Source organism: Eublepharis macularius, chromosome 6 (genome assembly GCF_028583425.1).
Source record: "Eublepharis macularius isolate TG4126 chromosome 6, MPM_Emac_v1.0, whole genome shotgun sequence".
In the NCBI taxonomy this organism is placed as follows: Eukaryota; Metazoa; Chordata; class Lepidosauria; order Squamata; family Eublepharidae; genus Eublepharis; species Eublepharis macularius.
The window spans coordinates 41,807,748-42,055,231 of NC_072795.1; the positions used below are offsets into that span (position 1 = coordinate 41,807,748).

General features: G+C 41.5%; 1 protein-coding gene across 1 annotated transcript; it reads left to right on the top strand.

The window, feature by feature from the left end:
* Window positions 1-15,615: 15,615 nt before the first annotated feature.
* On the top strand, window positions 15,616-222,507 carry DNER (delta/notch like EGF repeat containing). The gene is made up of 13 exons (XM_054983178.1): window positions 15,616-15,950; window positions 105,564-105,860; window positions 109,205-109,299; window positions 111,621-111,787; window positions 128,383-128,528; window positions 167,788-167,941; window positions 171,805-171,918; window positions 193,092-193,316; window positions 206,301-206,423; window positions 207,674-207,787; window positions 211,501-211,632; window positions 218,850-219,096; window positions 221,429-222,507. The coding sequence occupies exons 1-13, from the start codon at window positions 15,708-15,710 to the stop codon at window positions 221,538-221,540; spliced, it is 2,169 nt and encodes a 722-aa protein (XP_054839153.1). The 5' UTR covers window positions 15,616-15,707; the 3' UTR covers window positions 221,541-222,507.
* The last annotated feature ends 24,977 nt before the right edge of the window (window positions 222,508-247,484 follow it).

Sequence of the window (247,484 nt, forward strand, 5' to 3'; positions counted from 1 at the left end):
ACAAGCTTATGTAGATCCAGGGCAATGTCTTTCTGGGCTATGAACTGCTACTCCTTATGGCATATCACAAATGGTTTTTGAAATCATCTTCTGCTTTGAAAGCAGTTTGCCACTACGAACAAAGTAAGTCTGACTTTCCTTTGGGTCATGGAGCTAGTTGCAAGATCCTTCTATATCCTTGCCATACAAGCGCTTAAGCTAAACACCTAAGGTGTCATGTGTACATATAAAAGGTAAACAGGAGAATGCATCCAATACAAGTGTCCCTCTGTGGCATTCGGAGTGTTTGGTAGTTGTGCAGCAAACTTTGGTTTGCCCATTGAGTAACATTTCAAAATGGCCTGGAGTCCTGAATGGCAGATTTCACCAGCTAAAGAGGATTTCAGCACCCATCTATCTGCAATTGTTTGATATAATACTTTGTGATTGACCTTACATACTTTTGACATATACTACCAGTTGTCTGTAGATTATTTGTTATGAGGAATAAAGAGACTCAAGTCTTAAACCAACATGTAAAGCCAATCTGCCAGTGAAATTCAGCAATAATATATTCCTTTGTCTCTGTCATTTTAAAAGGCATTCTAGGAACATGTTGCATCAAAACACTTCTGGGAATGTTACTAATCTCCTTTCAGTGTTATGATTTTATTTAGGCATTAGCAGTTTGGGTTTTAAAAATCTGTTCCCGTTGTATACATCATGCTATGTACGTGACTGGAACCTGCCACTTTTAGCATGACACAGCTTACTAAAATGCTTTTTTACTCACTAGAGCAAAATGCATTCTAGAATGCTTTGCTTGTTGCCAACAGGATGCCAGAATACATGGAGCCTTAGTCTGAACAAACAGGACTCTTACAGTTCAACTGCAATTTTCCTTTACCAATATACTACTGTACATCTCTGATTTGGTGTCTTTCATCATTTGTCCAAATTTACTTCTAGCAAAACAGCAATTACTCTTCATTTCTTCCCTATTGCCAATTCTTTTTCTTGCAGATGGACTGTTTTATCACTAATAATTGCTTGTTCCTCACTGGCTTATGGGTAATTTCTTGAAACTGAACTCTTGAAGAATAATTCTGCTTTCCTTCATAATCTGAGGTTGACTATGGATCCTGTTTAGCTACTCAAATGCGAAAGGGAGAAAATAAGTTAACTTAGATCAAGGGTCCCCTTTGTACACAATTGTGCCCGACACCTTTTCTTGTACCTGCCAAGTATTTTTATTATTTTTATTTTATCGTATTCCACCCTCCCCGCAAGCAGGCTGAGGGCGGATAACAGCTTTAAAACATTTCATATAAAACATTTAAAAGCATTGTACAAAAATATTAAAAAATAGCAGCACTCTTTTTCTTGATGGCGGCAATACTGTTAATTACAAATAATGCAATAGTGCAGTTGAACATAGCAGCAGCTTAAGAACAGTGGTGGGCAGCTCTCATAGGGAGGGGAGTAGATGTTGTATCCTCCAGCCAGTGGAGGCCCAGCCTCAGCCATAAGCTTGGCGGAACAACTCTGTCTTACAGGCCCGGCGGAAAGATAGTAGATCCTGCCGGGCCCTGGTCTTGGTAGACAGAGCGTTCTACCAGGTAGGAGCCAGGACTGAGAAAGCTCTGACTCTAGTCAAGGCCAGGCGGGCCTCCTTGGAGCCAGGGACTGACAATTTCTTTTCTCCTGATCCAAGGGTCCTCTGGGGAATATACGGAGAGAGATGGTCCCTCAGGTACGCTGGCCCCAGTCCGCACAGGGCCTTAAAGGTCAATACCAAGACCTTGAACCTGATCTGATACTCCACTGGCAACCAGTGCAGCTCGTGGAATATTTAGAAAATGGGTGGGGTGAGGCAGGGCTTTTGCCCAACAAGGCTTGTGATTGGCCACTTGTGATTTGATTGGTTGTGCAGATTTTTAAAAGCATTGCTTTAGCAGAAGCTGCTTCCACAGCACAAGAATCTTCACTGTGTGACGAGGTAAGCTGTAGCAACCATTTTGTGACTGGCTCTGTTTCCTGTAGCAGCCATTTTGTGGCAGCTCTTTCGTCGCTATGGCCACCACACAGAATTCCAAATGTGCCTGCAGGCTTAAAAAGGTTGGGGACCCCGACCTAGATCATTTAGCCATACTGTATTGTAGTTCTTAACTTTTCTGAGAACACTTGGCTTTAGTAGTATTCTATAACTATATGCAGCTAGCCATATACAATTGAGCCGATCCTGCTGCCTTGCAGTGAGATTTGACTGCTTGAATTTCTGTGGGCCTTTTCCTAATGGTTTGCCTTTGTAATAATCATACTGACTTGATGGAAGTATTAGGATGCTTCTGCCTATGGAGTCTGGCAGAATGAAGACCCCCGTTTTGGCTTAACATTTGACACTGTATTTTAATCTGTACTTTAAAAAAGAATACCTTTGTAGAGAGACATAGCTAGCAAAATGTTCCTTTTTATCTGAAGAAGGGAGCTTTGACTCTTGAAAGTTATCTTGTTGGTCTCTAAGGTGCCAGTAGACTGAAATCCTGCTGTTTTTTCCTTTGTATGCTGGAAGACTAGATGAGTGTCGAATAGTGGAAACATGCCTTTGGCTGACATTTTAAATGCTTTCCATTTTTAGGAGGTAGCTGAATAGCCACGAGCTTTCCATGGAAATGCATCATTGAACAGTCTGATCTACCCATTTTCCATAAGTAGGAAAACCATAAAATTTAAGTAAATAGCATTGTTTGTAAAAAAGGATTCACTGATTGTGTTACGGCATTGGGTTATTCAAATACTTTTAAAATTAGCACAGTGAAGTTCCCTACCACTCTATCACATTTTAAAGATTTAGAACCTAATCTAGTTGCTATTCTATGTATATGACAGCCGCTGGAAATGGCAGTTGTCTAGTTTCTTCCTCCATGCTGTCTGCACTAACTTTTTTTGGAACTTATGCTACATTATGTATCTTTCTCACAGCCAGTGCAGGAAGTGTGGAAAAACACCACATTTGGTCTTGACAGGTATTGATAAGTTGTTCTTAATAGTACAGAGAGTATGGAAAACCTAGATAGGTGGTAGCGGTTCTCAGCAATGGCCATATACGTATATGATGAAATAGCTCCATCATGGCACATCCTTTAAACATTTCTTTTGGCTGCTCTTCATTTCTTTTGTTCATTTTGTTGCTAATTCTCCATAGCTCCCCCCCACACTAGTTTAGTAACATAATGGCTCCCATAATGTGATGTTTCTATCCCACCTGAATATCTGTTTTTTGGCTAACGATAGCCTGAGAAGAACCTTGTAATCCCTATCCCTTTAAGAAGTCAGGGGAGCCTTGCTATTCTGAAGGTTTCTAAAGTCCGCCGTTTAAGGGCTGAGCAAGAAGACTACTTGTCATAGAGCAGAACTCAATTACAGCCAGAAAAAGGATACTCCTGCCATGAATATTCAGTTTTGCTGAATGTGAGCTGTCTCAGAGGGTGCACTTTGAATTGGTGCTTTTAATGTTTGGATTGCACAGAGGATTTCCACAGATAAGATTTTTACACATTCCTGCTGCTGCAATCCTCTGACTCTCGCCTCCATTGTTCTTAAGCAGTCCCTTTGCTTGCATGAGTAGTATTGCAGGAGTATTTGGGGTAGCAGTAAGTGGAGGAGGTGAGAGAGTCATGCTCTGCAGATTGAAATCCTTTCTGTCTGCAGAAATCTTTAGTCCAAGCCAATATGATTACGGTCTTCATTAGTTTCAGGTGGTCACCATGTTGGTCTGTAGTAGAAGACCAAGATTTGGGTCCAGTAGCACCTTAAAGACCAACTAGGTTTTCCAGTCAGAACTCTTGAAAGCTCCATACCCTGAAAATCTAATTGGTATTTAAGATGCTACTGGGCCTAAATCTTGGTCTTTATTAATCAGTGAATCTTAGTAGTTGCTACGTGCGTCACTAGTCATATTTCCAATACACTTCTTCCAAAGAATTGCTGCAATTTTGGAGAAATTCAGAGCCAAACTACACAAGACGTCAGACGTGTTCTTCACATGTCAGGTCCCATAAAGTTCCCTGGGTAGTTTAGTCTTATAAAGAACAATAGCTCGATGCAGTTCTCTGCTAGGGGAAGAATGATGGGAGGGATTCTTTATTGCAAAAAGCCTTCGTTCAGGTTTTCTCCTGGGAATGCGGAGGTGGGGCGGAAGGATGTAACAGGAGGCAGGAAATCCAGGGCAGCTTTTTGCAAGTGAGAGAGAATCCCCACCACCACTCCTTCCCGGCAGAGAATCACATTGAGCGGTGGTTCTTTTAAATTTTTTTTAAAAATTTTATTAAACAAACGACAAAGATTCACATAAAGAGATAAAAACAAAAACAAACAAATACAGGAACATAGAGGGAGACATACCATTTAAACATTTTACAGAATTTTTTTCCTTATTACTTAATAACTCATCTGTAATACCCATATCTTAACTAAACATAAAACTTCGACTTTACTGCGAAGATATCTGCATTTTTTCCGTTTGCTTCAGCCTATCATTTGTTGCCAACCTTATAACTCTTAAGCGGTGGTTCTTTGTGAGACTACCCAAGGAACCTTGTGTGACCTGATGCCCTCCCCCCCGCCCCCAGACATCTCATGTAGGTTCCCTCTCAGTCTAGGGTAACACTTCATAAAGTCTGAAATGAAGTTTTAAAAGTACAACATAAATGCAAATCACACTGAATCTGTAAAGTAAATTCTAAAATGGAAAGTGGGAGAAAAAATACCTAATTAATCAGATATACTTTATATTCAGCGGGAAATGCACTGGCAGGTGATCACCATTTGGCTTTCATTATAAATGTATGCATATTGGGGTCAATAAAGAACATAAAACACAAAATGCTGCATTCTCTTCTGCTCCCTACCTCAAGTCCAAACCAGATATCAAATTCTATTGGCAAATATTTTCCCTTCAGAATGTTATAGGCCTGAATCCAGAATCTTCAGTTTGGGCACCAGCAGTTTCCTATTAATTTTGTGACTGTGTCCTTTCTACACCGGTAAAGTGCTAGTGCTTTTTGTAAAGATGTGTTATTGAAAACCGCAACACCCCTGAAATTACAATTTGTCAGAGTAGAAGGCTGTCCATTATACTTATCTAATGAAAGACAGTCTCATATGTAATTCTTCACTGTCCCTCTGCCCCCGCCCCAACCTGAGAAAGTAGCATTAGACTAAAAAACAAATTCTACATTGGAAGTGTGGGGTTCTACTTTCTTCTGAGCCTATATCTGGCTAATCAAAATTTACCTTAAAACAATGCTGATAGCTCCAGTTGACTCAAAGGCCTTAGATGTGAAGCTTCAGTAAGCAAATGCCTTAGAATGAATGTCACAAGAGGTAAAAGGTATTGCCCCATGCAAGTATTTAGGACTCTCATGGCCAACCTCTGTTCTGTGAGGCCAGCTCTGGTCTTTATAGCCAGAGTTAAGTATTTTGCTCCACTCTACAATCCCTTCATACATGATTAGGCTTTATAATAACATAGTCCAACCCCATTAGTGTTTGTTAGCTTTAGTGTAGTGGCTGAGGGTGAGCAAGCTGAAGCTAAATCCAGACAAAATGGGAATGATGGGGATTGGAAAGGCTGAGTTTCTGGCATGTGTTACCCTTACCAAATTTAATGAAGTACAACTGTCTCAAGAGTCCAAGAGTTATGCTGGAGCTTGGATTTCTGCCAAAGAAAAAGGTTAATTTGGGGGCAAGAAATGCCGTTGTCACAGTAACTTTGAGGCTGGACTATTGTAACTCAGTCTCCTTGGGACAGCCCTTGAAGGCAATTTGGAAACCAGCTGGTGCAAAATGTAGCTTGCTTGAGCAAGCTGTAATATATGTATGATACTTGTGCTAAGATCTCCTCACTGGCTACCTGTTAGTTTCTGGGCTATTGGTTATTACTCTTCAAGCTGTTCATGATCTAAGACTTGTATATCAGCCTTTTGCGCCATGCTACTTTATTTATTTATTATATTACATTTCTAAACTACCCTCCCCGTCAGACAGGCTTAGGGCGGTGTAACAACAACAATTTACACATACAATTTAAAACAGTAAAAAAATTATAAATAAACATTTAAAACATTAAACATTTAAAACATTTTTCTGTATACAATAAAATTTCTCAGTGGTGGATATAAATAATTAAAATTCAGCATTTCAAATGCAGGGCCTAGGTCTTGCAAAATGCCCTGCATCAGACTTTGTGAGCTCCTGCATGTAAAGTTATATAAACTTTACTCCACAGTGTGGAGCAGAGCCTGTCGACTGTGCAAGTAGGCAGGTAGAAACAGCTACTGCTCATTCCACAGCATTTTCAGTAGTAGCCCCTATTTTTGTGTGTGTCAGCATTAGTCAGGAAGACCCTGCTTTGCATTTTATATAAAAATACTTAGCATTCATTCAACACTTGCAGTGTTCCAAGTGCTTCATACATGTTATCTTGTAACAGCAGCCTGTAAGTTCTGTCTGTATCAGGCACATATGAAAGCTCAGGCTGACATTGGTTTACCAAAGTCATATAAGTAGTTTTGTGCCAAAGGTGAGATTTAAACCAGGGACTTCCCTGGCTCCCTGCTCATTCTCTTAGCAGGTATGCTATTCTGGACTCACCAGTTTGTGAGTGAGTATTGCTGCTTGCCATGGACTTAATTTCCTCCGTGGCAAACAGCAATAGTTAGGCATTGAGAATTTGAACGTAGCATCTTGCAAGGAAATGCTCAGCTCATCTGTTGTTGCTATAGATGCTGTAAATGGCTGAGCAGATGGTTGAAGGAGTGTTTAGATACATACCTGGTAATTGCAGTGCTACCAATAGCAAAGCTGGGAATCACAGAGCCATGCCCTCACAACATGTGCCTATTCTAGCATTTTGTTGCTACACCAGGTCTGCTGCTGCATGCTTTTAAAGATGCATGTACCCCCTTCCAAAATCCCAGTCACGAATATCTCTGTTATTGCAGTTCAATGCACATTTATCTGGAAATAATAATTAAATCCATAAGTTTGCTTCTGAATTAATGTGCAAGCAATTGGTTTTCCTTTGCAACAACAACAAAGGTTTGAGATCACTGAGCATAAAGTTTTGGAGTTGTTTATCAGAGAGGATGTTTCTGCTTTGAAATCATAACGCACAATATTATAATTACAACAACATATTTTTCAGAACATTAAAAGCCAGGCGTTGGCAACTTTTTTTTGGTCTGAGTGCTGAAGGAAATACAGTGTTCACTTGTGCAAGCACTGGTGCATTGGCAAACAGAAATGGGGTCGGAGGGTGAGGTCTGTATTGGTCACAGGGATGGCCCCATGACAGATGCCATTCAGAGAGGGAGAGGCACATGTGCAGCTGGCAACCTCATGCAACCACTTTGGAGTATGAGCAATCAGCCGCAATGCTACACACCTGTGCAGTACAGTACTGTCTGTTGGTGTGTGGCTGCTAGCACTTACTAGGGTCAGGAACAAGAACGAGCTCTGGTTGATCTCATCACTGCAGTGGGTTAACCCTCCCCCCAACTGCTTTGATCTGGCTTTGTTTGACAACATCTTGCTTTGGGGGTGAAGTGAGCTGCCAGACTGATAAAAATGGTGACCAAATGCAAGGGGCTTCAAAGGGCAAGGAAAGCTAGCAGAACTCCCACACAAGAATACAAGTGCTTTAGGTGTGCCCACAGGTTTCTTTGAATCCTAACCCAAGGTTGCATCCTATTCACTTTTACTTGGGATGGGAATAAATGCCACTAAACTGAACAGATTTATATGCTATGGATCTGTTCTGCTAAGTTCCTTCAGCCCAAGGTGTCTTCTTCCTCTGATACTTAAGGAAGAAATCTTGCAGCAGAAAACCCTTGTGCCAATATTGCAATGGATTTATATTATTCAACCCAAAAAGTCTTAGCAAGCAAACGTAACATAAAACATTTTTAGCACTGGTTATCTAAAATGCCCTAGCATTCTGTCTTCTGGTAAAAAAAAACCCCGTAAGCTCTCTCATTATTTCCCAGATAAGCATCTGCTGATGAACAAGGTCATGTGTTATAAAACAGGATACAAGTAAGAGAAAAGCATGTGCTGGATACCAAGATAATTATACAAATATATCTTTAAATGGAGCGCTTAGTGTTTATTACCTAGAACTTGTTACTTGAGCGAAAAAATGCAAATGCTCAAACATTAATAAGTCGCTATTTACCTCAGGGAACAATTTGGCTGTATTTTTCTATCTCCGACTTTATAGAGCCACAAATGTTTAAAAGCCTCACATAAAGCTGAAATGGTGAGCCATCCATAAATGAATGTTTTTTCATTCTTATTGGCTGACCTGTTAGTGACTCACCTGGCCTGCAATTGGCTGCTAAAGAAAAAAAGCACCTAGGAAAAAATTATTCAATTGTTCTGTTTATGCTAGAACAGTCTATATAATACATGTCACCTCTGATGACCATTAATCATAAATGGGGTGCTATTCACAGTAAAATGGTGATATTTGCAAATGAATGCAAACTAATTCTCTATAAGCCCAGCTCTGTGCTGTACACATTTAGAATCCATATTTAAGTAGCTGACAGCCAAATGACACCTAATGTTTGAATTATGTGACCAGAAATCTTACATTTCTTTCCCCTCTCCCCCAAAATACTGCAGGAATTGCCCAATATGGGTGTTTTCTGGAGTGGGGGTAAATAATTAAGTTTCCTCTCCTGTGCTAATTCCCTGAAAATTCCTCCCTGAAGTTGTTTACAGTCTGTTGGAAGAGCAGTCATGAAGGGGAACTAGAAAATATCCTTAACGATAAGGATGTGTTGCTGGGAATCAAGATAATTCATATTATGGTATTCCCCATTAGTATGTATGGATGTAAAAGTTGGACAGTGAAGAAAGCAGACAGGGAAAAAGTTGATTCATTTGAAATGCTGTGCTGAGGAGCATTTTATAGATACCATGGATGACCAAAAAGATAAATAAGTGGGTTCTAGATCAAATCAACTCTGAATTTTCGCTAGAAGCAAAAATGACAAATCTGAGACTATCATACTTTGGTCATAACGATTGTGAGAAGAGTCACTGGAGAAGACAGGAATGCTAGGAAAGGTGGAAGGCAGTAGGAAAAGAGGAAGACCCAAAATAAGATGGCTTGGCTCAATAAAGGAAGTCACGGCCTCTAGTTTGCAAGATCAGAGCAAGGCAGTTAATAACAGGACATTTTGGATGTAATTAATTCATATGGTCACCATAAGGAGGAAGTGACTTGACAGCACAACACACACACAGGGAAAAGACATATTCATATATGCCTTTTCCCACTTACTGGGGCCTAAATTGGAGAGTGGGGGGTGGGAATGTGATTCTCATCAGGAAACCAGTACCAGGGAAGACAGTTATTCTTCATGTGCCTCCAATCCACATCAGGTTTCCTCATGGCTGCCTTTGCAGTTAAAAGGATCTAATCACTGATCCCCAGAGGCATGCTCAAATCAGCCCCAAATTCTCCAGAAGCAATTCAGAATGCCTGAAACTATTTTTATGTTCTAAAGTAGATTAATTAAAGGAAGAAATTTCTGAAGAGGAATGTGGGTTTTTGAAGAGGAAACCAAAGGGATGTTTTAATAGCATTATTTGTTGATTATACAAAACTGAATGATCTCCTACAGTTAGGGTTGGCAACCTCCAAGTGGGACCTGGAGAACTCTTGGAATTACAACCGATCTCCAGGCTGGCGATCAATTCCCTTGGAGAAATGGCTGCTTTGGAGCTCCAGGGGATGTATGTATATGTAAGAAGAGTACAAATGCTTGATTGTCCCCTAAAATTAAACCAGCTACTTAATTCTCCCCGCTTCAGTTTTTGCCTTGCACAGTGTTTTTTGGTCTTTCCTCCGGGGACAGCAATAGGTCTGAGTGACCTGAAGTATGTGAGTGTGGTTGTATGAGAGAGAATGGGAGCCAACAGCCTCCGGGGGATGCATCCCTGGAGGCTGTTCTAAGGCCAGCCTTGGTGCCAGACACCACGACGGAAGGAATATTAATGCAGTAATATTTCAGTGTTACTACCTTTAAAAAAAAAATTTAATGACAGAAAAGGAGTTCGGAGATCTTGGGAAGATGGGAGTGATTACTGGTGGGCAGCCAACCAATCAGCTTCTGGGGAAAGGAAAGGAGAAGCAGAATGGGAGTAAGAGTTTTGCACATGCATAAGATGCAGCAGTGGCAACTCAGCAGTGACTTCAAAAGAAAACTCACAGTGGCTGATTCCGCACACGTTGGATAATGCATTATCAATGCACTTTATCAATAGTTTGAGGTGGATTTTTTGTTCCGCACATGAAAAAATCCGTTCCAAATGATCTATAAAGAGGATTGGAAGTGCATTATCAAACATGTGCGGAATCGGCCAGTATGTCTGCAGGGAAAAAACTTGAGGAAAAGACAGAGAAAATTTGATTCTGCATCTCATGCCTCTCTTACACATGCAGAACTCTGAAGAGGATGAAAAGGAGAATGAAATTTGAACTGCTGCAATTTGACTGTGCCGAAAGGTCCTTTGTTGGCTCCCTCCCAGTTTTCTCTTCATCTCACTGCTGCTGTCCTCAAGGAAGTACTTGGCATGGCAGGTCATGGTTGGGTGAAGATGTTTGCCTGACATATGTGTACAGGCTGAAATAGGCTTTGTTTCCTGCTGTCAGTACAGTGCCTGTTGTACCCTTAATCAGGACAGAGCATAAGGAATGGTTCATAATTGTCAGCAGTACATTTTATTTATTTATTTATTTATTTATTTATTTATTTATTTATTTATGTTATTTAAAGTCCGCCTTTCTCATTGAGCCTCAAGGCAGATCACATAGTGTGAGATCAGTACATTCAGTAGCAAGGACAAGGACAGGCATTTCCATACAGTGTCAAGGGCATTTCCATAAACAACGTCATAGGTTAAATAAATACAAGTTTACAAAGACACAGCATTAGCAAGGAATCAATACAGAGTTGAAGAATTGCTGAAACAGAACATAAACAATTCTAGGACTGACTTTAGACAACATGAAGCACAAGTAGTATATAGGAGTACATATTTAAAGTCTATAGTTCCTAACTCATTAGATTGCACCCTGCAGCCCTCCTAGATAAAAACAATACAAATGTTCCCCTCTTCAAAGTGGTAGACATTCTTAAAGGTTAATTTAATACTGGGGGATGCCAATAATTTCACATTTTTGCCCCAAACAGCCACTGTGAGCATATAACTGTATATTATTTTTTCCTCTCTCCTTCAGAACTGAGATTTTTTAAAAAAGAAGCAACAGAATTCTCCTCCTCCTATGTGGGCAGAGTTTTGTACCAGGGTCTGAGGCCAGAAAAGCACAGTGAGGGGAAAAATTGATATTTAAGTAAATTCATTTTCTATGACATCTCTAGGAATTGGAAAAGTAGGTAACAATTTAGGGAAACAGGACTGGCAAAATAAAAATGTATAGCAATAGGCACCACGGGGCCAGCAGAGGGAGTTAGTCACCATCTGTGTAACAGTAAAATCCAGCAGTTAAGAAGAGGGAGAAGCCAAGAAGTATGGAAAAACACATTTGCCATTGATGTGATGTAAGAATGCAAAATTTGCTTGAAAAGGTCAATTTGAAGAATCCGTTCCACTCAATACTTACAGAATGTGTGGAACTTGCTATTATATAGTAATTAAAAGCTCACAAAACCTCACAGGTAGGTTTGGAGAGACAGCTTTCCTTCTCCAATTTTTACTCACCTCCCTTGCCTCAGCTATTCACTAGGGTTGCCAACAGGTTAGGAGAAAAATATCCTGTCCCTTTAACAGGCTTAATGGCATTTTATTTACCTTGTGACATTATTTACCTCCATGGCATGAAAAGTTTCAGGTGCCCATTTCTACTCTTTAAAGGCACAGGACATTTTTCTCCAACCAGTTGGTAACCTTGCTCAATGCTCCTCAGCTATTCTCTCTTTCTCTCCCCCATTTGGATTCTACACGGTCTTGTTCTCCACACAACAGCACTGCCCTCCTGGCAACTATCGGCCCTGCCCTCCACCTGCTCTTTCTCTTCTCGCTTCAACAGGCAGCAGACCCTTCTCCAGCTTGCTAGCCTTCCCCTCTGAGGCCAAGTTAGAGGCCATACCAATTTGTGCAAATTTTCTAAAGTTTGACAGAGAAAATCTGTCATTCTGACAAATCCAGTTGCATTTCAGCCTATCAGAGATGCAGGTAACTACACACATTAGTTTTTGTTTTTAATTATTTTTATTAGGAAAATGTACAACAACAATAAAAAAATAGATAACAAGAAGAAACAGTAATTTTGTAAGATATAGATACAAATGCAATTTACAATTGAATTATTTTTCTACATTGCTTATTAAATTCAAGATATTTGATTATTTATATTCATTGATATAAATCATTTGGAGGAGAAAGATCCTTATTAGTATGAATTCAAAGAAAGGCCATCTTTCCTGGAAAGATGAGGTAAGTGAATGTATATCTTGTTTTTGTATATTATGCATTATTTTTTCTAATATAAATTGGTCCCAGACTTTTATAAACCATTGATCTTTAGTTGAAAGTGTTTGCAGGTTCCATCTTGATGCAATTAATGTTTTGGTCACCACCAATAAACTATTAACTAATTCGTGTCTTATTGGTGGTATATTTGTAGGTAGGTAACGGTAGTCCCCTGTGCAAGCACTGAGTCATTACTGACCCATAGGGGGACGTCGCATCAGACTTTTTGGCAGACTTTTTATGGGGTGGTTTGCCATTGCCTTCCCCAGTCATCTACACTTTACCCCCAGGAAACTGGGTACTCATTTTACTGACCTTGGTAGGATGGAAGGCTGAGTCAACCTTGAGCCGGCTACCTGAACCAGGCTTCTGTCAGGATCATACTCAGGTCGTGAGCAGAGCTTGGACTGCAGTACTGCAGCTTACCACTCTGTGCCACAGGGCTCAAGAAAGATAATTTGTGGTTCTAACTACACACATTTGTCAAGGAGCTGGTTTTAAGTGGAAGGAGAGGATAAAATGTATTTATTGACATTATATTATCCTACCTTTCCACTTAATAAAAATCCGATTAAAAAATAATTACAGTTATGGTACCTGTCCTCCAGATGGAGCCTGGAGTTCTCCTGGAATCTCCTCTGGTCTCCAGACTGCAGAGATAAATTAGCCTGGAGGCAACAGCAGCTTCAGAGGGTAGGCTCTATGGAATTACATCCCTGCTGTGCTCTCTCCCCAAACTCCACTCTCCCCAGGCATCACCCCCAAATCTCTAGGAATTGGCCATGCCAGATTGACAGCCCTACAATGTAATCTTAAACATGACCCATTCACTTCAATGGCCTTAGAAGCTTACAACTCTGATTGCATTGTCAGAAACAAAATGAAGTATTAAAACTAAGCAGTGCCACATATACCATCACATTAAAAAAAACAAGAAGAAGCCAGGTTGTAAAAATACAGAAAAGAAGCCCTCAGGCTAGGATCTGAGAGACTGAGGTCCAAACCCCTCTGTTGACATTGCGTGGAAGTTTGTTCAGGGACCTTGTGCCAGTCGTGCTCTCTCTCACCCTTGCCTGTCTCACAGGGCAGTTGTGGTGAGGATAAAGTAGAGGAAAGAAAAATGATGTTGTAAACTGCTTTGATACCCATTAGGGAGAAAAATGGGGTTATACCTAACCCCTAAATACCTAATACCTAAATCAAAATACATCACATCCTGTCCTCTTTCTTTAATCAGCTCCTCTATTAGACTATATATGTATGGAAAGCGTAAGAAATGTATCACCCTTGCCTAATGTTGCCAACTCTGGATTCAGAAATTCCTAAACATTTGTAAGTGCAACCCAAGGAACATAGAGTTTGGGGAGGGAGCTCAGCAGGTATGTGATTCCTTAGAGTCTACCCTCCAAAACTGTTCTTTCCTTCAGGGTAACTGATCTCTGTAATCTGGAGATTAGTTGCAATCTCCAGGCCGCTCCTGGAGGAAGGCAACCCTATCCTTACCACATAGAACTACCGAGCTGCCACTGTCTCTCTTCCCTCTTTTTTGGAGCTAGTTGCGGAACACGTGAAGTTGCCTTATAAAGAGCTGAACCATTAACTTGGTACTGGCAATAGCACTTCAGAGTTTCATGCAGGGGAGGATATTTCCCAGCACCCGCTTTCCAGCCCCTTTTACTCCAAAACTCACAACATAGCGCTTACGTGGTCCACAAAGGCATACCATGTGATCTGCTACACTAGTACCCACAGTCTGCTGGCCTCCTTCCTCCACAAGACAGCTAGGCCTCCCACTATAGCCAGCCAGGGTGCTGTGCCTGTGACACCCCAGCCTCTGGTGAGATTCGGTGCCTCTCAGCTGCGCCAAGGTGTTGTAATGGTTGCTGCAACTCCTGTAGCCCAGCTGGTTACCAACAGTAGGAGGCTTGGATGTCTTGCAGAAGCTTGCCACTGCTAGGATGCTGTGATTGCTGCAGCAGAGCCCAAGGTGGCCCAGTTAACTGCATTTATAGAACATGGTGTGTCATGTAATGGCCGGGTTGTGCAACCTTTTGCATTGATGCAAGCAAAATCCTCATGTGAGGGGTCGTAGAACAATGAGTGGCTGTGTAATGTCTCCTCAGCACTTGACGGCCTGCTTTCTTCAGCTTGCTCTCAATGAGAAGAGAGAATGCTGGTAATGGTTGTTGTAGATATTTCTTAAACTCAGGTCTCAGTTACTGCATTTCCAGATGGTTAAATACCCCTTCTGCAACAACAAAAACGAATCAGTGCGGCACTCTTGGCACTCTAGTGGCCTCCTATGAGCTCAGAAACACGTTTGTCAGTGGCCTAAGCAAGAATGCCTCAGACTTTCCATGTTGTCCTTTTCATTTTTGCGTCATTCTTTTCGTTACCCCTCTTGGTATAATGGTTCCCCATTAGGCCTGTGGGTTACTGGAGAACCAAGCTCTACTTTACGAGAGGCTAAAGTGCCCACCCGTTGCCGGCGAGCGTCTCTTTCCCTGCGGAAACGCAGCCTCAACCACTCACGTAGCGCTCTGAGGCGAGAACGAGGTATGTAGAAGAATGTAGTAATAAGAGTATTGGATCGCATCACTTTGGATAGGAGGTGCCAAACCATTTAAACCAACGCTTTCTGAATGTAAAGGAAAAATCCTTAGCAGGGGGACGAAGCTACGACAAACCCTCTGCTCCTGGGGGGCTTTTGTTCAGTTTTAGCTTGCAGGAAATTTTTTAAAGATGGAAGAGCATTGGGGAAAAAGGCATGTCCCTCCCACTGGCAGCCTGGCATGGTACATCCCACTCCGCCCCCTCATTCCCCGACTAGGGTGGAGCAGACCGCCGTTGTAACCCGCGGCGACCTGCCCTCAGGCGCCCGCGCCTCCCGGTGCCCGCATCTGGCTCCTTTGTCCCTCCCTCGGCGCCCTGCCCTTGTCTGCTGCGCCTTTCGGTTCTCCAGCGCGCAGCGCGGGCCGGGCGCGCCCTCTGCCGGTGGCCGGCGCTGACGTTTCGCCATGCCGGCCACTCCCTCCCCAGTCTCCACCCGCAGGTTGCCGGAGTCGGGTGGCAGCTGAGCGGCTGCCGCCTCCTCATCTTCTTCTCGCTCCTGCTCGCCCGGCGCTTTCCTGGGCTCCCTCCCTGGGGCCGTCCGCGCCGTCATGCCCCGCGCCGTCCCGCTTTCGCTGCTGCTGCTCCTCAGCCTGGTCCAGCGCCGCGCCTCTTTGGCCGGGCCGGCGCCCACCGCCGCGCCCCTCGACTGGCCGTCGGACCCTTGCCTCAGTCAGCCCTGCAAGAACAACGGCACCTGCTCCACGGCCGCGCCGCGCCGCGCGCCGCTGCTTTTCCTCCAGCCCGCCTATAGCTGCGTCTGCCCCCCCGGGGTCACCGGCACCTACTGCCAGGTAAGGAGCGGGCAAGGGAGAGTCCTGGCCGCGCCGTTAGCCGCCTCCCCGGCAGGGCCCTCGCTGTGCGTCCGCCGCCTTCGTGCCTCTGTAGCTGCTGGACGTGTCGGCAGTCTTTCCCGTTCTTGCCGCCCATTCCCTTCCTCCGTGCCTGCCTATGGAGCTGGTGGCTTTTGCTCCCGCTCCCGCTAATCTGACCGCGGACCTTCATCTCTTAGTCCTGCCTTTCCTAGCTGCCGGCTGGATAGTGTTATACAACGGTATCAATGCCCGTGCACGATTCGGATCCAGTAGCACCTTAGAGACCAACTAGGTTTCTAAGGCATGAGCTTTCGAGAGGCAAAGCTCTCTTCGTCAGATATCTCCCCTCGCTCCCTTTTGCCGGTGTCGTCCATGAGTCGGCCGCGTCCGGTAAGGGGTAACCAGGACGAAGGCTGAAGAACATAGGCGAAGGGCGTGCTGGGCATTTTCTCCCGGCTTGCCCACCTATGCCTTGCGCGGGTGAGAAGCTCTGAACTTGCTCTTCTCTTACACGCTGAGGGCTCTGTTTCGAGGCTTTGTCTGAATGACAAATACGTACTTTCAAAGATAATAGTGCACATGGTTGGTTGAATTGAAGTCGGTTGGCTTGAAGTAGAGATCTATTTCTGTTCTGCTCAAGGTTAAACCTAAGTGTTTTATCGCATCTCCCACTCTTCTTTTAAGAACGAAGCTCACGCTGAACGTGCAAGTGGTTCTTGTCATAGGTGAGGTCATTAGACTTCAGATAGCTTGTGGTCTGGTCATATGTAGTGGCGTTGCTTTGTTGTAGGTGAAATATAGTATGAACATCTGGAATAGGAAAAAAACACTTAAGGGTTAGGAAGATCAAGATGATGCTGAAAGTGATCTCAAATATGTTTTTTGTTCTGTTTTGGCACCGGAAAAGATTAGACTATCTGTATTCCACTTTTGTTGAATAAAGAAGCTCATTTCATATAGACTTTAAAAATGGAGAATTGATTTCAGTTCTCTGGAAATAAAGAAGGAAGATTGTTGAACTGATGTGTGACAGAATTTGCGTTGTCCTCCTGTGCATGCTTACTCAGAAGTCAGTTTCATGTAACCAAGTGGGACTTCTAAATAAACATGTATAGGGATGGTTTATTATCCAGTAGAACAATTTGGTTGTGTTCAGTTCCCCGCCCCCTTTACCATTAATGTGGCCAAAAAGATCTACAACCCATACTAATGCTGTAGCTTGTATGAAAATGGAGGAAGAAGGGTTAAAGAGAGAATTCTTTTAAGGAAGCCAAAGATTGTGCATCTTTGTTCTCATTATGGAAGATCTTTATTTGAGAGGGGAGTAGGGGCAGGAGGGGGAAGAATGAAATGCAAACATTTTAGTAGTAAGTTGTGTATTTTTGACTGTGAGTGTTTCTTGTACTTCATTTTTAAAGAATGCAAGTCCTCTGCAGATTGTGCAGAATCAAAGAGATTTCAGTGATTTAAATGGAATAATTTTTTACAAGATTGGCAGTCTTCTTAATGTGGAGTTGACTTTTCACAGCCTTTCTTGTCTGCTAAAAGAGAGAAAGTTGCTACTCCCTGATGACAGTTTTATTCAATTGTATATGGTTCTTTTAAATGTCAACAAAGTATGTAGTAAGGGTATAGAGAGAGAAGGAGTCACGGAGAATTTGTGCGATGAGGAATGAGATTAATTTCACAGCAACATGCAGATACTTTATACAGTCATGACAATACATGCTTATGAACGGTTCCTTTATAAATAACTATTTTTATACATAGACACTTGACTAACACAGAATTTTCGTAGGACAGTATTTGGCTCTACTGTTGAGGACTGTAGATGAATGCAATGCTTTCGTATGGTAAAGAAGCCTACTTAAACCAAATGAGTAAGACAAATGAGGATTAATGCCTGAAATTGAGCTGGCAATCAGTGTACATTAATTCAGCAGAGAATTTACTAATTTAATATAGTCTTCTCCCCTAATTAACGATGGCTATTAACCTTTGAATCATATGCTCCCATGTTTTCTTCTTAGACTTGCATAAATTTGAATATCCTAGTCTTCACTCATATTTCAAGTACAATTTCTTTTACGTCCCAATTCTAACACACTCCATAGAAATCAGTGGGACTTACTTCTATGTAATAGGCATGAATCAGCCACTATGAAGCATATTTAAGTTCAGTTGACTTGAACGGGAGAGTTAAGGACATGCATAAAACCAGCTATAAATAAATAGAAATAAATGCGCTCATCTAGCTGTTGTGGATAGCATCAAGGTTTCCCCACCCATGGAGCATGACTTTCTTGCTTGCCCCTACAGCCCCAAATGCCCCACCAAATGCTAGTTCTGTGGTATGGGGCCTTCTGGACTACAGCAGGGGAGTGGTGAGAAAGTCATGCTCAGTGGGCAGAAATCTTTCCACCCTTGGGAATGCTACAGAGAAACCAAGCTCCTAGTTGGTGGTCTTGGATACAGATGCACCTCTCTATTTTAATCAGAAAATGTACTTGGCCTGTTTCAGCAGAGCCTAGATGAACATCATAGTGCAAATGGGGAAGTACCTCCAGATGCTCATCTGTATCAGCCATGCAAAAAGGCTTGTTTATGCATCCAGATCTCTTGCTGGATAGGGGTGACTGAGTTGAACTTTTGCTGGACTGTATTCAATATAATGGATGTACCAAACTGTAATTTTCAGATAAATTGGATGTGTCAAACTATCAATCTCCAGATAAATGTTTAAGAATAAATACACAGTTTTGGATTTCATCTCATTGTTCTCTAAGTATTAAGATATAAATCTAAGGATTCAAGTGGCTTATTTTTGAAATACTGATACACGGTATTGGGCGAGGTTTTTATTTGGTAAAGGATGAAAGCTCAGAGGAAGTTATTTCAGTCATATTTTAATAGCAAGTTAACATCTGTAAGATGTTAAAAATATGAGAGAATATACCTGACCATAATTTTCTTTGATGCACTTAAACATGGAGTTGTGGATCTGAGGAAGACATCATTTCAATTTTGTTCAGAAATTTGGGCGTCAAGATGAAACATCTTTCAGTTGGACTATTAATATGATGATAGTTGGAAACTGCTCTGAATTCCCTTAGAGATATGTTGGCTATAGCAGTTCTGTTGAACCTCACTGTTCCTTTGTTGGTAGGAGAAAGAATACTGACACTGCATGTGCTCAAAATATTTTAAGACATAGAGCAGTGCCTTTCTTCCACTGAGACAGTTCTTTCTCCTGAATTTTTTCTAAAGTCTGAAGAAATACATTCCACAATGTTATCTAGAGCATAAAAAAATGCATGTTACATGTTGCTATTTATCATCGGGGGCAGGGAGATTTTTAAGAAGGCTACATTTACTTGTATACCAACAAGACAATTAGCCACATCCTAAAAAGGAAAAAAAATCCATGCATTGGAGGTGATAATTGTGAAGCAGTAAAACTCTACCCTGTGTCCCAGTGTAATGCATATTCTTCAACAGGGTACTTTTAGGTATCACAAAAGTACTGTCAAGCTTTGTCCGTGTATAAAGCCACTTGTGTGAAAGAAAAAGGCTGGGGTAGAACTGGCCATAAAACTGCCTGCAAAAGCCATCATTAGTTACAGAAGCCTCTTATGATTTGTGTGCCTCCAAAAATGTTATGTTCTTATGCCTGTTGGCTCATTTTGCAAATTGAGAAGCACTTGCGTGCAAGACGATGAAGCTAGGCAGGGTTGGCCTTGGTTAGTAATTGGATGGGAGACCTCCAATGAAGACCAGGTTTGCAGAGGCAGGCAATGGCAAACCATCTTCGTTAGTCTCCTGCCATGAAAGGGGTCACCATAAGTCAGCCATGACTTGACAGTATTCACCACCACATATAGAAGAGTAGGCTATGCAATTAGTGGACATTTCCAGTGCTGTTTGGCTGAATGCTTGTCACTTTGCCTTCTGTGGTCTGGTGTTAGTACATGCACTCAAAAACTTGCCTCCTGGACTGGTTCAAGAGAAGTGAATTCCTGCAGCTTTTTGTATTTCTTGCACTTCTGTTTTAGAATGTCGTCTTCCCACCACTAATTCCATCCCATTGAAATGTGGCTGTGCTATTTTCAAGTTAAAAAAAAATGAAGATTGGCAAATACTGCAATGAAGTCATGTGCTTCTTTATATCTGACACTTATTGATCCTTACCACACTCTTAACTGACAGATGTCTCACTATTTCTTTGTGTCAATCTGTGCATTATGCCTTGCATCTTTTGTGTCCAAGAATCAAATACCAATATCATGTACGGTTTTTAAAGGGCTTTACTTCCCCAAACCATCTGCCAAGATTTCAGCCAAAATATGTTAAACATATTGGCAAAAGTTGAGTTATGGGCCACAGTCAGGGCTATAGGCTACTGGAGTAGAATACATGAGGAGCCATGTGGAATCAGACCATCTTGACCCAGCATATTGTTTCACACAGCAGCCAACCGGTTGCCCTGGAGGGCCAACAAACAGGGCATAGAGTCCAAGACCTTCCCCTGCTACTGCCTTCCAAGACCTGCCATCCTCCATGCCATCTATGCTTGTGGCCATCACTACATCCATTGACAGTGAATTCCACAATTTAATTAATTTAAATTTATCTCCAAGCCTTAAGATATGTAGAGAAGCTCAGAATAGTTGGGAACCTGAAGAATGGAGCTGATGTCACACAAGTCAGCCTGTCATGCCAGCTGTCTTACCACCAGCCATCAAGTCCTCATCTGAGGACAAGGAACTGGAAGAGCCCATGAGGGACGAAGGACTGAAGGAGCTGGCCTGGGGGCTCATGGAGCCCATGACAGAGCAGCAGGATCCACAGTTGGGAACTGACGGAGAAGCTTCTCAGGGTGAGGGCTCATGTGAGGCAGAGGGGAAACCATCACTTCTGGGAGCCATGCTGCTGGCATCCCCTGAGTGACGGAGGCAGCGTGAGTAGAAGACAATCTGGGAGCGACGGGGGATCACCCGCCTCCTTGCACAACGCCGGGCAGTGCAACTCTCTGAGGCCAAGGCGCTGCAGTCAGAGGAAAACACCTGCACCTCAGTGGATAAAAGGAAGATGCTGAGCAGGGCTCAGGGGTGGAAGCAACCTTGCTCTCCACTCCCTGCGAACTGCATTCCTGTGCCTGGAAGCTCTCGACCCTCCCTTGCATCCTGCTCCCCATGGATGGAACTCTTGGCTTATGACCTTGGCTCAACTCCTGGACTTGCACCTGCCTGCCTTGCTTTTGGACTGACTTGCCTGTGAATTGGCTTGGACTGTTGGACTTACTCTTGGACTGCCCTACTTGTGTACAGCTTAGACTGCCTGACCCACTGGTGAGCTACCTTGCCTACTAGGCACCTCCAACCCAGCCAGTGGTGGGTGCCCTAGCCCCTGAGTGCGGCCTCTGAAGTACTGAAGGGATTCAACCAGGAAATAAGAGAAGGCCATATTACCTGCCAGTCACAACGGCTGATTTGCATAACTCTTCTGTGACCAGAGGTTTGATCATATGAGACCCAGCCTAGTTGCAGCCTTAGATAACAAAGTTCCTGGTTCAAGACTTGGATTCTAGTCCCCTCTGAATTTTAGATGTTATCTGCCTAGGGTTGCCAGGTTCTCTTACCCTTCAAGTGGGAGGTTGGGAATTTGGCATTCACCTTTTGAGACTCCTTGTGTGTGCACAAAGTGCGTATGTGCTTCTGGCCCAGTGTGATAATGTCACTTCTGGGAGTGGTCATCACATCTATGAGAGTGCACCTGCTGCTTGCTGGCCCAAGAGGTTTCTTGCCTTCCAGGCCTGTTCCATGGGTCTTTCCCCCTCAACTGGCCAGGTGAGAGGCAGTGGGGGGCAGAGGCTGAGAGCAGGGGATCTGCTTCCCCCACTGGGGGACTGGCAGCCCTATATCTGTCACTTAAAGTTCCTTTTGAAGATCAGTTATTACAGTTTTTCTCATTTGCATTGCTATTCCAGGGATTACTTTCATTCTATAATCTTTCTTATTGTCACTTAGACTAATGTGCTAGTGATTAAGGTATCTGAGCAATCTACAGTGGACACCAGTGTTAATTTGGCATGTGACTGCAAACAATCCTTTTGGAGTGTTGGTAGTGCTGTGCCGAATTGGCATCTGAACCTGTCACTCAAATGATGGTTTTGCTGCTGCCACACTTAATCAGAACTAGTACGTTGTCCTCAGTAGAAAACAAGAGTTCAGAAGTTGCGTGAATTTGTTCTAAACCATAAGATGCCTTTACAATTAAGAAGATAGTAAAAAGAAGCAATGTTGCAAAGCTCACTTACAAGAGTCTATTTGTTATTTGTGTTTAGAGCATCATTTATTGGGATCAGTTCCCAATGCTTTAAATGTGCTTTGAAATTATATTTATAGCATGGTTCATGTACCATGTCAGATAAGCAGAAGGGTGTGTATGCTAATCTGTATTAATGGGTAATTTAATTTGTGAAAAAATTATATCAACAGTATGTTTTTAGGAGGAAAATGCAAAACTTGAGATGTTTAAGTGGGTTTAATGGCAAATAAGAGCATTATAAAGATTTAGAAAGGGCTTTTTCTTCTCAGGGTACTCAAACAGTTTATTGAATTCTGTTTGAAAAGGCTCCTTTGCATAATTTGCAGGTCATTACACAATATAAATTGTTTAGCTTCAAGGAATACTTCAAGAGTTTCAAGCACTGTGGTTTACCTTTTTGTGCTGACAGTTGCTGAAGAGCCTTGATAAAAGCTTTGTGATAACACAGAAATACTAGAATAGAAAAAGGGAGAAGAAAGATCTCTTGATCAGTTTTCCTGTAGTAGTTTCACTCCTATGTTTTCCCCTTTCTCCGTCAGTCTTGGTTTTCTTCTACTGACAGCTAGGTCTGTTTCTGAACATGAGTATCGGAGAGACTTGGGCTTAAAACATACACAATTTGTTCCCTACTAGTTTCTGATCTGTGTTTTATTTCTCTTGCTGTATCTGAAATTTAATGGGAATAATTATATTTCAATTGCTAGCAAAGTTACCCAGTCAGAAGCATTTTCCCAACATGCAGTAATTAATCTTCAGGCAATTCAATTGTAGAAAAGATAGAACTTATTTTTATTGAGGTAGGTTCCATTTGCAGCATTTTCTTGTAGAAACAGAAGAAAGAATCCTAGCCTAAAATGAATGTTCCCTGTTTGGCATGGCTAACTAATTCAGCATCATGCTTGCCGGCGAGTATGTGGATTAGGTCTCCATGGCAGAAGCTCTGGAAAGATGCGTCCTCCTTTGGAACAACATGAGGCAAGAGAGAGAATCTCTCTCCGTGGAAACAGGAAGAGAGGAGGAGTCAGGAGGCGTTCCCACCTTAGACAGAGAGAAGGTGTCTTGCTAATCAGGAAAATGACACATACACACAGAGAGTAGGGATACCAGATCCCATGGGAACTCCTTTCCTACTGGGAGGATAAAAGAACCTGGCAACCCTAACAGAGAGACATGCAGTGCCCCTCAGTGCCCAAGGCATGCTGAGTAACCTATTCCAACAAAATTTGGCAGCCTTTACCTCTTTTCTCTTTAATTCCTATGCTGTTATCTCTTAAAATCTCTACTTCTGTAGTCTTCTTCTCCTCTTCCTTTTTCATCTCAAGGCTTTGCTCAGGTGAAGTTAATTCAGTTACTACCCTCTTCCCAGTTTCTTCATCTTCATTCCCCCCTTTACTTTTACAGTCTTCTCCTACCTGAGCTCTTAATTCTTTCTTCTCTTTTGCTGTTTGCCTGCATGGTTACAGTCTCTTTTTAATATTCAACAGGCTATTTTCTTTTTCATTTCAGGTCTTTTATTGTTTATTAATATCTAGCTCCCTCACTTTCCCAAAACTATTCTCCTGTTCTCAAGAGCTGTGTCCTTTCCTAAACTCTCTGCCATTTCTCAATGCTCTTTCTGCTATTTTTATCCTTTCCGAGCCATTCCATTCTAACCACTCATTTGAGTCTGCCTTACTTTTTCTTACTAATGATCTTCCTTAACCAAATATCACATTCCTTACTTAGTTATCCATCTTCATCCTTCTGTACTGTTCAAATTTTATTCTTTTTGGCTCATGGAACTCTGAGTTTCTGTTTACTTTATTTAGAAAATGTGCATGCTGCTTCTTTGGAACCTTTCTTAACTAGGCTGACAGAGTTAAAAAAGCAATAAATTTTATATCTGTTTTTATATTTTATCTGTATTAAACCAGCTGCGAAACTACCCTTAGTCTAGAAGCTCACCATAACCCCACTCTTACCCAAATGGCTACCCAAGTTTGTCCCTTGGCCTCTAGAGGCATCTCTCTGAGCACAGCCAACATCTCACCAACACAACACTATGGGTGAACTTTTATACCGGGATCTTTCCCGTGTATACAGGGATCCAGTTGAAAGGCCATCCTTGGTTGTTGGGGGCAAAACATCACTTACAAAGGAGAGAAAGACTCTCCCAAGTGGTAACTTCTCTATTGGGGAATGAACATCATCTAACCGACTTCAAAAGAACTGCTTAGATTACTAATGAGCTTCTGGTATAAAAGTGCTTACTAACTCATGACAGAAACGTAGACAGGAGTAACAATGAAGACAGTAACCAAGAATCATACTACAACAAAAATAGAACAAGACTAGTCTTTAATACAGTTTCCCATTCACCAGGCTGATATGAATGCCACTTACAAACTTTGAGATCTAAAAAGAGGCTTAGTCAAAATAATGGACAACATAGAGCAGAACCACAAGTGACAAAAGGCACAGATTGGACACTTGTCTGCTTCCCTCAAGTTTTGATGGGAAATGTAGGCATCCTGGTCTCGCAGCTTCGCTCTCTGACTGCTGTCCAATGGACTTTTCAACTGTCATTTGTCCAACATTCCGCCAAGCTGCCTACATTTCCCATCAAAACTTGAGGGAAGCAGACAAGTGTCCAATCTGTGCCTTTTGTCACTTGTGGTTCTGCTCATAGAAGGAATGGTCACCAATGTTCACTTTTTTTCTTTTTCTAGGTGATGATACTGCCAGTATCTTATTACTTTTGTGTTCTGCTGTTGCTTATTGTTGTCATGTTTTCTTGTGTTTTGCAATTTCATTTCCACAGTGAGGAGCAAATCCTTCTTTTTGACTCTCAGTGTTTTTTTGCAAAGCAAGGTGTTCTTGCATTAATTGCCACCAATCTCTGTACCCCAAGTGCAGGCGGGACAATTTTTGAGAGGGTAAAGTGGCTCAGAAATAGTGACAGAAATAGTCAGAATTCTAAATGCAGCTTTTCAGTGACTTGCATGCAGAGACAAATCTATAATAACCAGTGCAGAGAAATAGAAGACAGCAACAAAAAAAGAAAGGAGATCCACAAGATCAAGGAAATCAAAGGGAAATTCAAGCCATGGCTCAGGATGCTGAAAGAGCAACATGGAAAAACAGTATCTGATCAGGACAAAATAAAGGAAAGATGGAAACAATACACTGAAGTACTGTACAGAAGAGATGGAAGAATGACAGACACCTTCAAAGACGATGAAGACCCAGAAATCTTAGAAAGTGAAGTAAAAGCTGCACTCAAAGCAATTGGGAGAAACAAAGCACCTGGAGTAGATGGAATACTAATACAGCTATTTCAAGCTACAGAAACTGAGTCCATCAAAATCTTAACAAGAATCTGTCAACAAATATGGAAAACAAAACAATGGCCCACAGACTGGAAACGCTCAGTCTACATTCTAATTCCAAAAAACAGGATGCCAAAGACTGCAGCAACTATTGGACAATTATGTTAATTTCTCATGCAAGCAAAATGATGCTCAAAATTCTACAGCAAAGACTCTTACCATATACGGAACGATAAATGCCAGATGTTAAAGCTGGATTCAGAAGCGGCACAAGAGGTCACATTGCAAATTTATGATAGCTAATGGAACATAGCCTATGCTTTATAGATTACAGCAAAGCTTTTGACTGTAAGGATCATGAAGAGTTATGGAGAGTCTTAAAAGAAATGAGGGTGCCACAACATCTGATTGTTTTGATGTGCAACCTGTACTCTGGACAAGAGGCTACAGTCAGGATAGAATATGGGGAAACAGAATGGTTTCCAATTGGCAAAAGTGTCAGACAAGGATGCATATTATCTCCCTACCTGTTCAACCTCTATGTAGAGCGTATCATAAGGAAAGCTGGATTATATCTAGAAGAAGGTGGAGTGAAATTTGGTGGAAGGAACAGTAACAATTTGAGAGATGACACCACATTACTGGCAGAACATAGTGAAGACTTGAAATAACTACTGATGAAAATCAAAGGAGAAAGTGCCAAAGCAAGATTACAGGTGAACATCAAGAAGACAAAAGTAATGACTACTGAGGAATTACACAATTTTAAAGCTGACAACGAGGAAATTGAAATTGTTCAAGATTTTCTACTCCTTGCCTCAATCATCAATCAAAAGGGAGATTTCAACCAAGAAATCAGAAGAAGATTGAGACTTGGAAGAGCAACTATGAGGGAACTAGAAAAGATTCTTATAGATGTCCCTCTGGGGACAAAGATCAAATTAATCAAGTTAATCCGAACAATGGAATTCCTCATTACTATGTATGGATGTGAAAGTTGGACAATGAAGAAAGCAGACAGGAAGGAAATTGATTCATTTGAAATGTGTTGCTGGAGGAGAGTTTTGCAGATACCACGGTGGCCAAGAATTGAGATTTGAAAATTGACAATCCCTTTCTTAAAGTTTATCCTGAAAAGGTGGTGATGCATACAAGTTTGCAATTTTTGCCTATGGTTGTGTCTAGATTTCATGTCTCTCAAGATATTATTCTACCGGTATTTTTTCCCAACCACCAGAATGCATGTAACACACATTTGAAGAACTGTATTGTTTTATTTGAACAGGACCATTTTTTAAAGGAAAGTTACTATGTTTGTTTACTTTGGTCACTTCCACATGTCCTTTTCCTCCCAGGCTTTCTCTGTCCTGAAGCCGAGTCTTCCCAACCCGCTTTCATAACTCACCTTCCATATGCAGCGTCCTTGTGTGTTTCTCGTGTGTGTTCGTAGCAGAAGTAAAAAAAGTTCTCAAACAGAAAGTGTGTTCTTTCTGCACCTAAATCACAAATGACGTTGGTGCAGTCCTGCACAACTTTCCTTTTTTTTTTTTTGAGCGCATGCGGGATTGCGCTATATCATTGCCCTGTCTTTCAGTTTCTGTAGAAACTGGGCATGTGTAGTACTCCATTCTCTGCCATTGGTTTTCCAGAGTTTTAAATGCAAAAGTGTTTAATAAATACGCGAACAGTAGAGTAGCGCAATTGCACAATTTCATATCCTCCTACTATATAAAAGGCAAACCATGTTCCCTAGCACTCACTCCTTATCCCCGTGGAGGCACAGTATGCAGGGATAAGAAACGAGTGAGGGGCAAAACAATAGCTCAGCACAGGCTGTGGGAAGGCTCAGTGTGGCATCGAGGCCCTCCCAACATCCCACAGCAGCAGGGGTGGTGATCCTCACCACCTCCGTGGGGTCTTGGGAGAGCTGGGCACAAGCCAAGCAGTGGCTGAGGGATCAGAGGAGGAGGGAACCCCAGCTCTCTTCCCCATCCCCCTCTTGACTGATGCTGCAGGGAGAAGCGCAGGGGTGGGGGGAAGCGCTGCTAGAAGCTGTTATATTTTCCAAAACAACAGGCTTTAATGCTAGTTTGAAATAAAATCAGAAACGGCATTCTGTTCCCAATGTTGCTCCTAAACTGATAGTCTGATTGCTGAGTGTAGCAAGCACTGCATCGTAATAGCTCAAGGACCATTTTAAAAAGTAAAAAAAAAAAAGGGGGGGAGGAGGACTTATACGATCACGCATGCAAGCCAGACACTTGTGTGGGAGGGGTAATGGCAAGAGGAGGGGTTGGAGATTTGTGGGAGGGCACTTCAAAAGTGCAAAAAAGCCTCCAGGTGCATTGATAGATAATCACCCGAAAACAGCGGCATCACAAATGAAAACGGAACAAGTTTCACAAAAAGCGCTCAAAACCCAGGATCATGATGACCTGCTCGCGCATGGGAGACGATGATGTATGTAATGAGTAAGATAACCTGCCAAAGTTCTGTTAGCAGGCCATCTCAGAGAGCAGAACCACAAGTGACAAAAGGCACAGATTGGACACTTGTCTGCTTCCCTCAAGTTTTGATGGGAAATGTAGGCAGCTTGGCAGAATGTTGGACAAGTGACAGTTGAAAGTCCATTGAACAGCAGTCAGAGAGCGAAGCTGCGAGACCAGGATGCCTACATTTCCCATCAAAACTTGAGGGAAGCAGACAAGTGTCCAATCTGTGCCTTTTGTCACTTGTGGTTCTGCTCTCATTAAGGACGTGTGGAAGCAACCTCTGTATCTCACTATCTGAGTCCCCACAGCATACTATCAGACTTGGATTCAATAGAGGTGACCGGTTATTATAAAATTTCTCCCTCCTTAGCTTTGTCTTGACAACACTTTCTACCACACAGGCGTATGTGTATTAAGATTCATCCTCTTTTGCTAAATCTCCAACAGTTTGGTGTAGTCCATATCCATTAAGGGTGAAGTGTTTGCTCTTTTGCCTGGTTCTTCCGCTGTGCTCAGTAACACACCTATATCATGCAACACAGTCTCTCCTCATAGTAGCTCCCCCTCCGTCCTGCTCTTTGTAGTTCAGTTTGTGTGTTCTGCAAAGTGGGTTCAGGCTCATGAAAACTTTTTTTCTTGTTTCAACATGGCTTCCCCTATTATTCCTCTCCTGTCTATATATTGAGTTGTCTTTTCTTCCTCTTATTCATGCCACTATGAAATTGTTTTTATTCATTGAATATTTTAAAATGTAGAGCAGTTCTTTCTGCTGCTACATCTTATACATTGGTTACTTTCAGGGGTCATCTTGTAGAAAAAGAGCTGGAGGAACTCATTAGCATAACTCATTAGCATATGCCACACCTTTTACCATCACCGGAAGTGTGTCATTGGCATAACTGATTTGCACATGCCACACCCCCTGGCATTACCTATCCTGGCTGTTTTGGATCCAATCCTGGCCTTCAGGGCCAAAATTGGACCCAAAATGGCAAAAAGGGGCTGAAAATGGCTGTAAAGGGGCCCAAAATGGTTAGGATCGGGACGCTGTTGAGTGGGAGAGTGATCCACCACCCATCAGGGGCCTAGGGTTGCCAGGTCCCTCTAGTCTCCCAGCGGGAGACTGGGATGCTAGCTCATACCCCCTTGGTGCTGCTGGTGTTGTGACCGCGTGTGCACAAAGCGCGCACTCACTCCCAGTGTGTGTGATGATGTCACTTCTGGGAGTGACGTCATCACGCAGGGTCAAAGGCGCCCGTGTGATGATGTCACGCACGCCAGGGAGGGCAGACAGAGCGAGCAGCTCTCTCTCGCCGCCGCCACCGCTGCGTCCCTTGTCCTTGCTGGTGTGAGCAGCACAGGGGCAGCGGCAGCCATGGAGAGAGCGAGAGCTGCAGTGGCCACAGCCTGCTCTCTCTCTCACCGCGGCCACCCCTGTGCAGCCAGCGCCAGCAGGGACAAGGGGTGCGGTGGCGGCGGCGGCAAGACAGAGAGCAGGCCGTGGCCACTGCAGATTTCTCTCTCGCTGCTGCCGCCACCACCGCACCCCTTGTCCCTGCTGGCGCTGGCTGCACAGGGACGGTGGCGGCTGCGGCGAGAGAGCGGGTCACGGCAGCCACAGCAGCGGCGGTGAGAGTGGTGTACTCTTGCAACCGCTGCCCACTCTCGTGGCGTGGGAACGCACCCTGCACCCAGGGGCGTACCGCACCACCCAGGAAAGGTGTGCTCCAGGGAGTGCGCCCCCCTTCCAGCCAGGTAAGTTGGCGTGGGGGGGGAGGGTGGGATCGGGGATCCCCCGCTCGGGGCCCAATCCTTGGCCGTTTCGGCCCCAATCCAGGTTGAAACGGGCCCAAAATGGCCGAGTCAGGTGGGCGGGGCCACCTGACATGTGACCTCTTTGGGGAACTGCCGGAGCTGCATTCCTGCGTGTTCCTCCTTGAAATGAGCCCTGGTTACTTTTATCCTTTTTGCCTTGCCTAATTCAGAGCTGCAGCCTCTTACAGATTACATATCTTCTGCCCATATTTTTGCTTCCTAGCATAATATTTCCTTGCCTTCTACTTCCCATTGATTTCTTTTATGATGTTGCATTTATTTTTATCTTCTGCTTCTTGCATTCAAATATGTACATTCTCTGGAACCTGTTTGTCTTTTCTTTCATTCCATGTCCCTTTGCATTCTGTCTGATTGGCTGACAAGACCTGTCTACTCACCACCTCTAAGACCTCTTCTTCTGTCTCCTTTCTACATTCCTTTCCATACTCACTATTTAATTCTAGTGGAATGTTCTGCCTTCTAAGGGCCAAGCTGCAAGTGACGAATGACATTTGAACAGCAAGTGAACAGACTCACGTGTATTTCTCACATGTGATCAAGTGGAGTGCAAGTGAACAGGGAGTCTGTTCACTTGCCATTCAAGTGTCATTCATCACTTGTAGCTTGGCACTAAGATACGGACATTTCTATCTGTCCTTGTATTTATACAGTGACTGAAGACCACAGTATAAATATAAGGCTGTACTTCAGTGATCACCTCAACCTTTATTCCTCTACCATTCCTCCAATTCCTTGTGTATGTTTCTTGTTATGCTCGAAATTTGTGATTGGATCATCTGACGGGTTAAGCAACTGCACATGTGAGGTGGGGGATTCATGGTGCTAGGTAAGCAAGAGTTTAGCTTTTTTCCTCCATGCTGTTTTACCAATCTAAAACCTACCTGAGATACAGTTAGCCTTGGTAAGAAAGAAGACTAGTCAGTCTGTCTCTGTCTGCCTTCTTTTCCTGCTGGGGATAATTGCAGCTTGGAAGTGCTGTGGAAATTATTTCTTAGCCAGCACCATGGCCCCAGTATTAATTGTAGCCTCCCGCAACTGCTCTTTATCATTAAAAATGCTGGGAGTTTATTAATAATGCAAGCCACAGTTCATATCACTCTTTTTTCATTTTGTTATATTATTTGATCTGAGATAAGTGATTCTGTGTTCCATATGCAGAAATAATTTCTGATTGATTTCTAAGATGAGTGCAGTTTTCATTATAGATCTGTATTTAAGTTCTGGTAAATACTGGGTTTCTTTCCCATTCATCCTTCAAGGTCAAGCTGCATTCAGATTTTTTTTCACTATTTTGATACTCTCATGTAGAATTTTCTGCAAGCTAATATTAAAAAAGCCTAACATTTTAATCTCAAGAGAGAGAGAGAGCTGCTGGATTACTCAGGCTTATCTACATCGTGTTGGACACACTGTGCTGCTGGAAGTTTAAAAAAAGAAGGATTCAATTTCCTGTACTGGCAGTCCGAGGCTGTAATACAGAGGGCTGCTCAGTTTACTCCTTGTGGACCACTCAGGCAGTTTTAAAACCATTTGTGGAGTTGTACAGAGAGCTGCAGTTAGAATAAAAGTCAGAGACCATGGTTCTCATTTATCAGCCCTCTTGCATGACTAAAAAAGGCTCTCAGGGTTATAGACTCTGCTGTATTTCTCGCTTGATCTCCCAGTACCTGAACATCGTCAGTCCAGTTAACTGAAAATGGGAAATTTCTGCTTTTGGATTGGGAATTCTGATGCAGTTGATTGTAGTGATGACCAAGTTATTCTTCCTTACAACATGGGTCATGTAAATGAATGTGCTGAAAGCCACACTAGCATCGTAAGAGGGCTCAAAATGGATTTTGACATAAACATGAAGATTTGTTAGAATAGTGAAGTCAAGGCAATGAAATTTTACAAAGGAAATTTTAACAGGGAACTGACATGGAAGTAAGAAGAAACACTGAAGAAGAGAAAGGAATCTGCAAAACCTGTCTTTCTTAAACTATTAGTAGTAGTAGTAGTAGTAATATTAAAACTGCACATTCCACATAAAACAGGTCTATTGCACTGCCAAGAGAATATTGGAGGAACAAGATACAGTAATAGCTGTTGGTAGAGACTATGGACCGGTCAGCCTCACTTATTTCAGGACCAGGAAAGGCATTGGAACAAGGGATCAGGTGCATTTGTTATAAGCACCTGAACGAGAGCAAGGCAGTGAGCTGTATTAATAGATGTATTGAAATAAAAATATCAAGGATGAAATGCTGGGTACTCTGTTCAGTTTTGGTGAAACATTTGTTGGAGTATTAGATTTTGTCGCACCTGTATCTATCGTATTAAATATAATAAATACTGAAGTATTCTAAGTCTAGGTGAACACTTCCGGTTGGAAACATCATGTGGCAGTTGGATCCACAGATGGTGAAGTTGCAGTATGGCTGTGTAATTTATAACTTGGGCATGCTTTTAATTGACACAGCAGGATTTTCAGTTTAGTCTAAGACCACTTCCTTTTTAGGAAATATATTTTTTATGATATAAATGTAGAAGAATGATTAGAAAGCAATGAACAGGCCCAACTTGGCAGTGCTAGCTCGGGATCTCGACACTTGCTCATTTTTATAATGTGCCTGTAATAATCACTGTGTTATGGAGCTTGCCAGCTCTAATTACTTGAAAAGCTACTGGCTTTGGAAACTCTGAAATAGAAGTAAGGGACATTCATTCTTACTCGGTCAAATTATTTCCAACAAACCATCAGCATATCAGTTAAAAAATAACTTTATTTAGTATTGAACTCAAATACTTGTTTCTAAAGATCTCCGTGGAAATTTAAAACAAAATGTGGAGGAATGCTGCTGTACTATTTGTGAATCTTTAGTTACCTGATCTTTAGTTCTTTAGTTATCTTTAGTTACCTGACTGTATCTTGGTATCCTTGCTGGTCTTGAACAGTAATTGGTAGATTCCACGTTGGCCATATTTTTCTCTATTACATTCTTGGACATAGTGACAGTTACCTGTTTCCCCCATTGATCTTTGTTTGCATCATTTCCTGAGGTAAAGCAACAGGAGGATTGTGCAGCTGTAACTGTCCTGTGCATATATAAAAGAACAGTAGCAAATTCTTAAAACTGTGATGCTAAATTTAATTACTTGTGTTGTCCTTCCTATGACTTATTGTATCTCTGCCTCCTTATAACTGCTTTCTGTCACTTAATTAATAAATGCACCTGCTTGATCAGTTTCAATCATCTGTGAAAACCAGATTTTTCACTTCCACTTCATAATTTGTAAATGGAAGGAACATTGTATTTACATGTTCGTGTTGTGACCTGGCTAGCAGGCATGATTTGAAAGAGGTTTAAAATGCTGTACTCTTTGTTATCATAATCACTTTTGCTGGTGACATGTCAGACTGCTATTTTGTTGGAAAATACTATGTTTGGTTATAAATAAGTTGATTGAATTCCCCACGTACTCTCACTTGTACTGCAGGTTTCAAAGGTGAAAAATGTCTTTCTTAGCCTAGGAATATTGCTGAACTGAAGCAAGTGTGGATTTTCAGTCCCTTGAAAGGGAGACCAGTAGTTCTATATAGGAACAGGACATACATACAATAAATTATTTTTAAAACATGTTTTTAGTATAACTGCAATTTCTGGTCAAGTTAAAAAAAGAACTCTGTTACTTCTCTGTAAAAAAAAAGAATTATAATAACATCCCTTTTTCCTTTCTCTTGGGAGCTCATTAGCTTGTTTCATTCAGCTTTGCTGTTGGTCACACAGCAGTAGTTCTGTAGAATATTTCAGCACACTTTTGCTCAGTTTCTAGTTACTTCATGGTAGCTTTAAGTGCTAATAACATTTAATAGTCTCTAGTTGCTGGAAAATAATCTCTCCTTTGTTTTCAGTATCTCTAGGAATCAGCTCAACTTTTAACATTTAGTTCTATTATTAGCTCTCTTGGTTAGATACTTTGGTGGCTTTATGGTTTCACTAAATTTGGCTTTATGGTTTCACCAAGTAATAGACAACCTTTTCCCTGACTCAACCCTCAAACAGCTTTTTGTCCCTGTTCAATTGAAGGGTTTTGGGAGCACTTAAAATACAGGCTCTTAACCCCTTTACACTGACATGTGAGTCTGTCTCCCTCCCCCACCAGTTCTCCTTCCTTCACAAGCAATAACTTTACCTTTGAAGAGGGAAGGAGTAACTAACAGCTTGCAAAATGTACAATTCCAATTCATTTATACCATGGCCATCAGTTCCTGCCCTGGTTGATTGAAGCAGGATTTTTACAATTATAATTCATGATGCTGAGGGTAAGAATTGGGAAATTTCAGACCTCCCAATTCTAAGAGTTTCCTGGTTTTGATACTTTGGAATCTGGGCAAGACCCAACACGGGGTAACATCCTTTCTGCTACATTATCCGGCATTCATGCTAGTCTCCTATCCTTCCCAAGCAACAAACCTTCCCTTCATGCACGCAGTGGGAGTAACCAGCAGTGGGAGAGGGATAGTTGCAAGTTCAATCCCCAGTTTTCCCCAGCCATCCATTCCTGCTGGGGCTGATGGCAATAGTTTTATTACCCTCTCAGAAAATTACTTTTTGTAGCATCTCTTTTATGGGCAATATTTGTGTCTATGAAAGCATTCCTTACAAATTCCTTTAACTCATGTTTAAATTTAGATATCCAATTCATATTGTTTCATGCCAGGAGGCCTTTTTTGTTTTTGAAGGATGAAATTCTCTTCTGAAATTCTCTTCTGTGTCTGATTAAATTTTAAATGCACCATTTAGATTGTACCTGTGTAACAGCTTGTTGGTTTAAATAAATGATCATCTAGAGCTACTGCTAATATTCTTTCACTTTTAACATGACTGAAGATGTGTTTATAGCTGAAATAAGTCTCTGCCCCATTACATTTAATTCATTCTCTCTCTCTGAGTGTGTGTACATGAGAGAGTGTCCACTCAAGTCTTGGGATTCTGAACAGCAAAGAGTAAGAAATAGACTCTAAAATATGTTGCATAAACATATAAATAAATGGCATTAATATTTCTTTACATAAAGGCATTTCTTCCATACCTAACCTTGGGTGCCAAAAATCAGTCAAAATTAGAAGGTTTTGCCATACTCATAGATGATGTTTTGGGCTTGGACTGTTTTAAGCCCCTGGAGGAAGATCATGTGGCTAGGATGGGGGTGGGTGGCCTTGCGCCAACATCCTGGCGTGCTTGCCCGGCATTGACTGCTTGCACAGCTCCAGGTGGGAGGGGAGTAGCAGTGGCCTCATGTGGCAGCCTCTCCACCTTGTGAGGCCTGCTCATGCATGCTGGGTTCTAGGTGGTGCACTGGGTCTCTTGAGGCTTGCTCTGTGGAGATGTCTGTGGTGGGCTGCTGTACTACATAGCTGCTTTCCCTGGGGAGGGAGCACTGTAATCTGGAGCTGGATCACACTGTTGTTGGTGGTGGACTTAATGCTTCCCCCAGTTTCCTAACCTCAGTCTGTCTTCCCTCTCTTGGTATTGCTGTTTGGCCCACATTGAAAAGTGCATAGCTATCATACCACTTTTTAAAAAAATGCAGCTGATCCAGTCACAAGTATTCTGCAGTCAAATCTAGCATAGCCTTGAAGCTACCTGAGAGTGTCTTCTTGCCTGAGGCCAAGTAGAGTCTTAATGATTGTCTTGAGATATGATGCAGGGACTGTTCAGCTCTTAGATTATACCATTCCTTCTTGTAAGCAAACCTATCCTTAAATTTGCTTTTATTTTCAGAAAGAAAATGCTTCCTGAAATAAGGAAAACAGCTTGTTTTCCATTTTCTTTAAATAATATGGACTGATGAGTGGTATTATAAGAATGGACCTCTCTCCCTCTATTTAGGTTGTTACGGCCATTTGTCAAACTGCCTTATGCCCAACTCCATCTTTTTGGCTTTTCTTTCTATAGAATGTGGGTGGTAATCTTGGAGAAGGCTGTGGATGGAGCTAGGGAAAGTTATCACTGTGGGATTTAACAGGGACTGAGAGCTATCTCCAGCCTAGTAATGGGACTAGGGTTGCCCGTCCCCCACTGCACTCCCCCAGCACGCACAAGGAAGAAGAGGGGGAAGGTAAGTGCCAGGTCCCACATCTCCCACTGGGAGGACAGGGGGATCTGGTAACCCTAAATGGGATTAAGGAGGAAGGGTGCACTTGAAAGGGAGAGTAGTCTTGTTCCCCAGGCCCCACCCATGGAGGTGTAACAAATGGCAAAGTTTAGATTTAAAAATGAAGCACATTTGCTGCATGACTGTTTGAATCAAGAACAGGACACAACAGTTAACCCACCAGCCTTTAAAAAAAACTTCTCTCTTCTAGAAGAGTGGTACAGTTTAAATTGTAGGTGTCAAACTGAAGTCTGTCTCTCTTTTGAAATAAAAATTAGATTACCTTTAGCATTTGTCCCAGATATTTAGACCAAAATGAATACATCAGTTATGTTCTTGTTCAATTACTTTATCAAGTGCTGAAGTCAGAACTCCAGACTTAGGCAGTGTGAAAAAAAGAAAGAAAACTACCTCAAAAATAAACTGAAAAAAAAGATGCACACTGAATATAGCTATGAAAAAATATGTAATGTACAAAAATGTACAAATGTTTTGCAAAAGATACAGAGAGATGTATTCATTTGGGGTGTTAGGTATCTAAAATTGTGAACCATATTATGAATAGAGATGGGCACGAACCGGAATACAAACCCAAAAAACCCCCACGAACCAGCCTGGTTCGTGTTTTGCGATCCAGTGGTCTACTGGTCTACTGGTTCATTTGGTTCGTTTTAAACAGCAATGCCCCTTTCCCTGCAGCTGCCGATTTGTGAACTTGCTCCAGTTCGCGGGAGTTCGTGGTTCCTGGTTCATGAAAACGCCATGAACCACGAACTGCATGGTTCGGTTTTTTTGTGGTTCGTGCCCATGTCTAATTTTGAATCCTTCAAAGAAGGTGAGTTCATGCACAATTCTAATGAGAAAATGTGTGTCTTCAGACTAACTTCAAAAGCCAAAAAATTTGAAAACAAGCATAAAATTAAAATACAGGAATACAAAGAAGTCACATTGTCTTCCTTAGTGGTTTTTTTTTTTTAGGTACTAGGAATTCTTTTGGAAACATTTCCTAAGTATTTATTATTAGAATTTTACTCAGTTACTGAGATTGTACTGGTGTTCTTCTTTAATTTTCGAGGAAATCACTTAGTGAAACCTATTTATGGCATAGCATCAGCGACATTGTGTATTATGCATTCTGAATGAGGGACTTGGGGATAATTGTTTATACCAGTGGTTCTTAAGTGAGGGTCATGACTTTATTGCAGGTGGATCATGAGGCTGGGAGAGAAGATCAGGAATGTAGCAAGAGGAGAGAGGAAACTCTTAGAAGCCTGAGAGCAAATTTAGATTTTCCTGCGTGTGATGTGTTGTGGCCATCTGAAATTGTTCAGTAACATTATGTATATATAAATATTTAACTTAAAAATTAAAATATGTATTTGTTCACTGTTAGGTGAGATTTCTGTATTGTAATTTGGGGAAGGAGGAAAGTACCATGCAACCTATAGTAAGTTCAGAAGTGTGTCTTACTTCAAAAACTTTGCAAATCAGTGCTTTATAGAATATTATCACATCCAGTTAAGGGAATCAAGTTTAAAAATTATGGCCTGTACATCTAGTAACTTCTTTCCCTCAGAGTATGAAAGAAAGAATACATGTAACTCTACAGATGTGTTTTTGACAATCTTCATTTGTATGCAGGATTTTATTCCCATGGTGCAAAAGCTTAAAACTTTCTTACATTTACCTTAGTAGAGAAATCTGTCTTGCTTAATGGAGATAAGCAGCTTCTTCTTCCCTCTTTTTTAAACAATGTGGATATTTACATGGATTATTAAATAGCCATAGCAGAAAATCTCTGAGCATCTGGCAACAAATGAATCTGTTGGTCTTCTTGAGACAATTTGTGATTCTTAATATTATTTGTCTCATAGTATAAATAGTATGCCTGTTTTATGTGATTAAATATTATTAGGGGCTTTGGGGAGGCCAGGCGACATACTTGTATGATAAAGTCTTGCTTTGATGTTAAACTAGCTGAAAGGATTCTCTGTTTAAAAATTTATATTTTGCTTCTCCAGATTAATCTAAAGTGGTTTATAATAAACTGAAGTTAAAATACTGTAAATCAAGATAAAAAAGACCAAGATAAAATCAGCATCAAACCAACAAAAGAAACAGTCATAATAAAAGCATCAAATTAACATGACTCAAGTCTGCAAATTACCTTCAGAATTTTCCATTCAAATGTTTTTTAAAAGGGAACAAGTTAGGGTTTCCAGTCCCCTGCTGGGTGTGGGCAATCCCCCGCTCAAACCCTCCCCCTTCTCTCACTTACCTGGCTGGCGGGAGGGGGAGAACGCGCCTCCGAGGGTGCACTCCTGGGCCGCAGCCTGATCTGGGCCTGAATTGGCCTGGATCAAGCTGCTGCAGAACAGGGGAGCTCTCCCAGGGTGGCCCTTGGCCCACACGATGATGTCACTACCTGGAAGTGATGTCATCATACAGGCGTGACGCAGAGAAGACCAGATAAGAGCCAGGCCTCCTATCTCCTGCCTAGGGGGTGGGGGGACCTGGAAACCCTAGAAAAAGTTAACAGGGTTCTGAAATTATAAAAGGGAAGGGTTAAGTTAAACTTCCTCTAGAAGGCTGTTCCAAAGTGTAGGGGCCATCACAGTAAAGGCCAGCTACACTTGGTGTATCTTCTAATGTGGGCCTTTTTCAGTGTCATCACTGAACAAGGTCCAAATTAGAAGATACTATATTGCTGTTCATTGTACTACCATTGTCTAGATTATCTGACCAATGTCTTTTTGGTATACCTAACCTGATGTTTTCTGTATTATCAGGCTAGTTATCTGAAAGGGGACCTTGAAGAGAAATGCAGTAGATTAGAGCCTTTGAAGAAGCTAGCATGCTACTGACTGTGTTCCCGATTTTCAGGATCTCTTACATGTCTTCTCCTAGTAGACTCCTTATTGTCCTAATCTCTATGCACCGCATCATCCACCTTTACATCTGCTGCTTCTGCTGCAAGCGCTGGTTTCTACAGAATGACATCCCACTCAGTAGAAGGGAAGGAAAAATGGCAGGGGGGGGGAATGAAATTATCAGCTACTTGGAAGGGAATGCAGTGGCAACGAACATCACCATCCTGGGGGTCAAGAAGGGGTTTTCATTGAAGACCCTCAAAGGGCTTAGCATGGATTATTACTGTAACTGATTAGAGCTCTGCAAATGAGCTTGCAGCTGGTGCTCGGAGAGAAATAGAATCCAATTTGTGCTCTGTGATGAGTTCACTTTTCAGTGCTAATAGAGGTACAGATCAGCGTAAACCTATCCCAAGCACTCTGTTCAACAAATGGGATTTTGTATCAATGATGAGCAGATTTGCTGAGTAAATTCCGTTAATTATTTTTTCTAAGCAGATAGGCATCTTTTAAAAGTTGCCTAAACTGTACACATAACAGAAAACTAGTTTTCAGCATTATGTATCAGAGCCTAAAATTTGAAATTATTTTCATTGCTGCTGGGAAGGATAAAGATGGCCATCCTTCAGAGACTTAATGATATTCTCCTCCCCATCTCCAGAACATATTTTCCCTTACTCTGATTCTCATAAAACTTTATACTTTTGCAGTCAATCACAAATTAAATCTGATCATTCCAAACCTTGGCTGCTTCCACACACGTTGGATAATCCACTTTCAATACTCTTTAGTGAACATTTGAAACTGGTTTTCCATGTGTGGAACAAAAAATCCACTTCAAAAGGATTGTGAAAGTGCATTGAAAGTGCATTATTCAACGTGTGTGGAAATGGCTCTTGCTTCCAAATCCTAGTTCGTAGTGACAAATAGTTAACATTATCTGCAGGTAAAAGAAATGTTAGGGAGGTATTTGGGAAGGAGAGCAATAAAGTCTGCTCCTGAGCACATAATCATGTTAAAGGATTACTAGAGTTATGTCTGCATTGGCCCTCTATCTTCTGTTTTACCTCGCTTCAGGATGCAGTGCCTCATGCTAGATGAAAGGCAATGCTCATGCTGAGGAAAGCTAGACTTTAAAAATCAAGGAGGTGATACTGCTGCTGTATCCACTGCATATTTTCTTCTGTCTTGGCGTAATCTTGTGGAAAGCTTCAGTTGACCACAGTGACTGACCCTATTCCAAAACATTATCAATTTAAAATATATACATCAATATACACATAAATCAAGAAGCTGTCCTTCAGTTCCACTTTGTAGCATCAACCTTTATTTCAGACAGTTAAAATTCTAAGCCTGTGCATGCAACCAGAACTGTAAATGGCAGACAATTAGCAACCTCCTGCCTCTGTTTAACTCTTTTGTGCATAATCAGACAGTTTCATACACATGTGTGAGCATATAAATTCATGTCGTCTATCTCTGTTTTATATAGTGTCTAGCACCATTCTTCCCCTCCAGGGCCGGATCGAGGGGGGCAGGGGGGGTAGCCTGCCCCTGGTGCTGGGCGTGGCTTCCAGCTGCCGGGAGTGCGCCGCGGCTTGCTGTATGGGAGGCTGAGCACAGGGTTGGGAGGCCCTCGCCTGCCCCGCCAATGGGGTGGCTGGCTTGCTGCATGCAGGACATTCCAGCCCTATGCTCAGCCACCTGTGCGGCAAGCCAGCTGCCCCACTGCACACCCACGCCACCGCCACCAGCTCTGCAGCATGCGCTGGGGTGGTTGGTTTGCCGCGTGGGCGGCACAGGGCAGCGGGGCAGGCAAACCACATGGAGGGCCTCCTAGCCCCGCACTCAGCCGCCCGCGCGGCAAGCCAGCCACCCCAGCACACGCAGACGCCGCCAGCTCCGCGGCGCATGCATGTGCTGGAGCAGCTGGCTTGCCGCACGGGCAGCATGCCTCCTGCTCCTGCATGATGACATCATGGAAGTGACGTCATCACACAGTGCCAGGAGTGCGTGCTTGCACAGCGCGTGCACAGAGACCAGAGCATGGGGTGGACCGGCTGCCAGCAACCCTAGATCCGGCCCTGTTCCCCTCCTCATCCTCACTGAGAAAGTAATGCATAATGGATGATCTTCATTCAGTCCTCACTTGGGAAATAACGGGCATTGTTAGTCTGTGCATCTTTGAATGTCTTGGGAAATGGGTCAGTTCAAATATTTTCTAGTGCATATACAGGAATATTAGCTGTTTGCTGTTGTGGGGTGGGGCTTCAGGAAGGCGTAACACAAAATCTTTATGGTGATTCAGGAAGGGCTGGAGCTAGAATTTTGTTTAGTAACTTTGATTATTTTTGATATGTATAGTATAAAACATTTTGCATTCCAAAGTGGTTGGTAGGATTAATATACTTTGGAGTAATGGTAGTCTCTCTATAGCTTGTGGAGCAGTACATTCATAACTTGACTAGAGATGTAAAATTTCCAGAAATTTTGAAACCATGTTGGGAAAAAAACTTTATTCCTTTTTGGACCTCCCTCCCTGAAACTTTGAGGAAAATTGGAACAGATACAATGTTTTCCTATCAAACGAGGGTTGCCAGGTCTCCCCTGGTCACAGGAGGGCTTGCTGTCCATGTCATTGTGTGGCTGGCAATGCACTGATGTCACTTCCATGTGCCTGGAAGTAATGGCAGTTCTGGTATTTGAGCAAAACTGTGGTTTAACAGCTGAGTTTTTCTCAAATACCAGAGCCTCTCCAGAGTCCCTCAGCAATGTGCTTAGGTCACTTCTGGGTGCATGGAAGTGATGTCTGCACATCAGGATGCTGCTGATGTTTTCCCCCGTTTCGTGCCACCACCACCCTGCCAGCCAACTGAGTAGTGGTAGGAAGTGATTGCTGATGGCAGAAGAGTCCTCTCCCTGACTGGTGGAATGATAAGCTGGTTTCAAACTAAAACTTCTTTTTGCTAATTTAACAACATGCAATTCATTAGATATCCAGTTCATAAAATTGTATTATTTGTCATATTTATAGAATGTAAATATCATCTGTAAGAAACATTGCAAGTATATTTATTTATTTATGTCGTTTATAGTCTGCCTTTCTCACTGAGACTCAAGGCGGATCACATAGTGTGAGATTATTACAATCGGTATCAAGGGCATTTCCATACAGTATCAAGGACATTTCTATACAGTGTCAAGGACATTTCCATAAACAATGTCATAGGATTTTCCAAAGATAGAGCATTAGCAAGGATCCAATACAAAGCTGATGAATTGCTGAAACAGAACATAATCAGTTCTAGGACTGACATTAGATAACATGAAGCACAGTATATAGGAGTACATATTCAAAGCAACAAATAATATGCAAGGCAACACAAGGGTGACGTCTGTGATCCCTAACACATTAGCGAAGCATTTGAGACCTCCTCCTTACAATACTTCCCTCCTATCTGAGTAAAAAGCCTTTTTGAATAATTTGGTTTTGCATCGTTTGTGGAAAGCCAGGAGAGTGACGACTTTCCTGACCTTCTCAGGCAGGCTGTTCCACAGGATAGGGGCCACCACAGAGAAAGCCCGTGTGTGGGCTGGTTTTGATTTCACCTATGTGCAGGCTCACACCTGCAAGAGACCCTGTTCAGATGAGTGAAGCTGCCGTGAAAGGATATAGGGAGGGAGGTATGCTGGGCCAAGGCCATGAAGAACTTTGTATTTAATAACCAATACCTTGAATTGAGCACAGTAACTGATAGGTAGCCAATGGAGAAACTATAGGATGGGAGTGATGTTCATGTTCATGCTCACTCCTGCCAACAGTCGAGCTGCAGCATTTTGCACCAATTGGAGTATCCTAGTGTCATGCCTCAGGTGGGGTGAGCCACCTTATGCTGACACCACTCTGGGATTTAGGGTCCCTTGAGAAGGCCCAGAGTACCCTCCCAACCCTTCTGACCTCCATAGCTTGGCCAGTAAACAGGCGTGAGGACCCAGCAGAGTAACAACAAACAAAAGGGTTTATTTACAAGGTAACAAACAAGCAAGCAAGGTGCATTAGCAACAATAGATGGGTGAAAGTAAAATAAACAAAAGGCCCAAGCGCGACTGAACTCACTGTCCCTGTCTGCCAGACCTGTCTTCTCACCCTACCTGGATGAGGGCCTCTCCCCCTAGCAGAAACCTCCTCTGGCCTGCTCCCTGGGAGGAAGAACACAGGCTTTTCCCCCCTTCCAGACTTATATAGCACTAGCCCCCTGTGTTCTGATTGGCCAAAAAGGGTGCCAAAGCAGTCCAGGGGCCCCTCGTAATTGTAGGCCGCTAACAGGCTTCTGAGGCCTTGCTAGGCCTTCCTGGCACAGCCAGATCATGATACCTAGTTAAGGTAGATGAGAGACCAATGTATAGTGCATTACAATAGTCAAGTTTTGATGTTACCATAGCATGGATTCGGGTGGCCAGGTTGGCCGTATCGAGGTAAGAAGCCATATTCCAGGCTAGAGTAAGATTGTAATAAGCAGGGCTTTTTTCCAGCAGGAACGCGGTGAAACGGAGTTCTGGAACCTCTTGAAAATGGTCACATGGCTGATGGCCCCACTCCCTGATCTCCAGACAGAGGGCGGCGCAGAGGGCAATCTAAACTCCCCTTTGTCTGGAGATCAGGGGGCGGGGCCACCAGCCATGTGACCATTTTCTCTGAGGGCAACCCACTGAGTTCCACCACCTCTTTTCCCAGAAAAAAAAGCCCAGTAATAAGCATTTTTTTGTGTCTGCCTTAATTTGTTTTTCTAGTAGTAGTGCTGGATCCAGTATAACCCCTAGGCTGTTAACCAGTTCTGCAAGGGTCAGATGAACTTCATGGGAAGATGGGAGTACAATGTTTTTCAAGATCTCTGACTTCTCAACAAGCATCACTTCAGTCTTGTCTGGGTTCAATTTCAATTTGTTATTTTACAGCCATTTCACCCTGGCAGCCATTTCACCCTGGCAGCGATCTAAGAGTTCTGCTGTGTACTGTGTACCTAATACTTCACAGTTGCAAACTGCTGCATCCTATGCTACCATAGCACGTGTATTTTTAATTTTTGCCATTGAAGAGATAGGAAAAAAAATTACAGTTTAAGGTAGAAAACAAATTCTGTAGTAAATAAAAGAAGGTATATTATTTGGAAGGAAACTCTGTAACAGAGTCACAATAGGTAGGACTGCAAGCATGTTTGGATATTAAACTAACTGTGCAATCCTAATGGGAGGATGGAAAGTGCACAAGACTTGCGCAGGCATAAATGGCACTTCTGTGGATGTAACCCCTTCTCTGCTGGCACCCACCTGAGGCATGCTACCGTGACTGGGTCACCGCCAGTGGGCACATTTAGCGGCCAGGTGGAGGTATAAGTGAGACACAAGCTCCTGTGCTGGCACTGGAGGGGGTGGGGAGGGGGCGGGCCACAAGTTAGTTGGCTTTCAATTTTTTTAAATAGCTTTTTATTAGTTTTCTCATATAGGAATAGGGGAGGACAGGGAAAAAGGTAGGGAGGGAATATCAAATATATATCATAGAGTCTGCATCTATGCTCAAGTTATAGTTCTACTTATCTATGTCCTTTCCACATAACATTTTATCAAACATTTAACTGTGATTATTAATAATACATTACAGTAGTGTCTTCACTACTTCACTGTGAAGACACTACTTGACACCAGATAGGCTAGCTAAAATATATAAAAATATTGCAAACAAGCGTTGGAAATGTGTGAAACACACAGGAACATTTGATCATATGTGGTGGACATGTAAAGAAGTCCACAAATTCTGGATAATGGTGCATAACCTGTTACAACAAATTTTACCATGTACAATCCCTTTTAAACCTGAGATATTTTTGTTAAATTGTGTGCTAGAAGAAATTGAAAGAGATCAGAAATATTTTATAATTCATGGAGTAACAGCAGCAAGAACTCTATTGGCATCCTTCTGGAAAAGAGCAATAACACCTTGAGAAGAAGAACTGATAGCGAAGATAATGGAAAATGCAGAAATGGACAAACTAACTTCATTAATGAAAAGACAAATAGAAGAAGATTTTGCAGCCCCATGGACACCATTCTATGAATGGATAAAAAATAAGTATACTGACGAATGTAGTAACTATATGTTAGTTGGCTTTCTAAACTGCCCCAGGCCTGCGAACGCCCCCTGAAGTGGCAGCAAGTTATACTATGAAAAAAGGAGGCATAGCCCATAGGCTCTCATTGAACGGGAAAACTCGGGCCCTTCTCCCCGCGCTCAGCTCCACCCCCATGGTCTGAACGGGGCATAGGATGGCGACTACCGTTGAGACCAGTCCACATGCACTTCTGGGGTAGGCGAGCCCTCCTCCCCACACCCAATCACCTGCCCACGCACCCTACAAAACCTCCGAGTGTGCTGCGCATGAACTCAGGTAAGTGGGTGATGGCCAGAGGCTCTGCCTGGCAGCCTCCTGCAGCAAGGACTTTATGCGCAAGGTGATGAGTGGGTACTCATGGTGGCGGGTCATGAATGCACTGGAGGGACTTAGTGGAAAATTGGGAGCACTTTGCACTCACTCAAGGGAAGAAGAGCAAAGTCCAGAATGTCTGACTAACAACAACTACCCAAGTCCCTTTGCAGGTTATCTGACTCTGGAGTCCCAGCTTGGGAAGATGGAAGGGAGCACTGACAGGTAAGTAGGAGTTGAGGCAGCGACTAACCTGGCTTACTGATGTGTGCCTGCTGCTCCCTGCACCTGAACCCTCCCGAATGTCAGCCTCTGTAAGTGAGTCTTGCTGGTGGGGCGGGGGGGAGGTCAGCGGCAGCACTTGCCTGCTACGAAGACAGTTGCCCAGAAAACTGCTCTCAACACAGCCATTTGGGGGAGGGATGCCAGCTACCCATTTGGGGGCTCTGTTCAGACTCCCTCAGCTCCCTCTGTTCAGACTCAGTGCCTTCCCTTGAAACTGTCATAGGGTAGAACTAGGTGCTATCATTGGACAGCCCGCTCAGCATCCCCTAAGGCCGACCTAACTGAGCTGTGCACCCCTGATCCAGCATGCAGACTAAGCAGCATACCAGTTCAGCTGCATTAGCACATCATCAACCAGCAGAGGCAAATGGTGTGAACAGCTGCTGGAAGGCCGATTGTTGCCTGTTTGCATTTTATAAACTCTTCAAGGTAGAGATTCGTATTTTTCTTTGTTACTTTGTAAAGCAGAATGCAAACTGATCATGTTGTTATAATAGCTGAAAATAATGAGAAGAAAAACATTTTGAAAGAGTCTTCTCCTAAAACAGTATGTTGACATATGACTAACCATATGAGTAACACCGTTCCTCATATTTGTGAACATTTCTAATACATTTCAGTATAGGATTACATTTTTTTAACTCTTCATAATATTCCAAAAAGTTACAACTGTATCAGTACAGTTACAAATGTTCCTTATATCTGATAGGTTAAAACATTCCCAAGTGTAACATAAAAATTTTGTAATACACAACAAGTACGTGTAATTCCAGACAACTGGAAAAGTGATTGTATGTTGGAGGAAGGAGTTGCTGGCAAATAGCATCAAAGAAAGGCAGTCCAATTTTGAGAGATCTCTGTTCCTTGATGGCTACCAGCCATGTGTTGACTGGATCTAATCTGCTGTCACCATCGCTTACACAACTATGCATCTTTTATTTATTACACTTTTAATGGAAGATAGTGTTCTATAGGGGTGTGTATATGTATATATGTCCTAAACTGTTCAGCTTTTATTGTGCGATTTAATAATTCATTGCATCACTTAACCAAGCTTGGTGAATACAGCATCTTTATTTGTAAATAAAATATGGAATAAAAATTGATGTTGCATTGCAGATGAAAACCATTGTTTGGTTATTAATGAATTTTAATGAGCAAGCTGTCCCTTAAGAACTAGGTATCCCAGTTAATCCTTCTGTAAATATTATATCTCTTTCAGCAGTATGTATAATTTTGAAAACAGGATATTTCTTTTCCTGTCTCAGATGGATCGATGCGGCAATAAAGTGTAATGAAAACAATTGGGTTTCTCTGTACAATTCCCTCTTTACATTTTTTCTACTGAACTTGACAAATGAATAATAGATACCCTGCATTGTTGTCTTTATATGTTTCTTTGGGGAAATTACTGGTGTTAGCTAGCTTCATGGCTGAATGCTTCTTTGATTTCTTTTTTAAGTGGGGAAGAAAACTTTTATAACAGTTACAGACTAAAGAGGACCAGCATTGGGACTCCTTTGTGTAGAAGAGAGATGTGTAGAAGAGAGAATTTCAGTAGGTGTGGCTGCAGGGATTTGAAAATTACACCTGCCTTGGAGTGTCATCCTAAGTAAAGTTATACTCTTCTAAGTCTATTGACTTCAGTGAACTTAGAAGTGTATAACTCTGTTTAGTATTGCACCGTAAATAACCTAATGCTAGTGAGCCTTGAAAAGAAGTCTGCAACAACAGCCTTACGTACATTCTTGCTAGTTTTTCTGCTCACAAGTACTTACATTAATTACGTGTCACCTTGCTGGCCTGAAAAACAAAGAACTCCAGCGCAATCCTATGCATGTTTTCTTAGAAGTAAGTGTCATTCTATAGCATTTACTGCCAGGTCATTATGTATACAGCTGCATTGTTAGCTCTCTTTTAGTTTAGGCAAGCTTCTTTGCCTGGTTGCCTATAATGGCAGTTATTATTCTTTGCATGAGATTAGTTAAAAGTCTGTTAACTTGTAAGTATCTTGGAAACACAACAATTCTAAAAAATAGTGTCTTGTATTAACATGAGAAGTATTTTGCCACAGGACATTTTAAAGTGTTAGCATGATATGTTTTGTTTGATTTGTTGCCATAGTTATTAACACTACACTAAATTATTCTAGACTTTAATTCACTGACATCACTAAATTTACAGTCACCTGGTTCAGAATACAAAGTATATCTAAGCATTACAAGAGGGGTGTTATGAATTAAGCATAATTCTCCTGTGAAATTCTCTTCCAGCTCCAATGTAAAATGAGATTCTGCTCATGTACCTATTAAACAGTGTTAGGCTGATCAGATTTATTTTGTAGGTGCATGTGCAAATGTATAAGAGGAAACCCTAGTACTAAACAACTTACCATATTAAATGGAAATGGAAAATGTTTATCTGCTTTTAGTTGCACAGATTCGGGGGAAGAGGACTGACAGAGAATTAGAGGACCTCTGTCTACGCTGAAGATTGTTAGGGTGTCACACAAGATCAAGAATTACGTATCTCCCTTGATCCCAAGGCCCAGGAGCTTCCATGTCAGTGTCATATGGGCCAATGGGCAGAGCAGCTTTTAAAGTACTCGCCTCAAGTAGATTGTGTAGTAAATTCCTGGGAAAATATTGGTGGGAGAGGGCCAGAACTTGAGAGTGAGTGTAGGACCATATGAGAGAAGGCCATATGAGAAAACCTGAGGGCCAAGGGAGGTGGAGATCCTTAGAAAGGGAAACTAGTGTCTATATACCAATGTTAGAAGTATCTGAGCCAAGACTGGGGAGCTTGAATGCTTGGTGCTAAATGATAATATAGTGGACATTTTGGAAACCTGGTGGAGTGGGAAAAGTCAATGGGACATTGTTATGCCTGGACATAAACTCTCTAGATGGGACAGAGAGGGACATATTGAGGGTAATATTGTTCTGTATATCAGAGGGAACATAAAGTAAAAAAATCTAGAAAATGTTAGGGGAAGAAACTCCCCCATGGAGTTGCTGTAAGCAGAGATAATGTGCTTTAAGATAGAGATACTGTTAACTTAAAAGTGGGAGTGTATTGTCACTCCCTTGTTGTTTTTAATTGGTTCAATGTTGTAAACCACTTTGCACGTTGTTCAAGGGAGAAGCAGTATAAAAATCTAATCAATAATAAAAATAATAAATAGTGACAGAGAATAGGTATAAATGGTCATTTCTAGCAATGGAGAGGAAGTTGACAGTAGGGTCCCACAACGATTGGGATTGGAGATATTTAATTTGTTCATAAATGATTTGAAATGGTGGGGGAGTAAACTGTGTGCTGATGATACCAGATTTATTCAGGATATGGTGAAAACCAATGTGGATTGTGAAGAACTACAGGAGGATCTCCCTAAATGGGGTAGATAGTCCTGTATCTAGATCACAGGTCGACAGGTTTAGGAATACGGCTCCCAGCCCTGGATGGGAGGCCCAGGTCACAGCAGTTGCCAGGTCTGCATTTAATTATCCTTGGCAGATCAGGCAGCTTGTTCTTTACCTCTCAGCTAGTGACCTGTCAACATTGATCCAAGCAACAGTCATCTCCAAACTGGATTATTGTAACTTACTCTATGCAGAGCTGCCCTTGAGGTTGATCCAGAAGTTACAGTTGGTACAGAATGCAGCAGGACTCATCCTCACCAGTGCTCTGGTTAGGACAGCACATTAGACCTATCTTGTGCCAGCTGCACTGGCTTCCAGTTGAGTTCCATGTCAAATTCAAGGTATTGACTATGACGTTCAAAGCCCTAAATAGACTGAGACTTACATACCTGCAGGACCGCCTCTTGCCATATATTCCCCATTGGGCTCTACATTCAGCTGATCAACATCTTCTGGTGGTCCCTGATCCCAAGGACATTCACCTAGCCTTTTCAGCCCTGGCACTGGCCTAGTGGAACTCTGTCTCCATCGAAACCAGGGCCCTGTGGGACTTCTTATAGTTCTGCCAGGCCTGTAAGATGGAGATGCTCCACCAGGCCTATGGCATTGTTGTGGTCTGGGCAGGCTACCTGGTTTGCCTTTCTGCTGTGGCCTTAGTCCATTGTTACCTGAAACATCTATGACTTGTCTGCCTTATTCCCTCTGATTGCTGAAGAGGTGTATAGTCTTAACATCTTTGCTGCTGTTGGATATGTGTTTATGGTTTTAAACTGAGTTTTATACTTTGTATTTATGCTGTATTTATTGTTGTTGTTGTTGTTTAATTATGTTGTTACCCACCTTGAGCCCATTTGCGAGGAGGGCAGGTTAGAAATTTAATAAATTAAATTATATTAACTGTGTGGAAAATGAAGTGATGCATACTGGAACAAAAAGCAGAATGTTGGACTGGATGGCCCACACTGATCTGATTCAGCAAGATTTTCTTATGTTCTTACATTTTTAGTAATTCAGTTACTGCACAATTCTCTGGAAACTGAAAAATCAATCATTTGGAGATTTTGCCCAGGCCTGTCTGATCTGTGATTAATCCACGGGGCTTGGTCAAAATGACGAGAAATGTTTGAGGGGTATTGACAAGCGATGAAACAATATGATAAGGGTCAGTCAACACTATGAGCTGTAAGAACTCATGGGAGTTGACTTGAGTTGATTCTAGAATGAGCCAAGGGTGTTCATTCATCACTAATTCTGATTAGTTTCTATAAACTGCTGAGTTCATGTAAAATATTTAACTCTTAACGTAGGCTGAATAAAATATAGTTTTATTTAAGTTTCCTTTGGCATTTATAGAGTAGAAAATAATAAGCAAATTGTGCAGTTGGGATAAAAAAGCAAACTGCGTATGAATTGCAAACACTCTAGTGGCTGGGTGGGAGAACCTGCTTTTAATGTAACAGCTTAGAGATCTGGCATACAGATCTGGCATGTATATGTTGCAGTGAATGTGAGTTGAATAGAGAATTGTGCACATTCTAGTGAGGCATATGGAATGTACAGCTCAATGATGCATTCAGTGTTTATTGCATGCTGACCAAGCATAGTCAAATCATGGTGGAGAATGTGATTCATTCAAGTGACTTGTACATATTTGTAATCTCTAAGGAGAGCTTAGAACAGTTAATGGAATATAGCAGTAGTCAATGTAGTCCAGCTTCCTGTCTCATAGACAGTAGGAAGCCAGTTGCTTTGGAGGACCAATAACATGGCCTAGAGGCCAAGGCCTCCCCCTGTTGTTGCATTCTAGTGCTGGTATTCAAAGGTTTAGTGTCTCTGTGTTGAAGGTTCCCTTTGGTCGCAGCTAGTAGACACTGATGGACCTATTCATCTTACTGATGGAGTGATGATTCTACTTATGACTTGGCAATGTTCAAACTTCCATTCTTATGTTGCCATTCTGTATATATTTTTCATGCCCTTATATAGACGTACATTGTCTCCAGTGTTCACATTCTCCATTCAACATACATTACTCTGACAACATATATTGCAGCTGAGGAAATCCCCAGAAGGGATTATTAATTTCCCATGCATTCTTTAATTTAACAAAGTATGGATTCCTGCATTTAATGGACTGGGGGTTTCTTTTTCATGCATGAGGCTTTTATAATCTAGTGGCTACTTAAATTGTTGCAAAAAACATTAGCCTACTAATCAACTTTTTGGATTTTGTCTTTTTGGCCATACTTAAGGATCTCTTGTCTCTCTGAAACAGAGCCTGTTAACAGTAAGTTCCTTAGTTTATGCCAGTATCAAATTCACCTGAGTATTCAGGGGAAAGACAGGCTACCGTAATCCTAGGGTGACTAGTTACAGTAGAGGAGAGCTTGTCTTCCTTCTTCTGCATATAAAGCTTATGAAAGCTTAGTCTCAGACAAATTAATTAACCTTTAAGGTCCCATAGGCCTCAGACTTCTGCTGCAATAATAGTTAATGCAGGTCCTCTTCTAATAGGGAATTGTTTTGTAGATTTTTGGTACGTGAAACTTCTCATCACAATCACATTACAATGTGACTCTCTTTACCAAAACTCTAAGCCATGTTAAACATTCAGATTTGAGGCAAGCTCCAGTATTTTGTACTCTCTGTCCTTTATTTTAATATGTTACTTGTTGCTAAGCAACAGGGGTATTGAGTTATTTAACCTTGTATTTTTTAAAAACAATTCCATGGGGACACAAATCTTCGTCGAGCTCCGCATACTCCCGAACACATTTTAATAATGTAATATTACCAAGTTTACTGAACATTAATTTGAGATGAAATAATAATTATTTTACATGTCCTTTGAAGTATTTCTGTTGTCACATATGTTGCCTCCATGATATTTAATTTAGGCCTTGCTTTAATCGCAGAAATGTGGAGAAGAGGATAAAAATTCAGATAATGGTGGTGTTTCATCCATCCCTTGAATTATTTGAGGTTGGAGAAGTGTCTGCTGAAGAGGCAGTGAGGTGCTCCCAGCAGTTTTCATAGCAGAAAAACACAGGGGTCAAAGATATCATATATGCTGTTGGATCTTTGTATAAAGGACTGTTTAACAGATTCAGTTTATTCACATGATTAAAGAATCCAGTTACTCATTTAGGGACGATCCACATCATATTCTTCTATTCTTTTAAGGCTCACCAGTCGCCACTATTTGCACCTATTTCCCCCCTTTGTTTCCTCTTGAAACTTCTTGCTTTTCCATACATTCCACATAAGTGTCTGTCATTTGTTGCCTTGCCTCTTTGGTTGCATTCACACAACAAGTTCCAGTTAAGCCAAGATGTGTATGAGTATGGCTTTCTGTTGGTCTTGTGCATACATTCTTCTCACATAGAAGGAATCCTGGTTTGGAACAAACCAGTTTTTCATGGCCTTTTACCCTCTTGTGTGTTTCTTTCTGCCAACTGAGGTCATACTATACATCTTAGTAAGAGGTTGTAGTCCGTGGAAGCTTATGCCACAATAAAGCTCTTAGTTTTTAAGTTTAAGACTTTAAGAAGCTGGCATATATTCAAGGTGAAGTGAAGTACTATGTCAGTCAGTCAGTCAGTCAGAAAATGTTTGTGTGAGAACAAAGGCCATTACAAATTGTTCTGGGGATAATAGTAACATACCCGTAAACTACTCTGCATGGACATTAATAAGTTGTCCTGAAGGGCGGTATATAAATCAAATGTTGTTGTTATTACAGTTGAAGCAATGAGCAACAAACAATAAAATTATAATACTGAAACCACATAAATACATTAAAACACACAGCACCTTCAAGATATACAAGGAGTCTCAGCCATTAAACAGCTCCAAACTGAATTTTCTTCGCTGCCAAGGGAAACTGTGACATTTTGTAAGAAAAGTACTGATCCAAATCAGAAAGAAGGAAGATTCATTTCTCTACCACAGAAGAATAATCTATATTCTTTTAAGATCTTGACAAGGAATATATTTTTGGGCTCTATACCCACAGGACAGAACAAAATATAGTGTGAAAGGTCTTCTAGGATTGAAGCTCCACAAATGCATAGATGTGCAGCAATTAGAGGTGGGCAAGATTCGTAATACTTAAAATGACTTAAAATTTGGCACGAACCAGGCCGATTCATGGTTCATGAAAACACGATTCCACCAACTTCACAACCTTTTGGCCCGATTCGTCAGAGTGAAGCCAGACAGACTGGCGCCAATTCCTTAGGCAACATAGGCCCTGAATGTCTGCAGACCTTTTGTTGCCCCAATCTTAGCCCACCTAACCTTGATAGGCAGGTCTCCCTTCCAACCGTGGAGCTCCCATTCTGTTATATGGGAGCCAAGAGCAGGGGGAGATGGGCCTTCTGTAGCCATGGGAACACCAATCTCATCCCTCCAAACCCTGCCAGCCGCAGACCACCGGTTCTGCTCTGTGTGAGCATTTGTTATATAAGGCACAGCTCTCTGCCTCACGCTTTCAGTTTTAGCAGACAGTGGGAGAGCGAGGAGCTGTTGCTGGGATTTGAATGAGAGTGAGGGAGATTGGAATTGAGTTTGGCTGCTGCTGGTTTAAAAGAGACTGAAAAGCCTCTTCAGCTTTAGTCTTGGCATTGCTGGGAAGGGTGCCTTCTTTCCGCCACCCCATCCTACCCCACCCTAGTTCCAGGGCCTCTGCCTGGCTCTGGGCTGGGGCCTAGCTTGACTGAGGCCTACCTTTTTTCCCTTGGATTTTGTTTGTTTCTCCTTATTCCTTCAGGGTTTAATTATCTTTTTGGTGCACCTGTCCTGCCTGCTGAGTTCAGGTGTCTGTGTGTGGCAGGGTAGGGCTCCCCCCACTCATCTCAGGGCTACTGCTAGGCTCTGGGGCCAAGCTAAGTGGACACCTCGGCCAAGAGCTCCCATTGTTCTTTCTTTTTGATTTTATTACTATATTTATTTTGTGCACCTATCCTGCCTGCTCAGGTCAGGTGTCTGTGTGTGGCAGGGTAGAGCTCCCCTCCGTCTCAGGGCCACTGTTAGGTTCTGGGGCCAAGGTAAGTGGGCACATCTTGAGGAGGGCTCACTCTCACTCTTCTTTTGTTTCCCAAGTATTCTTGTCTTGAGGCAAAGATAAAATTCTTTACCATGAGACAAAGATAAAATTCTCATTTAAAAAGAGATTTTGCATTGGTTCTAGGATCGAGATCAAATGCTCATTCCAACCCAAAATTTTTGCATTGTATAGGAGCTGTGGGATGGCCTTATGCTGCAACAGTTTCAGGGCTGGCTCAATCAAAAATCCTCCTTTTGAGCTCTAAAATTTTAAGGAGGCCCTAGTAGTTCTCAAAACAAAGGCTCTTGTTATTTCCAGGTGGACTGTCCATTAGAGGATTTCGCTAAATGTCATCCCAAGATACTTAAAGGTTCTACGTTGCTCAATGGAATTGCCATCTATTGACCATTTAAATCTTTGTGGTCTCTTCCCAAAGACCGTTCCTTCAGTCTTCAGAAAATTGATATTTAAGTTATGGACACCATTAGTAGTCTCCCATAACAGCAGAGTATGTTACTTATTTAAAAGAAATAATTTGACTTTTTGCAGAGTGAGGCCATGACATAGATTTTAAAAAAATGGACAAAATGGCATATTCAGCCAGCTGTAGTTCAGGAGATGGAGGGTTGTTTCATGTTTGCTGTTTCCCCTCTGATCCAGAATCCTGAAGAGACAGGAGGAAGGCCATCTTAGGTGGTACAGTTCACATGGCTAGCTTTGCTTGTTGAAGAGTCGCAGAAGAAAAGGCATCTGCTTGAAGTGCTAAAAGGTACCTACTTTGTGCTTCCAATTGTGTACAAAAAGCAGTGAATCAGGAAAAGTACTGGTTGGAGTCCCCTTTAAGAAAATATTCAGCGCCAGTTTTGGGGTGTGTGTGTGTAGGAAGTTGTCCCCTCCCCCACAAAAGACTGTCTATGTAGCCACGCAGGATGGCATTTTGCTAACAACTTCTTATGTTTCATACTTGGACTTCTCACCAGTTGATTAGGTTTTGGAAGGGGCTCTGGAGATGTAGATTGTTACAGCAGCTTGTGGATGATTTATAATGAATGTGAAGCATGGCATTTCATAATGATTCCATGGAGAACAGTATGGATTAGTCCTTTATAATACCACTGGGCACTGCTAAAGCATTTTCAGGACTATACGCTTCAGATTGCTCAGTAAATGCCATGCTAGCCTAACTCTTTCAGAACTGCAGATTCAGCACCAGATGAACTGGTCTGAATTCTAGAAAATGTGTTCTGCTTACAGAAGAATATTTTAAGCTGGATAGATTGTACACTGGGAAAATGATGACTAGAGAGTCTATAAGTTAATTAGCTGAATAAACAGATAGTGTGAAGAGCTTCCAGAACCTCAGGTGTTCCGTAAAGAATGAAGGGAAAATGCAACAAAAGACAAGATACTTAAATAGCTGGCAAGAAGCCCAGAGCAGCTTGTGTCCTCCACTACAAAATGACTTGATTATTTCTGCAGCTGGTTGCCTTCCCTAAGGTTATGGAAGTAAAATTTAAAGTGAAGAGCCCTTTATAAAAGGTGACTGCACCTGAGATACTTTTGCAGTGAACTTGGTTAATACTAGATGGGTTTTTTCCTTAAAGAAAAAGCTCAATGTACAGCTGGATGCAGAGGACTTCAGCGTAACATGCCAATGATGGCATGGAGTTCTTCCTTAGCTTTGAGATGTAAAATTTCTGGAAATTTTGAAGCCATGGGGGGCGTGGGGAGGGGAATGTAAAAATGGAAATTTGGGGAAAAAATGAAATGTATGCAACACTTACTGTCTTATCAAGCCTAAACCCATTTTACTGCTTTAACAACATAAAACACATAATTTATAGTGTAGTGTATACAGTTGCAATATTTGACACATACTTATGGAATTTAAAAGCTATAAATGCCTTAGCTTTCTATGAAGAAAATTGCAAATATATCAAATACTTGAGAGAAGACTGCAAGCGGGTACACTTTATGCTATCTTAGCATGTGCATCTTAATTTCTGCTGTCTGAACAGTAGAACAAATAGGACTTAAAAAAAACACAGGCTTTGTAGTAAATAACGTAAAATATATAATTTGGTCAGAAAAGGGATCACGTACACACAATAAAACTAGTAGCATATTATGTAATCTTTATAACATTAAAACACTGAATATTCAATAGTGTATTATCAGCATGTCCATACCATTTTAACCATATAAAAACAGCTACTTTTAAAAATAAAGGTATCAGCATCTCAAGTCCCGAATCAGTATCAGTTTCTGAAACGTCTGATTCCGGGCCTTCATTTTTATCATTGTGCAGCTCTTGGAAAACATAAGGTTTGCACAAATTGAAATAGTTTTCTCTACTCTTTCACATGTTAGCTTATTGATTTGGTGTGAGCGTTTCCAAACATGGACCAGTTTCTTTCACACGCTGCAGAAGATGGGGGAATCTGAAGCAAGTGTAAAGCAAGAGGAGTCAGAGGCTGTGTGGTGCACAGGCCTTGCCACTACGTTGTCGGAGGAATATGTTTCACAAAACAAAACAGAGGCACCTCCACAAGGAACACTCACAACTGTATGAACTGTACGGGGAGGAAAAAAAAGTATAATCAAAGTCAATATGTAGTAAGACAAAAATATCAAATTTCTGTTACTATGTATTTTCACAATGAGAACATATAAGGTATAAACTTCAATATTATAGTCAAGCAAACATCTTCATAAGGCAAGTCGCTGCTATATAGCAATACAATGCAATACCAATATATATAGTCCAACAGGTGAAGTCCAATAAGTCCAATAATCCCAAATCAAGAACAGTCCAAAAGGCAGAGTCCCAGACTGCATCCTGGAAAATTCCTGATGATATATTATATTCTGCAATATTAGAGAGAATCTTTTGGACTTAATAATAATAATATTTGATTTATATACTGCCCTTCAGAATGACTTAACACTCACTCAGAGCAATTTACAAAGTATATTACTATTATCCACACAACAAAACACCCTGTGAGGTGGGTGAGGCTGTGAGAGCTCCTAGAAGCTGTGACTGACCCAAGGTCACCCAGCTGGCTTCAAGTGGAGGAGTGGGGAATTAAACCCTGCTCTCCAGATTAGAGTTCCGCATTCTTAACCACTACACCAAACTGGCTCTCAATAAACTTCAGTTATCAAGCATGGTTCTTGCCCAAATTACGTTTAAAAAGTCTATTACAGCCTACAAACCATAGAGAAAGAGAAAAAGTTATATTAATCACCAACCATGATATTTCCACATTCATCATAATTGACATAAAAACATAGTATCAAACTACAGTGATTAAACTATGAGTACACAATTGAATGCCTTTATTATTGAACTCACAATAAATTAAAATACCTTTCAATAATAATAATATCTGCATAGCCAGGGCTTTTTTGGAGGTGGTACTCACTGGTACTGTGTACTGGCGTCTTTGTGGGGAGGGGGCTCCCCCAAGTCCTTATGGGGGGATTGGTGGAAATCAGAAAGGGTAGTAAGCTATTTGTTACCCAATCTGTGAGTATATGTGTCAGAGCAGTTTGAGGGAGAGGTGAAAAGGTCAAACACAAGGAAACAAGTCAAAAGGACAACCGAGGCATACAGCAGTTGAGAAGCACTGAAATCCCTGCATGCACCCCTCATGAAGGTTAGGTATCCTTCTAAGTGCAGAAATGCATCTTGGATTTGAGAGCTGTATATGTCTACAGCATGCCCATCTTGTCTTTAAAAACATCCCACTTGTTCTGAAAGAGAAAAAAATTCATAGGAGGTTTTTTTTTTCAGTACTCCCCCAAATTTCCATTTTTTTCCATTGGAAAAATGGAAAGAAAGGACTCAGGAAAAAATAGGGGGGGGGACCCTCTTTCCCCCAAGATTTTTGTTTGTTCTCCTCAGCCCTTCACATCTCTGTATGCTTATAGACAAATAATGCAACATTGAGAAAAAGTAATTCTGGTATAAGTCAGGTTACTGTCTAAGCATATTTACTTGGAAGTAAGATGTGTTGAAACTAATAGGTCTTTACTGGCCCATCCACTGAATAATTGAGTCCCTTGCTGTATTTTTTCCTCCCAAATTCCATGAATGCCTTTCCAGAAATTACTTTGTTCTCCTAAGATTCAGCAGTCATATTAATTGAAAAATCAGTAATTTGGGTGAAATATTTGCTTGTATCTATAACCTCCTTAGAAAAATATTGATAAATAACTAAACAGAAATAATGTGACCCACCTACATTTATTTTACACAGGAAATTATTGTATCCAGGTGTTACATGGAAAAAACATTGTCATCTTGAGTTGTGAGTGGTATAATTAGATATTAAATGGTGATTTGCTCTTTAAAGAATATTTATAGTAACTTGTTATCTGCAGCAATTGTTGGTGTAAATGGTGCTGGCAACATTCTTAAGAGGAGGATGTTGCTGGAAGACACACAGATACTCTAGTTAATAAGTAAAAATCCGCCTGTTTTATGCAGTCAAAGGGGTGCTGTACTTAGAATCTGTTTTTCCAATTGCATTGTACTAACTGGAGGTATCATCTGGAGATACAGAGCACGGTATTCTGCTCGCAGTGTAGTGTATGCACTTATTGTCAATAACTGTTAATAGCCACCTCTGGTAACTATTTGCTGTGCATGAAAAACCATTGCATTTGCATCCTTTCTTGTATCAGTCAATAGGTTAATTTGGCTGTGATGCCTTTTTCCCTCCTTCCCTTTAATCTGAAAGAAAATCTCTTCCCCCTTGAGCAATCAGGTTTTCTTAAATGAAACCAACGTAGTGCATAACTGACTTATTCAAGTCACACTGGCTAGGAATTTATTCTCACAGCACTTTGGGGGTATTGTTAGAATGTCAACAAGCCATGTAGTATTCATACTTGTACCTGTTTGCAATTAGTTTTTTATGCCTGAAAAAGCTTTTGTGCATTATCTGAAAGCAGCAGTAGTGCAATACTTTTAGTAGGACCAACTAAAACATCACAAAATAGTGAACAAGGTTTTAGATTTCTCAGAACTTTTTTCAGGCTAGATATTTAGTAGAAAGTATGTATGTATGTTTGTATGTATGTACGTATGTATGTATGTAAAATCTGTTATGCCCTAACCCTCTCTCCCCTTCCTTACATATATAGGTTTAGGGCATCATAGAATTCTCATGGAATTCAGGTCAGGAGCTTTTATGCAGACTTAATTAGATAGAAATAGCTTTCAGATTTATGTAAGAACACCAATAGTGCCCTGTTAGATAAGACCAGCAGTCCATTTAGTACAATATTCCGTTTCACACAGTAGCTGGCTATCAAATTGCTCAGGATGGCCAGCAGAACAGGATGTAGAAGCCATTGCCTTCCCCTAATTTGCACTTTATCCTGATATCTAGAGCTTTCCTGTCTCTGGACAGGGGTGGACTGGGAGAAAAAAACAGCCTGAGAAAAGGGCCCTGGCCCCACCAACTCTGTGCGCCCCCTTTATCACATGGTGCAGGGCAAGAGCTGCTCCTCACTTGTGCCTAGGGTGGTCCTGGAAGGGGGCCCCAAACCATTGGCCCACTGGGACTTTTCCCAGTGGCTTTGATAGCCAGTCTGCTCCTGCCTTTGGATGTGGAGTCATGGCTTTAGTCATCATGGCTAAGTAGCCATTGATGGACCTATACATAAATCAGTCTAACCCCCTTTTAAAGTCATTTATACTACTGGCTATCAGTACGACATCAGGCAGTGAATACCACACAACTTAACCGTTAATTGAATGAAGAAATGCTTCCTTTTGTCTGTCCTGAATCTATTGTCTGTAAGCTTCATTAGTTGCCCCTGACTTCTAGTACGATGTCAGTGGGAGAAAAGCTTTTAACTTTGTCCACTTTCTCCACCCTATGCATAATTTTATAAACTTTGATCATGTTTCCACTGAGCTGTCTTTTCTCTAAACTGTGTACATGAGGCTACCTTTTACTGAGTCACACCACTGGTCTATCAGTATCATTGTTGTATGCTCTGACTGACAGCGACTCTCCATGGGCTCAGATACAGATCCTTCATGCCACCTGCTTCTTGATCCTTTTAATTGGAGATGTCCAGGTTCAGCCTGGGACCTTCTGCATGCAAAGCAGATTCTCTACTACTGAACCACATCCTTACCCCCAAAGCCCCAGATTCTTCGGCCTTTCATTATAGGAAATGTGCTTCAACTCCTTAATCCTCTTAGGTGCCACCTTCTGCATTTTTCCCAGCTCTAAAATATCTTTAGTGAATTACAGCAACCAGAACTACATGTGGAAAATGAGGCACAGCAATAGATCTATAAAAGCATTTTAAAATATTGGCCATTTTATTTAAATCCTTTCCCTAATAATCCCTAGTGTGGAATTGGCCTTTCTCACTGCTAATACACTCTGAGACAAGATTTTCATTGAGATATCCACTGCAACTCCCACATCTTTCCTCCTCAGTCCAGATCCCAAAGGCAAACTTTAAAGTTTGAATTATTTTGCATCTTGCATTTACTTGTGTTGAACATTATTTGCCACATTAGTGTCCACTATGAAAAGATCCTCTTTGCAATCTGCTTTGGTTTTCACTATTCTAAATAATTTGGTATCAAGGACCAATGCCAAAGGAGAAATTGCAAGATCTCATGATGGTCATGCCATTCTCTTCCTACAGTTATTGATCTTGTGCTTTCTGTATTTTATCATTACACACACAGGGTTGGATCCAAAGGTTTCCAATCACTACAGAACGTTCACTAGTGGGATGATATTTTGTTGGTGGAGAAAGGGAGGTGACTGTTGCTGATTTCTGACTTTGCCCCCCAATCTCCCATGCTGATCATGAGCATGCCTTGAGTGCCAGGAAAAGAATTTGGGGTGCCTGTTTGGGCTACAGTGGGATGAGGGAAAGTCTTGTTCTGTACGCTTCACTCTGCTCACGGTAATTTTGTCCAACCTGATGTTGTCTGTGGCATCTTTATATGGCATGGCTACAGATTATACTCTCAATTCATGGGTTGTGAACATGCTAGTAAAATATAAGTAACTTTGTGAATGCTCAATTAAACATTATATACAAAGTTAATAATATAAATTGTTTTTAAAAAAACCTTATACATTTTTGTTGTCACTGCTGTTCTAGTTCTACTGTTACAAATAACCACCAGTGCTTACTTCTCGTGACCCTTTCTTACATGCCCAGGGTAATGCCGATTGCCACTTTGGGGTTAGGAAACAAGTTTTCTCCAGACAAGTTTGGCCAGGGATCCTGGAGGATTTTTTACCATCTTCTGGGCATGGAGCAGGGGTCACTCAGGGTGTGGGGGGAGGGAGTTGTGAATTTCCTCTATTTTATGATTAAAGCTTTCTGTTGTAATGTTGATTTCTCCTGGCTTATTTTGGTCCAACATTGTCACATTTTGCATTGATTCCCATTATGCTATACAGAATTCCCCTGCTGGGTATGTTGTACATTCAGGAATATGTATTTCTAGTTCAGGACAGAGAGGGAGGGAAAGAAGTGCTTACTGAAAGGTTTATAATTATCAGTTCTTCTGCAGGGCAACTGAAGTTTTTAGGTATAAGAATTCTACAAGATCTGAAGAAAATGGGCCCAAAGGAAAAGGAAGGAAGAAGAAAAAGGGATGATGATGATGATGTCATAACAAAATATTATCTTGAAGGTGTCAAGGACTTCACATCCATCAGCTTCCTTTAAAGCCTGTGTTGAGAGTCGCACAGAGAAAGGCTACAACTACTGCAGAATTGATCCTTCCCCGGCTTTGCTGCAGCTTTCCCCCCTGCACACATACCCTGATTCCCCCCCCCCCTCCGGCAAAGTCAACCCGGGGCTTTTTTGAAGTGCAGAATGCTTTGTTTGTGAGGCATGGCCCTGGCCCTACCTTTTACCCTCTCTTTTATTGCCCCTGCATCCTGATTGGTTGAACAGCAACCAATCAAGTTTTTTTTTCCTGAATTAAAAAAAAATAAATGGAAACATTGTCATTTAAAAAAAACACCCTTTGTAAGTTTCCTCAGCAATCAGCTAAGGCAACTGACGAGTCCTCATCTGATAGACTGAGGAAACTAACAAGTCTTCAAAGCCCACAGCAGAATTGGAACATTTTTCTACTGCAGAAATAAAAAACAGACACAACTTGAGGGTTCAACTCCCTCAAAGTGTAGAATTAAAGAATCAAAGCAGTATGGGGCCAGAACTGATGACTAAAGCAGATACAATCCACATGGGTTGAATACGTGGAAAGCTCGATGTAAAGTTCACCAATGTATGTATTTAAGGTGCTACTGGACTCAAATCTTGTTATGTATATCTTTCTCATAGATCTTATACTGAAAATGCCTATGGAATATTTGCAGTTGTATTTTATGTTTATTTTTAGTCATACAAGCTTTTTGGATAAGATTATATTAGGGTTTATTCTAGGGGTGTGCAATCTGGGTCTGAGATTTGGCAAAAAACTGGATTTTGTCAATCTGGCTAAATCCACCTTTCCCAAATCCAATTAGAGAATCCAGGCTCTGATCTGGGAATGTGGATCCAGACCCTTGAATAAATCTGGGTAAATCTGGGAAATGTGGCTTAAGCCTCTGGCTGGCTCCTTCCAGGGCTTCTCCCACTTTTTTTCCAAGAGGGGAGGGGGGGAAGGCAGAGGCAGGAGTGTAGGAGAGTGAGTGTAAAGAAGAAAACAAATAGGGCAAAATATGCTTGTGCTATTTTGAATAGTGCGGAGTGAAAAACAGCAGTGCCAGTAAGATGTGCGTAGAGAAGCGATAGAAGCACTGAAAATTTACACACCCAATGCATGAAACTGAGCAGACAGTATGCTTTTGCTGTTTGCAAGTAGAGATGGGAACAAACTGGGAAAATGGTGGTTCGTGGTTCATCGTGTTTCACAAACTTTCACAAACTTGTCCCCGTTTGCAAACTGATTTGTTCAGTTTGTGAAAACGTCACTTCCGGGTCAGCAGAAGGTCTGCAGAGAGCCTATCCCCCTCGTTGCCTAGGAAACTGATTGATCGACACCAGGCTGTCTGCAGTGATGAACTAAAATACAAACCAAATGAACCGCGCTAAAAATCATAGCAGTTCGTCACAGTTTGTAAAAAATGAGTTCCCATGAACCTCCAGTTCGTGAACCATGAACCAACTTGGTTTGTGATGAACTTTGGTGCCCATCTCTATTTGTAAGTCATATTTCAATGTGAAGTGTTGGCTGCTATTCTAGTAAAAGAAATTACCTGATTGCAATTGAATCATGTTTGATAGCTGTAGTTTTGGGGCAGTTGTTATGGAACTGTGTGAGTGAGAGTGAACAAGCTGTATGTGGTCTGTCACTTGGTACATAGGTGCACTGATACAGAGCTGCTTGAAAAAAACCTCTATGCTGTTGGAATATAAACCTAGTTGTATGTGTACATGTTTTGATTCATAGGAGAATAGGGTTGCCATCTGGAAAATAAAGGGATCATGGCAGAGTTGTGATGTTAGTGTTGTGGCCCAGTCTGAGAGTGAGGTCTCCTCTGGAGGGGAGGAGCATCATGTAGCCAGCCAGGACTCCTCAGGAGAAGAGGAGTTCTGTGTAGCCAGAACTCCAGCAGAAGCTGGCAATTAGGAGCAACAGCTGATCAGAGCTTACAGCCAGCAGCTGAGACACCAGCACCCTCTAGCCCCAATACCACAGGTGAAGCTCAGCCAAGGACATCCCAGGCTACGGGTGCAGCGCAGCCAAGGACCTCCACCCTCCCCCCCAGGTTCACCCACACCCAAAGAACGCTGCAGACAGTGCCAGAGACTGGAACTGCAGGAGAGATGGCGCAGCACTCGCCTCCTGAGCCAACACCAGCTGCTGGAGAGCGACAATGAGTAGCGTCAGGATGGAGCCCCAGCAGCTGGCTGAAAACCACGTCTGGCTATAAAAGCCAGTCTCGAGGAACTGCTGGGTGTGGAAGCAATGTGTTGACTACCTGCAACCACTCTGTGTACCTTGCTCGTGCCTGCTTTTGGACCTGATGCTATTGGTAACTGACCTTGGACTGTACCTGACCTAGCACTTGGACTCTGGACTCACTCCTGGTGTTATCTCGTGCTCTGACCACCATTTGGACTTGGCTCTTGCTCCTGGAACTCCCCATTGGACTTGGTGTTGAGGTTTGGACTTGAACCACCCTGCTTGGGCTGGCCCAGCCTGTGACAGTTAGTAAATAAGAGAATGTGTTTTATAAAGACTGATCATAGTGTGAGAATAAGATTCCAAGAGGCTCTGTCTCTGTCCATAAGGAAGCATCAGATCTAAACCAAGATGCTAAACCTGAGTGAAGGGTGCCTAGGTGAGATCATGCCTGAGGTCATTTCCTCATTTCAGAGGTCAACCTGGGCATCAACAGGAGCACCAACCATATGAACAGGAAAACCCTCTACAGCTGACCAAAAACCATTTGGATCCATCTGGCAGTCTATGTTCAGTGGCTCACCCAGGTGCTTGGCTAATTAAATTTTACACATGTCATTGCAGTTCCCTCCCCCCCCCCCTCCACATTTTTCAGGCTATTTGTAATGATGCAGAGATGATCACCTAATTGTTATAGATGCAGAGAAGTTAGCCGTGTTAGTCTGTGGTAGCAAAATCAAAAAGAGTCCAGTAGCACCTTTAAGACTAACCAATTTTATTTTAGCATAAGCTTTCGAGAATCAAGTTCTCTTCGTCAGATGCCTGATACAGAGACTGGTCAAACTGGACCAGTCTCTGTATCAGGCATCTGACGAAGAGAACTTGATTCTCGAAAGCTTATGCTAAAATAAAATTGGTTAGTCTTAAAGGTGCTACTGGACTCTAATTGTTATAGTAAGTCACTGTTGATCAACAAGCCAACATGCTTTGAGTTTAAAATGCTTTCTTGAATAATAGTTTCAGGTGGGTAGTTATGTTGGTCTGTAGTACAAGAGGAAAGTTTGGGACTCGTTGATCTTTAAGTTGCTACTGGACCTGAACCTTGCTGTCCTTGAGTAATAGTTTCACAACTGATTTATTCTTCTTCCTTTATACTACAGTTTTTTTTTTCAGACCACCTCTAGAAGTTCTTTGGAATCCACCATGTGTCTTACATATAAGGATTATCAGACTCAATAAACAGCAGTTGTATTTTTTAGAAGGGGTCAAATTTATCTTTTCTTGGGGATGTTTCCAATTGCAAGATATTCAGTACTAAGTTTTGCTTGTAAATAATTCCTTTGTGAATTTAGTTACTTAGAAAATTTAGTTAGAAAATTTGAACAATTATGCCTTTCTTGTACTCCTGCGGATGTTGTATCTTTACTGTTCCTGAAATACTTTCTTTCTAAGGGATCAAATTAAATTTTTCTGTACATGAACATTCCCAACTGCTTAGCAGTCATAATAGAGGCACAATTGAGTACAGTCACATGCTTTCTGTAATCGTATTCTAATTTGGGAATATGCTCTAAAAAATAGAATTGAGTATGCTACAGGATGACAGGGAGGGCAAACATAGTAATGTTTGTAGATCAGAATAGCTAGCACAGAGCTGAAATGGGTGGCAGTTGCGTTTGTGAACACTTTTGCCTACAGTGGAGGTATAGTTGTATATGTATGTGACATATTTATTTACTTCTCGCTGAGACTCAGGGCACATTACACAATGACAAACAATGCAATAGAAACAATATAATAATGCAGCTGGATTACAAAATTAGATTACAGAATTACAGAATTAGATAATACATTAGGAAATTTATAATACATACAGTAAAATAGGATTACAAAATTGGAGAACAATGCAAGAAAACAGTTTAACATATACAATGAACAATGCGATGGAGACTGCCCAGAACCTAACTACAACCCTGTTCCCTTTGTTAAAATGTCCTCCTGAACAGTTCTGATGTTTTTTTCTTTTTTATTGTTTTTTTCTTGAGCTTTGTAACTTTTATTTTCTATTAATATGCCATTTTAAAGCCCAGATGTGTGGAAAACATATATAATTGTATAAGCAACTTTTAATGCTTGTAGGAGAGGATGAAGTAGAACGTGAGGGCCCAGGACATGCACTGCTAAAGGATCAAGAAAGTACTTCCATTGTCTGGCCATGATAGTCCAGGAAGTGGCCGTTCGGCAAAGCACTGTCCTCATGCATTAGCTTCATTTGCTCTTATTTATTTATATTGCATCCCTAATTATTGCTGGTAAGGATAGATGCTTGACATTTTATATTTAGTTACTGGCTATTCTGAGCAATAATGTATTGTGCAGTCTCAGTAGTTTGTCTGACTATTTAAATGTTTATGTAATTGTGTTTTATTTATTTATTATTTGGTGTATATCTCTTCAGGGATCTAGAGCATGCCCACCTACTGGAGCGATGTGATTGAAACACAGTGTAATGTCACATTGAATTTCTCTTTCATCATCTCCTCTGCCAAGGTCTCCTTTGAAATGTTTTAGAACCTGAGTACTATTTCCTTGACAATAGAAAGATATTCCTAAGAGGGAGCATCATTTCATTACATTGCTGCTACCATCTGCCCTTGTCAGTTGTCTGTAAGCCTGCCGCAGAATGTATGCGGCTTCACTGAAGCAATCAGGAGGCAGCACTTGGTAACTGAAGAGAGAGGGCAAAGTATGAAGTTGGCTGGATGTGAAGGACAGATAGAGTTCCCAACCAGATAACTTGTTCCAGTAATCACCAGAGTTCATGTAAATTGCTATAAAGAGAGTGCCTGCACTGAAAGCTTCCTAAAATCTCATTGACTCTCTTAAAGAGGATTTGCTTTTGCCTTGGGGATGGGTCTAGTAGGATTGCCATCCCCTCTTATCTCAAAAGCAGGGGACAGCAGGTCACTGACAGCCATGGGGACCCGATCCATGTTCTTTGTGCACTCCACAAAGTGATTATGTCACCTCTGCTTGAAATATTGAAAAACAGAGTCTCAGCAGGGGCAAAATTGGCCCCAAACATTAATATAGTTTATGCCTGCACAAAAGGATTTTACTTTCTTACTTAAACCCTTTTTAAAAAGCCTTTGAAACGACACACCATTCTTGCCTTGGTACAAAGGAGCACGTTTCTGTTTAGCTTTGAAACTGCAGGGAGTTGCTGCAGCTGTGATTTCTGTTCATCAATTACAGCTAGCTCTGGGTGCTGTAGAATTCTGATAATGAGAATGTGTCATTTCTATATAGGTCACCACAACCTTATGAACAGAAGTCAGACCAAGGGTAAGTAGCTTGGATCAAATTTTGTAAACATGCTGAACCATTTTTCAGCAGAGAAAAATAATTGGTAACATGTTTATTTTTGGTGTCCAGTTGGAAATACTTGATGCAGTCAGTTCTCCAGTTTAAATGGCATCAGGTCACTTGTTTCTGTCCTGTTACGGTATATATCACAGCTGGAGCATTCCTTTTTCACATACATGAAAAAAATGTGCAACAGTCTTATAGGCATACGGTTGGCTCCAGGCATACATTATTCACACAATATGAATGAAAATGAATGCTGCTGGATATCTCATGTCCTTGCTGAGATAAACACTATACAGCAGCTCTTGTTCAAAAGCAGAGTCACTAGGGAGCTTTCTCTCTCTTCTGTGATTTTATACACCTAAAAAATGCAGATCAAACTTCAGACCTTGGGGGGGGGGTGATATCTGAGGTATAAAATCTGCAGACGATAAATACTTCTGTAAACATAGAATGGATTACCATATCCATATGTATAGGGTTTTTTTAAAAAAAAGCTGTAAGGTTCTATAATGCCAGTTCTCCTCCTTTTATTGCAATTCCTTAGGCGTGCGACCAACTGAAGTCTTGTTGGATGCTGCTACTTCTACAGAAAGAATATTATCTATATGGGTTTGGATGGTACTATGAAGTCCCAGAAACAGTTGGCTGCTCTGATATTAATGAAAAGGCCTTATGTAATATAAGAAATGATAACTTTTTTTACATCAAGATTTGTATCTGCCAGTGTTTAGATATATGTTTTCATGTGAAAGCCCAGTAAAATACCAGTTTGGATCCAGTCAGTTTTTTCACTCATTCTCCTTACTACAGTTCTTGTCCCATATAGCTTTTGTCCATGCTGGTCCCATAGGGTTGCCAGTCCCCTGGTGGGGGATCCCTTGCTCCCATCCTCCAGCACCCGCCACCACTCACCTGGCCAGCAGAGAGAAAAGGCCGGGGAATGGGCCTACCAGGGTGCACTCCTGGCATGGCACGATGATGTCAGTCCCAGGAGTAACATCAGCACGTAAGCCCCAGGAGAGATGTTTTGGAATCCAAATTCTTTAAGAATTGGCCCAGTATGAAGCAAGGGAGTGCCCCTGGAGCCTGCATGATGACATCACTCTTGGAAGTGACACCATTACATCGCCATTGGGAGCGCACGTCATGCATGCAAAGATCTTCAAGGTGAGTGCTGGGTCCCGCCCATCCCCCTGCCAGGAGGGTTAAGGGTACCTGGCAACCCTGTGGTCTCATGATCTCCAATATAGACTCTTGGATGGTCAAAGGGGGACCCCTCTTTCCTCCCCCCCTGAAAATCTGGTTGGATCCAACCCATAAGCTATATGTGAAGTTAAGATAATTGATCATCAGGAATCTTCAGCTTCAAATTTGTGCTTCATGTTTTCCTTCTTTAATAATAAAACAGCATTTAAAGTGGAATATATATAAAATATAACTAGACTACGTGAGTATTGCAAGTAAACGTGTTAATTAAGCATTCTGGTTTGAAACATGAAATGGTATTTTGTTTCTTGTATTAAAATATCATAGGGTGGAATAAATCTTTTTCTCATGCAAATATTTAATGTTAGTTTTTTATGTATGAAATCTATATGTACTAGAAATGAGCTTTGGAATCTTTGACCAGTATTTTCATCTTTAAAACTGAATAGGAGTGACTATTACAAGCGGCAGAAAAGTGAAGGGGAAGATGGGATCAGAACATGAAAGTACTGGGGAAAAGGAAAGAAACCGAGTTGGGGAGGGAGAGTTCATGACATAGGTTGTTAACTTTCTGTCATGGCTGCTCAAACAGCCAAACATTCTGAATTGTATATAAGCCATAAGTGAGCAGAAAAAGAAAACAATGTGCTTGGAGAACTCCCTTCTCTTGCTCATACTGCATATTTTAAAATGGACACCTGTTGGGTTTGAGTAGTGTGGAAGCAGCAGAAACACCAGTTAAGGAGGTCGGTATTGCTTCATTCCTTTGTCCCCATGAGCTATAATGGATCCCCCCATCCAGGGTAATGTCTGTGTTGCTTTGTGTGTGTGTGTGTGGGGGGTCAAGATTAGAGGTGGGCACGATTCCCAAAAAAATTACCGATCAAGCTGATTGGGGATCGGCGCCAGCGACGATGACCCCAAATCACCGATCCACACCAGTCATCTCCCGTTTCCGATCCGTGGATCGGGGATCGGGGAGGCCAAAGCGGAGGGGCGCCCTGCTGTTCCCAGCTATGTGGGAAGGTGGGTGGTGGCAGCGACCGCCGGGTCCGGCGGGCACAGGGAGGGACGTTCACACACACACACACACACACACACACACACACACACACACACACACACACACACACACACACACACAGAGCAGAGGGGGGGAGTTTTTAAAGGGAGGGGACATTCACACACACACTTAGAACAGAGGGGGGGAGTTTTTAACCCATCACTGCCTCTCCAAATAGAGAGAGAGAGACACCCCGTCAACATGTTTCAGCCAGCTTTTTAAAAGAAGCAGGGACAGGATCCTCCATTCCTCCCCACCCAATTTTTAAAAGCAAGCAGACAGTCTTCCGAAAGCATATTTTAAACACACACACAGAGCTGTGAATGAGGTTTTCCCACAAAATACAGTGTTTTAAAAGCGGGTTAAAAACAGAGTGACAGACAGAAAAACAGCCATTCCTCCTACAAAGCCCCATTTTTTAAAAAAGCAAAAAACGTTTGGAGTGCCCATGACTACGTTTGGAGTACCCCCTTCCCCCTCCCTCCCCTGGCTGTCTTCTCCCAACTGGTGGTGAGTGCGTTGCTGTTCCGTGGTTGGAAAGAAGCCCTGCTGATCAAGGCAAGCTGGGCTTCCATTCGGGTTTCCAGGGTGACAGAAGGAAGGCAAACTCAGCTCAGGCATTTCCCTGGCTCCGTTGCCAGGGGAATAGATTACTGGCGCCGGAGTGACTGGATCTCCAATCAGATACCGATCACTCCGATCAAGCCCCCCCCCCCCCCCCCGAACGCTGGATCGGTCGCTGTGGACGGCACCAATCCGCCGGGTCCTGATCGCACGAACGCCATTATCGTGGGTATTTTTCTATCGTAATGCCGATCGTGCCCATCTCTAGTCAAGATATTTGGGTAGCATCGCATTGCAATATTAATACAGCAGAGTCATTGTACAGTGCTCGATAATTTCAGACTCAGTGGCTGGATCCTGCTAAAAATGTGGATTGTGACTTTCTTGCCTCCCCTTCCTACTGCAGTCTGCACTGCTCCTGGCAGTGCTGTTCATGGGGGATGGGGGACCCCTAGGGATGCCAGGGACCCAGCGCTTACCTTTTTGGCATGTCCAAGGGTTCTTCGTGTTTGGGAAGTGATGCCGTTGTGCAGGCGTGGGAGCGTACGCATGCTTCTCAACAGGTCGATTTGGGCCCCAAACAAGCCCCTGTTTGCGGCCCAGGTCAGCCTCCTGAGAAGCATAGGAGCACTCTCAGGAGTGGTGCGATGACATCACTCCTGAAGATGACGTTATTGTGCCACCCTGGTTGGCTTTCCTCCACCTTCCCTGCCAGCCAGGTGAGTAGAGGTGGGGGGCAGAGGTATCCCCCACCCCCAGTGAAGTAATGGCATCCCTAGGGACTCCCAGGGATAGCATGGGGGAAGTCAGAAGTTTGCAGCAGGAGAATTAGCAAAATTCACCCCCTCATCTGTCATCTAATCCAGTGTTATAAACTTCTATGCATATATTTATGATTAGATACCTTGTACATAAAATGAATGAACCTTTGAAACAAGTGCATTTATATATTTGTGGGATTTGAGCCAGTGTATTGATATTGTACAGATTTCAGATGGAACCTCTGACCCAGAGGGAAAGAGTTGTAGCGAACATCAATAGTACACTTTCACATATATACTAAAAATAGCATTCTGCTTTCATAGCCCCTCAGTTACTCTGCACACGTGTTGACTTATTGAACAAAGAGCTTTGGAATGCACTAGAGATGTGATGTTACAAGGTTGTGTGGATCTCTCCTAGTTTGAGTCTCTGCTTCCTTGTAAAATGTGTGTTGCCCTTCCATTTTTGCCTTTTCCTGTAATCTTCTAAAACCTTTCTGCTTCTGTATGTAATCACCATAGTTGTGCATATGCTGGATAGTGGCTGGTTTCCCTGCTGGTTAATATAAATTTTACTGACTGTTCTGTTAAATCCAGTATTTACTAGAAGAAGCACAAAGCACAACAGAAACCAAAGTGATAACGGCATGATTCCATAGTTCTGAATCCCCGGCCTTTTTCCAAAATTCTCCTGATCCTTTCAGAAATTCTTTGGAGAAACTTCTCCACACTTTCTTTTCCTCCCTTGGGGAACATTGGTCATCTTGTTTTTCATTGTCTGTTTGCTTATTTTCTGTTTAGTGCTGTTGGAGTGTAACTTCCTACTGTTGTTGGCTCAAAATCCTTATTGTGTGAGAATCTGAGGACATGGTGATAAAAAGATACCCTGCAGAATGTCATTGAATCCACAGATGTGACCCTCCTTTTAAACTAATACAAAATGAACATAACAACAAAATGAAAGCAAAATAGTCATAATAGTGCAAGATAGGAATGATTTCCCTTTGACCTGCAGTGTCTGTTCATCCTAATGTATGAATTCTGTTTTGCAAAAAGAGGCAAGATAAAAGTTCACTAAAGGTACTGTTCAAAGGGTTTTTTAAAAACTTTATTTAATTCTAAACAGCATACAACATACGCTTAAACATATATACAATTCATGGAAATATGATACACTGAATATCATGGTTGACATAAAAGCATTAAACATTACATCTTAAGCGCTGTCAAATATCATAAGTAGACAAAAAATAAAGTCTAGTCGTAGAAAATTATTATTTGAAGATCAATTGATATTGGGAGAAGGTTAGATATTTGATTTGGTATGTTTTGTTTGTAACTAAAGTTCTGAGCTTAAGAATGTTTGATACTGCGTTTTTAAAGGATGCAAGTCGTTACTAGAGAGATAATCTATAAAGGGATACCATTTTTCTAAGAAGTTGGACCACTTGGGAAAGTTTTCTGCCTGACAAACTTTATCAGATATCTTCTCCATTAACAGGTGGTCCCATATCTTAATTAACCAGGTGTTTAGGTTAGGTGGATATTGAGATTTCGATCTTGATGCTATAGCCGTCTTAGCTGCTACTAAAAGGGATGAGATTCTTGTCTTATTTGTGGTATCGAGTGTTTACGCCATATGTCTAAGAAAATAAGCTCAGGTTTAAGAGGTATTTTATAGTTTGTTATTAAGGTAATATGGTGTAGTACTTTTCCCCAAAAGTGCTCTATGTAGACACATTGCCACCAACAGTGAGCGAATGTTCCTACTTTGCTGCATTTTTTCCAGCATAATGGAGATTTGGTTGAAAGTATCCTGGACAATTTTTGTGGGGTTAGGTACCATCGATGGATTATTTTGTAAGTCTATTCTTGTGCTGATTATGGGAGATTTGACTAGGTTTGATGTCCAGATCATTTCCCAATCCTTATTTGATATTAGGGTATTACCATCTTGCAGCCATTTTGGGTATGATGGTAAGTTTTTTAAATTATTTGCTGGATAAGAATGTTAGATATTTTAGCAATTAATCCTTTCTGGGTGGGTTTTTCTGCACCTAATATTTCCTCAAAGTCTGTTTTCTGACTACTCATTATATCTTTAGCTTTTATCTGATTTGTGAAGTGGGTTAGCTTAAAATATGCATACCAAGGAATTGTTTGATGTAATTTGTCTTCTAGTTCTATTGTCTTGATACATTTTTTTGTAACTGTGTCATGTAGTCACAGATACTTTGGTAGATTAAATGAGAGAAATCTTTTAGGAAATCTTTCATGTGATGATACTGTTGAGTAATGAGATAGAGTTGGAACTAGCTTGCTTTTATATTTATCCCATATCTCAATAATACTTGTGAGAAAACTGTTATTTTGAATTTCTTTGGGTCTATGCGTGCGATTAAGCCATAGTACTTCTTGTAGAGTCCATGGGCGGTGAAGTGGTTGTAATATATTGACCCAGTCAGATTGTGTGTCATTGTGAAGTATATACATAGCATTAGAGAATCTCAAGGCTATGTTATAGATTGCAGTGTCTGGATAATTATAGCCTCCTTGTTGGTTGTTTCATTTTAATTAAATCAAAAGCAATTCTTGGCCTTTTATATTGCCACAGAAACCGATTGATGGTAGATTGCCATTCTTTTAATAGACTTGTTGGAATATGGATTGGGAGTGTCCTAAACAAGTATATAAATTTAGAGAGTATAAAGGATTTATTGTCGAAGGCTTTCACCGCCAGAGAACAATGGTTGTTATGGATTTTCCGGGCTGTATAGCCGTGTCTTGGCATTGTAGTTCCTGACATTTTGTCAGCAGCTGTGACTGGCATCTTCAGAGGTGTAGCACCAAAAGACAGATCTCTCAGTGTCACAGTGTGGAGAAGATGTTGGCAGGTAATTTATATCTACTCAGGAAGGTGGGTTTGGGCTGAGTCATCCTGTAAGAGTTTCCCAGGGTATGGAATGCTAATGGAGGGAGGCTTCACTGTATCCTGAGGAGGTTCTTTTGCATATGGCAAAAACACTTTTCCTATGGGAGACTGTTTTTCCTTAGTTGTTTGATTTATCCTTGGTTTAATCGCTCTTCTGATTTCATTTCTGGAGTAGCCATTTGCTTGAAGTGCGTGGTTTAGATGATTGAGAAAGTGTGGTTCACATATCCGTCTTGCATATTCCTTTTGCCATATATCAAAGGAATCACTGATCAGATGGGAAAGCTTATGAAAAAGCACAACTTACAAACAGTATTCAGACCCAGCAGAAAAATACAATAGATGCTACGATCAGCAAAAGACAGTAGAGACCCCCTCACCTCTGCAGGAGTATACCGCATACCCTGCAGCTGTGGACAAGTTTACATCAGGACCACACAGCATAACATCCAGACAAGAATAAAAGAACATGAAAGACACTGCAGACTTGTCCAAGTCTGCAGTGTCTTTCATGTTCTTTTATTCTTGTCTGGATGCTACGCTTTGTGGTCCCGATGTAAACTTGTCCACAGCTGCAGGGTATACGGTATACTCCTGCAGAGGTGAGGGGGGGTATACTCCTGCATATACGGTATACTCCTGCAGAGGTGATCAGATGGGAAAGCTTATGAAAAAGCATAACTTTCAAGCAGTATTCAGACCCACCCGAAAAATACAACAGATGCTACAATCAGCAAAAGACAGTAGAGACCCCCTCACCTCTGCAGGAGTATACCGTATACCCTGCAGCTGTGGACAAGTTTACATCGGGACCACAAAGCGTAGCATCCAGACAAGAATAAAAGAACATGAAAGACACTGCAGACTTGGACAACCTGAAAAATCAGCAGTGGTTGAACATAGCCTAACTCAAACAGGGCACAGTATCTTATTCCAGGACACCAAAATACTGGACAACACTTCCAACTACTTTGTCAGACTGCACAGGGAAGCCATTGAAATTCACAAGCATAAGCAAAACTTCAACAGGAAAGAAGAAACCTTAAGAATGAACAGAGCATGGTTTCCAGTTCTGAAAAACACCAGGCTAACAAAACACTCTATACTTGACAATAGCCCTGCAGAGAAGATTAGCACATCCAGCACCAATCCATATGCAAAAGAACCTCCTCAGGATACAGTGAAGCCTCCCGCCATTAGCATTCCACACCCTGGGAAACTCTTACAGGATGACTCAGCTCAACCCCACCCCTCCTGAGTAGATACAAATGACCTGCCAACATCTTTTCCACACTGTGACACTGAGAGATCTCTGTCTTTTGGTGCTACACCTCTGAAGATGCCAGCCACAGCTGCTGGCGAAACGTCAGGAACTACAATGCCAAGACCATGGCAATACAGCCTGGAAAACCCACAACAACCAAAGTAAAGCGAGTTCAATCAAAGCAGTTTGCCCTTCTTTACACCACCAGCCCTGCTTGCAAGCTCTCTCTCTCTCTCTCTCTCTCTCACTCAGGAGCCATGACTGAAAGTAAAGCAAGTTAAATCAAAGCAGCTTACTCTTCTTTAGAAAGCCAGCCCCAGCAGCCCAGCTGCTGCCTCTGCTTCCTGCTGCTAAAGAGACGGGCAGCAGGGAGGCAGCCTTAAGGAAAATCCCATGTGATCTCTGCTCAGAGCTGCTGGAACGCCATTCCAGGCGTTCCCCCTCTAAATGAGCCCTGGACCTAGCGATCGGCAACTTGGCTCACGTGCCCACAGAGAGGGCTCTGCATGTCAGCTGTGGCACACGTGCCATATGTTCGCCATCGCTGGTTTATACTATGGTCTGAGTTTTTCATGGTATCCTATATATGTCATTTTTAATCCTAAGATTCTGTGCACTGTGTAATAAATAGTTGTATCGTATTTTATTTTTTTGTTGCTCAAACTTTTGGTTCCTGACTTGTGTCACAGATAGGGTTTTTCTCCCTTTTTTCGCTTTTGTCTTTCTCAAAGATTGCAATAAAGCCTGGATTGCTGTTATGTGACTGGGAAAATGTGGATTTTCCCAAGGCTTGTAGAAAAATCCCTTTCTGTCCCTGGTCCCTTTGTGTGGTTTTTTGTTACACACTCTATGGCACAGTTCAGAATTAGATATAATGATTATTCAGTGATACACATATAAAGTGCTAATTATCGAGTTTTCAAATTTTGTCACATTCCAGGAAAGTAGCCATATTTAATCTCTTGTAATAAAACAAGAAGAAATGGAGTCTTGAAGAATTATGTGCTGTATCATTGTTTTGTCATTATTTTGACTTGAGCTATTATCAGCTGGAGCCTGTTTTTTCAGATTTAGGTACCAAAAGGTGACAGGTGGTGGATATGGTCCCTTGAAATCAGAGATTATCAACATTTAGCAAGAAATACTTGTCTAATTTGCAAAATTCAGATATCCATGTTGAACACTGACAATCGCCTAAATCAACCTCTAGTGAATGTTAAAAGTTGATGTATTGTAGGCTTTTTTTTTTAACCAAAGTGAGATCAATAGACACATCCTATTAATAAAGACACCATACATGATCTAATCTGTTGTAGTGAAACAGTGTGTCAAACCCCATAACCTGGCCTTTATTTCAACAAGAAGTGATATATATTAAATATATTCATGATGTTTAATTCAGCTGCTTCATCTCTATCTAAGCTACTTTCTTTTAAAAGTGGTGACCTGAGATCATGGAGAGACTGACATTTTTCACATATGATTTTTGAATGGAGCCATTTTAAATTTCTGGTTTATGCCCATCAGTTCTCTTACTTAGATACTGACCTGATTAACTTGTGAAAACTGGTATATCATGTGATGCCATGTAACAGCATATGTAGCATAGAAAAACATACAGGAAAATAAGAATGGGGATGAAATTCTTCAGTAATAGTGTTACCAGAATGTCTAGATATCTAAATCTATAGTTAGATATAGATATATCAAAACTTGTGTTTTCCCCAAAGGGAACCTAAAACAAATTCTAACATTGTTTTCACCTCCTCCATTTTACTTTCTCACAAACAATTCTGTGAGGTAGGTTAGTAGGGATCCTGTTCCCCCAGTGGGGGGTGGAGGATCCCCTGCTCCCATTCTCTGCCCCCTGTACCACTTACCTGGCCTGTGGTGGAGGGGGGAGGCATGGGAGCGGGCTTTTCAGGTGTCATCGTGCCACCCTGAGAGTGCTTCACAGAGGGCCCCCCACAATGATGTCATTTCCTAAAAGTGACATCATCACAAGTGTGGGGGCATATGCCCAAACAGCATGATGGGAGTGAAGAAAAGGTAAGTACCAGGACTGAGAGTGAATGACTGGCATATAACCAGCAATCAAACTTCCTTGAAGGAAAGGGATTTGAGTCTGGTTCTCACAGATACCAGTCCCAACACTTTTGACTGCTACACTGCATTAAATAGAAATGTTGTCTCTGAATAAAGGTAGAAAAAACTTGTTTAAGACTGCCTCTTCCCAAATCTGATTGGCTCTATTGAGAACCGTATCACCTGATAATATAATATGCTTGGTGTAGTGGTTAGGAGCAGCAGGACTGTAATCTGGAAAAGTGGGTTTGATTCCCCTCTCTTCCACTTGAAGCCAGCTGGGTGACCTTGGGTCAATCACAGCTCCTTTAGAGCTCTCTCAGCCCTGCCCACCTCACAGGGTGATTGTTATGATGTAATAATAACACACTTCATAACCCGCTCTGAGTGTGGCATTAAGATGTCCTGAAGGGTGATAAATAAATCGAATGTTGTTGTTGTTATAAATAGAACTTCCTTGGCATTGGAATGGCACAAACATGCTCTGAGAAGTTCAAATTAGGTTTCTCTCTTTCTCTTTAAACCAGAATATGATCATGTCAGCAGCTGTTTTATATAATTTTCCTGCCTTAGTGATCTAACACAATTAGAAACCAACATGAAATATTTTTAGATCTCTGCTTACAAGTTGTCACATTTTTTATTCTCTATTTTTTTTATTAATCAGTCTAGTGAAGGATGAGAAAGAATTGAAAATGGATTTTTAAATACTTGTTTCTTTGAAGAACAGAGAGTCAATAGGTTGAAAAAGAAAAGCTATGCAGCAAATTTTGTTTTAATTTTTGTTCTTATCTTCGGACACTCAAAAGGCTAAGTTGTTTGTAGGCTAAAGACTTTCTAGGCTGTAGTCTTTAAAATGTTAAGGAAATATGTGGAAGGAATTCTGTGTAGAATATTGAACAGCAGGGCTTTTTTCTGGGAAAAGAGGTGGTGAAACTCTTTATTATCACATGTGTGATCCCGGAAATGTGTGATGATATCACTCCCAGAAGTGACGCTGCTTCCCGGAACCCAGCAGAATGCATTACAACGAGATAAATGTTAGTAAGCTTGGAAAATTACACTATTATGAGAAACGGTTTGTTTCCTTTCTGTATCCTCTACAAAAAGTGAAATTTTCCATTCCTTCCCAAACATTTCATTTCTTTGGAATCATATTTTAAAATAAGCAAGAAGGAGGGGACCTCTAAAAATCCAAAATCCATCTCACAAATCTAAATTCTAACAGATTCCCTCTGCTAACGGAGAAAAAAAATTCCAAAATTCTTTCTCAAAATTCCACAGAGTCTGAAATTCCTAATCTAATGAATATTGAATTTTTAAATTTTCAGGGAGGGTTTTGCTTTACTGGAGCAATTCAAAATTAGATATTCAGTTTTAGCTGCATTCGATCTATACTTAGTTTAAAATGGCTTTTTTTTTGTTGCCTGCCAACTCTACCTTACCAGTGGCTAAGCTGTTGTGACATTGTGAAATGCTTATAAATATTCCAATGTCCCACACAAACAATATTCATAAAAACTTCCTTAACACCCATATGTCCACTGCAATTTCAGTGATGTTAATCAGCTGAGGGTGGGGAGAACCACTTGAGTTACAGCTGTTAAGACACCTATATGCTGATGAATATATTGACAAAAGCCGTCTGTGACTTGGACACACGTATCCATTTCTAGCATAAAACTGGAATAACCATAACTGATATTTTAACTAATACAAATAACTGATATAATACTATAACTGATATATTTAACTAATCTGCATTCAAAAGTTGTGGGAACATAACAATGTCAACTTCAGTCAACAAAAGAATAAAAGCAACACACACACACACACACGGACAGCCCCACCCACCCCATGAAAAGAAAACAGAATGAACTCAAAGTAGCACACATACACACATAGCCCCACCTACCCACCCCTGAATGAAAATAAAACAGAATGAACTCAAAGCAGCACACACATAAACAGAACCCCCTGAATGAAATGAAAGCAGAATGAACTCAAAGCAGCTTAGCCTCCTCTAGAGAGCTGGCCCCAGCAGCCCTGCTTGCACTCACTCTTTCTTTCTCTCTCTCTCTCTCTCTCAAAGAGAAATGAAAAGAAAGCAGAATGAACTCAAAGCAGCTTACCCTCCTCTGCAGAGCCCATGCTGCACCCCAGCTCTCTCTCTCTCCACCCACCCACTCCCCCAATGAAAATAAAACAGAATGAACTCAAAGCAGCACACACATACACAGAAACACCTGAATGAAAGCAAAATAAACTCAAAGCAGCTTAGCCTTCCTCTGCAGAGCCCGGGCTGGGTCCGAGCTCTCTCTCTCTTTCTCTCTCACAGAGGGATGAAAAGAAAGCAGAATGAACTCAAAGCTGCTTAGCCTCCTCTGCAGAGCCTGCGCCAGGTCTGAGCAGCGTCCTCTCTCTCTCTCTCTCTCTCTCTCTCACTCTCTCACTCTCTCAAGAAAGCAGAATGAACTCCAAGCAGCTTAGTCTCCTCTGCAGAGCCCGTGGGGCCAAAGGAGGAAGGAATCACGTGGGCCAATTCTAGAGCTGCCGGAATGCTGTTCCGGAGCGTTCCCCTTCAAAAAAAGCCCTGTTGATCAGATATTAAAAAGCATAGTGATTTTATATTCCAATATCTACAATTTAAATTAGAGTGAGTACATCCTAATTGTTTTTCCTCATTTGATTACATGTTCTTTTCCAGTGTCATGAATAAAGAAAGTTGCTGTAATAAAATGCAATGGCATTTTCTTGGCTCCAATTTTTAAAATTTTATTACGCTCATCTTTCTTCCTTCTGGGTGTACACCCAGAGCATTTACTATAGCAAAACGTTGTGTATGTGTATGTGGGAGAAATCTGCTTATTTGAAATTATTTGAAAAGAAGTCAATAACTAAATGTATTTGAAAATGTCAGTAAATCAGAAGGATGACACTTAACTTTACAGCAGGTAAGTAGGTAAAGGTGTAAGCTCCCTCTCACATTTCCAGCAGACCCAGGGAGACTGTGGAAACCATGAAGAGGCCTGTTTTGGGATGGATGAGGGCTAGCATGGTAAAATTTAATCCTGACCCAATAGAGGTGTTACTGGTGGAGGTAGAATTGCCGGGTTCCCTTACCCTCCCGATGGGATGGAGAACCCAGTGCTTACCTTTTTGTCACTCCCATCATGCTCTTTGTGCATGTGGAAAGCATGTGCCCCCCTGCACCTGAGCAATGATACCACTTCCAGGCAACATCATTGTGCAGGCACACAAGAGTGTGTGTGCTTTGCAGAGGGCTGATTGGGGTCTCAAACAGGCCGAATTTGGCCCACTGCAAAGTGCAGGAGTGCTCTTGGGGTAGCACATTGACGTCATTCCTGGGAAGTGATGTTGTTACACTGCCCTGGGAGCACACCCAGGAGGCCCGTTCCCACGCCTTTCCCCCATCGGCCAGGTGAGTGGTGGTGGAGCAGAGGGTGAAAGTGGGTGATCCCCTGCTACCACCGGGATATTGGTAACCCTAAGTTGGGGGGAGGTTTGACCTAGGAATCGAGATGTCTCTGGTTATTTTATTATTATTGTTGCTGTTTATTTATAGTCTGCCTTTCTCACTAAAATTCAAGGTGGATTCCAATAGCGCAAGTGAATACAATATAATCAAGAACTAAGACATTCACAGAGCAAAATCCATGACCAACAGTAAGGACATTCAGTGAAAACAGATTCAATATAGTATGATAGCCGCAAACATGAAAAAATAGCAGAAAGCCAAACACAGCGATGAAACCTTTCTGAATTTAAGTGTAAGTAATTACTATGACCTCTTTAGTAATGTTGAATTTCCTAGTAGGAAAATATCTACATCAGCAGACAGTATTAAATAGCCTAGTCTCTGTAGTCCCTGTCCCTTTCCAAGATATTTCTTTAAGCTATTTCTTATGACACAGCCCTATAATCTGAGTAGAAAACCCTCCTGAATAATTCGGTCTTGCGTAGTTTGCAGAGAGCCAGGAGAGTGGGAGATTTCCTGCCTCCTCAGCTGGGCCATTTCACAAGGGGGGGGGCTACCTTAGAGAAAGTGCATGTACAGTAATTGATTTAGCCCCACTGCATAGTGGTATCTGCAGAAGGCCCTGTTCAGATAAGCCAAGTTGCCAGCAGGTCTGTAACTAGGGGTTGGTGCCAGACCTGGGCCTCCTGTTGAATAAACAAGTGATAGCAGTGGCCAGAGTGCCTTTTACCAGTGAGCCAGCCACAGCCCTTCCTGGGCATTGCCATTGTGGTACATGCCCTGATAACATTTAGATTAGATTGCAGCAATGCATTCTACATGAGGCTGGATCTCTGGAAGCTATAGTTGCTATGGAGTGCTACAGCTATAATGTTGACTGGGTAGGTACTACATCATTTCAGTCTTGTTCTGTCTATACTGGATAACAGTTTCCTTCCAGGCCAGGTGTGGTCTTTGGATACTTTCTGAGGGGAGGATAGTGTTGTGTTACTTTGAATTAATATAGAGGTAGTAATTATAATATTTTATTAGAGGTAAAAAATCTAGTTTGTGATAATATACCATTTTATTGATATATGTAGGTACAATATGTTATAATTTACTAGGTTATAACGTCATGAATTGAATAACAATATAAAGGATATTAATAATTTTGAACATTATAGATATGATAGATATGTGTAATAGTGCTATCTAAAGATATGCAATGGTATAAAATATATTACTATGACCCATTCTTAGAATGTAGTATATAGCTATTAATATAGGGGGCATATTATATTGTAGGTTATTGGATACTATTGATAGATAGTACTAAAAGATATGGAATGTTAGATAATGATATTTATCATTAGATAGGTATTATTATTTTATATAGAGTTTAGTTTGGTTACGATTTTATCTAAGAGGTAATAAAGGGAATGGAAAACTGTCGGAAGTCAACAGAAAAGGGGGGGGAGGGGGATATTATAATATGATGGAAAGTTAACTGTGTATGTTTTTATATTTGTATAATGACCCATCCAATAAAAATTAAAAAAAAACAATTTCCTTCCAGGCCCAGTTCAAGGTGTTGGTATTGACCTTTAAAGCTCCATGTGACATGGGGCCAGCATACCTTAGGACCTCCTACTCCCATATGAACCTACTTGACCACTCTGGTCCTCTTCAGAGGCCCTGCTTTGGGTGCTTCTGCCATCCGAGGCTAGAGATCCTTCTTGGTTGTTGTGCCGAAACTTTGGAACTACCTTCCCAGGGAGATTCATCTGTCTCCCTTTATCATCTTCCACCAGCAGGTGAAGACTTTTTTGGTTTGGTTCGGTAGTTTCTTACTAACTTCTTTTTAGCCCTTCTCCCAGTTTGTTTTATTACATTCATTTCAGAGATGTTTTGTGTATATATATGTATTTGAAATTCTGTTCTAATTTTTAAAATGTTGGCTGACTTGGGAACTCTTGAATTGTGTGGAAAGGTGGCATAGAAACATTTTAATTAAATAAAATGTATGCAGGGTATTTCTTCTGAGTGGGTTTTTCATGACATTTACTCAGGTAGTACACTAATTTTATATTAGCAAGAAGGCTAGGGTAGATATTTTCTCCCCAACATCTATGTTTTATGGGCAAGGGAATTGCTTTTAAATAGAGGAGCATTCTGTCATGTGCATCTCCGTCTGCAGTTGGAAGATTTACAGTTCAGGCACAGGCTTCTCATCACCTCTCCTTTTTAAAACAAAAACTAGCCAGTTTTAAAACCCAGATAATCTTTGTTCAAATAAGAACCGTCTGAACTGGCCAACATGGTAGTTTTCACTGTGGCTGCATTCTGATGTCACTTTTAACCAACATGTGCATGAACCCAGCTTGTTGCTGAGCTCTCATTCTTCAGTCCTTCCTTCTCTTGTGAACTAAAATGAAAAAACCCTGATTAGAAACGAACCTCAGCTATCCATGGCATACAACTGGAGGTGTTACCTCTAGGCGGTATCTGGAGTTCGTTTCCTCTTTTGGTTTAGAATTCTAGTATATATAAGGGACAACTTGCTCTGGGTAACCCAGGCACCTGCATTCGGATGTCACATATAGCTGGAATTAGTTTCCAACCAGCATTCTTTTATTACACTTCCAGTGAAAATTGCGGAGGGGGAGAGAAGAGCATGCACAGATTGGATTTGTGCATGTTAGCTTAATGCTGGTTAAATGTCTCACCTGAATGCAGCCTGTATGAAATACAGATTATTTGCTCCTTTGTGAAAATTAAACACTCAAAATTGAGGACAGAACCATCTGGACTGAAAATAAAATACTTTCAGGTGATGGCGATTTGCTTATAAAATAGATTATGTGCAGAGTTTGTGTACGTTTTTTCTCATTCTCACCACAGTGAAACTGGCAATTGCAAAAATGACCCAGTTCACTCCTTTTTTATGCACTTGGTATAAACCTGCCTTTTCCCCACCGTCTATTTATACTCTTTAAGACTTTTCTCTCTCAGAAAAAGCATAATTGTGATCTGTATGCTTTTCTGTATGAGGGAGGACCACCTTTCTAGAACCTACTTCGAGGCAGTATGACTCCTGGAGCCCTCTTCTGAGGTGCCTGCTCCAGGCCTTCTGGTGGGTGGGGAAGGCTTCAGAAATGGGAAGTGTTTTGCCAAGGGGCAACTGGTTCTTTTGGATTTGAAGGCAATAAGCACACAAGTGTGGAAGGAAAGCAAATTTATTAAATCCCTTGAATAAGGTACAGGAAATAGATAAATTAATCCAACAGTAACAGTGAAAGGATACAGAACTTATGCTTATGCCACCCCTTCTGCTATTTGGAACCCCTGTAGATGACAGCGGGAGGACTCCTGGTTCTGGCCAGTTTGCATGGCACTGTCTGCAGCTCAGCCTGTGCTGAGGTTCAACAGGGGAGGGGGCTTCTAAGACTCATATAGAGCAGAACCACAAGTGACAAAAGGCACAGATTGGACACTTGTCTGCTTCCCTCAAGTTTTGATGGGAAATGTAGGCATCCTGGTCTCGCAGCTTGGCTCTCTGACTGCTGTCCAATTGACTTTTCAACTGTCACTTGTCCAACATTCCACCAAGCTGCCTACATTTCCCATCAAAACTTGAGGGAAGCAGACAAGTGTCCAATCTGTGCCTTTTGTCACTTGTGGTTCTGCTCATTGATACAAAACTTACATAGCTGCACCTGGTACTGGTTTTCTCTTAATTGTCTTCAGAGGAGGAGGCGATGCATGCAAGGCCAAGTGTTCAAGACCACCTGATAAGCAGTGCATCTGGTAAACACTCAAGATGAAGATTGCTCTTATCCCCCCTAAAACTCTCATACCAGTTGCTAATCTAAACACCTAAATGCAATACCTGATACTGTGATTAAAACAAGATCCTTAAGGGAAAAGCACTTTACATTAGCATGAAGGAATGTTCAGGCTTGGTCTGCAACTGAGCACAAGATGGAGGGACGGTGGCACTCCACTAACTCCTCAAGGTACAATACTGTTCCACAAGGTGCCACTACAGGAAAGCTTCATGGAGGGAGAGGGGAAGAGTTGGTCACTCACCCTTGTCCCTCTCTCCTGCCAGCATTTGGCCACTTCTCTTGCCACCTCTCTTGTTGCTGTGCTCTTTTTGGCCTCCCTTTTCCTGGCCTTTTCCCTGGGTGGGGCTGCTCTGGGATCTGCCACACACGGTTCCCCATTGGAGGACTGCTTGAGTGCCAGGCCCTAGAGCCAATAGGGCCATCTGATATCTTTCCCATTACTCTGCCTCATTCTGTCTCTGCTTTCCTCTGGGGCATGGTTGCCTGTTTCCCCAGGCAGTTGAAGCAGGCTGTGCTGGCCTCACCAGCTGACCCTCCCTGAGCAACATTTCCCTGATCTTCCCAAATTCTGCGGCGGTACTGCAGCCTCTTCCCATGGCTGCTGAAGGCTGCCCTATGCCACACCACTCCACATTGTCATCTGTGGCCCCATACTCCCAGCTGTAGCTTTTTCCTGCAGTTTGCAAAGGCTGCCCTGCACCTCTCTGCCCTGCACTGTTGCATCCAGCTTTCAGAGACACCAGGCCCCTGGAGCCGTCAAGCCTTAGCGCCAAGGCTGTTGGGTTCTCCTTGGGTGTCTTCTGCAGGGGACGGCAGGCTGGAGCAAGCCTGCACTGTGGTGATGGTGCCTTTGTCATAGCTGGGTTTTGCCCAGCAGGGAGGACTCGCTGCTGCCTGCTCCTAGGTTCCAGTGGTACTTTTTTCATCTCGGGATCCTGTTGCTCAGCAAAGGAGTCCCGTGGTGGCATCCTCTGGCTCCAGAGGGGTAAAGATGGGTCATACCAGCCCCGGACAGACAGCTCTCTACTGAAACAATAACACAATATCAACAAATATATAAAAAACAAGTCAAGCTGAGAAAAACATGTCAGGGCATAAAAACAGCATAAAATAAACAGCAGTCTAAAATAGTATCACTAAAACAATTCTCAGACTCCAAGCAAACCAAGTAAAAGCTAAAAAATTCTGCCAGGTTAAAAGCCCGAATCAAGAGAGATGTTTTGGCCTGACACCTAAAGGAAAGTAAGGTAAGGCTTCCTTCCTTCAAATTAGCTCAGTGTAGGTTTCTTGCTGCATTTGTCTCCAGAGGAATAAACACATCTCGACAGAGTTGTATGCTGCACCTTCAGAATTTAGATTTGTGCAAGTTCTGATTCTTTGAGTAGCGCTGTGGTTTTCGCTTCTGCTTAAACTCAACATGATTTTTTTTAAAAAAATGAATTTGCATTAATGTGACTGAGTGCAAGTTCAAAGTAATACACTGGAGTCTGGAAATTTTTTTTTTTTGCTGAAGGTGTATGAAGGTTTTTAGATAATTTTATAAAATCCTTTAAAGATTTTACGTGCAAGAACTATGTTGACTTGGGCAAATTTGTCATTGGAGGGGAAGGGCTTTAGGTTAGGTATCTTGCAGGTGTAGAGTTAACTTAATAGGTTTCAGTCTATAGACCAAAGAAGAAGTCAAGTGAGCAATCCTAAGCAGGTATTCTAAGAAGTAAGTGTCATTTTATTCAGTGGGATAACTCACAGGAAAGAGTTCTTAGAATTTCAGCCTAAATCTGAAACAATTTTTGGAAAAAAAGTGGGATATAAAAGGAGAACTGTGGCAGTTTGAAAATTTTTAAAGAACAATGTTGCAATGAGAAGAGAGAAGGGATCTTACCATCTAGGGGGAATGTAATTATAATCTAAGCTAATATAATATTTAAGGGAATTTTACATTGAATATATGGGATAATGAGAAGGGGTAAACAGATATCTCAATGAGGTATACTATATATGATATATAACATAAAATAACGGGTTAGTGGATCAGACTTTACATTATAACATATTATGTGGTTATGCTATGTGATGTTGTGTGCTGTGCTACATTGGTGGCATAGCATACAATATATATATAATATATTACTATAATATATACTATATTGATAGTGTATTTGATGGAGTATATGCCTAAAAGAAAAGAAATAGAATAAATTTAAAGTAAGAGATAGTGCGATCCTTGCTATATATTATATACTATATTGTTATGTTATATTGATATGAGATATACTATATTGATAGTATGTTTGATAGAGTTTATGTAAAAGAACAAGAATGTGCTTAGAGTAAGAGATACTATGATTTAAAGTTGGTAGGAAAATATAAATGAAATAGATTTAAGTAATAAGAAGGGTTAAGGGTTGGAAAGCTGTTGGAAGTCAATAGGGAGGGGGGAGGAAAAGGGTGGGGGACAGAGTAAGGGGGAAAAATGGGATTATATGTGTTAAATTTGGAAAATTTTCTTTTGTTTTTCCACTCACCAATAAAATTTTATTAAAAAAAAAAAGAATTTCAGCCTAAATCACTAAAGTTGCTAAAACTGCCTGCCAGTTGAGATCTTTGTCTCAAGCCCTGCTCTTTGTGTCCTAACTGCATTTATAAGGTGTGTGCATTTCTGTGTTGTGGAGGCAGTCCTTCAGATCTTGCATTCTCTCTTGCTAGACACTTTGGTGCTTATTGAAAAATGTTGGAATTGTACAAACAAAAGTGCCTTGAGTGAAAGTTGGTGAGCTGAGTGAGGGGTGGAGGACTACCTCTGCAACTAGAGTTGCCAACTCTGGCCTGGGGAAGTCCTGAAGATTTGGAGGCAGAGCCTATGAAGGGGGAGTTTGGCATAGGATTTCACCTAAAATTTGTAGTATACCATAGAGTCTGCCTTATGAAGCTTCCATTTTCTCTAGGGGAACTGATCTCTTATCAGTTGTAATTCTGGGTGAACTCCAGCCCCCACCTGGAGGTTGGCAAAACTGTCTGCAGAACTCAGAGAGACAAGCTTGCAGAACAAAGGTGTAGGACTAAAGGCAGAGTTTTTCACTTTTGTTATCTGTGATTTGGGTTTAAACTTGGTTTTCAGTAAGTATCATTTAGAGAAATAAGTCCACCAAAGGATGAAGTGATCAGTTAAGTGGCAGTCTTGCTAGTGGGTAAGAGTGGACTCAAGTCTGCTTCCCTAGAGCTACACCCCCCAAAATACCAGACTGTCCAGGTGAATACCAGACACCTGGCAACCCTATTCCCCATAGCAGTGTTGCAAGCCAAAAATAGCTTTCTTTTATTTTAACAGCCATTCCTGCAGTGTAGTGTGGCTGCGGGTTCTCTATTTGAAAACAAGAGCATCTAGTTTGGCCCCAAGGCCCATTTAACTCAGTGGAATTTGCTCCTGAGTAAGCATGCATAGGATTGGGGTATTAGCATTTGAAAAGGTTGTTTATTTTTTATATAATTTGCAGAAATGTACTTCTGCTGTTTCAGATCAAGATACTTCCTTGCACTTATTTCTGCAGCTGTAGCTCTTCTGTATGTTACTGTCATCATTCATACTTCCAAACAAAGGAATTAGAGAAACAGAATGCTTCTAAAGCTGGATAAGCGAATTAGTTCAATTGTGCTTCTTTCTTATTTTGTATTATAATAATGATCTATTTTATTCCTTAGTATTAATATTCTGTGTGGCACAGAATTTTAATGTGGAAAAACAATTTTAATGTGTGGAAAAACAAGTAAGGGATTTTTTCCTCTTAGAATATTTTTTAAAAAGGAACAAAGACATTTTTGAAAGAACAAACAATGTGACACTAGTTATTGTTTGTTTGCTGCCTGTATATCCTACTTTTTAACCAAAGTAACTAAAGTCAGATCTACCAATTCCATGAGTGGTCATACCAGATAAACCTGCCTAAGATGAGAAAAGGAATCCCTTACAATTTCTGTTCATCTGTTTCTCACGCAGAAGGAAAGGATCCAAGAACACCCTTGGGATGTGAACTTTTAGGACTAGACATAGGCATGAACCAAAAAAAAAGTTCCACGAACTACAAACCACGAAATCCACGAACTTCTACCAGTTCACGAATCGGTTTGTGGTTTGTAGTTCTTAGCATTCAAACGCCCAGCACCGGCTTATGAAGCCAGTGCAGGGTGTTTGAAACGGACAGCCTCCTCCTCCTGTCTCCCTGAAGTGGCAGGAGAAGTCTGTCAGTTTCAAAACACCTCCGCAGGCTTCATCCAATGGGATGAAGCTGGCGCGGGGCATGTGAAACTGACAGCCCTGTTCTCCTGTCCCCCAAGTGGCAGGAGAATGGGAGCTGTCAGTTTGACAGACCCGGTGCTGGGTTCAGCCCATGGGCTGAGGCCGGCACAGGGTCTTTTAAACTGACACCCCCCTTTCTTTCTGCCCAAGGCGACAGGAAAACAGGGGCTGTCAGTTTGACAGACCTTGCACCAGCCTCAGCCCATGGGCTGAATCCAGCTCTGGGTCTGTCAAACTGACAGCTCTCATTCTCCTGTCCTCCGAGAGGCAGGAGAATGGGAGTTGTCAGTTTGACAGACCTCGCACCAGCCTCAGCCCATGGGCTGAACCGGCGCAAGGTCTGTCAAACTGACAGCCCCTATTTTCCCGCCACCCTGGGTGGAAAGAGAACAGGGGCTGTCAGTTTCACAAACCTTGTACTGGCTTCAGCCCAGGGGAAGAACCTGGCGCCAGGTCTGTCAAACTGACAGCTCTCGTTCTCCTCCTGCCCAGGTGGGAGGAGAATGGGTCAGTTTGACAGACCCAACATTGGGTTCAACCCATGGGCTGAGGCCAGTGTGGTGTCTGTCAAACTGACAGACCGTGTTTTCCTGCCACTCTGGGTGGAAAGAGAACGGGGTTCTTTCAGTTTCACAGACCCCATGCTGGCTTCAGGCAATGGGCTGAACCTGTCAAACTGTCAAACTGGTGATGGACCTGTCAAACTGACAACCCCGGTCTCCTGCCACTCCCTGGACTCAGGAGAAGGGAACTGTCAGCTTCACAGACCCCTCACCAGCTTCAGCTCATGAGCTGAACCCGGCATGGTGTGTGTGAAACTGACAGCCCCCTTCCCCTGCTGCTCACTGGCGGAAGGAGAATGGGGCTGTCAATTTCACACACCCCTCAGTGGCAGTCTGGGGTCACAAATGCTCACAACCCGCACGAACCGGGCCTGAAAAAGTAATGGGAGTTCGATGACACGCGGTTCCACAAACTGCATGTTAACGAACCATGAACCGGCCTGATTCGTGTATTTTTGGGGGGGTCATAATTTGATTCGTGCCCACCTCTGTTTGGGACCCCATCTACCACAGACTGTAGTCCTAGATTGGCTCTTACCTCAAGCCTTCATTACTTCTATCTTGTCTGGATTAAATTTCTTTGCTTACCATCATCCAGCCTGTCATCTCCTGGCACTGATTGAAGGTCTCCATCACCTTAGCGGGTGAAAATGGAAAGGAGAGAATTGTGTATCATCTGAATCTTTACTGAAAATTTCTGCATGAAATAACCAGTGGTTTCATGTAGATGTTGAAAAACATGAAAGATGAGAGAGAACTATAAGGCACCCCATAGGCCAACCAGCAGAATAATAGTCTCCAAACACTAGGGAAGACTGAAGTTCCTCAAAAAAATGGGTCCAGCAGAATACTCCGGTCAATGTTGCTGAAACCTCTGAAAGAAGCAGATATTAGGTCTCTTCTGAAAAATTGTTAAGGAGGAAGTGGTTAGTTATAGGCTGATGTCCAACTTGCACTTTTTAAAGAAGGGGATTGAGTGTTTGGTGGTATAACAACACCTGGGACTTCTGGATAATTCATTTGCCCTTGACTCATTTCAGTCAGCCTGGTTTTGGGACTGAGTCAACCTTAATTGCTCTGATGAATGATCTTTCCTTCAGTCTTAATAAAGGCAACATTGTTTGCTGTTTTTTGTTAAGATTTTTTATGGCCTTTGACAATGTGTACTAGGGTTGCCAGCTCCCTTGAAGCTAAAAGCAGGATGCAGGGGGGCTGTGGGCACTCACGATGGGAGCACCTACCTCTTGCACACAGCATGCACATGCTATGGAACACTTCTGCCCCCATCTAGCGTTTGGGGCCAGTTTTTATCAAAAGAGCCCCTGGTGTAACCCTGCGCTTTCGCATTGCACGAGGAAGGATGTAATTCCAACATGGAAGCATTCTGGAATACATGGGAGCATGCTTGGGGGGGGGGAGTGGTATCTTGGTCTGTTCCCATGCCTTTCCCCCTGCTGGCCAGATGAGAGGTGGCGGGGGGTGGGTGGAGATTGGGAGTGTGGAATCCCCCCCCCCCGAGGGCTGGTAACCCTAATGTGGAGCACTCCATTATGGAGCTTGGCCACACAGTGGATTTGGCTGTTTCTCTCAAGAGTTTCTGGTGGAGAGACTGAATCAGCAGTTTCAGACTTGACCTGCAGAGTGCTGTAAGGATCAGTTTTGTTGTCAATGCTCTTTAATATTTATGTCAGGCATCTGAATGAGATTTTCTGGAGTTTTGAAGATTAAGAGTCATCAGTTTGCTGATGATACCTCTCTATTTTGTTGCCTAAGACCCTGGATGTGTGTATTTCATGGTGGCATCAGGGCCAGAGTTTGATGTGGGATGTCCAGGGCCCCACCTCACAGACTCAGTGAGCGCCTCCCCTCCAAAGCAATATCTTTGCTTTAGATGTATACATTACCATTGAAAGCCCTTCCATAAATTTATTAAGTACAGAGTCTGAAGTTTCTTAATTGCACCCCTGACTGTATAGGTTCTAAACTCGTATATTGTGGGTATGGTCAAGTGACTTAAGCAGAACCAAACAAAGCTGAATTCATACAAAACTGAAGTGATGCTAGTTGGGAAAGTTGATCTGAACTCTGGAAGATAGAGTCTGTGAGTTTTAGATGGAGTTAAGTAATCTTTTGTACATCAGATTAAGAACTTGGGGGCACTTATGGATCTAGCTCTGATTGAGTAATAGGTTAACGTTGTAGTTGGAAGTGCTTTTAATTAATTCTCTTTAGGCAGACTTGGTTGATCTGGCCATGGTGATTCATGCTTTGATAATTTTTCAGCTGGGTTGCTGTAATATCCTTTACATGGGGCTGCCTTGAAGACAACTAAAACACATACGTTGGTAGAAAGCATGGCAGCCTGTTTATTATTGGGATAGCTACCAAGTGCGTATTTCACCTGTGCTTAAAACAGCAACATTTATTACCTTTCTGTTTCCAAGCTCAATTCAAAGTGCTGGTGCTTACATTTAAAGACTTTCATAACCTGGGACCCGTGTATCTGAAGGACCATCTCTCCATGTGTAACCCCTCTTGCCAGGTGTGGGGGACCCATGAAGAAAATGAAATCTCTTCACTCCATGCTGGCCCTCCCATTTTGTTCTACCTAATCACCTGATTTCCCCTGTTCCTAAGATCTCCCCTTTTAGCATCCTACATTTTTGCAATATATGCCTTGTACCTGGGTGGTCACCCTTTTTAGGTTTTCATGTTCTTCCCTGTCGCTGCTAAATACGACATTTACTTTCTTCTCAAACAGGTACTCTAGTCACCCATCTCTTACCAAATTCAAATGCTTGTCAGTGCGACTGTGATGTTTCTTTGGGCTCTCTTGCTTTCAGGGCTGGCGTTTCTGTCCATTGGCAGTTTCCTTCTGAAGATAATATGCAATCTTATGCAGTAGGACATAAATTAGGCCATATCTAAATTTTATTGAAGGCTATATTTCAGTTTAACACTATAATGACTGTATGAGATGGAGAAAAATGTTTCTGTATTGTTGCTATTTGGCCTATTCAGTTCTTAAAATATATGTTTGATTTTGATAGTCCCAAATTACTTTTAATGGTCATGGCTAAGAAAAAACATTAGTGCTGTACACATGGATTCAGTTTTCCATGCTGTCTATAAATATCTGCATCTGCCAGCACGAGCTGCTTTATCATGTAATATAAATAGCTTCAAGGTGTCCAGTCCGTAGTTATTTTTGAAATGAGATGGGGTCCGGAGAGACATTTTATTATACAAGGTGTGATGTACTGTGTGACTGAGAGGGAGTTATTGTAATGCATTTCTAATGGCTTAGACAGTGCCAGATGCCTTGCATCTTTCTGTTTCTGTGGAGCTTGAGTAAAAAGACTTACCTTTTAAATAGCAAAATGACCATCTGTGGAAAGTATTACTGAAGTAAAGTAAGCATGTAAAAGGATCCGTATTCAGAGGCAGGGTGTGTGTTTGATATGTGCCATCAAGTCGCCTCCGACCGATGGTGATCCTATGAATGAGAGACCTCCAAAATATCCTATCATTAACAGACTTGCTCAGATCCTGTAAACTGGAGGACATAGCTTCTTTTATTGAGTCAAGCCATCTCATTTTGGGTCTTCCTCTTTATCTACTGCCTTTCACCTTTCCTAGCATTATTGACTTTTCCAGAGAATCTTGTCTTCTCATGATGTGACCAAAGTAAGACAGTCTCAGTTTTGTCATTTTAGTTTCTAGGAAGAATCCAGGCTTGATTTGATCTAGTACCCACTTATTTGTCTTTTTTGGCTGTCCATGGTATTCACATGGTATTCTCCTCCAGCACCACATTTAAAATGAATCAATTTTCTTCGTGTCAACTTCCTTCACCGTCCAACTTCCACATCCATACATAGTAATGGGAAATCTCTGAAAGTCAGTGCTTGGAGGCTGCATTGGGGGAGGGCCTTGGCCTCTATACGTGGTTTGTGGGTACCTCAGGTGGACCACTGGTGTGATCCAACAGGGCTCTTCTTATGTTGCAAGAACTGGATGTAGCTACAACTCATTGAAGCTGTTCTTACCAGAATAGGGGAGAGCATTATTCCTTAAATAGTGTATGTCAGAAGAGGATTAGATATAAGGTACTGAAGAAGGCTTTATTCATCTGAGCAAGTGGTATCACGATGAGAATAGTGGAAATGATAATTCAATGAGGGCAGAATACCAAGTATTTGAATGGAAATAAAACAGAATATTTAAGGAACTAGAATTAAGAAACTATTATTCACAGCTAAGAAGTGATGATAAGTCAGGTGGTGGTTTAAGGTAATTATATGAAATAGAGTGATAATTCTAAAATTAACCTCCCATTATGGATGGAGGGTTTTTTGATATTTCTTAACCAACCTCAGCAGTATAGAAATCCTTCGTGGAAAAAATGGTATCCGGGTGTAGAACTTTTTTTCTCTTACAATTCACAACATGAGTGTTAAGATCAGTAATCTTACAAAATCTGTTTCTATAAAAACACCAGCATACGGTAAATATGAGAGAGGCAAAAAGAGAAGGATACATAATAAGAGAACCATTTAAAATGCTGTAAAGTACTTGGAGACCTTTATATACTTAACGTCTTGGGAGTATCTAAACAAGGTCTGGCCAAAACAGCCTTCACTTGCCCCTAGTTGACTATCACTTTCTCGGGACATGACTAACTTAGTAGGGACCTTTACTTGATATGGATAGATTTTCAGTACAATATATTGTAGTTGGGATTGGTTTATCAATTACACAGCAGAGCAGGGTCATACAACCTGTGGTGTTGTACTGTAGTTAAAGTTAACATGAGAATGCTGTGCCAGTCACACAACATTGATTAGTACTTTGTGCCTGGAACAGCTACTTTTACTACAGTTGGCATATCAGAATCAAACAAAGCTGTTGCATGTTACAGATTGAACAGAAGGACCTGAGTAGAGGAAGGATCATTTGCTGGCATGTGCAAATGTGCAAAATTTGGCTTTTTAAAGGCGGGGTCAGGAGGATGCACTGTTTTTAAGAATATTTATGGAAAGAAAATATATGGTCTGATCTTATGTATGTTTACTTAGAAGTTCTATGGAGGCCAGTGGAATAATTGGATTATACATAGGACTGCACCCAGGGCTGGTGCACCCATTGAGGCCAGGTAGCCGGTTGCCTCAGGGTGCGGGGTGCTGGGGGGGCACCAAAGGAGGCGCTGGGAGTGGGAGTGCACACCACGGAGCTGCAGCCTCCCAGCCCTCCTGCCACGCGCTGCTGCCACTGCCAACACACACCCCTGGCTGGGCACAGCAGCTGCAGGCAGACGTCTGGGGCGGTGCAGGGCAACCAAGCGGGAGAGCTGGGAGGCCACCTGCGTGCCGTTCCAGCTGCCCGCCGCAGCAATCGGGCCGGCTCGTGCGCATGCTCATAATGATGTCACACGTGACGTCATCACGCAGGCTGGTGCACGTGCACGCCGCTCCTAACTGCACCTGCATAGAAGGGGCTGATCATTACATAAGCGTGGGATGCAGCACTACTCTTAAAAGTGCATTTGTTTTATTTAACAGTTTAATTGTAACAGGTTTGTGTGAAGTGTTATAAATTCCACTATGTTAGGCAGTTGCAGCAAAAACCAAAATGGGAGTCTTTTAGCATCTTCGCAGCCTCAGTGCATCTGACAAAATGGGATCCAGCTTATGAAAGTTTATGCTACAATAAATTTACTTATTTTTAAGGCATGATTATAGAATTGGTTCTGTTTATGGGTTGGATCCAGCACAGTGTTTCTGCAGGTACAAGGACTTCTGCCCATGGAATGCAACTTTATCTGCTCCCCCTTCCTGTGGCAGTCTGAAATGCATCCCCAAATCCTATTACTGTGGTAAGAGGGAGCTGAGAAAGTCATACCCACTAGGAATCCTATTTCCCCGGTGAGGGCAGGGGATCCCCTGCTCCCATTCTCTGCCTTCCTATCTCTCACCTGGCTAGTGGGGAGGAATAGCCCAGGGAACACGCCTGAGAGGTAAAAAACCTCAAGGGCAAGTGTGCAGTGGGTGTGCTCTTGGTGGGGTGTGATGATGTCACTTCCTCAAATGACATCATTGTGCTGGTAACAGGCTTCCTCTTGTACTTCACAAGGGCCAATTTTAGCCTCCAGCAGGGTGAATCGGCCCCTCACAAAACATGGGAGCACTTCTGCTGCTGGCACCATGATGTCACTTTCAGAAGTGAATATCTAGTTCTTCATAGATTTGGCACATATTTAAATAGAGTCTCAGCTAAATCACAAAGATTTTATTTACTGGTTCCCCCAATTTCATTCTACTTCAACTAAAAAATAAATAAATAAATTACCCATAATTGCTTTTTCTTGTGTTCTGATTTAATGATGAATCGTCATGTTCTGTATTTTCACAATTTACATTAACCAAAATGTATAACTGTCTTAGAAACTTCATGTGGTATGTACCATAAAACATCACCAGAGGTGAACATAAACCACTGCAAAACAAGAAATCTCATCTGGTTAGTACTAAAATTTCTTTCTTAGTGTAGTACCGGGACCTGCTCAAGGAATTTTTTTTCCTGAGTAAGGTATACCTATCCTTTCCTGGGCATGCACTGTCACTTCCATTTTCATCTGATGCGTGTGTTGCTACTGTACTGCTTTAGTTAATAGCAAAATGTCTCTTGTTATGAGAGAAAGTATATGTGTAGAAATAGGCCAACATACTGTAGTAATCTATTTGGGTGCAATGTGTTCCTTGAGCACAGTAATACTTAGCATATCCTCCAGTTGGTCTATATTGGTACAGGTCTGGGTACCTAATGATAGCAGTGGCTAGAAGGAGGTGCTCCAACAACTGCATCTCATATTATGGCAGGTCTGCTTCATCCTTACTTAAGTTCTTTTTCTTATTCATTCTAGAGCATTTTGGAACATTGGGAGTAGTTTGTAATGTTTGGAACTGGCTTTTATAAGAACAAGATATTTATATTGGTTTTATGGTTTTGGCTGCTTTTACATCTTCTCTGGGTGGCTTTTAGGCAGCAAAACAATCAGTTCACTTTAACATTGCATGCATTAGAGTGAAGATGAAAGTTAGATGAATTGCTGAGCCCCCCGTACCCTTGCTCATGATAAGACTTATTGGTACTCCCATGCATGTTTTTGTGTGATGGTGGATATGTTCTTGAATTTTCCAATTTCTGGATTATTTTGTTAACAAAACTTTGAGACAGAGACAATGCAAGTTGATATTCTTCATTGGGTTTCCTTCCTGTTATTATAAATGTTTAAAAGCTTCCAAGCTGATCCATTAAAAATATAAACAAAATTGCAATATCCATAGAGATACAAAGAAAAGATTGGATGAAAATAGTGTAGAGATGCAATTAAGATCTGTATTTTGTTTGGGTGGATGGATGTTTTTGCAGATTTTGGCCTCTGTTTTGGTTTTCAATTAAACAGAACCTTTTCTTCAAGTACTTACTGCTTCAGTGGTGTACTGCTCCACTCTATGCATTTATTGTGTTTGCTGGCATTTTTATTTCATGGAATATTCAAAGCATATAGAAGTGGAAGGGCAGCTTGGAAACCGTCCAACCTAGTTGTCATTCATAGCTTGGACTGATGATTTAAATTATCTCATGAGACTTCGCTTTATAATTGGATTTAGTAAGCTGACTTATTTTATAAACTTTTATTGATTGAATGGACTAGTAGAGAGATATTGGAAGAAAATGTAAAGGTAAGTATAAAAGGAGCCATTATTACACCAAGGTTCCAAGAAATATACATGTTTAAAGAAATTGTAACACCAACATACATGTAGCAGTCATGACTGCCATGTAACATAGCAGCTGCCCTAAATACAGTTTATATTAAGAATAGACCTTCACTGGTAGGCTTTTACAGAGCTCCCTAATCTAAAACAGTTATGCATCAGAAACAATAGGCCACCTAAGTGACTATAGCCAAAGAACTAACCTTTGCAATGAGTTCAAATTTTATTTTATTTAATGCATGTATACCCTATGTTTCTTATTTAGCCCATGCTGGCTTGCCATCATGACTTCATAACATATCATGTGTGACAGGGGGACTAAAAGGAGAAATTGCTACAAGAAGCTCAGCACTGAATAATACAGGGAAAGGCAACTCTCCAGTATGTAGGCCTCGAATAATAAATAACTTTTAAGTTAAGCACCAACACCTTGAATTGAACTTAGAAGAAAATAGGAAGCCAGGGCATATGTTTCAAAACTGGTTGTGAGCATAGCAGCTAGATCCTGTAAGTAAAACAGAGGCAGCTTTCCCACTTAAACTGCACTGCACCGATCTACTCTAGTAACTATAGCAGCATGAGCCAAAGTGTCTAGGTCAGCTGAAGAGTGGACAGTATCTGAATCAGGCAAAGATGAATGAAAGCACTCCTAACTAGACATGGGCACGAACAGAAAAAAACCCGAACATAGTGTTCGTTGTTCGTTGCCATCCACGAACAACGAACAACTAACATTGACGAACATGATCCTGTTCACAAACATGTTCGTTGTTCGTTGTTCATGGGGGCCAGCAGGCTCTCCTCCAGCCATCAAGATCCCTACCGCACCACTCCCAGAAACCCTACCTGAGCAGGCAGCAGGAAATGTACTGATAATAAATAATAGCTTGGCCCCAGAGCCTGGCAGCAGCCCTGGAACCTGAAGGGGTAGATCCCTATCCCACCACACACAAAGAAAATTCAAGCTCCAATGCACTCACCCTGTCTCTCTAACAGCAGCTGTCTCTCCCTGAAAGCCCCCCTCCCCCTGGTCTTTGCTCCCTTGTAACAAATTTGGAGCTCCACGCTTGAAAGGAAGACTTGCCTATCAAGCTAAATTGGACTTAGATTGGGGTTTCCAGGGCAACAGCAGGAGTTCAGACAGAGTTCAGACAATCCCTGCCTAAGTTGCCAAGGGAATTGATTGCAGGTGCCAGACTGTCTGGCTTGACGAACAGCAATAAACGAGGCTTGCAACGACCACCTGTTTGTTTTGAATGTGGCCTCATGAACAACTTGTCCACGAACAGCAGATTGGGCTGTTCGTGAGTTTTTTTAGTTCATATTGCTGTTCGTGCCCATCTCTACTCCTAACAACAGTTCCAATCATTTTTTTTCATTAGTGAAGTTGGGTCCAAGAGCATTTCCAGATACTTTACCTCACCTACTATCTTCATACTATTCACAGTTGTAAATAAATCCCTTCCAGAATATCTGCTTTCCCAATCCACATCAACTTGTCTCAGTATCCAGCATGATCTCGAAAGTTCCCCTTCAATCCACTTGACCAGAGTTTTGTGATATTGATTCAAGACCAAAGCAAAGGCTTCAGTGAATGACTAAAGCTCTGGATGATCTAATTTCACAGGATGACAAATATTGCAAAACTGGTGGGAATGCTGAGCCAAGTTTCAATACTGTCACACATAATTTTACTTCTCCAATCATAACTCTTCATGTCCTTGTAGACAGAAGTGACCAAAGCCCTTGAAGGTACAGTCCTCTGAGAGCCCCACCACCTTTAACAGTTGCTTCAACCAGATTGAATGCTCTACAGTGTCAAAAGATATAGACAGATCAAGAAGAATATTTGCCAGTGCTCCTTTGTAAGCCCTGGCCCCATTCTGTGGCCTATGGGGGGTAGAGGGGTGTGGATAGGGTTGCCAAGTCCCCTGACTACCCCGGTGGGAGATCAGGGGCTTGGCACTTACTGTGCTGCATTCCTGGGGTCCTGCTTGCACATGTGCTCCCGGCGCACGTAATGACATCACTTCCAGGAAGCAACGTCATTTCGTGGGTCAAGGGACATCCTAGGAGCACTCCTCACCAGAGGGACGAATCAGCCTGCTGTGGGGCATAATTTGGCCTGAATCGGGCCCGCTACAGAGTGTGAATCGGGCTGCTGTGGGCCCGGGGGTGTACTGCCCTGCCCAGGAGTGCACCACGCTGCCCGGGGGGCACCCTAGGAAGCATGCCTCCTGCCAGCCACGTAAATGGGCATGGGGGGAGGGTGGGAGCAATGGCACCCCTAGGTGTGGAGCATAGCAGCTGCCATTAATCTGGGCCCAGCAACCTCCTTGGAATGGACTTTTAAAAGCTCACCCTGGAAATCTAGTTGGTCACTAAGGTGCTACTGGACCTGAATCTTGCTCTTCTACTACAGACCAACCCAGCTACCCACCTGAAACTTTAGCAAGAGAAGAACCCTTAACTTACCCTGGCATTATTTTTCCAGTCAGGAAGGGGAATAGGCCTCCACTCCTCCAAGAATCCTGTTGATGTTGGTCAAGGATATCTGTCCAAAATTATGCATACATTTTGTCAAATGGATGTTTCTGTCACCTCTGACATCTGACCTGTTTGAGTACTTCGATGGGATTGTGATAAGTTACTCTCTGAAATATGAGAGGTGAGAGGTGAGGGCCTGAGGGGCGATGGTTCAAAAAGTCTGATTTAGAATGTTGTACTCTTATTAGAATTACTGAGTCTTTGCTACTGAGCTATTAAAAACCAGATGCTGTCCTTGTGAAGAAATGAATGACTTCAATTTTTCAGGAAGCTTTAGGAGATGGAGTTTCTGTTGTGTATCTCTCTCTGTTTTTAAAGATTGTTTTTCAGTATTCAGACAGAAAAAATACCAGATAAAAAATGAAAGCCTTTAAAAGCCTTTATGGAGGAGCCATTCTTCAGTGTTTTGCATGTGGAGGGTCCCAGATCCATCTCCTGGCATCTCCAGTTAAAAGGACCACATAATAGGTATTTGTGAAGGACCTCAACTGGAAGCTATGGGGAGCCATGGCAACTAAGAGAAGGCAGTACTGATCTTGGTAGACCAATGGGTCTGACTCACTATAAGGTGCCTTCATGTGTTCATGTGATTTTATATTTGGTGCTTGTGGTTTTTAAAGATGAGTAAAGCTAGTTATTGTATCTTCTTTTCTCTCTTTGTGCGACTTCCCTTCTTTTTTTTAAAAAAAAATTAATAGTGTTGTTGCCCCTCTGATACAATCTGCCTTGGATTGGGTAGTGATGCACTGTGGCTTCTGATATATTGGTTGAATACTAATTGCTTAAAAGCCATACCTGTTCAGGGAACTGCAGTAGGTATGAACCGAAGTAGTCTTTCTCACATGCTGATGTTTCCATTTTATAGCAAATAGAAAGAACAGTATGACTAGACTAATTTACTATTGGTATTATAATGATACTTCTATCCTTTTCTGCATTCTCTTGGAACTGGAGAAAAAAAAATTAAATGTACTGTAAAAGTCACCTTGGTATACTTTTGTCTGCAAACCTTATACAAATTGTAATTTTTTTTCACCCTCAGCTCTTGCTTTGTCAGCTACGTTCTGCATCTGCTGACTTGTACCAATATTTCTATAGAGTAGAACATGCAAGCTGACAGTCATGTGCTCCATGGATAAATACAGAAGCAGATAACAATGGAGCACATGCGGCATCCATTTGCTTTTATGAAACCCAAAAGTATTGGATTCTGTAATTGCACTATATTGACATGTTTATCTACATTTTTTAACCAAGTTATTCTACCATACAGTAATATAGAGGCTATTCAGTTGACTGTTCTTGTACTGCAAATGTGGCTTCAGCAACTTGTCCATTTAGAAAATAAAGCTGAAATAGGAATTTCTGAATGACTGATTTGGCATCCACTAGTCAGATTTGTAAATGCATTGCTAGTTTGCTGGTAGTAGGTGGTTATATTATACTATTATATCTGCACTGGTATTTGTGGCATGCCAAGACAACTAAAAGATAACTAATGTATTCTTTGAGTTTAGACAAAACATCCATGTTTAGTTGCTTGGAGGTCACCAATAACCAGGTGCAAAACAATTGAGACTGCAGAAGGTAAAAGTTGAGCCATCTGGGATCTTTACTGGTTCCTAGCAATGTGTCAGCCCCACATTCCACAGGAGCATAAAATTTGCATTTGCAACTAGGAATTTATAGCCAGCCTTTCTCACTGAGGCCCTTTACACACAGCACATTTTAAGCTGGTACCTCTATCTATTCAGGCCAATCAGCGCTGAGTCCGCTTAGGCTCCTGGCATTCTGCAGTGCACAACTTAGAGGTAATTTGGTGTCTGCCGATGAGTTGAGATGTTTGAAGTTGCCATTTGTGGAGGCTGGAACTGATGTCACTTTTTTTTAAACTGCACTTGTGTCATACCGTTGTGATGTTGGAGCCCATTTCACCCCCTCCCTATCCCTGTATTTGCTGATTGGGCAGTCCTATGCCCTCTGGAGAGGAAATTGGTGGCTGAGTTCTGGGGGAAAACATGTACTTTTCATGCTTGTTCTACACTCTTTTTTTTTTTAAGCCAGGAAAGCGTTGTAATGTCGCTGCTTCGTTCACTTCCTCCCTCCTGGCTTTAAAAGCCAGAAAAGGGTTAAAAGGCTGCTTTAGCTTTCTCCCTTTGGGCTATAAACACACTTTCTCATTTTTTTTAGGCTAGGGAAGAATGCTTCCCTGCTGCTTCATTCCTCAAATGGCTGTGCAAAACGCTCCCTCCCTCCCTGGCTATTTACACACATCTTTGGTTTTTTCCCTCTTTGGCATTAGGAGAATCCTGAAACACACCAGTGTGCTCATATCTGTTGATATCTGTATATTTGATATGCTTATTTATGTCAGATTGTTTTATGTGTTCAGATTGTAATGGCCTTTGGCCATAGACAATAAACTCTACTACTACTATTTGAAACATAACATTGTGAGATCTGTTCAATCTTTGTACCTATCTCCTAAACAGGTATAAGCATATGGTGAAATGTCATGTGCCATTATCCCTCTTGAAAGCAATTAAATGCATAGTGTTGTATATGAGCCACTTTAAAAGTGTTCAAATGAGGTAACATCTTTGGCCTGTCCTATGTGTTTGTACACACACTCATACAATTTTTGGATTGTAGAATGAGCAACAGTGTTTTACTGATGGCTCTCCGAAGCTATCAACGAGATCACTCCCTGTCACCCTCTTCATCCTTGTGTCTGACGGGTTCCTTGGTATACAGAGGAGCTACGGCAGAAGAAGTGGGAACTAAGATGGCTTGAGCGAGTGTGATGGCAAAAACATGACGAAGAAGCAAGCTCATCTTATAGGACGCTTATGAAATCCTATGAGGTGGCGGTGAAGACTGTGAAGAAGGAATTCCACACAGCCTCCATCACGTCAGCTAGCTCACACCCAGCAAAATTGTTTAATGTGGTTTGCTCATTGGTCTCCGTGATGGATGGAGACCATCAGATTCTGAATTTGGACATTAGCTGTGAGGTTTTTGGGAAGTTTTTTGCTGATAAAATTTTGTCTCTCCGCTGCGATTTGCCAGCCACAATTGATACAGTACGTGAATTAGAGACACCTTGGCCATCTTCTGGGCCAATATTAAATCATTTCAGTCTTCTCAGTGGGGATGAGATTGACAGGACCCTGTGATCAGTGAGGCCTAACACTTGCCTCTTGGACCCATCCCCATCATGGCTGGTAAAAGCTGGTGCCAATGGAGTATGGGTCCAATTGGAGGCCATTGTCAACTTGTCCCTAAGCCCTGCAGTTTTCCCTGGGGTTTTAAAGGAAGCCATGGTGAGGCCTCTCCTAAAGAAGTCAGATCTGGACTCTACCAATCTGGTCAATTACCGCCCAGTTTCTAACTGCCAGTTTCTGGGTAAAATGGTTGAGCGGGTGGTGGTGGAACAGCTGCAGGGGTTCCTGAATGAAGTGTCAGCCCTAGATCGCTTCCAGTCTGGTTTCCGCCCAGGGCCTGGGATGGAGATACTGCTGGTCGGCCTCACGGACAAACTCCATAGACACCTAGATCAAGTTGGATCGGTGCTGCTGATATTATTGGATCTGTTGGCAGAGTTTGATACGGTCGATTATAAACTCTTGATACACTGCCTTGCCGACGTGGAGATACAAGGGGTTGCCTTGCAATGGCTTGTTTCCTTTCTCCACGGTTGAGGACAAAGGGTAGCGCTTGGGGAGAGATTGTCATCCTGCCGACCAATGCTGTGCAGTGTCCTACAAGGGGCAATACTCTCCCCACTACTGTTTAACATCTATATGGGCCCCCTTTCCCAGTTGGTGCAGCATTTCAGACTTGGGTGTCATTAATATGCAGATGACACCCATTTATATCTGATGATGGACGGCTGGCCTGGCTCGGCCCTGGATGTCCTGGAGCACTCTTTTGAAGCTGTGATGGGTTGGTTGAAACAGAGTCGACTGAAATTAAACTCTATGAAGACGGAGGTCCTGTATTTGAGTCGCGGGGGGTTAGGTACTGGACTCTGACTCCCAACCCTCGATAGGGCGCTGCTTGCACCAGTGTCATTGGTTAGGAGCCTAGGGGTGATTCTGGATGCCTCTTTGAAAATGGAGGCACAGGTCACAGCGGTTACTAGGTCCTCTTTTTTCCACCTATGATGGACTAGGCGGCTTGTCCCTTACCTCTTGACCAGCGACTTAACTACAGTGATTCAGGCAATGGTCTTCTCTAGGCTGAACTACTGTAACTCACTCTACGTGGGGCTTCCCTTGAGTCTGACCCAGAGACTACAGCTGGTCCAAAATGCAGCAGTGTGTGTTATCTGCAGGACTACCTCTCCCCATTTGTGCCAAAGAGGATGCTCTGATTGGAAGAGAAACATCTATTGGTGGTCCCTGGCCCCAGGGAGGCCTGCCTGACCTCAGCCAGAGCCAGGGTGTTTTCTGTCCTGGCTCCAGTCTGGTGGAACTCTCTGTTTACTGAGACCAAGGCCTGGCAGGATCTGTTATTGTTTTGGTGGGCCTGTAAGATGGAGATGTTCACCAGACATATGGTTGAGGTCAGGCTTGGCATCCGCTGACCGAAAAATGAAAAATAAAGAGGAATATAAGATCTGAACCTTCCCTACTAGAGGTTGTCCACCACCTTGCTCTGCTGAGTTGAATTGCTGTTTTATTGATTGCCGCCATCTGGTTACTATATTTATTGTATGTTAATGTATATTTATGATGGAATGTTTTAAAATTTTGATTGTTTTTATATTGTATAAATTAAAATGTTAATGTGTTTTAACTTGTTGTAATCCGCCCTGAGCCCTTCATGGGGATAGCGGAATAGAAATGCAAAGTAAATAAATAAAGATAAGATGTAGCTACTATTTTATTGGGAAAAAACAGTTGAGAAAGAGTGCTGACTGGAAGATTCTCTATTACAAAGTAGCAGGAAGTGATTTGCAGTGGAGAAATAGAGGAAAGATGTCTATGTGTATGGACAGCACCCTGAAGCCTTCTGCTTCTTGCTTCTTTCCTTTTACAACCATGTCTGCCCCTCTTCCATTTTATTAAAAAAAATGCATACAGAGCATTGATTGGGACAGAAGCGGCAGACATAGAGCCAAGTTACAAGTGACAAATTACACTTGCCTCCAAGAGAGCAAGTGAATGACAAGTAAACAGGGAGGAATACACGTGAGTCTGTTCACTTGCCAGGCAAGTGTAATTCGTCACTTGTAGCTTGGTTCATAGTATCAGTGACTGGCTGGAGTCATATTCAGGAATGCTAGTGTGACACAAATCCTCTGTTGGCATTGGAGGTCGTTGGCTCAGTCAGAAGAGTAAGATACCTATTTGATACCTGTCTTGGTCTCATACAAAACAACACAGTGTTCTTTCAACATAAAATGTTTCCAAATAGCATAGATTTTCAGCACATTCTAAGAGAATAATATTGCAAGATTTTTCTGCCTGGCTCTCAAAGTGCCACCCTTTTAACATTACTAAATTTTCCTTACTCGTGTCTGCTTTCTTGCTTTATTATATCTGCAAAATCTGGGAATCCTTTTTATTGAAATGTGGACAATGCACCATATGTAATTTCTCATGTTAAACCCTTTAAAGTTATCTAAGCTAAGTAGAAATTTTACTCCATTTATCAAATCCTATTTCATGATATTGATCGATGATATTGTTTCTGTTCAGTTTGTTTCAGATTCATGTGCCAGCAGCCCTTGCCACCATGGCAACTGCAGTAGTAACAGTGACGGCTATCTCTGTGTGTGTGATGAAGGCTATGAAGGTACAAACTGTGAACATTCACTTTATAGTCCTCCCGTGTCTGAATGGACAGAATCAGAGCCACCAAGCCAAAGCAGGCCAGCGTTGGCCACCATGGAACCTGACATGGTCTTGCCACGATCACAAGCCACAGTGACACTGCCTATGTGGGAGCCAAAGGAGGGACAGAAAGTCATGGACCTGAAATGGAATGAAGTAGAGGTAAAATCAACTGGAAGAAAAAATTATAAGATGATTTAAAGCTAAAATTCAACTCATTGTTTTTCATGCTTTCATGGGAAAGTTGCCTATTTTAACTAATGCATTGCTTAATTTTATTTTATAGAACATCATCAAATTTAAATGGTTTCAAGAAGAAACAAATGGTTAAACATGATACATACTCTTCTTTGGAGTATTATCTTGCATTACATGAGATATGGAGTCTCACTAGGCAATATTATTATTGGTGTAAAATGTATGTGGAATACTTTTTATTTTATTGATTAAAAGCCCAATAAAAATGGCAGAAAAATAGAAAAAGAAAGTAAAGAAAAAAGTGTACAAAGGGAGAAAGAAGAACAAAATTTGAAAATAACAAAGAAAAATAATAAATACTTTATTTTCCATTTTTCTCTATAACACCTATCATATTTAACAAACATTATACTTTTAGTTTTAATATCTTCAAAACTTACCTTTTCAATACTGCTCCCCTTCTATTTATTTTTACCAAATTTATCTTCTTAGAAATCAAAACCACAAATCTTCCGTTCATTTTTCTTCGTCTCATGCAGAAAGTCAATAAGGGGTTTCCAGTTAACCGTAAAGGTAGACAGTGTTTTATCTCTGATCAAAGCTACAAGTTTAGCCATCTCTGCTAACTCCATCATTTTCATAATTCAGTCCTCAATTGAATGCAATACTGTACTTTCCATTTTTGCACATATAAAAGCGTAGCCACTGTGGTCATATATAGAAATAAGATACAATGTTTGTTTTACAACTATTTATCCATTAATCCCAACAAAAAGGCTTCTGGTTTAAATTGTATATTGATCTTCAACATTTTTTGTATTATCATATGAATTTGTGATCAATTTTTTTTTGCTTTAGGTCAAGTCCGCCAAAGATGATAAAATGTTCCTTCATGTTGCTCACATTTCCATCATTTGTATAACATACTTTTACTCATTTTTGCTCATTTATCAGGAGAGATATACCACCGATACATCATTTTATAGAAATTTTGAGTGTGGAACTCAAAGTGAATTTGAGCCCCTTTACCCACAGGCATCCAGTGCAGAATGCAAGTGTTGAATAGGGGTGTGCAGCCCGAAAATATTCGGATTTCCTGCTTCGGGTTTAGCCAAAGCAGGAAATATATTCGGAAATACCCCAAACCCAAAGTGGCAAGCCGCTTTAGATTCGGGTATTTGAATCACTTCGGAATGCTCTGTAAAGATTCGGAGCATTCCAAAGTGATTTAGGGGACTGGGATTTTTCCCAGCACCCCCCACCTCAACCCCCCCCCACTTAGCTCCCCTCTCCTCCAACCAACTTACCTGGCCCTTTAAAGATCCCTTTAAACTACCAGCTGGCAGGCGACAGGGGGGATTCCCACCTGCGCAAGCCAGCTGATAGTTTAGAGGGCCCCTTTCCTGCAAGCAGGTACCTTTAAACTATCAGCTGGTTGGGAAGGGGAGAGACTTTGAGCAGAAGCCAGTTCCCGGCACGGCTTGGAAACCACACCGGGAATGGGCTTCTGCTCAGGGCCCCCTCCCCTCCACCCGGTTGGGATGGAGGGGAGACTGAGAGCCGAGGCTTGTTCCCGGCGTGGCTTGGAAGCCGTGCAGGGAACGGGCTTCTGCTCAGGGTCCCCTCCCCTCCTCCACCTGGTTGGAATGGAGGGGAGACAGAGAGCCGAGGCTTGTTCCCAGCGCGGCTTGGAAGCCATGCCGGGAATGAGCTTCTGCTCAGGGCCCCCTCCCCTCCTCCACCTGGTTGTGATGGAGGGGAGACCAAGAGCTGAGGCTTGTTCCTGGCATGGCTTGGAAGCCGTGCCGGGAATGGGCTTCTGCTCAGGGGCCCCCCTCCACCCAGTTGGGATGGAGAGGAGACCTCCTTGTCCCCGACATCGGCATGTGACTGGAGTGCTTGGCAGGGAGGGTACAGGCTTAAGCCTGCAGCCTCCCACTGCCTCCTTCACTCGCCTGCAATGTTGGGGCCGAGGAGCTCCTCGCCCTGACATCGGCGGGCAAATGGAGCGCCTGGCGGGGTGGGGTGGGTTGCAGGCTTAAGCCTGCTGCCTCCCCGCCTCCTCCTCCCCCCCAAGTGTTGGGGCCGAGGAGCCCCGACATCAGTGGGCGAACAGATCATTGGGGAAGCCCCTGACGAGCAGCTCATTAATCAGGGCTTTAAATGCTCCTTTCCCTGCTGCTTGCAGCGGCAGGGAAACGGGCATTTAAACCCGAAGCTTCCTGAAGCATTACGAATGCTTTGGGAAGCTTTGCTTTGGGATTTGCGGCTCTGGCCCCAATTCGTAAATCCCTAAGCTTTCTGGATCGGGTCCGATTCGGGTATTTTACCCGCATCGGATTCCCAAAGTGCACACACCTAGTGTTGAATTGAAATCAGGATCATGGGGAATATAAGATCATTATCTTTTCCAATGGTTTTTGAAATATATACCATCTATTTAGTAACCGGCAACATTTATATGTCACAGACAAATAGAAATTTTATGACAAGTCTAAGTTTGCCATGGTGGCCAAATGTAGGCAGCTGGAAAGCAAATGAAATATCCTCTCTTTAAATGGGGATTTTAAACCTCATTTTAATCCCAGTTTAGAATCTCGAGGTGTGGCAGGGGTGGAAACAAATCCCAATTCACTCAGGCACTTACATTCAGACACGGCAAGCTGGAATTTGATTCAAGGCTTTCCCTACTGGGAAGCCTTCAATCAGCAGAAGAAAAAAGATAAGTGCTATGCTACACCAGCCCTCCAGATTATCAGCATAGAGCATTTTTCTGATAGAGCAATGATTGCCTGAAATAAATTATTTTACTAAAAGTGCCATGTAGATCATGGGATTTCTTTCCTTGGCAGATAGTGATGGCTCAATTTATATTTTGTATAAAGCTGTCAGTGAGAAAAAAAATGATAACATACTTCTTTGTTGTAGGGATCAGGTGGCAGAGAGTTGCTATCAGTGATTTGTTGAAACTATATGTGATAGTGTGTCTCAGCTATGCTTACTATCAGTTCTTCCTGCTGCACTTTCAAAAGTCTGAATGGTTTATATTACCTCTTATTTAAAGGGTCATGTTGCAGTTACACAGATTTATCTGGCATATTATGTGGTGAAATTCCATTTTTTTCTATAATGTCTTTTAAAGACAAGATCTGATGTCTTTTAAAGGCAAGATCTATTATTTAGCAAGAGCCTTAGAGTTCCCCCATCAAATATTTTCTCTCAGTTTCATTTTTATCATGTATTATTTTTACTGCTTTAAAATATAGTTTGTATAAAATACCCTGATGTGTTCATTATTCCCCTTCTAGATAATTCCTGATGTGGCTTGTGGAAACACCAGCTCCAATAATTCTGGCGGGGGTCGCCTTATATCTTTTGAAGTGCCAAATAATACATCAATAAAGTAAGAAATTCTCCTTCGTTGAAGACATTGCATAGATATTTTAAAAAATAATTTGGGTTCCTCTTAAGTTTTATGCATTAGTGATAACAAGAGATGTAATAAGTCTGTAGGTAGTGGACAATGCCACAGTTACACTTTGGGGTCCTGGGGGAAAGGCACATTGCTGGGTTCTTTCTACACATCCAGCCTCCTCCATCCTTTGTTGAGAACAAATACATTACATCAAATAGTCCATATTTCTTTGCAAATCCGTTCTTGCATTCCTTCCTCCTATTCTACGGCCTCCATGAGATTTCAGTTAAAATACATTATTTCAAAATTATATTCATATCCATATGCCTTATACAATAACCCCAGGTGGGGTTGGGGGGATCATGGCTTAGCAATAGAGCATCTGCTTAGCATGCAGAATTTCCCAGGGTCAATCCCCAGCATATCTAGTTTAAAGGGATCAGGTAAAAGGTGATGCAAAAGATCTTAGAGAGACCTTAGAGAGTCACTTAGAGAGTTACTACCATTTATAGTAGGCAGTACTGCAGTGCTGACCATGTATGAAGCAGTGTCATGCGTTTTCATAAAATGAAACAACTAACCTTATGCTTTCAGTAGGCAGCACCTGGATCTTTGAAGCTTGATTTGGATCTAGGACCTAGAATTAACCAGAGGCCCATGTTGGTAGAAGCTTCTTGAATCAGTATACCCTAGTTAGTTCTGACTCTCATCCTTACTTTCTGAGGTAGGCAAAGTTGAACCTCCCGTTGGTAGGGAAGAGGCCTTGCAGATGTACATCCAGGCTGCTTCTGTTCCAGTTGGAAGGGATGTTATAATAATAAATCTAGTACGACAGCTGCAACAAGTAGCTGCTCTGATGAGATGAACCATGGGACAACCTTTGGGTGCTATGCCAGTAACCATGAGCACGTCACTAAGTGAGGCCTTACTGAAGAGAGGAGATTCCTAATCAAATTAGGACAGAGGGGGCAACAGATTTATCCACCCCATCAACAAGGATATACTCATGAAAGAAGCTGCAGGGCAATAAAAAACTTCTCAGATGATGGGGATGAATTTGATCAAAGATGTTTATAAGCCAGTTTGGTTTGAACATCGCTGAATGAGACAACAGTTATTTCTTTGGGAAGGGTCACTAAGAAATTTATGTACAGAAACATGTATTTACAGTGCAATCCTAAACAGAGTTACTCCAGTCTAAGCCCATTCATTTCAATGAGCTTAGATCGGAACAACCCTTTTTAGGATTGCACTGTTAGTCTTTTTAGAATTAGCATAATAGAAGCACAATGTAGTTGCCTTTTGCTCCTGAATGATACCAACATGGTTAATACTGTGTCATACAGAAGGCTCCAAGAGGGCATTTTTATAAAGGAATCAGAAGAACTGTGGGGTAATGGAACAGCCTAGGAGGGTGCTTTTATAGGGGAGTAAGATAGTATTTAATTTAATTTAGTAACTGACAACTAGAGATGTCAGCAGCATTTTGTGAAATTTAACCATTTCTCCTTCCGTTTTGGCTCCCTCCCTCTCCCGCAATCCTCCGGCCTCCAAAACTCTCTTCTTTGTCTGTTGTCTTCCTGACAGGCCTGGTGCAAAGTCCTTTCCCCAGTATCTTTTCTCTTTTCAGCAATCTGCCGTCTCCATTCACTGAGGCCTTTGCATTCTCTGCTTCTCGTGTCAAGTTTCCAATTCTCAGCCAACCTTCTGTGCTGTCTTATCTCTGTCAAGTTCATTGCCTCTCAATCTCTCATCTTCTTTTCTTCTTGGGCTCTTATTTACTCAGCTTTCAGACTCTCTTGCCAGCCCAGTGCATCTGTCTTTCTACCAGAAGCAGGTGGCTTCTCATGTTCCCAAACACTGCATAAGCAAAATTGATATTTCAATCTTCTTGCAGAAGTGCCAGTGTTTGCCAGCAATGTATTGCTACCATTCTACCCTTGGCATTCAATTTTTTTTCAGGACGTTTCATGACACCATAACAGAGCAGCCAGAACCTGGGAGGCTAGTGACATTTGGTTTGAATGGAGAGTAAAATCCTTTCCTCTATGACCTTTTCCCAGTTTTCAAGTTCTATTCCCAAGAACTACCGGATTTTCCTTTGATTGGGAGTGTCTCTTGACCTTCTCCCTAACCTTTGTAAAGGTTCAGTTGCAGAAAAATACATTGCATTAAAAGGTAGCTTATTTGTATTAAAGTCTCTGTCTTTTGGTTTTGGAATCTGTGCTACATGTTTGCTTTTTTGTATTCAAAGATTTTTAAAGAATTGTTTGATGTTGCTATTTTTAAAATCTTTTTTTGTCTTTTAGTATAAGGCAAGATGCTACAGCTTCCCTAATTTTGTTATGGAAAGTCACAACAGGAAGGTTTAAACAGTGTTCGCTGATAGATGCCTCAAGTGTTACTCTTCTGCAAGCAATGGGTGGACTTGTCCTGACAGAAGAAATGCTTGCATTAGGAAACAACTATTTCATTGGTGAGTTTTGATTAAGTTCTAGATTACAGGTTGCCCATTGTATGTAGAACCAGCAATTCCAGGAACATGACACAATTCTTTATTATTATATAGGGCTAAATATCTAAGTATGTCTTTAATAGAATTTGGTGTGTTATGCGCTTACGTGGATGAGGACTTGCATGTGAATTTAAATTATTAAAGATTTTTGTAAATGATACACATTACATTTCTTTGGAACACCTTTCAAGGATTTCATTGATAATTATGATGATACAAGGGGGGGATCTACAAGGGTTTGCGGGAAGGGGAAATCTCTTCCTCCTTCTGGCCCATGCTGCCTTTCCCCTCCCCATCATGCACTTTCCTCCACCTCCCCAGCCCTCCCAATAACATATTTCCATCATTCCCCAATGCTCCTTGATCCCTACCCATTTTACTTTTGTATGTGGATATGTTTTTTGATATATAAAATATAATTTTAAATTTAATTTTTTCTGAAAATTTGATTTCTCCAGGTTCACAGGAACATATACCCTCTCCCTAAGTAGATCCATCTTTTTATGAATTATGGTGTTTTAAAATAAGTAACAAATATGAATTAGGCTAAAATTAAAAAGTGGTATCTTTTCTGCTCCATTTTTTTTTTCAGTCTGTATACAGGTAGTGGGAAAAAGCAGTACTTCTGGGCTTCCAAGTTCCAAATGCATCTAGCTGTCTATGTCAAACACAGTACACTGGAATAGATTAGTTATTTGATGTGATTTAGCAGGGCTATTTACTATGGGTGGCCAGAGAGACATGTATGTACTGGGCTCTGTTCTGTTTTAATGAGGTCTAGGGAAGATAACCTTTCTTCTGCCATCTCTCATTCCTGATTTAAAGGAGTTCCATGTTTAGGTTCCCCTTTCTCTCCTCTCTTAGTCTCCTCCTAATCCCAACCCAGCCTTCCTGGGTGGCCCTTCTCCTGGCCTACCCGATGGATGGGCTGGGTAGGTTCTGCAGCCTCCTGGCCCCTCCCACCCCATCTCAGTCCAGGTTGGAGTGTTTGTTCTGTCTTTAGTCAGGCTCACCTCTGCTACTTCTGGAGCCTCTCTCTGGCAACTCCATCAACAGCCTGGATCCTGTGTTTAGAACTCCAAACTTCCCAAGGCCAAATATGAGTCCTGGTAGAAATCCAAGTAGGGATCTATAAGAAGTACTATGTGAAATCAGCTGTACTAGTTGCAGCTGAGCATAGCAAAGGAACCGATAGTTAGGGTATGCAGCAAAGATCTGCTTGCTGAGCCGAAATTGGAGGATTATTGCAATTTCTGATATAGAGGTGGAATAATAGGAAATAAATGACTTGAGTTTTGCAGGCTTGAGAAGAGGTAAGGAATTTGTGTGAGCTCCAGAAACACAAAAACGGTCTTTGGAAGTGTGGTGGAGGAAATTCCTGTGTTGAGAATGTCTCCAAATAAGTTATGGAAAAGATGTCCTGAGGTGGGGAGGAGATACATTAGAAGTGGTCTTAGTTTCATAACCAAGAACTAGAGCACCAGAAGCTAGTGCAGGTGGTACATGCCAGGAGTCATGTTAAAGAATACATTTCATTAGTTAGAGGCTGATGTCACTGTTAATTTCTTTGTTAGGTGGGAATATAGCAAGGAGTATAGAGTATTGTTGTGCCAAGAGCACCTTGGTTGTCTAAAAGCTTTCAATGCTTGGCTAGCTCAGAATCTTTCTGAGTTTGCTGTTGTGCCTTTCAGGCTTGTAATGTAACCTGGCATGGTGTCTCCTCTGCTGTTCAATTTGCTCTCTCTCATGTTGCAAACTGGCCTGAAACACTGCTTTAGGAGTTTCTTATGAGTACCAGAAACAAAAGGTTCACAAATGTAAAATGGAGGGGGACAGAGACTAGAAAAATGGAGGGTCGATGGTAACAGTCCCTTCTCCCTAATTAGTTTTTGTCTAAATTAAAAAAAAAACCTTACAAAACAGTTTCACATACTGTAACGAGTCCCTTATATGGTCTTCCTTCCCCCACCCAACTCCATCAGAGAGAGGCAGCGTCAGACCTCTCTGGCTGTCTTTTTGTTCCTCGATGCAAATCATTCTCCCTTTCCAACGCCTCTTGTGAGTTGAGGGCCAGGACTGTCCTCTAATCTATTTTTATCTAAATCAAAAAACTTACAAAACAGATCTATATACTGTAAATGCATCATTTTTGATGGGCTATTCAGTTTAATGACTAAATTTGTGAAAAAGTAGTTATAGATTATTTAAATTCTACAAAAGATTTTTAAAAATTACTTTGAGAAATTTCTTTTGTGTACAGAAGTCGTGAGGGCAGGTTTTTTTTTTTTTGTAACTGGAATGTAAAAACGGAAGTCATGGTAATAACTACTTGTTATTTTCTTGAAACAATTTTCCCTCCATAATCAAGAAAGAATTAAATAGTATTGTTTAATGGTTTGTCATTTCTGAACAATGTGGCTCCCAGTCTAGTACAACTGAACCATGCGCAGAAACAGATTTTCACACATAAATCTGTTGGAGGTTGGCTGGCAAAACATGGCTTTAGAATAGAGTTGCCAGGGCCTCCAGCGGCCAAACAAAGAAGGCAAGGGCCGGGGGTGGGGGGTACTTACCTCCTGTGCACATCCCCATCACGATGGAAAATGACCTTTTCTGGCATTGTGAGGGAGTGGCAGGTCATATTGAAGCCAGATTCCTCAAAAATCATCAGTTTGGAGCGGATTTTTAAGGAATCTGGCTTCAGCACAAGCCAAAGCTCTCCTGTCATGCCAAAAAAAAGAAGTAATTTTCCAGCATGATGGGGGAGCATGGGAGCACATGCACTTCTCCATGCCTCCACCCCTGTCAGCCAGGTGAGCAGGGCTGGAGGGTAGCAGCCCTTGTTCCTCGTGGGAGGTTGGAGAGCCTACTTTAAGAAGGAAGGGCCTTTCTTCTGCATCTACCAGTTGAGCTCTCCCTTCTGATAGCTGGTAAAAAAATGAAACGGTTGGATTTAATCTGGATCATTCTCGGGTACCTCTGCCTCCGGTTCCAGATACTGTGTATGTTAGTTGTTCTTATTAGGTTAATTTTATGGCTGATCTGACTGTTAATAATTTTGGTACTATTATGTAGATATTTTGTTTTTAACAAACATCTTCAAAGGTATCCCCAAGCAGAAAGCATTGTAATAGTCCAGTTGAGACTTTACTAAGGCATGGGTCACTGTGGCTGGATCTGACTGAACCAGGAATGGATGCAGCTGACATACCAGGCAAAGCTGGGCAAGCACACTCTGATCCTCCGCAACCACTTAACTTCCTAAGGTGACTGCTGTATCAAGCAGTACTCCTAAGCGGTGAACCTGACTTTTCAAGAGGAGTGTATCCCCATCCAAGACAGGGGATCTCACATTGCTGGTCAACCTTTCTGCTAACCCAGAGAACATCTATATTATTCGGATTAGGTTTCAGCTTATTATCCCGCATCCAACCCATTACAGGCTCCAAGCATCAGTTTAGAACATCAACAGCATCCTTGGAATTATATGGAAAAGAAAAGTGGAGTTGAGTTTCATCTGCATATTGGCACCACTGCAGCCCAAACCTCCTGATGAAATTACATGAAGCCCAGTGGCTTCATGTAAATACCAAGCTACCAAGTTATGTTCTTTTCCCCTGAGAAATGCAAAGACTGCAGTGGAGGTATCTTCCTGCTTGGATAAATGAGTTTTGAAAAGCATTTTGTGAATTTCTATGTTAATTAATCCTATGGAAATAAGATTTTATTAGCTTCTTTTTATCTCCTTTCTCATTAAAATGAACTTCTAAAAGATCAATGCATTCTTTTCTTTGATCTTCAGTGCACACCAGCCTGATTCTGAGGCATTGCTGCAAAATTTAAGCTAATTGAACATTGATTTCAATGGGTTCAGGCTGGTGTAACTGAACAGCATTGCACTCTCAGTTTGTTAACTCGCTTATATCTTGCAAGTTCTTCCAAATTATTTGAATGCTTCAAAAACAAACCATTCAGGGAAGTAAATTATTTGCTTTTATGTATTGTCCCTTGGTGTCTAATTTACTAAATTAACATTTTCTTAAAGATGCTTAGAAGCCACTGAAAGGAATTCAACAGGAATCTACCAAGGTGCTAATTAGCCAATCCAGTGACTCAGTGAACAAACTTGTGTTCTAGAAACAATGCATTCTGTCGGCATTACCAAGAAACAATTTCTGATTTGATCTTGTGGCTTATCTGTGTATGTAAATATAGCTAGACTGGCCTGAATTTTTACTTCCATTTTAGGCCCAGAAGCTTTCATAATAGAAAAGCTGGGTATTAAGTATTTACTGCCAGTTAATCTGCATGTGACACTTACACAAAATGCACACACATTCCTAGATCCAGAACTGTACTGTCAAAACAAGGGTGTGTTTTACACCTTGAGAGAAGCCCCCTGTCAGAGGATCAAGTTGCCAGGGATACAATTGTGAACATGACAGACTTTAATGTGCATAGATATGTATACATTTCCTAAGAGGATGTCTTGTTAATCTGTTACAAAATGTTGTGGCATCTGAAACGCTAACATATTTATTATTTTATTATTTATTTTTAAGATGCCACAAGACACTGTTTAGTCATAGATATGTACAAGCTGGAGGAACCGCACGTGAGGAATTGCTGGAGGGGAGAATAATTTGGCAGTCTGTTCCCAGATTTCCCTCCTCTATAAATGCTCCGAGTTTTGAACATGCTAACTTTCCCATTTCTGTAACCACACTCAACCTAGCCCATTGTTCTATGCTTCTGAGAGCTTAGATCTAACTTAGATGTGATAGCTTATGTGAGTCTGCCATGGGGGCTTGCTGTCATATTGGGGCTTGGAATTTATGGTGGGAACTCCTTTAAAATTACCACAAGAATTCAATTCAGCTCAGGAGGACTCCGGTGCTGGAGGGTTTCAGTGCATGTGGAGCCCCTGCGATGGAGCAAATAACACTCTCCCACCATTTCAGCTTGGGTAAACTGTGTGATCGGAGCGGAGGCAGAGGCCCTCTTCTCCCCATACAAGACCGGATTGGGCTTCTGTGGCAATTTTAAAAGGAATTGCCACTGGGAACTCCAAGCCCCAGTGTATCTACAAGCCCCCATTACAGACTCACAGAAACCATACTATCAAGTTTGGCTCTTATTAAGTCCATATCAGCCTGATTTTGGGAGTTCTTTAATTTTTATGTATGTAGAAATCTTATCTATTTTGCTGCTTTTGAGATTGGCATAGAAGCCAGTGACACTACTATTTAGATAAACAGATAGGGGTATATAATAAACAAACTAACATAACCAAACTAATTAGCCTGTGTCAATTCATTTAGTCTTAGAAATCTGTCATCCCAATCCACATACGCACTTGCATATACAAGTGCAAGCAAGGCTTTATGCATATACTCATAGGTGGATAAAGAAATCTATGTGCAAGTGAGTGTGACACAGATGATTTCCCAGCCATTTCCAGTACCCTTAGTCTTCATGTGCATAGCTCCAAAAAGAAGCCTAAGTTATGATGATTACCATTTTAAAACAGGGAATTGGTGGCCTCTTCTTCCTCAAGCAGGGCGATTCTGGCTTCTTTTACAGGGCACTCTTGTTTGTTTGTTTACTTCATTTCTACCCCACCTCTCTCCCCAGTGGGGACCCAAAGCAGCTTACATTGTTCTCCTCCATTTTATCCTTCCAATAACTCTGTGAGATAGGTTAGGCTGAGAGGGTGTGGCTGGCCCACGGTCACCTAGCAAGCTTGCATGGCAGAAAGGGGGATTTGTACCCAAGCCTCCCAGATCCTAATCTGACACTCTGACCACTATGCGATACTGGTTCTTTATATAGTGTGCCCATAAGAACTGTGTTTATTTTGTAGTTCATGCTTAAGTTCCTTAATTGTGTGTGTGTGTGTGTCTGTGTCTGTGTATAATAGAAATAAGACATTCTGATTTTCTTGCCGTTACAACACATTGCTTCGTTATGGTCAAGCAGCAGCTGCAACATATATTATTCAATATATATCAGAGATAAGATCTGTTACAGACACCTCACCTTGTGTCCAAATTCACAGGAAGTAAGTCAGCTGTGACTTGATGGTACATTGCACCACCAATTAATCCACACATATAGCATATTCTTCCAATACCAAATTTCTTCATCCCATTGGAATCACAAAAAGGGGCTGTTGTTGTTCCAGTTCTGTTGTTCCAGTTCTGAATACGGGGATTTGAGTATATGCTAGATATGACACATGGTCATTTGTATGTTAAATGTGTGGCCTTGGGAGCAGCAGAATGTCAGAGGAGGGGAGTGCGTGCGTAACCTTTTCCCTTCTGGCAATTTTCCTACTATAAAATATTCTTCCCCTTCAGCAACTTTTCTGTTTCCAAGAGAAAAAAATGTCTTTAGTCTGAAAATGTTAAGTGTGCAGTACACTAAGTGCAGATCCCACAAGCTCTGTCATCACCAGTAATAAGAAATACAGTTTTGTTTGGACAGCAACAGAAAAGGGGAAGCAGAAGGTGGCTAGTCAACAGAAAGAAATCAAGGTCAGAGCATAATTCTACTCATCATCTAGAATCTACTGTGGCATTTAACAATTGCACTTGGAGACTTGGAAGCAACAGATGCTGAAATTGTATGAGCCTCAAATCTGATCAAATATGATTAATGAATTCTGAACCTGCTAAAAGACTTGGTAAAACTTTGGGCTTTTCCACTTCCTAAGCATGGAACATCAGTGTGCTAGATCCAAAACTGAACTTCCATTAGAGGGATCAAACTCTTCTGCTTCCCCTTTTCCTGTTTCCATCCTCTGAGCTCCCTGAAAGGGTCCCCTGTTTGCCAGGACAAGCATTTCTGAGAGTTCAGGGTGGGGAGGCTGGAAAGTTCCATTCCACTCACAGAAATGCCTTCTGTTAATGGAAAAGTCAATCTGGACCAGCTCATTGTTTCTACATGCCCATGACTCTCTGATGCATCTCTGGATGTGTGTAGTGGTTAACATGTTGAACTAAGTTCTGAAAGACCCAGGTTTGAATCCCCATTCTCTTATGGAAGCTAGCTAGGTGACCTTGAGCCAGTCCAGCTCTCTTAGCCTAACCTTACCTCACAGAGATGGTGCTGTGAGAATCAAAATTAGTTGGGAAGAATGGTGATAAAGCTGCGTTGGGTCTGTGGTAGTGATGCAGAGTGCCCTCAAGTCATAGCTGACCTATGGTGACCCGTGGTGGGGTTTTAATGGCAAGAGAATTAACTAAAGTGGCTTGCCTCTGCAACTGTGGTCTTCATTGGAGGTTTCCCATCTAATTACTAACCAAGGCTGACCCTGCTTAGCTTCTGAGATCTGACGAGATCAGGCTCATCTTGGCTATCTAGGTCAAGGTGCTTTGGGTCCCTACTAGGGAGAAAAGCAGGGTATATGTGATTGGGATATCCAGTCACAACATTAAGGTGATACATCATTCAAAGAAATGTGGTGCACGCTGGGTTTGATGAAACTTTATCCCTGTGGTGAGGAGGCTGGGGCAAGAATCTTACCAAATCTTGATTGCCCACAAGTAAGGACTGAACAGATCCAAGAACCTCATGATGCGGAAGGGTAATCTGCACTTCACCTCTAATAGTGACCATGCATGCTGACATTGCTTGTATACCAGAGCAGGCCTGTTCTAGGTGTTGCCCTTGGGAAACCTCAGCTTTTAATTATTTGGTTAAAGCAGAGCACTTGTAGGTATGGTTGCATACATGGAACTCTGATGCATCCACAAGTAGGGGTGTGCGCTTCGGGTATCCAATTTGGGATACATACCCGAATTGGACCCAATCTGTAAAGATTTGGGGGTTCCGAATTGGGGCCAGCATGCAGAATCAGAACCCCTGAATCAAAGCTTCCTGAAGCGATTTGTATCACTTTGGGAAGCTTCAGGGCCTTTGCTGCAGTGACATCATGGGCAGCGGAGGCAGTGGCTGCAGCCTTCCCCACCACCCAGCGGTCCGCCATGGCAGCGGGGGAGGTGTGGGCAGTGGAGGTGCTGGCTCTGGCCTTCTCCACCACTCCACAGGCTGCTGCTGTGACAGAAGAGGTGGTGCGGGCAGTGGAAGCACCAGCTCCAGCCTTCCCCGCTGCCCCTCTGGCTGCTGCAGTGGCGGAGGAGGCAGCCCGGGTGGTGGAGATGCTGCCGGCTGTGGCCTTCCCCATTGCCCATCTGTCTGCTGCAGCAGCGGAGGAGGCAGAGTGGGCAGCAGAGGCGCCAGCTCCAGCCTTCCCCACCACTCCGCAGGCTGCTGCTGTGGCGGAAGAGGTGGCAAGGGCAGCAGAAGTGCTGGCTCTGGCCTTCCCTGCTGCCCCTCCAGCCACGGCAGTGGTGGAAGAGGCAGTGCGGGTGGTGGAGGCACTAGCTGTGACCTTCCTCGCTGCCCCTCTGGCTGCCGCAGTGGCAGAGAAGGTGCTGCAGGCGGAAGAGGCAGCATGGGTGGCAGAGGTGCTGGCTCCAGCCTTCCCTGCCATCCAGCTGGTGTTGCTCCTGGACAGGTAAGTGGGGGTGCATATGGAAGCATATTGAAGCAATTTAAATTCCCGAAGTGAAAGTAGCTTGCTGCTTTGGCTTTTGGGTTTTACAGATCATTTTCCTGCTTTGGGTAAACTAAAGCGGGAAATCCAAATTTTTACCCCTGTGCACACTCATATCCACAAGTGCATAATCTTAATTATTATTTTAATTATTATTAATTAAAATAATAATTAAGATTATTAAAGTGAGCATACTGCGCACAAAGATGCACAAGTTGGAGTCACAATATTTGGCTACATTGCTGTCATTAAGTCAATTCAATAGATTTGCTAATCGAGCCGCTCCCCTCTTTAATTTTAAACACATTTAAAATGTGCTGGTTTTGTTTGCAGTTATTACAGAGATGAGAGACCACTGAGCTGCTTCCCTGACAGTTTGCTTTTCAACAGATTCTGTTTGTTCCATTGCTGTAGTAAGTGATTCAGCATGCAGCTTTGTAGCTGTGAACAGCAAGAGAGCTATAAACGAATCTTTTCAGAAGAAGGCATGTAATGCCAATGCAAACAGGGTTTTTACATGACAGGATAAAGGGGTAAGGTATCTATTTTATTTTCCTTGATAAAATAAGCCCAAAATAAAGAAAAAAACATACCTCTCCATTGAAAATCACATTGTTTTTAAAAGCAATCACCTAAATGTGTATCTCATCTGAAGAGTTTATTCTGTCAGAAATTATATATAGTGTTGACATTTTAAATCCCACTACAGGAAGCATTTAAATTGTAGAAACAATAATGATTTAAGTGGTTCAGATTTTAAAAACCCATGTAATCATGTTGGTCCTTTAGAAAAAATTCCCAACGAGGACAATGAAAAGATGAGGATTTGCCAAGCATGAGCTTGCTCTGATTATGTCCGAGAAGATGGTGCTGCTGAGAAAAGCAACTTGGCAAGCTCCCAATTTCTTCCCTGCTAATGAAGCCCTATCAGCCACAGCCATCAAATCCTGGAGAGTTAGTGGATGAGTAAACAGTGAAACCAACCACAACCCAACAGGATTGCATGGGAAGGGACAGTGGGAACCCACCAAGCCAGCTAAATCCACCAACAAGATTCCAAGGTACTGTGCAATCTGCCCCTCACAGGCTGCCACCATAGATCTCTCACTTTGCAAGGAGGAAGCTATGATGCTGTCCCTTCTAAAATCCATGGCAGACCTTATGCCCACCACTGTAGCTAGAATAACTGTCTAGATGCTATGGATGGACTCATAACAGTAGAAGGCTTCTGTGTTCAGGCTGCAAAATGGTACTTTAAAAAGAGTTATTGGACTTCCCAGCGCTCTTCTGCTTAGAGCCCAGCAGGCCATGGCCCTCCACCATTTGATAACCTATGGCTTTGAGTTTTTATAATTATAGTTTGGAAATTCTCAACAAATGAGGGTGCACGAAAGGGTGCTGTAAACTAGCAACCCATTTCATTATCTTTCTGCATTATGCAAAATTGCTATTTGAGTGAAAGATTTCCTCATCAGCCTGGATCTCATAGCTGCATCAACCTGTAGAGGAATATAACTGTTCTTCAAATGCCATCCTGGCCAGCTCCACTGAAGAACCCGAGATCCTCCTGTGAAACAACCCCCAGGCACTGGGATTTAACATTTTTTAGCCCAAATGAGCTTTTGGTGTTTTGCCTCAAATAAATTTATGCCAGAAATAATATCCCACTGTTACGCAACTTTGGAAATAATTCATATATGACTCTTGAGGCCATTAACCAGCAATTGAAGAACTTGTATTCCAAATGGTATTTCAATACTTCAAGCCCCACTGAGCTGAAAATTGAAGACTTTCTGTTCAAGATCTTTTCTTGCCATCACTTAATGAGGCACAAGGTGGCTTTATTTCTAAGTCAGACTCTGCAAAATAAATAGAGCAGGAATATAAAAACATGAAAAGGCACTGGTTTCTGGATTCCCCCCCCCGCCCCCCATAAACTGGGATAAAGATTTCAGTGGCATTTTTCTCCTTTTAAAAGCAGATTTATAGGAAGTGCTGATAGATATGAGAACTGCTAGTCATTTTCTGTGAAGAATTCTTTGGTTCACAAATGTTGTAAGGACCCAACACTGTGCAACTCTTATAAGCACAAATATTAAAGTTACCATAGCAGTTTTCCCATGAAGACTACTAATGACCCAATATGATCAGTAAAGGCCAGGTAGGATTTAATTGGTCTTAAACTCACTATTTGACTAGATCTGATATTTCCATGTCAAATCCTGACAGAGTAGTACTGAGTGGAATAAAGAATTCAAGCAGCCAGTTCAGCAGGGACAATAGAAAGTTGCTCTGCGGGCAATTAAAACCTCTCCCTTTGATTTAAGACTGAGTCTCTGCCAACTGAACATGCATGTCCATACTGTTTAATAGTCCAGAGACTAATACAAATATGGCACAGTGCTAAACGTTGGCCCACTACTTGAACAATCAGTTTCCCATGATGGTGGGTATGACTGCCAGTAGCTTCTTTTTGACTAGAATTATACTTGTGAGTTATCACGGTGTAGGAAACTTCCTTAAACCTGTCAACGGTGACCCCTCTATTAGGGTTAGTCTTTGTTGCTTAGAAACTGCCACCTTGCCAAATATTTCAACCAGTCCTGTTTAATGTATCATCCTGCAAAACTAAAAAGTACAATTGTTGCCATTAATCATACAGTGGTTTGTGGAATTTTCCACAGTTTGAAGGAACTTTCCATGCTCTCTAGAATGCCCACAAAGAGATTTCTGCTTTGCTTCATAGTTGCAATTTATTTTCACTATAATTCCTTGGGTGTTGCTCTAGGTTTCTTTTGTAAATATCTTATGAACTTGATAATGTCCTTCTCCTTCTGCTCCTTTTTCTGTGTCGCCTTTTGCCTTATGCCATTACATGTCTTACTCATTTCTCCCAGCTTCATATTCTCCACTTTTAGGACAGTACCTTTCTTAGGACCACCTAAGGTCCAGAGTATGGTGTGTGAGCTCATGGGTCTTCAGCATAAAAGTGTTTGATTTCATTAATTTAAATTCACCTGATCATAGAGAGTTAAACTAAACAAAAGGACCTTTCATTATAAAATTAGCTACATTATTTTCCTACAGAAAAAGGAAGAGTAAACATGTTTCTAAACTTATTCTCCTACCTGATAGCTACAAAAAAGATAGCAGGTTTTTAATGCAGTTCTGAAGCAATGTGCATGTTTTAGCCAGATTAACTAAGGGAATACAAAATGACAAGAAAAGGTGAAATTCTGGTGAGAATAAATTTTACTAGTTTGCCAAAGGCTTCATTTTAACAGGATTAAGCACACACAAAAAATGAAGGCGATTGAAAATTCCTTCAGGAAGCTTTCCTGAAGAGCATGTAAAGTGTTGGCTCAGACAAGTGAACCCGAAGATAATTTTGTGAATTTAAGAAAATATCCCAGTCATCTTCAGATATGTAATTTTTGACTGTGACAGAAAAAATTAATATTAATCCTGTGAGTGAATTTTAACTATACCGTTTACCTCTTTGTACAATGAAGTTTTATTATGACATCCTATATCAAGTTTTATTCTCAGAAGTCTCCTCTAGTTTATTTTCAGGTCAACTTGCATATGATGTTAATTGTTTAGTTTAAACACAGACTGACAAAATTTAGGTGGGGCAAAACCATTATTTTTTCTTATGTTTTAAAATCCCATACTTTTAAGTTTAGAGAAAATGAATACAAGGTTATAGAAGGCAAACATTCACACATTATTTATGCTGAGGAGTAGAGATATCAAATTCCTTCCCTAATGTTTCCTGCAGTAAAGAGACCTTATCTAATTTGTTTTTAATACAATTTTTGGTATTTCCTATTTTATTAATAATCATGTAAGTTTTTAATGAAATTCACTTTGATTATAAAGTCCTATTGTGTGGAAGTTCCAGTGGTTAAGTGTGGTAGGGTGTACACCAAAAAAAAATGGTTAAACCAGATCTGGGTTTTAGGGATACCAGAAAAATTTAGTATCCCTGAAATCTAGGCAAGATTCTCAAATCTGGTTTGGCAAGATTAGAGAATCCTGCATTTATCTGGCCATTATTCCCTATGGGGAAAACTATGGGGGTGACTGGGGGGAATTTTTCAAGCAAATGCCTTCAAATTTGCAGGGAACCTATTTTAGACTGTCTACTACCAAGTTTCAGGAAGACTGGATCATGGGATCCAATTCTATGGGCCCCTGAACAAGGTGCCCCCACCATTCTCCATTGCTTCCTATGGGGAAAAAATTTCCAAGCTGGCTCTCAGTCAGAAATACACAGGGAAAAGGCTGCCACTAGCCAAAGACACAGTCCCAATTGACCCGGAGAAAGTGCAACAGAACCAAAGTGAAGCAAGGGGATCAACATCAAACCAGAGAATTGTGTCAAACCAGCAAACTCCACCAAAAGCAAACTGAAGCAAAAGACACTTTTGTAAGCTCAACAGAACCAGTATCACTCTCAGAAGCCAGGCCAATAGGGGAACCCTACAGAACAGAACCAAACAATTACCCTTATAAACATTTGGCACCACATGGCACCAGAACCACCAAACACTTGCTTTTTAAAATTTTCTGCACAGATTTGTGTCAAGGTCCATGTGCTGGATGAACTGGTGGTTTTGTGGTGGGGTGGGAGAGCTCTTCACTCAAGCTCCTGCCTCACTTGGCAATACTGCCCTTGATGCGTGGATGACAGATGGCTAGCAACATGCATGGTTTCTTCTCAGTGAAAGGTTGCAGGCAGGACTTGTTGCCCTCTTGCATCCTTATCACAAGCACCTGCACTTCTGTAACAAGTCTTCATATCCTGCATCTGGGTCCAGGAAGGAGACCATCTTCCTCTGAGGTAACTGGACCAGAGGAATGACCAGACTCATAGTCCCATGTCAGACAAAACTGTGACGGTTAAGTCCTTAAAAGGCCTAAAGACCTCCACCATCTGGGAGATGGTCAGCCAGTCCTCTCGGCATAACTCTCTCCCATCCAAATGTCTCTCTCCAAGAGCCACATCATGAGGGAAGCCTACTACTCCACCTGATGCTTGAGCATAACATGGGTAGAGTTCCAGCAAGTGCTAACGTCACTGATTAGGTGATGCTCCAGTACACCTGTCAGGACCATCATCTGGCACAATTAGTGAGTTGCTTTCATGCTGCTTAAGAAATGACCTGTGATACACTGACATCTCAGGATGACTCATTAGAACTCATGAGCTGCAGCTTCCAGTCCAGTCAGAAGAACCTAGACCCAGAGTGTCCTTCACCACGAGATGAACCTTGTGGATCTCACAGTAGATGCACCTTAGGCCCACTTGTACTGCCACTGGCTTGATATTTGAGCTACCATCAGTCACCATGTATCCCATGGTGACGTTCCTGCCTACACAATCCTGTAATTGCCTCTCGATGGTGACAGAGATGTTGTCTGCCATGTTCACCTCATTGAGAACCTTGGTGTGGATCATAGCCTTGTAGTAACTGACCCAGCAGCCTCCTTCTGACCTCGCCTGATGCTGGTCATCCCACTCCCACCCAGAAGGCCATTTGGTTGCCACCAATGCACAGTCATTGAGAGGTATGCATGACACAAATGCATACCGATCCAGATGTCTAATGTGAACTGCACACTTCTAGCAGCATGGGATAACCGTGCCTTCACATACTCCTTGGCAGCCCTGTAAAGGGAGGACACCACTGACCAGCTTAGCATGATGTGAGCAGGGGGTATGAACCAAGGGCAGACTTTTTGGACCAGCTCGTGGAAATTGACATCTTTGACCATGGAAAAGGAGTGTCCATCTATGATGCTCATCTTGGCAATTTCTGAGTTTCCCACTTTGTTGCCCTCTGGATACCTCTTCTTGGCACACTAGTGCCACTCCCACCAAATTCTCTGACAAAGATGCTTGGTGTCTCTTCCCTACAGGAGATCTGGGGGAGGGGGAACTCCAGAAGTGGTCACAGGAAAAAACTCCTACTGGCTTGTTGGTGGCCATGTAGCACCAGCCATCTCCCTCTGAAGAAGCAAAGCCTAGTGGTGCTTCTTCAAATGTTGTCTCAGGCTGGTAGTCGATTGAAGTCTTTTCCTTGAATGCCACTATGCATAGCTGGGGGAGGGGGCTACATCCTCTGGAAATGTTTCCAGATGTCATAGGTGTAGGGGCACCCATGCTGCCTTGCAGCTGCAAGCACCCAGGAGCTGCCTGCTGCGAGATACTCAGTGCAGACACACCATGTCTAGGATGGAGGGACAGAAAGAGATTGACAAGGGTAAAGGGGTTGAGGCATGGAGGCACTTCATCCATCTCTTCCTCTTCTTCCACCATCTTCTCCTGCCTCTCTCTGAAAGGTCTGCTACTGGCCTCAGAGGAAACGGGAAGGCTCACCCCAGCCCCAGTTTTTCCAACAACCCCTGGGCCCTGGGGGTGATCTTGAGGACTGGAAAACTCACATTCCTCCAAATTCACTCCAAAGAATACCTCCTCCTCCTCCTCTTCCTCCTCCTGCTGGTTCTCAGCAGCTAGAGGAAGGGGAGCCTCTGCAGGTCTCACATCAAGATCCTTCGCATCAGTAATACCAGATCTTTTAAACTGGTAATGCTGGGGATTAAACTTGAAACCATCTGCCTGCAAAGCAGATGAACCATGGAACTGTTCCCTGCCTTGAAGCCATACCTCTGTCTAGCTCTGAATAGGCTATGGACCATGATGACCCCTTGTAGACTCTGTCTGTACAAGTGTACCTTTACTTAAGCTATTGTAGAATTGATCCATGTGACTCCATTAGTTTGTTCTTCTCTTCCTCCCAAAACATGATTAGATATGGTGTTACTTGTACAAGTATCAGAGCAAGTACAATGTCCAGAATTTCCCTAGTATTTGAAATATATCTTTGCAAAAGTATTATGAGACTAATTTTTAAAAAGTGCAAGTATGTAGGATTCTGGATTAGCTCTGTTAACCATGTAAAACAGTATTATCGCTATGGGAATAACATTAGGATTAAAATTTAAAATAAAATACTACTTTTTCCTCAATTAGATTTGTTTTGGAGCAAGACAAAAGTTCAACACTTGAATTTTTCTGTCTCAGTTCTTGGCTGTTTTTCCATAATTGGGATAATTTTCATAAAAATAGACTCATTTCCTAAAAGTCCTTGCTGTTTCATTTGAAAGAAATCCTTACCATATATATGTATTTCAGTCATATTCAGCAATGTCAGCAGTTGTGTAGAAAATAGGTTATGGGCGTCAGATGAGTAAAAACAGCATAAGCAAGTGAACTATTTCTCATTTGGTTTCCATATATACTATACATTAAGTAAAAAGAGAAAGAAATCATGTTTTATACAAGGAAGATGATTGTTTCCCACAGTGTGCCTACTATCAAAGGAGGTTCACTCACCTAGACATTTATACTGGTGCATGTGTTGTCATAAGATTTTATATTTAGATATTCTGCTAGTGCAACATTTGGTATGTCTGCTTCTGATCAGTTATTTTAAAGTAGGCATTTTCTGGGATAAGAATATGTGACTAAGCTCTACGACAATGTACTGTCTATATTAAGTGACAGTAGTATTATTTTGCCCATAAATCCATCATGACTGTAGTAGATCCTTGATTGCCATAAATGATACATAAATAGGGAATTGGATATAAATCAATCCCAAACTGCTGCTGGCAGCCATTTGAAGTGATCCGAAAAGCCTGAACATACTCACTGGCAATTTTTAATCGATCAACAGACCCACATGCTATATCATAAACAACTTCTAAAACTCTCCTCAGTTTCTAGATCAATTTGACATATGGCCTTAGGGGACTTTGAAATTCATACAGGTTTGAGAGAGAAGTCTGAAGGTGTAGCTTGAATCCATTGATTTCTAAAATCTTTACCTCACATTGTGTCACATCAGTAATTTTACAATAACTTCATTTCTTTTTAACAATGGCACTATAATACTCTAACAAGGCGGTATTTCATCTCTTTCCTCAGGTTTTGTGAATGATTCCATTGCTAAATGCATTGTGGCTTTACGCTTGACTGTGATAGTGAAAATCAGCACATGCTTGCCTGCGGGAAGCCAGTCAGACGACCTTCAGTGTTCAGGGAAAGGAAGGTGCATCACAAAACCATCTGAGGTAAGGGGTGACATTGTGCCCCCTCAAGGGAGCACAGAGAGAGAAGAATGAGCAGGTTGGAATGAGGTCAAAACAGTTGCTGTTTACAGCTTCACCAGGTTGGTACAAAGGTAGCAGGGACACTGAAGTATTATTGATAGTCTGACTGACAGGAAGAAACAGACCCAGCCTGTCTGCTGAGGGTACTGCAGAGGAAGAAAGGCAGTTGAGGTCCATGTGCCTTTTATGCTGCCTACAGCTACCATTTTGGGAATGCAGCTGGTGTACATGCCACTGCTTATCTCTATTTAAAGAATGATCTGCTGTAGGTCTCCTGCACCAAACCAAAGCAGAATGTAGCAGCTCCTGGAGACCAGCTTTCATTCAACCAGATGTCATTTCCCTTACTGAATAAAAACCCATCATCAGCTGTATACAGATTATCCTCAAGCCTTGAAGCTAGCCCCAGACAACCCCCATGTGATGACTTATGTGACTCCCAATCCTAAAAGAGTGGGACAAACTCTTTGTGGAGTAAACTAAAGTTCACCATACTGGTCTTAAAAATGGCAAAAAAATTGTACTGAAGTAGGGGAGTTACAATATTAGATGAGCAGGATCACCCTGCCTCATTGTAAGGAGAAAGGCTAGCAGTTAGGTACAGACCAGGAATCTGCTATAGGCAGATGTCAGGTCCCTGTCTGTGTTAGGCTGTCTTGGGCTTTCTTAGATGTATGATTAGGGGAGTCTCATCTACCAAGTACACATCTCTATGGGCCAGTCAGTGGTGTTCAGGGTCACCAGTTCCCTCACACTTATTTTCATATATATGCCCAACTTTTCTCCCCAGGAGGGATCTCAAGGGTTTCACAACATCATTCTCCTCTGCTCTGTTTGATCTTCACAACATCCAACCTGTGATGTAGGTTATGCTGAGTCCATGACTTGCCAAAGGTCATCCAGTGAGCTTTCTTGGCAGAATGGGGATTAGAACCTGAGATTCCGATATTGTAGTCTGACATTCTAACAACTACATGATGCTGCCCAAAGGAAGTGGGATAGAATGCAGTTGTGATCAAATCCATTTAAGAGCATTCAACAGCTGGCTCAAGAGTTTTGTTATGGTTCTGTTCCTAAGGGCCCAGAGCTCTTTTGGCAAAGGTTTTAATGGGTCAGGTTTCTATTTCTCTTCTTGAAAATGAGACAGTGTATCTGCTATTCCACTCTCCACTCCCATTCAATGCACAAAATGATTTAATTATGTCATTTAAAATCAGTTTAAATATATGGTAGCTCAGAAGAAACACCTTATTCTTTACCACCATTAAGGAAGCAATGATAAAATCTGCATAGGTCAGTATCACAAACTGCATAGAACAAGAATTGTACAGAATGCTTTGCTGACCTAGTTCCAGATTTAAACCTGTGAGGGATTGAGTGGAAATTAAAGTTTAGGCAAAGAGAAAATAGAATCATTATTTTCCATTAGCTCAGCAGAGAACTAAGGCAGCTGCAGGCTGTTTCAAACAGTAATGTGGGCTCCTTGTTAGTCAAGTTTTGTCACTAGTGGAGGTCAGAAGGCAAAACATATTTTAAAGACTATGATGTTTATTTTCTGAAATCCCAGCAATAAAATCCTAGTTATGAAGACTCAACCCCTCTTATGTTTAAAGATGTTGCCTTCTTTTTCACAATGCTGTTTTTCTATCTAATGTTATCTCTCTCCTTCATATTTCATTGGATCCCCCAGTTCTCCCAGCAACTCTTTATGTGCCCCCCAAACTTTCTGATGAATGACTGGATGTGCCAAAGCACCTATAATAATACAGTAATAATATTCGATTTATAGACTGCCTTCAGGACAACTTAACACCCACTCAGAGTGGTTTACAAAGCATATTATTATCCCCACAACAACAATCACCCTGTGAGGTGGGTGGGGCTGAGAGAGCTCTGAGAAGCTGTGTGACCCAAGGTCACCCAGCTGGCTTCAAGCTGAGGAGTGGGGAATCAAGCCCACTTCTCCAGATTAGAATCCTGCCGCTCTTAACCGCTACACCAAACGTACCTGCTTGTCAATTTTCTATGGATGGCTTTGGATTGGTCTCCCTCTCTAATGTGGATATCTGTCAGCAGTATTTGATTCTATGGGTTGTAAAATAAAATAAAATAATTAAAGTATTTGGAAAATGGAGGGGGGTTTAAAGAGGTAAAAATCTGATCGTTCCAATCTTTCCCCACAGTGTTCACAATGGGTTTGCATCAGAGAGGTTGATTCATCACTTTGCAGTCTAAAGTATAGAGTTCCTCAGAGCTCTGTCCTCTTTCCAGGGCTCTTTAATTGGAAGTCTCTGAATGAGGTTGTCTGTAGATTTAGAACTGGCTGTTGTCATCAATATGCTGATAATACCCAGTTTTACCTGTCATTTACAAAACCTCTAGAAGTAACTTCTTTGGGCCTGGACCCAGCATATGAATGCTGTGATCAAGTGTGTGGGGATCAACAAGCTGAGACTGAATCCAGATCAATGTAGTTGATGCTAGTTTGGAAAGCTGATGCTCAGGATAGAACTGTCTCACAGAGTTTAGGTGAGGCTCAGGTGATCATGTGAAGAATTGGAAGGTGCTCCTGAACCGTGGTGCTGGCTCAACTCATTTTTCTGCCCCAAGCAGTGGGAGCATGGCAAGGGAGTGGAATACCCCCACCCCACGCACACTCATGCTGCTGCTGTCTTGGTATTAGAGTGGCAGCAGCATGAGGGGTTACAAGCTCATGGTGTTATGGACTTCCAGCAGTTCTGGGCAGCAGTGGAGTAGCAGTACTATGGAGGGAATGCATGCTTACTCTCTAGTTGTGCTGCTCTGGAGCCTAGGGAATGCCAGAGTTCTCTGTAATTTGTTGGTGTTGGGTAATAGCTGTGCTTGCATGAGTAGGCTGGGATCATGTGCTTACTCCCACTTGTGTCGCCTGGCTTCAAGGGTCTTAAGAAGGTGGTAGTGTGAGTTGGGAGGGAGTGTGCAGAAGGATGGTATGCCCCATTGGTGCTGGGCTGGGAGGTGACAAATATTGCCTCCTCCCTTCTGGATTCTCTGTTAGCAGTCAGACCCACTCTGAGCCTGTTGTGGCCCACCCTGAGCCTGCTTGCAGGGAGGGAGGGAGGGATATAAATATGATAAAATAAATAATACAGTATTGTACTAATAACATGTACAGTTTTGTACTAATAAAGTGAGTTGCAGTCCAAGCTTATGTATGTTTGGCCACAAGTAAGTTTCTCGTAGTTCAGTAGGACTAACTCTCATGTAAAATATGAATTGTTTGGAGCCTTGGAAAAAATAGGCATTTCTATTTAGTGCCATTTCAAAAAAAATATCCTTAATATTTGCACATCATAAAACAATAAAACAAGATTCAGTAGATTGCTCACACAGCATAGTGGATTTAAATTCATAATTCTAAAACCTTTGAGTAATGGAACAGTGTTCTTGAAGAAGTCTTCTTTCAGTAGCATTCATATAAGGAAAAAAAACAGAGATAAATGATTATGTGTTGAGTGTAAAGAAGCTAAACATTGCAGAGGTTGTAGTGGGTGAGTTTTGAATTCCCTTACAATTTTGTGCTTCTCTGATCCCAGCACACATTGGCATTTCATTTTCCTCACCATGAAGACCAAGTGATTTCTTTATTTTTAATGTGATGACTACGTTTGCTTCAGAGTATTTTAAAAGAGATTTCTGCATTCTTCAGCATATTCACTATATGCAGAAAACATAATAGCCTAACATACTACTTGATTTCCTAGATTGTATATAGATGATGTATTTTTGATACTATTGTAGCTTGCTTAGACCTGTTTCTACTAACAGACATTTCATAGTTCAAAGCACAGAATGGGGAGATGAAGGTAAATCAAACCAGATAAATACGTGCACTATCAGCTCTTCTTAGCTCACTGGAAAGAAGAAAGGTGCTTTCCTTGCTGTTGCTGTCACATAGAATAGTTCAAGTAGCAGTTGTGGCACAGCAGGAGAGAGGAGACTTCAAAGGTCTTTGCATTGACCTTGTTACTGAAACTGTTAGATATTCAGAAATTGTTCAGCCTTCAGTGTCAGCATTAATATCTAGAACTAAGAACCTATTAAATCCACAAGTATTTGGGTAAAGATCATAGAAAGTTATGGTAAGTTCTGTATGGAATTCACAGGGGAATCTGTGTTTGAGTCCAGTGGCACCTTAGAGACCAGCAAATTTTTCAAAGTATAAGCTTTCAAGAGTCAAAAGCTCCCCTTCTTCATGTCTCTCTGGGGACTGAGATCAAAATAATCCAAACGATGGTATTCCCCATTACTATGTATGGATGTGGAAGTTGGACAGTGAAGAAAGCTGACAAAAAGAAAATTCATTCATTTGAAATGTAGTGCTGGAGGAGAGTTTTGCAGATACCATGGATGGCCAAAAAAAACAAAACAAATAAGTGGGTTCCAGATCAAATCAAGCCTGAGTTCTCCCTAGAAGCTAAAATGTCAAAACTGAGGTGATAGTACTTTGGTCACATCATGAGAAGACAAGATTCTCTGGAAAAGTCAATAATGTTAGGAAAATGGGAAGGCAGTAGGAAAAGAGGAAGACCCAAAATGAGATGGCTTGACTCAATAAAAGAGGCCATGTCCTTCAGTTTGCAAGATCTGAGCAAGTCTGTTAATGATAGGATGTTTGGGAGGTCTTTCATTCATAGGGTTGCCATAGGTTGGAGGTGACTTGATGGCACATGATGTACATACATGCAAAACTGAATTATTCAGAGTCTCTCTACATGAGACGAATTACACATGGATGCTCAAGTGAAGGGAGACGCAATGTTAAGTTAGGAAGGGCAGTTAAAAAGAGGCAACGGCTCTGTCAATTTCCCCTCTCTACAGAGCCAGCAAAGATTGCTGCTCAGAGGGTTTGTTTATTTCATCTTTGCCTCCCTGAAGGCTCTGTCAATTTCACCTCCTCTTTCACTAGAGAGGTGAAACTGACAGAGCCTTCTGATCTGTCTGAGCTAACACTGTCTCCCTTCATCTGAGCATCCTCATGTAATCTGTTTCCTGTAGAGAGACTGTCAGATAGGAGGGCTGTACTGTAAGGAAAACATATCAGTAAAGAGGTAGGGACTATAGACTTTACTACTGTGTACCATCTATTGCTATATGATCCTACTGGGGAATTTCTATTTTGTTTAATATGTCAGGCTTAGAACTGCTCATGCTGTGTTTCAGCATTTCTTCAACTCTGCTGTTTGGTGTAGTGGTTAAGAGCATTAGGACTCTAATCTGGAAAACCGAGTTTGATTCCCCACTCCTCCACTTGAAGCCAGCTAGGTGACGTTGGTTCAGTTACAACTTCTTGGAGCTCTTTCAGCCCCACCCTCCTTACAGGGTGATTGTTGTGAGGATAATAATAATACACCTTGTAAACCGTTCTGAGTGGGCATTAAGTTGTCCTGAAGGGCAGTATATAAATCGAATGTCATTATTATAATTATTAAATCTTTACAATTTTGCATTTATATAACCTATTACATTGTTTATTGAAATGTCTTTGAAATTAACTGTACTGACTCACACTGTGTAATCCACCTTGAGTCTCAGTGAGAAAGGCGGACTATAAATAAATAAAAACAAAATAAAATAAATTTTCACTGGTCCTAATATAAAATCTGATTAAAACATAAAAATGATCATAATAATTACAACACAATAAAGCAAATATTATGCATAATAAAGTAACCTTCTTGCCAACTTTAATTCTTGCAAAGTCATTCTTTTGGAGAAGTGGGAAAGAAGAATCAGAGTTGGCCTACATGTTCTGGAAAAGTTCTAGAAGTCTAGTTATGACTGAAGGTATAAGAGAAAAAGAATTGTTTTTAACGTGTTTCCTAAAATATCAGCAGACTGCCCTTAACAGTTACTCGAGTTTTTGATGACTGCCCAAAGGAACATCCCAGTGCAGCTGGAAAGTGAACACCCACGATAGGATATCAGTTAAGAAACATGATTCTGTTGCACAGGGAATAAGTATTTGTAGCTTGAGCAGGACTAGAGGATGGCTTTACAGAAAATGGTGTATTAGTGACTTTAACATCCTCATTCACCCCTGTTCTATATGGTGAGACGCGTATTCATTGTTGCACAGAAAGTAACAGAGCTCATGGGGGAATTACAAGCAAGAACGGAGTGTCACTGACTCTGTAAAACCCCCACTGTTGTAACATTCAAAGCCGTGATCAGACATAAAAGTATGTGCAGTACCTTTATAGAATGATGCATATAATCACAAAAGGTGCTTTAGGCAAGGCTTTGAAAATGTTTCACTAAATAGAATGTGACTGACACACACACACACCTATGCGCGCGCGCACACACACACGCACACAAAGGTAGGAAAGCCCATGGAGAAAAATTAGACATTATAAACATGAGAGGATGTTCCTGCCCTTTCCCCCCTTTTTTGCTTTATGCAGAATAAATGTGATGAAGTCTCAGATCCTGTGGGAAAAAATCATGGAAAGAATGGTGGAAGGGATCCTCCCATCCTTCCTTCTGCAGGCTCCTTTAAAGCCTAAGAGTCCTCTGCTGAGCATTGAGAAACCTTCTTTAAAATGCACTGCAGTGGGCGTGGGGGCTGCAGAGTGGATGGGGAACTGAGTAACATTGCCCCTCCATTTCCTCTTATGCTGACAATGGAACACACTCTTCTCTGGCAGTGTTGCTACGAGGAGGTGATTTTGCCTGGTTTTCCTCTCTGCAGCCACTCCCTTTAGGCTAGGCTGCATTTTCTGAGGGTACCCTGATCCTCAGCAGAAGATTTTTGGGGTTCACAAGGACTGCTGGAAAAAGTTTAAGATGTGTAAGATCTTCTCTTCCTCCTGATTTTCTGTAAGAGCAACATATATATTCTGCTTCTTCTTCCATGAATCTACAGTTTTACTTGCAGCAGTTACCCCTACAAAATATCAGACGTTTGCAAACTTCCCTACTGTTTAAAGATTTGTTAAGAGACCCTTTTGAAAGCAAAATGACTATGGCTTATACTTTTGCCAGCCAAAAGTGTGATAATTGCCTTCACACTCTGTACAGACTCTTAGTTTATAAAATACCTTTTGCTGGCTGGCAGTGGGGAAAGAGAAGGAAGAATGAGGATGACTCTCCTCACAAGCACGGATCCATCTAGCACCTTAGAAATGCAAGCGGCCATGTCCTGGAGAAGCACAATAGGCAACCAGCTCCTTAGTCAGCTATGGAGCTACAAGGGGTCAAAAGAAAGACCCTTTGGAAAGGAATAGAACAGGGAGGGGGTGCAATAGGGGAGAGATTATAAAACCTAGAGCACAAGGAAGAAGGGCCATTTTTGCCGTTCACCATAAAAGATTAAGCCGTCTCTGTTTTTCTGCAAACCTTTATACACTTGGTCTCCATCTTAACTCTCAGAAGTGACCATGAGCACAGCTTCAGCTCAGCCAGGGATGACCTCTAGATCCTAACACCAAGGTAATAGATGAGTTCTAAATGCTTGAAACTTCAAGATTCCAAGAATCCTGACCACATTCACAGACTGGACAGGCTGAGACGGATCTCACACAACGGGACAAATAAGCAGTCTGGGATCATCTGATCTTGTCACTGCTAGTGAAGAGTCCAAGTTGTACTGAATGTGAAAGATTTTATCTGCAAAGTGTTTTGCAAAATGATTACAGTGAGCTGCAGAGCAGTCAACCTCTTCCTGTAGGCCAGAACCCAATAGACCCCTGACCACCTGGAAGAGTTCTCAAGTTTTCACTGTGAGGATGCAATGGTGGCTGAGAAATATTGTTTCTTTGCCGCAATCACTGCCCAGAGTAAGCTTTAAAATGAGCTCTAGCATGTGCCTTCTCAGATTTGTCCTGAGTCCTTCTCCATTGTCGCTCTAAACGTCTCTCCTGTCTTTTCATTTTCTGCAACACTTCAGTAAACCAAGGGGCTGCCTGGGTTCTTAGAGAGGTGAGGGTGCACCTGGGAACAATTGTCTTAGTTGCCTGGGTCATTTCTGCATTCTAGAGGTTAACCAGGGCATCGACAGGAGTGCCGACTATATATATCAACAAGGAAAATCTCCCACTGCTGCCTGAAAACCAGTCAGAGCCACCAGGCTAAGGGGGTGGACCCGCTTAAATGATCGCTTACCTTAAAATAAAAGGTCATAGTATATGAATGCAATTCCACTGATGTCTCCATGGATTAAATGAAACAACACCCCCCTCACAAAAAGACTGCTTCTTTTGTTCATTCCAGTGGTTTTTTAGCTCAGGTGGCCTAACATTTCTTTTGTTACTGTCCCTAGATTAAATAATGTCGCAGTCTTTATGGAAAAATAAAGCAAGATGAGCTGAAAATAATGTATTATTGTGCATTCAGAGATCTTGGAACCTAAACGGTTCACAAAGACCTTAAACGCACAGTTAATCAAGTCTTCATGCTGACAGTAGAACTGACAGTAGAAGCACTGATTGCCACCACTGACACTTGCTTATAGTGAAATTCCTTTTTTAAAAAAAAATATTTTTTTTGACTACTGGAAGGTTACACTGTACAAAAAGGAAAAGATTATGAATACAATCAAAGAACAAACTTCAAAGAGCGTACTGGAAAGTTAAAGGGAAAATTAAATTGTGCTATGCAAAAAAAAAAGGAGGACATTAAGTTGTAGGAAGCCGATGCTATGGCTGATTCACATTAAATAGACAATTTTTAGTAGTTGATTGCAGCATCTGTAGGAAAATTACTGAGCCATTTCTGGGCATTTCTCACCCCAGGTGAAGAAAAAGTGGCAAAAAGATCTTCTGCCTAATTAAGCTTGAATACCCCATAAACCAGCTGATTAAACTTCAGTGGCTGCTATTCAAATTTTCCTGGCTTAAATTCCAGACTTGCAACAGACTACAGAATATGAAAAACAGATTTGTTGAGGAAATTATTAAGGAGAAAGACAAAGAACAACATGCCTGTAAGTGTTCAGCATAAATTGTTTGTGTGCTTATGATGTAATGGGATTGTGAAGAAATGGGTCTTGCAAGCCCTCGTCTCTGCCCATATGAGAAGGAGAAAGTTATGCAGCTGCCCTGGGACTCCATCCAAGCCAGCCTTCCCTTTCTCCAGTCATCGCTGCAACTTTTTCTCTCTCAGTACTACCACTACTAGCTAATCAAGGCACAAAACACCTGAGGTCTAGCATTCAGTCATCCTCTGCAGCTTTAGCGTTTAATGGAACAGCTAGGGCTGCCAGTCAGCAGGTGAGGCCTGGAGTTTTTCCAGAATCCAACTGATCTCCAGACAACAGAGATTAGTTTCCCTGGAGAAATGGCTGCTTTGGAGAATAGGCTCAATGGTGTTATACCCTGCTCTACCTCCAAATCTCCATGAATTTCTCAACTTGGAGCGGGCAGTCCTGGGAACAGCTCAGCCTTCTGTGTTTCCCTCTATTACCAAGGGGACCCAACACTCTTACTTGTCAAGGGGATTGCCAAGAAACTGGGCTACCATAGCCTGTTTCTTGGTTTTTCTACACCTTTTCTTCAGGTTTTTCTAGGCGTGGTTAAGCATAGAGGGCCTGTCTCTGAAAAGTGCAGTCAGCATGACTTTGCAGTTTTCAAAGGTAGAATGGAAGCATGCAAGTGCAAAATGACATCATAGCTTCAAGGTCAGAAGCTAGAGGGAGTCTGGCACCTACATTGCATCATTTAGAGCAAAGAACCTTGAGGGGGAGTGTATGCAATGCTTCTGATTGGTTAATTAGGATTAGGCCAGCTGCAAGCAGCCTGAAATAAAGCTAGGGTCTTCATTCTAGCTGACCACCCCCTCCCCAAATTCTGTGTGATTGCTGGTAGATACCTGTGTTACATGCTTGTTGGATCAGATTACCAAGACTTTTGCTCTCGGATTTTGAACTTTGGAGTTCTACTGGAACTTTGTGCTTTTAACCTGACGAGATAACATTTGTGTCAGGGGACTGAAGTCTTCCTAGTACCTGAGGTAGTTATTTAGCTTTGTTATTTTCCTTTCCTGTTTGCACACTTTTGTGTAACATTATTGAATATATGCTTATTTGGGTTTTGGAGATTCAGCCTGAGTCCAGTACTTTGGCCTGTTTGCCACAGCTATCCAAATAATTGTTTTGTGGAACTCAGTTCACAAAGTTGACTGCGTTGCAGAACTGACTTCTTTTCTCTTGGTCTCAAGTTGAGGGTTAACCAGAAAGATTGGTGGAAATTCATTACCCTGGGAAGTGAGGATTTACTCCCCAGTTTTGAGTGTTTTGCTCTTGCCTTTCCACTCAGGGTGTCTTGTTGATACAATTGTCCTTGACAGAAATCAACCACTGGTATCCTTCTGAACTAAGAGGTGTTCTTTTGCACTGGTTTCAGTCCAACCTTGAAGGTAAATTTCAGAGTTATGGTGGGGGACTGCTGATCTACCCTTGGCCTCCTGCCTATGGGGTTCCACAAGATTCTCTCTTGTACTCCATGCTTTTCAACATTTATGTAAAGTCACTGGCAGAGGTCATCTGGAGATCTGGGCGGAGTTCTCACCAATATGCGGGCGATGCTCAGTTCTATCTTGCACTTCCAGTAGATCCCAGGGAGGCTGTGGAAACCATGATCAGGTGTCTAGAGGGAGTTTTGGGATGGACAAGGGCTAACAAGCTGAAAATAGAACATATGAAGAAAGATAGGGAATGACAAGTGGCTCAAAACTCAAGATACACAACTGAAGTGAAGCTGAGCATGAATTGGAATGATGATGCCACCTCTTGATATAGAGGCAAGGAATAATAGGAGTGAAAGTTTGATTTTCACAGAAGGACGTAGAGGCATCTGAAGTAAACCTCTGACTGAGAGGGGAGGGAGGGGGAAGAATTAAAGCAAAGAAGATGTGTGTTTGGGAGGCTTTCCAAATAGGGGAACAAGAGTTAGGGCATCATCACAACAGGCTTTTTTAGGTATAGGTTTTGCAATCTCTGGAGATAACTTCTATTAGGGTGAATCAGGATTGGGCAACAGGGCATGGTACTTTGATTGGACAGAAATGTCTTAGAACAAATAACTACAAATACCTGATTGAGTCATCTCTCTAGCTTGTCCTTTTGCATTAAGGTTTCACTTGTCTGCAGTCATTTTTACTCTGTGATTGGAATTAAAGTCTATTCTTCCTTTCTCCTAGTCACTATAACCTTTATCTTGCATGCTCCCCCCCACCTGACTAGTGTTTACTCTTCGTTTTATGGTAAACAATTTTTTGGGTAAGTGTGGGTAAGATTTCTTCAAGACTGTAAGACAGGTGTTGTTGCTCATCATGAACTGAAAGGGATAGAGACTGGAGCCACAAAATTGAGGCAATTGATCATGGCAACAGAACCAGTTGTGCAAATAGTTAACAGCCACCACTCCCCAGAACATCGGACTCAGAGCAGATAACTCATGTGGTAGTGGCCTAGGAATAATTTGCATTGCTTGTTGATTGCTTCTTACCCAGTGTTCTGTGGTGTATAGGAGTAGAGTTTAGTAGCACCTTAGTATATTCCTCAAATCTTGCTACAGTTAATTGTACTTTCTGTGCTTGCCTTTCCCATGCTTTCTTTTTCTGCCTATCTATGCTCAATAAAGACCAAATCTGCTTTAGTTCAAGGTTTCCATCTTCCATCGTTTCCCTTCCATTGTTTCATCTGAAACAATACCTCCAAGACTTGGGGTCTCTTGCCTAGGGTTTGGGGGGAAGGGGTGCCCTTGTAAAGGGGACACATTTATTTTATTATTTATTTATTTATTTATTTATTTATTTAAAATATTTATTAGCCATCCTTCCACCAAAAAGGAGCTCAAGGCCTCAGGTAGGGTGGCCACCTTACGCTACCACCACTCTGGGATTTAGGGTCCCTTGGGAAGGCCCAGAGTACCCTCCCAACCCCTCTGACCTCTGTAGCTTGGCCAATAAACAGGCGTGAGGACCCAGCAGAGTAACAACAAAGAAAAGAGTTTATTTACAAGGAGGTCAGTTAATCAAACAACAAACAAACAAGCAAACAAGGTGCCTTAGCAACAATAGATGGGTGAAAGCAAAATAAACAAAAGGCCCTAGCGCGACTGAATTCACTGTCCCTCTTGGTCGGCCTCAAGTTCTGCCGACTTTTGGTTCCTGGAGCACATACTCTGCTAAGTCTTCTCCCACAAACATGGGCACTGGGGTATAATCGTGCACAGCAACTTTCCAAAGTCCATTCCAACCTTCATAGGTAATCGGTACCTGGGCAACTGGCAGCACAATACATTCTGCTTCATGCAGGTGCCTTACCTTCCTTTCTTCTCCCGGGAGGAGGTACTTGGGATCGATAAGAGAGCGATGCACAGTAGTCAGGAGAGAAGCAGTATCTTGCCAAGCAGCAACTTCGCAGCCATCCACCATGACCTTCTTCCGGTGGTGCTGGGGAATATACTCTGGATCAAATGCAGGCGAAGTAGTCTGAGGCCTCTCTGGGATCATGTGGTGCATGTCAGTCCTGGCCTTGGGGCGCTTATTCCGAAAGTGGCCCAACTGGTTGCACGTAAAGCACTGTGGCACCTTCTTCACCACTGTGGGCAACTTCCCACCAGCACTTGGGAAAACAGGTTGCTGTTGCTGGGACCGCTGCCCTTTTTCTTCTGGCTGCTTTCTAGACCAGGGTGGGGACTTAGGAGACTTCCTCTTATGCCAGTCCCAATGAATGCTGTACCTCTGCCCGCCATAGGCTTCAGCCAGTCGCTCCACCCACTGGCCTTCTTCTTGAAGGGTAGAAGGACTCTTGTCCACAAGCAGGCACCAGATGTGCTCGGGAAGAAGATTCAGGAACCGGTCAATGCATATCAGGGCCTTGACATCAGCCAGGGTCTTGGCTTCTGCAACTTCCACCCATAAGTCATAGGCTTTTCCCAGTATGTGTATTAACTGTGGTTAGGACTCTTCAAGCCTGATTTGTCTGAAGCACTTCTGGGCCCCTTCCTTGGTGAATCCCACTCTCTCTCACTCTATGCTTGAACAGCTTGTAATTGGTTTTCTCTTTGCCTTCCATCTGGCCGGACACTGAAGCCAGGACACCAGTCAAGTGTGGTCTCAGTTTCTCCATGTACTGCTCTGGGGGGACCTTGTAGTCAATGCAGACTCATTCATAATTCTGCAGGAAGTCCTCAATGTCCTCTCCTTCCTTGTACAAGGGATACTTCCGACAGTCCTCTTTCACCATGGCATCTGGAGGAGGCAGACCCTTTTCGAGCTTTGCCATCTCAAGCTCATGCCTTGTTCTCTTTCATTCTCAAGCTTCATTTTCTCTAGCTCAAGGTCTGCCTGCTTAAGTTGCAGCTGGAGACGCAAGACCTCTTCACTCGGGGAATCCATTGTTCTGGCTGTCTCTTCTTTCTCAGACATGGGCCCAGCAGTCCTTGCTTGGGTCTTGCTTCTAGGAACGCATCCTCTGATTTTGTCTTCTCAGTTCGGAGGAGCATGCACTACCTATTCTAGTCTCAGTGTCCGGTTGACCCGACAGCTGAAACATAAACAAAACCCCTTTTCACCACACCTTTACCAGACCTTTACTTGGTCTTGCAAGCACTGTCAGCAAATATGGCTTCCTTAAGCCAAAAGCAAAAAAAAGTCCCCCCTCAAGCTTACGGTATGAAATATAAACAAAACAACAGTTTTTACAAAATAAACCAAACACTTAAAATATAAACAACCAAGACAGTTAAAAACAGAGGTTAAAGACACAGTTTAAAATACATCTAAAATGCTATCCAAAATAAAATATTCTTTAGCTACCTCCTGAAGTTTGAGAGTGAGGGGGACAGATGTACCTCCCTAAGGAGATCATTTTGCAATTGTGGGACTGCCACTGAAAAGTCCCTCTCCTGTGTACCCAATTGAGCTTTTTTTGTTGATGGGCTGGCAGGAGGTTCTCTCCCTGTGATCTTAACTCCCAGGCAGGAATGTAGGGGAGAAGACGGTCCTTCAGAGAGCCCAGTCTCAAGCCATAGGATAGAACCAACACTTGAATTGGGCTTGGTAGCCAGTGTCGTTGTAATATCAGAGTCACATGTTCCCAGTAGTCTAGCTGCAGCATTCTGTACTAGCTGCAGCTTTGCACATATGTAGCCCCCACCTGGTTACAAGGCCCCATTTCCCAGTAGCTGAATTTCAGCAGTCTTAACGAGCTGCAGTGGGAAGGGGAAAATCCTATTACAAAAGCTTTGCTCCCCTCACAATACTTTGGACCCAACTGCTACAGTTAGAAACTTTTAGCAAAGTTATGAAATTTGGATCTTCCAATAGCACTGAGCTGGTGTCAGTTCAATTAAAGACAGCTACATGTATTCATTTGCATGTTTCATTGCTAAAAGTAGAGGGGCCGAGTCAGACAAATATCTAGAGGTGATGGATGTGGTTTGAACACATATAATGTACCTGAAAACAAATGTTTCAGAAGATAGTGACTGTGTTATAAGCACTGCCAGATTGCACCTCACTTAAAATGTTGTGTTCGTTTTAACCCTTAAGAAGAAAAATAGTAACTAACATGACTTTAAAAATAGAAGTTCCACAGGCAGCATTTAAACAAGGGTTTTGTCAGTGTGTAGTCTTCTTCATTCTGTGCCGTTCAAATAAATGAGTACATGTCACTAAAAATGTAACTCTGGGATGTGAGAAAAATGACAGTGGCATACCTAATAACAGCTAATGGTACCTAATCATCTCTGCATAATAACTTTTCTGAATATTATTATGCGTCTGAAATTTTATACTGGAAATGTTGAGACATGCCTCATTGTCAATTTTTTTAAAAAAAATTAAAGTGTTCCTGCATTTTATAGCATATTGTTGCCATGCATCATTTTGTGGTATAAACCCTATCCTTGTGTCAAATTTTAAGTGAGATTGATGTGCTGATTTTTGTTGCTTTCTTTGTAATGCTGTAATTGCTATTTCTCAAAATCCTTAGCTTTAAGTAGAATGAGTTCCTATGCCTCATAGAAACAAGGAAAAGTGAATGGAAAAAACTTGACTAGGTGGACGGGAGTATGAACAATTTAAAGCAGGTTCAGCCAGTGCTCAGACATGAACTCATTCATCATAACCTAGTAGGGTTGCTAAGTCATCCTCCTGGGGTGGGGAGGGGGCACCCGGCACTCATCTTTTTGTTCTCTCTTTGCACGCATTCCCAGGAAGGCATGATGATATCATTTCTGGGAAATTACATCATCACATAGGCCCGGGAGCATGCCAGGGAGGTCTGTTCACCCACCTTTCGCCCCCCACCAGCCAGGTGTGTGTCAGAGGATGGGAGCAGGGGATCCCCCGCCCTGACCAGGGGAACAGCGAGCCTATAACCTAGTATCCAGTTAAGCAAATTTAAGGCCTACTAAAATCAATGACCCTTGAACCATCTAAGGCTGTAGTTCTGTGCGTACGTTCCTGTAAGCAAGTTCCATTGAACACACTAGGATTGGTTTCTGAGGGTCAAACTAGACAAGATATTAGGACTTGCCAGGTCCCTTGGTGGGACGAGGGATCCCCTGCTCCCACCCTCTGCCTCCTGCCACTACTCACCTGGCCGGCAGAGGAAAAAGGAGGGGGAACAGACCTCCCAGATGCGTTCCTGGTGTGGCATGGCAGTGTCACTTCCAGAAGTGACATCATTGAACAGGCCTTGAGAGCGTGTGTGCGTGAGGAGAGGGAAAAAGTAAGTGCTGGGTCCCCCCCTTCCACTAGGAGGGTAAGAGGGCTTGGCAACCCTACATGACAGTGTCCTTGTGTCTGCCACAGGGTTGCCACCACCATTTTAAAATGATTTCAAAATGCTGTGAAGGGCTGATTCTAATGTGGCGTGCTCTTGTGTCTCCCCTACTTTTAAAATGCTGAAACAGCTATGTGTGAGTGGGGCACGTGGCCATTTTGGCACTTAAAAAGGTGCAGGGGGCAAACAAGAGCACCTCAGCCCATCTTCTCACCATTTTTAAATCGCTCTAAAATGGTGGCAGGATCCCCATAGTTGACACAATGATGCCATCACTGCTAGCTTGGCCATGAAGAAAGGTGTAGTTTATATAGGGTTTTTTTTGTTTTGTTTGTGTATGTATATTTTCTGTTCTGTTTGAACTGGTGTTTGTCTGCTAGCTGATTCTATTTGGCTAGTTTTTGGGTTACTGTATTTTTATGTTCTGGGGAGTTTTTGCATTTATTTTATAAAACTCTTAATTAAAATAAAATAAAAGTGTAGAACTAGGCATCAGCTTTGCTGTATTGTAACTACTGGGAGATTATGATGGTAATTCATGACTTGATTAGGAATTGTTGAAGCAGTTTGAATAATTAATTGAACACCTACAGTCTGGTTCAGGCGACATGATAACAAGTAGTGAAGACAGTACCCTAAAATATGTTACATTGGATAGAAATGCCAACTACATAGCTAATTCCAGCCCTCCTGTTCTCTTATCGGGGAAGGGAGATGCACAATACTGTGGTATTAGATCCCAAATGAGTTGTCCTAGATGTTTACTGAGGGGCAGTGAAAGATGGGAATTAAGCATTTTCGTAGTATTTTTAAGTTGGTTAAATTAATTTAACAGTGCAGTGGATTATGGTCACTGAGTTGATGTCTATCACTGACTGGAACTTTATGTAAACATTGACTGGAAGTTCCAAGAAGTAGCTCATGTTTCTTACTTGCATTGTCACTCATTTTTTTATTTCCCTGCTTCTGTTTGGCATAGCTATTCATTTTAATTAAAGATAAATATCATGAGAAATATCAATTACAGTATTATCAAGAAGGCAAGAGAAATCACTTTAAATTAATATTTTCAATATTTTCAGGTTGTTGGTGTTCTACCTCTAGCTTTTGTTCCCCCCCCTAAATCGTAACCAGATATCTATACTGTTCTGTAGATGCTGAATCTACCTCTCAGATCCTGAATACCTCTGAAGCATTACAGAGATTGTATGAGCCTTTGATGCAAAGCAGACTGCTAAGTCTAAAGTGAGATGAATCAGTTAGGTATAGCACAGTGCTTGAGATGTTTGTATCAGGAATGGATTCAATTGCAGACTTCAGATTTTGGGAACTTCTTTGCCCTGGATCTGAGCTCTATTTTTATGAAATGTCTAGTCCACATTTTATACTACACTCTGCAGACAGCTATCTTGCCAAGGATACATGTATTACAAAATTTTTAAGGGCTAGCGATAGTGTTTATATATTAAGGAACCTATTGTTTAACTTTAGATAAAAGTGATGGAGTATTGCCTTGCTTGCCTTGCTTTGGAAATAAATAAATAATATGTACAAAAAGTCTATAATACAATGTTATAGAATAGGTTTATAAAAACTGAAACATAAATACACTGTAAACTTTAGTATTTATTTTTCATTTTCTTAACTATTTCAGTTGCTATTGGTGGCAGTTAAAATCATATTTATAATTTTATTTACATTAATTTTAGATATGAGACAATCCTAAGAAAGTTAGACACATCTAAGTCCATCTTTATCAATGGTCTCCAAAGGGTGTGTCTTCCTTTCTCCACCTAGTTCCCATTGACTTATCACTCTGACGCAACTCATACTGAAGGAACTAGAATGCACTGACATGTTATAGGTAGCAAATAAGTGCTCTCTAGCAGAGTAGCATTTTTTTACTGTCCTTATCAGGGTGTTTGTCTTGTCAGAAAGGTCCAGCTGTTGGAAGGGAACACTGCTGTCTTGGAATCTTACCCTTTATATTCACTAATGTTAGTACATATGCCTGAATAGTAAATTATTGTAAGCAATACAATGGCTGTGGACTGGGTGGTTGGGTTAGCATATCATACCGAGATGGAGCAGAGCACATTAATCATATAATAATAGTAACATCTGATTTATATACCACTCTTCAGGATAACTTAACGTCCACTCAGAGTGGTTTACAAAGTGTGTTGTTATTATCGTCACGACAATCGCCCTGTGAGGTGGGTGGGGCTGAGAGAGCTCTGAGAGAGAGCTGTGACTGACCCAGGGTAACCCATCTGGCTTCAAGCAGAAGAGTGAGGAATCAAATCTGGTTCTCCAGATTAGAGTACCAGCACTCTTAACTACTACACCAAACTATTCCTCTTTGACTAATATTTTCCATTAAAATGATTTATTTATTCATTTCTTTCTGAAGACTTCTGTCAACTAGACCCAGTTTTGACTGGGTAAGTTTTAGAATGTGGTAACTGTTGCTGTAGATAGTACACAGCTGTTTGCTTACTTGAACTACTGAATGTTTCAACTGGGATCATGGGAGCGTGGACAGATGCTTATTAAGGAAGCTGCCATTGTTGCGTATATACAATTTAGAGAATGGCTATGATTTACAAACAATATTTCCTTTGTGTTTTTTGAGTTTACTGTGAAGGTTACTATTTTATATTGAACTGATAACCATGTAAGGGGCTGTGGCTCAGTGGTAGAACAGCTGCCTAGCATGTAAAAGATCCCAGGTTCAGTCACTGGCTTCTATGGTTAAAATGATCAGGTAGTAGGTAATATAAAGGACACCTACCTTAAGACTCTAGAGATCTGCTGCCAACCAAAGTAGATGATTCTGAATGTGGTAGAGATATAAAACAGATTCATCATTATTAACCATCTTTCTTTTTTCTTTTTCCCATTTCTTCCTCTGCCTTTGTGGTTGGATTACTTTTGGATTCTTTTGCCTTTTCATCAACCATGCTTGTTTTGCTGTCCTTTCCCCACAACAATTGCTGCTTTTCATAGCTTTTCTCATCAGACAGAAGTCAGTAAGACTGTCCATCTACATGTATGGCAATTCATTTATATTAAACTTTTCTAGCGCCTGTACTTTTTGTGTCTTGAGTTAGAGCTTCCCATTGCCAGGAAGTTGTTTTCAGTTAGCCAAGCGCCTTGTACAATATAAGACACTTTATTAAATAAAACAACAAAAATGCATTTATATCTACTATTCTTCCTCAAAATTCTGTGCTGTATACATCAGCTTATTCCAAGATTGAAAGTTTACAGGGCATTCCATAACTCATTCTTTCTCCTCCTCCCCCTCCTATCCTCCAAAGAATATCAGGCTCCCTTCCCCTGTACTTCACATGTCATTTCTGTAGCATCTGGAGTTTTAAACCTCATTGCATGTTGAGAAATATAATCTTAACAAATACAACGGCCTTAATATGAGGATAAGCATAAGCACGGGAAATATGAATTTGACTGATGTATCCATGAGAAAGAGGAAGCTGGAGAACTGATAGGTGTCTTCAGGAAAGGGCAGAGGATGTAGGAAAATGGGACAAGAAACTTCAAAGAAACAAAATCCCCACAGAACACATGCAAGCCATTTTGCTATGTGCTCTGGCCAGCATCCCCACACTTTCCCCCTCCACCTGCCCGGTGAGCAGTGGCAAGGTACAGCACCTGGGAGTGGGGGATTTCCCCACCCCAGTGGGGGGCTGGCAAACCTAGACTAAGTAAATACTTGGACACAAAAGCAGATACCCAGGGAAGGAAGAGGTGATGAAGGCATGGGTTCAAAGAGAGAAGTGATCAAGGAGAAGGAACATTGGAAAAACTGAAAAATAGGCTTACAATTGCAAACTTTTGGCAAGTAGGTAGTGGAAGGGAGTTCAGGGGAGTTAGTGAAAAGGGCATTGGGTTGAATGTGCTTAGCCCTCAAACTGAGCTCTGAAAAATCTTATGCATATTGCACTTGGTGTATATTTATAACCTCAAGCCAAATTCCAATGTAACTTTGCGTAGAAAAAGTCCTTTAAAAACAAAAACGTTTGTGATGGCAAATACCATTATGTTTCACAGTATGAAAACATCTAGAGCTTGAAAACACATTTGGACATGAGGCAGAATGTTTTGTCTGTGTAGATGCACCCTCTTCTTCATATTAAATAACTCATACCAGTATAGCTCCTTTACAAAGCTATATTCTTTTTAAAATTTGAAACAGCAAAACCTGTATTTGGAACATAAAATATCAGCCCTCTAATGTAAACTTTTATTAATTTAAATGAATTAATGATTTCTAACTTCTTTGTATCTTGATGTTTTTTTCTACCCCTTTTACTGCAATATAGGATGAGAAAACCACCCTAATGAAAAAAATGAATAGTTTTCTAGGGTAGTTTTCTACCCTGGGTGCTTTTCTCTTAGAAAAATAAACAGCTAGTGGTAACTGTACATTGGGGACATAGTTTACTACAGTACAGGTGACAGACAATGCTACACGAGGGAAAGGTTTTAGACCCTCAGAATTTTACTAAAATAGTAGAACTGGGGTAGTTAAGTCACTCTAATAGTGTTTTTGAGGTTCTAGAGATGGAACTTTGACATGGGAATTCAGACATCCATGGTTTCTACTCTCACTGTGGTATTGTGAATAGTTATCCTGAGTATAACAAGGGGCAGCAGATGGGAATAGGGTTCCCAGGTTCCCCACTCAGGGCAGGGGAACCCCATCATTTCTTATGCTAATTTGGTGTAGTGGTTAAGAGCGTGGGACTCTAATCTGGAGAGCTGGGTTTAATTCCCCACTCCTCCACTTGAAGGCAGCTGGGTGACCTTGGGCTATTCACAGTTCTCTGGAGCTCTCTCAGCTCCACCCACCTCACAGGGTGATTTGTTGTGGGGATAATAATGACATACTTTGTAAACCGCTCTGAGTGGACATTAAGTTGTCCTGAAGGGCGGTATATAAATAGAATGTTGTTGTTGTAGTTGTTGTTATTATTATTATATTACCTGGCCAATGAGGGGAAAAGGTGCAGGAAATGAGAATGGGAGCTCCTGCGTGTTCTAGTGCCTTCATTATCGTGTTAGGAATGACATCATTCCTGACACAACAAGGAAGGGAAGGCCCCTGCGTTGGGGGTATTTTTGCTTAAAAATGGCCATAATAGTTAGTTCTCTCCCCCACGTGCTGCCCCGCAAACTCCCCATCCTCCAATTTGCGCCCAGGGGACCTGTCAAACCTAGATGGGGTGGAGGTAGGGTTGCCAACCCTGGGATGGGAAATACCTGGAGATTTTGGGGGTAGATTCTTGAGAGGGTGTGGTTTGGGGAGGCGACAGAACTCAGCAGGGTATAATATTGTAAGGGTCCACCCTCCAAAACAACCTTAGGGTGAGGCGGAATTTAGAACCAACCATCTAGTTTTGGATAGTTTTCTCAGTTTGCTGTAAATGCATTGTAATCACAGGATTATTTTTTTTTAAAAAGACTAAAAATCAAAACATGAAGGACACCTGTATTTGTGATTTAAATAATGACACATTAATTTCACCTAAATATAGTAGAATTCATAGTTAACTGAGATTGCTTCTAGGTAGTGCTGGTATTATCTGGGGAGCTCTGGGGAGCTTTCCTGTAGGCCTGACTCAGGATTTTAGTTAAAAGTGTCCTCCTGTGCCCCCACCCCCAAGCATGCTACTCCTTCAGGTGGAGGGGGGAATGCAACTCACTTAATAGTTCTTTTAAACCCTGTTGGAGTGTATAAGGCTAAAAGAAACACAAATGAGTTGCACACTGCTGCTTCTAGATTTTCTGTTGGGAGATTTTCTATTAAAGGAGGAAGAAGAATATGACTTCTGCATTCCTTTCAGCCCACTGGTACTAGTACAGTTTAAAGGAGGAAAGGGTTGCATTCCATCACCATTTCTAGGCACCAGCCCCATCAATAAAAGAGTGGTTTCCCCAGTGCTCTGATTTCATGGTCATTGAGGTATTGGGGAATAAGGACAGAGAGAGACAGTGGAGCACAGTGCAGGATACATGAACTGGTACCTTCAGGTACCATTTCAATAGAAAATGGAAGATCACCCACAAAATCCTGCAATGGCACCAGTTTCCCAATCCCAGTGTGAACATTTTTGATGGCCATTTGCCATGCTTTGGGCCTTGGCATATTCCTGACTATTCTGATGCTTGCTGCTAGCCCTGCTGTCTTTGTTCTTGTATTATTCCCATTAATTTTACTGAAGATTGCTTAGGAGAACTTCCTAGATGGATCATGCCTTTAGATTTAAAAAATGTAGTGTGACCAAGCAGACTCCATTTTCTTCATGTGGCAAATATATTTATGTTTTAGAACAGGTTTATCCACCGCCTTCTATTTTTGAAGTATGCTTTAATAGAACGTTGAAGAAGAAATTATTCATTGATTTGCATTTTAGCCGACTAGAGATTTTCTAGTATGTAGAGCAGCAAAAGCTTCTAATTTGATAAAGATGGAAAACATGAAACCTCTAAGAGGAGAGGGAAGGAAAGAAGAAATATAATCAGAACAGGAAAATGAAGTTGAAAATGTACATGGCAAACAATGGGGATGAATACCTTATTTACATTATCAGTTATACTTTCAGAGATTATTGTCTGCAAAAAGACCTTGTTCCTGTGAGTGAGAAATATCTGGGTACATCAACCAGTTTATCTATCAGCATATCTTGTTTTTTTTTTTAATAATTTTTTTTATTGGAATTAGAATCATATAATTTCACATTACAATCAATTCCCGTTTCCCAATTTCTAACCCCGTCCCTTTCCCCCCTTTTTTGTAGACTTCCAACAGTTTTCCAACCCTTTGTCCCTTTTCCCTTATTCATTTTAAATTCATCTATCTAACAAACATATACTTTCCCTTTAATCTAAGCAATAATTCTTTAACTATTTTTAATACTCTGTACCCTATCTTTAAGTCCCTTCTTCCATATTAGACAAACAATTTGTCCCTTTTTTACATAATTTCATAATTTCCTGGTTTCAAATATTTCTATAAACCATATACCATGTAAACCATATAATCCATTCATATAAGTCAACCAATTTAACTTATATTCCGTATATTACTTTTTTTTACCTATCTTGTCTTCATTCTACTTTAGTTATATTTAATTATATTATTTATTTCCTCTTTCTTTAATTATACATCTATATAACTATCCTAAAAAGTTATCAATCAATTTGATCCATATATTTCTTCAGGTAGGCTTATTCAGTTTAACATGTTACACGTTTATACCAGAAACAATATTAATTAGTCGGTCCTTATAGTTAATTATTTTCTATCCATTTTCTATATATTTTTCTATATATAACAATCTAACAAAATAGCTGCTTAGACATTTTCATTTCTCTCTCTACCCTCCGGTAAAGTCACCCCCCTCTACATTTTGTCATATTTCAGTAGTTCTCAAACTGCCACAGTTCTCTTCCCACCTCCCATTTCTTCAACACATATTGCTTCAGCTTCTCCCAGTCTGTGTTGAACTGTCCTGGGTCCAGATTTCTCAATTTTCTTGTCATTTTGTCCATTTCGGCCATATACAGCAATTTGTAAGTCCAGTCCTCAATAGTTGGCACTTCTTGTACTTTCCATTTTTGCGCATACAAAAGTCTGGCCGCTGCTGTCATGTAAAATAACAATGTTCTATATTGGGCTGGAATGTTCTCCATTCCCAAGTTCAGTAGCAGGAGTTCTGGGTTCTCATTAATTTGAAATTGTAGAATCTCACTTATTACTTTTATTATTTCTCCCCAGTACTGCCTGGCTACCTCACACGTCCACCACATATGATACAGAGAGCCCTCATGTTTTTTACATTTCCAGCATTTGTTAGAAGTGTTCAGATTCCCTAGCGCAATCTTCTTTGGTGTCATGTACCAACGATAGATCATTTTGTAAATGTTCTCTTTAATATTAGTACACGTTGTAGTCTTCATTGTATTTTTCCACAAGTGTTCCCATGCCTCCATTGTTATTTCTTTGTTAAAATTTATGGCCCACTTCACCATTTGTACTTTAACTATTTCATCTTCAGTATACCATTTCAACAGTACTTGGTATACCTTGGAAATTTCCTTCTTATCCTCTTTTAAAAGTGTCTGCTCTAGTTCCGAATTCTCCGTTCTTATGCCTCCCTTTGCACTATCCGAATTGTAGAGATCTCTGATCTGCCTATACTGGAACCAATCATAGTTGGGTGATAACTCGTCCTGTGTCTTTATTTTAAGTTTGGAAGATTCTATTCGGGTTATCTCCTTATATGTTAAACACTGTTGCTCAGTATCGACAGCTCTTGGATCTATTACTTCATATGGAACTACCCACATGGGGGTTCCTTCTTGTAGAAAGTCTCTATACTTCTTCCAAGTTGCATATAGGCTTTTCCGTATATAATGGTGTAGGAACATAGAGTTCACTTTTACTTTATCTTACCATAGGTATGCATGCCATCCAAATATTTTTTTATATCCCTCTAGGGCCAATAATTTCTTATTCTTCAGCGTCATCCAGTCTTTCAGCCACACTAGGCAAATTGCGTCATAGTAAAGTCTTAAATTGGGCAGTTGCATTCCGCCTCTTTCCTTTGCATCTTGTAAAACTTTCATTTTCACTCGAGGCTTCTTGCCTGCCCAAACAAAGTCTGATATTTTCCTCTGCCATTTTTCAAACTGCTTAGAGTCTCGGATAATTGGTATTGTCTGTAACAAAAACATTACTCTTGGTAACACATTCATCTTAACTGCTGCAATCCTTCCCAACCATGACAAATTCAATCTATTCCATTTGATCAAATCTTGCTCAATCTGAGTCCATAATTTTTCATAGTTGTTTTTGAATAGATCTATATTCTTTGCAGTCAGTTCAATTCCCAAATATTTCACCTTGGTTGTTACTTCACAGTCCGTTATTTCCATTAACAGTTGTTGTTTTTGCTTAGTCATATTTTTGCATAATATCTTTGACTTCTTTTTGTTAATATAAAACCCTGCCAAATCTCCGAACTCCTTGATCTTCTCTATCACTTTTGGCATATTCTCCATTGGGTCTTCCACAATTAACATTATATCGTCCGCAAATGCTCTAACTTTATAAGAAAAGTCTTTTATTTTTATTCCGCGGATTTCTTCATCTTGTCGTATTTGTATCATCAGTATCTCCAATACCAAGATGAATAACAGCGGAGACAACGGGCAACCTTGTCTTGTTCCTTTACTTATAGTCAATTTCTTAGTAGTCTCATCATTCACCACAATTGCTGCATTCTGGTCTCTGTAGATTTCTTTAACTGCTCTTATGAATCTTTCTCCCATTTGTAGCTTTTCCATAGTGGCAAACATAAAGTCCCAGTTCAAATTGTCAAACGCTTTTTCAGCATCAACAAAGAAGAAACCAACCTCTTTATCACAACGCTTATCATAATACTCAATAGCATTGATCACTGTCCTTAAATTGTCTCTGATTTGTCTACCAGGTAAGAAACCTGCTTGTTCCTCCTCAATAATTTCCGAAAGCCACTCCTTCACTCTCTCTGCCAGTATCTTCGCAAAGATTTTATAGTCATTGTTAAGTAAGGATATAGGCCTGTAATTTTTCACATTAGTCAGATCTTGGCCCTCTTTGGGGATCAATGAAATGTTAGCTTCCTTCCAGGTATCTGGAATCCGTTGATCCTTTAATACTCCATTGATCACTTCTTTTAGGAATGGTACCAGTTCGTTGGCCATTGTCTTATAAAATTTAGCTGTAAGTCCGTCTGGCCCTGGTGCCTTTCCCAAATTTGTTGATTGTATTGCCGTTTTTATTTCCTCATCCGTTACTTCGTTGTTCAGTCTGTCTCTCCACGCTTCCGAGATTACTGGGAGCTTCATTTTCTCCAAATATGTCGCTATTGATTCTTTATTCACCTCTTTCTTATTATACAATTTAGCATAAAATTTATAGAAGGCTCTACTAATGGATGTCTGTTCCAAATACGTTTTGTTATCTTCACATATTTTATTTATTGTTTTCTTTTCCTTTCTCTTTTTCAATTGCCATGCCAAATATTTCCCAAGTTTGTTTGCACCTTCAAACCCTTTTTGATTCAGTCTTTTAAGATTCCACTCCAATTCTTTATTATTCATTGCTGTCAGCTGTTCTTGTAATATTTTAATGTCCTGGTAAATTTTCTTTTTCCCTGGTCTCTTCTTTAACTGTATTTCTTTGGCTTTTATTTTCTCCATAATCTCCTGTCTCTTCTCCTCTTTCTTTTTTCTGGCTCTTCCATTTAAGTCCATTAGTATGCCCCTAATTACCGCCTTGTAAGTGTCCCAAACCTTGTTGGTTGGTACTTCTTTATTCATGTTGTATTGTATGAAGAACTTTGTCTCTCTTCTCAGCATCTCCATATTCTCTCCCTCTTGAAGTAAGTCCTCATTTATTCTCTTTTTTTTTTTTGAAAAATTTTTTATTGGGTTAGAACATTATTTTTGCATTTACATTCAATTTTCCCCAATTTTTTCATCTCTAACCCCCTCCCTTTCCCCCCCCTTTTGTTGACTTCCAACAGCTTTCCCACCCTTTGTCCCCTTTCCCTTGTTTTTATTAGTTTCCTCTATCTAAAACAAAGATATATTCTCCATTATTCTAAGCAGTACATCCTTAACTATTTTTAACATTGTATGCCCAAACTGTAAGTCTTTGTTTCCATCTTAGATAAACAATTTATCCCATTTTTCAATTTCAAATATTTCTATATATCATAAACCATATAAATCATACATTCATTTATATCAAACAATTTGACTTATTCTCTATATATTACTCGTTCTATCTTTTTGTAATGATTCTATATATCTCTCATCACGTAGTCAATCAATTTGACCCATCTATATCTTCAGACATTCAGTTTGGTACAAAACTTATCAAAAAGAAAGAAAATATTGTTAGTTAATCAATCCTTATATTTAATCCTTATAGTTAATTATTTTCTCTATGTTCTGTTTATTAACCTATATATATCTATATATATATCAATCTATTAATCTAACTGCTTATTAATTCACATTTATCTCTTCTCCCCCCGGTAAAGTCTCCCCCCTCTACTTCAGTACTTCAGTAGTTCTCAAACTGCCACAGTTTTCCTCCCACCTCCCATTTCTTCTCCAGGTATTGTTTCAGCTTCTCCCAGTCTGTGTTGAACTGCCCTGAGTCCAGATCTCTCAGTTTTCTTGTCATCTTGTCCATTTCAGCCATATACAGCAATTTGTAAGTCCAATCTTCAATAGTTGGCACTTCTTGTACTTTCCATTTTTGCGCATACAAAAGTCTAGCTGCTGCTGTCATATAAAATATCAACATCCTGTGTTGGGCTGGAATTCCCTCCATTCCCAAGTTCAGTAGCAGGAGTTCTGGGTTCTTATTAATTTGAAATTGTAAAATTTCACTCATTTCTCTTATTATTTCACCCCAGTACTGCCTGGCTACCTCACACGACCACCACATATGATAGAGGGAGCCCTCATGCTTCTTACATTTCCAGCATTTATTAGAAGTGTTCAAATTCCCTAGCGCAATCTTCTTTGGTGTCATGTACCAACGATAGATCATTTTGTAGATGTTCTCTTTGATATTAGTACATGTCGTTGTCTTCATTGTAGTTTTCCACAAGTATTCCCATGCCTCCATTGTTATTTCTTTATTAAAGTTTATAGCCCATTTCACCATTTGTATTTTAACTATCTCATCCTCGGTATACCACTTCAACAGTACTTGGTATACCTTGGATATTCTTTTCTTATCTTCTTTAAGAAGGGTCTGCTCTAGTTCCGAATTCTCTATTCGTATACCTCCCTTTACAGAGTCCGAATTATATAAGTCTCTGATCTGTCTATACTGGAACCAGTCGTAATTAGGTGATAGTTCCTCTTGTGTCTTTATTCTGAGTTTGGATGCTTCAGTTTTAGTTATTTCTTTGTACGTTAAACATTGTTGTTCATTATCAACAGCTCTCGGGTCTATCACCTCATACGGAACCACCCACAAAGGAGTTCCTTCTTGTAAATAAATTCTATACTTCTTCCAGATTATATATAGACTTCTCCGAACAAAGTGATGCAGGAACATCGAGTTGACCTTTACTTTGTCATGCCATAAATATGCGTGCCATCCAAATATTTTTTTATATCCCTCTAGGGCTAGTAGTTTCTTGTTCTTTAATGTCATCCATTCTTTCAACCAAACTAGGCAGATTGCATCATGATAAAGTCTCAGATTGGGCAGTTGCATTCCGCCTCTTTCCTTTGCATCTTGTAAAACTTTCACTTTCACTCGAGGCTTCTTGCCTGCCCAAACAAAATCTGATATTTTCCTCTGCCATTTTTCAAATTGTTTAGAGTCTCTGATGATTGGTATTGTCTGTAGCAAAAACATTACTCTTGGTAACACATTCATCTTAACTGCTGCAATCCTACCCAACCATGACAAATTCAGTCTATTCCATTTAATCAAGTCTCTCTCTATCTGAGTCCATAGTTTTTCATAATTGTTTTTGAATAGATCTATATTCTTTGCAGTTAATTCGACTCCCAAATATTTCACTTTACTTGTTACTTCACAATCCGTTGTTTCCATTAACAATTGTTGTTTCTGCTTAGTCATGTTTTTGCATAGTATCTTTGACTTCTTTTTATTAATAAAGAAACCTGCCAAGTCTCCAAACTCCTTGATCTTATCTATCACTCTTGGCATGTTCTCCAATGGGTCCTCTACAATTAACATTATGTCATCCGCAAATGCTCTGACCTTATATGAATAGTCCTTTATTTTTATTCCACGAATTTCCTCATCTTGACGTATTTGTATCATCAGAATCTCCAATACTAGAATGAACAACAATGGAGATAACGGGCAACCTTGTCTTGTTCCTTTACTTATCGTCAATTTCTTGGTCAATTCATCATTCACCACGATTGCTGCAGTCTGGTCTCTATAAATTTCCTTAATTGCTCTGATGAATCTTTCTCCCAATTGTAGCTTTTCCATAGTGGCAAACATAAAGTCCCAGTTTAAATTGTCAAACGCTTTTTCAGCGTCTACAAAGAAGAAACCAACCTCTTTGTCACAACGCTTGTCATAATATTCAATAGCATTGATCACTGTCCTTAAATTGTCTCTTATTTGTCTGTCTGGCAAAAAGCCTGCTTGTTCCTCCTCTATGACTTCCGAGAGCCACCCCTTCAATCTCTCCGCCAATATCTTCGCAAAAATTTTATAATCATTATTGAGTAGCGATATAGGTCTATAATTTTTCACATTAGTCAGGTCTTGGCCCTCTTTTGGGATCAATGATATGTTCGCTTCACTCCAAGTGTCTGGAATCCTTTGATCCCTTAAAACCCCATTCATCACCTCTTTTAGGAATGGTGCCAGTTCATTAGCCATTGTCTTATAAAATTTAGCCGTAAGTCCGTCTGGCCCTGGCGCCTTTCCTAGATTTGCAGATTGTATTGCCTTACTTATTTCCTCGTCAGTTACTTCACTGTTCAACTTATTTCTCCAAGCTTCCGAGATTTCTGGAAGTTTGGTTTTCTCCAAATATGACGCTATTGATTCTTTGTTTACTTCTTTTTTATTATACAGCTTAGCGTAGAATTTATAAAAGGCTCTACTAATGGTAGTCTGCTCCAAATACGTTTTGTTGTCTTCACAAATTTTATTTATTATTTTCTTTTCCCTTTTCTTCTTCAATTGCCATGCCAGATACTTTCCAGGTTTATTAGCACCCTCAAACGCTTTTTGATTCAGTCTTTTAAGATTCCACTCCAATTCTTTATTGCTCATTGCTGTTAGCTGTTCTTGAAGTATTTTAATTTCCTGGTATACCTTCTTTTTCCCTGGTCTCTTTTTTAGCTGTATTTCTTTGGCTTTTATTTTCTCCTCAATCTCTTGTCTTTTCTCCTCTTTCTTCTTTCTTGCTCTACCATTTAAGTCCATTAGTATGCCCCTTACAACCGCCTTGTAAGCATCCCAAACTTTATTGGTTGGTACTTCTTTATTCACGTTGTATTGTATAAAAAACTTTGTCTCTCTTCTCAATATTTCCATATTCTCTCTTTCCTGTAACAGATCCTCATTTATTCTCCATGCTTTCCTTTTTCTCCTTTTTCCAAATTTCCACATAATTGGGTTGTGATCTGAGCCTACCATCGGCATTATTTCTACCTCCTTAGTCCATAACGCTAAGTCTTTTGAGGCCCAGATCATATCAATTCTTGATAATGTAGAATGCCTTGCAGAATAGAAAGTAAACTGTCTACTTTTAGGATATTCTCTCCTCCATACATCTTCGAGAGTCTCTTGTTGAATCAACTCAAAAAAAAGCTTTGGCAATAGTCCTCTTTTCTTTTGTGCAGTTGTAGTCTTTTTGTCTAGTTCCAAGTCTGTCACTCCATTGAAGTCTCCAGCAAGAATTATCTGGTCATATACAAGATCATCTAAATGCTTCCTTAAATCCTCAAAGAAGCTTTCTTTTGCACCGTTAGGTGCATAAAGTCCGACTACCAACACTCTCTTTAAATTCCAAATGCATTCCACTGCTACAAATCTAGCTTCCACATCTCTTATAACAAGTTTTGGCTGTAGCTCCTCTTTTATGTACAACACCACTCCTCTTTTTTTCTTGTTGGAGGCCGCTGCAAATTCTTTGCCCAATTTTCCAGATTTTAAATATTTTACATCCTGTTTTCTAATATGGGTCTCTTGCAAACAAACAATATCACATTTTTGTTTTAGTAGCCAGTGAAAAATATTTTTCCTCTTATTCGGTGAGTTTAGTCCATTTACATTCCAAGATAATACTTTACACTCCATATTCATAGTCTTGATGGTAAGTCTTTTTCATTGTCCTTAAAAAATCGCTCCATCTCTCGCTCAGATCTGATGCGTTTTTTTGCCCCTCCAAACTCAAAGGACACTCCTTCCGGTAACTCCCACCTGTACCTGATTTTCATGTCCTTCAAAATCTGAATTAGCACTTTATATTTTTTCCGGTCCAATAACACTGATCTGGGCAGTTCCTTCATTATAATAATCGTCTTGCCATCAATCTCCAATGGATCTTGAAACTGTTTTGTCACAATCCTCTCTTTCATATTTCGTGTTGTAAACTGCACAATCACATCTCTTGGTAATTTCCTCTGGGTTGCAATTCTCGAATTCACACGGTATGCCACGTCTAGGATAGCCACAACTTCCTCCTCCTCCTTCCCCAGGTATTCAGCCAACACCTCAGTCATCTGTTCTTGCGCTGACTTCCCTTCCACTTCTGGCAAGCCGCGAAAACGTAGCTGCTTCTCCATATGTTTAGTTTCTGCAACTGACATTCTCCCCTTCACCAATCTCATCTCTGTTTGTTGCGTATCTATTAAATTCTCCATCGCGTCTTCTACTGTTTTAACTCTCTGCTGCGTTCCTTGTAATTCACTTCGTATTGTTTCCATGCCTTTTTTCACTTCTGACAGCTCCGATTTTACTGTCTGTGTAACCTCTTTAACCTCTTTTATCAGCTCGAATTTCGTGTCCTTAAGTTCTTTAATCATATCTAAAAGTTTTTTATCCAAGTTTTTGTCCAGGTTTTCTATTGCCGATTGCCACTCTTTTTTTGACATCGTGGGGCTTGCTTTAGCTCGCTCCCACGAATCCGCTCTCTTCCTTAACTCCGTGGCGTAAAATTTAACGTATTTCTGTTTTAAATGTCCCAATCTTCTTTTAAAAATTAAATTTTAAAGAGTCCAAAATGTCGGGCGTCTTTTCTCTATGGTTTCTCTATGATTTTGTAATCCAAGATGGCCTACTTCCTCTTCCGCTGAAGCCGCGACCCTTCCCCTTTCAAAAATGGCGATTCCCTGCTTCCTGCCCTCCAGCAAGGGCCGCTTCTCTCCAGCCACTCTATTGTTATTGCGCACTTCCTGTCTCCCGTCTTCCCACAGCAGATCTCGCGATGGTGTCTTTTTCTCACAGCTCCAAAGCCACAGGTATTCAAAACAATAGTCCGATTTCTTTAATAACTTCTTTAAGCTTAGTCTCTTTTCCAATACAATTCCTGCCGAGTCTTCCCCTCCTTTTCACTAGTCTGTTGCAGTTTAAAAATCTACTTTTTTCCTTCTCTGTTTTTATCAATCTGTCCCGTATCAGAAGATAATGATCTTTACCTTCTCTTCACTTTTCTCGGGTTGTAATCGCTGTTTCGATTTTGAATTCTCCTCTCAGCTTCTTCCCCCAATCGAAGCTTGGGTATGTAGGTCTTATGCCAGCCGAATTGGCCCCAAAACTGCCGCAGAGATTGTAGCCGACCCGTCGCAAGGTGGGACCTCAAGGATCGGGAGGGGACCCGTTGTGTAGAGCCCCCCCTCGTCCGAGATCTAGCTCACCCTAGGGTCTTGAGCGTTCTTTGCCTGCTCCCCGCCTGAGAGCAGTCGGCCGCGGGCTATTTTCACCCCACCGGCCGGTTAAAACGGCAGTCCGGTCAGCTCCGCAAGTGGAGCTGCGTTAGACCTCCATGAATCCCAAACCGGAAGTCAAGTCCTCATTTATTCTCCATCCTTTCCTTTTGCTCCTTCTCCCCAATTTCCACATAATTGGATTATGATCCGAGCCTACCATCGGCATTATTTCCGCTTCCTTAGTCCATAACGCTAAGTCTTTTGAGGCCCAGATCATATCAATTCTCGATAGTGTAAAGTGTCTTGCAGAGTAGAACGTAAATTGTCTGCTTTTCGGATTTTGTCTTCTCCATACATCTTCTAAGGTTTCCTGTTGTATCAGTTCAAAAAACAACTTTGGTAGCAATCCTCTCTTCTTTTGTGCAGTTGATGATTTTTTGTCTAAATCCAAATTTGTCACTCCATTGAAGTCTCCAGCAAGTATTATCTGGTCATATGAAAGTTCATCTAGTTGCTTCCTTAAGTCCTTAAGTCCTCAAAGAAGCTTTCCAACTACCAGCACTCTCTTTGAATTCCATACGCATTCCACTGCTATAAATCTGGCTTCCACATCTTTCATTACAAACTTTGGCTGCAGCTCCTCTTTAATATAAAGCACTACTCCTCTTTTTTTCTTATTAGAGGCCGCTGCAAAATCATTGCCCAATTTTTTTGATTTTAAATACTTTACATCTTGTTTTCGAATATGGGTCTCTTGCAAACAAACAATATCACATTTTTGTTTTAATAGCCAGTGAAGAATGCTTTTTCTCTTATTCGGTGAATTAAGTCCATTTACATTCCAAGATAAAACTTTACACTCCATAATCATAATCTTGTTGCTGGTAAGTCCTTTTCATTGTCTCTTATAAATCGCTCCATCTCTCGTTCCGATCTGATGCGTCTTTTGGCCCCTCCAAATTCAAAGGACACTCCTTCTGGTAATTCCCATCTGTACCTGATTTTCATGTCCTTCAAAATCTGAATTAGCGCCTTATATTTTTTCCGGTCCAATAACACCGATCTGGGTATTTCCTTCATAATGATAATCGTCTTGCCGTCAATCTCCAATGGATCTTGAAACTGTTTAGTCACAATCTTCTCTTTCATATTTCGGGTCGTAAATTGCACAATCACATCTCTTGGTAGTTTCCTCTGGGTCGCAATTCTTGAATTTACACGATATACCACGTCCAGGATAGCCACAACTTCCTCCTCCTCCTTCCCCAGGTATTCAGCTAACACCTCAGTCATCTGTTCTTGCCCTGTCTTTCCTTCCACTTCCGGCAAACCACAAAATCTTAGCTGCTTCTCCATGTGTTTACTTTCCGCAACCGCCATTCTCCCCCTCATCAGCCTCATCTCTGTTTGTTGCGTGTCAGCTAAATTCTCTACCGCGCCTTCTACTACTTTAACTCTCTGCTGTGTTCCTTGCAGTTCATTTTGCATTATTTCCATACCTTTCTTTACTTCTGACAGCTCACTTTTCACTGTCTGTTTAACCTCTTTGATCAGCTCCGGTTTCATGTCCTTAAGTTCTTTAATCACTTCTAAGAGTTTTTTGTCTAGGTTCTCTATTGCCGATTGCCACTCTTTTTTCGACATCGTGGGGCTTGCCTTGGCTCGCTCCCACGAGTCCGCCCTCTTCCTTAACTCCGTGGCGTGAAATTAAGCGTCTTTTTAATTTTTAATTTAAATGTCCCAGTCTTTTTGCAAAGAAAAAACTTTTAGAAAATCCAAAATGTCGGGCGTCTTTTCTCTATGGTTCTTCTATGGTTTTTGTAATCCAAAATGGCTTACTTCCTCTTCCGCTGAAGCCGCGGCTTTTCCCCTTTCAAAGATGGCGATTCCCTTCTTCCTCCGGCAGGGGCCGCTTCTTTCCAGCAACTCTATTGTTATTACGTACTTCCTGTCTCCCGACATCCCGCAGTAGCTCTCGCGATGGCAGGATTTTCTCACAGCTCCTTAACCGCAAGTATTCAAAACAATAGTCCAAATTCTTTAATAACTTCTTTAAACTTAGTCTTTTTTCTGTTTCGACTCTTGCCGAGTCTTCTCCTCGTTATAATTAGCCTGTTGCAGTTTTAAAATCTACTTTTAATCTTCTTTACTTTTAACAATCTGTCCCGTATCAGAAGATAGTGATCTTTACCTTCCCATTCACTTTCCGTGGGTTGTAATCACTGTTTCAATCTTCGTTTCTCCTCCACTCCTCTTTCCCCTATTGAAGCTTGGGTACGTAGGTCTTATGCCAACCGCATTGGCCCCGAAACTGCCGCAGAGGTCTTTGCCGACCTGTCACAGGGTGGGACCTCAAGGGTTGTGAGGGGGCCCGTCGCGTAGAGCCCCCCCTCGCCCGAGATCAACGCGCCCTGAGGTCTTGAGCGTTCTTTGCCTGCTCTCCGCCTAAGAGCAGTCGGCCGTGGGCTATTTTGCCCCCGCCGGCCGGTTAAAACGGCAGTCCGGTCAGCTCCGCAGTTGGAGCTGCGTCAGACCTCCATGAATCCCAAACCGGAAGTCCTATCAGCATATCTTGTGATGCAAATTATTTTGAGAATAATAATAACAATAGTGCCACATAAATGAGTACGATAAACTATAGTACCATTGCAAAATATATATAAACCCCCATGTTGAACTTTTTTCTAGCAAGGCTGGGCATAACAAGTTACATACCTATATTGTTAGTTTATGGTTTATAGAAAGTTTGATAAAGGTACTATGGAATGGAGCTACTTTTACTAGGACAATGAAATAGATATTGCGTAAGCTTTATATTTCAAGTTGTTGTAAAATGATCACCATGGTACCAAAGTGTAGGTAACTATGCACTGCATTTAAAATAGTTTGTGAGCTGGGAAAAAATCCCTTGCTAAAGGTGTTTTAAGGATATATGTTTTATATTAGATTAGCGTTAGGAAACAATTTCACAAGCCTGTGTTTTCCAGGAGCTCAAAACGTTCTATGACCATCCCTGGTCTCTGCCTGGTAAAGCACTTCGTTCCCTTCTCTCAGCATGCCAGCTTTTCTCTGTGTATTTTCTGCTGCCACCAACTAATCTGGCAGAATATTTCCTGCTAAAAGGATTATTACATCTCGCTCTCTTTACCACATTACTCTTTCAAGACTGTGCCTTGTTGCTGCATATTATTCTAGCTAGCATAGGGACTCATTCTAGCTAGCATAGGGACTCATTCACTCATTCTAGCTAGCATAGGGACAATCTGCCACATTTTCACACTTAAGGGATAGCTAGTTTAACTGCTGACCCTCCTCTCTGCAATTTTTTGGAAACCTGAACCAAATTAGATGCAGTGTTGCTACAGAGATCAGGATTTAGGCATTCAGAATATAAGGAAATTTAATAAACAAAAAGAATACACATGTTCTGTACAAGCATCAGGCTGAGCAAGGCTACAATGAAATGGTTTAAACCAGGGGTGGGCAAATTGTGGCCCACGGGCCACATGCGGCCCGCTACAGAGTTTTTTGTGGCCCGCCAAGACAGTCAGAAAAATCTGCCTTGAACCAAGATTTCCTTCCCATGCGTGACCGTGCGCAATCTCACTCCTGATTTCAAAAAAATTGTAGAAAAGTGTGATAGGGTACATTTGTCTCATTAAACTGATTCTAAAATTAAATGTGCTTGCAGCTATAGATGATATGAAATTAGCACAATAAATAAATTGAATAAAACTACCACTATTTTATTTAATTTATATTTATTGATTTTTATGATACAATTTATACCTTTTCTGAAATGCAAAGTTAACTAATGAATGCAATCATTTTAAAAGGTGCGGCCCTCCGCTAACCTCCGCTCCCACAAAGTGGCCCCCGAGCCAAAACAATTGCCCACCCCTGGTTTAAACCATTATAGAGATATAGAGATAAAGTCCTCTGAACCCTATGTCTATATGTATCCTAAATGCTAATAACTCTTAAAGTTGTACCATTTAAAATCCTCCATTACCTTAGTTCTCAGAATTTGGGGGCTTCTCACCATTGTCCTAGGGTTGCCAGGTCCCCTGGTGAGGGCAGGGGATCCCCCACTCCCACTCTTCACTCCTTACCACATCTCACCTGGCCAGCAGGGGAGGGGGGAGGCAGGGGAACAGGCCTTTCAGGTGTGCTCCTGGTGTGGTGTGACGATGTCACTCCCAGGAGTGATGTTATTGTGCAAGGCCCAAGAGCACTCCCTCACTTTACACAGGGCTGATTTGGACCCCAAACAGATAGAACCAGCCTGGTGTGAAGCAAGAGCACACTGCTGGGCCCTGTGCAATGATATCATTCCCAGAAATGACATCATTGTGTTGTATCAGGAGCGTGCATGTGTGAGGGAACAAGACTGAGTGCCAAGTCCCCCTCCCACTGGGAAAGTAAAGGGATCTGGCAGGCCTACATTTTCTTTCAACACATGGCCAAGATGGAGTAAGGGCAGGTATGACAATCTAGCTAAGGTGTTAGTTTTGTAAACCTTTTGTCTCACTCTGGCCAGAACCATTTGTATCTCTGAACACTGAAGGACACTGTGCTTGGGAATCAATTCATTCTCTGTACTTTTTCTCTTTGCAGCTACTAACTTGTAGAGAGGGTCCTGTCCAGGGGTTTTTTTCTGGGAAAAGAGGTGGCGGAACTCTCAGGGAAATGAAGAAACACATGGGATTGTTTGAAATCATATTATTTTCAAGCTTTATTGCTGAGTATTTTCAAGAGGTGCCGGAATTCCATTCCCCCACATTCCCCCTGAAAAAAAGCTCTGGTCCAGGCATAATTATTGTAATATAGACATGATCTGTAGGCTGGAAGGCATTTCTCCACAAGTGCTACTTTGAATTACAGCCTCTTTTCAGATGGCTTCAACATGTGGCAAAGAGCAGATGCACAGTTTCTTCCATTTCTTTTTGTTTGCAGCTCAAAGCTTAATAATTTTATTTATTTATTTATTTATCTATTTATTTATGTCATTTATAATCTGCCTTTCTCGCTGACACTCCAGGCAGATTACATACTGTGAGATTAGTTCAGTCAATATCAAGGACATTTCAATAAGAAATGCCATAAGGTATATAAATGCAAATTTACAAAGACCTAACATTAACAAAAATCCATTACAGAGTTGAAGAAATGCTGAAACAGAGCATAAGTAATTCTAAGACTGACATTAAACAATCTAGAACTACCCAGTAGGATCATATTTAAAGCAACAAGTAAGTACATACTTGAAGCAAGAGAACATAAGGCAGCAGATAGTGCTATGGTCCCTATCTTGTTAGTGAAGCATCTCTTTGAGATCACTTCCTCACAGTACAGCCCTCCTATCTCAAGTGAAATGCCCTCTTGAATAATTCAGTTTTGCATCGTTTGCAGAAAGCCAGGAGAGTGGGGGCTCTTCTGGCCTCTTTAGGCAGGCCTTTGCATTGGGTCGGAGCCACTACAGAAAATGCACATGTATGGGCAGCTGTTGATTTTGCCCATTGCAAGGTGGCACCTACAAGAGTGACTGGCAGTGAGGCTTCACTTGGCAGTCCTTTGGAAACTTTACCTTCTGATGCCACTAAAAGAGACTGGCAGCCCCCTGGGGGTCCAGGTAGCTTGCTGAGAGCCTTTGCAATACGCATTCTCCTGCTTGCTCTGATAACAGCCAAGCTGCAGCATTCTGCACTTAGTGGAGTCTTCTAGTTGACTTAGATGGGAGACCTATGTATAGTACATTACAATAGTCTAGTCTTGATGATATCATAGCATGGATTCAGGTGGCCAGAACAGCTGTTTCGAGGTAGGAAGCCATCTTCCAGGATAGAGTGAGATTGTAGAAAGCATTTTTTGCAGCTTCTTCAACTTGCTTAGCTATAGCCAAGTGGTATAACCCTTAGGCTCTTAACTGAGTAATGTGTTCTTCAAAAGAGAGAATTTTTTGGATTAACTGAAAAAATAGAAATATTTTGGATTTTTGATTGGGATCACGGTGTACTGAAAATCCTGAGAAAGTATGTATGAAACTACACACAAAATTGTTAAGACAATTGTTAATTGTCTTTGAGTAGCACAGGGGTAGTGAGGAGACATACATTGGGAGGTGTATACAAGTTTTAACAGTTTTGTGTGAAATCTGGCACAGACGCCTTCCTCATACTATTTTATGTGGAAAGAGAACTGCAGTCTGTTTCCTTTCCAGCTGATGAGTTACTACTAGCTAATTTGTCTTCAATGTCAACCAAAGGATTATTTGCCAGATCAGTAGTGTGGATCAGCTATATTTAGCAAACATTAATAATCATTCCTTTGCTCACTTAGAGCAATAGAGTTTCTGATTTAGGATCCACCTTAAGATCAGCTTTCAAATGTGGCCAACCCATAATATTTTTAATTATATCTGAACCTCTGTATCTTTCCTGTCATTCTTAAAAAGGAACAAAGCATAACCAGAAAATGTCTGATATACTTTATGTTGAAGCAAAACCCACTTGTGTCTTCCCGTACATCAGAAACATCATTAACTTGAACTACAGTTTTGCACCTACTTTCTTAGAATTAAGCCTCATTAAATTTAGTGGGGATTAAATCTAAGGAAAAATACAAAGAATCAGGCTGCATGGTCCCAATTATTGTTAGGGTTTCTTTTTCTTTTTAAAAAATTCTTGCTCTTTCAAAACATGTTTAAGATATTTTATGTTATTGTGAGAGTACCAAAACTGTTTTTAATCCTAAAATAATGTTATACTGAAAAAATATATCTTAGGCTAAATTAGTAGAAACCGCAGTTTATTTTAAAGATTTCTCCCCCTATTTTACTCTTTTTTAAATGGTTATTTGACGTAACTATTCTCTTTCCCTAGCCATAAAGAATAATGAAACTTCTCTTCTTGGTAAAGATCAAGCTTGGAAAGAAACTTTGGAGTTTCATAGTAAAATATCATGTACTTGTTCTAGGCAACTTTTTTCTGTGACTGTGAAGATCAATACTTGGGTGCTTTCTGTGAAGAATTCAATGCTTGTCAAAGTAGTCCCTGCCAGAACAATGGAACCTGCATGGATGTCACAGAAAAACAAGATGGAAACAATTTTACCTGTGCTTGCCTCACCGGTAAGTTTTATGTTGTGGTTTGAATAATAGTTTTAGTTTGCATTAAGCATCTAAAGTTGTTGCTTTGCACAGCATTGTCCTGCATTGCTTGATACTGAAGGAGAGGAACAAAGTAAGTATTTCTGTGAAGAGCATTAGCCATAGTTTTTAATGAAGATTTGTCCCAATGAGCATTTTGACTCACAGATACCAGAGAGAGGGATGCAGGGTCCCATCCTACTTTCTCCTGTGGCATCTTAAGGCATTTTTTCCTAGTACACAGAAGATGTTTGGGCTGTTTCATACAATAAAGGAAGGGATAGACACCAAAATTCTGCTTTGCTTCCCAGGCATGGGATTGCACTACACCATTATACTATAAGAAAATACAAAATAGATGCAGTCCACAAAGCAGGATGTGAATACAGAACAGCAGGTAGAGATCAGCGGATGGGTGAGGAATAAGACAGGGCTGGATAGGTGGAAGAAGACAGAACTGCTTAGTGAAAAGGCCATTCTGAACATGCCACTTATGTGTTGGTGCAGCAGTGGTAGGAAAAGGTGCCTTGCAATTGTCTGTCTCTTACACAAAAAAGATAATTCAGAAACCTATTGAAGAAAACTGTTAAACCAGGAAGAATGAGCATTTGTGAAATTTAATGAAATCAAGTGGAAGTGCTAAATTGTCTTTTATAAACTGTCCTCATCCACTATGCCTGATTTTTTTAAATACTGCATTTCAATCTCTTTCCTGTCAATGTAAAAAGAACTTTATACATCTAAACAATAAATGATTTATATTAACTCTTCAGTTTTAAATTATATTTAAGTACTGATGGAAAGAAGATGTGACCTCTCTCTGTGCAGTCTTCATTTATTCTATTTAATATAAGTATGCAAATACACCCAAGTGCTTCTTTAACAAGGAAGATATGTAAATACAGTTAAGTAATGCTTTAAATTCTCTCAACTGACAAGTATTTTTAAGAAGATAATGTAGTCTGCATCAGAACTTGAAACAGAATGCGTAGAATGAGCCGTACTGTCACAGCCATTGTGAAGTCTATTCTAACAGTAACAATTGCACTTATATCTGCTCTTCTAGACAGATTAGAGCCCACTCAGAAAGGTGAACACAGTGTTATTATTGTACCCATAATACATCTGGGGAGCAGGTGTTGAGAGGAGTGGCTTACTCAAGGCCATCTGTTGAGCTCATGACAGTAGTGGGATTTGAACCAGCAGAGTGCTGATTTGCAACACAACCATTTAAGCACTATGCTACAGCAGTCACATACTGAATGCAAGCAGTGGAAGGGAGTAATAAATGAGCCCTAATAGTGTCTAAAATTAGTCTAGTTTTCCTTTCGGTACTCTTGTAAATAAACTGAGAATTTTCTTTGAAGGCTCTTTGGTAGAGCATCTGCTTTGCACACAGAAGGTCCCAGACTCAGTGCCAGACATCTCCAGTTTAAAAGGATCAGGTGGCAAGGGTTGTCAAGGACCTCACTGTCATGGAGACCATGGAGAAATTCTGCCATTCTGAACAAATGATCCTGACCTTGATAGACCCATAGTCTAACTCAATATAAGACAGCTTCATATGTTCATGTGCATTTATTGAATTGGATGATACGACCTGAAAGCATTTTAGCTGCCTTCCTCTTCACTCAGCTGCCTTCTGAACTGAGGATTGAGGCATCCTCCTAAACAAAATGCCATGAAACTCAGGGCCTTCTGTAGGGAAGGGTAATAGGGCAGAATCCCCCCTCTCCTCCCAGATTTGCTTTTTAATGCAAGTGTTTGTGTGTGTGTGTGGTGTGTTTTTGTCTGATTCTCCCACTTTATTGCAGTCCCTGTACAATGTGGAATTTTGTTTAGGAGGGTCCATTAACCCTCTGCAGAGACTTCTCAAGGTGCACTGTGACCTCCTTGGGGTAGATAGGAAGATCCATTTGTGTCTATTCCTTCTGATTATGCATGGCAGGATCTAGCCAGTGGGGATCATATTTGTTGCAGTCAGAGTTTTATAAGATTTTAGCATTAGAAAATCATCAGTACAGTTTGGGCATTGAATATGGTGGTCTTGTTTAAAACACTACCCAAATAGTCATTTCAACATAAGCTCTATGCAATATAGTTAGGTGAATGGAAATTCATGGATGTGCACACACTCTGACATATGTCTTGTTTTGCCTTGAAAGTTTTTGGAGCTTACATATATAATTCATTGCTTCATAACAGTGAAGAACAAAGAACTACATCATGCATAGGAATAGGTGCTGAAAATACTATGCATGAAGCTATAGTAGAGAGTCCATTTTGAGAGGGAAAAAGTAGTGAAAAGTATGTACCAATACATGTGTCAAGCATGGGAATCTCTGATGAATACTTTATAGATTGCCTACTCTAAAGTTAATGCAAATCAGCAGTTATCAGATTCCACACCATGATATTGCTTTGGTAGAAGTTTGCATATATGTTATTGATGTTTGAGCCTTAACCTAGATAGATCATTCATAGTAAATACATGATATTATTTAACCTAATGTCTGTGGATGTATTACATAATAATGAAATGTAATAAATGATAGACTCTTGTTGATAACAATAGTTTTCAAATTTGTATCTTGAATATTTTTTTCTGGGCTTCACAAAATTCAGAGAAATTTAAATTCAATGGTGTTCTTTCCTCATTTAAAATCCTGAAAGACAACTGTGGTATATAGAGAATTTAAAACTAGGCCTCAGAGCTCTTGTTCATACTGACAAACATCTAAAAAATTTCTATAATGCACAACAGTAGATATGAAGTATCCTTTCTTGTAAATCTGAAATCAACCCATTTGTGATACTGGGGCTTCATGTTTGGATCACCAGATGTGTAACTAAACTGCAAAAAGTAGCCACTGTGGGGCCCAGTATGGATTGGGCAACAGTATTAGGGGAGGGAAAGTAACCTCCATTGCTATTTTCCTTCTTCAGAAATGTCCAATCCCCTGCTGTTTTAAGCCTTCTAATATATGAGTGCCTGGTTTCCCCCTTTTCTGGAGCTTAATGAAGTCCGGAGGGAGGGCATTTCATATTGGGTTAAGGGTGCATGTGTGTGTGGCGGGGGGAGGGTGAATTCTCCCCTTTCTCAACACTGTGACCTCTCTTCATATCATCCCCCTACCTCCATGGCTAATTTTTGCAGCTTATATTACAAATATGGGGCTCCAAATGTGGATATGTTATAGTTTGTCCTATACATTGAGTATAAACATTGCCAAGGGTGGGTTTGATTATCATGGCATAGAGATATTTCCTTACTTCTGCTACTCCTTTGTGATAGAAGTACATGCATCTCGTCACAGGAGACAGGCACAGGTGCCCTCTTTGCACGTTTGGAAAGAGCAGAAAACTAATGTACAGATTCCGTAGGAGGACCACTTTCAGTGCTTTTGGGTAATGTGTTCCAAGTCACAAAGCCATGATTTTGTGGCTGTATGGATGAGTATTGCAGACTACAACCCAAGTGCGATTTCCATTGATATAATGTATTGTTTAGAGATTTCTTATGACAGTATTTGGACTTGCTGCAAATACTTTTGAAATGTTGTTTGTGGCTACCCAGGTGCTTACAAAGACTTCAGCCTGAACCTTATGTGCACTGGTGATTTCAGAGTAATGCCTCTATCAAAATACAGTTTAGGGGTATTTTGATTTTACGCAGGTGAAGTCCAAATTGACTATGTTGATTAGTATAAAGAACTATCACACAGGATGAGAATACCAGGAAATGTGTGATAGTTATTTGGTTTGTATTATAATCCATTTATTAATAAGACACACTTCTAGTCTCTCTCCTTTCTTTTAATTTTTTTAATTCCGTTATGGTGAAGGATATACTGGAGACCTGTGTCAGTCAGAGATTGATTACTGCCATCAACAGCCATGTAAAAATGGAGGATCCTGTTTTTCCAGTGTCAGTGGATTCAGTTGCCAGTGTCCAGAAGGTAAGCAATATAATTTTCCCTAATGATGTTCTTATTGAAAAGGTTTGTGCATTCTGTAAGTGCTTCTGTTCATTCGCTGAATAAAACCATAGAGCACATCTGAACCATCATCACTACTTCTGCACTCCATTTTAGTTTTGTTTTTTCCTATCCAGATATTAACTTCATAAACATACTGCATATACATGATACCCCTTTCTAGGCTTTCCAGTTTTAACCTTAATAAATTGCGATATCACCTGCTTTTCTTCCTGAGACTCAAGGCAGATTACGAAATATAAAAAACGATGCAGTTAGACAGCATAAGGCATCCAGTAAACAATGTGTATGAACAAGGATTACAGGAAACAGTGCACACAAAAACTTTCTAATGCATGATATATGGTAAACAATGAATGTGGTTTAGAAACATAGAAGACAGTGCAGTCTGTGCGTTGAGGAGGGGCTGCGTCTCAGTGGAAGAGCCTCTGCTTAGCATGCAGAAGGTCCCAGGTTCATTCCCTAGCATCTCCAATTAAAAAGGACCCGGCAGTAGGAAAGATCTCTGCCTGAGACCCTGCCAGTTTGAGAAGACAGTATTGACCGTGATGGTCTGATGGTCTGATTCGTAATAAGCAAGCTTCATGTGCATTAATGTTTGTCCAAAAGATGATGCATATATTAAACAATGAAACATACAATCCTTGCTTCCTTTTAAAAGTGTCCTCCTGAGTCCTGACTGTTTCCTTCTACTACAGTTCTGATCTATTCATAAAGACCTTCCTGAATGTTTCTATTTTACATGTTCTGTGGAATGATAGAAGTGTGGGCATCTTCCTGTTCTCCTCTGGCAGACCATTTCGCAAGATGGGAGACACAACAGAGAATGTTTGGGTACGAGCAATTGCCAATCCTTCCTGTTTGCAGGTTAACACCTTAAGAAGGCTTTATTCAGACAAGAAAATCTGTCATATCAAAGCCTAGCAAGAGATTTGGTCCTATAGGTATATGGTTCCAAGGCCATTATGGCCTTTGTAGGTGATTACCATTATCCTAAATTGAACCCAGTAATTGATCAGTAACAAATGGAGAATGGATGTGATATGCACGTTCTGTCTAGTTCCCACAGTAACCCAGCTACAGTATACCAAGTTTCTGAGTTTATTTTAAGGACAGTCTCATGTTGAGTGCATTACTATAGTCCAGTCTTAAGGTAACCAATAACATGGATCCATGTTGCCAGATTAGCTGAGTCACGTAGGGAGCCATCTTCCAGTCTAGATGATGGTGGAAGAAAGCATTTGCAGCTGGATTAACTTGCTTCCCTAGACTCTCAACTCGGTCTTGCATCACATGCAAGAAGGGCAATGACTTTCAAGACTTCAGACTTCCCATCCAGCATCACCTGTGTCTTGTCGGAATCCAGTTTCAATTTGTTCACTCTTATCCATTTAACCACAGCAGTCAGGCAGTGGCAGCAAAAGGATTATTTGTGCAGTTATACTCATGCCTTCTGTTGAACGTAATGGCAGCGTGGTGGTGGAGAGTACCCTCACATCAGAGTTGGCTTATGGTGACCCTGGTGGGGTCACCATGGCAAGAGACTAACAGAGGTGGTTTCCCATCATCTGCCTTTGCAACCCTGGTCTTCGTTAGAGGTCTCCCATCCAATTACTAACCAAGACTGACCCTGCTTAGCTTCTGAGATCTGACAAGATCAGGCTCACTTGGGCTATTCAGGTCAGGTCAATGGCAGTGTACTAAAAATTAAATAGGGAGACAAAAGGTAACTATTTGCTTAGTTCTGAACCACCCTTTTTAAAAAACCTTTTAAAACCATTGGCTTTGAACCTTGAATTCAGCTCCTCCTTACATTACCTTAAACTTATACCTCAGGAGGGCTCTGGTCACAACCAACACTTCAATTCCAATCACACAGAGCTTCAGGTGTTCTATTCTCTACCCAGGCTTTTACCTTGAGAACACCTTCCCTTTTGTGTTTGTGTGACTTGTATATTGCTGCCTTCCTGACTCCCCCAAAAGGTTTTTGCTGCCACTAAAGGTCTTAGACCTCCTTGGTTTAACTTGTAATATAGGAACGCTTATTATAGATAGTAGTTTGAAAGGAATGGTCAGCATGTGAGAGTCGTTGTGAGGAAAAAATATCTTTTTTTTTTCTTAAACAAAAGTAGAATTTATTTGTAAGTATATAAGCTTGATGGTTGGAGAGTTTTGGTAAGCATATTGGTTTCAGCATAGTTCTTAAGCTTGGTGGTTTCAAAAATAATTATGACTCCTTAAAGGTATATTCACAGACTCAGTCATACAGAGTAATTTTCCACACAGGTCTTGACTAATGGAGTAAACTCCACACAGACAGATTCACTCAGGCATTATGACACAGCTTGCCTAAACCTGGTGAATCAATCTCTCACTCAAATATACACAGACTGTCAGGCGCACACACAGTTTGCTTGACTTAGACAATTTCTCAGAATACCACACAGATCTACTGAACTTTGCAGAATGAGACCGTTTTCAGGTTTCTGCATAGGTTGCCTGCTTTGCCCCAAATAAATATTTTGTCTCAGAAACACAAGAGTCTCTCAGGATCCATACAGTTTGCCAGTTTTGACCAGAATGAACATTTTCATCACAGCTCTCTGACTAAAACTGCAGTTCACTCCACCCCTAGGGGACAGCTTCTGTCCAATCAGATTACACTCCACGCACCCATCCAGCTCTCTCCTTCTTTCCTCAGTGGCCTACTTCTAAACTCACAGCAACAACTTAACCCCCCCCCCACATTAGCAAGCAGAAATAAAATACCCAAATAACTTGTAAAACATTACACAAACCTAAGTACAATGAAGCACACCATTAAGTATCAAGAGCTGGCTATTGCTAAAAGAAATTTAGATATGAGTACACAGTAGAGTTCCCAGGTGCCTGCTGGTAATAGGCAAACTTCCAGCGATTTGTCCCTGTGCCTGGTGACTGCTGGCTATTGGCAGGAGGTGGCAAGCTGCCCATCAATCACCCTCTACCTGCAGGCAACCCGGGCAAATGCACAGCACACATACCCCTAGTGGGGCACAACATTGTCACTTCCAGAAGTGACATTGTTGCACTGACCACGGGAGTGCTCCCATGCAACAGTGTCACTTCTGGAAGAGATGTCATCGTACAGAGGCCAGGAGCTGATGTGTGCAGACGGAAGAGCTCTGGTAAGTACTGTCCCATCCCATTCCCTCCCCCCCCCCGGGTTGCCTGTGAGGACCTGGCAACCCTAGTGCATCGGCACAATGGCATATATATTGTCAGAAGAGAAAGAGGAAGATTATTATACTTATTATTATTTATTCAATTTATAGCCTCTCCTCCCCACGAGCTATTATAAAGATGAAATGCAATGCAGGGGCCAGGAACAGGGACATCACAGCACTTATGTGTTGTTGACCAATTGTGGAACAGTTCATACCTCCGTAATATTATATAACTGGCATACATAACTTGTGACCATGAAGCTGAACACAACTGCAAGTTTTTGCAGTCCTAGGCAGGTAGCAAAACAAGAGGGATTACTGAACTAATAGCTGAGACACATGATTGAATGTGTGAATTTGACTTGTACAGACAAATAGTGGAAAATCATGGAAGGCAGCCTGTTGTGTACCATTGTCTCAGTTTTCTGTAGCGGATGGTGTGGAAGATGGTGCTAGTCTGAACGTATCTATAGATTTGAAGGAGACCCATGGATCAGGGAGCCAGTTTGGTGTAGTGGTTAAGAGTGCGGGACTCTAATCTGGAGAACCGGGTTTGATTCCCCACTCCTCCGCTTGAAGCCAGTTGGGTGACCTTGGGTCAGTCACAGCTCTCTCAGAGCTCTCTCAGCCTCACCCACCTCACAGGGTGTTTGTTGTGGGGATAATAATGACATACTTTGTAAACGGCTCTGAGTGGGCATTAAGTTGTCCTGAAAAATGGTATATAAATTGAATGTTGTTGTTGTTGTTATTATTATTATTATTATGTTATTATCTACTGTGATCCTAGGATCTGTGATAAAGTATCCTTCCATGCCTAAAATACCTGAGATCCATCCTCAACTTCTAATAAAATGAAAATTTCCAATATTCTTATATATTTCTCATGTTTGTATCTTATTCTTCTTCCAACAAGCAAAAAGCATTGTTCAGGAATTCCTATTTTATAGCAACCATGAAAGGTAGATTTGGACTGTAAGAAGTTGAGCTTTATCACTGAATGGGAATTTGAAACTTTTTTTTCCAGGTTGCAGTCCAATTCTTAACCAAACTACATAAATATCTGCTTAAAAACACATTCTTACATTCAATGCTGGCAGAATTATTTGCACAGAATCCTGTATTATTTTCTTCTCCAAAAATAAAGAGCAACAAACTAAATAAGTTTCCTGCGAACACATTAGAGAATTGCTAGCAACATTCTGCACAATGATGCTATTGTTTCATGTCTGCTTCTAACAAAAATAAAGCTAGATTTCTTAGAATAAAATGTATTTCCTATGACTGTTCTACTGCTAAGTAGGTGCATCACCGCAATAGACTGCAGAAAAAATATATTTTGGCATAGTGGTACCCTCACATTATTGGGATGCTACAAAACCCTTAGGCTATGGTCGTGGAAAGCAAGAGTTCGTTAGAATCCTATGATACTCAAGGTTTGTCCTTCCCCCACTGCCATCCCAAGCATATACCTCCTTTGCAGGTGAGTTAAAATACTTCCATTGAAGTCAGCGGACATCTCCAGATTCCGTTTTCCCCACAGGAACACAGCTGCAGTGGAGGTTAGAATTCTGATTAATTCTACAGTCAGCCATAGCATGTTATAAATGGACCTCAGCCAGAGAATACAGACTTTATATGCTGAGGCATGTGGCATGGGCACTATATCACTCTTACCTTAAGTTTAGAGAATTTAAATCCCACAAGTAAGTAAACATTTATTGTGTTTGGCCATAGGCCATTACAAGTCACAAATAACAAGAATAAAAACAGAAACGTATTTGAATAAAATTGATGTGACATAATCAAAACAGTAAAATTTAAAACTAAATAAAACCAATAAACCATTTTCAGTTTTCAAATTCAGATAAGACAATAAAAGTAAACACAGTTAATAAAAACAGTACAAATCCACAATATTCAGTGAAATCCCACAAGTAGTAATTTGGCAATTAGGTAAAGGTAAAGGTAGCCCCCTGTGCAAGCACCGAGTCATTACTGACCAAGGGGGGGATGTCGTATCACAACGTTTTCTTGGCAGACTTTTTACGGGGTGGTTTGCCATTGCCTTCCCCTGTCATCTACACTTTACCCCCAGGAAACTGGGTACTCATTTTACCAACCTCGGAAGGATGGAAGGCTGAGTCAACCTTGAACCAGCTACCTGAACCAGGCTTCCGCCAGGATCGAACTCAGGTCATGAGCAGAGCTTGGGCTACAGTACTGAATCTTACCACTCGGCACCATGGGGATCCATGGCAATTACAGTGATAAAAAGGCACATTTCACAAACACCAAAGGCTCACAATGACAGGGGAAGAACATATGGCTAACATTTGATTTCTCAGATCCTTTTCAGGTACTCAAAACTCCAAATGCAAACACCTAGCTCTGCTGCTGCATCTTGAGTTAAAAGACAGATTACCCAGGTGAGTAGAGGCCAGACCTCGCTGTGTGACTCCTTTCTTTACCCTGAGCACTCCAAGAGCATTCAGATACCAAGGGTAACTGAAATAGAGGGAAAGTTTGTAGAGGGGTTGTAGCAGTAGTCCCCATCACAGAATACACAGGATAAGAGGAGGGATTATGGGCCACAAACCCCAGATGCAGCTAAGCTCCCACCGCATACCAAGGAAGTGCATCTGGCTGAACACCAGACACTCCATGTCATCATTGGTGATCTGGCCAAATGACTCATTCTTCTTTGCAGAATCAGAGCCAGAGGACACGAAACAGAACATACTGCCATTGAAGATAAGATTTCCATGGCAGCTCTGTATGTGGGGTTGTTGAATGATCACAGAAACCTCCATCAGTAGATGACCTTTCATATATAGACATCAAGGGTGAGTATAACTGGAGAAATGTGGAGGTGAGACAAAGTAGGTGGAATGGCAGGGAGCTTCATAGGTTCCCCTATTTTCAACTATTTAGTTAATAACCGCCGAGGCACAAGTACTTCCTATTTTAGCTACTACCTGTTGCTCATTATACTATCCACATCTGTCTTATCTCTCTGCAGGAAACTGAATGTCAATACTCTCAGAGGCAAGTATGCTTGCCACAGCTGTGCCACATAGATCACCAGAGAAGCCTGTAACAGCAGTGGCCAGCGGGAGACCTACTGTTCTGCGCAGGAATTGCCATCTTTGTCTTCCCAGAACTCTTGTAACTATCCAGAGTTATTTCTGACCAGCTATATAACTGATGCAGCTGTACCCAGCTTGATAGTGATGGGGAAAGATGCACCAATCATATTGCTGTTGAAAGCAGAAGGGCCTGTGAGAGCAGGGAGGCTGACAAACCCATTTCTGTGGTTTGCTGCAGAAATCATTCCACCAGTGAACGTATTTAATAAAACACAGTGCCTGTAACAGCCATGTCTCAAGTCTTGTGAAAGTTAACAGGTTAGGAACCCATGCCTTGACCATCATATTTGTCTTCTCAACGGGTCTTATACGGTATGTGTGTGTGTGTGTGTGTGTGTGATACATCTGACGAAGACAACTGTGGTTCTCGAAAGCTTATGCTGCAGTAAAGTTGGTTAGTCTTAAAGGTGTTACTAGACTCTTTACTATTTTGCTACTACAGACTAATGCGGCTAACTCCTCTTGACAGTGCTGGCATTAGCATTGGCTGAGGTGGAGCAAATGCCCAGGTCCTCCTCTGCTGGGAAATAATTATTTTTATTTTCTCAAAACTTGGAAATTTTACATCATGTTAAAAGTGGAGAATGGCAACTTTAGTACTTAATAGTAATGGATTATTTGAGAAATCAAGCACCTACTAAGCTTACACCAAGGTGCCGAGGAACAATTTGCCCACCCTAAGCACACACACACTCCCCCTTACTTTGTTAATAGCAAACCAATGGACACTGGAAGATTTTTTTTTGCCATTTTCTGCATGTCACAGACTCAACAGGTCTTGTAAACATTGTGTTGGACAAGGTGACAGAAAAGCATGGCTTGTTGGTGTCCAGTGCTGAGGGTACCAAAGGAGTCCAAGCCATTATTTTAGAAAATAATGATCAGGCATTTTTTGTACCTTGTTTTCCCCACAACTAAAATCTTGTGTGGGTGCATGCTGCAGCCAGTTCTTTCTGAGCAAAGGCCAGCTGCCAAGTTTTTTAAATACTACTCGAAATAAAATCATAGAAGGCATATTTTCTTCTCTTTGATTTTATACAAATAATAAAAAGGCTAACCAATAAAGCAAAAATTTGTATGATTTCTCTTTACTGTGGTAAGCAAATTGAAATGGAAAAGGAAGTGGTTAAAGAAGAGAAGGCAGAGCCAACTGGAAGCGGTGTGATGAGAGGAGAGGGGTTCTACCAAAGGGAGAAAGGAGTTATATTCTGTTGCCCTGGGCCCATGAAAACCTGGAACTGGCCCTTCATCTGGGGTGTATGTGTGATTGGATTAGATATTTGCCCTAATGAACCCATAGATCCATGGGCCACTTTCTCTGTACTTATTGAAGCATAAGTGCAAGTCACCTGTGTGTTCCTTATTCCTTTCTGCTGAGAGGATATGGACATGGATTGCACCTTACGCACTTCTTGTGTATTAAGAATGTACTTGTTTCATTGGGCTTCAGCCCCTCAAAGGGGACTCTTTAGTTCTTGTCTATATCATTGTGGTTAAGGGTGTCAGTTGCTGCCCTACTGACCTGCCCAGTATATACCACCATATTAATGTCTGTCTTCCCTGCCTCTTTGTGTGTTGCATGAGTGTTGAGTAGGATGACCTCAAGGTCTTGTTTGGTCATTCCTGTTCATTGATTAGTGCCTTCTTGCATGGCTAGTGGGGAAGTATTGTTAATGTGTAACTTCCTGATTGATAAGTGGTGGTGAAATTACCACAGATGTTGCTGGTGTCTGTTGGCGGTGTCATGATAACTTTAGTTGCTTTATCAATCTTGTTCCTTCTGCTACAAGTTGAGTGCATATGTTCCCAAAAACTTTATGCAGGCATTAACCCTCAGCAGAGCCATAGGATCACCTTGTCATTCTGACTTTCCTAAGTGGATGTCAAAGAATTTAACATGTGTCAGACTGGAACACTCTGTGATGCTGGAAATAAATACTTCTTGTACCTTGTTTCTGCCTGTAAATGCCAGATGTGTGTTGATTGCTTCTAAATTTATTACAACTGGAAGCTTTCAAATCACACAGCTCTTGCATTAGTCATCATCTGTTAATTTCAGGATGGAGCTTACTGATGATAATATTTCTGCTCCCAGTCTATTCTAGTTATCTTTTACTTTATTTCTTGCACTCTAGGGTGATGCTGTATATGGAGATTTTTCTTGTAACTAATCATTATTTCCCTGTGTATACCTGCTTAACAATTAAAGTGTGCTTGTAATAACTTTGAACACTGGGCTCTTATCTCTCCTTGGAGTAAACTGCTATAATGAGTGACCCATTTAACAGCTGTGCTGAGACATATAAAATAATACTATATCAGCAGTTTGAATCTGGTATTTCCAATAATTTCTCTGAGATGATCAGACATTGGGACTTAGCCAAACCTAAATTAGCTTTCCAAAGAATTCTGTCCAAATCCTATTCTAGATAAATAAACCTTTTTTTTAAAAAAAAGGAAGAAAATTGGATAAATATATGAGCAGTAATTATAAATACAAACTAGCCTGATGCCTGCTCTTCGCTACGATATTTAACTACTTTAAATCCAGTTATAATACTTATGGTATGTAACATTTTTTGGTTTGTGGGGTTTTTTTGGGTGTGTGTGTGTGTTTTTGTAGTATAATAGCATAGTACCCCAGCTTCACAAAGGTGTTTAAATAAAGCGAAGCATGTTGATGTCGAAAACTGATGAAGTGAATTTCGAAATGTAACATTTATTGAAGGAATTTTAAAAGGAAAAGATTGTAGTGCAATAAATAAAGTGAAAAGTGCATACCACCTATTTTTTTCTACTGAAGGACCTCTTTGTAGACCTCAATGGTGGTTTCCCCCTCAGGTGCTAGGATCACCAGGCTGCTGGGTGAGCTCACTCTGGAGCAGGCCACGTAGAACTGCCCATGTGAGAAGCAGCCCTCCCTCAAGTCAATTCTTGCCACCTTCAGTGTCTGCCCCTGAGACTTGTTGATTGTCATAGCAAAGCAGGCCTTGCCACATCTCTAAGTTGCTTACTCTTTTTAGCGTCAGTGTATCTTGCACGATGTCTGCCAGAAGGCTTCTTGGCAGCAGTAAGAGGTGATGGCAGCAAGAAGTGTAAGGTGGAGTTGAATTGAGGGAGGAGTAGTGTGGTGGGCATTTTGACAGGTTCATGTGAGAGGTTCGCATTGAAATGGCCCCTAGAAAGGTTGTGCACCATGTCCCCATGAACATTTAAAACCTCAGCTGCCATACTGACTTTTATATAAAATCCCTATTCAGGAGTCTTGTACTGTCTTTATTCAACTGCCTGCAATTTCTTTTACCTCAGAACACAGAGTTCCACAGCTGACCCATCAGCCTGCCAACCACACAGGAAAGCCAGGCCCCACAGGGAGATTGGCAACCCTAGCGGGGCAGACTAAGAGCTGTATTTTTACCTCAGGACACATTCAATAGGAGTCATTGAATGTGGCCTGAGGTACTGCATGTGTCCTGCATGCTGTTTAGAATGTTGGGATGATGACCAATCAAGGCTGCATATGCAAATTACCTCAGGGAGGTTGAGTTGGCAGTTGGGGAGGTGGGGAGCACACTGCTAGCTGCACAAGGAAGCTGTACCCCTATGGGAAAATACATTTTACCCCTTTTACCCCCTTAGGTGGCGAATTTCTTAAAATCTTTTCTTAGTGAGCCTCTACATCACAAAAGGAACGTTCTCCCCAAATTTCACATTTCTAGGTCCAGGGGTTTGGGCTGGGCATTGATGAGTCAGTCAGGACGCTTGTCTTTATATATAGAGAGACTAGTTCGATGCCCGTGCTTCACTATGGTATTTAAGTATTTTAAATCCAGTTATAATATTTATGGGTATGTAACGGTTTTTTGATGGGGGTGGGTGGGGTTGATTTAGTTTTGTAGTATAATAGCATAGTACCCAAGCTTCACAAAAGTGTTTGAATAAAGCGAAGCATGTTGATGCCTAAAACTGATGAAGTGAATTTCGAAATGTAACATTTATTGAAGAGATTTTTAAAAGGAAAAGATTGTAGTGCAAGAAATAAAGTGAAAAACACGTACAACCTTTTTTTTTCTACTGAAAGACCTCTTTGTAGACCTCATTGGTGGTTTCCCCCCACTTTGGAGTCCCCACTTTGAGGAGAAGCTTGTGGGCTTGGAAGCCAGGAGGGTTGAGCATGTTGAGGAACTCCACAAGGTAGTGGGCCGCATCATCCATTTGCACAACTGAGTCCACAGATCTGTTCTCCATTTCTGCCCCTTCGAGGGAGTTAAGTGGTGTTTCATTAATGATGGCAGCCTTGTCTTTCTTGGGGGTCAGAGTGGCACACTTGCACAGCCTGTCCATGGACTTCTTCATGATAGTGATGATATCAGGGTATATTGTGGCTGTTAGGTCTGCTAGGGTCGTCACTACTTTGCCCAGGCCTGCAGGGATGGTCACCTTTCCCTTGGAGTCAGGACTTGCTGGTACTTGCCCACCTCTGCTAGGTGCACCGTAGGAGTATGATGTGCATATTTCTTTGCCACATCTCTCAGTTGCTTCCTCCTTTTACCATTGGTGTATCTTGCACGACGTCTGCCAGGAGGCTTCTTGGAGGCAGTAAGAGGTGATGGCTGCAAGAGGTGTGAGGTGGAGTTGGACTGAGGGAGGGGTGGTATGGTGGGCCCTTTGGCAGGTTCATGTGAGAGGTTCGCATTGAAATGACCCCTAGAAAGATCGTGCACCATCTCCCCATGAGCATTTAACAACTCAGCTGCCATATTGACTTTTATATAAAATCCTTTTCAGGAGTCTTGTACTGTCTTTCTTCAATTGTCTGCAGTTTCCTTGATGTAATTTTTACCTCAGAACACAGTTCCACAGCTGACCCATCAGCTTGCCAGCCACACAGGAAATCCAAGCCCCACAAGGTGATTGGCAACCCTAGAGGGAAGGTATATTTTTTTACCTCAGGATTCGTTCAATGACTGGAACATCATTGAATGTGTCCTGAGTACTGCATGTGTCCTGCCTGCTGTTGAGAATGTTGAGCTGATGGCCAATCAAGGCTGCATATGCAAATTACCTCAGGGCAGAGTGGCTGAGTTGGCAGTTGGTAGGGGGAGGGGGATGAGCAGCCTCCCAGCTACACAGGGAAACTGTATCCCTATGGGAAAACACATTTTACCCCCTTTTTACCCCCTTAGGGGGTGAATTTCTTAAAATCCCTTCTTAGTGAGCCCCTACATCAAAAAAGGAATGTCCTGCCCAAATTTCACGTTTCTATGTCCATGGGTTTGGACTGGGCATTGATGAGTCAGTCAGGACACTTGTCTTTATATAAATAGATGAAGCATTTTGGGCAAGTCAGGGTTAAAGATAGTGAATCATGGTAGCATAGGAGCTTGTCTGCATAGAGGCTGTGGGCCTTGGATAATCTCTATGTCTTCCTGAATTCACCAAATGAATATCCTCACAGTGCATGCAATGCTGCACAACAAATGTACATATTGTGGTTTCAGGTCATGGTTACCATTGGCAGAAAAAGACAGAAGGAGCTACTTAGCAGCACAGTTTCACAAGAGATATCCATGCAGAAATCTTAGGCTATCTTTATGTTATGGCCATTACTTCTGAAATGCAAGGGTGTTATTAGCAGTTACAACAGTGCACCAGTTAGGCTAATTCTTAATGTAGCACTAAGACGTAAGAGTGTGCAGTCGGATATTGTTGACCCTAAAAGTTGTCTGACTTACAGATTGGGTGGCAGGCCATGTCCACTGCAGTCAAAGCCTTCAGGGAATGACTCCTGGATCTTTTAGCACTGTGGATTGTCAGGATTTAAAAAAAATGTTTGTCCCTATTCCCCAGAAAACAGCATTTCGTCAGATCCCATTTCTGATGAACCGCCACAAACTTAAGGCTGGTTCGTTTGGTTCGTTTTTCAGTTTATCACTGCAGACAGCCTGGCACCAATCAATCAGTTTCCTAGGCAACAGGGGATGGACTTCCTGCAGACCTTCTGCTGACCTGGAAGTGGTGATTTGCTGGCCCAAAAGTGACATTTTCGCGAACCAAAACAAACCAATTTGTGAACTGGGGCAGATTTGTGAAAGTTCGTGGTTCATGAAACGTGACGAACCACGAACTGCATGGTTCATTTTTTTCTGGTTCGTGCCGATCTCTACTTTCCATAGATGAGTAAAGTCTTGTTTTGAGGTTTTGGTTCCCTTATTTTCCCCCAAGCACTCTAGTATACTTTCTTTTAGAATTCTCTTTCTCTTCTGGAGTTAAGAACACTGAAACCCACTTTCTAGTACCTAAGCCCTCTTCTCTTCAAACACCAGTGCTTACCTTCAGTCATTAACTGAATCTGAGGGTCTCCACAAGCAGTTTCCAACCACACCCGACCAGGGATCTCTTTACTCCCCAGAGCAACCTCCCTGTTTGACTGGGTAGAGATCCTTAGAAGATCTATCCCCTTTCTCTGGCTCATTTGGGAGTCTGCACCAACTTCCCAAACCTCCTTGCCTAATTTCTCCAGTTCTCCTGCTGGTGTTAAAACTGTTCTCTATTAGGACTCTGTCTCCTAACTTCTCACATTCAATTCCTCTCTCTGCTAGGACTGAAAAAAGACACTCCTTTTTCCAGCGCATGCAACCCAATCAGATCCCTTGGAGTATGTAGCCTGCCACTCAAAGCTCTGTGATTCTATGAGGGATTAATCCTTAACAGTCCTGCAGCTCTGTGTGTACCCCCTTCCAGGCTTTTAAAAATGTGCAATCCATTGCATCTGTTTTCCACTTTTTTGCAGATTAATAAGTGATTTCAGGTAATGTTGCATTTGAATAGGTAAGCTCCCTTTCCTCTTCAGTGTGATTGGTGAGGCAGGTGGGCAGACAGTCTGGAAGGAGTATTTTGATCAGCAGTTACTAAATTTGGTTAAAAAACATCTCTGCATCAGAAAACTGCTGGCCATTTTTGTTCTTTTTGTCACTCTATGGAGTGGATGGGTGGGGGCACTTTATTCAGCTGTCTGTAAAATTGGACCTCTTCATCCAATTCACTTGAAACTTGAGAAATATTTAGACAAGAGGTTGGACCAGATTCCATGATATCTGATACCATTTGGTGGGAAAACATCAGCTTAGAAAAGTCTGTATTTTCCACTAATGGAAAACAATGAGCAGACATCCACTTTGATCTTAATGAAAACAGAAATGGAAACAGGCAAGTCTTCACAATACGATTGCATTTCCAAGAATTCTTGAAAGTGATACACCTCCCCCTTCTTAAATTACAATATGGAATGAAAACAGTAATTTTTCTAGTACACATTCATAGTGGTTAGAGTGTCAGATTAGTATCGGGGAGATTCTAATCCCCGCTCTGCCATGGAAAGTGGCTAGGTGACACTGGACCAGTCACACACTCAAAGCCTAAACAACTTCACCAAGTCGTTGTGAGAATAAAATGCAGAAGGGGAGAATTTTGGAAGCCACTTTGGGTCTCCATTGGAAAGAAAAGTGGAGTATAAGTGAAGTATATAAATAATTTTTACTGGTATCATAATACAAACGTTTTCTAGACGAAGAAAGAAAATCACAGTGTATAGAACACAATCAAATCACATTTTATTCTCTGACTTGAATAACCACTAATTTTCACTTTCTTTCCTTTTTGCCACTTATGACAGTGATTTTCCTTTTGTGCACATACACTCACTCCGTTTGCTACTTTTATTTGAGGATGGGGTGAGGTGAGAGCGTGTAAGATTAGATACTTTGCAAATGCCTGGAAGGTAGCTGCTTGGAAGGGCAGGTGTGTTCTGTTGCACATAATGCTATTTTGAGATTGCTGTAAGATACTTAGTTTCAATGTCAGTTTTTCTTCAGCTTTCACTTTGAATTTTCTCCCCATTGTGGTTAATGGTAATAGCATGCTGAGAAGAGGGTTTTTATTTAAAATTGCTAATTCAGCATATAGGGGAGGGGTAGGCAATAGGCCAGTATACAGTTGAAAGCTAAAGCACTGGAGTCCAGGAGAAGTAACATGTAGCACCATAAAACTTAATGAGCAAAAGATGTTGGCAATAGATAACTTTATGAGAAGGGAAAAAGAGAAGAGAGGTGTTGTGAATTTGGGGCCGCCCTTGTGATTCGTCCAAAGCATTGCCTGATGGGTAGTCAGGGATGTAATCACAATAATGGCAATAGATGGTTTTCAGCAGGGCTTTTTTTCAGTGGGAATGCAGGGGAATGGAGTTCCGAAACCTCTTGAAAATGGTCACATGGCTGGTGGCTCCGCCCCCTGATCTCCAGACAGAGGGGAGTTTAGATTACCCTCCGCGCCGCTCAGTGGCGTGGAGGGCAATCTAAACTCCCCTCTGTCTGGAGATTAGGGGGCGGGGCCACCAGTCATGTGACTGTTTCTCTGAGGGCAACCCACTGAGTTCCACCACTTCTTTTCCCAGAAAAAAAAGCCCTGGTTTTCAGTGCCATTTCCCCCCTCTGAATGAGTAATTCTCTTGCGGGAGTGGGGGCTGTGACACCTGCTCTTCAGGGAGCATGGGAGGAACAGACAGTTTCTATGTAGTTTTAATTTAAACAGAGGGAGAAGAAACTGCAGCTGCAGCCTTGGAAATGGCTCTGACTACTGCTGTCTGGGAGTCTTGCACAGGACTCACTAGATTGGTTGCTGGCTAAAGGGCTACCACTTTATGTCCTGCTAAGTTTGTAAAGGAAACAAATATTACAAAGCCAATGCAAGTCTCCAGTGTGTTCTCAGGTAACCAGGCCTTGTACCCTGCGGCCTTTGGAACTTCTAATCACTCAATAGCATGAGATGGGTGCTAAAAGCTGATACTGGCTGATTCCGCACACGTTGAATAATGCACTTTCAATGCACTTTATCAATCGTTTGAGGTGGATTTTTTGTTCCGCACACAAAAAAATCCGTTCCAAATGATCTATAAAGAGGATTGGAAGTGCATTATCCAGTGTGTGTGGAATCACTCGATGATGGTGATGATGATGATGATGATGGTGATGATAAAGAACTAATGAGTAACTGTTAGAGCATAGCTCAAGTCTATACACCACAGGAGAAAAAAATGCAAGGCTCTTAAGCGATTACAATGGAGAGAACATTTGAGGCCACTGGTAAGATAATGATAACAATAATTCCATCAGATGGGTCACACTTAGCTCTTCATACTTAAAGATTTTAGTAATGTATTTGGAATGTCACGTTTCAGCTCTAGAATATATTAAGAGAAGGAACTTCATTAATTTCACTTTAAATTTCATGTTTGATTTATACAGTTTTGCATTCGACCTCTAAGTTGTATTTGACCTCCAAGACTTCAGAAAGTGTTGATGCATTGAAAATGAGCTATCATGCTTTATCAGATTTAATGACAAAACTAATCACAATCTGTTATGTAAAGTGTGTAAGACAGTTTATGGGCAAACTAACAATGTTCTGTCTCAGAATATTAGAATGTAGAAGCCTCTAATATGGATTGATCTTTTAGGGAATGGTTTTCCCTGTTTATGATCAAATATATTTATGATCAAATTATAATCAAGCAAGTTCTTTAAGTATGTATGCCACAAAAGCATCCTGATTTGGTACTTCTATGCAGTTACAACAGCTCTTTCATTTTCATATAGATGACAGTAGGTTACCAATCCATTTACCTTGTGGCCAACAATGATAAACTCATCACATCAAAATACTTGATGCCAGTTGTATGCCATATCCAGCCACAAATGGGGTGACTTTTTATTTAAACCTTTCCTTGTTTAGAGGTGTGCAATCTGGATTCAAGAAAAAGCAAGATTTTTGCTGATTCAGCTAAATCTGGTTTTCCTGAATCAAATCAGAGAATCTGGGATCCAGTCGGAAACTCAGATCCAGACCCTGGATAAATCTGGGTAAATCCAGAAAACATGGCTTCAGCCTCTGGCTGGCTTCTTCTTAGGCTTCTCCCATTTTTTTTCCAAGAGGGGAAGGGAAGGATGGAGGTTGAGTGAAGCAGGAACTGGTGGGGGGGGGGATGAATGACCGATCCATACAGGAGCTCTCTTTGTCTGTTTGGCTTGTGTGAGTGACACGAGTTCAGTTGGGCTAAGCCGCAGCCATGCCCCTTGCTTAATTTTGGTTTGGAATTCTCTGTTTTGACATGAATCTCTGGTTTAATGTTGGTCCCCTTGTTGGTCACTTCATTTCCTCTTGCTTTAGTTTTGCTTGGGTGGAATTCTCTGTTTTGAAATGATTCTCAGGTTGGATGTTGGTCTCCTTGATTCACTTTTGTTCTGGGGACATACCATCCATTCCCTTGCTTCAGTTCTGTTGGGCTTCTTCTTGCATTTGAGAGTGTACCTTTGGCCACAGGCAGCTTTGCCCCTGTGTGTTTCTACCTGGGAGCTGGCTTAGAAATGTTTCTCCCATAGGAAACAATGAAGAGTGGCTGGGGGCACCTTGTTCAGGGACCCATAGAGTTCAGGGACACAAGTTCAGGAATGGGTACGTACAAACAAGCATATTTTAAAGTGCTTTGAATTTTGCATTCACTATTTTTTGAGAGTCAAAGAGAATTTTTTATCATTAAAGGATCCAGAGACAGGATATGCTTATTTGACCAACACAAATCTGGCTTTTCTGGTAAGCATTGGCTCTGGACTTGATCATGCCTTGGACTCCTTTTCAGACCAGCTATTTCCATTTGATTTCCAATGCTCTGTGACTACAGAAATCAATGTCACGTTTGGGGAAGATGTTCACCTGAAATCAACCAAGATTCCAGTTTTAACCTGATTATTGTGCAGTCCTACTCAGCTACCCCATTGATTTCAGTGGTCTTAGACTAGGGTTAGTTTGATGGCACAGTTAGTTATTTTTAGTACATTACCAGTGCAATCCTAAGAATACTTTCCTGGGAGTAAGCTTCATTAAGTAGATTTGGGTAGGATTTTGAGTAGATCTGCTTAGGGTGGCATTGTAATGTACTAATATAATTACTTTCTAAAAATTACAAAATGCAGTGTTTTTCTAAGCTCCCTACAAACAAATGAGATGATACGTATTTTAATTGGTTGGTTTATTTACTGCAGTTGATCTTCTAATCTGTTTAGTATTTTCATCTCTCTCTCTCTCTCTCTCTCTCTCTCTCTCCTCTCTCTCTCTCTCATATTATGCTATAATAGTCAGTCTTGGACCACAGAAACCTGTAGTCAAATTCATACATTCAATGGGTCAATCCCATGTATATTACTTTAAGATTTTTTGATATGGAAATAAATGATTCATGTGCCGTTTTTAAGTTATTAAAGGGTTTTTTTTGTTAAAATGATGTGTCTAGATTGGTGTCAGTTTCTATCCAGAAATTTCTATAAGCTACCTCGAGTGTTCTGTGAATGAAAGGGCAGCGTGGAAATTAAATAGATATAATACAGTAAGATGTGGCTCATGTTCAAATATTAAAATACTTTTTATTACCTCTTTTGTTTGGTATGAATTTTGGGTTACCCTCTGACTTGTAAATGAACAATCACAACAACTGTTTATCTTGTTTAACTTAATATATCTAGTGTCTATTTCATATCAAAAGGTTTTAATGTCACTAATCCTGCAAGTTAATGTCATTATCACATTTAGCTTTATGTTTCTAGGACTGAATCTAATGCAATCACTAACCCTCTCACCAAATGCATAATAAAGCAATATTGCACTTCCTCAGAATATGTTCAGTTTGTTGTTTTTACGGTCATTGTCAAGCCAAATAATTAAACTTCTTCTTGATCCGAAACCTGTCCTCATTATATTGCTCACATTATCTGTAAAATATTCCCTAAATTTACTTTATTTCCACAGTCTGTTTTGCATCAGAAGATGTAAGGATATTCTCTGATCAGTTCAATTTACTGACCTCAAAAACCTACTGGCAAAAAGCTGTCAACAAAAATATCTATTTCTGAACATTATTTCATATCTGATGCTGCTTGCTGTGACTTCTGGTTTTTTGTTCCCTTTAGTAAATTTTCACATTCTCATTAAATCTTGGTCAGTTCCATGGTTCATACTGCCAATAATATTCATGTCCCTAAGGCTTTTTTGTCCCTGTTTCATTGCTGGAAAAAATGCAGATGTCATGTAAAACTGAGAAACAGCATTGTTCATAATTCTCCACGTTCAAAGTGTTTATTTTCCATTTCTTTATATTAATGTACTTGTTGTTTGGTAACCTTTTTTACCGGTAAATACTCATTTGCATATACAATCAGAGTTGCTTTAATTGTAGACTTTGAGCTTAATCATGTAATTATATTTGAGTCCCTAATTTGCATATATTTAATATAGTAGACAGTCTCTTATGCATAATATTGCAAGAACAGAACAACCTAAGTTCATATCCTAACAAAACAACATTTTGTTTATATAGGTCTGTCTCCCCTCACTCTCAGAACAGGAAATAAGATAATAAAATTTTGGTTTTCCTGTTAAAACATTCTGTGATTACTCTGTATGGGTATTCAGTTGGTGTAGTGGTTAAAAGTGATGGGACTCTAATCTGGAGAACCAGGTTTGATTCCCCACTAGACATGGGCACGAACAGAAAAAAAAATGAACATGGTGTCCATTGTTCATTGCCATCCACAAACAACGATGTTCATTGTTTGTTGTTCAGGGAGGCCAGCAGGCTCTCCTCCAGCCATCAAGATCCCTACCGCACCACTCCCAGGAACCCTACCTGAGCAGGCAGCAGGAAATGTACCAATAATAAATAATAGCTTGGCCCCAGAGCCTGGCAGCAGCCCTGGAACCTGAAGAGGTAGATCCCTATCCCACCGCACACAAAGAAAATTCAAGCTCCAATGCACTCACCCTGTCTCTCTAGCAGCAGCTGTCTCTCCCTGAAAGCCAGAGCTGGGAGACCCCCTCCGCCCTGGTCTTTTCCTCTTTTAACAAATTTGGAGCTCCAGTCCACACTTGGAAGGAAGACCTGCCTATCAAGCTAAATTGGACTTAGATTGAGGTTTCCAGGGCAACAGCAGGAGTTCAGAGTTCAGACAATCCCTGCCTGAGTTGCCATGGGAATTGATTGCAGGTGCCAGACTGGCTTGATGAATAGCAACGAACAGCAGTGAACGAGGCTTGCAACAACCACCTGTTCATTTAGAATGGGGCCTCACGAACAGCTTGTTTGCAAACAGCAGATTGGGATGTTTGTGGGTTTTTTTAGTTCATATTGCTGTTCGTGCCCATCTCTATTCCCCACTCCTCCACTGAAGCCAGCTGGGTGACCTTGGGTCAGTCACAGCTCTCTGGAGCTCTCTCAGCCCTACCCACTTCACAGGGTGATTGTTGTGGGGATAATAATAACATACTTTGTAAACCACTCTGAGTAGGTGTCATGAAGGGCGATATATAAAATGAATGAATGTTGTTGTTGTTACTTCTCACAGTGAATATCCACACAAATTCTCTTAAGTAGGATAAGTCAGTGTAGCATCAGACTAGGACTTCAGAGACTCATCCTTTGCCATGGATGTCATTGGGTAACTGCCATTGTCATTGTCTGTCAGTTTAATTTACCTCACAGAGTTGTTGTGATGAGAAAATAAGCAGGGGAGAACCAAGTGTGCTTCCTTGTATACTTGAGAGGGAGGAGATTAAAATGCTGTAAATTGATAATTTATAAGTAATGAGCAGACTGGGAGGACTCCAGTGCTACATTGGAGAAACTACAACCCTTTTCATACATGGGTATATCATCAGGAAACATCCCATCCTACAGCCTTGCAGCTTTCTTCTTGAAACTAGGCCTGTAGCAAATCTATCAGCAGGAAAGGGCCTATTTGAAGTCACATGCTTCAAACCATGCTTGCCTGCAGATCTGATAGTGAATAAATACACTGTGGTGGTTTTTCAAATTAGGGCTGCTGGTATGGAGCCCTTCCTCATCACCCATTGTTACTGCCGCTGGGGAGTTTGATAGTTCCGTTTAAAGAAATTCCCATCCTGCATTTATATTCTTCATGAGTGATAGAAATCCAGTTCCTCTTACCTTAAAGCATTGGAAGGAAAAGATGAATAAGTAGGGGGAGAACTGCTGATTCCTAAAAAGAAGTTCATAGATAGATAAAGAAAGAAGCTATATCTAGCTGCAGCCAGCTCTGTCCTTCCAGAGGGCAAAAAACCTTTATCTGGTTCAAATGTATAATGACTAGGATTTTTTTCAAGAATTACATATGATATGAAACATCTCGATGTGCTGCATTATTTTGTAGTTATTTTAACTAAAAGGTGCAGATGCCACAGAGTGTAAACATGTGCAATTATCTTTAAAAAACCATAATTCATGTAAAAGACCCTAAAGGAATTAAGCTTAGGCTCCCATTTACCCTCCTGGGGTGGGGATTTACCCATCCACAGCCCCAACTTCCACTCTTTCCCTCAAGGAATAGAAAAGCAGGAGAAAAAAATGGCCTCCACATAGTGACACAAGAAGTATCACCCAGAAGTTAAATCACATCCTCCCCAAATTCTACCCACCCTGGGCACCATCCCCCAAATCTCCTGTCATTTGCTGACTTAGTGTTCAGAGCCTTATACTAAGCTGAGAGGAAACAGTGTATTGTCTTCATTCATTCACATTTAAGCTGTGTGAATGCACATACAAAAAGTGTCCAGGATAATTTCAAGCACCAAACCCTGCTTTTAAAATCTGTGCTCTGTTAAAAAAAATGGTGACACAACTCCATGCAAATAAATTCTGTTCACTCATTCTTTTCAGGGTTCTTAGGATCATCTTGTGAAGAAAAAGTTGATCCCTGTGCTTCGTCTCCTTGCCAAAACAATGGGACCTGTTATGCAGATGGGGTGTCATATTCTTGCAGTTGTAGTCCAGGATTTACTGGACCTACCTGTGCCCAGCTGATTGACTTCTGTGCTCTGAATCCTTGTGCACATGGCATTTGTCGTAGTGTTGGAACAAGCTACAAGTGCCTCTGTATCCCAGGTATGCCCAGCCCTTCCACATTTTTGCAAATCCTCTTGGTTTCTAGAAACATGTAGATTAAAATTACTTCAATTTTGTTGTCTAGTATACGCATTCTGACAATTCTCAGCACATTATAATGATAGACATGGACTCATTCAATTTAATCAAATATTTCAGACTGAACACTTGTCACACAAATGTTTTCCATATGGCTTAGCTTATATTTGATGCTACGTTATAATAATAGAGCTTTAGGATATAAACTTTAGAGTGATGCACCAAATGTCTTTGATGGTATAAAATTAAATTAGTGACATAAGAAACTTTTAAATAGCTTATTTGAATAGAAACAATTATTCCCTGAATTTGCTTTTGGACTGCTCATGGGAGTAAAGTTAGCAACCAACAATAGCCCAGGGAAACTAAATCAATGTAACAACAATGAATACCAAAATGAAAAAGCACAGTGTAATTTTAAATTACTGAACAGTGAAATATAACTCCAAACGAGAATTCAAAAAACCATCTCTGTTGAATAAATACAGAGACCAGTCTTAGTCATATTTTAATTGTATTTACAGAAAACTAAATCACATTTAACATCTATTTTTTTTACTTAGGGGTCAGTGATGTTCAAACATGAGTGGCCATCTATTATAAGCATAATTTAAAGGTGCTAGAATTGTACATAAACTACAATTTTAAGATGTACAGTGGTGGTGGACTGGTCCTTTATATAAAAATTACTCATATCTAAATACTGAAAGTTGTTTACAGCTAAACTTGCATACCCTGAATCCAGTACGGGACCATGTACATGTAGAAGCAGGTGCTTTGCATGGGTGCAGTCCCCATTCTAGGTTTTGCATCTGTGTCTTCATCTAGAAGCTGTAAATACTCTTGTCAGTTGTTTAGCAGAAAAAAGCAAGATTTAATCCCCATTTTCTCTCTAAGGAACTGATTGGTGGATACTGCTGTTTTCTGGTTCTATGCATGCAGCCAGACCAGAGCCATGATACTGAATATACAGGATTCATGACATTAGATAGAAAGACCTCATTTCGCCTAGTTGCCCATTTTCTTCTCATGACAATGACAGTGTGAAACTCACATTGTTGAGCTACCTCAAGCAGTTTCCAAAAAGATTATGCCAATTTTCTGCTTATAGAGCAAACAAATGCATAAATCTAAATATAAGCAAACGTTTCTTGCAAAAGTAATGACTGTTGTGATTGTTTAAAAAAAAAAAGCTACCTTCTGCTAGTATTCAGGATAGCAAGCGATAAGCCATATTTTATATCTGAAAACATATAATGGCAGTCTTTTCCCTGAAATTAGTTTATGGCAAGGTTTCCCATGACCAAAATTAAATTGCCTGAAAAATAACACTTCTGTTACTTTGCTTGCAAATAGCTTAGAAGCTTCTCATTCGTAGTCACCATCATAGTGGGGGAAGGGGGAAGCTCTTGTCTTGCCCTAAATGTTGTACTACAGCTCTTTGTTGCATATGCAGACTTAGCAAAATATTGTCAGAAAATCAGGGAGTCAAGACTGGAGTTCTCCCATTTGCATTGCAGAAATTAGATCTTTTCTTCAAGAAGAACATGTCAACTTTTTCCTTATATGCCTGTGGCTCCAAGTGGGAAGAAAGAGACTCACTACTTAGTTCATAGCTGGAGCTGTTTATGCAAAGTAACAGGATTGATGACCTTCCAGGAAAAAAAATCACCATACATATTTATTAAAATATTTTTATGCTACCTTTCCACCCACATAGAGTTCTCAAGGTGGCAAACATCAAAAAAAATCACCATTAAAAACATATACAATAAAGTATATATGAAACAATTCAGTAAAAACCTATGAGCAGATGGGCGTGGTACTCTGTTATGATACTGTGTTAAAGCATGTGTTTCATTGCTGAGAAATATTGTTGAATGCATAAATTGACATTATTGCTACTTTAAATTAAAGACAAATAAGGAAGCAACCTTTTGGCAGTGTAGAGCTTGAAAACAGCCGTTGACACAGAAACACTTGTTGTTTGGAGGACCTTTATTTAAATTTGCTTACATTTCATTGCCATTTTATTTACATGCCATATTTTTGCCATCTACTGATCTTAGAGGAAGTTGGCCAGATCTAGATTCTAGATTCTAAAACTTCTTTCAGAACACTAGATGGTGTCATCTGTAGTAGCAAAAAATTCTTACAAAGACACATGAAAGTCTAACAAAAACATTTGCGTGAACTTTTTAAAGCTGGAACTTCCTTATAAAACTAGTACACAAGTCTGCTGAAATAGGACATTTTATAGGTGTCTTTAGAAATGCCATTTTTCAACAAAAACATGCAGATGGCGGCTGCAAAGCTGGAACATTCTGAGTTAGACCTTTATGAAAGTTAATATTATTTTCCTTGAGTTTAAAAGAGATTATGATTTTTTTCCAACAGAAAAAGTGATTATCCACCATATGGTGTTAATATATCTAACTATGCTGGCTAAATTCTAACTGGCACGATTTGGGTACACTGGGCCATCTGGCATCAGTGGAGTGGGCAAACCTAATTTTGATCATTTAATATACTGCAGTCTGTTACCACATGTGCTCCCTTGTATGTATATGCTTAGATACATGTGGATTCTCTAACTTGGTTTTCGAACAGTCACCCAGAACCACAACTAATTTGGGGGAAGTAAGCTGAATGTCAGGGGGAAACCTATTCGTGCTTCCACAGCCTGGCTAGCATGGAAAACTTGACACAGTTGCCAATTAGGGGGAGCAAAACATGTGATTTAGGGATCTTTTACCAGGATAGTGGTCAGGCAAGCTCAAAGTGCCTCTAGTAGGCTACCAGTAGCCATGAAACAACTAGGTCTTTTCCAAAGCAAGGTTTTAAATTTTATTGAGGAATATATAAAGGTACAGGAATTGAAAAGGTACTCAAGCATAAGAACAGTGCAATTGTTATATTCAGAGGGACATGCATATGAAGAGTTACATGAGAGAAGAGAAAGTAAAAGAAACCCAAGCCTCTGGCTAGTTTAGGTGGGCCATGTTGGTCTGCAGTAGAACAGCAGGTTTTGAGTCTAGTGGTAGCATAGAGACCAACAAGATTTTTGAAGTGTAAGCTTTTGAGAGTCAGAGCTTCCTTCTTTAGACACGGGCCGTTTCCACACGGCTTACCTTATTCTGCAAAATAGCGAAATCTCGTGCGAAATCTCGCAAGAAGACGCTGTTATCACGTGAGAAAACGCTCTTATTGCGCAAGAAGACATGATAACAGTGTCTTCTTGTGAGATTTCGCTCTTTTGCAGAATAAGGCAAGCTGTGTGGAAACGGCCATGAGTAGAAATGAGATCCCTGAACTGTTATATCCCAGCCAGGGTATTACAAGTGAGGGCACCAGAGTGTAAAGGTATAATGCAGCTGGATTAGAACAGGAAATAACATTTGTGGTGAGATAAGAATCCTAAGTCTCTGGTTCAGCTCAGTTCCATTGGTCTGAATTTGTGAATGAACTCCATTTCAGCAATCTCACGTAATCGTAGAGCAAATATGGGGACAGAATCTTGGTTTTTTGGTATCTTGGTTTATTGCAGGTTCTGCAGAGTCCATGTCAGTGTTGGGAAGTACTTTGTTCTACATGAGAAGTTGTTAAGGTTAACAACTTCATATCTGTGGGCATGAAAAGGTTTGTCTCCCAATGCTTGTGAAAGAAGAGTATCATTGTCCAGAATAGGTTGCAAGTCATTGATGATGCATTGAATTGGTTTTTGCTGAGAGCTGTATGTCACCAGGGCCACCAATGTCATGGAGCTGCAGCCTGCCTCCTTCTTTCCTCTTCGCTAGGCTGGCTGTGGTTTCCCTTTTTGCTCCTGGGCCCTCTTCCTCAAGCCAGCCCCCCTGCCATTTCTCCTTCATCCTCTTCTCTGTCCTCTGTGCCTTAGCTAGCCCTTGCTCTCCACAGTCACACTTTGCCTTACATTGCCTGGGCCCAGAGAGCCACTGCATCCCCATCCAGGCTTGTTCATTGCCCCCATACCTTCTGAGCCTTGCTATGGCAGTCTGCCAATGCTGCCCTGCTGCTCAGGCTACCTTGGCTGCAACCTCTGGCCCCTGGTTCCACCCTGCTTCACCCCAGTAAGCTTTGCTGCTAGGCCCAAAGGTGCATCCTGCCCTACCAGGCAGGTCGTTGACACATAGCCTGCCATACCACTACATTAAATAAAAATGTGTGATGTACTTTTATATGCAAAAAACTTACAGAAGCATTTCAAAATATACACAGAATCCCATTGGGATTAATTGTAGTCAGTATACTCACACTGAGATGCTTGAACAAGTTATTAACAGGCACTCGATAGGAAGTCTAATGGCAAATTTCGTACATGGTTTATTGAACCTATTTTATGACAATATGAGGTTATGTTGATTGTTCTGTGCCTTGTTTGTCACATAGACAGTGCTTAGAGTTGCATTTAAATAAATGTGCGATATGTGTCCCTCTGCCCATCCATATGTACTGAGCAGAACGAGCCCAATAATAATCACAGAATGTTAAAGGCTGGAGCCTTCATCATTTTTGTATCAAACTATAAAGGTCTGTTTTTTAGATTGGCATCTTCTTGCTTTCTCCTTTCTGATTTTGGAAGATATGGAAGAACTTGGTTCTGTGATCTTTGTACAACTGCTGATCATTTTCTCTACTTTTATTTTTTAGGTTCGTAGTTCTTTTATTCTCAGGTCACTAAGGGTTGTTGAAATAAAGTGAGGAAAAGCAGAATAGATGGATTGGTTTATGTTGAAATAGCATTTTTTTAAAAAGTCAGCAAAAAGCCCAGCTGGTGGATGGGAGACATGGTGGGTCTGAGAGAGAGGGAAAACCAGAGAATCCCCTCATGTGGACACTGCACTGCCTGTCAGTGAAATTGATGTATTGTAGGCAGCAGGCAATGAGAAGGAATGGCATGGTTGATGATGGTAAATGGAGTATACAATATCAAGGCTAGCAAAGGAATCACTCCTGAGCTGCTCGGTGCTACTGTGGAAGGCTTTCAATGTTTTGACATCCTCTGATCTTTTAAAATTTAAAAATGACCATGTCAATAATACACACACTCCAAGGTATCTTTCAGCTTCTGATAAGATGACACAGAATATAGGGTTATAAATTGGTATGTGTACAGATTGTTCTGTTGAACTTTTAGGGCGATATGGATACAGCACCTCAGAAAAACAAGAGTCCCAAGGCCATTTGACCTTTTGCTTCCCACTAGCATGAAATGAACCATGCGTATTATATTTCTGTAGATTTCTTCTCATGTGTTTTGAAATATTTATGAGGCCATTTCTTAAGAACCAATTACTAAGTATTCCATTTATGAAAATGTATTTTCTCATTTCTGGGGGTTAGATTGCAATTATAAACGTTGGGTAAGGAGAAGCAAGGGGCAGGACATGCTTCCACCTGATCTTTCTTCTTTGCTTGTGTTTGTGAGCAAGCAGTCAGAAGCTGTGGACATTCTGGGTACTTTCAGATTAAGGTTGTGCGCACTATATCCATGGGCAGCAACTAAATCTTTATTGGGGCCATATTTTTTAACTGAGCACACACTGTGAAGAGCCAGATAACTTCAAACACTGACTCACTCCCATGCAAACTGAGAGCCAAGCTAGAAGTGACGAATCTTACGTATAGAATTAGGGGTGTGCAAGCCAAAAATTTTCGGCTATAGCCGAAAGTAGAAAGCCGAAAGAAGATTCTCTATCGTTAAAGCCGAAAGCCGAAACAAGAATCTCTTTCGGCTTTCGGCTTTCGGGATTCTTTCGGCATTATTTCGGCATTCTTTCGGCTTTTCTATGGGAAAATGCCTCCGTCTTCCAGGACGCCTGGAGGAGGCATTTTCCCACCGAATAAGCCCAAAATTGGTGGGGACCTTCCTCTAACCCTTCTCTAACAACCACCCAAGTTTCAGACAGATTGGACTTTGGGGGGCCATGTTATGGCCCCCCAAAGCAGGTCCCCCCATCCTCCCATAAGAAAGCGAAGGAGCAGCATATTGTTAGCATGCTGCTGCTGATCTTTCTTCATTATTTCCTATGGGGAAAAAATGAAGAGGCAGGCTTCCTTTGCCAGGGGTGGCATTTTGCATGCAAAATGCCCCCCAGCCCTCAGGGGCCCTTCTCCCACCCCTCCTCCCACCCCCCACCAAGGCTCAGCCTGCTCCCACTTGGGGGGGCCATTTCATGGCCTCCCCAAGTAGGTGCTCTAATCTCTACCACTGACAGCTGGGGGAGGCTTGTGTTGCCAGGGGTGGCATTTTGCATGCAAAATGCCCCCCAACCCTCTGGGGCCCTTCTCCCACCCCTCCTCCCACCCCCCACCAAGGCTCAGCCTGCTCCCACTTGGGGGGGGGCATTTCATGGCCTCCCCAAGTAGGTGCTCTGCTCTCATCTCTTCCACTGACAGCTGGGGGAGGCTTGTGTTGCCAGGGGTGGCATTTTGCATGCAAAATGCCCCCCAGCCCTCTGGGGCCCTTCTCCCACCCTTCCTCCCACCCCCCACCAAGGCTCAGACTGCTCCCACTTGGGGGGGGCATTTCATGGCCTCCCCAAGTAGGTCCTCTCAGCCCCTAAAGTCCACCCCTTACAGCCCCACACAAACCCAATTCCCCCCCAGCTGCCACACACAGACCCAAATCCCCACATTAGCCCCTCACAGACCCAAATCCACCCCCACCTGCCCCACACCCATAACCCCAGGAACAGGCTGGCAAAGGCCAGCCCTCTCCCTTTGTTCCCTATGCTGGGAACTTCTAAACTCTCTTTCCCTGGGCAATTCTGCACAGCCCAGGGGTGCCACAATGGTGGGCACACTTCTGAGTGCCAGCTGGTCCCTGTGAAAGAGCACCTGAACCACAGACACCCTCCCTCAAATTCCCCCACCACCTACAGAGGTGGCTGGCCGGCCAGCCCCATTGTTCCCTATGATGGGAACCAACTGCACAACAAAGAATAAAACAAGAACAACACAAAATAAAGTTTTAAAAAAATTATATTCTCCCTTCCAAAGTACAAGAAGGCAAAGCATTATGACACATTACACCAGCAGTCCCCCACACAGAAAAATTAAAACAAAACTCACTTAACATCAGAGAATCACAAAACACGATTCCTGTCAAAAACACTTTATTTCTTGAACAGCTTTAGGTTACACAGCAGGGGGGAACACCAAAGGGCATGGCAGCACTATCTTACACAAAAATAACACAACTCACTTAACATCAGAGAATCACAAAAACACAATTCCTGGCAAAAACACTTTATTTCTTGAACAGCTTTAGGTTACACAGTAGGAGAGCACAACAGGGCATGATAGCAATGTACTACAAAAAATAATACAACCCACTTCACCGTTTTTGACAGCAATTGTGTTTGTGTGATTCTCTGATGTGAAGTGAGTTGTGTTATTTTTGCGTAGTACACTGCTTTCCTGCTCTGTGGTGCCTTCCTACTGTGTAACCTAAAGCAGTTACAGAAATAAAGTGCTTTTGACAGCAATTTTTTGGGGTGATTCTTTAATGTGAAGTGAGTTGTGTTATTTTTGTGTAAGATACTGCTTCCGTGCCCTTTGGTGTCCCCCCCCCCCCCTGCTGTGTAGCCTAAAGCTGTTCAAGAAATAAAGTGTTTTTGACAGGAATTGTGCTTTTGTGATTCTCTGATGTTAAGTGAGTTGTGTTATTTTTGTGTAAGATAGTGCTGCCATGCCCTTTGGTGTTCCCCCCTGCTGTGTAACCTAAAGCTGTTCAAGAAATAAAGTGTTTTTGACAGGAATCGTGTTTTGTGATTCTCTGATGTTAAGTGAGTTTTGTTTTAATTTTTCTGTGTGGGGGACTGCTGGTGTAATGTGTCATAATGCTTTGCCTTCTTGTACTTTGGAAGGGAGAAAATAATTTTTTTAAAACTTTATTTTGTGTTGTTCTTGTTTTATTCTTTGTTGTGCAGTTGGTTCCCATCATAGGGAACAATGGGGCTGGCTGGCCAGCCATCTCTGTAGGTGGTGGGGGAATTTGAGGGAGGGTGTATGTGGTTCAGGTGCTCTTTCACAGGGACCAGCTGGCACTCAGAAGTGTGCCCACCATTGTGGCACCCCTGGGCTGTGCAGAATTGCCCAGGGAAAGAGAGTTTAGAAGTTCCCAGCATAGGGAACAAAGGGAGAGGGCTGGCCTTTGCCAGCCTGTTCCTGGGGTTATGGGTGTGGGGCAGGTGGGGGTGGATTTGGGTCTGTGAGGGGCTAATGTGGGGATTTGGGTCTGTTTGTGGCAGCTGGGGGGAAATTGGGTTTGTGTGGGGCTGTAAGGGGTGGACTTTAGGGGCTGAGAGGACCTACTTGGGGAGGCCATGAAATGCCCCCCCAAGTGGGAGCAGTCTGAGCCTTGGTGGGGGGTGGGAGGAAGGGTGGGAGAAGGGCCCCAGAGGGCTGGGGGGCATTTTGCATGCAAAATGCCACCCCTGGCAACACAAGCCTCCCCCAGCTGTCAGTGGTAGAGATGAGAGCAGAGCACCTACTTGGGGAGGCCATGAAATGCCCCCCCCCAAGTGGGAGCAGGCTGAGCCTTGGTGGGGGGTGGGAGGAGGGGTGGGAGAAGGGCCCCAGAGGGTTGGGGGGCATTTTGCATGCAAAATGCCACCCCTGGCAACACAAGCCTCCCCCAGCTGTCAGTGGTAGAGATTAGAGCACCTACTTGGGGAGGCCATGAAATGGCCCCCCCAAGTGGGAGCAGGCTGAGCCTTGGTGGGGGGTGGGAGGAGGGGTGGGAGAAGGGCCCCTGAGGGCTGGGGGGCATTTTGCATGCAAAATGCCACCCCTGGCAAAGGAAGCCTGCCTCTTCATTTTTTCCCCATAGGAAATAATGAAGAAAGATCAGCAGCAGCATGCTAACAATATGCTGCTCCTTCGCTTTCTTATGGGAGGATGGGGGGACCTGCTTTGGGGGGCCATAACATGGCCCCCCAAAGTCCAATCTGTCTGAAACTTGGGTGGTTGTTAGAGAAGGGTTAGAGGAAGGTCCCCACCAATTTTGGGCTTATTCGGTGGGAAAATGCCTCCTCCAGGCGTCCTGGAAGACGGAGGCATTTTCCCATAGAAAAGCCGAAAGAAAGCCGAAAGAATCCCGAAACGTTTCGGCTTTTTTCTTTCGGCTACCCGAAACGTTTTGGCATTCCCCGAAACGTTTCGGCATTCCCCGAAAGAAGCCGAAACACTTTTGTTTCGGCATTCTTTCGGCATTCTGAATGCCGAAACGCACATCCCTATATAGAATATAGAAGAATAGTTAGTAATTTCACACGTCTTTAGAAATTTTGCTGATCAAAGAACTTAACTGCCAATTTCTTCTATAAACCTACAGAATTCCCATTTGAAGGAGCTCTTGGGTGAAATATATGCAACCATAGTGAAGGATGTTCTGTGATGACCCAGCAATTTAAAAGCTGCATATTGAGATTGATTGCTTTTGTCTGATCTTACCCACTACAATTTAGCTGCTGAACAAGCACAAAATCTGCAATAATGTTTGCTTTTTCATTGATTTTGTTAACTAAGTTGTATCATGACTTCAATAACACCAGTGAGAGTACAATAAAATCTACCTCTTTGCTGTCTCTTTCCCTCCCTTCTAGGTCAGTAGATTCATTTAAGGGTTTTTATTATGATTAGTTAACTATGTCTTGGTTATCATTGATAACAAAACATTCTCAGCAGATGACCTGGCACTCTGTGTAGCCATCCAGCATATTGAAAGATCTCCCTTCCTACACAGAGAACTGTGCATGTGTATGCAGAACTGCAGTTACATGGAAAGGGGCGGGGGGGGGGGTGAGGATTGTGTACGTTTTAGAAATCTTTTCTAAACATACACTTTCAAAAGGAGCATAAGGAATATTAAGCCTAAAATACTAATCTGGAAGTTTATTCTTGAATAAAGAATCCTCTTCATCTAGGCCATTTTTATAATTAGTAAGTTTGCACTGGCATTAGGAAATCTGGAGCTGGCATTTTTCTAACTGGAAGGGTGAAAATACTGAAGTTTAAAAAGTGTGATAGGTGGGAGCTTCCCTCTAGTGGAGAAAGAAGGCATAGCATGGTGGCTGTCTATAAAAGCAGATTGATGCTACAGTTGTTGGTTTAATATGCAATTCAGGATATTTGCTCCCACCATGAATATTTTGTGTAGGGAAAACTTTTCAATTATATATAATACAGATGTGTGCATATATTAAGAGTCATGTCTAACTTTTTAAAAAATGTGTGATTAACTACAATTTCTATGGTTTCTGTTTTATAGTCTGAATTGCCAGATTATAAAACAGCATTAAAATAGTAGTAAAAGCCAGGAATCAGCAATAAAAACATCAGTGGCATGCCAGAGAAACAGTTAACCTTGTTATCACCAAATTCCCTCTGAAATAAAACACTGTACATGCCTCTGGAAGGCAGTGGGGTGTTCTGAAGTCTGAAGGAGGCCCTATCTGAGAAGGACCAGTTGTGAGTAAACACCAGGTTCATCTTGGTTAACTGGGGCATGGACAGTAAGAGAACAATAACTGATCTGTAATCATAAGGATAGGGGCAGCCACTAAGGTACTCTAATTTTAAACTGCTTAGGGCTTTAAGGTCTATACAGCACTTTAGAATTGAGTCTAGAGATAAACTGATAGCCAACAATATCCATGCAATTTCACAAACTGATAGTATGTGCTCTCTGCAGCAGATCCCAGTTGGAGCACTGACAGTTATACTTCATAGCTTCATGTAGAGTCCTTTTACATGAATCTAATATGAATGCTACGGTTTGTATATTTTACAAGAACATTTTGTGCTAACAAACCAACTCAGCTGGTAAAACACAATCCTGGCCATCTTTACATCCTGCTGGGTGGGGGACAATAACCCCATCAGGTACTGGTTGTAAATCAAATCCTAGTTCTTTATTTATGACCAACAGCATGAGTATTAGTTTTTTCACCGCATCTTATCCTTCGCCTCTGGTTACCAAGAAAGAGTTTTCACGGCTTCCCTGGAATTAGATAGAAAGGAAAGATACAAATGTGTGGCATCAGCATACTGGTGAGACTGTATGCCAAATCTCCAGATGACCTCTGGAATATGGAACCCCATAGAAAAATGGCTAAAGGATAGGGCAGTAGTTTCTCAACATTGCCTTTTGGAATCTGTGCCTCAGGGAAGCCCAGAACCACCTCAAATCAATGTATTCTGGCTGGATGGTGCAGAAAGGACACTGATATTAATAGCCTCAGACAGGTCCAGAGAAAGTAAAGTTCATACAGCAAGTGACCAAAGCAGAATGATCTCAGAAACCCAATTGAAAAAGATCTTGATAATCTGTATCATCTAGCAGTACCTAGAGCTGAATCTCTATCACTCATTCAAGCACCTGCCTAGAAAATTATTCAGATTTGTAAGGTCGAAAGATGGGGAGGGGGATTGAAGTAACGATATTATTAGTATTTCCTTGAATGCCACAGGAATAGGATCCTTTCTTAGTGGAATATTATCTGCCCTACCCAATGCATGAAACTCTCTTTGGCAGATTTGATCTTTAGTGACAGTGGCTTAAATTCAGGGATCCTACTGTGAAGCAAATGGCATTTCTACCCAAATGTGAGTGTGAATAATCCCTTACTGTCACCCTCCTACTCTCTCTGGAGGCCTCTTGATGGTCTAGGGACATTTTGCGGAAGCTGTAGGTACAAAAGGAAATTGCTACACCCTCTCTTCTTGAGCAGAAATGTCTTATAGCAAGGCCTTGGGATCCAAGCCATATTACTGATAATGTTATAACCACTGATACACTGGTGGTTGTTTTAAGTTTGTGTCTTCTATTAACTGAGAGTTCAAGCTGACATATGGAATCTTTGGGTTCAAGTGAGATTTATATATGCTTTGTTTGGCTAAACAGTTAAAAATAGATTGTGACCTGATGTATGTTCTTGGATTGGTTTGAGTGATCTAGATGTAAGCTAAAAGCCATCTCTAGTTCAATGAAGAGAAGGATAGTCAACTGAAATCTGGCATCTTTTCAGGTAGAATAACAGCTATAATTCACCAATCATTGCTGCAGCACAATATCTACTTAAATGGAGCCTCTGAAGAGTTCCTCACTAACATCTTGGAACTGAATAAAGGTTATACAGCTGTTGTACATTGGTTGACACCACTCCAATATGGGAAGACTTAGCTAGAAGCATGGAAATAGCAAAAGGAACAAATAATTCCTCTCTTCTTTACATACAAATCAGAATGAATTGCTGTGTGTAATAAAAATGCAGTGGGCTAGTAGCAGAAGAAGTTATGTGAATGAGACATTAGCATCCTATTCTGTGCAGTAGTTACTTAGTGGAATAATAAATGGACGTAATATAAGCAACTCCAAGATTTAATGGATGAAGTTTGTGCTTTTTATTTCTCTGTGGAATAATTTTGCTTCCTACTGTACCACTTGGACTCAGCAATGCCACCTACCTTCAGGCTGCCATGTTACCATCTACTTCACACTAGCCAGACTTGACTTCTCACCATGACTTTGAACATAATGTAGTTCATTAGCGAGCTGAGCTACAAGCATCAGATCCCATTTTTATATGGTAGTATTATGCATCAGTAATATACAAACTATTGCAGTGCAAAAATGAATTCTGACAGTGTAGTCATTTTGTTTCTATCCTACAGCAGGCAGTTAGTTTGTTCAGGATTCCAAAGAATGACGTGAAATATACAAGAAATCTTGATTTTCCATAGAAGCTAGCTCTCAGCTCTTTTGTGTCCATTTAGTAGCAAGGTTGCTTTAAACAATATCTGTTTATCATTATCAATTTCATCTAATACTTATTTCTGCTGTATCCGTAACAGTAATGCTATTATCATTAGTTGAGGAACACTTAAGACTTTTTTTCTGTTTGCCTTATTATATTTTAGGTTACCATGGACTCTACTGTGAGGAGGAATATAATGAATGCCTTTCAGCTCCTTGTCAGAATGGTGCCACCTGCAGAGACCTTGTCAATAGCTATGAATGTGTGTGTCTTGCTGAATATGAAGGTAAGAGATGTATTGCTATAAGATTGCTGGGTTTGTGCCTTACTGTAAACCCAGCTCAGGGGTGGTGCAAGGGTTTGCGGCGCTCGCGGCCGGCTGGCTGAGCGCCCCCCGTGCATGTGCAAGCACGCACGCACCGGCCTGCATGATGCCATCACGCATGACGTCATCACGGGAACGCGCCGCTGCCGGCCCAATCGCTGCGGCAGGCGGCTTCCAAGCTCTCCCACTCGGTTGCCTGCGCTGCCACAGATGCCTGCCTGCAGCGGCTGCACCCGGCCGGGGGCTTGTGCTGGCATTGGCGTCAGTGCGGGGCGGGAGGGATAGGTGGCTGCTGCTTTGTGGCGCGTGCTCCCACCCCCCACGCCTCCCCCGGCGCTCCCTCTGGCACCCCGCGCCTGAGGCCACCGCCTACCTGACCTCAGTGGGCGCACCGGCCCTGAACCAGCTAATAAATGCAATTCTCTCTAATGCATGGTTTATTATTTAGGCATTTTGATGAAAAATGATGCAGAATTCTCTTAAAAACAAATTATGGAGTTCAGTTTGTAATCTAGAAACACCACTGTGGTGGATAACTTTTCTAACAGCTTTTCTCCTTGTCTCTGAACCTGGCGATGAGCAGACAATGATTTCTGTAGGTAGCATTTCCTCTTTATTAGCACCATGGCTCAAGTCTTGATCCTGCAACTGTGGCTTCTTTTAATCTCATATAATTTAATAAAGTAAGGACTTGACTAGAATGAGATCTCATTCTGATCTAATCAATTTCACTCCTAAGAGAAAAAAGCGAGCGAGTTACTTGAATGCGCGAAAGCAAGGCATACAGCATTAGTGGTAGTGGCTCAGTGCTACAGCATCTGCTTGGCATGAAGAAGGCCCCAGGTTCAATCCCTAGCATCTCCAGTTAAAAGGGCCAGGTAGCAGGTGATGGGAAAGAGCTCTGTGTGGGAACTTGAAGTGTCACTGCCAGTCTGAGTACTGACTGTGATGGACCAATGGTCTGATTCTGTATATGGCAGCCTCAGGTATGTTCATGTATTCAGAAGAAGATTGATTATAAAAATAAGAATTGATTAAATAATGGGAGTGGCTAGCAGTATACTTTTCTTCTTCAGGAGCCATATCATAAATAGTTGATATTGAATATTGCTGACTTTCCTTCCTATGACAAACATGTTCTGTATTTTGATTTCCCCCCTGCCCCTCAGTTCAAACAATGTTAATAACATCCATATTCTCACTGTTTTCAGGCAGGCATTGTGAATTATACAAAGATCCTTGTGTTAACATCAGCTGTCAGAATGGTGGTACTTGTGACAGTGAAGGGCTAAACGCTACATGTATCTGTGCCCCTGGATTTACAGGCAAGTAATTTCTAAATCCCATAATAGGGATCGTTATTCACCTGAGTGTACAAAAGGAAGAAATTGTTGAGTAAATCCATTGCAACCTGCACATTATACTGTACCACTGAAAACTGACAAATTTTTTATATGCGATATTGCAATTTAATTTTAAAGTTGTACTAATTATATTCATTGTAGTTCTAATAAATAGGGCACAAAGCAGGTGAATGTGAGAAAGTGTTTTATAAAATGAGCCTGGCCATTTGTATCCACATTAGTTTTTTTGGTCTAATAGAGCACTGTAATAGATGCACAAAAGATTTGTTTCTTCTGCTAAAATTAATACTTGGCTGAGCAAGTATACTGAACTTACAGCTTCTTGTTCAAAAGAAATTGCTTGAATAGTTCTTTATTTTTGAAATTCCTATGTTTGGGCTATGCCCATTCCAGTCCACATCAAAATGTTCAAATGTTCATTCTGTCAAAACTTTCTAAAGACAATATGCTTTGTCTTCTTTTTGTGAGAGATGCTGTGCTTCCAGGGAGAAGGATTATTTAAAGATGACATTTGTCAGATCAAGAACACAACTAGTTAATTCACAGCAGGAGCAATATAGTGCATATTGGCAAGTTGGCAACAGTGTTGAAAGCCGGAAATAATACCTATGTTGTGCTAATTTCTCATATGATGGCACCTTTCTGGAATGAAGACGAGTAATGTAAGGACATCCTGGGAGTTTATGTGGAAACTGCTACATTTTCGAAGGAAGGAACACCTACTGTGAGGTCCTGCCAAGTAACTCTCAAAAACTTCATGGCATGAGTCCAGGAACTGCATGAGTTAGAGTATTTTATTTGATAAGCTACTAGTGCATTCACTACTACATTCTTTGCTAGGAATGGTGTTTCTCTACAAGCACATAAAGTATATAGGAGTCTAAGCCCAGCCCCAGCCCCCGTCTGAGAACAGTTAGCTAAGTTTAATTGATGAACAGCAGAACACAGCAGAGATGAGATGTGAGAAAATTCAAGGCCTTCCCAGGTGAAATAGAAACTGTAGGCTGAGAAAGAGATAAGAGCAGGCAGTCACATTCCAGCAAGCAGCTTCTAGTGTCAGAGTCACACAGAAGCAAAACAGGCCTTGCAGAGTATGACAGGAGACATCCTGTCATACTCTGTCCAACTCAGCTGTGTGAGTTGGATATCCAGACCCTGAGCAGCTTGGTCAATAAGAGCCTAGACCTTTCAAAGCTCACAAAAGTTAGCTATTTCTGCTCTGCAATATGAAGAATATTTTTCCAAATAAAAAGGCATATTAATATCAAGACAGATATTCATGGGGTATCCTTAGCTCGAGTTCATAAAGGCTACTGTAGCAGGTATGCTAGTGTAAGCCCTGAAGTGGTGTCCAAAACGCCTATGTTCACAACATACTGGGATCATAACTTCTGTGCTGTGATTCTTTTTCTACCATGGTGAATTAGATGCATTTCATACTTGTACAGCTCAGATTAGAAAGCTTTAATATAATGAAGTGTTCTCTTGTTCATGTTGTCTCAGTGTTTAATATGTTATAATGAAGTGAAGTGCCCATACCTTCCCCCCACTATGGAATTTGTTCTGTGTTAATCCATGATCTTTATTCCAGGCGAAGATTTGTGTAAATATTTCACAATCTCAAAAGTTCTTTGTTACTGAGGGAGGGGAATGGGTCAGGTAGATCCCACTCTCACAGTACTCTTTAAAGTATATGTAACCCAGTTTCTCCCAACAGCACCAGTTGAGGGAAGAAATTATGAGACCTGGGTTTGTTAATGGATAGGGGTGAGTGAGAACAAAGAAAGTGGTACCTCCAGCTCACTGGCCTCCATTTCCTAACTGAAGGGATGGCCAGCACAGGACTCTAATCTGGAGAGCCGGGTTTAATTCCCCACTCCTCCGTTCGAAGCCAGCTGGGTGACCTTGGGCTAGTCACAGCTCTCTGGAGCTCTCTCAGCCCCTCCCACCTCACAGGGTGATTGTTGTGGGGATAATAATAGCCTACTTTGTAAACCGCTCTGAGTGGGCATTAAGTTGTCCTGAAGGGCAGTATATAAATCGAACGTTATGTTATGTTATGTTATGTTATGTTATGTTATGTTATGTTATGTTATGTTATGTTATGTTATGTTATGTTATGTTATGTTATGTTATGTTATGTTATGTTATGTTATGTTATGTTATGTTATGTTATGTTATGCAAAAAGGGGGGAAATGTAATTTCAAAAACAAATCCCAGACACTCCATTCACCTTTAAACATTTCACAAGTAGAACTTAAAACACAGGTAAGATTTAATTCAACAGGAGGGATGGGATATCAAAGCAGGATACACATATACAAAGCTCCAGCTTAGACAATGCAACTTAAAGTGGGAACCAAAAAGGTGATTAGAGTCTTCTACTGTCTCTCTGAGGCTTTCTGCAGGTCTCTCTTACTCCCTCTTTGTTGTGGCTTGGCTCTCTGCCTGTGTTGGTGCTCCTGCTCCTGTGGCTCTCGGTGCTGCGGCCGATCTCCCAAGGCTGCAGCTCTCCTGAGGAAGGGCTTTCCTGTTTCCGCTTAGGAGGACCAAGATGGCCTTTGCCTTTCTTCTCCTCAGAGCTCTCTTTTCCCTCAAAACTTTTTCCTCAGGCTCCCTGCAGCGCCCTCTCAGGGGCAAAAGATCTCCCCCCCACCCAAACTCCAACAGGAGGCCAAACCCATAAGGTTACCTATATCTATAGATTATATAGGTTGATTGATTGCTTTCCTTTCCTTTAGAAATAACGTGTTTCAGTTTTTGCTCCTCTCTTTTTTGATATAAATTTATTTTTAGATGACTGAATATCATGCGTCTGAATGAATACTAGTCGCTCATGCAGTCAGTACAGTTAAGAAGTGACTGAAGCATTGGCAGCTACTGCTCTTGCAAAGATTATTTTAATAACAGAATTGGTGATTCTAGCCATCAACTAGAACATCAGTCGCTGACTGGGTAGGAGGGGCTGATTGAATGACATGGTTCAAACATTTTACTGCTGCTTCTGTTATCCTTAAGAAATGTTCTTAAATACGAGGAATGTTTGCATGATTGTTGCTGCTGTGATAGATTATATGAGCCCCACTTGCCCTCTAGAAAGCACAGATAATACCCATATAAACCTCTGGGTAAGCTATCACTGTAAAGTTTAAACTGAAGGCATTTAAATTCTGCTGCCTTAATCTGGCGACTGCTTTTTTCTCCAAACTCTGTTTCAGTGGTCAAACGTTGATTGCTTTGCTAGACAGGTACAATTACTAGCATCAGGTTGTATTTATTTATTTAGGTATTTTTATCCTGATTTTCTCCAAGGGGAATCCAAAGTGGCATACAGTTCAAATGAACCCAAGCTTTGGCTCCCCATTGGAGAGAATGGTAGGAAATAAATGAAATTAATAAATAAAATAAAGGATACCTTTGTTCCATTCTTTTCTTAATAAATAAGAATTGCTTGTTGTGGCAACAACTGCTTCCAGAATAATGTAAATTGCTCTTTTTGTGTGCTGATTATCTGCTGTGTGAGTAATATGAGTACTGAAGTGTTTTATTGATTTTAGTTACATTGTGTTGCTAATAACATATTGATTATTGGTGCCTGAAACAGAAAGGGATGAAGGCATACTGTTAGAATTCTTTGTGTGCAATATAAAACTCTCTTCCTTTCCTTTTTAAGGTGAAGAATGTGATGTCGATATAAATGACTGCGAGACTAATCCCTGTCATCATGGTGGAATATGCATAGACCAGCCCAATGGGTACACTTGCCACTGTCCACGTGGTTGGGTTGGAGCAAATTGTGAAATACGTACGTATTGGTGTTTTATTGATATTGGCAAAAATGACATGATAGAGCAATTGTTTCCTACGAGACATGAGTCATCCGTCCCCTTATGCTGGAGGGTTTTGTGCAAGTTTTTTTTTTTGTAGTAATGAAAAATGGGCAGGGCAGTTTCCATGGTAATGAAAGCAGTCTTTACTCCATTTCCAACAGTGCAATCCTAAGAAGAGTTGTATCTCTTGGACATAGAAGGATGCTATTCTTCTTCAGATTGTACTGAGAAAAGCAATTTTTTCTGACTTTAATTCAGATGTGTCCTCCCATTCACTTTTAAGTGACAGCTTATGTATTGCACTACTTGCAATATAGGGCATTCTGGATAAAAGCTATAGGATTTCTGGGTAGCTTGTCAGCTGATTGAATTTTCTTAGTTTGTCAGCAAGCCACCAGAAAGAAAACTGGGCTGCAGATGCAGATATAGTGCTTAGAAAGCTATTTTGAATCTGCTGTATATGTGGACAGAGACAGCGTGCGGGGACAATCTCCGTCCCTCCAGGCTTGCTAACCTGTTGAGGTTCAGGACTTCCTAGAGATTCTGCATGCAGCTTTCACGAAAGTATAGAGTATGCCCTATGGATTATCATACAAATGAAAATGGAAACTGCCTTCTAATGCTCTTCATCACATCCATCGCCGGTCAGTAGTTTTGCATGCTGTGTGGAGTTTCTATGCCAGTTTGACCTGCTCCTGATGGTGGCCTATGCTGCCCTCTTTAAGAGTGTAGTTATCATGTAGTTATCAGCCTGACATGGAGAGAGGAGAATATAATGCTATACATTATGGAAGCTGTTACCAGTTTTCTCTGCATGGAAAAAGTACATGTAGATTGGACATTAATGATGGCTTGGAGGACGTGAAGAAACATATTTCACTTTGAAGGTCTGGACTATGCAAAACCTTCATTTTCAGTTTTAAACATTTTTGTGTCTTAGAAAATAACAGGCAGGAGGGGAGAAGTCAAGTCAATTGCTCTCTAGCTTCAACCCAGCAATGCTTTAGAAATGCTAATAGCCTCCCTAGTCAGAGACAATGAAATGGTCAACTCACACCTTCAGCTGAAAGCTGACTCCTAACAGGGATTTGGGAAGAGATTTGGGAAGTTTGAGGTGCTAAAAAGTATCTTCTGGAGATTTCAGGAAAGGCTTCTTAGACCCACAGGGTGTGGACAAATAGATCATAAAACTAGACATGGGCATGAACCAAAAAATTTAACGAACCAGCGGTTCGTGGTTCGGTGCCGACGACGATCCCGAGATCGCGAACCGCAGTGAACATTTTCCGTTACCGAACCGGTTCGTGGTTCGTTGGGCACGGGATGGCCCCTGTGGCACTTAGAGAGCCCATATTCCCGGGGAGTCTTTTGCAGGCTCTCCTACAGCCATCACCCAAGTTTGGACAAGATTGCAAAAGGGACCTTGGAGTTATCCCCTCTCCAATCCAAGGCCCCCAGGAAACTGCCACAAAAATCCAAGCTGAATTATACTCTCAGTCTCTCTCCCTAAAGTCTAGCAAGTGGCAAGCAAGAGCTCTGTCCCACTCCACTGCTCGCTGAAAGTGAAACCCAGCCTGGGAGCCCACGGCTATTTATAAGCACAGGTCCCATTGAGCAACGCAGGAGGTCTGTTCTTGGCCGTCAGAGCTGCCTATCAGGGTTTGCAGGGATGAGATTCGAGTGCCCATGGCTACAGGATACCCCCTTCCCAGTCCCTCCCCTGGGTGTCTTCTCCCAACTTGTGACCGCTTTGCAACTCCGTGGTTGGAAGGAAGACCTGCCGATCAAGGTAAGCTGGGCTTCCATTTGGGTTTCCAGGGCGACAGAAGGAGCGCAGAGAGAGTTCAGGCATTCCCCCAGCTCCGTTGCCAGGGGAATTGATTGCTGGCGCCTGAGTGTCTGGCTTCCTGAACCGCGGCGGAACGCATCGAACCAGGCGTCTCCCGAACGCTGGTTCGTTGGCCGTGGACAATCACGAACCGCCAGATCGCAATAGTGCAATCGCCAATTTTGTGGGTTTTTAAAGTTCGTGCCCATCTCTACATAAAACCCATTGGCACAGAGGGGGAAGGCTGTCTTTGATTCATTCCATCTAGGGAGAAGTTCACAATTGGGGTCTGGTTCAAGGCCGCCATTGTCATGTGGAGGGCTGCTACTCTAAGGTAACAGGAATTTTTTAGAACATGATAACTTCTAAGTTAAACAGCCCACCTTAGAATAAGATCAGCCAGGGCATGTACAGAGTGATGGACAGATAAATTGCATGTTTGCATCTTTCTTTTGAACCAATTGCTCAGTCGGTTGCTGTGTGTGTGGACATTTTCTTTTTAAGTAATGTTTTATCATTTTTAAAGCTGGTACTTGTTCTCTATACCACACAGACCTCCACTGTTCAAGCATGCTATTAAAAACAGAAGAAAGGGCCAGTGGTCAGTTGGCAAATGGTTAGTCCCCCGGTGGTGCACAAGTGTAGTAATCAGACACTGGATAATGGGAGATGCAGGCATGGGATTGGGCCTTAATAATAATAGATATAATAACATTTGATTTATATACTGCCCTTCAGGACAACTTAACGCCCACTCAGAGCGGTTTACAAAGTGTGTTATTATTATCTTCACAACAGTCACCCTGTGAGGTGGGTGGGGCTGAGAGAGCTCTGAGAAGCTATGACTGACCCAGGGCTACCCAGCTGGCTTCAAGCAGAGAAGTGGAGAATCAAACCTGGCTCTCCAGATTAGAGTCCTGCCGCTCTTAACCACTACACCAAACTGGCTATGCACTATGAATGACTATGCAGGAAAGGGACGATGGGAGCAGTAGTCCTCTCAGTGCGTGATTCCTACAAAGGCCAGTTGGTGGCAGTGATGTGCTGAATAAGGGAGAGAAAACCCTTCCAAGGGTCAGGAGAGTGGTGTGGGGATGGACAGAGACTTGGGTGGTCACTGTTGCCTAGATGCCTTGAAGGATGGAACAGTGCCTGCAGGTATGTGAAACTGTTTCAGTATAGAGGAAATAAGACTGATACCTAAAATAGGTATCTTCACTTAATTAAGTAAGGTGTTCTGCTTTTTTAGATGGTTGGCCAGACACACAACTGAATTTAATATCCTGTGGCTTGTCAATCATCCTTTAGAAATGCATTCCACGCAGTACCTTGATATTATTACATTATCGTGTAACTTAATGGCTTTATTTGAAAAGGTGCAGATGTCTGGAACTATGTACATTTTATTACACATTGAAGATGATATGCTATGCATCCAAATTGTAATGCTACAAAAAGCTTATTTACACATGTGAAATACAAAAGATTGGTGGGGTGCAGGACAAACAAGCATCTTTTCAGGTACCTGTATGTCTGATTGATCTTGCCAGATAGCAAGCAGGGCTTGGCGGGGGGCGGGGGGGGGCGTCCCCCAAGTCCTGAGGATGGAATTGGTAAAAATTGGCACAGCTTTTTATACAATTCCTGGCCCTTTTTAACACAAAAAAGTAATAAAAATAGTAAGTGACAGGAATGAAATGTGTACCTCAGTTCACACTTGTTTAGGTACACTGTGTTCACCTCTGCAAGATGTAATGAAAGGTGGAGCTGTCCTGTAGGAGCTAGAAGAAGGCAGCAGAGGGTAGGAATGCCACAAACATTGTGAGGCGTACCAGAATGCCTGGAAGGTGAACCACATATTCACAACATACGCACCCAGTAGTTTTCAGATCTGAAGTCTCGAAAGACAAACCAGGAGCAATAAACAAGTCACATGCTGTCACTAAGGTTCCAGAATTATGAAGAGCAGTTCTAGAATGGGGAGGATGGATTCATCCTTGGTGTTACAGATGTCAAGTAAATTCCAGAGAGGTTGTTCTAGAGTATCCCTAACTGAGCCTTGATATGAACCATCTCCTCCCACGTGGTGACCTGGAATTCGTATCTGAGCGCATGACTGTTGGTGATTCACATTCACTTGTTACTCATTAAACTATCTGTAAACCCATCATACATAGATACCTCTGTTTTATAGTCTGCTTAATCAGAGACTATTTCATTGATAATATATGACCTTCCCACTGCAGTCTTAATCAGAATCTTGTTACTAGGCCTTATCCACTGTTACAAAATAAGGGTATTGTTGAAGGGTTTTTTTTGTTTTTTACAGAACCAAGCCTATGCTGATTACACAAACATCAGATACACCAGTTTTTCGACAAGGGTATCAGTTCATAGAACCCTTTCCTAAATTGCCAGTAAAGGGCTGTGATCTAGTAAAAGTAAACTGCTCAGTCTCAGTACTGGATCGTTCCAAATACTGACGGAAGCCTCTCTCCTCAGCATTTAGAGGGTCTCACTGATGTTGTGTACTCTGCTTCTGAATCCTAATGGCACACATTTCAATGGAAAGCCATGGACTATTTTGTTCTCATGTTGCAGAAAGCTGCCAGAATGTGCTACTGTCATGAACTATGGCCATTTGTGGTTTCAGATACAGACAATATTAGTCTGCAGCTAATAATCAAAACATGAGTTGTAAATTAGACTTAGTTCTGCAAGTATTTTGGCAGCAAAAGAAAAGATAATCTAACATCCCCCCTTCTTTCCATCTAACTTATAGCAACTCTGCATTTCTGTTTCAAAACCTGCAAAACAAAATCAGAAGAATGACATCCTGTTCAGAGCTTGTTGTTTTAAAGTTTCACATTCTGAAAAACAGATATTAAGTTTTATGAACAGTCTACCTCAATTTCACTTTGTACAGAAAGCAGAAAATAAGCACTGTATTGGAAAAATGTGAACAAAACTAGATAAAAAATGTTTGTTTCTAAAAAGGTCTGAGGGTATCTTATGATCTTCTTTATATGAAATGGCTCACACAAGCTAGCATATATTTTCCTTGATGTTTCTTATACTAAACTTATTAAATATTGTATAGCTATGTAAAAATAATATGTCACCTCTGAGACAACATTGTGGGTGAAATATGGATAAATTCAGGACAGTGGGCCTCATGGACTTCTTTGGGCTCACATCTAGAGCAATTTTAGTCTAGCATACATTCTGCACGACTGTTACAATACGCTGATTTCATTATTGTTCCAAACAGCATCTCAAAGCTCCTTCCAGAATTGAAACACAGAGCTCACAGCTGGGCTCTTGTGTTCATTAGGAAGCAGAGTACCTTAAAATATCCAATTCTCCAAACTACTGAATTGTTAAATGGTTTGAAGGAGATCACTATATGAAAAGAATATGTGGAAAATGCTTTGTTTATATTTTTAACAGTTAACCTGCCTTTACAATTGGTGCAAAATATTATTTGACAAAAATCAAATTCAAAGACATGGTGAAATCAATTTCTCATTATTATTCATATTCCATCTTTACCAGGCTACTACTGGGACATTTGCAGTTCCGTCCTAATCAGAGTTATACCTTTCTGAACAAATTGGCCATGAATGCATTTGGGGGGTAGGTGAGCCAACCAACATACATGGACCATATTTAGATGTCATGAAAAACCTTTGCCCACAACAGAGATGAACACATCTTGTTGTTATTTTCCTGCACTCTCAGTCCCTCATGTGCAGAACATAACTGAAAGTGTCCTGGTCTGCGATTGCTTCAGTCAAACTTCCATTCACCATAACATTCTAGGTTTAATCTTAATGTTTGGGATGATACAGCAAGTTAGAATTGGAAGTCTTCCCAAACTAGGAAGCTTTTGCACAGCATGCATTGTGCAAAGAGAGAAGGGAGAGAAGCATACAGGCACTGGAACGTGCTATGTTCATGCCAGTCACAAGCAAACAGATTGGTTGTGATGTCTGAATGCAACCATCTTTAAGTATGTGCTGGGTCGAAAGTCATCTGTGCTTTTATAACCTATGCAGTGTATTTCTCATGTCATTCTATCACCCACTATCTAGAAAATACAAAGGTTCTTAAATTACTTCCAAGCAAGCAGAGAGACTCTAGCATGCTCAACAGCTTCAGCAATTTTTCAGGCAACAAACAACAACAAATATGTGTTCAACTGCAGGCACAGCTGCAGCCCAACAATGCTGGTAGTTAGAGCATTCATCATTTTGGACTAGTTAGGGGAGGTTGCTGCTGTGACTTGAATAGAGGATGGTCAGATCTTTCCAGATGGATCAACTTACATTGTAGCCTGTGTAAAATACTTGAAATGTACTGTTTTGAGAATAGTTGCAGGTATCATTAAAGCAAATATTAATACAATACTGTCTTGAAATAGTTTTAGGCTTAAGAAAGTTCATCATGGAGAATATTAATTGATGTTATGTGCACTGGAAATGTTAACAGTCAGAAAGCACTGTCAAAGCCCCTATTCCACTTGGGTTCAGGCAGATGAAATTAAGCTCATACATGCAAAGATCATGCATCTCTGTCTGTCTAATGTAAATTGCAGGCTCCTACACCCTCCATTTACCTTTAAAGGGTTTTAACCCTTTAACCTTCACTCAATTTCACTAATCAAAATAGAGCTTCTTACTTAGTGAGCATTTTAAAGGGGGAAAGTGTGTGTTTAAAGAACATTTATGTTTTGCTTAAAATTATAATAGCAGGGTGGGTGAGCCAGTTTTAGTTATCAGACCTCCTCTTTCTTCCTCATAGGGCTCAGAGGCAAACTATGAGGCTGCATGAACATGGCATTTTAGAGATGGGTGGGAGATGCATTTTTTTAGCATTTGGTTGCTACACCATTTTCTTAAGATTTTTTTTCCTACTAGGCATTTGGTGGCTCTGTGATATGTCACGTCTGCATTCGTGGTTTCTAATGGGTTCTCGTTGCTATAGTAAGTTATAGGCTTATATAATCCAGTTTTCAATCATTTATGAACATGCTTGCCATGGGCTTACCTGGATATAAGCAGCATAACTGGATCAGGGGATGGAGGTGGCTAGGCAGGCTTAGGAGCAGATGCCACTCTACATTGTAGGGGAAATACAACTAAGTGGCCCTTAGTTCACCTCGCTTTGTACTGCCTTTTCATTAGGATAATCTGACCCAAATGAGTAGTTTATTAGAAGGGAACAAGGACACATTTCTTTTGCAATAGTATTACTTTTGGTTTTCTACCAAATGCAGCTTCACCAAAACAACAATCAGAACTGTTAGAAGTGAGAATGCTTAAAAATAATAAATACAAATAACTTTCCCCCCCTTGCTTTCAGATCTACAGTGGAAATCTGGGCACATGGCAGAGAGCTTGACTAACATGCCACGCCATTCTCTCTACATCATAATTGGAGCCTTATGTGTAGCATTTGTCCTGATGTTGATCATCCTTATCGTGGGGATCTGTCGCATCAGCCGTATTGAATATCAGGGTTCTTCTAGACCAGCATATGAGGAATTCTACAATTGCCGAAGTATTGACAGTGAATTCAGTAGTGCTATTGCCTCTATTCGACATGCCAGGTTTGTTGGGGTAAAGGGGAAAGTATAGGTATAGTTCTTAAAAACTGGTAAACCTGTCTTTCCCAGCAGAGTTTCCAGGTGAAGGCTCACATAACAGAGTAATTTCTCACAAAACAAAATTTCTGCTCTTAGAAAATGAGCATATCAGGGGAAAGGGAGTATTGGCCACTTCTTTCCAATATCTCATTTTCTATGTACAAAGACTGATAAAATGGAATAGTTTTCTGTCATATGAACTCATATCCTGTCATATGAACCCATACCCTGTACAGTAAAGTGGTACTCTCAATATAGAGATTTGCTAGTAGAGATAAAGGACTGTTCCATGTTTTGATTGTTTTTACATAATGTATGTTTTTGTGAAAATTAGTGATGGGATAGATTTGCATAGTGCTGTTGAACATTGGAGGAACAGCCTCTCCAAGCTTTTTGGACTAGAATATCCAGTTGTATTTGAAAATAGAATAATAGAGTGCTAAATGTCCATTATTTTACAACAACTTGCCAGTGTTTGAAATGTCTAGGTCCAGATGTTCACAGATGTATTCATCTGTGTACCAGCTAGTGCAAGACATGCTTTGTTTAAAAAAAAAATGAAATTCCAGTTGGCAGCCAGCTCAGTGTGATTTTGTTAACTGGTTCTCCATAATAGGTCTAAGTGATTTACAGTGATCTCTGCAAGAATGAAGACATTTTTGGCCATACTGGATCCTTAAGCCATTATTATAATTATTATAGTTGGGAACTGCCCTGTCCTGGATAGTCCTGGCAAGACCAATCTTGTCAGATCTGGGAAGCTAAACAGGGTTGGCCTTGATTAGTAATTGGATTGGAGACCTCCAAGGAATACCAGGGTTGCTATGCAAAGCTGGCAATGGCAAACGACCTTTTGAAAACTCCATCAGGGGTCACCATAAGTTGGCTATGATTTGATGACAATTTTCACCACCATAATTGAGAACTAGCTTCAAAATTTGAACCTGTGGAACACTTGTCCTGAAGCAGTTAGATTTTGAAGCTAGTTCCCAATTATAAAAAGCACAGAAATGGCTTAAGGATCCTGTCTGGCTAAAATGGTTTTCATTCTTGCAGATATAACAGTAAATCACTTAGAAGTCAAAGTTTTTACTAGGTAGCTATATATTAGTATGCATTCTTTAAATCATCTATGCAAGTCAGATATATGTAATCTTTGACCTGTTAGAACAAACAGGTTATATGCTGGTGAGGCTGTCCGCAAAATCATCTACTATAGTAGAGTCAACCTGTTGTTGCAGTGAAGCCTGGGGATAGCCGGGCTAGGAACGAGAGAATCATTTCCCCAATCTGTCAGGCAGAAACTGCTTGCTTTTGTTTTTAAATTACGTAATAATGATTTTTTTCTCATTATCTTTTTGTTCTACATTTTTTTCACTGAAAGAGATGACAGTGCTGTGGCCAGGGCTGGCCCGCCCATCGAGGCCGGCAAGGCAGCCGCCTCAGGGCACTAAGGTGACAGAGGGGCGCCAGCCAGGGGGCAGGGGTGCACGCCACAGAGCTGCCACCACCATCAGCCAGGAACGCGTGCTGGTGGCAGCAGTGTGGAGCAGCTGAGCGGACAGTCTCCCATTCAGTTACTCTGCACCTGGCCCACAGAGCAACTGAACGGGAGGGCTGGAAGGCCCCCTCCCCCATGCACGCACCCAGTCCCTGTGTGATGAAGTGATGTTATCACGCAGTCCGGTGCGCACACTCGCGCACACACAGAGGCAGCCCTCAAGCTGCCTCAGGTGCCAGCAACACTGGAGCTGGCCCTGGCTGTGGCTAAATAGTATAGTGGTATATTCCTTTTTTTTGTAAAGAATAAAAGAATATAGTAAGAAAAACAAATCTTTAGAACCTAACCTGTGTTCTACAATGGGATTCTTGTTTTCCTATCAAGGCTATCACTTGAAGGTAGACCTGGGTCTACTGTGTACCTCTGATCCATTTCTGGTGGACCACTAGTTGCTAGGATTCTTGTAAAAATAATGTTGGACTGGAAAGAATTTAGTCTGACCCACCAAGTCACTCCCCACCTGCAACATGAAGGGAAAGAGTCAGGACTGATGTGCTGATTGTGTAGACTTACACTGTAAGTCCAGTTTATGTGAAAGCACTTTGAGTCTATGAGAAACATTAATATGTTTATGTCATGGGTATATGGCACTTAATGTAGAATTTTGAACTAATGTCTGAAAGGGTTTTGTTTTGTTTTTTTGCATCACTGAGTCACTAGTGTGACTGTGTGTGTTTGCGCGTTACCAGACTACCATTCTGTTTACTATCTCTTTTTTTCTGCATTTGTCTTTAGGTTTGGAAAGAAATCTCGACCTGCAATGTATGATGCCACCCCAATTACCTATGAAGATTACAGCCCTGATGACAAACCTTTGGTCACACTGATTAAAACAAAAGATTTGTAACTACTTCAGGTGTTTGGGGTTTTTTTGGATTATTTTTCAAAAGGATGGGCTACTGAATTAATTCAAATATTTTTAAGATGAAGAAAGTGTAAGAAATCAGCTGCTCTGGAATTTTCTGTAGATTATTTAAGAACAAATCTTCTGCAGCTTTTAGTTTGGGGAAAATATTTTAAAAAACCGAATTTGTGAAGTTCATGGTTTACCTTTTAATGTACTTTCAGCTTTAGAAACTCTAATCTTACAATAGCGTTTGCTTTTACCAAACTCGGATGAACTTCTGTGGTTGTTACAAACAGAATGCAATGTGTTAAGCAATGACAAGTTTCTCTTTGACATAACAGTGCCAGCATTCTCAGTAGATTTAGGAAAAATGTAAAACTTTATATATCCATTACAGAAAAAGTCTGAAATGTTTGTGTTGTGAAAAGGAATCTAGTCAAATTTATTATTCCTAAACTGAATGAATTAGCTTCCTCCTGATTTTGTGCATGGATAACTGACTTATTTCTCTGTTATGTTCTAGCTGAAACATACTCTTGAGTTGATGTTTGACATTTTTGTAATAGTATTCAAAGTAAGCTTTGTAAATTAATACATAATTGAAGTGCCTATTCAGGCAAACAAGGGGGGTGGATCCTGCTGACTTTGAAGTGGATGGCATAATTTCCACTGTTTAGGATCAGGCCTTAATACTAGATATATATTTTTCTTTTAAAAGTCAAGGTTTTTTAAGTGTGAGTAAACAAAAGTTATAATTTGGACTGTTTGTCTCTCAAATGATAATGTACAGTATTACTTTACTTCAATATTGTGTATTTCTCATAGTGCATCTTATTTATGTGTGTATGTCCACCCCCCTCCCACCCTTCCGGCTCTATTTGATGCTTATGTGCTTCTAAATTCTTGCTTATTTCAAAGAATATTGAATAATTGAATAATAATGAATAAATGTGATCAGTTCAAGGTGGCAGCTGATCTTGCTTTGCCTTTATCTGAAAAAAGAGAGTGGGGAATACATATTTGCTTTACCATAAATACACTTGAATCCAAGCCATGTGACTAAGGGTCATCATATAACACGGTTGGAATCCCATAGCACTTTACTTGCATGTGCACACTTGGAGCATTTTTCACATCTGATGGAAAAATAGAGGGAATAGATGGTTAGAGTGGGAAGGAGCCTTGGTGGTCATCTAATCCAAACCTTGGCTCAGTGGAAGAACATGCAACTGCAGCATCTCCAACAAGTGGCTATTGAGCCTCTCTTTAAAGATCTCCAGTGATGAAGAATCCACCATCTCTCCCAGCTGTCTGCCCGACTGTTGAACAGCTCTTACCATTCAGACTTTTAAAAATGTTTATCAGAAGTCTTTTATGTTATCATTTCCACCCAATTGTTCTAGTCCTGCCCTTTGGAGCAAGAGAGAACAAATCTGTTCCATCCTCTGTATGACAGATCTTTAGATATTTGAAGTCAGCAATCACATTTTCCCAGAGGGTTTTCTTTTCCCCCTACAAGCTAAATATGCCTAGCTCTTTCAACCTTTCCTCATAAGACAAGACAGTCAAGAACCCTCCACTATACTGGTGCATAATGTGATTAAAGAAACTTGTAACATGGGTTATAGCAAGTAAGTGATCTGTGAGGAATCTCAGGATATAGGACTTCAGCGATAGGAGCTCCCCCATCCCTCTGTGCAGCTGAAAATCCCTGGTGGTGAAGGAGAAATAGTAGGTAGGTGACTGGCTACTTGTTGATCCTAGTAAAAGCTTTAATTATGGGACTGAGGAAATGCATTGGGATTGTTGTGTGCCCCAGGTTTGTTTTTGAAAATGGGAGGTGAGGCAAGCCTGGTAGGTTGCAGTGCCTGTCAGGCTGAAACAATATCCTTTTCTCACTTATATATAAGCAAAATCTCCTGTGTAAAGGAGTTCACAGAATCCCAATATAGAGTGCCCGGTACAGGGGAAAGCCAAACCAGTGTTTCACCTGTTCTTGAACCCAGTAGGTTGCCACCAGTTCCCCCACTAACTCCTCACACTGAGACTGGGGAACAAAGTCTCGGGTTAACCGAACTATTGAAGCCATGAACCAAAGAGTCACTACTACACAGATAAAGTGTAATAAGCAGTGATCAAAGTTACAATTAGAATATGTGAACAAAGAATAAAGAAAACATGAAAGCTAAAAACTCCTAGTCTTTAACATAACCTGACGCAAAAGAGTCTGTAGGAGGGGGAAAGCCCATGTATTGTAAGGCATCACGACCTAGAGACATGCAGCTTGTCTCAGTTGTAGAACACGGCAGCCAATCCAGCAAAGTACGTCATAGGTGGATCCTGCAGCCTCCATGTCCAGGCAGACCACAAGAACAGACTGCTAGTTGGGATTCAACCTATATTTCCTTTTGCCCAGCAACCAGGCTAGGTTAATCAGCCAATGATATTAGAGCAATGACGTAAAGGCATAGGACTTGACATTTGCTCCAGGCTCCCACTTCATGGCTCATCCTCCCTTGAGAATTCAGGCAGAACCCAGATAAGATGATTGAAAGGAATATGACTTCAGTCTTGAGTGTTAACCTCCCTCTGAGGGCCAAGCTACAAGTGACAAATGACACTTGAACGGCAAGTGTATTTCTCCCTGTTCACTTGCGCTCCACTCAATTCACTTGCCGTTCAAGTGTCATTCGTCACTTGTAGCTTGGCCCTCAGTTAAGTGTTCAGCTTCCTTAGTTAAGTGTCAGGAGAGCTTGCAGCTGGGTTAAAATAACAGCTCCGAGATGTCTCTGTAGAAAGGTATCCATAGGTATCCATACCCAGAAAGCATTGGAAAAATTTTGGTCATGCATACTTAATACAGAAAATGGGCCTAATGCAGGCCAAATCCTTCATACTCTGAACTCAGCAGGGTTTGTTTAACTAGAAATTTTTTTGTGCCACGTCTTCAGAGACCTACTCAAGGTGGCTCACAATGTAAAAAAAGCAACAGGAAAAAAATTGTTACAATAACAAATGTAAAAATTCAAAATTAATACCAGCCATAAAACAAGCCAAGACCCTGTTAGAGGTTTAGAAACTATATTTAGCAGTCTAAGTAGTATCTTCAGGCAAGAAACATGCTATAAAAATGGCCTGTCAGTTAGAAGCTTAAATAAAGAGAAATGTTTTGGCCTTAGATTGAAGGGAATGTGACAACAGTGTTCCTTTCACTTGAAAAGCAAATGACAGCAGGAAAAAAAGAGTCACTAGAAAAATGGAGGAAGATAAATCCAAGTTCCCCAATTATCTTGAACTATCAGAGAAACAAAATAGATCAGTATATAGGTTTCTGGACTGGGTAGGCATAGATTCAGCTATGAAGCTCGCTGGGACACCTTGGGGTCAGTCTCTGTCTTACAGCCACAGTACTAGTTATGGTAGCACCAAGACACCAAGCTCCTCTGTTGAATGTGAAGAGGGCCCACAGCTTAGAGGTAGGACACGTTTTTATGTAGAAGGTGTCAAGTTCAGTCCTCAACATCTCAAAGAAATCTTAAGGGGCAGAGCTGGAAAAGAACCTGCCAGAAAGTTTGGAGAGTTCATTCTGTTTAAAGTTTTCATATGTTCACGTAGTACTGATTCACCCACATGTAATATCTGGTAATCTTTATAACAGCTATGGATTATCATTTTAATTACAGTGATATTTCAGAGAGAAGTGGAAAGGGGACTCTGAAGAGTAATGGCTTACTCCCAATGTTATGGCCAAGCTGACAGATGAGACAAGATGGGAAATTTCTTTTACATAATAAATCTGAACCACAAGAATGAACAGTCCTGAAGGTTGGAAAGGAAGAAGATTTGGAAAAGATGTGTGGCTATTACCGCCTTCAGCTTACAGATCAGAATAGCCAATCCTCTGTTTATGTGCACCACTGAGAAAACCTCTGTTTAATTGAAGTTTGTTATGTAGCCTAGAATAAAGCAGAATGTGATCACAGTAAGATCTACCATGTGTTCTACTTTACCATGGAAATGCCAAAATTGGAAGAAAAATTCAAATGAGAATTTTGGATGTATCCCTACTTAATATGATTCCACGTATGCTTTGTTGTATTATAGAATTGGTCCCCCAGCAGTGCATCTGTCAGTCAGTGAGTGAAAACCCCTAACCCACCATTCATATGAGATGAAGTCAAGCATGTAATTAAAGCCCACAATTCAAAGGGGCTACAGCTGCTAGATGTATATAAATGAACACTCTTCATTACATAAAATGGTGTAAACAGCATTCTAAAAACAACACTCTAGCCATTTCTCATCTTTCTGGCTGAGACTGTCATATAACCGGAACTAAATTACCTTTTAAATCCCAACCTAATCCTAATTTATCTTTCAATAAATTAAAGCTTTGAAAGTTACCATAACCTGGACAGCAACCCAAGAGGAGAATTCACCCTTCTAGGACAAACTCTCCCAGGTTAGATTAGATTAAGTAACAATTACAGGAACAATTTGAAACAATTTTTTTCAAAACCGTATTTCTAGCCATATACAGCTAAATTTAAGGGGGGAAGGAAGAGCTTAAGAAGAGCATCATATTCCCTGGTACAAAAAAGTATGGCTCCAGTGAAACATATTTTCATCCGTTATAATTTTTGAATGCTTTTTGTTTTCAAAATGCAGTGATCTGGTTCCAAGATGTCAACATAGTAAAAAGCTCTCTCCTTCCATAGCATCTCCCCTCCTCTACCCCTGTTCCCAGCTGGATTGGAAAAAAGAAAATATAACATGCACTGTAAGCCTAAGAGGACATAGTCAGAAATCTGGTTACATTTTAGAGTATGAGAATCTGAGCAGAACATAGATCCAGAGGAGTTAGCCGTGGTAGTCTGTAGTAGCAAAATAGTAAAGAGTCCAGTAGCACCTTTAAGACTAACCAACTTTATTGTAGCATAAGATTTTAAGAGCCACAGCTCTCTTCATCAGATGTAGAACAGGCAGTCCAAATACCTCATGTAAGTAAAAGAATATTGATGGCTATACTATGCTTCAAAACCAGGTCAGTAATATTCTATAGCAAATGCCTTGTTTCTTTCTGATCTTGGAAAAATTAGACATGTTTGGAGCAAGATCCCAATTCCTGGAGAGATCATCTTATCCTCTTGGTTTCCTTCGCTGGAAGCCGATATGTGGTTTTTTTCATTGTACATTTTTCTTTTCACAGCATGAACAGAATCCTTGATTATTACAGCAGCCAGATAGCCTGTTTGTCCGTAGCAGAACAAACAAACCCTGAAATTCCATCTTGTCTTTCTTCCGTGCTGTTCCTTTCAACTGTATTCTTGAGAATTATGTATAAGATAGGCTACTTTTATGCTACTGCAAAGGTCACCGTTGTGCAAAAATATAGGTGCTCATGGTTCATAATGCAAGTATTCTAGTGATGTACTGAATTTTTAATAAGGCTTTTCTAATGGCAAAAGTTACTATTTTCGGGGTAGTGAGAGCAAAAATGTTTACAAAAACCTTATTTATCATCATTCACACCGTTTTTTCCACATCTTATTACAGCCATTTTCTTCCCAACCAGTACTCCTTTAAAAAAAAAATGAACTTCTTTGCCAAGAATCATGTAGTAATCATAATAAAATAGTACCTCAAAGACAGACAGATCTGGCTTTGTGACTATGTCATTTAAAGGACAACGAAGTCCTCCATTTGTTCTCATTGTTAAGGAGAGGGAAAACATCTCTGTTGCCCAGGCAACTGGGCTGACCCTATGCTTTGCTAAGCTTCACTGGCATGCATAATGATTTTGATCTTTTTTGGGAGACAGATTCCAGAAAGCATTTTCCACATGATGATGACACATCCATCCTTTCTAGGATTACAAGTCCCTAATAGGGGTGGGGGATCCCCTGCTCCCACCCTCCACCTCGTGCCACCACTCACCCGGTCACCGGGGATAAAGGTGTGGAAACAGGCCTCCTGGGCACGCTCCCAGGGTGGCACGACAATGTCACTTCCTGGGACTGACATCACCGTGCTACCCTGAAAGTGCTCCTGCGCTTCACAGTGGGCTGATTTGGGCCCAAATGGGCTGAATTGGGCCTGTTCAGGGCCCAAGTCAGCCTGCTGCAAAGTGCACACATGCTCCCATGCTGGTGTGACTATCATTGTGCAGGCCCAAGGAGCAAAGACAAGGTAAGTGCCAGGCCCTTCCCCTCCCACTGGGAGGGTAAGAGGACCTGACAACCCTAACCCTTCCTAGTGGCAATGTAGGACTAGTTGGTCACTTTGGGACCAAGCAGGAATTTTTGTGTCCTAATAGGAATGAATTGAAACACAACCCAATGTCAAACTGGAAAGCACACAGGAGTCTAGGGATGTCAGAGGTGCCCCACTGTTGCCAGCCCCCTCACTCTCAGCTGAAGCCGCAGGCCCCACAAGGCAAACATAGAACCTGGGGAGCAATTGCCATGTTCTGTGTCTCAAGATGGGCCTGATGGCAGTAATTCTGCACAACCACAGCTGTGAGCCATTTTGCAAGAGAAACTGAGAAGGGTGAATTGTGCAAACCAGCAATCAAATCACTGGGCTGGAAGACAAGGTGCCTCTCCTGGTATTATCATTTACATGATATGCAGTCACTAACCATTAATGTAATCTGAATGTTAAGTTGTTTAAGTGCTTAGTGGCAGCTGGGAATCTCCAGTGCAAACCTTCCCATTGTCTCAAGGTCCCTGCCAAATATATGACTCAGTGACATTCCCTCCATTTTGTACCTTTGTATTATGATTCAGTCAGAAATTTCTCATCTCACTGCCCCTTCCCAGCTAATCCTCTCAAGTCTATAATTGTCTCCTAATAAGTTGCCCAACTCCCATGTTCTTTTATACTCTGTTGCAACCTTTTGAGTTCTGAAAAGGATCCATGTTATCCTGTGGGCCCAAGACAGTATATCTAGCCAAGCTCCAGATCTGGCAAGCTGAGCCTGCTCCTGAGTCTCCTCTGGGCTTCAGTGTGGGCAGTGACAGGTTCCCAACGCACTGGACCTCTCCTCCTTTCTCCTGATTTCTACACAGGAAAGATATATCTTTTTGCTCCCTATCTTCTCTCTGCTTATTTTCCAACTCACACTGATCCCACAGAGAGCTGGCATTTTGCTGCTCTTTGCTGCTTAGGATACTCGCTTCTCTTCTGTCCTGTACCCCATTTTCCATATTTACACTCCTAGCTCAACAGAGCTTATGCTCCAAATTGGAATAGCTCTAGTTGATACTTTTCTGGGTGTTGTTAGGAAATGTAGGCTTTGAGTCCAATGGCACCTTAGAAACCAACAAGATTTTCAGAGTGTAAACATCAGACATATGTCTAAAGAAGGGAGCTCTGACTTTCGAAAGCTGAAAACCTTGTTGGCCTCTAAGGTGCCATTGGACTCAAATCCTGCTGTTTTGCTGCAGACCCACCTAACTATCCTGTTAGGAAATGTGCTGTTTGCTTGTGCTTTGTTTTAATATCTGCTAGTATTTACTCAGGATAAGTTCTCCCCCACTCCCAGGGCTGGATCTCCAGGGGGGCAGGGGGGTTGCCTGCCCCCAGCACCGATGAAGAGGGGGCACCGGGCGTGGCTGCCAGCTGGGATTGCATGCCGTGGAGCTGGCAGCAGCAGCACTGGTGGCTGAGAGGGAGGGCTGAGAGGCCGCCAGTGCACTGCCCTGGCCAACGGCCGCACTGCCTGCCGCGCCTGGCCTGCAGCTGCTGCGCCTGGCTGGGAGCATGTGCTGGTGGCAGCAGCGTGGGGCAACAGAGCGGGCAGCCTCCCAGCCCTCCCACTCAGTTGCCCTGTGCTGTCACCACCACCAGCACATGCTCCCAGCAGGGCGCAGCAGCTGTTGGCCAGAAGCGGCAGGTGGTCAGGGCGGCGCATGGGGCAACTGACTGGAAGGGCTGGGAGACCACCCACGCACCACCCTGGCTGCCTGCCGCACCCATGGGAAGGCTGGCTTGAAGCAGTGTGCCCTGCATGATGATGTCACGCACAGTGATGTCATCACGCAGTCCAGGTGCGCGTGCGTGCGCACGAGTGCTCAGTGGGGCAGCAACAGCCCTGGAGCTGCCACTGGGTGTGGGCAATCCTTGCTACAGCCCTGGCCACTCCTTATTATTGTACTCCCTGCTCTACAAGTAGGGTTACCAGGTGCCTGTCAGTGGCAGGCAAACTCCCAGGGGTTTGCCCTACTACCCTCCAATCTGCCAGTGATTGGCAGGAGCTTGCAAGCCCCCCAGAGGTTGCAAGCCTACCAGAGGTTGGTAGGCACTCTGGGAATACACATGGTGTGCACACTCCACAGGGGTGTGTGTGTGTGATGACATCACTTCCTGAAGTGATGTCATTGTGCCAGCTGTGGGCATGCTTCCATGCTTCACTGGGGCCAATTTTGGCCCCAAATAGATTTAGCCTCACCAATTTTGGCCCCAAATAGATTTAGCCTCACTCAAAGCACGAGAGCCTCACGCAAAGTGCAGGAGCCAGAATTGCATGCATGTGAAGAGGATCATGAGAACAGCTTAAGGTGAGTACTGAGTCCCTTACCTACCCATCGTGAGGTTGAGGGGACCCTAACTACAAGCAAGCTAATTCCCCATGACAATTTTAACCCTTTCCAGGGATGTGGAAACACTATCACCCTGCCAGTAACTGAATTCATTCCCAAATTATTGGGGGAAGGTACACTCTTCCCATTCTTTTCAAGGCATCTTAATTACTCCCTTTCAGTGTTTTTCTTTTCTAATTTTTCAATCTTCCTGTCTCTTTTTTCTTTCCTTCCTCTCTGTTATTTTTCCTATCTTTGTTCTTCTCTGCATCTTTCTCTATTCATTCGAATTTTCCATTCCATTTCTTATTCTTATTACGAAAAGTTCAGGGACGGGAGGGGGCAGCAGCATGCTGGCTGTTTGCGCAGTACAGAAAATAGCTGAGAAAAACCCTGGGTGAGGCACTCTCAATTCTTTATTTTGCCTCAATTGCCTTTACTTATACACACAGGTAAGTGTGTGCAGGCAAGATCTTAATTAATGCACCTTTAGGCTGCATGCCATAAACAAACACAACACAAATGAAACAACTGATTGAAGATTTGCTATTATTTAGGAACAAAACTGAAGATTGCTGGCTGACATGCTGCTGTTTTTCTGTGCCATGCATTCTAAACTTAAATTGTTAAGCACTTAAAATATGATGGCTAGCAAATAAATCTTAGCAGCTCAGCATGCTTCTTCTGTAGCTTTCCCCATAAAACAAAATAAAAATAAATTATTAGAGAAATATAAGACTTGGGCATGAGAGGTTTTTTTTAATGCTACATGAACTGTGTGCAATTTATTAATTTTGCCTCCCATCTTTTCCAAACGTATTTTCATTTCTACAGCTGGAACACTGAATTCAACTACTGCTCTGTGTTTCTTATGCCCAATGGAAATCAAGAATTAGTCAGTATTGGAGACAGATCTTGGGACTGAATGCACCCATGCTGAGTGACTAATGTTAGCCTTTCCTAAAGTGTATGACATCTCTGCAACACATCAGAGTCATACAGTTGCATTGCAGAGACCTATAGTTGCACACCAGAGTCATACAGCTGCATTGCATTTAAAGTTAAATGATAGCCCTTTCTCTTTAAAAATCCTAAGCACTTCAAAGGAAAATTTTGTTGAATCCACTGTTCCATGTAAACTGACTAGAGTATCTACAATTGCTCAGGTGAAAGGCTGGACATTGCTTATGGAGTCAGCCTCAGTCTCATTACTGCGGTAATGCTGTATATATTGCCCAGTAAAATTGGATTTGGTCTCAACTGAATCCAAAAAGTTTTATCTAGCAGATCTGAAAGGAAAAACTGTTTCAAGTAGTTTTCATGAGAACATCTTCAGAAACATGTATTAAGAACTTAAGAACAGCTGAGCTGGCTTGGACCAACAGTCATTCTTGTCCAGCATCTTGTTTCACACAGTGGCCAGGCAGATATTCATGAATGGCTTACAGGCAAGTCATGGAGGGCAAGTCCTCCCTCTGTTGTTCCTAGCACTGGTATTAAGAGGGTTACTATCTCTGAATGTGGATGCTCCATTTAGTCATTGTGATGAATAGCCTTTAATAGACTGAATGTGTCTAATACCCTTTTAAAGCCAACTAAACTAGTGGGCATCACCAACAGCAAATCCCCCAAGCCCATCACTTTCAGAGCAAAGTAATTCCTTTTGACAGTCCTAAATTTACTGCCCATCACTTGCATTGGGTGCCCATGAATTCCAGTATTATGGGAGAAGGAAAAATTAGCATATTCTATACTCACAATAAGAAACTCAGTAGAGAATACAAAAAACACAAAAAGATACTTCTCCTTTCAAGGATTTATATACAGCTATGTTTATTCAGTAGTAAGTCCCATAATCCCATAATGAGGTTCATCTGACCCTTGCTTACTAACCAACAGCCTTGGGGTTATACAGGGACCATCATTACTCCTGAAGAAGCAAATTACTGCAGTTGCAACCCCCCCCCCCACACACACACTTTATTCCAACTCTAGTCCAGAAGATGGCCCCCTACCTTGATACGGACAATTTGGCCATCTGGATCCACACCACAATCACATCAAGACTAGACAACGGTAATGCACTTTACATTGGTCTCTGTCAAAATCCACTTGAAGATTAGAGTTCGCGCAGTACGCCGCAGCTTGGCTATTATTGGGAGCTAGATGGAGCATGTATATTACTCCCCTTCTGCAATCACTACACTGGCTGCAGATCAGTTACCAGGCTCAGTCTAAGGGATCAGTTATCACGTACAAAGCCCTTCATGGCCTTGATCCTTGATATCTGCAGGACCACCTCTTCCCCTATGCTCTACAATGACAGATTTGCTCATCTGAGAAGGGCATTCTGCAGGTGCCAGCCTGCAATGGGCAAAATCAACAACTGGCCATACATGTTCCCGCCTTATGGAAAGGCTTGCCTGTTGAGGTCAGGAAAGCTCCCACTCTCCTGGCTTTCCACAAACTATGCAAAACTGAATTATCCAAGAGGATTTCTCACACAGGTATAACAGGGTTGTACTTTATAGAATAGTTTAGAAAGCTATTTGTGTGAAAGTTTAGGACTGTGGTCTATATTACTTTGCATAAGTCATATTGCTTGTTGCTGTAAGTAGAATCCTACTATGTAATTTTTGCATTGTTTCATGTGTCATGTGAATACTTATGCTTTGCTTCAGTTCTGTTTTCAAATTCATAGTTGTTTCCAAATTTCTGCTCTACAAATACTGCTGTGTTTTTATTGGATATCCAATTCTGTTGATTGTATTGACTTAATCTGTGTAATCTGCCTTGAGACCTAGTGAGAAAGGCAGACTATAAATAACATAAATAATTGCAGATGTAAGTGTGCCAAGGAATGCAAGTTACTTTGCTTAAAATATAATCTTGGCCTGTTCCGGAATTCTGCTTCAGAAGGATGCTTTACTGGAAAAGTAAAATGTAGTCACTCCTCTGGCATTGCTGGAGACAGCAAAATGGCTCTGGCTGAATGGATAACCTAACATAAACTCTTTTGGCACTAAGACAGGTTATTAAGGGATACCTGGTCACCATAGTAACTCAGCCTATGATCTTGGGAAATAAGAGCAAACCAGGGCTCTGTTATCTTCAACAACCCTTCCACAGCACATGCTGTCCAAACTAAACAGAAAGCAGAGTGTTTCCAGATATCTGAGATCTGTAGTTCGGCATCAATTGAGCAATCATGAGCAATTCTTCAGGTCTGTAACAAGTGCATTTCTACTTCAAAGATTCTGATCCAATTTAGTAAGATAGGTAAGTAAAAACAACCCCACGAGCTTCTGTGTAGCTCCTGTCTCATCGTTAGCAAGAACGGGTACCACACATTGCCATGCTAATATATTTGGGATGTTCAAGCACCTGCCAGTTGACTTACATCTTGTTCACGGGTTGCAAACAGAGACCTGTTTTTTTGTCAATGTGTTCTTTAGTTCATAAATCTGTTTGTGGGGATTTGGCAGGTTATTTCAATGTATTCCTTACTAGCCATGCAGTATAGAGCAACTGACTTTTTGTGCATGAACATTCTCACATAACCCAACTGAATGAATTCCTTGCATCTGTTTTCACTGTAGAAAATGTGGGCACACATCCACACTGCAGCCACTGTCTTTAGGAAGAGTGAACCCGCCCCCCACCCCAATTCCTCAATTTGCTGATGCAGTCTGAACTGGCTAAGAGAAGATTGAAAGAAGTCTCAGCTGGCTGAGGCAGTTCTCACACAGGCTTTATAAACTGTTTTGGCTTCTGTTTTTTTTTTTTTTTTTGCAGGACTGCTTTTTTACCCCGCTCTCCCCATTTCCAGTGTAGTGTTCTTTTTTTGAACCAATAGTGATTAGAGCTATATTTTTAAAAAGCACATCTCTATCTCTTTCCCATGTGGAGATATGCCTTTTTCCTGATATATGTCCACAAGAGAAGGGGTTAGAGACTTGGTTTTTAAGATTGATAGCTGGGAAGTCAGAGAACTTACACCTATCATTATAATGCTATAGTGCTATAGTGATTATTTCATGCAGATTTTTTTAAAAATGTAAAAGTTCTGATGGGCCAGGGGAAAGAGTTAGCCAGTTCCTGTACTGGAAAAAACAGCACTGTTTGAAATGGCCACAGTGATTCACATATGTTTCATAAATGGTGTAAATGGTGTTTGAAACTGCCATCCCCACATTGCTTTACATGAATTAAAGGCCGCCAAAAGATAACAACTGGGTTAAAACAGAAATGTGAAAGGGGAATGAGACTGGAAAAGACCTTGAGGTTCTAGTGGAAAGCTCAGTGAAAATGTTGACCCAATGTGCAGCTGCGGTGAAAAAGGGCGAACTCTGTGTTCAGAATTATTAGGAAAGGGGTTGAAAATAAAATGGCCAATAATGTAATGCCCCCATATAGCTATGGGGTAGCATCATTTGGAATACTGGGTGCAGTTCTGGGCTCTGCATCTCAAAAAAGATATTGTAGAGCTGGAGAAGTACAAAGGATGGCAACCAAATGATTAGGGGACTAGAGTACCTTCCTTATGAGGAAAGCCTAGAGAGCCTGAAACTTTTTGGTCTAGAAAAAAGATGGCTAACGGGAGACATGATACAGATTTGAAAAATTGTGTTTGGGGTGGAGAAAGTGGATAGAGGGAACTTTTCACCCTCTTTCACTAGCCATGGTGGCTGAAGGGAGCCTTCAGCTATATAGGCAGCGAACCTCTGAATGCCAGTGCTGGGAGGCACTAGCACAGGAGGGCCTTAGGGTCATTCTAAACATTACTTCCTTTGTGAGTTCACCATGGAGCCAACCTGGGCTGGTGCAGACATACTGCAGTTCTGGGGAATGGCTTGCATAAAAAAAGGAGAGCCCAAATGGGCTCCATCTGCAGCAGCAGAAACAGAAAAAATATCCCCCCACCCCGCAGGGAAAAAAGCGGGGAGAAAGGTAGGAGCTTTCCCTCCCCTGGCAGCAAGCTTTCCAAGCCTATTTGGGCTATCCTTTTTTATACAAGCCATTCCTCAGAGCTGTTGTGTGTCTGTGCAAGAATGGGTTGGCTCTGTAGCAAATTCGTGAAGGAAGTAATGTTTCGAGTAAACAGACCCCAGACTTACCTGGGTGTCCCAGGTTGCAGCCTGTAGGGCGGTGGAGGGCATGGTGGCTGCCATTTCACAGGCTCACCTGGCTTCCCCTGGGCTGGACTGCAGCCAATCAGATCAAACTTCCTGGCTGCCCAATCAGGACCAGCTGGGAGTTTGCATAATGTAAACATGGCATAAAAGAAATAAAACAAAAATGGGAAGTTTTATTAATCATTCCTACTTTTGCAATAGTTATCTTATCTGGTCACAGAATCCAGATTTTTATAACATAGAATTTAAGCTACATTTAGTCTCTCCCTAGATGTGTTTCAAATGCAGGCCTGTGCCTTGAATCTGGTCTGATTAAAATGGAGGCTAGGGTAAGTCTTGCCTCCATTAATTTCTAGTGTAAATTGAACTACTCTCCCCAAGCCTTAACACCACTAATTCTCTGGGACTGTTTTCAATCACCTGGTTAAAGGCAGTATATAAGTTAGCCATCTTAGGCCTCTCCTCAGAGACCTTATTAACAAGGGGCTTAGATCAAGTGAAGGCATCCATTAAGCAAAGTGTGTTAGACAACGAATGGCGGGATGACATCAGTAGTTTCAGATTTTTTTGCTTCTGAGAACATCAGATATGTTGTTGCCCTGGCTGCCTATCCTTCACTATTAGAAATTCCGACCCATTGCTGGGTGTTTGTTCTCTTTAGCTAGGTGCAATGCACTCCCCTCTGCAGTGGTGGAGGGGCGATACAGAAAAATTCCCATGTGCAAGAAGGTCTGCCATGGTGGAAATGATAAGGTAGAAACAAATAAGCATGTTTTGTTCTTTTGTCAATTTTATCAGGAAATCCATGCAAAGTTCATTCTCCCCTTGCCTGGCAGGTTTCCGGGCTGTTCTGGCCCAGAACTTACAAGAAAGCTTCTTTTAGGCATCAATCCACTGATTACTGCTCCTTGTGCCAGATTTCTTGCAACTGCGTGTAAAATCCGCAAGGAAATATTATGAAATGTTATTGATTTTTAATAGTTTTATTTATTTTGTAAGAATTTTGTTTAAATTTTGATGTTTTATATCTGAAATTTGTGTTCAGTTTGAGGGTACTGTTTTGGACATGTTGTGTTGGTCCTTGACTGTATTAATAAATTGACTAATAAATTGACTAGTTACATTTGGTTCAGTATTATTAATTTGTTTAGTGCAATGGATTCCTGTGTTTCTTTCTGTCATGCTCTCCTCTTCCCCTCTGTCCCACTTGTCTTCATATAAGCTCCTTCAAACTCTAAACTACTTGTGGGGGAAATTTGCTTATGCTTTAATACTCTAGCATGCAATGAATTCTAATGGCATGTAAGAAGTAATAATAACAATAATTTGGTCTGTTGTCTATATAACCTTGATTTGCAGATGGACGTGCAGTTGAAATGAGTGGAGTATGATAGTGAGGGATGAAGGATCCCACTATAAAGGCACTCCAAAGAATGAATTATAGACTATGAGCACTTCTTATTACAAGTAATTGTTTGGAAAATGACAGCCAGGGTGCAATTCAATAAAGAGAGAAAGAAAGGGATAGTTTCTTATTGGCTGAAAGTAATAAATGGCTCAATTTTTAAGCCAACAGGTTTTACAAAAATGTGTTTGTGACTATGCCAAAATGGTTAGAGCAGTTTCATACATCGAACTTTCTATATGGAAGTAAATTCCTGTACTGGGGAGAAATGTACTTTGTTCCTAAATAAATTGCATCACAAGTGTTTCTGCTGCTGCAAATCAAAGGAATAAGCACCAGATATGTGCAGTAGATGCCTTGTCTGTACTGGAGGCAAGAAAAAATGTGCGCCTCTTCATGCATTACAACACACACCATTTTTTCCTAAATGGAAATGACTGTCCTTGTAGGAGAGCGGGTGATACAAAATGATCTTGCATGCAGCAACATTCAAGGTGAAAATTGATTTTTAAAAGGTGAACTCTTTAATGCATATATTTATTAGATCTGGAATATTTTCCCAAGATGTTTTGAGTCCACTGACTTTTACCATGAGCACCTTAAAAGCTATAAAATGTATTAAAATTATGTTTTAAAGAAATATCAACAGTACTAATTGTCAGTAGTATATATATGCTGTGCCATATTAACAACCTATATGAGATAAAGCATAGGTCTCGTTTTGACTGGCTCCCGTGCCCTGGTTCACAGTACTGTTCTCAAGTAGCGACAAGTTTATTACTTATTGATTTATGGATATACATATATCATTTTAAATACTTTACTTAAAAGTTAGAACAATGCTTTTAAAACACAAAGCCTAGCATACAATAAAATAAAAGCATTCTTGATTTCTATTACAAAAATAGTTCCACTTTCCAGCTGCCAAAGGAAGGAATCCAAGCACCATGTAGGGTGCATCCTCCCCTCCCTTTGGCAGCTAGAAACTGGAACTCTTTTTGTAATAGAAATAGGTGGTCAACCTTTGTTTATAATAATAATAAACAATAATAAATTTATAAACTGCCCTTCAGGACAACTTAACACCCACTCAGAGTGGTTTACAAAGTGTATTATTATTATTCTCAACAATCACCTTGTGAGGTGGGTGGGGCTGAGAGAGCTCTGAGAAGCTGTGACTGACCCAAGGCCATCCAGCTGGCTTCAAGCGGAGCAGTGGGGAATCAAACTCGGTTCTCCAGATTAGAGTCCTGCCGCTCTTAACCACTTCACCAAACTGGCTTTGTTTGCCAGTCAATAAGAGGACTGCACATGTGGAATAAATATCCACATGACCACATTTATACTGGATTCTGAAAATTATGGGAAAAAGTAGCTGATCTAAAGATCCATACGAGTAGTTGACAAATTTACATATGTGAATAAATATGGTTCATCTATTTATTTAAAATATTTATACTCTTCCTTCATCCTCAGAGTGGGCCAGAGGCAGCTCACAAATAGACACTTGCAGCACCACAACCAGGTAATGTCCCCCCAGACCTGTACAGCATAGCCCAGAAATGTTTGCCAAAACCTTTCACAAACCTACTGACAAAACAAGATATTAACAAGCCATCATAATTACATACCAGTTAAGGGGAAAAATACTGCACACACAGGGCCTTCTGAAACTGACAAAGAAGGTGCTCAGCTCACCTTATCCAGGAGGTAATTCCAGAGGTATGAGGCCATGATGGAAAAGGCTTGGATCTAGGTCAAGGATGATCTCAAAGTCCTGTGAGATTGGTAGGAACAGCATGAATGCATCTGGACACACACTGTCCCTTTAATTCTCAATATCTTTGAATAATATGGATATTCCCATCTTGAGTTACAGATAGGAATGCATGTTATGCTATACAATGTGGGGCCACAGAGACCCTCTTTGACTATTTCCATGCTCATGTTGCTCATATCTCATACCTTGCTCTGTTACTTTTTACCTTTTAAATAAAAGCTTTATTTTTTTACAGATTTAACAGTTGTGTTTTGGGTCTTGAGATTTTCTCTACAAAAATGGGAACTGAATCTTTCATCATGCCAACAACTGATATTCTTAAAATTTCAGTAAGAGTCCTTGGATTGTGTAACTACAAATTATTGGCTTACTGACTTTTTAAAATTAGTTCATCATTATATAAGGCTGTCCAGTTAGCATATGAAATGGTTTTTCTAGAAGTATAGGCCAGCATGCTTTACACTATGTGTGATCTGGTTGTTTTTAAAAGGGGAGACAATTGGTGCAAGCTCTTTGGGCCTCACAAGTGCAGGGGACCACAACAACACTGACAACAACACTGACATAAAGAGGTCTGAAACGGTCAGACATCTTTCCTTCTAAGACAGAAACAATTGTAAAAACATAACTTTAGGACCAAAAGAAATTTCATCATCCATTTACTGGTCAACTGACTTCAACACAGAGTTGCCAGCCCCTTGGTGGCAACCCCCAGGAGCTTACCCTGTCACACCACTGGCACTGTGACATCATTTCCAGGTGAAAATTCTGAAGTGATGTTACAGCCTACCATAGCACTCTCAGAATTCCACAAATTTCTATGGTAAATACTATAGAGATGGATGAAATTCATAGAATATTGTGGTAGGCTGTGATGTCACTTCCAGATTTTTACCTGGAAATGCTGCTGCTGCTGCTGCTAACAACAACAACAACGTTTGATTTATATACCACCCTTCAGGACAACTTAATGCCCACTCAAAGTGGTTTACAAAGTATGTCATTATTATCCCCACAACAAAACACCCTGTAAGGTGAGTGGGGCTGAGAGAGCTCCAGAGAGCCCGTGACTCTCTGGTCACCCAGCTGGCATCAAGTGAAGGAGTGGGGAATCAAACCCCGCTCTCCAGATTAGAGTCCCGTGCTCTTAACCACTACACCAAACTGGCTCACTGATGTCACAGTGTTGTCATTTCCTCCCTCCCATTTCTTTCTCCCTCCCACCACCTATCTGATACATGAGTGTGCCAGCTATTGGAGGACAATTGACATCCCTACTTCAATGGAAGGAATGGGTCTTCTTGTACTGTTTGCCTCAATATTTAATTAACACCTAGTCTATTAATTCCATTCATCCTTCTCTTCCTCATAATTCCAGTGGTATCAACAACCTGGCCAATAGCTTGGATAGAGGGCAAAGAAATGGAGTCTGTCAATAGGAGAAAGAAATACTTACTGGCTTAGCTGAAGTTTCTGATAAGCAAGGGTTACTAACTTCCTGCCCCCCATCTCACTGACCTAAGGTGCAAGAACCATTAAAAATGGGAGGATTCCGTTTAATAAAAGAATGCTGTATTTTGTGACTGAATCTCGTAATTCAATCCAATCCAATCCAATTTTCCATTTCAATGACCATAATGCACAGATCAAACATCATAAGTTTTACAAGAGAAGCCCAATACTACCTTACATTAACCTTTTTAAAATCACATTCTAACTGCCACAGATTTAAAAATTTGCCACTGATAATATATTTTTTTTATTTGAACCAAATTCAGAAGATTGTCCTCAAAACTTGGAAATCCAGAGTAACAGCAAGTGAGATCAAGGGACAGGTCAAAAACTACATGATAATAATGCATGAAAAACAGATTATACAAGGTTACTCCCACAAGGACAAACTCTTTCAGATTCAGGAATAAATCTAATAGTATTTTTTATCTTTCAGTTTTTTGAACATAAAATTTTAACATGCTGCTGTATTACCATCTGGTGTCAAATATAGATTTTTCTTTAAAAAAAAACTTACATTCATATTTATTTTTATCTCTAGTAAAGAAGTTGAAGACAATAGGAGTAGAGGAAGACATAGTTTTGGACTTTTTGGAAGTCATTAATTCATAGGGTCATAAGTCAGAAGCGACCTGACAGCACATAACATGCATTTCAATGCAGCATTGCAGCTACTTCATTATGGCGCCTATTATAGTCAGTTTGTGCAATCTTACTGCACCAGCTGATGAAATGGTCAACCATTGAAATGGGTCTTGATAACCTGCATATTTCAAGCCACCAATTGCATTAGCCCTGGTTCAAAAAGTGGATACTTGCTTCAAGACAACAGTTGTTCAACTGATTCGGGTCTCGGAGGCTTACTTCTTAAAAGTCTACTTTGCTTCTTCTTTTTCCTCCCATCCCTGGTATTTTTTTCTAGCACCACCATTGTTTCTGGATTCGTTTACTGTAAATAAATCCAGGGAAGTAACTAAAGACAAGCAATTATAAAAATTAAAAATAAATGGAGTTGCTCATAGCTCTGGTAAAGTTTAATTATTACAAGGCTCTAAAAAGACAGTCTTGGTGAGATCATAGCAGCTGTCCTTTGTCTGTGGATCAAGAAATATGTATTCATCTGTAAAACATGATGAAACCACTACACAAGGCTAGCATTAGGGGAAACAAATTAATGAACAACTTTCACATTTCCATTGACATTGGTACCCTGGAAAGATGTAATTCCACAAATGTAAACCACTCTGAGTGGGCATTAAGTTTTCCTGAAGGGCGGTATATAAATCTAATGTTGTTGTTGTTGTTGCTGTTATTATTTGGCTAAAGAAAGAGGAAAGAAGGCCTCAAATAAAACGGTTTTTTATCCTCCCAGAAGCTAATTTTTTTTAAAAAAAATTGGTCACATCATAGTGTCAAATTTTGCCTATTAATATTCTGGTCCAGTAGATTTCCAAGTTATGAGTTTTCAAGAGTCAAAACTAGAAAATCTAGTTAGTCTTTAAGGTGCTACTGGACCCAAATTTTGTTCATCTACTACAGACCAACATGGATACCCACCTGAAAGTGCCTTTTAATATGTCAATGATATGAGAGAAAATAAAGCAAAACTTTTTTTTTCCTTTTTAGGGGTGAATATGGTGTGAATAAAACCTAACAGCCAAAATTAGCCTCTCACAGAAAACTATTAATGAAGAGAATCGTTGTCACAATCAACACTGGGCAATATAACTTATGGCAGATTGCACCGTTTCCATATGTGGTTGGGGGGAAACGTTGAATTTTAGAATCTAGGCTGAACTTTGCCAAATGAGAAAAGATGCTGCATCACTTACCAGCAGATGTCTCTGTTACTCTCACCTTCCAGAAAAGTTTGCGTAATGGATGAGAGAAAAGGAGCTTGTGTTGTTGATGGCTATCAAAAAGCCTCTTGCTTCTATGAGCTTTGGTCTGTAATCTTTCTAAAAGAGGAAGAAAGATACATGTGAGTGATGTGGTCTGCTATTCTAGGAATATGAATTGTGTTGAAATCCAGGGCACCACCAGCACAGTGAAGTCATAAAATTGGTCATTATTTGTAAAAAGAATTTCCTATACAAAATCAAATGCTCCAAGTCTTATGGCTTAGCCTCATGGTTAAGCTTCATATATGAAAAGGAAAACTGCCATTTATAAAATGAAATTAACATTTTAATACTTTTCTGAACTTCTTTTCTCCTGCCCCCCCACCCCCCATGAAGATGAAACCATGGCCTTAATCAAGATAAAAATACAAATCAACAAACAAGATAGTGGTGCTACCAAGACCGAGGGCAGCCAGATAGCCTGTTCTGGTAGGAAAGTCTCGTATTTGTGCTTGGTGCCAGGGAAATAAATTGAGAGAAAAACAGGCATACAAATGCCCAGTATTTTCTAATTAAGAGTTCCAAGAAACAAGCTGTTCAAGAGAGGCAGAGTTTTGGGGGAGAGCTCATAGGTTAAAATAGAAAGCAAGAAAATAAAAAGTAAAACAAGAAATATCCTAAGGCAAGGTCCCTGATGTGGTGACCACGGGCACCATGGCACCTACCAACATCTTTCCTAGTGCCAGCTAAATGTTTTTGGATGTGGGCAAAGTAGGGTTGCTGTTCTTCCAGTGGAGGTGGGGGATCTCCACTCCCTGCCTCCACCCCCCGCTACCACTCACCTGGCCAGCCAAGGAAAAGGAATGGGAATAGGCCTCCCAGAGTGCACTTCTGGTGCAGCATGTCGACATCACTCTCAGGAATGATGTCATCATGCAAACCCCAGGAGTGCTCCCAGGCTTCGTGCCCAGTTGATTTGGCCCATTTGGGGACCCAAATCAGCTCATTGTGAAGCCCCGGAGCACTTCTGGAGCCCGCACAATGACATCACTCCTGGAAATGACATCATCGTGCCGCACACATGAAGACACCCAGGAAGGTAAGGGGACCTGGAAACCTTAGGGCAAGGTCAGGTGAGGTTTTTGCCAAACTAGGCTTCTGATTGGCCATTGTAGATTTGATTGACTGTGCAGGTTTTCTAAAATGTTGCTTTGGCAGCAGCTACCACCACAGCACAAGGATCTTCACTATGTGACTAATGTGGCACTCCTGGCCAGCAGCAACAGCCGCTGCGACTGGAGCTCCTCTCTCTCTGTTCTCTTGCCACTGTAATGGGAAGATTCAGAGAGAGAGATTATGGACCTTAGAGAATGTTAGGGTCATACCGTGTGTCACAAACCTACAGAAAAACCCAAATGAAGCTACAGAATGCTGTTCTTTACTGTCATGTATGTAATGGATAGTTTTAATGTTAACTTTTTAATGTTAACTTTCCTCATTGCAGAGGTGGGAGGGATGGCCAGTGATGAAAGGGCTGCCGCAGCCTCATCTCCCAGATGGTGGAGGTTCTTAGGCACTTTAAGGACTTTACCGCCACTGTCTTGTCTGACATGGCAACTAGTGGTGTGTAATCCAGAATTTGTGATAGGCCAAATAGATTTCTGCTGATTCAGCATAATCTGGCCATGATGGATCAAATTGGAGAAACCCAGATCAGATCTGGGGCCTATATTGTATTGCGCCAGATTTATTTGGCTGCAGACAGCTGCAATAGCAGCCAGTTTCAGCAGAACCAGAGCAGCAGCGAGAGGGAAGTGGTGAGAGGGCAGTGGCACAAAGCAGTCAGGCTCCACTCTGTGGCAGGGGAGTGGCAGCAGGCTGGTGAGGTAGGGGAGAAGGCATCAAGCAGAGTGGCTTCCCATCCTATCCTGCTCCCCCATTCCTGTCTGAGCTCCAAAAAAGCCCTTCAAGCTACAACCATCGGCCTATTAAATTCTGTGGCTCTGGCAAGCCTCTCCCCCTTGCTTCAGTAACAAGGGAGTCTCCACTGGTTTGAATTTGGGATTCTCTTGTTTTAGGAGTGGGACTAGCTTTTGGGACTACCTTTTGGCCAGTGGTTGTCTTTTCTAACCCTCCAAAAATAATGTTAAAGAGAAGAGCAAGAAGAGGACTTGGAGAACGATGCCAGCTGAGCTATTTGGATGGGTTGAGAAAGAAAAAAAATCTTTTTGAAGGCCAACTACAAAACACCACCAACTCTATGAGGTAGATCAACAAAGGAAGTCAAGGGGGCAACAGTCCTATGTAAGATAGCAGAGTGCCCTGAAGAGGGGCCAGAAAAATAGCTGATAAGAAAGTGGTTATGCATAAAACAAGCATATAAACAAAGTACCAACAACAAGCAACACCTGACATCCAAATGACAGAACTTAACAATCTTGGAGGATTCTAAAGTGTTCTGTGAGGCATTATACCCCATTTATACCCCTCCTTACTGTGGTTGCCAACCTGTATGGAGACATCCCAGAATTATAAATGACCTCCATATGATAGATTATATTTATCTAGGAGACAATAGAAGCTTTGAAGGATGACATCTGTGCTATTACTATATGGACATTTTTCTAACAGATGGTTTCCAACACCTTCATGTGGCACCTTGAGATCTACTTGCATTACAACTGAAATCCATTTAATAGCTTTTTTCTACCTTGGAGGAGCAGGTGGCTTTGGGGCTTGGGCTCTGCGCTGAGGCCATCCATTGTACCATTTCCAACATCTCCAGGTGGGGGTAGAAATCTAACATTATTACTACCAGGGCTTTTTTTCAGTGGGAACATGGTGGAATGGAGTTCCAGCACCTTTTGACAATGCTTGGCAATAGTGCATGAAAAAAATGTTATTTCAAAGAATCCCATGTGTTTCTTCCTCATTTCCCTCTTGAGAGTTCCACCACCTCTTTTCCCAGAAAAAACCCTGATTATTACTAAACAAAATGAGATTTTAATTATGTTGGAGACAATTTTGCTTTGTATGATGACCTCTTTGGCACCCATAGCCACAGACTGAACCAGATACCAGGGACCTGTCACTTCAGGGCTTTTCCACAGCACAAAAAAGATGGATTCGAAGTATGGATCCTCAAGGACCCTCAGTATTAGGGGTAGACAGCAACAAAAAGTAGTATTTGGACCCAATTATATGGTATACCATAAATGTTATGGTATTCCTGATATTAGGGTCCCATTCACTATTTGGATCCATTTTTTTCTGGGAATTCCAAATATATTTGTCTGTTATTCCCTATGAGGCAACCTATTTGGGGGATTGAAGGAGGCCTTTTTCAAGTGAGCTCCACTAAAAGTGCATAAATCCTAATCCTTCTTGCCCACTAGTCTCCCCAAGTTTCAAGAAGTTTGGACCTAGGGGTCTGATTCTATGGACCCATAAAACAAGCGGTCTCCAGCTACTCTCTATTGTTTCCTATGGGGGGGAGGGTATTCCAAGGCTTTCCAGGGCTAAGATACCTTAACCAAACACAATGGGGCAACCCCTGGCCAGAAACCAGTCCCAATGCAAGCTAAACCAAGAAAGCCCGAAGAGAACCAATGTCAAACAAAAGAATCTTGCCAAAATCAAACTGAACGAAGGGACACTGTTGCAAGTCCAGAAGAACCAATGTCACTCAATGATGCCAAGAAGAAGTCAGGGCCGATGTGAGAACACCATAGAACAGAACCAAACACCAACATGAACCATCCAGCAGAACCACCAACCCGGCACAACCGCTGGCAATGTCAAACAAACAAACAAACACAATAGTATAAGATCCCTCTCACAGGGAAGACCTCAGAAAGTGAGAGGGAGAGGGATCATTTTGGGTAATCCAAGTTCTCCATTCTCTGCAGTCTGCACAGCTAGACTGTCAATCGGAGGAGCCTTGAGACAGAGATGCAGAAGCTGCCCTTCATCACTGGCCCTCCTGTTCCCTCCCACCCTTGCAAAGAAGAAAGTTAACAGGACACAGGAACAACACAACTAGTTTTTTGGGGGTGTTTCTGTGGGTTTGCTTCTGCTTGTTTTAATTTAACAATTTGGTGAGTACATGGTGTCAAATTCTTCCTGTTCCAGAGGTAAGAGGACAGCATTTTTGGTGCTGCTTTTCTTAATTTTCTATACAGAATTGTGCCAAGGCCCAAGGAGTGTGTTCACTGGGCTAGGTTTTTGGGGGTGGGTAGGGGGAAGATTCCAAGTTGGAGTGTGCATTTTGTAGTGTGCCCAGTGGATAAAGTGTCTCTGTGATGGAGTCGGTATAAAAATGTCAGGATTGCCAAGTGCCGCATCCAGCAAGAGGCTGGTAAAGGCTTGAAACAGCAGCAGGAAGGGAGTATGATTAACATGTCCCTTTCCCCTTCTGTGGCTAGCCAGAGAGAGAATGGCAGTTGGCAATAGAATCATAAGTTGGTGCTAACAGAAGAGGAGGTAGACAGTTAGAAGAAACAGAAGAGTTAAGGAATTAGAGTGGACTGCCTATCCAAGCCCTGTGATCTGTATACCACATTTTTGTGCCATGGCAGTGTTGCACAGTGGCAGGTGCATGTTGTTGTTTTTTGCATTCTGTGGCAATGGACATGATATGGGATTGCATGGTGAGTTATGGGTGGTCTTGTGAAAACACTCAGAGGATCCATGAAGATCCATGCCTTGAAACAATGTTTTTGAGATTTGGTGGTGCCACAAAGTGGTGGGTGTTGTTGTTGTTGTTTTAGATTTTGGTTCTGCCCTCCCTGCAAGCGGGGTCAGGGCGGATTTTTGTGTGTGTGATTTTTGTGGTCTTTTCTGTGACTGGATCTGTCATGGGATTGTGTGGTGAATTTTGGGTGACACACTGTAAAACTCCAGAGGATCTATGAGGAACTGTGCTCATGCTTTTGCATTGTAGTGGTGCCACAAAGTGGTGGTTGCCTGATTTTTGTTGGTGCAGTCTGTGATGATCGCCATGCTATTTGATTGCATGAATGCATTTGATTGCATGTATGATGACTGCGTGCTATTTGATTGCATGGTGAGTTTTGGGTGGCCTCATGTAAAAATCCAGAGGAACCATGAGGATCCATGCTTTTGAATCAGCTTTTTGCATCATGGCAGTGCCACAAAGCAGTGGATGCATGATCCCCCCCCCCTGCAAACTGTGACTATAAGCATGACATGGGATTGTATGGTGAGTTTAGGGTGACCCAATATACAAATCCTGAGGTTCCATCAAGATCCACGCCTTGAAACCAGGTTTTTGAGCCGTTGCTGTGCCAGGAAGCAGTGAGTGCATGATTTTTTGGCTCAGTTTGTGACTATGGACATATGAGATTAACTGGTGAATTTTGGCTAACCTCATGTAAAAACCCAGAGGATCCTTAAGGATCCATGCTTTTGAACCACATTTTTGCACTGTGGTGGTACCACAAAGTGGTGAATTCATTTTTTGCTGCAAACTGTGGATATGGGCATGACATTATATTGTATTTTGAGTTTTGTGTGACCCCCATGTAAAAATCCAGATCGATGAAGATCTGTTCTTTTGAACCATGTTTTTGTGCCATGGCAGTGCCACCAAGTGGTGGATGTGTGATTTTTCTGGTTTACTTGGTCACTATGCATATGACATCGAATTGTGTGGTGACTTTTGGGTGAC

Bases quoted from the DNA above. Each gene is read 5' to 3' on its own strand.
- DNER (XM_054983178.1), top strand. From the start codon at position 15,708: ATGCCCCGCGCCGTCCCGCTTTCGCTGCTGCTGCTCCTCAGCCTGGTC. The intron at 111,788-128,382 runs GTGAGTTTTGAT...CTCTTTCCTCAG, and splicing joins AGGAAACAACTATTTCATTG to GTTTTGTGAATGATTCCATT. The intron at 206,424-207,673 runs GTAAGAGATGTA...CACTGTTTTCAG, and splicing joins GTGTCTTGCTGAATATGAAG to GCAGGCATTGTGAATTATAC.